A 275,624-nucleotide genomic window follows, 5' to 3' on the forward strand; every position below is an offset into this window, starting at 1 on the left:
CTGGCTCAGATGCTGGCAGTTCTCGCTGCAGTCCGGTAGCGTCTCCTTTCAGGCCAGGATAGACGAATGTCACCAAGCAGTGACTAAGTTTGTGGTAAAAGGCTTGAACCCATTTGCCACAGCAGATGCCCCCAATTTTCGGTAAGTGAATGTGTTTAATTGTAGGCAGGGACATTACTGGATATTCTTGTGTAATTGCTACTGAATAATTTATGTTATACTTTGTTATTGCTACAGAAGAATATTTATTTTATTATTTTACATTTACAATTTTTTTTCCTGGGGACCCTGTGACACCCATTGAAGAGCCTTAGGCCGTGGATCTCTTAAGATCTCACTGTTGGGTTTGTAAGAAATTTAGGAGTAACATGGCCTATCTTGTTCAAAGAGAAGATATAAAACAAAGTTCTAAGCTAATCAAACTTAGTGTTCTCCTTTTTTAAAAAGAATCGATAAGAGAATCGATAAAGAATCGAATCGTTAAACAGAATCGAAAATGGAATCGGAATCATGAAAATCTTATCAATACCCATCCCTAGTCATCGCATTCATGTTTTTAAAAATGTATATTATTATATAGCATATAACAAGGTCAAAATTGAATTACACCCTTCTTTACTTCAACACCACCAGATCAGCAAAATGTAGACTCTGTATTTTGAAAAATAAATAAATAACAATTTCTATTCTAGTTCTGTTTTTGAAGCCTCAAGCTGAGTATTATCAATGTTGCCATTTTAACTTTTTTTAAACCAAATGTCACGACTATATCTGACTTTGAATTTGAAGAACATCGCATGCTAACTTGTCAGTGACAAAGTAAGTGTGCCTTTATACAAGCCCTGATTTAGGGCAGGTTATCATCATTCTAGACACTAATGGGAATCATAATTAACAAAATAAACATATCATATTCAGCAAGACTTTAAAGTAGCAATGAATTCATCAGGAAAGAGTTTACTGAGGTTAAAGTTTAATAGAGCGGAGGGCTGTTTTCTGACTGATTTCTAATACAACCTTCGTTTTGCAACAACAGGAGTTTCTCAAAATGCATTTTGAAGACACTTAACTTCTTGATGCATGTTAAATCGTACAGGTAAGTTGATTTGTTCATCTGAATGTAGCTGTTTCAAAAAACGCTAGGTCCAGATGAAAAGGATCAGCATTCTAGGATTTATTTTTGACTCTGGATCTCTAGAAATCTGATAACATATATTCCCATTTAAACATTTCTTCCCTTCCCGATAAGCTGATTTTTTAGCAGAAGTCACATTGCCAAAGTTATGTCAATCAGAGCCAGTGCCACAAGTGCACTTGCAGCTCCCATGATGCCTCTGGCTTTTCTCTGGCTCTTGTCCACAGCAGAGAGTCAATGGCTGGATGAAGGCAGAGAGGTTGAGGGCTGAGGCCACAATGGGGCTCTGACAGGCTCCTTTTCTGATGGCCTCATGTGCCTTGTCGGTTGTGATAAGTTGCTTGAATAAAGAAAAACAGAGGCACAGCTGAGCATGCTAATAGAGTAATTGTGGCAGGATTTCAGGCGGGGGCCGGAAACCCGCCAGCTTTTTCAGAACAGTCTGCAACCCCCAACTCACGCCATACCCACTTCTTCACCCCTTCACACCACCCAACCAACAGCCTTCCCTCTTGGCTTTGCCAAGGACTTGCAAAGTTATTTTAACCAATTGATTTCCCAATAGAACAACCACCACTCCCCCTTTTTGCTTAATAACCCCACACCGATATGGACTAGAAGAAAAAAACGTTTGTATTAACAAGTCCAAAAGTGAAGACAAAACATGTCTGTGAACACAGTGCAGCTTTCACACATTAAGAAATCTGTCCTCGGTCCGGAGGCATTTGATAGTTTCATTTCGGCATGGATCCCAGAGGGGCCCGAGTGCAGCTGCTTCCATTCTCCTCGTCTATTTTAGAGCAAAAAAGGAAGACAGGCCTGTCATGACAGCCATATGAAGTATGTTGCTTAAAAAACAAGCCCAGATTTAAAAGATGTCTTCAGAGCAATCACCATGAGCAGCGTGGACCTGTCAAGCTTTCCTTGATAGGAATTTTGACCATTTTATACATTTGCATATTCACAGTAACTCCCTACACTTGTGATAAGCACTGCTCTCTTTATACAACTTCCACTTGTATATTCTGTAACTATGAAAAGTATGTAAATCCTACTGACGGACATATTACATTATGTTTCAACAGGATAATGACTTTGAAGTGGTAGCCATATTTTCACATAATTCAAAACTGCTGAACAAATATGGTCTAATAGTGTTTTAAAGGGTGAAGATCTGCAGGAGACACCCCAAAGTTTCCTGGTGGTTTTGAAAAAAATGGAAGAAATTAAAACCACATTTTTCATTTTCCAGCTATCAGTATGCTGTACAATCCAGTTACTGTTACACGATGTATAATGGAGCTTCACCAAAACAGTATAAGTAAGAGAGAATGCTGCACAAATACACACACATTACTGTTTAAATCTTGGCATCTGATAAGCAGTTATAAGAATTATAACAAATTGCCTGGTGTTTAAAATGCACAATAGTTGCTTTTATCAGAGCTGCTGATAAACCTGTTAAATAGCACCAGCCCCTCCAAGCTTTTCCCATTACCAGTCTGAATCCCATTACCAGCTTCAGCTGCACAACAGGCAGTACATCAAATTTTCTTTTGCACCCTGGTCCCGCTGACCACAACTAACATCCGCTCTCTTGTTTTACTTTCTTGCTCAGCTTCATTATTGATCCATATCAACGCCACCATTTAAAGTCAGTAGACATTTTTAGAAAACGCTTGCTTCAGACAGTTTTTATCCATGGCAAACGACAGGATTACTAGGAAGATAAACATTGCTTCTGGGGCTCATTTCCCTGTACATGCTATATGTCGTGCCTCACGGTGAACATGCATTTTACATTTATGTTTATAATAGGCTCACATGTCAACACATCAGTTTGTTTACTTAAACAATGATATACGACCTATTTGAAGGAAACAGTGAGAGGTATTAAAAGGGGCCCATGTCTCATGTTTGCTCCAGGGACGTTCTTAGTTGTCAAAATATGGAGTTAGATAAATATACAACATAAATATGATTTACTATTAACTATCAAAGAATTGGAGAAAATGGGGGTAAAATCTTGTGCTCAAAGAATTATGTTGATGTTGTTATGTGCAGTTCATGCATTCCCATACTGTCTGCAATAGGACAAAGTGATGTTCTTTACATTAGTCTGACATTTCTTTAACTAACCAAACAAACCATCTAATTTGTAGATTGCGGGGGGACGGGAAGTCATGTGTGAAACCTCTGTCCCAAGTTGTTGACACAATCTGCACTCTGTGCCACCTAATTCCCGGATGTCGGATCATCCTGTCCTCCAAATCTCTCCAAATCCCATGGACAGTGGTCCCTGAGAGGCCCTGTTTACCCTGGGCCTGCCAGCCACGGCAGCCTCAGAGTCTCTCCCCGTTTTGTCCCGCATGAAACAGTCACGCACTCATCAGTTAATGCTGAACATCTGGAGGGATTAGCAATGTCAGACCAATCAGAGTTGAGCTGACAGATCCCAATGAAATGCCATTCTGCAGCTGCGCTCGGCATTCATGCGCTTTCGGATTCCCATTTCGCCTCTCTGTTTTCTCTTCTGTCCTTTCTCTTTCCATTGCAATCAATTTGTTTGCCTTTTATCGTGAGGGAAAACAAAATTATTCTTACTCAAAAAGTAAAGAAAAAGAAGCTGTTAACTTATGTAAAATAGCACTGTGAATATAAGTTGCCAATCGAGATGAAAAGCGGGTGTAGGGATTTGATAACATTACTTTGCATTTGCACGTTATCTTTCATTTTGTCTGTTTATGGTTGAAAAAGTTGAAAGGCACCCAATTTATAAGATGGGAGGACACGTGAAAAAGGGAAACAGGCAGAAATAGAGAGAAGGGTTAAGTAAAGTGGGGTCAAGGCACCACCTGCTCCAAATGTTTGCAGCTATAAATCATTTGTGCTCTGGTTGTACTGTGTATGCTGCTACAAAGACAGATGAGGATAAAGTTAAACATGTGCTCGCTACCCAAAATGCTAATTTTTTATGGATTTCACTCGAGTTAAGGGCTGATTTGCATTTGTTGCTTATACTTTTATTGATGACAGACACAGTTGTGCGGTTCAAAAATCAAAAGCATGCTGGCAGAACTACATGACTTAGATAAGTAACTAAGGTAAATAAAAATAAATAAAATTATATTATGGTATTTAAAAATTTGACATGTGCAAGATAGGTGAATTATGTTGTTAAGTTTTTGTATTTTAAGGTCTGTTAATCTCATTCCATCCCTTCTCCTTATAGAAAAACTTTGATAATAATTATATTAATCTTGATGATTTATAGTGTTTAAAAAAACACTTAAAAATACAGCTATTAAACATTTTTCTTTTAGTGGTCAGAGGTTTATTTTACTTCCCCACACACAGAAGCTGTTTGTTTGTTTGTGATATTTTTATGTGTAAAAAGAAAGAGAGGGTAAGTAGCAGCCAGGAGTAGCTAATCAAAGGCATTTATTAATTGCTTCTGCAAAAACACACAGGGGAGTTTGATGGTCTGGATAATTCGGGTGAGTTTTAGTACAGTTCCCTATTCCCTCTAGTATTGGGCATCCCAGCAAATGTGCAGTGCTTGGAGAAATTGCAGAAAATCCAAGAGCTACATCTGAGCCTCTACAGGCCTCTGTCGGCATCTTAAATGCTAAAGTTCATGATAGCACAAGTATGGTTTGTTTGTAACGGGTGTCAGGAGAAAGCCTCTTCTCTCTGAATGTTGTTCTCTGTCTTAGGTCTGCAAAGGTTCATCTGAATAAACCACAAGATTTCTGGAATAACGTGCTTTGGACAGACAAGGCCATAATGCACAGTAGTACATTTGGCGATAACCAAACACAGCATATCAGCACAAACACCTCATACCAACTGTCAAGCACAATGGTTATGGAGGGTTGGTGATTTGGCTTGTTTCGCAGCCTGGGAACCTTGCAGCTATTGACTCAACCACAAACTGTTATGCATACTAAAGTATCTGAGAGTCAAATGTGAGGCCATCTGTCTGACAGCTAAAGTTTGGCCAAAAGCAGGTTGGAACAATGGAACAATGACCCCAAACACAGCAGCGAATGCCCAAAAAATAAAAAACTCAAGGGAGCTGCTCCCTCAATCTCAATGAACTGAAACAATTTTGCAAAGAAGAGTTCCTCCACTCTTTTCATATGACTGTATTTACTGTCTCTAGTCACTTACTGTATGACATTACCTACTGCAGTGCACTAAGTCTTTTCAAATCTCATTACGTCTACAGTAGGGAAAGTCACTTTCAATAGCAGCCTATTCGAGCTCTAAAGTTAAGGCAAATGCTACCACGGATAAACAATTATATTTTTCCAGATGAGCCCATCTACCACCGCTGGTGATGAAATTGCATGAGATCAAGTTGCTGGAATGCACCAGTGGTCTTGGTTCTACTGGGACTAATCGGAGGGGTTTGCTGAGCCTCGCATGGACACACAGGGCTCGCATCTGATCCCAAACAGCTGCTTAGCAGACAGGGCCTGCAACTGAGAATGCCTAATCCGAAACCTTGCTACAGTCCAGGCAGGCACTTTTGAAAAACATTGCTGTGACCCTTAAAAGGTCTTGACCCCGCAGTAAAGGCACTTTGGCGTATTTTGTTAGGGAAAGCACCTGTCTTCTCATGGAGTGATTTTGAAGTGAGTTATTTTCAGCAAACAAACATTCCTTTGTGCTTGCAGCACACTAATGCTGAGTTTACTGATAACTGTTAAAGGAAAAATTGTCATATTTTTTTAAACTTTTACAAACATTGAACTCAGTGGTTGATATTTTTAGCAGATTTTGTTTTTCTTGTGTTGTATAATTGAAATGTAGTAGCTCCGAGTATATGGGCACTGTATAGGAAAATGAAGAAACTCTTTCCTGCCATTTTTCATTAAACTCTAGCAGTAGTACTATATTTATGGATTTGAACAAAGAATAAAATGAGGTAACGGTGTAAACGAAATCCACTTATGGGGCATGCAGGGTGGGTGGGTTGATCGACATTATACCGGTTGTTAACATGGTTCACCAATTTATTTCCTGTTACACAATGATTATCAGCATTTTCTCTTAACTACAGCCTGTTAGGAAAATTTGCTAGGGCGTTTATCAAGCAAGAAGTTCTTAAACCAAACACAGCACTTTTTTACCCCTGACCATGACTTTCGTGACTTTTTCCTTAACCTTACAAAATTGGTTTTGTGCCTACGATTAACTAAGCCTTGACAGCAATCTGCATAAATGATTTCGAAGTATATATCTGTGACACGTATCCTGCTCCTGATATGATGCAATGGATCATATCAGAGTTCTGGGACTACCAGTCGCCTGTATATGGTCATTTATCTCAGAGTATTTGTTAAACCAAACTGCAATTACACACAAGACTGTGTTCTGATTTGGGGTATTTTCAAGGTTGTGAAATGGTATTGTAAGTGATAATGTTATCGAGTGAGTGTGATTTCCTGTTGTTGTCATCTGGCAACCATTTCACATGAAGATAATTAGAGAAATTAGCCACCATGTGGAATGCTTTCTCTTGACAGAGTGAGAGAGAAGCCTTCCAGTAGTGCCCCGAGATCTTGATTCATAGTTCCTGATTTGGACTGTCAACACACACCAAAACACATACACTTTATCTCTCAGTTTTACAACTGCTATCTTTCCCTCTTTCTCTTTTTTCTCCCTTCTAGATCACACACCATGTCTGCACACACACACACAAAACGGAGCTCCCTCCGATCTGAAACAGATGTTTTACAGCAAGTCTCTCCTATGAAAGCTTCCACTGAAGAATACAGTCCGTCTCGTTACTCTCAAACTATTTAACTTTATTTCTCTTTCGTTCATATTTTCTATGTTGAATTCAAGTGTGTGATCTTGTTTTTACACTGTTTAGTACAATGTAGACACTAATACTTGTTCAACTTAAAACATCAGCTTTTGGATCTTCACTCTCCAGCTTGAAGGGGGATTAGCTCTGTCCTCTGAATTCTGTCACTCATGTCTCGGGAAACAGCATGTAGCCTAAGACTGACATCTCAGTCTAAAGTGAGAAAAGGGATGTCAAAGTTTGCGCTCACTGGGATTTGTTTCTCTTTGTGTCACTCCTTCGATTTTCTTTTCTCACCTTTGACTTTTTACAATCTCCCTTGCTGTGCATCTCCCAGCATCTCCTTGATAGCAACACCCCCACCAACAGCTACCCATGTCTACGTCAAATATGCTAAATATCAGTGTTTTGTCCTTTTCTTACCCATGACAATGGTGACATGAAGATGGGTTTGTCACTGTTATGATAAACTAAAACAGAAAACAAAGCAAACTGTACCCTTCTGTAAAAGACTCTCGATTAACCGCCCAGTTGAGTAGCTTCATAATCGTGAGTTTTGTTTCAATACCTAACTGAAAGAAAAATCAGGAGCTAATGGGAGCTTCATTGTTATCTGATCCATCTTCTTTGTGTTTCTAAGTCCCTAAATTACATTCTTGACAACACCTCTTCTGTACACGTAAGTGTCCATACTGTCAAACCAGATGTTTTGGGTTAAAACACAAGAAGATCCTGGGGTTGAATCCACTTGCCACTTGGGGCCTTTCTGTGTAGAGTATGCCTGTCCAAGTGTGGTTTGTCTCTTGGTACTCTGACTCAGGCTACGTCCACACTAGCCCGGATAAATTTGAAAATTGCGTTTTTGTGTGAAAACTCTCCGTGTTGACACTGTCGTTTTTAGTTGTTTTCACAGAGTTGAGCGTCCACATTGAAACGGCCGAAAACGCTTATGTTCCAGTGCTGCGCATGTGTGAAGATTCGACCTGCCTCATTTCTGCCTGCCGCTTATTTACTTTTCGGCTCTTTGAAACGTCGCGGCAAAATGTTGAGGAAAAGCACCGAGTTTTTTAAATGGCCTAACAATGAGGTGGAGTTGTTGCTGCGAGTAACACAAAAGTACAAAGTTGCAAAAGCGAGTGAGAGAATTTGAAGAAAAGCTATCTGGAGCATGTACTGCCTGATTAATCTTTAACAGGGCTGTCAAAATTCAGAGCAAACAAAACAACTGCTGTATAATGCCCTCCACTATCTTAGTTTAATTGGTCACATGACTGCATCACATGACTAAAATGTGTCATCGTTTTGAAAAAAGTCTCAGTTTTTGCTGTCCACACTGTGACGCGAAATCTGCATTTTCAAATCTCCTTGAGAGAAAACGCCTTTAACCTCCCCTTTCCTCTTTGAGACACAAACACCCCATCTGACCCTCCATGACCACCATTCCTCTACTCCCACTTCCTGACAGTGAAAGGCAGGTTGTTCTGACACGCTACCCTGTATATCCAGTTTCATCTCATCCCATCCCACCCAGCATACCTTTCATTTCTGCCTTTTGACAGAGCTTTATTTCAAATACTAATAGGAATCCTGTTGCAGGAATCCTGCTGATTGATGTTTGCTGGCGGGGCTTGGGAAGCATGTATAAAGAGGCTCCAAGGTGAAGCACAGTGGCACGATCCTCATATCTTTTGTCCTGACCCCTTTGCTGCAAATCTAAAAATTCTTGAAGTTCTTATTTTGAAGTCAAGGGATTCACAGGAATATGTTTTAATTTACTGTTAAGCATTTTGCCCATTGTTTGAACCATCACAAAGCCTAATGCAAGTGCTGTACACAGTCAGCTATATCATGCTTTAAAGTAAGCCTACCAGCACTCAGCTTTTGCTAAACAGCTCAGATTGTTGCCGCTGTTATCTAAGACAAGAAATGTTGTAGGGTATAATGTGTAAAAGTCTTACCTAGACAAACGTAAACAATGCTGGTCTTAGGTAACTAGACACTAAGGTGTGGGTTAATGTGAGTCAGAATATGGTTATGGTTAGAAACAGAAGAAGAGTATTTTATGAGGCTTTCAGCCACTGAATGAGACAGCAATATCACTTTTGCTCTGAAGACAAATTTCCCTGAAAATATGGGGCCCATAAAGGCAGTCAACCCTCAGTGAATGTGTGGCAAAGCATGAAAACGTGCCATAAAAGGAAACCTAAAAGAAAGGAAGAAAAAAAGCTTAGAAAAATTGGTTGATGTCTGGTTATGTGTGCCATGTGTCACTAAGATGAAGAAAGAGAGGGGGAGGTTTGCACCACATGTGCATATATATTACATATTAGAGTTTTACAGGTCTCAGTGGCAGCGGTTCACCTTCAGCTGACAGACAATTAAATAGCTGGCTGCTGTTATGGAAAATAATAGAAGTTGTTTTTTTCTTACATCAATTTACACTTTGATTCATCTTTTTTGCTATGTTTTATGAAGCATGGCCACTTAAAACAAAATTCTTTCAAGTACAATGTGTCTGCTGCCAAGACTTCCTTTCTTCATTGTGAAAAATGCAATTTTGTGGATACACTTGGTAACGGAGCCATGCTCCATAGATTTTTAATAACATTGATGCCTCAGCCATATAGAAGGGCCATTCCCATGTAATACTGCAGGTGTTCTCTTTCACCTAATCACCACAAAGTACAAATGTGAAGCCACCCATGATAAAGTGACCCTTCACAGTCGCGCCCCTTTTAAGAAACTGCTGTCCCACAGGTGCATCTGAGGACTAAAGCTAGTTTCACATCATGTAGACTTAAATAGTTCTATGAAAGCATGTAGTATGTATTGTGATAGGTCATTTTTTTATATTTAATCCACCACTAAATATGATATTTTCCTACACGTACTGACTCGCTTTCCTCATGACCAAATCCTCCATTTTGTGTTTGAAGATTTTTTGTTTATGTAGTTTCTTAAGTGACTTGAGGTCAGCAAGACACCACACAGATAGTTGGAAGTGCTTCACAAAGCGAAAAGACAGTTTAAGGCACTGTCTGTCTGATAGCTGAAGTTCTTATCTGAGATGTCCCCTAAACTTTTCAAACAAAAATAAACAGATAGGAAACTTTCACATCCTGAATTCTCACAAATCTATGCTGAATTTCTTTTTGCTAAAAACATATATATAGATGCCATTTTCTAAATATGTTTATGAAGTTTGCACTGACACCTATCTGACCCTGAAAGTCTTTACAATGGGTGTGTTTGGTGGGTCAATGGATTAGTGAGCTCTAAGCAGGGGAAGGTGCATGGAGGCGACGTGAATGTGAAGCTCAAAAATTCTGTCGAAGCAGGCCGGTGTTGAGTTTCTCATCGGCCGTGCTAGCTCGTGTAAGCCTCTCGCGTTCCAGTTCAAGGGTCAGAGTTCATGCAACAGGCTTGGGGCCTCTGAAATGTGCTTGTTGGAGAGAAGTGAACACAAGGTGCATGAAAAGGTCACAGAGAATATAGATGGCAATAATTTATCTTTTCAGATGTATTTATTTTTTTCTTGGTAGTTGATTTGGATCATTACTTGACAGAAAATGAATCACAAGGGTTTGATGGGTTATCACCAAAACAGGAAATGTTTCGCACACACATGCACACACATATGCATAATGAGTCTCAATTCTTCAATCTAAAAGTGAGGATTAAATCATGCTTCATCATTAAAAGTAGATGTAACTTCTAAATGTTCCCAATTTGTTCTTTCTTGGAAATTTTCAAGAAAGAATGAATACCAAACTATACAAGATAAAAACCATGGCTGTCCTGATACCAGCCATTTGGATGACTTAAGGGCAACGTCATATGGGTATGTAACCTCTTGTGAAGAGGTTAACAAGGCATTATGGTCATTACTGCTGAAGAAGGAGCAGTAGTCCCCCTTCTTGAAATCTACCTTTAAATTATAGAGCTGGTGCATATCATTTTTCAGGGCTACGCTAAGTACTACCTTTAGGCAAGCTAATCTTTTGTGCTGGGAGATTGAATGTGGGCTTAAGATTTCAGTTATGTTCACTCTGAGATAAGGAGACACATTTTCCTTTAATGTGATGAATTTGCGAATCAAAAGTGTTCACTGCAGACAATGGTAGTGACTGCAGAAAAACAAAAAAGAAATAAGTTATAGTCCATACATATTTAGGAAGTTATACCTTAAAAAACATTAATTTTTAATATTTTTGACTTTTAGTCATATTAAGGCACATGCAGTGGTTGACAGAGTGAGCTGGTACATAGCTAAAGTGTATTTGAGGTGACAATGTCAATGAAGAATAGGAATAAACAGAAAGACTGCCAAAGCTGTCTTCAGCAGTTACTGCTTATAATGACTATGAAAACCACATGAAATTAAAGGACAAGAGGAAAAAGATGCCACTGCTTCAATTGAGACTTAAAGAAAGATAATTATAATATATTATAATTTTATATTCCTTAAACTTTGTTACCGTTTACGAGTCTTTTGCCTTCCATAAGCTGGAAGAGGGTTAAGAAAAGTACTTCTTGGCATACACTTTGTACATGTGCTGTAAATAAAAACTGCTTGGTATTTTAACTGTCAGGAGTCGTGGTGTGGAGCGAAGGAAAAGAGGACTCAGACGCAGGACTCATTGATGGGTGACAAACTGAAGGCCGTGTTTATTATAGAGAGTGGATGAACAGAACATGAAATGGAGGGCTGGCTGGCTGAATGACTGACTAGCACAGGAATGACGTCAAGACAACATCAATGACACGACACCGAACTGAGGTAAACTGAGGTAAACTGAGGACTTAAATACGCAGACTGATGAGGAGGATAATGAGAGACCGGTGAGTACACAGCTGAACATAATCTGGCTAACGACACAAGAGACGAACTGACACAGAAAAACAGGAAGTGAGAACAACATTGAAGTGGCATAATAAACTAAATGTGACAAAACTGAAAACACTGGGTCATCGACCCAGGAACCCTGACAGTAACGTGGCATTTTCAAGGTTTGAAAAGTGCTTAAGTTGTGGATAAAGTGCTTGAAACTGCTCTTCAGCACATAAAAAGAAGACAACTCTGGTTCTAAATCTGCGTGTGATAGTTTGATCGGCCAATCGTTTTGACGCGCAGATGGAAAAATTAGGCTGTTGTCACGAATGAAATGCCATTTGTAGAGCGCTCGTCTGGTCTTACTAACCACTCAAAGTGATTTACACAACAATGCACATGTGTGGCCTATTCCTACGCAGCAAATACACATATGGGCAAATAGTGCACTGATTAACCAAACATACAATTCTTTGGACTGTGGGAGGAAACTGGAGGCCCCAGAGGAAACCCTTGCAGACGCAGCGAAAATATGTTAATTCTTGCTGCAATGTGACAGTGCTAAGCACTCTTAAAAGTGAACTTAAAAGTGACAAGAACAAATCACGTTTACAAAAGACTAAATCCCAAATTGGCTAGATCATTTTTCAGTTGTTTTTTAGCACAGTGACATCTGATGTGATAACATTTCACGTGATGAAAAAGCAGGAATGTCAGTTTGAAGTATATAGATACAGTATATGAAATCACCACTGCAGTACAGTTGTGAAAAATCATGAAAATGGCTTAAATATGCTTGAATTTTGCACTCTATGTTAATCAACTGTTTAAATGCAACTTTTCCTACAAATCTTTCATTTACATTTACAGAGTCACTGTCTTCTCACCCCTCCCGATATTTTAACAGCAGCTGAGATGGGGTCTTCTCCTGTGTAAGTACAAATTTGCATTTTAACAAGTCCTTTAATCTTTTATGTTCTCTTTTATGTTCTCTCTTCTTTTTCATCTTTTAAAAGTCTTTCAAAGAATCTGGAATTCATTATTTTCATTTGCGTTAAATGAGTTTGATCTTTCCACTTATCTAAGAATAATGCCACTTGGCGTCATCATTTACAGTATTTGCTGCAATCATCCCTACATGCTGTAAATGAAAACAGTATGTCAGAGGATATAAAGAGTTTTCTAAACCAGAAACTTGAAGATGGTTTGAAGTCAGAATATTTCTATGTAAAATGATCAAAATGCTGCATAAAAGTATTAAGACTTTGCAGAACTGGGAGTCTGGTTTGTATTTAGCAAAGATTGTCCTAGAGCTTTCCCCTCATTTGCTTAGAGTGTATGGGGCTCTTCCTCCTTCCGCAGTCTCGATCCATCCACTTTCATTCACAACACCCCCGGCTCCTATCAACAAACCCCCTGAGCAAAGGGGAATGGGTCATATAAAGGAAACTGGGAGTCTTTTTATATCCGTTTACTGTTAGTGTTAGCAGTCATTTATGACTCCACTGGCTCCAGTGACGCGGGATACAGGGCAAAGGGAGAGCAAGCCGTCTCCTCCAAAGCTATTCAGCGTCTCGTAACCCTGAAGCCTTTTCCTTTTTACTGCCATTAAACGATGTCTGGGAGTAAACCCCCCGTGTGGGCCTTGGCAGTAATGAGGCTCCTTCTCCACAACTTCAAATGATCCAGGGTGTCAGAGTGAGCTTTTTTGGAAAAACTTCTAACGTACTTCCTGGCTGGTTCATTTAGCTGATGGCGAAGCTTTGTGTTGACTGTGCTGGTAATTATGTCACTGGAGAATTTGTGAAGTTGCTTAATTCTGAATGCAGATGCTTAAAAAAAAGACTGTGTTTTCCCGAGTATAGAAAAAATTCCATCTCAATATTATGATAACACACAGAACTGACAATATCCATATTTTACTGATGATACTGTATTTTTAAGCTTTTATCCAGGGTAGTATTATTATCTACTAGAGCAGCTAAAAACAGGAATGATACCTTGCAAATAAAAAGGATAAATAATGATCTCTCTGATTTTTAATTAAATGATCCAGTAATATCTGGGTGATTTGTGGTTATATGTCCCCACTTTGTTGCTGGTCATATGTTCTCACTTTAATTCATCCTTTATTGTGTGTATGTCTGGTTTGGTCTAATAAAGTAACCAAAAATACCAGATCACAGTCTAAGAACAACTATGATGTTAAAATGTGCCTATGAAGTAGGTGGACATAATAACAGTCAGTGTTTACAGCTCAGCTTCTTTTAAACTGTGAGACATTCATGAAGTTTGACATGTTCAAAGATGCATTGCAGTGATTCACCAGTGATCCAATCTACATGTACCTCAGTTAACTATGTTCTTGACGTTCACCTGACAGATCCTGGATAAAACTCTTGCTTGAGATCATTTATTTCTTGGCATACAGTCATTAATATGTAGTTAATGAATGTGCAGAGGGAATGTTTATGCAGATCGTAGGTAGGATGGCACTCTGAGACAAAGTTAGAGTAGACCTGCTTGTTTTCTGGGGCATTTGTATGACTTATTCAGTCCTTGACTGATTATTTGTGCTGTAGCCCCATTACCTATCGTCTTTGAAAGACTGAAAATTCAGCTTAACTTTGTTCATTGAGTCTTACTTGGTTTCCAAGTTGTATTCATACAGAAGGTTAATTTTAGTTTTTGGTTATTAGAAGCAGGTAACTTAATTTTTTACGTGGGAATCATAGAAATATTCTAATCTGTGTTCCCTGTTGTCGTGTGTTTAACCAGGACATCTGGCCAATAGTGAAAGCTGCCCTCCCTGCTTAAAAGTAATTTTTATTTCTTTATTTTTAAAAAAACTATTAAGACATATTCAAATTTTGTTTAACATACAACTGTATTCTGACCACATGTGTAAACACAAGCATCAAAATAACTTCCTAAGGTAAAATCAAAATGGGGATTAAAGGTGATTTAAGCGACCTGGAACGTGGCATGGTTGTTGATGCCAGGCAAGCTGATCTGAGTACTGCAGAAACTGCTGATCTACTCAGAAAACCCAAGTTCTCTGGGCGAAAATAGACTGTTGTTGACAGAGTTCAGAGGAGAATGGCCAGACTGCTTCAAGCTGATAGGAGGGCAACACTAACTCATACGACCACTTGTTACAACCAAGCTAAACAGAAAGGTATCTCTCCAGATACACAGATACAAATCTGTGATACTATCATGTCAATATGGACCAAAATCTCTGATGAATGTTTCCAGCACTGTGTTGGACATATGCCATTAAGGCAGCTTTGAAGACCAAAGGGCATATAACATAATATTAGCAACATATACCTAAAAAAGTGGATGGCGAGTGTAATCGCCACAAAAATCCCCTGACTGGTAATCTGCTCCAGCACTGACTTTTAAATCTATACGTCTTTGTGAGGTTTTCATTCTTCACCACCACCCTCTCATCCTTTTTCCACTGTCAGTGTGGGCTTAGATGGATGTGCAACTCCTTATACTGCCCTCTCCACATCACCACAACCATTTCTCTTAGCTAAATAATGTTTAGACCCTGACACTTCTCCTCTTTTATGTCTAGGAAGCTTTACACCATTACCTCTTAAGTCAAAGGGAAAGGCCGGGGAAAAGGGAGACATCCATTAAACAGATGAGCAACAGAGGATCAAATGTATTTTTACAAGAACACATCTTACCCCTCTTCTAAGAATCAATAAATACAGCCGAGGCACACAAGAAGCAAAAGTGGAAACCAAAATCAAAACTACAACATTCACTTTGAGGAAGAAACACTCATTAAAGGCTGTGTACTTTAGAGGACCTATAAATTCAAAATCTTGTCTCAGAAAGTGACGTTAAATTAAAGAATTAGACAGCTTGAGTGCACTCTAAATGCTTAATCCCTAAAGCTAAATTTCCATCTCTTGATTTTTTTTTTTATCTTGATCACTCTAACTCAAACTTTTCCATCATGCATCTTTTTAATGGTCTCTAATTCAGCTTTTGTGGTCATTGCTTCCCTGCACTCTGGCAGGCATGAGTGTAAAATGCACTACTTTATGTAAACACACCTGTAAACACACCTCTGAGTAAAAATAATTCTGACCATGACCAAATATATCAAAATATAATGAACAGTTTTTGCAATAGCAGAAATTCTGTTGCAGATGTTACATTTTAACCTTTGCTTCTTTCTTTTTTAAATTCCTGGCAGGACTCGCCGTTTTCAACATGAGTGCAGAGCACAGACAATCTGAGCAAGCTGTACTGAGTTCCTGTGTGCTGACTTGCCCAGCTGCTGCGCACAACTACCTTAAAACTGTACTATCACAGGAGTAATGTTTAACCACTGTGTGGCAATTTTGCACTAACAACGAGGTCAGATACAAAGTTGTTCATTAAAAGAACCAAATTGATTATTTCCTTCCTGTTGTTTACTTGTCACACAGGGCTTTCGGGTTTACTTCCGAACCTGAGCTAGCACAATGACCTTATCTTGCAAGGGAGCTGATTGTGTAACCATTGCCCTCCAGTTATCGCTGTACCATGGCCAAAGTTAATAGCCGCTTCCCTTTTTTCCCCCTGGAATCGACACTAGCTGCAGGCCATTTGTCAGGCAGTATTTAAACCAGCAGTCTGTTTATGAAATTAGATACTGATTCAAATGAATAGGTATACCTCTGAGAAAGCAATGGCAGAAGTAACTCTGAATTGCTTGTTTGGACATGATTGCACACTGAGCATGCTAGATGTTAGTGTTAATTCCATAAAAAGGAAACTCGTGGAAATTCTGCAGTAAACACAGTTTAAATGATCCACAAACTGTGAACTGCAGCAGTATACAGTATATTTCCTATGTGTGATGCCCATGTATAAGTGGAGAGAGCTGTATTGTGTAGTTCACCATCCATATTCTTTGTAGTGCAAACAACCACACCTTTTTGTGCAGGTCATTTAGTGTTAATCATACCTGGAGCATACTCACAAATAACTTCTTTCTGCTCCAGTGATTTGTGTGCGGTTTTCCGTGTGTGTGTGTGTGTGTGTGTGGGTGGGGGTCCTCTCATGGTCCTCTCCTACGTTTGTACAACAGACTAAATTCTTGTTTGTCGTCTATAACACATCTTCAGAGTGCCTTCAGGAGAGGTGAAATCATCCCTAGGAGGTATTTTGTAATATTTCATAAGTCCAGGGATAATAAATATCTGTCACATTGTTAGGTTTCACAGACGCCTGTGTGAGTGTGTGTGCACCTGAAATTTAATCCTGCAAAAAACAGGGTCCAAATATGTAAGAACAAGGCTAGAAAAGGAGAGCTATGAAAAGGTAAGTGCTAACATAGTGAAATATTCACAATGAATCCAAACCAAATTTTAGATGTAGTAAAATGTGACAAACATAGACCTGATGCAAACAGAAACAAATGAGTCCAGGGCAGCATTAATTTATACAATAAATGAAAAGAAATTTGCAAACTACACAACTCAATGTCCTTGTGCACATCTGGACTGTGAGTGCATTACATAACCTTAAAGGGAAGCTTGGCCAAGTTGTTTTTTTCCCATGTTTTGTGGACAGAGGCCAAAAACTTTGCAATTAAATCATGTATAAACTGACCCTGCATTATTACAAATGTATTTACACTTAAACACATGATAGGTTTTGTTACATCTAAACATGCATTTAAAAACGGTTTGCTTAATAAGGTTTTTGAAATCCCTGATCACTTTTTTCTCAGCTTGGTTGCTGAATTATAGAACTGATCCCTTGTTATGATGTCTTTGCAGTTTGCCAGATTACTCCAAACTGACTAAGCAAGCTATGACTTAGTGAAGTTGGAACACCAACCATATTCATATGTATTTTATTTGGCAATGTCTTCCTTATATCTAAGAATTAAATCAAGTGCAAGTGTTTGTACTACTCACATATCCAGAGTGTGCTGTTGTGGTTAGTTCATGACTCATCGGAATTTATTTGACCATGGGATGATAAAAAGAAACACGTTAAAGGTTTTGTAAAATAAAAAATGTTTTAAAAAAGGAGAAAAAAACACTTCACACAAACTTTCAAACAGTCATTTCCAAGAGTTTTGGTGAGCAACAACAGTGTCAAGCAGTGCTGAGTCAACCTCCTTGGCAACATACACGAGACCCAAAAATGAGCATGTGTAAAAGGATTCGGGTGTTTACATGACTGTTCTTTCACTCATGAGAAATCCGGACCGTAAGTTCCATGACATGCAAATGTTTTATATATGACTCAGAGAATATGCTGAGCTGGTTCATTTGACCATCACAGCTGTATTCTTAACAAAGTGTTCTGTGTGCCATTTCCCATGATTTTCTGTTTTTGTTTAATGTTTTGGGTTTTTTTTAATCAGAATATTTTGTTAATCCCAGAAGGGGGATTCTTTTCCTGCTGTTGTTTGTGTTGCAGATGCTCTCTTAAAATGTGAATATGAAGGAAAGAAACTCTAAATAAGAAATGTCAAGCAAAGCTGACATTCCAAGTAAATAATATTATTTGAAGTATAGACATGATATTACAAGTGAAAATATTCCACGTGTCATAACGAAAAGTCATAAAATCTGATGGCCATAGGAATGATCTCCTGTGGAGTTCTGTGGTGTGAGTGGTTTTGTAATATTCGTGATGATTTCCAGGATACTATGTGTTATATGTTACATGTATTTCAGAGGCACTTTAACCCTTTAGATTACTCTTCTTACAAATCATTTGAAAAGTTGTAGGCTGTGCTGTCACTTTTAAAGAGCTGTAAATGTCATAGACATGATGCATATGCCATCTGCAGTATATAGAAGATCAGTGATCATGGCCACGTTATTGATAGGAGATTTGTTTATGTGCCAAATGCTGACTAATCCCGAGTGTAATGCATTCACTACAAATGAGCACCTCATTAATATTTGTCACATGTGTCTCAAAGAAACTGTGTCAGCACATCTTGAGTGCAAATGCATGGCAGCTTGTAAATCTCATGCCTTTAGAGACTAATAATAACAAATTTATCTCTGGCGATTGCTTTTCATGGCCCTGTGTGATGTAAACCACACCAAAAGCTGTCATTAATGGCATTTTTTTTTCATGGCAGAGCCAAAGTGGGGAACTTGAAAGCGCCTCATTATTCAATATTTACACATGGCTCTTTGTATTGCACTCCACAGAAGCTTTCCATTTAAGCTTGAAATTCATCTGAAAGTTAGCCCGTGCCTCTCATCTTGTGGGAACCGCCGTAATAATGAATCTTGCGCTATTGGTAACCGCTTTTTGTAGTGACTGGTAGTTTCTTTTGAAATTCTGGGCAGGATGAAGCCCTCTTAGTGATTAACACATTTCAAAGTCTGCATACCAAATCTACAAATAGATTTCTGGTTTCAAAAGAAATTATGGAGAATTCAAACAATTCATTGCAGAATAGGACCTCCAGGGGCATGAACGATGTGGAATAAGTCATCGCATTAACCTAAAATGTGACTGACACCAGCATCAGGGCTCGAGGGAAGGCAATGTCCACACTTTGATCTCAAAAATGACTGCATTCATTTCTGCTTCTTAAACGGATGATGCCTATTTAGCTTAATTAAATAGAGACTGATGTCAAATACTGCATGGCACTGGTGCCCTGATGCAATAGTCTCTTTCAAATGATAGTTTTGGTGCCTATTCAAACTCAAAGCTCCCAAACATGACATAAACTGTGGTGTCCTGGTTGACAGCCTTGCAAGTTATGCCATGGCTGTGCTAATATTACCTCATTGCTTCAATGAATCAATGCACCAGAACCAAATGACACATTTTCAGTATCTCTGGAATAATAACAGCTTTGATATTTAACATTATAAAAAAAACATTATAACAACCCGATTAATTCCAAATTAATTGAACACAATAATCATGTTAAATAGCAAAGACTATCTGCTAAACATGTTCAGTTCTTCATTATGCACATTTGGATTTTCTGCCCTTTGTGCATTTGAACACACATAGAAAAGTCAAAGGTCATACCCTAAGTAACATGTACAAAACATTAAATCAATTTACAAAATACTGTAACACTCACAAAACTTAGTACGTGTGTTCCTGTCTATAAACCTATTTTTCTGCCTGACCTGTCCCAAATGATAAAAAATAATGAGTCCTTCCAATCCTGTAAATGTGCTCAAAATATTTTGCATGCTGAGAGCACATCCTGTGAAAAAGAATATTATGTCTGGTGCTAAATTTTCATTAGCACAATAGTAACGGGCAGCACAGCACCAATATAATAACACAGTAAGGGGGGGATATAAACCTGTCACACCACCTAAAATGGATGGGCCCAGGCCAGAGGGGGCTAAACTGAACCTAAATCAATTTGAGTGAGGACACTAGAGGAGTGGAGGAAAGCTTGCAGGGGGTTGTACAAGTGTATACCCTCGGACTTGGGTAAGGAGTGTTGATGTCTGTTGAAGTTCCCGATGTGAGGGTGTCAGTGAGGCCCGAGAAAGGCTCCAGGCTCAATCTCTCTCCCTCCCGCCCCTTTACAGATCCTCTTCTGGCTCCAGTCGGACTCTGGCTCTGATTAATAGCCACCGGAGGTGTCCAGAGATGGCTGATAAGGGACCCCTATCCTCCCTCCCTCCTCTGGAACAGAAGGGCTCGTAACAAGCTAGCTCCCTCTCTTTCCTTTCCTTGGGCACTCAGGGAAGCCAATTAACCAAGTCTTAAAACTCAGGAGCGGTGACAACCAGTCTGGGCCTCTGGCAGAGGGCCACAGTGTGACAGTGGTGTTCACTCAGGGGACACTGCATCCAAAGCATTGGGTCAAAGGGTAGTATGTCTCTCTCAGGGACACAGCACTGCATTTCTAAGCTAATTAGTTAATCAATTTGTTTACACGATAAGCAATCCTCATTAATGCAGCCAAAGCATAATCATTTCCCAAACAATTTAACAACCGCAACTAACCCCTCCAACCCCCCACCCCCACCTTGCAGAGATTCTGTTCCCAGGCCCATCGAGAGAACAGAAACAAGAAAAAAGGGAATTGCTAAAAGGGGGGTGGTGGGGTGGTGGTGGGGGGGGGGGGGGGGGGGGGGGTCCTCTGTTCCAGACAAGAACACAAGCTTATCCCAGCAGCCCGTTTCTCTATTTTTTAACTTGATGGCCAACCTTACAGGTGATCAAAGGACTGGACCCTAGGAAGGGGCTTAGGGCACAGCAGTGCAGTGAAAGGGATTGCTTCCCAGTGATTTGTAAGTAGGAAAAGACTTTTGACATGAAAGACAGCTTAAACAGCAGAGGAATAATAATAAACCAGCTGTAAAATGCTTCTTGTTGCAGCTGAATTGATGCAGAGGGTGGCTCCCACAACTATTTTTCTTTTGCTTTTTTTTGTGGGTGTCTGGCATTTCCTACCGAGCTATTTCTACAGTCACATGCACACAACAAAAGGCTACATCTGAAGGGGTGGGGTGCCTGGGGTCTTAGGGGTAAAAAGATGCTTTGTGCTGGGGATATTGTGAAATCAGACGAGTCACATTTCTTTTCGCTCAGGCTATGTTTGAATTTTGGCTGTAGTCTTTGCCCTTACTTTAGTGCACTTTGTTGAAAGATTAGTCCGAAAATTTACTTTTAATGTATCAGTTGATTGTAAGTGAAAGAGAGACTCTTTAAATGTAACAGATGTTACCCACATGTGCACACTCTTTTATCACGCTTGAAAATATCAAGGGTTGTTGCTATTTAGCTCCGTCCCCTGTGTCATCATTACTTCATGTCTTCATAAATGGAATAGTCTAAACACTACCGAAAATCCAACACTTTCTTTGCTTGTGGGCTCAGCTTTACGATTTAAAATGAGTCGATTATACAGTCGTGAAAAAGAAAATTTTCACAGGATTCAGTAGAATATGAAAACCTAAGTACACACTTCGTGCTTCCGTAGGAATTTGGTGCCGCTAATTAAATGGATTGATAAATTGATCATCCACAAGTGGAATCACCTCTATCAAAGCAGATGCTTTAGTAGTTGGCTGGTTTGGAGCATTCAGCTATATGTTAACACAATGTTAGCACAATGCCACAGTCTTTGCAGAAGTGGAGGTCCCAGAAATGTACCCCAAGGTCGGACTGTGCAACACTCTGAGAAAAAAACCCACAAAACATCATCTCAGACTTTACAGGCCTCAGTTTGCATTTTAAATGATAAAGTTCATGACAGAAAAAGACTGAACGAGTATGGCTTGTTTGGAAAGGTTCTCTCTAATAAGAACCTGGCAGCACAGCTTAGGCTTGCAAAGTTTAATCTGAAAAAAAAATCACAAGACTTCAGGAATAATGTCCTTTGAATGAACAAGACCAAAGTGGAGATGTTTGGCCATGATGCACAACGATATATGGTCATAGAAAATATCTCATACCAACTGGTTGTACAGTAGTGGAGGGCTGTCTGATATCTACAGCTTGGCCCAAACTGGATCATCTAACAGGACAGTGAGAGTGAGCACAGCAACACTCCCACAACAGGATGGTTGAAAAATCAAGGTGATGTAGAGACTCCAAAATCCAGACCTGACCTTGATGCAATTCTGTGGTGGGATCTTAAGACGCCTGTACAAAAACACAATCTACACAGATGTCTTAATGAAAAATAGAGTCTGTTTGTTTTCTTAGAAAGAGCAGGATTAAGCCTATAGGTTGCTACTAACTTTGAGAACTTTGTGAGTCACTTTTGTTTGTTTCTGAAGATTAGTCAGAAAGATAAAAAATTTATCTCTACCTTTATGCCACATGAATGCTTTAGGAAGTCAAAACATCATACACTGTTTGCATTGTTGGCTTTAAAAAAGAACGGCTGAAATCAAATAGCTCTGATATCTGGTGGAACAGAGCTGGAAGGACTTTACCTCCTCTGTGACAGGCCCTGAAAAGTTCCTGTTAGTCCTGGAAAGCCTCACAGCAGACTGCAGTGGCACATGTGACATGTTAGTGTATTTCATGACAGAGATTTAGGCTGATGCCTTAGTCACTGGCTATGTTCAAAAGCAATGCAGGACAGCAAGGAGTGAAAAAAAAGAAAGGAGCAAGGATAAACTTCCTGTGGGAGGAATGTAGCTGCTACCCATCACAGTCGGAATCTGTGGGGTCACATACCAGGAGAATGGTAAATATTTAACATTTAATTTCCTTGCTGTAAGGTAGACTGGACACAGAGCACAGCCAAAGGTCCATATTACAGAAGGCCTGAAACACGTAGGTGAAGCTCATGGGGGAAAAGTGGTATATATTGAAGAGAGGTTGTTAAAATATTTAGGCAACATTCCCAGCTTCTCTCGACTATAAGCCTACAGTGTCAATATTGATCTTATTTTTAATAATACATGTTGAGAAAAGGCTCTCTGCTATGTAAAGGGATATTGTTTTTTAATATAGCGAATGTAAATACTGAAAAACTGTGGTAATTTTTAGTGCTGAAGTTCCCATTTAACAGCCTTCCCAACATACTTTGCACTGATTTTATTGCTCAACCTTAAAATTAATCTTACTGTAAAGTGAATTTTAAAATTAACAGAGCGAAAAGAAAAACAAACTGGGCTCTTATCCAGCCTTTCCAAGGATTCCAAGATGGCTCCCATGCATATGTTCTCTCCAGCTTTACTACCCGCCTTGCCTTACTTTATGAAGAGCCTATTGTGCTCTAACCTAGTTTCCTAACAGATGATTCATAGTGTGTCAGGGCTACATCTGAAGTGTACACAGCAGAGAGAGACGGTCAAATGACAGACTTGTCCGTATCCTCGTTGAGACAAAAGGAAAGCTAAGAACCCTGGCCTGAAGGCAGAGAAGAGTGAGATCAGTTTTTTTCCCTAGTCATCTGGCAGGAATTCTTTTAATATCAGGTGCTGCAATGATATCAATATCAGCAAGGCAGGCTTCAAAGCTTGCATTTAGCTTTGTTTATACTCACTTTAACCCATTCCGCTGAGGTATGTGTATGTTTAGTCTGCGCATTTTTGGAAAGGATCTTCCTGTATGTTGTCAAAGACTTAAAGTTTTTATGGGAAGTACAATAAGCACAGTGACAGAAGTTGAACTGGGGAGATTAAAAAAAACCACCTTTTTCTAGAATTTTTGCTCTTCTTGAGTATCAGCAATTACTTACAGCTATCTACTGCCAGAAGTGCAAAGTCAGGAAAGCCCCTTACAGAGATGGACACATTGCTGGTGTTTCAGTGATTCACAAAGATGGCACAACAATATTCCCAAAACAGTCCACAAAATTGAGGATTAGGATAGGCCTCAGTTACACAGGCCTACAGACTGCTCAGCAACCAATTCAATTCATTTTTATTTATACAGCACCAAATCACAACAATACTTCCCTCAAGGTGCTTTATAATGTAAGTCCCTACAATAATAAAAAGAAAACAGAGAAAACCCAACAATCACATGACCCCCTATGAGCAACCACTTTGGCGATAGTGGGAAGGAAAAAATCCCTTTTAACAGGAAGAAAACCTCCAGTAAAACCAGGGTCAGGAAAGGGGGGGCCATCTGCCATGACCGGTTGGGGTGAGAGGAGAAAGACAGGATCTCCCAGCAGCCTACACCTATTGCAGCATCCAGGTGGATCAGGTGACAGGAAAGTTTTTTCATCTTAAAATTGGAGAGGTGTCTGTTTCCTGAATCCAACTTGAAAACTGGCAAAGAGGTGGCAAAGTTTTATTCATTTACTGAGTCAGTTCCGACAATTGTTTATTTTACTAAAATGTTTGGGAGTTATCCTGCAACATAACACCATACTGGAACAGACCAGAAAGGATGTTCCGCTCTGGACCCAGTGTGCTGCCAGTGAGCAAACTGAACAGTCATGGAAGTGAGAGGAAGAAGGAATGACTGTGTCTGGACTCTCTCAAAGATATCCCTCCAGACTGTTTAGTTGACTCACTGGATGATGCAGGCTACAACATAGTTTTGTTTTACTTCCAGGAAGTGGAGCACTGGGGTTGCCTTGAAATTACTAAGAGAACCATCATCGTACTCCTGTCATGGAAATGGTGAAAACACACGCTGACTCCTCACAGCCGTCTGCATCGTGCACCAAAAACGTGAAACATCTGGACCTTATTTTCGAATGGGGCTTATTTAGAAAATGTAGTCGGTTACTTTGGCACAGTGACTTTCTATAAATATTTAGCTGTTATGAGCATTCGGGGAAAAAAAACTTTTTAATAGAGTAGGGATTCTGAATGTGCCAACATTGCAGGTGCTTGGGAGCAATTTCCAAAGCGTAGTAGTAGCCAATAGGCCGTAGGAGGGCTCCAAATTTAGCTAAAAGCACTGAAACATTCCAAGATAAATATCTTAATTGACAAGACTTTAATCATGAAAACAAAATGCCCTCTAGCTATTGGAAAATAGTAGTAGATTTCAATTTCTTCAGTTCTGATGGGAACAATGGAATTGTGAGTGAGCGCTCCCTCCTAGAGCGAGTGTAAAGTTTCTTGAATGCATTTTGTTTTAGTTTCCCTCCTTTTAGCGCATAATGAGACACAGTCTGTTCTGCATCTTGTCCATCCAGCTCCACACGCCAAACTGTGTCAAGTTTGTGAAAAAGGCACAAGAGGTCTGTGAAGAATAAAAAAGCTGCAGGACTATTTTGTTTTCATTTATTTATTTAAACCACATAGCCATGCGTACAGTACTACTTTTGTTTTATTTGTATTCACCATCATTACTTCTATATACATATTTTATTCCATTTCATTAACTCAGTTTTCCCACCTTTTTACGCTTTCTTTTCGCAAAGGTTATTGTACTAACATTCAGACTGTATTCAACCTTATATTCTGAATTATTATTTTTGTTTAGTTTCTCATCTAATCAGTTATATTACAATTATTTTCCCTTTAAATCCCTTTTAGCTACATTTGTGTTACATATGTATAAATGAAAGCAACTTAATGACTTAGCATTGCTCCCGGGATGGCAACTTGGGATGTTTCCTGCACACATTTGTGGTATCCCAATGTTATCAGCTTGTCTATCATCACATTAAATCACTTGAAAGTATGGAAAGTCACTGACAAATAAAGTACCCTGTGAAGCACTGTTAGCATGCTGAAATTAGCTGTTAGTTCAAAGCAGCACCGTACGGAGAGCTAATTACAACTTCATAGAGTTGCTAGCCTCACTGTAGGCTTAAGCAGAATTCGCAGTATTATATTTGTGCATGTATGGGTACGTCTTGGCTTTTTTGTTTTATTTGGGATGTTTTGGCTGAATGACTGAAAACTTGTTCAAATGTTTAACACTGAGGTCTTTTTCAATATATTCAAAGCAAAAAAATACAAGAGGCAAAGAAAGAAGAACTGGGAAGTTTCAGGCAGATGCAGCCTCAAACTCATTTATGAAAAACAATTTGTGCTGAACTGGGATTGGTCACCCACACTTGTGCAATTGTACATCAGAGGCATCCTGTTTATGTGACCATGGTTGCTCTGTGGGGATTGGATCAGGCTGCATCTCAGTGCTGCAGCCTAACAGCTGGGAATGGCCTCTCAGTCTGACAAGACATGCCGTTCCTATGACAAATACCCGTAGAGCAACAGTAACATGTGTCTCCCACTCCTGCAAGTCAAACCCCCATCATCCCATCTTAGACACCCCCCTCCAACACACACACAAAGCTACACAGCGCAGTGTACTTAATGAATAGCACGCTTGGGGCTGCAGGGGTTTTTGCCGGAACAGCGAGAGAGAAAAAAAATAGCCCCCAGTGACCTCCGAGGGCCATCTGAGATAATAAATCCATGACCCTGAGTTCCGGAGTGCTTTGGGCAAGGTTGGGGTGGCAAATTTCCCACTTCCACAATATCATATGTTAACGGTAATTCCTTTTAACCAATGTGTAATGGCACAGGAATGTCTTCTCCCCAGCCTCATCTAGGCCTGGTGGAATCTGTTGAAAATGTGTGACAGCTGTGAAAGTTGGCTAGCTCCAGCCTGTGAATGTATAAGATTTGGATGCGATTCAGGACCGAGGGGTGCAGGGTGAGGTGCGCTGAGGGAAGGAGGTAAGTGACGGTGGAGAGACTTGTGTTGTTATGGTGAAGTTCACTTGCCTGCCTACCGTCTCTCTGTGTTTTGCTCCTCCTTTTCTTTGACTTTTCTTTGCTCCAGTGTAACCTTGTTTTTTTTTTTCATCCATGACTTTGAAGAGAACCAACTAAAAAGGGAGACAGAGTGGATAGATGCCACGACAATATTTAATAAAGCAGGATGTCATCACTTTAATCTAAATATACTGTGTTGCCAAACAACACAATTCTATGTATCTGTTCTTGCTTTTGCAACAACAGCTATATAGGGGTCAGATAAAAATTGAGGGGCATGTTCTGGGGGCCTCTGGATGTCTGGAGTTTTGATCTCCTCCATACCTGCTTCATGCCCTGGAGGACGGTGCTGTGCCCCCCCCCCCACACCCTCTAGCAGATCATTACATGAAGGAACCTTTTAAAAAACAAAAAACAAACGCGTCCATGCTCACAGGTGTACACACGGGTGATCACACCCACAAACTACACCCTTTTTGGCTCCTACCTCAAAGCACACTGTGTTCTGTTGATCTTATGTGCTGCACAATAATGTTTAATATTTAGTATTTACTGTCATATTCCCATATATCATTGTGATGTTGTTTATTCTATTACTCTTGTTCTCTTCTGCTTGTTTTCTTTTTTCTTTCTCAGCAGGTGACCCAGGTGACTGATATATGCATTTTTTTTTCTTCTTTTTTTTCTTTTTCTGCTCATTCTGTTGGTTTTTGGTTTTTGCCCTTCTCCCCCGTCCCTCTTCTCAGCTGTTTCTCTTTCCCTCTTTCTTTCTCCCCTTCTTTCCCCCAGTAAAGTCTGTCCCATATTCAGTAAGTGAAAATAAAATAAACAATAAAAGGTGAATCAAATGGACCATTATGGCAAGGCTGGGATGGTCAATTTGGTAAAGTAAATCCGTTGGGCATCTTTCTTTGCCTTTAGACAACAATTCTGATGGCAAAAGAGCCAAACGGGACAGGCAAAAAAAAAAAAAAAAAAAATTGAGGGGCAGATGGCAGTGAAGTGGTGACTGGGGCCACTGCACCAGCCCCGCCCACTACCCTCTGGGTAATGCACCTGCCTCCCAAGGCCCTGTGTGTGTGGTGATATGTTGTGAACTGTAATGACTAGGGTGTTATTATAAAGGAGGGTACAGCCAACAAAGCCACATGAATGGCCTTAGGCACTGTGACCTACGCAACAAATGTTGCAGACAGCGTTGTCTGTGTCAAGCTTTGACAAGCGTAACCACACCTGAGACTGCTTTCAGCCTGCTACCACTGCCATTGGCTTGTGTGTTTGTTGCTCCTCAGCATGTTGCAGGAGTGCTGTCACACGTTGTCACTCTCATCCAACCCAGATGTACTTTGGCACCATAAGTTGGCACCAAATATTTTACTGTGAATGGGCACTCAGTAGGACGGTCAGTATCCTACAAAGTATCAAGTATTAAAAAGTATCAGGTTAAAGGTCCTTTTTATAGCTGAAATATATTTCCTGTTGGTTTAAGTGGGGTAATTTAAATAAAGAGGGGATATAAAATGTATTCATTACAATTTTATGCATATACTCCACTATGCCAATTGTTCATTTTGTTATTGGATAACACTTCAATCAAAGGTTTCAAATACAGTTTGTCAAATGTTTGGGTGGATGTGTAAAATGTGTTACTGAATCTGCATGTGTATATAAAGCCTAGTGGATTAAGAAGGCAGTGCACACAATAGATCAACTGCCATAGGTACAGAGTTTAGCTACCTAACAGGGTGTCTTTGAAAAAAGCATTACCTTAGTTTTCAGTTGCTTTCTAAAAGACCACAAAACACATAACTTCCAAGATTTTTTCACAGTTTCGCACACTGGTTCACAAGCAGTTTAAATAATGATGACAGAAACTAACTGTTCCAATGGACAAGGTTGTTGAGACAAGTTCTTCATCATCATTCTAGAAGGAATCCTGAAAATATGCTAACATGCTCAGAGGCTTAATTTGAAAATAATATCAAAATGTTTTAGTTTGGAATTTAGTTTAGACTTTGTATATCCTTAAGCAAAATCCCATAAATTGATTGCAATGGGAGGGTCTGGAAGGCATTTCATAGGTCACCTTTGATAGCAGAAATTTAAATGCTTTTCCAGTTGTTGCAAATTCTCAAGCTTGTCAACAGACAGCTGTTACCATCTGCACATTTGGAAAGAGGAAAAGCTCTGGGAGGAAAGAGGCGGGGGAGGGAGGGGGAAGTGTTGCTGGATCTTTGCAGATTCCACAGTGATTAGGAGCAACTTCTCGTAATGTCTTTGAAAGCGTTCTTGAGGATTACTAATTGGATTAAATAGAGCCAATGACATATATTGCACGTTTCAGCACTGTTACCATGTAATCTGACTGTTTATGGACCTCATTTTTTTAGGATTTTGAAACACCATGTTACAGTCAACACCAATAACTTATAGCTGTCAGATGAAGTTTGGGAGGCAGTAGGTACAAAGTGCCGTTGTGATTTTGTCGTGTTGTTTTTTCATAGGTTGTCTGTCACCCAAACAACATTGGTCATGGTCATTTACAAACTTTTTCTGTGGTTTTGTTCATCAAGATTTAGGTATCTTTAGTGTACTGGAAGTAAATCAGAATATATACAGAATATAGACGTGCAAATGATATACAGGCTGAGATGCACTGGATAATTACAAGTTCATTGTTCTTGCATAGACACTAAGAATTTACAATAGCTAGTTTTTTTCCTGTTTGTTCACCACATGTAAATGGAAGAAACCAACTGCAACAATTGTCAATGGATCTCTGGGATGTGGCACTGGTGAGGCGCTCTGCCACCCCTGCCCTACTGTCGTAATCAGCCCAAGAGGCAGGATTTGGGGGCTGTAGCATCAGATAGTATTTCTCCTGGGCCAAAAGGCAAGGCCAAGACAGAGAAGTCTTTGTTGCACCCCTCTAAGAACAGCTTTCACTTTGCAATTGTGAAAGTAATTCCCAAGCTGTGCCTCATGAGCCCCCAACCCCACTCTGCTAAAATTGCAACCTGGAATCGGAAAGACCTTTCAGCCATGGTTGCCTGGTTGTCAGTTCTCAGTGAGTGCACAGTGCAGAGATAGTGTTGCATTACTAGAGAAGCTGAAGTTTCAATGCAGGGAAACTGTGGAAAAAGTTGTTAAATGGAGGTTCGGTTGCCAGATTAAACACCAAACACCTGTTTGATTACTCAAGTGAAGATTAGATAAAACACAGACTTATAAATCCTATGTGAAGTCTGGGAAAACTATTAAAAACACGCTGAGGCTCCTCTGCAGGAAAACACAAGCATCAAGCACTTTAAAATGAAATGATCAACACATTGTCGTTTTCAGCAAGAAGAATACTTTTGTCTGAGAAGAATCTCAGATAAAGGTAAAAAAAAAAAACAACAACAACATTTGACTATTTCATGAAAAATCTTAGCTCATTTTGACCTTGGTGGTAGGAACGCATTTCAAAAAAGTTGGAACAGGGGCAACAAAAGACTGGAAAACTAAGTGGTATTGAACAGAAACAGGTGGAGGAACATTTTGCAACTGATTAGGTTATTTGGCGCCAGTAACATGTTTTGGTATAAAAAGACCATGTTGGAGTGGAAGAGTTTCTCTGAAGTGCAGATAGGCAGAGGCTCAGCAACCTGCAAAACATGTGTTTACAAATTGTGGAACAATTTTAGAATAATGTAAAATTGTGAAGAATTGGAATATGTCATCATCTACAGTACATATTATCATTATACATAAAGATATGTTTAAAGATTTGCTCACAGAGTTTTCTCAAGATTCTCTAAATCTTGTATCATGGAAATAAACTGCATGTGTTCAGAAAACAACTGCAACATAATCAAACAAAAATACCACAAAGAACACCCAGGACAGGAGCTAGTTTAGTTAGCTCCGTGGGTGAGTGGGAGGCAATACACCACACGGCCAGAATGCAGTCTGACCTGTGGTCCTTTGCTGTGTGGCTTCCAATTCTCTCTCTGCCCAATTTCCTGTCTGTCTTCACTGCTCTGATATCAAATAATAATAGGATAAAATGCCCAAAAAACTACTTTAAAACAGGAAGACCCAGGACTGTTGAGTAGCCAGAATCCTCAATCAAACAAGAATGGGAGAAAGTTCTTCTTCTTAATCTTTAAATGTGCTAAATATGCTATACTTTATACAACTCCAATGATTGTACTGCTGTCTTTCTTGGCCTGGACGCTCTTCTAATTGAGATTTTAACAAGCAGATTATACAGCCCTACATATACAATGACTTTATGAATTAACTACTCCTTTTAGCCAGTTGTATATTATTATGTAATATGTTCCAGACAGTACAGGACTGTGTGCAATCTTAAAACGTGTTTAGGACAAGGTGTAACCAGCTGACCAGCACTCATTCAGTGTTCCATATATAATCATGACAAGAACCATGTGTACCAGTTTATCATGAAAGAGGTGTCGTATATCTTTCCACAGTTTACAAGAACAGCAGAAACTGGTTTTTGCAATCATCTTCCACCGTTAATCAAGCTAGTCATTAGTGTGATTCACACACATGGGTAGAACAATGAAAACTCTTCTGGCTCTGGTTTTGAAATCTTTTCAGCAGAACAAGCAGATTATCACACAATAGTCAAGATGTGAACAGTAAAATTTCAACAATAACAGAAGTGGGAATGTATACCAAGCATTTTTTTTAAATATCAGTTCAATTCAGTTTTATTTATATAGCACCAAATCACAATAACAGTCGTCTCAAGGTGCTTAATATTGTAAGATAAGGACCCTACAATAATACAGAGAAACATCAACAATAAGAAAAAACCCCATGAGCTAGCACATTGGCAAAAGTAGGAAAGACAAACTCCCTTTTAACAAGAAGAAACCTCCGGTAGAACCAGGCTTAGGGAGGGGCATCCATCTGCCATGACCGGTTGGGGGTAAGAGGTCGGGAAAATGACAATAGACATGCTGTGGAAGAGGGCTGGAGATTAATAATAACTAATGATTAAATGCAAAGTGGTGTTTAAACACACAGTGAGTTAAAAAGGGTGAGAGAAGGAAAAACACTCAATGCATCATGGGAAGCAGCCCAAGTCTGCTGAAGTATAACTACGAGTGGATTCAGGGTCACCTGATCCACTCCTAACTATAAGCCTAAGACTATAAGGAAAGTCTTAAGCCTAATCTTAAAAGTAGACAGGTTGTCTGTCTCCCGAATCCAAGCTAGGAGCTGGTTCCACAGCAGAGGGGCCTGAAAGCTGAAGGCCCCTCTGCCCTGTAGCATCTCAGAGAACATTAAATCAATATGGCGGCAATTTGTAGAAACCATCGTACAGTATTGAGAGGTTTTGATGTTCAGAACTCCATTGGTATACTTTACATCCACCGAACTCTTTCATACATCTCTTGCATTGTGTTCCAGGTGTACTGCCATGCATTCACCTGCCTCCTCTTAATTTCAAGCAATATTAGTTTTTGCAAATTTTATAATACTGTTAATAAATGCCATTCATCGCTACACTTACATGTAACCCTAACAGAGGTTGTAACAGGTTACTATATTTTGGGCCTAATTTGTTATGTGAGAATGCTACATGGTGCAGCTTTAAAAGCAAAGTCTGTGTGGTTCGCATTTTTCAGAAGCCTCAGTCAAACTGACGAGAGGGCAAACCTGAAGACAAAGTTTCTGTATTTGTCAATTTAATGTGACCCACCAAGAAGTCTTATCATTCAGCACTAATCCATCCACAGTGTATTCCCCCACTTCCTACACAGGATGCATTCCTGGCTCACCACACCCAAGATCATTGAAATGAAAATTCCTGTGTCTACGCCAAAAGGATCCAGTTGCCACAGATCCTTTTATGGCACATCACCTGATTCCATGGCCAACGGAGGTTAGAATGCAGCTTTGCCAATGCTTAGAAGTGTATGAAACATGGATGCAGTATGTGGGGCAATAGTGGTTCAAACCCCATCTGTTGAACACATGATACCCTGACCCCTTTATTCAGATGTAAAAGGTACAGAGCTCCCCATTTCAAAGTATTCTGTGTGCTTCTGTCTACATTCCTGTATGATTTGTCTGACTACTGAAGAAAGAGAAAAAGTCTCATCATAAAAACAAGTTGTTTAGGACATACCAAACATTTGTGCCCTAGGGTCTATAACTTGATGATCGGGGCATGCGTAAAATGCAAAACCCTTACTCGATTAAAATTTTGTGGATCTCATGTTCATGTTCAATGTCTCCTGCACCTCTGGACAATTTTCAACACAGTGACTATTTTTAACTCTCTCAGTGAAGTCCCGTTGCCTTGAACTTTTACATCTGCACTGGATACTATCCAGTATGTCAGAAAGGCGTTCCTTCAACATTTTAATCTCCAGGAAGTGTAAGAAACTGCTGAGAGAAAACTTTGGCAAGTGGCCTGTTTGGTGAGTGAAGATCATTTGCGCAGCCAAAAAACTCGCTGCACTCTGTGCAGGCATGAGACGGAAAGCTGACATGCAACAGTTTTCTCTGAATGCTCTGCCTCAGATACCTCAGGCCCATCTAATGGAACTTGGCACTGACATTGTCAATCTAGGGGATTAATTCACTATGCATGACCCAGTAAATGTTGACAGAAAATGCTCTTTGACTCCCTTTTAACTCACTGCTGCGAGGCGTGGAAACTGTGGGTTTTTCACCTGAAGACTGAAAAAAGCCAATGATCCTCCATAAAAATGCATTGTAGTCAGTTTGAAACAGCAGATGATCTTTGCTTTCTATGCAAGTGTCAGATATGTGCTGAGAGAACTGTGCAAGTGGTTCGAATCACTTCCAGAAAAAGCAGCTGCACTGAAAGCTGTCTGGACATGACTGAGAAGATGACCTTGAATGGGAGACTGGCCAAATTTAAATCACGTAAGGCTGTAAACCCATGCTCTGCATCATCAGTTTTCAATGCACACTCCACCAAAAACCTCACTGACAGGTTAAGTGTGACCTGGATTTTTAGAGTAAAAAATATCAAAATTACAGCCAACTCTACAGAGTCACACTTGAGACTTAAGAAAACATCTGGGTATTTTCCACAATAAGCAAAGCTAGAACAAACAGCATTACAATTAAATCATTTTGTCTTTCTGGCAAAGTATGAGTTACATTTGATTTTTATCACAGACTGTGAAGGAAAGGTGTGGTCCATGTCCTTTTAGATCCAGCTCACTTAGAAAGAAGAAAGGCTGTATGTTTTGTGCATCTTCAGCACCACACGGCTCTATTATAGATGTCTTTCTGATCTGGAATCTGATTTGGCCCTGCAGACACAACAATAAAGCAAGTCGACTGGTGCAAGGATCAGTTTGAAAGGGGAAATGGGATGACACACTGTTGCTTTCCCCCTTTTTAAACCTTCATTTGGACCTTTACTTGTTCTCTTCCATTTTTCACATAAGCTTCATATATTTTTTGATAGGCTTTACTTGTGGCCGTTAGAATAATCAAAGGTATGTTCGTTGTAGTGGTTAATAAACTAGACATTTGTCACTTGTTTCACTTTTCATGTTTCTGTTTTCGAAGACAAGCCTAGCTAATGTTTATAAACAAAATTTTGCATATGAATATACAGAAGAAGATGAGGAAAAAGATTTTTGGTTTCTATTTGTAGCCTCTATTTGATGGTCTTTTGGCCCCATCCACGTAAAGAGTGCATGTAGACGGGGAAAGAACACACTGGCTAAAATGCAGTCTTGAAACCACTACTATCATCTGACAATGATTTAACTTTTTATTAGTTTCTTTTGATATATCTGCCTTTACAGTCAGGCTGTAAACAGTGAGTTGTACATGAAACAGGAAGTCTTGGCTCAGATATCAGTTATCAGTTATACAGATATGTCCGGCCAAAACAGGAGTTATTGACTGTTGTCCCCACAAGTGTAACTATCAGAGAAAAGCTGATTGTGTGATTGTTCTTGTATCAACTAACATGTGTCCAAACAGCTGAAAGTTTGGACACATGTTCTTATTTAATGGTTTTTCTTTATTATTTTATGATATTTCTTTACATTGTAGATTGTCATGGAAGGCATTAAAACTACGACTGAACACATAAGGAATTATGTATTAAACAAAAAAGTGTGAAAAAACTTAAAACATGTTTTATGTTTTAGATTCTTCAAAATAGCCACCCTTTGCTTTGATTACTGCTTGTACACTCTTGGCATTCTCTCGATGAGCTTCATCAGCTCGTCAGCTGAAATGGCTTTTCAACAAGGAGTTCCCAGAGATGCTGGGCACTTGTTGGCTCTTTTGCTCCCACTCTGCGGTCCATCTCTTCCCAAACCATCTCGACTGGGTTTAGGTCAGCTGCACTTGGGGACACATTAAAAGTTTCAGCAGTTTTCCAGACTGACTGACCTTCAGTTCTTAAAGTAATGATGGACTGTCATTTCTCTTCACTTAGCTGACTGGTTCTTGCCTTAATATGAATTATAATAGTTGTCAAATAGGGCTGTCCACTTTGTACCAACCTGACTTCAGCCCAACACAACTGATGGTCCCAAACCCATTAAGACGGCAAGAAATTACACAAATGAACCCTGACAACAAGCACTGTCAACAAAGCAAAGGGTACTTTCAGGAATCTAAAATATAAAATATATTGAGAGTTACTTATAATTTTTTTCTTTGCTACATAATTCCATATATCTTGCTTCATATATTTGTAGAAAGTAAAAATAAAGGAAAACCATTAAATGAGAAGATGTGTCTGAACTGTTTACTGGTAGTGTAGTGTATATAAGGCTGCACCTCCAAACAAGCCATACTTGTTCGTTTTTTTCTAATTGTACTGTTACAAACTGTACATTTAACATGCTAACTGAGGCTTGTAGAGATATTTAGGTCTTTGGGTTTTTGCAAATACTCTGAGCATAGCATGGTATGACTTTGCAGGTTGAGACATCCACTCCTGGGAAGCTTCTGGCATTGTGCTAACACAGAGTACACCCGAATCCTTCAGAGCAATATTGTGCCATCTTATAAAGGGGGCCACATGGATTCTTCATTAAGTGGTGACTTGCTGCCAATCAATTGCATCCAAACAGCATCACTGATTACTACTTATCCTCTTAATTCCTACAGAACCAGTAAGGGTGTACTTTCACAGGGTTGGATAATGTCAAGTGACTTTTTATAGGACTGTTGAACTTATTTGTCAGTCTATCAGTTTTCCTTGGCAGAGTCTGTCTCGCTCACTGTTCCTGCTGAGCAGAGTTCTTGCTAAAACAATTGAGACTATGAAATGGAAGATTATGAAATGGTGCAACCACTCTATTAATACATTTTAATGAGGGTTTTTTTTTTCAGTCAAGAAATCAAAAGTTTGGGCACCCTAGATAATTTTCATGATTTTCTTTCATAAATCATTGGTTGTTTGGATCAGCAATCAGCAGATGAACACAATGATATTTGAGAAGTGAAATGAAGTTTATAGGATTTGCAGAAAGTGTGCAATAGTTGCTTAAACTAAATTAGGCAGGTGCATAAATTTGGGCTGCCCAACAGAAAAATTACATCAACATTTAGTAGCTCCTCCTTTTGCAGAAATAACAGCCTTCAAACACTTCCTATAGCTTCCAATGAGAGTCTGGATTCTGGTTGAAGGTATTTACTTTACAAATAAGTAAATACAAAACATCTCCAGTTCAGTCAGGTTTGATGGTTTCCGAGCATGGACAGCCCGCTTTAAGTTAGATTTTCAATAATATTCAGGCCTGGGGACTGAGACGGCCATTCCAGAACGTTGTACTTGTTCCTTTGCATGAATGCCTTAGTAGATTTTGAGCAGTGTTTAGGGTCGTTGTCTTGTTGAAATATGCAGCCCTGGTGCAACTTCAACTTTGTGACTGATTCTTGAGCATTGTTCTCAAGAATCTGCTGATACTGACTGGAATCCATGCGACCCTCAACTTTAACAAGATTCCCAGTACCTGCACTGGCCACACAGCCCCACAGCATGATGGAACCGCTACCACATTTTTCCGTGGTTAGTAAGTGTTTCTCTTGGAATGCTGTGTTCTGTTTTCACCATGCATACCGCCTCTTGTTATGTCTAAATAACTCAATTTTAGTTTCATCTGTCCACAGCACCTTATTCCAAAATTAAGCTTGTTTATCCAAATGTGCTTTAGCATACCTCAAACAACTCTGTTTGTGGCATGTGCAGAGAAAAGGCTCCGTCTGCATTACTGTCCCATACAGCATCTTCTTGTGCAAAGTGCGCTTAATAGTTTAACGATGCACAGTGACACCATCTGCAGCAAGATGATGTTGCAGGTCTTTGGAGCTTGTCTATGGGTTGACTATGACTGTTCTCACCATCCTTTGCCTCTGCTTATCTAAGATTTTCCTTGGCCTGTCACTTCCGGCCTTAACTAGAACTGTCCCTGTGGTCTTCCATTTCCTCAATATGTTCCTCACAGTGGAAACTGAGAGCTGAAATCTCTGAGATAGTTTTTTGTATACTTCCCCTAAACCATGATGTTGAACAATCTTTGTTTTCAGGTCATTTGAAATTGCTGATCCAAACAACCAATGATTTATGAAGGAAAATCATGAAAATTATCAGGGGTGCCTAAACCTTTGCATACCACTGTATTAGACATTAATGATAAATATCACCTTTGGTGTCAGTGATAATGAATCAAAAGGGCAGCTCTCCCGAAAACACTGGTTTTACAAGGAGATAAGAAAAAGAGAAAATTCCTCCTCTTCACAGTAGCTTCAACAGAGAGACTGCAGTCACAATAAAAGTTGTGATTAAGCTGTGAGTAACTTGTATTTTCTAACCCACAGCTGGATACAGCGAGTTCAGACTTGCTCTCAGAGAGAATTCAAGGCCACTCTCGGAAATGTGGGAGTAGATTATATCTGTATATAAAGTGTATCTATAGAAAAATAAGGGGTGGGGTAAAATTGCCATAGATATTGGCTAAATAAACACACAATGTTTAAGTTTATTTTTCTTCCAGGTCTATCTTTCCCAGGATGTACCACCATATATGTTTTTCATCCTCTTTCTTCCTCTTGTTTCTGAGGGTTAAATAAAAGATGCTTTCATCTCCCCCGTCATCGTATGGCAATGAATGCTCTTGCATGGAAATGCATCGTATCTGATTTCAGCTTACAGATCCTGATGAGCAAAAAAGCATGTTCCAAATCTTGATTTAAAACAAGTGCGCTGCTAAAAGCATGGAGGAAATCACTAATGAAAACTTGGCATAAGGTAACCACCAATATATCACCCTCTCATAAATGTTACATGAGCTTTTAATTTACAACATTAAAACATGCTACGACTGCATTACTATTTACCTTTCCATATCCGATAGCCCCGGACGGTTGCCATGGGGTTTCAGTCATATCCAATCCCGGCCCCTTTGGCACACACTCTTATCTCTGTTTAAATATCCGGTTACTTCCCCCTCTGGTCCAGACACACAGAGACATGTCATTAAGAGCAGTATCTCTCCCCAGCCCAGGCTTCCTTCCTGTGCATGTGGTGACGGATTGATTTTCTCCGGTAGGGATCCACTGCAAGAAGTATTCATCTAAACAGGTTATTTAATCCATCACTGAGTATTCAAATGGCAGCCAACAGGAAATAGGAATGATTTCACTTTCTATAATTGTTTCCAGAGAGTATTTCAGCCAAGTGACATCACTTTGAAATAAATGGAGTAATCACCCTTTTTAGCATTTTTTCCAGTAATTTAGTGTTACTTTAATAAACTCGGTTGTTTTGGAAATTGTGTGATTTAATGATTCCATTTTATTGTGGAATTAAGTCATACTTAACTTATTTAAGCTCCAATAGTCAATGTGAAATTGCAAAACTAATTTAAAAGTTTGATATTGTAGCGTCCTGTAGTTTCTCTCAAACCATCTGGAGTGTAGCAAAACATTAAAACACACTCTGGTCTTCTGACTTTTCAGTCACTGGCTGCTGTATATCAGTGAAACTTAATTGCAGCTTTTTAGAAGGCTGTCATCTTAACTCATCCCAATCTAATGCCCAGAGCATCAAATATGGTCATTTTGTCAAAGTCATAGTTGTCTGTGCAGTTATACACCAGGTAATGACAATAGTGAGACTGCACTCACTCCCTGCTTGTCAGATATGGACACTTGGAAGGACTCCTATGAGTCAGCTCTAAATTATTTAAGTAAGGTTCAGTTTTCAGTCTAAAGGGTTGAGGAATATATTTTATTTATTTATTTTTTGCCCAAGCATATCAATGGGAGGAAGTACATGCAAAAGTAAGAAGTAAGTAAAAACAACCCAAATCAAAGTGACATCTTTGCTAGTTTAAAGAGCGTACTGTGCAACACCAGTAGCATCTGATAGAACAGCTGTATTTGGTGCTACTAAGTACCGAAGTGACAATTTTGTTAGTTTAAGCATTCCGAAGATTCAAAGTGCGTTTGGTGCTTAGAAATAAAACATTTCAAACTGATGGGACAAAATATGCCATGTGTTATGAGTGAAAGTTTTCAACAACCACCAGACTGGATTTTGGTCCTTGCGTGCTTCGAGTATTAATTGTAGGTGTACTCAGGTCATGAACAAAACATTCTTAAACTGAACTGTGTCAGCAGTGTCCCCTCCTTCTTATTTCCAGTGACTGAAATAGGATAGAAGTCAGTGCAGTGTTTTTTTATCTGAAAGAAAAGTCACTTCAGAAACTACAGTTTTTTCTACATGGCCAGTGCCCATTTTTATCCTCACTGCTTTTATTTTATTTTACAGGATTGGATTAAAGTGAAAGTCTCACTCATTGCACATTTAGGGCTAAAAAAAAGGATTTAAGATGCATTTTTTACAGTGGAGTCTCGGGTCTGTGGCTTGGCGTCTGCTCTCTGCAGCAGCCCTTGGTACCCACAGGGGTCAAATCTCCCTCCTCTGTTTCTGAAAGAATAGAAGCTCCTAAGAGAAGCCAACACTCAAGTATCTCCACAAATCAATGGAAACACTTCCTCTGTCCTTGTCCTCCACAAGCACTAAGGACATATTGAATGCAGTATTTTATGTAATACATTCCTGCGTGTCCAGTCAGCTTGTAAATTTCGCATCCAGTGTTAAGGGTTGATGTGTTATTTATATGGGTCAAAACCTTGAAAGAGCTTGTCATACAGCATTTTTAATGCTTTACCAAACCCCCCAGTCATGCCTATGGAACTGTCTTGAGTCTAAAGGGTTGCCCTTACAGCTATCCACTGTACAGCTGTGGGGAGCGAACACACCAAAGACCACATTCATCTAGAGGTATAAAATTTTCTTTCAGCACCCCTGCTCTCCCAGAGGTTTTGTCACGATCGTGTTACATGTCCAAGCCATAGGAGCTTTGGAAGGGGGGGGCAACTTTTGCACATCTTTATCATAAAAAAATGTTCGCCCGTTGTACAGATGCCCTGGAGCTGAACTCTTAGGGAGAGTAAATAGAGGGGGGACGTCTATGCAGGCCTTTCCTTCTCTTTCAGCTGCACTAATGATGTTGTGCCGGGCCACAGCTGTTTCTTCATGGCAGGTGTGCAAGTAGGAGCCACAGCAGACTACACTCGGCCCGGATCGGAGGAATGCCAAAAACAAGACGGAAGGAGAGGAGACAGGGTGCATAGTGAGGCGGTGAAACGAATATCCACACAAGATACAGCTCCCCAAGCGCCCACAAAGCTGGATACAATATTCAATTGAAAATTTCCCCTCAACACCTGGCTACCAGCATAAGTAGGATATTGATGTGGGTCCCGCGCCAGAGCCCCACAGCTTGACTCATTTGAAATCCTCTGGCGATTTAATGCGGTATTTAGGCGAAATGCTTGGACAAGAAATCGTCTGGAGTTCTTTCCTGAGACAGGGGACATAGCCAGTATGCCTCGAGTATGTGCTCCGCTGATCTCAGCTATGAGGATAGAAACGGCCCCAAGATCATTTCCTGTTTGGAACTCTATTGGATCAGCAGCGCAGAGGGGAAAATATGAACAGAAAATTTGCTGTGTGGCTTGGAAATCATGGTCGACATTACCACAAGGCTATTGTTAGACACAGAAATTCAAGTTGATGGAGTGAAAGCAGGAATTATATATAATATATTACTTTAATAAACACAAAAACTACCATACATGCAATGAAAAACTTGCCATTTTGCAATATTTGCCAAAAGGGATCCATGGATTTGACTACAGCAAAAAACAAAAACAAAACATGCATATCATTCTGACCTGTAATATTTATTATCTCTTCTCCTTTCCAGTCTGATATGTTCTACTCAGTCATGTCAAATAAAGCAGTAAAGGCTTAAAAAAATAAATCTTTAGAAATTGCTTTTGGGTAGAAAGGGAGACCAGAGTGAAGCCTCTGTTCTCCCTTGACTAGCGCCTCTAGCTAATATTAAAGCCGAGGCCATACGTGGTAAATATTAGCTTTTCTCTCCCGTGTTGACAGTGTGTGCTTTTCCACACACACGGAACAAAGGTCTGCCATATTGCACACCCACCTGGGAAGTCAGATGGGACAGAGTGGAGGTAGGTGTTCACTGCTTAACAGTGGTGGCTTTTCATTGTGTGACTTATGATTATGCAGCTGAAAGGCCCCCGCAGACCGGATACGTAATGCTGATAATTGGAACAGGAGGCTCATTCTATTGCTGCTGGGTGCAGAGTAAACTGTGAGGGTCACAAGTAAAAATATTCTTTATAAAAAATATAACTCAGGATGCATACAGCCCCATAGACAGATAAAATAGTTTTCTCTGCCCACTCAGATGTTTTATTTACCTACCTGAAACACTTTGCTTGAAAAAGAGGCTAAAACTAAGAAGAAGAAAAAGGACTTTTCTCAACCATAAGAGTTTTAAATGTGAACTTAAATGCACATATATATGTATATTTATATATATATGAAGGGAAAGCATTCATCGTTCAGGTGTAAGCAAACAAACTGTCCCAGCATGCTTCTTGGCTCAGAGCACAGGAAAGGTCAAAAGTCAGTTCCTGAAAAGCCAAATACCAACAGCAGAGGTCCTATCAAAGTGGCAGTCCCTCTCCAATTCTCTTCCTCCTCCAGCCACCTTCCCTAACCTCCCCACCTCATCCTCCCACTTCCTCCCCACCTTCTTCTCTACCCTCTTTGGCCTGCCAGTGTGGTTTGCCTTGGCTGACTGATAATAAGAGACACAAAAATCCTCTTATCCCCCCCTTTTCTCTCCACTGAAATGAGTCACTTCCTTGCCAGGGCCTCGATAGCTGGATCACTGCCAGGAGATACCCTGCTATTTATTGCCACATTTCCACCCCAGAAGAGGGGAGCCTGGGAAGGCGTTTTCAGAGGCGTCCACACACACACACAAACACTGAAACTTGTGTGCATCCACACAAATAAAAGTCCACAAGCACATCCACAAAGAGACACACATGCTCACACACACAGAAAAGCCAAGCACGCGCACACACACACGCTCACATACACACATAAACTTCCTGGCCCGGTTTAAGCATCCGACAGGACCCAGAACACGTTCTCCTTGGATTCCACGATTGATGTTTGCGTTCCTCCCCCGAGCAGCTAGCCTGCCTGCCTGCCTTTAAGGTCTCAGTTTTCCATGACGTCCCACCGGGTTCCAGAGAGATTTATGACCCGTCCCCGGCATTTTTCAGAAGGAAATGGCCCTGCTTTTTCTGACCACACGTACGATGTAACAAACACAGTCTTGTAAGGAGGCACACAAACAGTCTCTCATTATAAAAACAGCTACAACTAGATCTATAGCTTGACTATAGTCTGCTGAAAGTATGCATAATCTTTTTACACAGATGTTTTGCAGACAAATACCATCTTTCACCTCTATATCGTGTAAACACAGAGCGGGAAATCATGGCAGAAGACGCCTGCAAAGGTTTAACCGACTATGCAAAGTTTCATGTCGAATTCCTTCGCATACGTGGAACATAATAACCAGGGGTCAGTTCGTATAGTCATATAGTGCTTTACGGCACAATAATACACACACAGTCACACACAACCACACACACAGGATCCTTGTGAATCCAAAACATTCCTTTCAGCTCAAGTTCAGGCACATCCCCTAATAGAGGGGTTTGCATTTTATTCATAGGCCCTTCTTTGGAATATGGCTGCTTTATATCTATCAGCCTAGTACTTGTTGAGCCTCTTTCTTCACTACACTACATTGTCCTTCCACCATTGCTTTGGAACGCAGAGGATTGTGATTTAAATGGCTTTTGAGTACTCCTAATCCACCGGAGGCACATAAGTCACACAAAGGTAGCTCCAAAAGGCCGGGTGAATTCCACTGAGCAAAGAGGAAGTCTTAAATCCCAAGCTTCATTTAAATACCACTGAGGTGACTTATGAATGGAATGATTTTGACTTGTGTGTATAGATGGCCCTTGATTCAGTGTGATGGCCTCAGGTGGCTGGAAATAACACTAATACAGCGTGACAAAGGATGTGGACAAATAGAAATTCTTTGCTTCTCTTTGCTATTATCCAGAGTGAAAGAGGAGGAAAGGTGTTGCCAGTATAAAGTATAAAGTGCCACTTTGGGAAAGACAAAGACACGGAGACATGTGTATACAGATTCAGCCCCTAATGCACTGACAAGCACGTAGATATCAAAGATTTATTTCACATTTGTTTGTATCCATTTTAAAGACATAGTTACCAGACGTTTCCAAGCTATAGGTCCACCATTAAAGGATTTGGAAGTCAACTTTCAAATTTCTTTAGCAGATTTACAGAAATGATGTTAATATGGAAAAAGAATGTAAAGTTTCTAATGAAATGCTCCATAAATTGATGTAGCCCAGGTGGTGCAGGGGACCAAAAGAATGACCGACCATGCTTTAAAACCATTGTGCAAAATGTGATGTTGCGTCCTGAGTTCCTTTTGTGCTTCACTGCACAGACCTGTTTCAGAAAGCATGCACAAAACCTTATTCTGCAGCTCATTTAAGCCTCCTCTGGTTCCCAAAGGGTGGGGTTCTACCACAATCAACAGGACAATGTTCTCACTATGAGGAGGTTTTCATAATAAAATCAAAGCATTTGAAATGTAATAACGAAATGTCGTGATTGACAGCTTAGCTGACAATATCCCAACTGTCTTATATAAACTCCACCCACAAGAAGTGGTGGCTTGGTGATGTGATGCAAAACCAGCATCTAAATTTAGCAACACTAAGAATCACAATTTTTCTCCTCCCTCCACCTGTCCTCCTGGGAGCACCAATGAATATAATATTTTGGTTGTATGTCTAAAGAAAAAGCACTGTGGCAGCTTTCATCAAACAATGATATCACTATGATAATTAACTATGCCTGTCTCTCAAACCTATCTAACACTGCAGTGACGAGCCTGGTGAAGATGCAGTGTACAAACCGGGCTGATTATCATCTGATTTGGTAGGTTTAATGCATCTTGACAGCTAGGACAAATGATCAAACACTGGCCTTAAGCATTTAACCCATAGATTTTTAAACATACCATGAAGGATGTATTAACAGGGCTGTATTTTTTCTAAGAACGATTTGAAATAGAATCACTTGATCTTTTTCTTTTCTTTTACATTACTTTCTTCTGTTTCTTCTGATGATCTTGGTAAATCAGCGGATACCTGATTTATTCAAGGAGACAAACATTTCCATGAAAGATTTTCAGTTCCATCAGCTTTGCTAATTCAAATACCAGACATACCAGATATAATCATACATTTCTCCATACAATGCAATGTGTGAGAACAGAATCACAAGTAGGAAACGCAAAGTAAATAAAGACATGGAAAAGGTAAGATAAAGAAGAAAAACAGGACAAGTAGGGCAGGAGTCGATTGTAGAAACCCAAAAGGTGGAGGGTGGCAGCAGGTATGGAGGAGGTTGGCGGTTAAATAGAAAGAACTTGAAATTTATTGTGCGCTTTCTTCGGTTATGGGAGCCATCAAGGTCAATTTCTTTCTCTATGAGATAAGATCAGTAAAATGAAAGCTCCTAGTGTGACTGGAGGGGGTTAACATATTTACTGGACAGAGATCAGCAGGGGTTTTTTTCTTCTTCTTTTTTTTGTCTTTACCTTGTTCTGGGGCAAAAACAGGAGACCTGCTGCTGTAACGGGCAGAGAAAAACTCCATGCTGAGGGAGGTGTTAGTGTAGCTAAAAGTTTTTTAGCTATTTTTTTCATGGCTGACCAACAAAAAAAATAAGTGCTTTTTTCATCGCAAGTAACAAATTGCAAATAATGAAAATGTCAACATAGTGTGTCTTCCATTCGAAGCAGCCTTTGGTTTTGAACTCATGATAAGGTTAAGCTATAAACAGGCTCAGGTTATGTAACCATAAACCATAGGAACAGTAAATTACATTAGCTGTACGCTAATGAGGTGCAGGTATTTCAAATCAATTTGCAAGCTAAAACCTGCAATCAAACAGTAATGGTCTCGAGTTATGATTGTGTACATAAGTGCCATTTTATATAGTGTAATAATCTGTGCCACTATAGTGATGCTTTTTTAATTTTATCATTTTCATAGGAGATCATTTAACTCCACGTTGTCTTACTTTAACGGTGCTTTGCTCTTTTGAATCTCCGGGATTCACTTTTAACTGTGAGTTGAAATTTTATATAAATTCAATGTGTGTTACATTTAAATTACATTTTATAATTTGTATGTTGGGTTGGTCCAAATTGACTATAAAGTTTAACTGAAAGGATATTAGTTCATTATGCAAAGACCCTAATTCATCTGATTGCATAACAGTCGATATAATTAATATAATTTCAGCCCCGAAGGTGACAAAAGAAAAAGTCCCGTCTATAAATCACATTACTACAGGCCTAAACTGCATTCTAATGAATGTTTTGGGAAATCGGTTGGTATAAATTTTCTCCTAGATGAGATTTGTTTTCTTGGCATGTGTCACAAAAACATTTTTAATGAGTATATTTTTTTCTTGTTTTGCAACTGTAGCTCATTTGTAGGCAACAAATCAATAAATAAACAAATCAGTTGAATAAATCATCACTGAGCCCTGCATGTTCTACAAGTGCCGGATCACTAGCTAAATAGTTTTGGTGTCTAAACTTAACCACATACTGGCTGGGGAAAAAATTAACAAATGTCTTTAAACAATTACCCCACACTGAGCTGAACCCCACATCCTCTGAGTGACAGTCAAGCTTTTACCTCATGTCTCCAAAAGCCCCCACCAACAATGCGCTTTTATTTTGGTAAAAACAAAATTAATCACATTCTTTATCATCAGGTAATTTTTTGCAAAAGTTGCACTTCATGCAGTTTTAAGTGATTTTGGTAATATTTACTGACACCATGTTGTTTACAAAGACAGCTCACTAATAATCAGGGTCTCGTAAACTAATGTGCTTTATCATTTTGTGCAGGATTTTCCAAAGAGGTCAGTTATTTGCTGGGATCTCAAAGAGCACTTAAAGTATAGGCGCCCACTGTGATGTTTTCTAAGTGCTTAACAGCTCAATCTCTCTTAAAATAATTACTCCTGAAAGGCAGAGATCCATCACAACTGCTCCAGTCTGAAAATTGCCCTCAGATGGGCACACACATACGCACGCACACAAACATAAACTTACACAGAGTGAACATTTGTAAGCCATTATATGACTTACTTCCTTACTTCCCTTCCTATTTTGCATCCTTTTCTTTTTAAAAAAAACCTATAGTCTGTAAATGGTTATGAAGGATGTGGTTGTAAACTGAGTAGGGTCTGAGTATATCTGTGTGCATCTTTGTGCTTTTTGCACCGTGTACGTAATTCAGTTGCATTGGCGTTATAAATGTTGCATTCACTAGCAAAGTGGGGCGTTCCAGAAGAAAGGTTCTGTTCATTTAGCACGATAAGTTACTGACAGTTCCAAACTTAAGATTGGAAAAGTTAACAGCTAATGTTTAGTACACACTCTTCTGCCCTAAAAATTATAATCTTTAACTGTAAGTAAAAATTGGAAATTCTGTGAAGCTATTTATTAATTATTTTATTTTACAGCCTCTTTTCTGTCCTCAAACTGGGGTCCCAGGACCCACGGGGGTCTGCAAGCCATAGATTGGGGGTCCTCGAAAATGTATACATGTGAACATCCAGGGTTGAGCTAATTAGCAAAATGGACATATATTCAGGTCAGTCCACTTCATCAAATAATGCAAAAGCTAAACCAACTAAAGTGAGAAAGAATGACAACAGCTACCTCGAGTTTGGCTTTTGGCAAAATATGCTACTGTCAAATGTGAGCTAAAGCTAGGCCCAAATTGGGTGATGCAACAGGACAACGATTCCAAGCACAGCAGCAAATCTACAACTGAAAAAAAGGATCAAGGTGCTGCAATGATCCAGTCAAACTCCTGACCTCAACCCAGCTGAATGTCTGCAGCAGGAACATGAGAGATTTACATAAATGAATTCCTGCAAACTAATCCTAATGTATTTTAGATAGCATCTTTTCATTGTTTTTTTATACTTGGTTGCTAGCTAAAGATTAATTTCTCTAGCTATCTTCAGCATAGCAACTGTGGACTTTTTTGAACAGCCACCATACCCAACCAACAAAAAACACTGACTTATTAATAGCAACTTGGCATAATATTATTAATAGCTGTATTAAATATAATAACAGTGTATCCAGGAGACTTCTGTGTTAAAGAATAACACTGATTTTAAATAACTTAAATGGTAATGTACAGAACGGGGAAAAAAAACCTTCCAGAAACAGCTGCAATGCAGTTTTTTCAACAAGATTTTAATGTATGGTGTCCTTAAACCAAAAGAGCTGTAATCTGAGTTTTTTGTGGGCTAAACCTCCAGTACTGTCAAACTATCCTCCACTGGGAGATTAAATTAATACTTTACTAAACTGCTGTGCTCAATATACCACTGTGGTGGTAACTGTTCCAGTAAAAGTGAACCCTTTCAAATATATACTCAAGGCTTAGGCATTAGAGTCCAAGCGGCTGTTGTTGTGAAGGACTGCGATACAGAGCTAGTTAATGTTTACCCAGAAAATATGTAATTGCAGACTTCCCCCTAATAAACTGTTCCAGAATGCAGACCACAATCCTCCTCCTGTAACATTATTATTATCTACAGCCCTCGCGAACCACTATCCCTCTCCCTCACTTGCACAAATACGAACACGCGCACATCTTCAAATATACAGCGTTGAAATATATTTTACATTGTGACCGGCCAATGCACACAGAACCACACTTGAAAGAAAGAAGCAGAAGGAGCTAGTGTTTGCATATTTCAGAAAGTTGCATGATTTAACAAAGTGTAAAGTGTCAAACATTACACAATTCTTTTAAGTCATTCACTTTCTGCACTTTGAGTTTTGTTTCAGTGAAAGCTGCCAACTAACAAATAACTGAAATCTAATCTGTAGCTAATTATACATGACTAAAGTATTTAGGCCATAGTAGTTATGCTCTTTGAACTCTACATGATGAAATGTGTTACAGCAGCAAAGGACAGACAGCAGTGCAAAATCCATTTCTTTGGATTCCTTTATAAAGATAGACACAAAGTAAAATACAACACACATCCTTCTAGTTATTTTTTATAGTGTTATATATGCAATAATTGCTATGATATCACAGGAAGAACTTAGTGACTAATAGAGCTATTTGTTAGACTCCTACAGTCACAGTAGGGAAAACAGTGATTAGAGACCATGGCAGAGCCAAACGTATTGCAAGCATTTGCACTTGTGATACTGTTGCCTTTGAAATGGTCGATCAAGATGATGATAAAATGGCAATAAGAAGGAGTTAGTCTGCTATCAGTTTGAGATTGAACTGGGTCAAGTTGAAAATTATATGCAATCTGTAAAAACACAGAGACTGACTGTGATGAATCACCGAAAATAACACATCTGTTGCCATCTACACACAAATAGACACCAGGGTCTTATATTCAGATTTGAGTCACAGACCTTAAACATACATTGAGAGATTCCTCCACAAATAGTGATGTTGCACCTGTTTGATGGTGATTTGAGTGCAAAATGACATTGCACTTGGTAACCTTGCTTTTATATAGAAATATAACCAGTTGGCAACCAGCTGAGTGGAGTCTCCTGTTGCAAAGAGACAGGACAGATGAGTTGCACTCATTCCTGCAATCTAGCTCAGAATGATTGCAACATCTGTCTATGTTTAGAAATTAGACAGCCATTATTTGCAAACCTTCCAATCCATCTGCCAGCAATGTCAGTCAGTCCAAGTCAGACTGTGGTTGTTTGGAGACAGGTTTCCTCCCACCAGGCAACCTGTGCAACTGCCTTGCAATTGAAAGTAGATGCCTTTTAAACTCTTTGGTGGGTTTTTGGTCCAAGCCACAGTAGGTAACTGTGGTCACTTGATGATGGCTGACGTAGTTTGGGGTGTGTTGGAGTTTAATACCTTTTGTGTTTGTGCTGCCTCAAGAACATCTAACTGCGAAGCAGAGTAAACACACTTTTTCTTGTTTGTGTTCTAAGAAATATACATTTTGCAGATATATGGGCTTGTCACAGAGTCGGTGATATTCGTGAAATGCAGTCTTAGGGTTTCGTCTGGCAGTTGTGGAAGAATGTTAATATATAGGTCAGATAAAAAATAAAACTGTGTGTTTCCGGCCACGACTGTAATTTTTAGACCACAAAGTAACACCGAAGATCCCAGCTGAGGCTGAGGTTGGCTGACGTCACTTACATTTAAGATTACTGTCGATACTATGTCTTTAAAAGACTATTTGGAGTGGAATTATTTTATTTTTACATTCAAGTTGAGCTTTTTGTCATGTTGAACTGCAGCTGGCTCCTTCATTTTCTCTTTTCCCATCCCAGACTTAAAGTTTCTGTTCTGGTTTCAATATAATAAGAATAGGCATCTGCCTCTAAGTCTGCTCAATTTAACATATAGAGACAAATTGCATTACCTCAGTCTGGGAACCACATAAACAACCAACGGCCGCCATATCATTAGTAGGACTTTCCATTGTAAAGTTACCCAGCTTTTGTCAATCATCAAAAGTATAAAAGCCTCCAAAACACCTATGATCAGAAAAATAGGAATGCTTCTTTCACTCACACAGTAAAATGCATCTAGAGAAAAAAAAACCCTCTACTGTGCAGGCTGGTCACTTTACTTATAGTCGATGTTAAAACACACACACAAAGATGTGCACACACACTGTTTATACAAATGTGAATAACAGTAAACACTCTTGGACTGTTTCCTTAAAGCTTCATAGTGTTTTTGGAATTTGTACAAGCAAATTAAATAAAGTAATTGTGTTCAAATGACAGGAAGTTCAAAATCTCCACACATGTGACCAGTGGCTACATGAAGTAAACATCCGTGGTAGACTGCAGTTCGTGGAGCGTTTCATATTGAGACACAATACTGGAAGGATGCCCTACATGTGATTTTTATTTGCTGCTTGATGACTCAGCAAGCACTTGGATCACATAAATTTCATCTTAATCCATCAGATTGCTGTTGTTATACAGTATTTTATTCAGGAACAAACTGATCAGCTAACTATTATGGCTAACAGGGAGGAGAGACGGCAAACTGACCTACCAAATGTGGTATTCCATCAATAATTCTTCCAAGATTATGAAAATCTGCAAAAGCAAAATAATGATTATGTTGTATGTCTGTGGTGGTTGTAGAGTTGTAGAGGCCTCAGTTTCATTATATTTAAATATGTGCTATGCAGTTGTGACATAGTCTTGAAAGCTAAGGTATGTAATACCTATACGATGACTTCAGAAAGTATTGTTTACATGTGTTTTTATCACATTAATCTACACCCATTACCCTATAATGACATATGAGAGAATTTTAGGATTTTTTAGTGAAAAAACTGAAACATCACATTTATGAGAAGTCTCTATGCCTTGATTGAAATCTAGTAGTGACAAAAGTAGTAATTTAATTGACTGGACATGACTTAGAAAGACAAAGACCTCTCGATAAAAGGCCTCACAGCAGGTAATGGACATCAGAAAAAAAAACAAGCAATGAGGTCATGTAAACTGCTCCAGAGCTCAGTGACAGGATTGGGAAAAATCACTATAATGACCAGGAACCCAATTAACCAAAATGAGCTTGAGAAATCCTGTTTGAAGATGAGACTAAGTTCCAGAAAGTCAGTCACTGCAACCCTCAACCAATCTGGGCAGTTTTAAATGTTATGTCTGAAAGAACCCAGGGACCGCCTATTAACTGCCCATAGCATTATAACAGTGAAACATGGTGGTGGCAGCATCATGCTGTGAGGGTTTTTTTCAGCAGCAGGAACTGGGAAACTGGTGAGGGCTGAAGGGAAACTGAATAGAGCAAAGTAAAGAGATGTCTTCAATGAACAACTGTTTCACAGTGCTCAGGACCTCAGACTGGGTCAGACTGAATGATGACCCTAAGCACACAGCGAAGCAAACACAGAAGTGGACTAGGGACAACTCTGTGAGTGCCCTAGTATGGCCCAGCCAGAGCCCTGACTTCTAGAGAGATCTCTAGAAATGTCCATGATCTTCAGGCATTCAATAAAGAAAGAAACTCATATATTTCTGTCATGGAAATCACCCTTTACCCCCATTCAGAAACCACTTTCTGCAAAAACAGTTCCCAGTGCCATCCACAAATCCAGAGTAAAGCTCTACCTGCAAAAAAGAAGCTATATATGAACATGATCCAGAAATGCTGCCATCTTCTTTGGGTCTTCAAGTCTCATTCAAAACAGATTGAGGCAAAGTGGAAAACTGTTCTGTGGTCAGAAAAATCAATGTTTGAAATTCTTTATTGGAAAATACTGACACCATATTCTCTGGACTGAAGAAAATAGGGCCCATCCAGCTTATCAGTCCTCAATTAAATGCTTGCATCTCCGATGATACAGGGGCTCATTAGTATCTTTGAATAGAATAGAATAGAATAGAATAGAATAGAATAGAATAGAATAGAATAGCCCTTTATTGTCACTGTACATGTACATTGTACAGTTTGCATCTCTGCTTAGGCACCATCAGTGCTGAAAAGTATAGACAGGTTTAGGTCTTGGGTGTTTAGGTTTTAGATAACATATGCTCCCATCCACACGATGTGTTTTCTCAGGAAAGGGCATGCATATTTTAGACACATGCTGAAACTATTCCCACAGTATGGCTTCAAAGTAGAAGAGGGAACATGCAGCAATTGAAAACATTTGGAGCATCATGAAACAGAAAATACAACAAAGAAGACCCAAGACTGTTGAGACGCTAGGATCTTTTAGCAGATTAAAAAGATGTGACTATAACCTGCTCCCAAAAGGTGTTCTCCTCAATTCCCAGGCCTTTAGTGGCTGTTGTTAAAAGAAGAAAAAAAAATTAAGATGTTTTCTATTTTCTGTTGTGAATAAAATATGGGTTTATGAGATCTGTAAGTCATTGCATTTTGCTTTTATTTACATTTGACACAATCACCTTATTTTTCATTTTAATTTTTTTGGGAATTTGGTTTATAAAAAAATTTAGTCTTGACCATAAATTATTTTGTTAATAACAACTTTAACTCATCCAAAGTAAATTCTAAATTCTAGTTGTAAACTAGCCAACAGTATAATCAATTATCTAAACCACCTTTATAAATGTTAAGCCAAATGTGGCCACACCTGAGAGATTAAATGTGAAAATCTTAATCGGTGGTACAATTTCATCCAAAAGGAATCACAGCCAAAACTACAAATGTACAATAATAAACTAGAAGAATTAATTCAAAGAAAGCAAAAGACATAATACAAGGAGAAGGTCAAATATGAAGCAATAAGGCAGAACAGGTGAGGATAACAATAAAATACAACAACCGCATGGCTTCTGATGCCAAAGTCAAATACAGAGAAGGGAGGTGAGGTCTGTGAGGAGCAGTGTTTTTCCTCCTCTCTCCCTGTGGGAAAAACGGGGCTCGGGACATGATGGCATCCCACTAAACACTGAAAAGGGGCGGGTGGTAGTGGAGTTGGTAGTGGGGTGCATTTTCTTTCTTTCCCCCGCCTTTCCTTTAACTCCACACTGCCTCACTGCCCTCAAGTCCACCCCTTCCTTGAGCCAGGAGGTGCTTGTGAAGTGTGTGTGTGTGGAAAGTGTTGGGAGGGGGCTTTTATTGAAACCGAACAGAGTGGAACCTTTCGCATTGTCTTTCCTCCTGCACCCCACCCCCTCGCTGCCTCACTCGCTGTCTCCCTCCTTCTTTCTCCACGGACAAAGAATGCCCTGAATGCCTGGCGTCTCCTGCAGTGTCAGATAACTAAAGGATAGGTGGAGTGGTGCAAGGGCCATGGAATGAAGAAGGAGAGGTAGAAGAACAAGTTGGATCAGAAGAATAGTTCACTCGATTATTTGTTAATCTTATATTTCTAAATAATCTTTCTATTCTTCATATGTTGCCAAGTCCTCATAGCTAAATGATGAAATTCATCACTGTACAGTAAACAAAACAAGGTAGCTATACCACCTGCTCAGACAACCAAACTAGTTTACCTTAGTTTGGTCAAACATGGCTAGAGACGGGTTAGCGACCCCTGAAAATGAGTTTTTCCTCAGTGGCAAGTGATTACTTGGAATGGCTGACTGTTACTCTGTGAAACTGTTTGCAAAGAGGACACTTCATCAACAAGTTCCTTGTGATTGCTTTGGTCACAAGAAAATGGGTGTGGTCATCTTTGGTTTGCATGGAAGACACAGACTTGTCTACAAACACTTACTAACTGACCATCAAGCGAAAGTGAAATTTAAAAAGTGCAACACAAACCATAAATTTATGCACCCTATACCGCTTAGCAACCAATTTCCCCAACCTCAAGCAACCACTCAAATATGTCTGGAGAATACAACTTTATTCCTAACAACCAGTGGTTATCAAGGCATCACTGAATGGTTTCTAGGTCCGCATGACTGGACCTTTAACAGTGTCCTGGAATCACTCGCAACTATTCACGGAATATTAATTTTTCCATAATGACGGATGATTGCCAGGCAGTTGCTAACCAGTCTCTAGGCTTGTGTGACTAGCGCCTTAATTATAGTTGGGGGAAAGATGAGCATCCTGGTGGAAAAATATCACAAGCTTGACTGACATGACACATGAAAAGAGTAGGTAAGACTGTCAGACACATCTTATTCAACAGAATGCCTCAAATAGTAGGGTGTGAATAAATGATCAAAGAAGCATTCAGCAGAAATTGAAATCTGAACAACATGTCAAATTGCCTTGCAGTTTTATGTGTGTTTTGCCACATCGTGAAATGGTTTAATGCATACTTCTCTTAAAAATCCCTCCATTTTTTAATTAACCAGTCTGGGCTTTTGAGAATACCAACAGCAGTATATTATATTGGTGCTTCAGTGTAAATAACAACACCTGACAGGATTCTTTCACCAGTGTGTGAATGTGTGTGTGAATGGGTGGATGACAGGTTGTGTAAAGCGCTTTGGGGTCCTTAGGGACTAGAAAAGCGCTATACAAATACAGGCCATTTACCATTTACCATTTAGTGTTGATGTTGTCAAAGCTGCACCTGATATTTCAGGGATACACACAAGGTATTTCTTTGGCATTGGTGCCCTGACACAAAACTATCAAGAAATGTCACTTGTGCACATGCAGGGTTAATGTATGGGGTCAAAAAACACATATTAGGCTTTTCCTAAACTTAAACCTGTGTGTTTAGTTAGTAAAAAATAACCAAACAGCAACAGAATGGAAAAGTAAAAGGAAAGAGAAAATAAAACTAATCAGCTAATGAAAGAAAAGTGAAACAAAAGCTTCCAAGTATGATTCTAACTGCAGTTGTTTTAGTCAGCATGCTTACAGTAACATTCCAATCCAACTAATTAGGCACAATGCTTTCCAGGCTTGCCATTTTAGCTTAGCTTATCAACATGGCAACGTGATAATCAACTCAAAGTTATGAGCTACTGTTTATATTCTAAAAACCTAAAGTCATTAGGAGTCACCATCTTAGCACCATTAATGCTGTACCAAGTTTTCTTTTTCAGTTTTTCCTTAAACCAAGCTATCCTGTATTTTGATATTTTTTAGAATAAGTGTCAGAATTGACTTGCTGATCTTGCAAGAAAAACTCAGGCAATTACCAAATCAAATTCTGGGGTCCTCATATTCTCATTAATGGACTTTGGAGACCATCTGTATATCATCCAGTATTTTTCCCATAGAGTGTTGGACCCACAAGATAGATCAGCAGGGCCTGAAGTCATGAGGCTAGTATAGTCTAGACAAGTGGCAGAACCCCGATATACTGAAGGACAAAGTATTAGGCTTGGTATGGGTCACACATTTATGCACAGATGGTCCTTGAGATCCTCTCCCAACTTGAAACAACATTTATGTCACATCATCATTCATATCAGATGCTTTCTAAAAGCTTCCCTGTAAGTCTTTGCTTTCTTTCTGAATAAAATAATCCTTGCCATTTCACTGGCAGCAACAACTTTTTTTGTTTTTTGGCAATGTGTGTCCCTCATGGTGATGACATAATTTTTTTGAAAGAGCTGAATTGGACTAATCCTCTTTTGCTTTGATTAATTGTGGGAGTAGATACTTGCGATCCTTAATTTCATGCACCAAAATGAAATCCAATAACTCATTGGGTTCTCTGTCGTTTCCCCCACTGAACAGCTCCGAATTGTTTACTGGCAATGCTTAAGCGCATATTTCACTTGTCATTTATAACATTTGCCAAAGTACACTTGTGAAACTACAAGTGCGGTTTTAAAATTATGTCCTGTGAGGTTTGACATTCACGTCTAGAAACACTCACATACTCTTTTTCACATGCACACACCCACTTAGACACTCTGCAGCCCTATCATATAGTGAATGTAATGGGTGACTGTACTAATTGCTGCAGCACTCCAAAGCAACAATAACAACATGGCCTCACAACCACATGAAATCATCTTATTCCACAACCAGTGTGTACAGAAAATACCATCCATCAAGCTGTCAAACTAACCTCATGCACTTTTCTAAAGGTGGAAGGAGAAATTCTCCATCGCACACTGAATTATGACTTAACCTTCACAAGACACCATCCATTACAGGCTGCAGTTAGGAAGACACAAAGTCAAGCTTGACTTGAATAATTAATTTTGATTCAGTGTATTTGGAGCAGAGGATGGGAGGGTCTTATGATAACTAGAATTGGTCCAAATGTGCTTTTAGCACCAGAAGAGTCCAGTGATTTTATGTTCAGATTATTTTAGATTATTAGTAATGATTGTACATACCAGACCAGTAAGAAAAAAATAAGAAAAAATAGGATTTGGATTTGGATAATTGTAATAAGAACTACAGCACCAGTGCCCCATGGATAAGTGCTGCATTCGTGCACATTAATGGGGTGGATTAAACATGGGAACACCTCAACTACACAATAGTAAACATAGATCAGCAAAAACTTAATTAAAAAAACTTTTAATTTATTGCAGAGCTATTGTTTTACATTAGGGGCACATTTTACAGGTGTACTTAATAAATAGGCAGATATGTGTATGATTAAAAAATATACTTATTTATAATAACTGTATTTTTATCATAATCAACAGAAAGAAAACTTTTTAAACATGTCAGAAGGTTCCCAGGATTTTTTTTTTTGTCTTCAGTAGAAACTGCTTTTGAAAACTATTCATTATAGGTGAATGGGTGTTGATGATGACACAGTTCTGGCCAAATCCTAAAACCAGTCAAGGACCACCAGGTGGCGTTGTGCAGACTCCATTGCTTTGGTGCCATTTGGCAGGATACCACCAACAGTGGCTTACCAGCAGAGACAGGAAGAAAGTTTGGCTTAGTGTTGATCGCTTGCGAGATACATAGCTGCTTTGCAAATGGCCCGTTCCACAGAGGAAAACTACTATGCTGGAGCATTAAGCTTTTTTTTATAAGTAAATCCGAATTTCTTTCATCTGTTGATCAAAACCATGGTGGGCTTGTGATACGAAGAGTCTGTGTAAAAAGAGTCGGGTTGGATTCAAGGGGTTCTGTGGATAAGTTTGGACTTTTCTGCAAAGACATTATCTATCTGTAGCTAAAAGTGGGAGTAGCATTTAAAGAAAAATTATAAATAAAACAAAGTGTCTTTTAAAAATTACCTTGTTGTTGTTGCAGTGCAAAAACAACGTTTGTGAAAAGCAAGATTTTTTTTATTTTCACGATTAGTAAAGGGAAACTTTGTGAGTTACATGACGACAGCCGTATGGATGCAGCAGACACACAGTGCTTGTATTGAGAAATAATCAGGCTGCACTTTTTCTGTTTTTGCTGACATGAGATATGATCTGCAGGATGGAGAGGGAAATCAGAGGGAATGGTTGAGAGCCAGAAATTAAATGTGCATGTGCATGAGAGTGTGTGTGTGTGTGTGTGTGTGTGTGTGTGTGTGTGTGTGTGTGTGTGTGTGTGTGTGTGTGTGTGTGTGTGTGTACACAAACACTATCACATTTTACAATGCTTTGTGTCCCATTCCCCCCTCCACCGGACTGGACTCTTAAAAAAGGACTGAAAATCAGAGAGTGTAACCTCAGGTCATGTGCCTCACTGCCGGCCTATCAAATACACAGTAGTTAAATCAAATGACTAGAAAGTGCACTTTGAACTCAGCCTCTGGCTGAGGTCTCATTCAAGCAGAAATGTAAAAGTTCCTGTCCTTGGTGGGGCCCCCTGTTCAGAGGTGTCCCCATAAAAGACTTATAGCTGGTTACAGCGGCTTGGAAAGAAGCCCATAGATGGCCCAACAAGCCTCGACCAGCATTATTTCCTACCGGTCTCTTTGTCTGGTGAAGCCTTTTTTTGGCAGGGTTCCTATTGCAGCGCTCGACTTCCCATTGAGAAAACAAGGCCCCCCCGCCACACCCCACTCGCCCCCAAACCACCCCTCCACCCACCTCCCGTGCATGGTACTTGCTATTCCACTTTGAGCTGCAAAAACCTGCATTTCAGCCCTTCTATTTTTTAAAACAAATTTCTTAAAGCTTATTTTTCATGTGATATTTTTCTTTATTTTTAAGTATTACAAAATGCATATTTAGCACTTATGCTTTCCTCCTCCCCTTCAGAATTGCCCTTGTAAAATGAAATAGCGCCTCCCGGTTATTGTTTTCACTGCTTTTTTATGAATGGCCCATGCAATCAAAGTTCACTATTGTTTTATTGTGGAGGTAATTTATCAGTGTTCCAAGAGTTAATGGTTTCCTTGCCTGTCTCAACAGCTTGTAAAGACCTGAAGCTCTTAATTAAGTTTGAGCACAATTTATACTCAACTGATAATATAGAGTTACCCTCTATTACCATACAAATTACCTTTAAAAAAAAGTTCTGTAAACAATTACAGCCACTTAACTTTATTCATCCCTTATGAACATTTTTGAGCAGAAATGACTCTTGGATGGTGCGCTGAGTCATTTAAAGTAAATGATCCGCGGGTTTAAAACAGGCTGGCATGGTTTGGCATGTCAGTCACAGTCCACAAGCAGAGCACAGTAGCACCTTTCCATGTTGCTCAGCTGCCTGTCAGCAGCTACATTAAGCCATTACACAAGTGTGGAAACCGCCCTCGTGGTTGGCCCACACCGGCACACATCCGCTCAGGGATACATGCCATAATTATCCCCCCACTTCATACTCATCTCCCCTGGCAACTGCAATCATACAGACCAAATAGCTTGGGCTAATTCATTACTTTGGTGGAGGGAAGTTGGCTGCCTGTAATGACACCAATTGCCCTGACCTAAACGCTGTAATAGGACCTTTCGGTACACTGGCGAGGAAATGGCTGCAATTGAGGCTCTTCCACTTCCTAGCAACCAAAGCTTGGGCCTACAATTTGAAGGGGGAAATGCTTCACATTACCTGTGCCCCGCAGCTTGAAATGCAACCTAATGAAGGCGAAATTGTACGAATTAAGCAGACTTCAGGGGGAGGCAACAAACGGAAAAGTGGAAGCATGTGTGTCAAATGGGTTTTGTAGTTAATGCAGTGGCTGTCTAACAGCGAGATTAGAGCCAACCGGAATTTGCCTGGTCGCGTAATCAGGAAAGACCAGAGGGGAAACAAACACAAGCAGTCTGTTTGGTCCCCACTGAACACAGAGGTAGGAGGAGGAGGACAAGAAAGGTAATGGCGGTAGTACAGAGGAGGGAGGGAGGTTCTCACTGCAGTTCCAAAGAGTAGAGTCCAATACTTTACAGCAAACTGCAATGGTTAGTGTTTCGCAAGAGTGACCTGGGTGAAATATTATTAGCAAATACTTTTTATGATGTTTTATACTGCTTGGGTGCCAGATGGAGAGGCTGCACAATACTGGACAAAGCAAGGGGGGGAAGAACATTCAAACAAGCAAGACAAAGTGGATCTTTCTCAAACTCTCAAGATACAACACACTATCAAAAGCAAAGCTCAGAAGAAGAGACTAGAAAACCAGCTAAAATCACCAATGTTGCTAATACAAAATCAGACGTGCTTTTTAATAATGATCTGCGTGTTTTGAGCGGTTGCTTACACGTAATTACAGGAAATTCTTTGGATTCAGCTGCTGATTTTGGGACCTAACCCAAAAAAAGCTAATGTAATAATGAAATTATAGTATCTTTTGATCTGTAATTCAAACGCAGCTTAGATTAGGTAATAGAACCTACAAAAGCAGATATTTCAAAGCAGATACAGCTCTGTAAACAAATTCAGAACAGCACTGGTATAATCAAAATGCACAGCACTGAAAAGAAAACTGAGCTGTATGCACACTGACATGCTATCCTCACACAGCATTACCTCAGCAAACACCACAAAACACAGGTTGGCCCGGTTTTAATGCTGGATCACATCTCGACTCTCCTATTGGTTGGCTCTTAATAAAAGCAGTGCTCTTTCTACAGGCTCATCTGTTGGAAAGCCTACCTGTGGGATGAGGTAGGGATCCAGGCATCTGATTGGTCAGGAGATAACATTATCTGGCTGATCTTCAGTCAGGCAGGATGAGGCCAAGCGCTGATGGAGCCAAAAGAACATTCCCAAGGTGGATTGGTGAGCAGATGGAAACCAGGAGAGTTCATCCTCTTGTCACAGTCCAGGTGAAGGCCTAGGTGAACTTCCTCACCCCTGTAAACATACAATATTTGCATGTCTTCTGTTAAACAGTAACAAAAGTTTGTATTGGTTTGTTTGTTGTTGTACACGACTGAGTGCAACTTTCTTAAACGTCTTGCAGTATCGCAGGTGCAGTCATTCTTCAAGCTGTCTCTGAAATCTTGAAAGCTGGAAATAACTGGAAAGATTAACTATCTGGAGTCAATTTCTTTTCCATTTTGAAATCATCAACAGGTGAAACTGTTACAGGCTTAAAGACATCACTGGGAAAACAAAGAATCCCAATGAGGTTGGCTGTTGATAGATAAAAACCACTACTCCCAGTGAAATAACCTTGTGAAGCAATTTCAGGTTAATGTCCTTCATCACTAATCTCCACAGGAAACAAGTGGTCTTTCAGTCACTTTAGAAACTGATTGTAGAATAAAATGTTTGTGCTTCCTGTTTTCAAATACACACGATGCTGTTTTTGATCTATGTAAACCAATGGAGCGTCACTTTTTGAAGAAGAAGCTATTCGATTTGGTAAAAGGTGCAAAGGGCCTGACTGTGCTGTGTTTTGGACGAATTGATCAGGGAGTAGAGAAGTTCAAGTAATGCATATGAATACAAAATATTAACCAAAACAAGAAAAGTTTGAACCTTTTTAGATGATAGGTTTGACTTTTCATATTTCTCAAATGAAAGAAAACGATTTCATTCAAATCCTGGTTTAAAAAATTATAATAATAACTGGACTTGTAGTGGTGGTCTTCATGCTGCCAATGGCCTACTTAGTAAAACAGCTGGGGTCATTAGTGGGTCAAGCAATGCTTCAAAATTTAGTTCCAAAGTTTAAAACATTTCAGAAGGCATATGCTTTGAATTTGAGATTTCATATTTTAGTCTTACTGGCTTTTACAGGATTTTTTTTCTTCATTATTTCTTTATAGGACACACACAATTCTCATTATTCTCATGCAACGCACTGTGAGGCCAAACTGTACATACACATTCACCTGTGCAATCAGAAGTACTTCTACATTCTGTTGGGTCAACTCAGTGAGGTAGGTTTACCAAGGGGAAAATAAAAGACTTTTTGCAGCATTTGAAAAAATAAAAACATGAAACTCCTTTTTTGTATTTTCCATCTGCAGGCTGAGTGTTTAGAGCCACTACGAAGTGGGCCAGAGCAGCAGAGGAGCCCACCATCAGTCACTTTTGGCTGCTTCAAGTCACATCACATAAACAATGGCATTTCATGGGTAGAGACTCATCTTCCTTCCTGCCTGGCTTCCTGTCGATCGTTCTGCCTGACTGGGCAAACTCAATGTGTCTTGCCCCCCTTGTCTTCCTCCTCCTTCACGCCACCGTTCCAGTCACCCAGTCCTATACCAGCAGACCTCCCTCCCTTTCTTTCTCCTGAATCAGACTGTAAAGTTGATCAAAACAGAGGAAGGGAAGTCAAAATGGGGGAAAAGAAGGAATGATACATTACCAAAACACTACAAGAGGCTTATGTGGAAGTGGAACATAACATGTCAACAAGCAGGCTCTATTGACATGCAGATACTAGGCTGAATGCACTGTTTGACACCTACAGTGCAGTAAATTTTAACCCCGCCCACGACCTGTAGCTCCTTTCTCATGCAAGCCCTTCAGACCAGATTGATGATAGTGGTGCACTTCCTCTGCAGGGAGCGTGACCTTTGTTTGAATAATTAGCTGACCATTGATTAGCCGGTCTCATTAACATCCAAGTCCAGTTGTCAACTGTGCTTCCCGTCTGGAAAATAGTGAACTGCTAAATAAGTTAAACTAACATGAAATAAGTACTTATATATAAATCATGATCGTTGAGAAAAAACAAACAAATTCTGAATTTAACATGTGATCATAGCTCCAAAAACAAGTTATGTTTTATTATATTCTTTACATTTTAATTTTACTCTGTATTCCTGTTGTTGATTAAGGATTACAAACTGCAAAAGTACCAAACCAGAAAAAATCGTGGGGGTCTTTTAAGATACATTCATCTGAACTTACTCCTAATATCTTCTGGAAAAACACTAACAGAAGTAAATCATTCTGTCAGCATAATATTGATATTTATAATCACAGGTGTCAAGGCAAAATTGGCTTTCATTTCATGACTTCTGCAATGTTACTCACTTTTAGGACCTGTAAAGTCTTATAGCTTTGGTAAGGTGTACTTCCTGAGGATGCAAGATAACTTATCTGGTTTATAGACCTATTTGGGTCAATACCAGGTCGACATGTCTGGTACAGAGTCAGAGAAAAGCAGAAACCTTTAGCATTCGAGCTCAATTTCATCTAGTCAGGAAAATTTACTTGCCACTTTAATGGCAACATAACAACTTTGTTATCTGCAGCTTGGATCGTGGATTGCAGACGGAGTCATAAAGTCCAAAGAATAACTTAGAGCAGCATGACTGACATCATCAACCAGCACGTCCACAGATCTGAGGAAAGCGTGATGAAGAGCACTTGTAGAAGACCGTTTTTTGTGTCTCTGTTTAGTGTTCAGCTCTTGAATGTCTACTTGTGGGTCAAGTTCAGTCCTGCACAATATTTTGGGGAAATAAAATGTTCTTTCTGCATCTTTTTTTCTGATTTTCAATTTTCCTACAGCAATACAGCTCAGTGTCCAAGAGTTATATAAAATAACTAAAAATAACAAAATAACTGCAAACCAGCATTTTTTTATTGTCAGCTATCATTTCAGAGTTATTTCTTTATATTCCTTTATAATATTTATCCTTTGTCTTAAGGTTATGGAAAGCATTTTATTGCATCTGATGCCAGGTTAATACGAATCTGACTTTTGCATTCCTTAATATCTGTTGCATGTCAACTCAAATTAACTACTGTCCGGGAATGCATATGTCAGACTCATATTAACCTGGCATCAGATGCAACAAAAATATTTCCTTGACATAAAAGTGATCCCATAAAGAGAAAAGTGAGGGGAAAAAACATAAAGAGGAGACATAGAAGCATTTATTTTTTTTTAACTGCAGGCATCCAGCCTTCCTTTAGTGTGAGCTCGTTTAAAGTTGCACCTGTATAGCACGGTGGGGGTACGTCTGGAGGCTTGATGTGGGCGCAGTATTTTCTCGACCCCCTCGGGAAGGGAAAGAATTAGAGGGAGCCTTTGTTGTCTACACTAGCTACACCTCATATACCTATATATATTTTTTAAAGACACAAATACAAGCGAGCTGTCTGACTCAGGCCCCTGACTCCCCTCAAAAATCAACCTTGGCTGAACATCTCTGATATTCCTGTAAAAGCTAATTGAGCATTTGATTGTGCCTAAACTTGAACGTGGTTGTGAGCGTTGTGCTGTCGTAATGATGAGGCACTTCCAGACAGCTGGTTTCACTTTTTCGTTCACTCTCTTCCTCTCTCGCTTTCCCTTTATTTGACCAAAGTGTTCTTCTTTTGATTCATCCTGAGTGATGGTGCGAGATTCGCAGGGCAACTGAAGTTTCCTTTCAACTTCTCACACAGCCTCCACAGTTGGCCATCTCCTGAGCAGGACCCTGGAACAGATGCAGATGAAGAAGAAAGAGCACTATAGGCCCCTGCGGAACAAGCTTTTCATCTGCTTTTCACTGATTCCCAAGGGAACAAAAAGTATAAGTAGGGCTTAGGATTATTATAAATCCAAGATTTTAAAGACATTTGTGGAACTCAATCCTTGTGACACCAATCACTGGTTTGTTGAGTACAATTTTCACGTTTTTTTGGAGTCAGCAGTGACAATATTTCAAGGTCATCTTTAGAATGTATGAGTGCATCACACAGAAGCTGCTACCTGTGTAATTAGCTGCTGATGCACGGTCTTCTTGGACAGTCGATCATACAACAATCCATAAAATTTGTCAGACTTGTGTATTAAAACTGCTACACCAAAAATATTGTTAATAAGTCCAGTTCAGTGGCATTAATTAGCCTCAGAGGTGATGCCCGGAAGGTAGCTAGCAACTTTTGCAGCACACAAAGTGACCTGGTCCCTAATAACGATAGCCTAAAGCCTCAGTACAACTGATGATATCTATAGAAACCAAAATAATTTCTGGTAACAGGATGTAAACATGTTATTTCCACTGCTAGACTGAGCATTTTAACATGGATGCAACTTCCATTGGTGAATGAAATTCTAGTACTTTAGTAGTCTTACACTTAGCACTAACTAGCTGATGCCTTGCTCTGTGCATTGTACATGCACACTTGCAGCTTACCATCCAACTTTGCTAATGTTAGCTAATAACTTGTTTCTTCACTTATGGCCCCAGAAAATAAATATGATGCTTGATGTTGAGGCTTCATAAATCAAATTCAAATTCAAATTTTATTTGTCACGTACACAGTCATACACAGTACGATATGTAGTGAAATGAGGAGTCCAAAATTCACAGTTAGCATCACAGTAGCTAGGTCCATTCAAGGAAATTCAATTTCTGGCACTTGGCTTTGGTTACATTTTCAGCCATCTGCTTCCATATCATTACAGTTTGTACGTGAATCCTGCGATCTGATAGCTTATCAAGTAGTGCCAAATTTGGCTAAAGTCTGTCTTGGTTAGAAAAAAGCAATGTTATTACCTGTGAGAATGGTTTTGCTAGGTGTCTTTGTCTGTTTTGTTTTTGATCCATGAACTGTAAATGTTAGAAACCAGAAATCAGTTTTCATACATCTATGATAAAAGAAAGATACCACAACACATCTGCATAACACAGTCTTCCAAAAATATGCTGTGCTTTTCTAGCTGATAGTGCAGGCCACAACATGACATATGGCAAATAGGGAAATTAGCATGAGTCCTAAAATACTCTGGAAAGAAAAGTTTAGTATGAAATGTTAAAACTGCCTTTTTTTTATCGGGCCAAACATTCCCGAGGCCCTGTGCTGCCAGGACAGCCAACTGAAACATATTATCTGCTGCTGATTTACTCCCCTAAAACCTGGAACGACCAGACCGGCCTGCACAGTAGTCTACAACAACAATTTTAAGTTGCAAGGAAAATTACTTTGGAAATTTGGGTCCAATAAGAGAGTTTGGAACCCACTGAGGTGTTTTATCTGTTCCACAGGATGGTGTGCAGTACTGCATATCTGCATACTGTGGTTCTGAATATATAATGGTCAACATCCCGTCTTGCTTTGCTACACTGAAACTGCTTTGTGTAGAAAATAGCCAACTTCGCCCATCTGCAACTTAACACTTGCACATACAACAATCTGGCTGGGCAGCGAGGTGGAAAAGAATTTCTCCTGGTGGTACAACAGCATTTCTGTATATTCCCACAGAGCCTGTATATGTTCTGCTAGGTGCCAATCATGCAATAGTTAACCATTTCAGAGCCTTGCAAGGATTGTGACTGACAGGTCTGCTTCTCTAAAGGGGTGTGGTCTCGGAGAGTCAAGCTGGGTTGTATTATGGAGAGACATACTTAATAAGATCTACAGCAGAGAAAGTGGCTGGCCTGCAGGTCCAATTTCCCCTTTGGCATAATAGTGCCATTGAAACACATGGAGATAGAATCACACCTCTTGCTGGGTTTGAAATTGAAATGTTAAAGACTGGACAGAATGGGAGTTGAAATTATTGATGTCTACTGGTTTTTTAATACATACAAGAATGCAAACCTGTAAGATAGAATCAGATAAAACAAAATTTTGGTTATCAGTGTGGAAACTTTGTGCTTTTGCCATGTTTGTTGACCCTTTTTTTTTCTCACCTGCACTTATTTGTTGCTTGAAAGCAACCCTCACCACTCTGCATGAACACCCCCCACATTCACAGAGATCTGGAAAAAGAAATTGCCTTGATGAAAGTGGGAGCTTCAGTGGTCCAGCTCTGTAAATCCTTGACACATTTCTAGAACCCAGTGCTTTATCCTAAGCTTAAAATCAACAACAGATAAGCCATTTCTGTGTGATTCCTCTTTGATCTAGAGGCCCTTTTCCCCCACCCCTTCAAGGAGGGGAGGGTTCGTCAGCTTCCTGTTAAGACCCCCAACCCCCACTCTGGATTTGGGGTTTAGAGACCCTGGAGGCAGATGAGGGAGGAGTGCAGGACCCCTGCCAAACAGATGCCCTCAATCTTTCCATTGGGCTTGATTCGATCACTGTAATAGGCTGACTGTAAACAGTCAGTAATGCAATTATTTGAAGTATTTCAAAGGAACTTAATGCAAATCTTCTATCATCTATTTTGATGAGCAACTATTGATTTAAACAGTGGTGTGGGAATCTGTTCTGCTGTGATTGCACCTCTAGAAAGGTTAGATGCAGCACTACTGTCTGTCACATATCACTTTTTAAGGGTTTGAATATGCTGTTCATAAAAACAAGGGGAGGGATTTGACTCATTTTAGTTCAATATCAAGTTTTCTGCACATATTGTACACCTTAGAATTTCAGCTTTGAGATAAATGGTTCAGTTGTAAAGTATTTTTTGCAAGAGACAGGGAGGACAGGGTAGAAGAGAGAGGAACGTGAGGTCAGCTCCTTTATAGAGGTAATCAGAGTTGTCTTCCTGTCTATTCTTCTTCTATTCACAGCCTGGCTTTGGTTCACAAAATGAAACTGGACACCGAGGTTTTTGTTATGGGTTTACAGCTCAAGAGCACAAGAAACAAACAAGCCAGCAGAGAGAGAGAGAAAAGGGCTGCTTTTTACCTGAAGTTGTGGCATGACTATAAAACTGCCACTAAAATTAGAAAAGGAGTTTACAAAAAAAACACAAGTTGATTTTTTTCTCAGATTTGTTCCTTTAAAAAACATAATAACCAAGTGGTTTAGGCTTGTGTTGAAACGAATTAAACTACTTTGTGAGGTTAAACAATTGAAGAGCACAACCACAGTGGAAAAAGAGCCAGCGTTGTGGGTACATGTTGTGTCTCATATTGGGAAACTACCTAAATTGTACTCAGGGGGTTGAGGGGTGGGAGGGATTTGTAGTGTTTGATAAGGTTTCCACACTTTTAAATAATGTCACTGAAATATCAACAAAAAAAAAATTTAAGCAAAGGAAACAGCCTGACAAAATATAACTTACTGTAAACCACTCAGGGCTCTATGAGTGTAAACCCATCAGCACCTGTTTATTTCCTAAATTTCCCTAAGACCTGCTCAAACAATCGTTTCAAACATCAAAATGTTGTGTCTGCATCAAATATTTATAATACTATTAGTGGATGTTATTGCAGATGTAAAGCAAATATGAGAGAACAGTCTTTGCTCATTACCTATCCTTCTTGAACTTGAGCGCAGGGGGAGCTGGACAGTCCTAGGAGGAAGAGGCTGTCTGTTAATCCCTGTGTTTTAACATTCACTTTTATTTGCTGTGTCAGAGTGTAAACCACTGATTACTGCTTGCTTTAGTAGATTTTCATCTCCTTCAGACTAGAACTGGATATTTCTAAGAAACGGGATCAAAACCTGCCTGATCCCAAGTTCCACAAAGATCAAAACATCTCAGCAAGCCCACCTGTTGGTCGACCACACAGCAGCCTCAAAGGTCCACTGATAGTGTAGGAGATTAAAGCCTATCTCTGGAGTGGTTCATAAGGGTGGGAGGGGGGGTCATTGGGAAAGGAAGAAGGAAGAGGCTTTTTAAGGGTCAAAGGGTGAACATCCGGCAACTGGGAGGTTAACCATCGTATTGCTGATGGAATGGAAGCTTTAGGGGGGAGGGGGGAGGGACAAGGGGGCTGCAACTTCCACTCAGTGACTGGTTGACTGATGAAAAAAAAAATGAAAGTCCCTCATGACCCCCACCCTATTGCCCCCCCAGCCGAGTAGAGCCGGACGGGACTAAAGCCCCCCATTGTTGTGCCCTCATACAGGATCACCAAGGTCCTGGCAGTATGAGAGGCATGGGGGGTTGGGTAAAGGATGGGGCTGTGGGAGGGGATGAATGGTGTGTGTGTGGGGTGTGGGGGTTGTCCCGCCAGCTCAAATACAATCGTGTGATAGGACTTGGCCCTATCTAATCAAGGGCAGAAGGTCACTTCCGAACAACTGGGCAATAAAAGATTATTTCCAGCCACATAACAGAGGAGCCGTTGAGGAGGGGGGGACAGAGGGGGGAAGAGAGGCTGTCTGTGACGAGAGGAAGTGAATTGAAAAAAGCCAGCAGACGGGAACCATCTGTCTGGATGCAGTCTAATCTTGAAAAAAAGGGAGAGAAAGAAGGGGGGAGGGAAGGGGGGGGGGGTAAAGAAAGAGCAAGCTTCCTCTTCTTCCTTGCAGAAAAATACACACAAATCTATTTATCTTTCAAACTATGTACTTGATGTTCATGTGTGATGCTTTTTGTTGGCCTTCTTTTGAGCTATCAAAAGAGAAAAACAGAACAAACGTGCTTGTAGGGGGCCTGGAATGCAACACACAAGATTGTCCCCTGGGGCTGTAAAAAGAGAAACAAGGGTGTGATCTTTTATTTGTGGAGGTGATTTTTATGTAAGGCAGGTTCTGATCTTCATCATTCTTGTCTGTTGCTGTCATTTTCACATATCCCTGGCTATAAACTACAGTCTTTTGATTATCTCTTGAATCGCTGTGAGCACATTTGGGGATCAGATCTAATGACTGTTGACAACTGCTGTTTCTAACAACAGTCTCCAATAAGAGCAACAGTGAGACAAACACCCTGCTGATTTAATTAGTGAGCGGAATACAAAATCACAAGTGAGTCTATTGGGGCCTGTGAGAACTGGCCCCAATAGACAGGCTTTTGCGCTAACTTTGCAAACACTTGGAATACTGATGAGTCAATAGGAACCATTGATCAAGAGCAAGTCTGTAGCAAAAATTATGCCAACCATTAATTTCAAAAGGAGCTCACCGAAAGATTGCCAAGCGCATTACACTGTATTGATCCATCAGCCTCCTCCTTCATGATAGACATCACTGTCTCCAGCTGGTCTTTGTCCATAAAATAGTAGACAAAGACAAGAGACAGGAAGGAGGCTCGGTTAAGAATGAGGCATCAGATGGCTTGTGATGCTGCATGGACACGTACTAAGTTAAAGGGGTGGGGGTTACATTAAGTTCCTGTGGGTGTGTGTATACCCAGAAGCAAGTGCTTAAAAGGGCTCAAACCCCAATGAAACACATCCGTCTTCAATAGTCCAACACCTGATAAAACACTGGGTTGTACCTACAGGCCCTTTATAGCTCCCAATGAGGGAAGAGCCCGCTAAATAGGTGCTGCACTGGTCATCTGACCAACAGGAAACAGCATCTAAATGTAGTTTTACGTAGTGCCACACAATACAAAAGAGTCTTTCTTGCTAATTGGATTATTTTGGTTTAACTTTCCCAGAATTTAATACAGTTGTCACTGTGACTTATGATTTAATTTGAAACAGGGAATTAACATTTAAGTGTGCTGCTCAAAACAGGAAACTGTTTAGGGGACTATTTGTTTGGACAAAGTGGTCCCATGTTAAAATGTTAACGTGTATTTTTAAAGTAGTAGCCACAATCAAACAAAAGCCTATTTACTCTCGTTGCTTTGTGAATTTCAAATCTCCCAGGTGGATGTGTCATTTGGAAAATAAATGACAAAGCGCAACAAAGGGGTAAATGAGAAAATGTCGTATTGTCTAATCTTTCTGGACATAGAGGTCAAGCAGGGTAACTGCAGTTATTTTTTTTTAAGTAGAAGTCTCTTTTTCTGGCTTTTTAATATCTATCTGTTGGCTGAAAGGTTCACATCTTCAGCTTGGGGAATTTTAGGTTAAATTAAAGAACCACAAGTTTTTGTGTGAGAAATTACTTCTTCCAAATCTTTTTTTTTTTTTTTATCACGTCAGCACTACATGGCAGTCAAAGCAAAAACATTGCTGCGCACTAAAATGTTTATATTTTGGAAAGGTTTTCATCTGACTGCAACAATATACTGTATTTTCCCCGTGTTTGGATACAGTAAACTCTAGTAATTCTGACTTTATCGGGACCTGCACTGAAATCTTTTATGGATACCTAATATCGTTCTTTTGTCATTTTAATCCTGCGGCGGCTGAGTGTGGATGTTGGAGCAGTTTCTAAACACTTCAACCCTCTCACATGTCGATCCAGGACTCTGAGATCAACAAAAACCAAATATCTGAGGAGATAACTTCCATAAACTTTGGTCGTCATGCTGAAGTCCAAAAAACCTGCCTTCCCCTCCAACATCCACCACCCCCATATTTCCCTTGATTGCTAATTTCTATTTATATGCCATGAGGGGAAATAATGAAAACCAGATGAGCAGGCAGAGGAAAGCTGAAGCAAGCCTTTTGGTGATGAATGCTGTGGAGGAGGATGACTGTTTATAGAGTATATCCTGCTCCACTGTGACCATGCCGGCAGCAGTGCCCCGGCTAAGAAAAGGACTGTCCCAGTAGGATGTGTGGGTTGGAGCTTCCATCGTGACTCACTTGGTAGTCATGCATGTTTGCACTTGTATGGCCCCCAAAAAAACCCAAAGCTGCAGCTTGGGACCCGCCAAGCCTGACAACTCCAAATAGCATTACGTGGGTGTGTGGAGCAGCTAAATTTACTCTAAAACAAGTGCAAAGAAGGGGAGGAGGAGGAGGGGTGGTGGTTGTTACCATTTTTGCCATTGAATTACTTAATACTGACTCAGAATTCATATCTTTTTTTTCTCGATGGAGTGCTAGTCGTGTGACGAGTAAAATGTGACGCAGTTACGGAGCAGTTCACGTGGCAGGATGACTGAAAAGTGAAAGAAGCCATTCATGGGCCTTGAATGTTATTTTAGACACCTCAGCTGATTAGATCAGAGATTTAAGAGACGTGTTGCGGACTTAACAGAGCCAAGTTCTGAAAATGGTGGGAGTAGGATCTGTTGCCTTATTTGGCTTAGGCTGGAAAATATCAAGTAAACACTGTCTTCCTGTTCACCGCCTTCTGAATACAGTGTAGATCTTTTCCATCCCCCTCATCCATAGTGAGGAACGATAATGAAACCTGAAAAAAAAAAGAGGCCTCCTATTGTATGCTATCATCTAAGGGCCAGGAGCAAACAGGGCTCAAATTGCAGCTGTGAAAGGTAACAGGAAATTGACAAATCGCTAATCCTAACTACTCAGAGCAACAAAAGGTACATTCCACCAAGAAAAGCCCGGTGAGTACTCACCACCAACTTGAAGGGATGTTTTGTGTTTTGTTTTTTCATGTAAACTTATGATTAAAATAAGACTGTATGCTAGTGAGTTTACTATTACTTTTCTCGTCTTTAAAGCGCTTAAATAATTATTCCTTAAAAGTGCCAGAGCTTTAACAGTGGGTTCTAGTTTACTTTAGCTGAAGACGTTTTAAATAATCCAAAGATCCGAGGCCTGCTGCAAACAGCAACCAAGGCCACTGCGATCACTTGTAGCTGATAATAGACACGGTTGTGTTGTTTTGTCGCCAGCGCTGCAGCTCTCCAAATTTAAACTGCTGTATATTTTTTCCTTTGTCCAAGAGAATTTCCTGTTCACCTTTTGTGTTTCCCCAGCTGCTGGTATTTGTGGCTGACCAACCAACTCTCAAAGTGATGATCTCATCTCTTGGGGGCCCGGAGGTGGAGAAGTGCGCGGGTGTCAGTGGTGGGGGTGGAGGGGTTCAGTGGACTTCCCACGTGATAAATTCACTGACAAAAAGAGCTGGCCAAATGGGGGACTGCGGGTCACAGTGGGGGCTGGATTGGCCCCTGTCATTGCCTTTAGTGCAGGAACCATGCCATAAAAGCCCAGCATTGATAGCCCCGGTTTATTATCTTTGAACAGGTGGCCCCGGCTACTCGTAATGACCGCTCTCATATCTGATGGCACACACTCTTGGGTTTGCAGCGCGGAGACCATTTGGGAGTTTGGGAACATCCCCATCTGGCTGCGTTAAAGCCCAGGGAATAAACTACAGTACATAGTTTGTGGTGACTTGTTGGCGGGTGAGACGAGAGGGGGGTTTAGAGGGAGAGCTACTTCCTGTGAGCATAACTCACTCTGAAAACGTGGAGACTCTGTTGATGCTAGCAGCTTCGGGGCTAATCATGTCAATGACCTGTATTGTTTAGCTTTCAAGGTTACCGAGGAGAATCGCAGCAAAGAAGCCCTCCAAGAATGTAAACAGTCACATTTTGAGCTACAAGCTGTTTCTACTTGTAGCTTTAAAGAAAAAAAACAGGAATTCCACACCCAGCGTGAACACACACACACACACATGCATACACACATGGAACAGTGATTTGCTGTTCACCACTGAACTCCCAACTTAAGAAACAGACCCACATTCCCTTAAAAATCAGCCAGCGGCCATCCATCAGATTTAGTTACTGCTTCTCAGCAGGGCAATCAAGACACCAGACAGTGCTATTTTTTCATTAATTAATATATTTTCTGCGTTAAAGTTAACATAGTTTTCTTTTGTGCCACCCTTTAATTTTTCAGTAAGTATTTGATATTTTGTTATATTCAGACATGAGTAAATTTAAGACTGTCTCTTGCAATAAATATCATAAAATAATAGAGCTTCACATAATAAATATTTTTTTTAACAAAAAAAATGTTTAACAGACATTTTTTTCTTTTAAAAAATAGCCAGAATTCCTCTTATGGATTTTTGAACATACAATTTACACAAGATAAAAGGAAAACAAAAAACATCGGAGAATATGCCACAGAATGTGTATGAAAGGTTCAGATGGGTGGAAGGAGAGAAACATATCCAAGTGGAGAATACTATGAGATGGATGTGCTTTCGTTAATGCAAAATGAGCATAGAAACCACGGTTTTAGTGTGGTAGCAACCAATAAACTCAAACATACCTGCTTGCTATGAATACCAGGTAACAGCTACATAATTGCCCTATAGTAGATCGTCCTTCACAGATTTGGTGAGAGGCAGATCCCACCGGGCACACAGACCCGGAGGAAAGTGCCTACCTAAAACGGAAGAAAAACTTTTCATATATATATAAAAAATAGTGTTAATGAGGAGCTGAGGATAGACATAGAAACAGTTAAGGCAAACACTGGTCTGTAAAAACATGGTCCTGATCCAGAGAAAATAAAACTAAAAATAATCGAGTGGTTTTCGTTACTCCTTTGCTTAGCTCCTTAGGGTTCTGCAGCGAGGAGGGGAGGTGGGTGGGAGGTGCTCAGAATGTCTGATAAACATTAATTTGTGACTATCATTATCATTGTCATCATAAGATCCGTTTCTAGAGTCTCCTGTGCACAGGCAATCACTGAGACCTTGGGAAGCGATCAGGAAGGCTTTTCCTGGGTCTGTGGGGCCCAGCTCTCCAGTTTACAATACACAGTGTTGGAGTTCTTGCAGCGACAGCCAGGTCTCTTAACCCGGTCATAGCAACCCTGGCATGCCTTCAGACACCCCTTGACAGGTGGGTAGCATAGCAGACAGGGGAAGAGTACCGACATTAATCCCATGCACAGGAAGCGAGAGCAGCAGTGGGAACGTGACAGTGAACAGGGGTGGTCAGCACATGAATCCCCCTCATCGTCATTGGAGCAGTGGTAGAAGATGCCCTTAACAAGGCACATACACGTGCCGTGCTCCAGTGCACTCTCAGCAGAGCAGAGGCACTGGCCATTACACGCCAGACATGAAGGCAGGCTCCTGGGTGCTGTGCAGTCGGTGCACTTGCACTTCCCACAGCGCTCGCAGATGAACTGGTGCCCAGCAGCAGCCACCACCTCGTTGCCAGAGCCAGAAAAGTCTGATTTCCCTTTGCCCTGGGGCTTGAGTGGAGCCTCTAGTGGAGGCTGGTAAAATTGAGGTCCCTGCTGGGGCTGTAAAAGGGCCTTGGGCTTCGGCTGAGTCCGAACAGGCCGATCCACTCGGTGGTGATGCTGTAAGCTAATGCCAGGTCTGGTGGGGGGTGAGCGTGCCAAGAGTCCCTGCTCAGAGGAGGCACTGCTGTTGCTCCCTGAGCTGGCGGCGCTTCCTGTGCTAGTAGAGCGGCTGAGCCCTGGTGCCCGAGGCCCACCATACTGCTGTCCCCCAACCAACACACTGCCCCCAGCATGATGGTGGTGACCTGATGACCGGTGCTCATAATTGTTGTTCACATTGACGAGGATGACCTCGTGAGTCCTCTCCTGCTTTTCATGGGGTCTGGAGACCATCCGGGGTGCAGGGGGCCTCCGAACCACTGAGGGTCCCTCAGTGTACTCGTTGCTAGAGCGGATGGCCTTGATTTGTTCCAGAGAGAAAATGCCGGCATGCTGGAACTCCCGCTCGTAATCCGACCTCTGCCGACTCTCTAGGGAAGGCTGTTGGATCACCACTAATGAACCGCCAGGGCCATGTTGACTTTGGAGCTCCATCTGGGGGAATCACCACTTCCGACATTCACCGTGGACATGCATCGGAAAACCTGCCAGGGGGGGGGGGGGGAGAGAGACAAGGAAGAGGCAGGAGATATGATCAGAAACAGTCAAGCAAAAAATAAAAATCCTTGTTCTAGGAAACACAGTCCTGATGGAAGAGGGGTTAACACAATCCCAAGTGTTTTTGGATTCAGAAATAATACTAATAAAAATCTAATACTAATATATCATTACGATCATTCTTGACGCATACCATAGCAGTTATTGCACAGCTATAACATAAGATGCTGAACAGTGTTTATAAATAAATGACAAATAAATAAGTCTTTATAGTTAATCCAGACCAACTGTCTTCACCCTGTCAACATGACAATATGTCACTTTTGAGCCCGTTAAGTGAGGCAACCCGGGAAAAAGTTGACTATTAACAAGACTTTTTGTACCTTCCTCCCCAACAGGCACACATCTAAACTTCAGCAGGCCCTACAAATACTTCCCCTGCTCATTTACATTTGTATGACTAGTTAACATTTAAATGCACCGCGGCGACGAAACGAGGACACTATCCAAGGGAACTAAATGAGCTGCCTCACTTAGTATTCTATTACTACATCAAAAAGGATTTCAGGGAAACGGGGACAAAAGTAGAGCTAAAAAACTAAGGTCAGATCAAGTTCCGACAAAATATAGACGGCAGTTAAAAAACGCTCGAAAATCGTCAGATTAAAACCTTATTTCAGTTCCGAGAAGCCCCCAATTTTTGAAGTCAATATGAACACACACACACATTTTATATATACATATATATATACATATATATAGTATTTGTATTTATAGGAATACGATTAGGAATTTGAACTTGAGTCTTTGGGGATGTTATTAAGCACAGCCGACCTGCAGGAGGCCGAAACTTACAGTTTACAAAAACATAAAGCCTAGGTGTCCCGTGAAGGGCTCCTTAAAACTATTAACGATTAAATAAAAATAAAAACTACTACAATCAAAGCAGAAAGATCGATTTTGCGGCTTTGCACATAAACAAACTCACGTTTCAACTACATTAAAAATATTTATCTATACATTTAATAGTCTATCCGTCAAATGGCGCACTTTAAATAGGATCATATGCACAGAACGCGCTCACATGAGAAGGCGTTGTTTGCAGTAATAAAAACAGGATCTTATAAAAACCAGAGCCGGAGATGAAGAGACATTACAGGACGCGTAAGACGGGCAAAACTTATGAATGAAAACAACCGCCATGGGGGAGGGGTGTTTGTTACAGCACAGCCTCGGAACAACACTGGCGTGGAAATCCATCAACTTCACCAAGTAGTCGCGATCAGTTCAACCCACAGCGGATTCTTTATTTCATGGCGAACACATGGAAAATAAGACGAAAAGTCTTTGCGCACAGCAAAACATTTGGACTTTATTGCTGCAGCGGCGCTTTCTAGGTAGCTACGTGCCCTACTATCGGGCAACAAATGCCCTAAAACCAAAGCAAAATGCGCAAAATAAGCGTAAAATCACTAAGAAAATGCATACCTATATGCAAGCATCCATAGCGTCGAATCCATCAACCAAATAATCTACCAAAACTCCATCCAAACGGAAGGGGCAATGTCCAGCTGTAGATTATGAGGTCTAATGCATAACATTCAGTCTGTTAATCCAAGTGCGAATGTATCCCTTTGCGTTATTCCCTTTTTATTTATTTTTTTCGGTTAAGTCGTACTGAAAAGTTCAGCGTGTGTTACGCGTGCATCTGTCCCAAGATAAAGTAAATCCACGGCGGAGCTCTGATGAAGAAGGCTGAGAGGAAAAAATAAATAAATAAACACGCGCGAGCTTATATCCAAAAGTTGCTCCTCCTCGCGTATCTGCTGAGAATTGTATTTGAGTTCTGGCTGTTAGTTATTGTTGCGGGATATCTGCGCTCTTGTGCAAAAGCGTCGTTATGTTGCAGACAGCGGTGCGCTCTCTTCTGCTCTGCGGGCCTGTTCAGCACTGATGAATGGGGGCTCAGGGCTTAGTGTTTGCTCGACAATCCAACTCCCATTGGCCAGCCACTCCGCTGAAAAAGGATACATCGCATCCGTTCCTGATTCATTGGGCAGATGTGGAAGGCCGGGCGATAGAGATGTGTGCACTGGTTAAGGTGGAACGGCTTTTTAAAAACGCAAACGTTGACTCAACGAGGGGGTTAGGGGAAGGAAAAAAAATACTAGTTTCCGTTCTTGTGGGTTATGATTAATGGTGTGAATGAGGGTGATGTGACTAATAGTGACGTATTAAACGCCGTATTTATTTATAACATTGCTGAGTTGTCATTATTGGTACCATACACACGCATCAAAAAAAAGGAAAGAAAACCACTTTACGTAGATTCAGAATTTCTGATTTATTTATTTATTTTTTGTCCATGTTTCGAAAAATGTGCACCCAAATACCACGATGTTCCTTATAAGCTGAAAAATAAACCGCATATTGTTTCAAAAGGGGCATTTGATATATTTGTACTGGGCACAAAAAATATTTTTATAGGATTTTAGAGGAAAATATGAGTAAGATTAACGACAACAACATCAAAGGTAATTATTATAGGGTTTGGATGAGAAATATAAGTTTAATAAATATGGTTATATTAGGTTAAATCTTGCCATGTCAAGGAACCTCATACGAATAGAGAAAAGTTTGTTATAGAAATAAGAAAGAATCATATATTGAGTAAAGTAGCTCCTAAACTGCAGTTTCATCGTGTCTGTGCTCTGTAGCTACCTGTTCACTGCTGTGAAATAGGGATCCATACACATCTAACTCATTAGTCTCTGTGAATTAAATACAGACTCGAGCCCAACCAGTTTCTGCCCACACAGCTGTGTCATTGTACAGACAACTCACAGAGGAAGCATCAACAGGATGTCCTCTGTCCTCTGTGGAATGTTCCCATTACGCACTAACTCGTGTCATCAGAGGAAACACAACGTGTGGCAATGAATGTTCAGTTTGTACGATTCTCTGATATGAAATCACTATCAGAGGAGTTCTGTGTTGATTTCTGTTTGGGCAGCGGTGGGGTGGGGATTTGCGGGGCAGTGTGCGCTGTAGCTTCAGACCACCTTAAGAAAAAAGCTGCCCTGCAGCCAGGGGGGAAAGGCTCCCCTCCTCACTCCTGCCACCCCCCTCTTCTCTGTTCCTGACTGTCTGGTTTGATTGGTGTCGCGGATGCGCTACATCCGGATCCATGAGAAAAGGAAGTTCAATACAAAGTCAATTTATCCTATTCAAATGGAAAAATCAATAGATGAATGACCCCCAGTGCCATTTCGGGTCAGCAAATGTTTAAAAAAAGAATCGAACAAAAAGACCTGCGGAGTGTAAAAGTGACTCCGCGGTGCAATAATAACTTAGAGGTTGTTTGTTTTTTTCAGGCCCGATGTAAAAATGTAGCTTCTTGATGATAAAGAAAGCCCTGGTAGACCGACAGATGGCCGCCTGGATCCCTGCTCTCAGTGGTCTGAAGTGCGGACGGAAATCTCACGATTACAGCAATTAGTTGATTTTCCATGGGTAGATGTGATGAATATACCAGCCCGGCTGTTTTTTCTCCCCGTGGATGCGGAGCAGCGGTTCACCAAACTCGGGGTTTAGGAACCATCAGGGGTCCTTGTCTAATGCTGCTATTTAATTCCATAGATGTCCATGTGCCTGTGGAATATTCTGATTAGAGGGCTCACACTGCCCACCAACTGTATAATCAGTTAGACAACGTTTTTACCAATTTAGATTTTATTGCAGCTTTACCCAACATGTCCTGAAAACGCAGAAAAACCTGTGATTTGACTGGAGGAGTTATTCAAAATCCAGAAGAGCCACAACTCATAAATTACACAAAGTGGGACTGGAAACATGTAGGACGGGCAGATTTATAGGTGAATGTTAAGCTACAACAAACCAGAGCATAGGAGGTATTTAAATCCAATCAGATCTATAAGACTGCACTGCTTTAACGTGATTTGGGACGTGTTAGTTTACGGGTTTTCTCAGCACGCTGATACTGCTGTAAATTCACGGCTGGATGTCTTTAACAGTGCAAACTACCACACTGGCTCACCACTGTTATATGGGATTAAAATAAGGCAACCAAAGACAATAAGTGGATCGATGACAGTATGAATACATTATCATTTTTATTTGATCAAACATGACAGCACACCATATCCTTCAAAGTCAAAAAATAAAGCAATAGTGTCAATGCTGCAATAAAAACAGAGTCTTATTTTAAAGTCAGCGATTTACAACTGATGAGATTCTTTGGCCTAACGTTGTGGTTTGAAAACATTTAACACTGTGTAATGAAGCAGACTGGTACAGTTAACACATATACACAACTCCAAACTAATAAAAAGAAGAAAATCCTAATTTTGACTTTTTCCATAGCTGTGTGGTCAGAAGAAACACAGGCCACTGTGTTGCTGCTGATAGCTGATATACGACTGGATGACAGAGTCAGGGATTCGGGGCTTCACAGTGTTCAGGGCACTTTCAAAGTGTCTGGCTTCGATGTGCCGAGCTTTGATGTCCTCTTGCAGGGCCAGGAGAGCAGCCTCTCTACATACTGCAGTTATCTGGGACAGGAAACAGACACAGTTACAGTCAGCAGTCAGGCAAAGCACTCCATCCACTGAGCACTACTGAATCATATGAGGGGGCACATTTAGATGCTGATCGATGTCATGATAGACTAGTCATGTAGGTTGATGTGCTTCAGTAACAGAGCAGTAATTTAGTAAGAAAATCATACCTCATATCTTTTATGACATATAAAAGAAGAATCTGAGAGAGTGTTTAAGAAGAGTTTGAACAAAAACAAGATGAACACACTGTTTTTTGTTTCAAGTTTAGAGTTAATTTGCAAAACAACAATGAACCATGGTGAGTTAATTTCATAAAATGTGCTTCACTGCAGTTCCCTGGTGTAGTTTTCCTTCTCAGTGCTTGTCCAACTTTTCTGATCTGCCATGTCTAAAATATAAATACAGGCATTCTCCTGCAGCCTTGTTGCTACAGTACTGATGGAATTATGCAATGGCATGGCGGAGTGCTGCAGTCAGCGCAGGTGACCTTTGAGAGAGATTCTGCACACGCCAGAGGAGTGACTCACTTCCGAATTGGTGGCGATGGCTGATGAAGGCCAGGCACCTTTCCCAGCAGTGCCAGCCTCCTCCCTTTTGTTGAAGCATAGCTTTGTTCTCAGCCAGTGTAGCTTACACAACTCCCTCCAACTAGAAAAGCCTCGCAGGAAACTATTGCTGTACAACCACTGATAAGGTCTGGTGGGAGGTTAGTGGGACAGGTAGTCATGTGATCCTGGAGAGCTGTCTAATAATGAATGGTAAAACAAGGCATGTGTCCAGGGAAGAGACTGGCCACCCCCCTACAAGTACAGTATGATGCATGCTGGGTGGTATGCAAGTTGATTTTCTTTTTTTGTTTTTTAAACAATGAGCATTACTCAAAAATGGATAAAGGCATCGACTGACAGAGAAAATGCACTTACATGTAAAGATAAGGATACATTAAATCAGCTGATATCACCATGATGCATTTAGGACATCATCCTAGTAAGGTAGGCTTCAATATTTAGCAGAAAATACATTTTGAAACACATTTTTCAAAATGACAGTCATGGCGTTTTGCAAGGCATGAGAGTAAAATGAGGGGAGATAGCTGTCTGAATGTGCTCTGGCCCTGCTAGCATGCATGGCTCAGGACAGGTGCTTTGCAGATGTCAGGATGTGAGGCCCATTTCCCCCCACATTCTGTTTCAACCCAATGAGCAACATGATTTAGGCAGAGTAAACACACGGGGCTGGGTTAATTTTGTATGAGGGCTTCCCATCATTCAAGTCGTTTAGGCCTGTCAGTAATAATGATGCAAAACAATGAGGCCATGTATCCCAGTTGCATGTTTACAAACGCACAGCGGCTGAGCGAGCGAGCAGGGAAGAGGGCAAAAGAGAGAGTGTGAGAAGATGCCACATGTTGAACAATGTGATTTAGTATTGTTTCTAAGCAACATCCATAAACAGGAACAGACAAACATGGCTGGACAATCAAACTGTAATTTCTTATTTACAGTGAAACTTGACTTTAAGGACATGTTAGCTTTCCTCTTCCTCAATCGCATGATTCAATGCTTAATAATTATTTGCTTGTTTACTTCCATAACACTCCTTAGGTTGATTAGGAAAAAAAAGAAGAAGAAGAAGAAGGGGGAGGAGGAAATATCGCTCCTCTGAAGTACACAACCGATACATGCACGCGCGTGCGCACACACACAGGCCCCTTACATTCATACTGGCTGGGTTTATGAGCTGTTCTGTGAAGGCGATCAACAAGCCAGTGTTTCCTGCTGTGTGTTTGCCTGTACAGGCCTTGAAAAAAAATTAAAGCCACAAAGGCAAACAGGGTGAGCGAAAGAGCCAGTTTGTTTGTAAACGTGAAGGCATTTCCAGGCCGGAGCCAAAAGTCCTGCGCCGACTCCCCTCCAGGACTACCTTGATACCCCTAAACACCCCCAAAAAGCAACCTACCACCCCCTAAAGATGGGCCCCCTGTGCTACTGAGAGGGAAAAGAGGAGGGAGGCGAAATCTGCAAATGCACAGAAATGAGATGTGCGTAGGGGGTTTGGTGGCGAAGAGTGCTGACTTGTGGCAGGCCAAATAAATTATAGATCTCTCTTTTTTAATGTTATTGCAATGCAGACTTTATTTTTCATTCCCTTCATAAATAATGTCAGCAATCACTTAAATATATGGAAAGGACTAAGCTGATGCATTGCAGTGGCTGCTCTCTGGTGATGTCTTCATGGTGGTGGCGTGTCGCCAGTCATAAAGGCAAAGCAAGCGAGAAAAAAAAAAAGTAATCATCAAGGACCTCTCAGTTTGAAGACGTGGTAAAACTTGCTGACTCAAAATGACCCAAAAAGTCTGAGTCAAAGAGGTTTGATGACGAAGCAAAAACTGTGTAAAGTAACAATTTGTACAGTAAGGTCCTTCATCTGCCTGCTGGGTTCAGGTTAAAGGCAGCAGAAAAGTGTACTGTAACGAAGACCATAGTAGACAGTATCCATCTATATTCATGTATTCATACATGAATTATTGGCAATTGAAGAAGAATCAACTCAGGACATTCGCCAAAGTTGGCCTGTTTTTCAGATCTGGCAATTTAGGACAGGAACCAGCAACTCTTGAGCTACAAGTGGCTCTTTTTCCTCATTCTTTATTGGCTCCCTCTGAGTTTGCCAAAAACTGATCATGAATACAAAAATGAACAACGGTTATTTTTAAAGATTTGCTCGTTTTCAGCAGCAAGGCTTGATCAGTGGCTTGACTCTAGTCAGAATTAAAGTGAAACTTTATTATCAAAGTAAGCTACTTTCAGTTAGATTCATTTGTACTGCCAAAGACAGTCAGAATGTATTAAATGTAACAAAAACAGAGCAATAATGCAATAAAAATAACCAGTTAAATATCAAATACTCACATAGCCCACTGCAGAACAGTCACATCGGGTAAAAGATTTTAAATCACACATATTAATAATGTTGATAGACTAATCTATACTTTGTAGTCACATTCATTAGCAGCTCCCTACAGATTTCCTGGAGCACAAATTACTCAAAAATGACTCTTCTGGTGGTAAACATTTCCTGAATTTTCCAGAGAATTACTTTCACTGTTCTTGCAAGAGGCTAATCTGGTATCACATGAACTTACTATGTAGGTGCCTGCAGGGTAGGGTAATAGCGAGTGTTTAACATCTGAGCAAAATATGCTGTCCATTTGTATTCCTACATCCAGCCCCACCAACCAGGGTCAAGGAAAGTACCAGACACGTTACCTACGTGAAAGCCGTTTTGAAACCAAGCTTTATGAATCTGTTCAAGAGTGTTAGGCTGCTATGCACAAACAAGAGGAAATTAAATTTGCACAAAACGGAGTAAGGATGAAAGAACATGGAAAAATGGACAATAAAAATAAAATGTAAAAAAAAAAAAATGAGTATAATTGAAGGTGGACACGTTAGACTTTAGCCAAGCTGGAAAACCTATGCTTGAAATCCCATCTGTATCCGTGTCGCCACCATCGAAAATGTGCCGAATCCTTAAAACAGTCATTCCGCCTTAATAAAATGTCAGCTGTGCCTCTTTGACTGTAGAGCTTTAACATGGGTCGCTGGAAAAGTGATAGTCAATTGCAGCTCCTGCCACATCCTTGTTTCCACATATTCCTCTAATGACAAGTTTCCTCTCGTGGTTCTAAGACCTCTTTAAAAACCCAAAGGTCACATGCTTCAACCTACAAACATTTATTTCTCAACACTACAATGTATGCAAGGACTTATAGTAGGTTTACTGAAAAGATGAGAGAATTTATCGTGATTTCTCAGAACTACTGTAAATTGCATGGCAAATTCAGTGATGAGAGTAGCGAGACAGAGAGGGTCAGGCTCCCATAATGACATGCTTTGTGGAGGCTGGCAGGCACATTTACTTCCACAGGCCTGTCGGTCATCTGATGCTGACAGGAAAAGTAATTTAGATCTTCTTTTGATCTTTAATTGAACATTTACATCTTCAAAGAAAGAAAGAAAGTCAAAATGTGATTCTTGGTGAAAAACACTTAAAGTTTGATTTAATGTGGAACGTGAAAAATGTTCAAAACTTACACTCAGAAATTTATTACAAACATCATCTTAGAGGGGGCACATATCTGCAGACTGGAAAAATTATTCTTGAAAGAGCAGAAATAAACACATAGTTTGTTTTTCTTACTAAAAGTTCAAAAATGACATACTGCACTTAAAAATGTAAGAAAGATGAACACTATTGTCCACAGTACTGAAAGGTGGCCTATAATGCTCATTTCTAGCTCTCTCTATATTTTTTCATTTTTGGTCTCTAGTAGAATTATTTTTCATTATTCATGTTGGCCATGCTGAATATGAGGATCCATGACTAACTATAAGGGAAAGCACAACAGTTCTACTTTACATATACAAATAGAAAAAAGTGGGAGTAAGTACATTTGCAAGACAACTTATGTGAAACCACCCACTCTCCTTCGCTAATGATTCAGATTTTTCTTATAGCTGTGAGAGCTTTGTGGCTGATAGAAAATGAAAAGCCTATTTATTAGTTATTCATTTACATATTTTATACATGTTTCTTTATTATTAGTTAATATCTTTATGTTTCAAAATAGAGAGTATAGGAAAAAATTACTACAGGAAGAAATTGTAATAAATTTTGATTCAGTCTTGCGTTGTAACAGATAAAGCCAGAGGATTTTAGCCAGTGAAGCCATCTTAATGGGGTTACCAAATGAGGATGGGCACTTCCAGGGCTTACTTTTGCTCAAGGCTGCTAGCCACCTCTGGCCTCCTTGTGCGCTCAGTCATTAGGGTACCACAACATGAAACCCTGGATACAACAGCAGCCTTTATGCCCCACTGGTCACTGTACTGCACCTCCATTCCAAGCCACAACTACACCCTATATCATGCCGTTTCAGTGCACACTTTTAAAACATTGGATATATATATTGTATGTGGAGTGATATACTACGGCACATCCAGCACTGTATGTGAGGTCTTGTTGTCCTTGTAAGACAACGCAAAACTTTATTGACTTGCGAGAGGAAATTAAGCCGTTATAGCGGCAAATGGTAACAAGATACAGCAAAGAATAACAGAGTATAAATAAGAACACGGCAAAGCTCAGGTTAAACAAACACACCCGACACTTTTTAGCACTAGAACATGGCAGGAAACGCATATAAGTGGAATAAAAAAGTTATTTGAATATCAACATTTCCATGGAGATGGAAAACAGTAACCGTAATAATCAAAGAATACTGTGGTCATGGAAGAACTGGAAGTGAGACAGCACACAGATGGACGATACCGAAAAATTGAAGCGGTAAAATAAAGTTAAAGCTTACACTGTTTAGACACTGTGGAAAAAGTGACTGCATGTCTATTGACACCTACGTGTCTAAGGAGCGCTATGAGCAGTGTATAGTGACTACACTGTACAGGTGCAATGTAAAGAAGAATACAAACCTCGTACAAAAAGTATAAAAAGATGTAAATTTGAATCTGAATGCTTAACATTCGAGTATGCGCACACCACAAATGCACTGTACACATACACATCCAAACATGCAAACGCCTACAAAACCACCAAAGCACACTGTGACATATATTCTACACGTACACAGCCAAAAAAAAAAAAAAAAAATCGGTAGTTTTCTCTGCAGTATTTCCCTGGTGGGGGTAAGAGGGGGGCGCGTGCCATGAGACAACCTGTTCAGCACGACAAAAATAAACCCTTCTCGAGGTGGAGGAGAGGGGGGAAAAAAAGCTTGTGACTGCTGGCAGCACATACCAGCGTTCTCAGGTCAAATCTGTCTGGTGTACTTTTCGCTTCCTACTTCAACAAAAGCGCTCAGTGAGTGTATCAGACGGCCTTAATGAAGGGCTTGTTAGCCGGGCTACCGGCAGCAGATCCACTAGACCCGGAGTGTGTGTTTACTATCAATCGCCTTGTGTCTACAGCGGGCTACATCCAGTCCCCCCCCCCCTCCTCCTCTCTCCTGCCTCACCCGCCCGCCCTCCCTCAAACACAAACGGCCACATTTACAGGAGCGAGCCCCGACAACTCCCCCTCCACCCCGCCTGCCACAAAACCTCTCCTCCATCACTCCACAAGTCCTGCACACATACACTGCAGTGCAGAGAGGCGCGGGCACACACCCTCTCTGAACACATTGCACTTTCCTGCACTGTGCAGGCATGTGAGCACATATATGCAACACACAGATAAGGTTTATGAGGTCAATATCGAAAAACGTACCCCAAAAAAAGAAAAGCTACACATGCGTCCTCACATGCATGTTTAGACAGAAATGCATGTGCACATACACATACATGTATCCAGTACATATACATATAGGTATTAACTTCATGCAAAGACCTACATTCTTGGTTACATAGTGTTTCGTAGAGCAAACATTTGCATGTTTGCTTAACAAACTGTTAAACGCTCATTTAACCTTCAGAAGTTGCAGCTAGAAGAAGCAGCTTATTCTTTTATCTTCATGACTTACTTATAGGTCATAACTGTAAAACAAGAATGCAGAACAGGCCACAAGTGCAAATTCTTAATAATCAATCCTATCCATAGGTTTGACTAATATTAGGACTGATGCAGAGCTGTCATACCTGATCAACATTTTATATATTTTTTTCTAAGTGAATACAAACAAATAGGGGGCAGTGATTATAATGAATGTATCTTTAGTTTTCTGCATTAATCAATTGCTCAATAAGATATCAGAAAAATAACGGCATTTGTTCATAAAAATTTCCCATGTTGATGTTTTTAGGCCCAAGTTGACATCCTGCGATATCAGTGTTGACTGCAGATTTTTGTGCTGTAACACAAGACAAAGGGAGTGGGGAGTAACTTACCTTGAAAATATATCCAAACTATAATTAAATATGAACAAAAAAGGAAGAAAAAAAATGTATAACTGGAGTTTAACTGAACTCATAAAACTTTGTTCACTCAGGAAGAAAACTAAATTAAACTTAGGCTCAAAGAGGAGCTCTTATTCAAAATAATCACCCCTAGCCCCACCACAGTATCATCCCCAACCCCTTTACTGGAAAAAAAAAAGGGGGGGGGGGTTTCTGCATCCAATTTTCTTGGAGGAAATTAAATAATACATAAATCAAACGACGTTGGGGGTGCAGAGCCCAAACTCTTAACCAGAAATAAAACATTTCATCCTCCAAAGAAGCAAAGAGGAAGTGTCTGCAGTGACATGCTTCTGCCAAGAGAAACAAGGCCTGACCACAACTCCATGTGAAACCTATTTAAGATTACAAGGCGAGAGTGAGAGAGGAGGTTAAAGAGAGGGAGGTGAGGTTAAGCATGGAAGGAGGAGAGTCACGTGGGGAAAAGGGAGGGGGTGGGGGGCGGTGGGGGGATGGAAACATGGCACATGATCATAAATAACAGAGCGGAGGTGTGTGAGCTGTGGATGAACGTGCACATGCTTGTGCTCTCAGCAGAGGAATTTAGATTCCATAGAAAACTCCGATGATGAAATTGAACTCGTGCGGGCTTTCCTCGCCATATGTTACGGCTGAGACAACAGACATCAAGGAAGATATTACATATGTATTCCAGCAGGCAATCAACTCCAATTTTATGCTTTAAAATATTGGTGTTTGTAAAGTATTAACATTTTTAGCCTAAAATCTGAATAATGCCACGATGTTCACACTGTGTGGAAGACACAGTGGAACGTGGGACACTGTACTTCAGACTCTGGGTGGCACTTTTCAAATGTAGAGCCATCATTGTTTCCCTCTAGAGAAAGTCTGCAAAGTGTGTGCTTAATTCATTTTTTAAAAGTTGTATTTTATTGCATATATTTTATTTGATTTTATTGCATCACTGCCTTCATTTCACTCCCTGTTCCTGTGTAGCCAGTCAAGACAATTCTAAATGTCTGATTTCTGACATGGTCAGACTTCTCCCCAGTATTGAACTTTACGTTATAGCTTATACTCCTTGGACCTGTAAGTGTAAGCCAACTAACCGCCACGGTGACAGGTTATGACCATTAAAGAGAAAGTAATGTAGTGTAAATAAAAGTAGAGCAAATAAATTGAACAGATCAGTGGGGAAAAGTAGTTGCAACATGCCTTTCTTTCCTTCTTTTTATAAATTGTTGATTGCTGTAGTGTATATAACACAGCCTGTAACATAGCCTTGAAATTAAAGAAGGATTAAATATATACCAGTACTCAAACTGATATTATGTTATTATTTATATGACAAATGAGATATTTTTTTTCTTGCTCTTTTGTACAGATTACAGATTAGTCCCGCTACCTCTGCTTGTTATCATATAGTGAAAATCAGATAGAGTGAAAGCTCTAATAGTCACTCTGTATTCACTATGCAAATAAAGAAACATTTTCTGAACACGTAGGAAATGTTTGTCATGAAAGTGGTGGTTTTTCCTCTGTTAGATGACTCACTGATAATATTAAGAAACCTCCTACAAATACCAAATAACTTGCAGCTCAGGCGTTTCAGTGTTATCATATTAAGCCATTGTCCACTCTATGTTTTGGAACGACCCATGTGGGATAGCACCTGTGTTGGGGCTACACCCTGTTAAGGTGTTGTACGTGTGTGTAGGGTAGCATTGCTGGGCCTCGCCTTTAAGGGCACATTTGTCCTCACCCCTTAATCAGATGAATGAAAGCTTCGCATTCTCTGTGGACTTGGGAAGGCAAGGATGGCATATTTACCAAACACGCCCACAGTGAAGTGACCTGGAGACAGCTGTGATTGGGTACGTCTGTGCATGTGTGCGTGTGCATGTGTGGTGTGTATGCATTTTGTAATGCCAAGGCAGGTGAAACTCCAGATGTGTCATATGAACATTTGTCTTTCCTGTTTGCTTCATCTTTCACGAGATGCATACTACCTGCATATACACAGTGAATGTTCATGTTATAATAATTTGTTATAATATACAAATTTTCCACATGTGGGACTAATAAAGGTTATCTTATCTTATCTTATTAGTGGTATTACAACACTATACACATACATTATATACAAGTTCTAAATTTTAAGGCTTCTGAATGTGCTATTTAATATAACTAAATTTGCAAATCATTAAAATAAGTTAGACTGCAATTATTTAATTTCCAATAAATCTAGTTTTTAATTAAGGGACAGACTAAATAGGCTCTATAAGGGAGAGTTACCTGAGAAGCATAATATCCTGTCTCATGTTCATATATTAAATTTGAAGTTACCGTGAGCAGCCGGCTAATTTAGTCTAGCATAGTGGGAGAAACCGCTAGCCTGGCTGTGTCCAAAGGCAACAAAATCTACCCACCACTGTAAAAATGACAAATACCTGTTTTACACAGGGTTAAGAGGCAGATTATTTCTTGGTCCTGATAATTTGCCAGACAACTGGACTCCAAAGAAAGAGAGTCTCCAGGAATTGAAACTGAATTAATGGTGTGTTCTTGTCACTGTCCATTTCCTTTTTGGCGTCCTCCTCTAGTTTTATTAGCTACTTTCAGGTAGGTAAGTGCACCCCTCTCCTCTCTTCTGTTTCTCCACAATTTACCATCTTCCTCTTCACGTGTCTCCTCTCTGTCCCTTTCTATGTTCCTACTCTCTTGCTCAGTTTCTTTCTTTTTTGGCTTTTGCTACCCACGTTCTGTCTTCTTTCCTAGCCAAGGGAAACAGCATGTTGGGTACGCTTAAGGGCTTATATTTCCCAGAAAAATTCAATTGGTGCTCACCATGTACTCAGACATAAACCACAGTGAAGGCTTTATATATAAAATGTAAAATCAGGGGCCAATTGGAGCCATTTCTCTCGCTGTGACATCTGGCCTTTTGCAGGCCACAGAAGCTGGCTGGCAGTAGCAGCGAGGGAAATGTTTTCTTTTTTAACCTTTCTAAAAACAACATGTTCACAATGTCAAGAGGTAACAGGCTTGCTGGGAAGGAAGTGAAGTGAGGTGTTTCACAGTCATGGAATTGCAGGGGTGTGAATGGCTTTTTCCTCGCAGCATTTGTTAAGCGCTTTCCATATCAACAAAGACTGCGTCTGAGTGACAGCGTGACTGTGTCGGCGGCGGTCGGTCACACAGAAAATAAAACGCAGACACATGAATGCAGTCAAGACAAGAAGTTAGAGCATATTTCGGCAAATACCTGCCAACTTCAGACCAAGTCAGATGCACTTTCCACAAAAGCTGACAAGTTTATTTGATGATTGAAGATCTTTTTTCTTTTTTTTTCCATGGCTAATATCTGATTCATACATTGTGTAATGTCACTGTTATTCAAACAGCAACACGTTTTTGTTGATGCATTTTTTTTGCGCCTGTGTCCTTGGTGATAAAAATCTTTGCAACAACAAATACCAGGCCATAAATCAGACAGACAACACAGAGCCAGAGGAGGAACAGCCACAACCACAACAGGTGTTAAGAGGAAACCATTTGTCTTCCTGTGAGGGTGGTTTTACTATGTGTGTGTGCGTGTGTGTGTCTGTCACAATACAACAAGGCTGTACTTACAATCAATTTCTTTTTTTTTTTGCTTTTAATAGTCGCATTGCAGCTACTGCAGATACTGCTCGCCTGCTCAGGTTTCTATTTTTAATGAATAATTTAAAAAAAATCAAAACTACTTTTATATATTACAGAAAAAACAAATCACTGCTTCATCAAACTACATCATAATACACTCTGACTCAGTTGACTGGGGTGTGCAAATGTGCTTAGCTATCTTGTAAAGGGGAGTATTAAGCTTTGCAGGCTGCCGTTGATCTGCCTTATTTGTATGTCCCGCATTGGAACAGACTTGCTCTTGCCAGTGTGGAAGAAGAAAAAAAAACATTAAGAAAACAATTGCGCCAGTGAGTTTGAATGGATGTCAGCCAAGCGTCCCAGACACCTGGGCTTGGACCAAACAGCTCTCCCCCTGTTGGAGCGAAAAGACCCACCGCTATGGAGGTCGCAGCCGGTCAAAGGCATCTGTGGCTGAACACAAAGATATTCTGATACGGCTGAGCGCTGCAGCTTGAAGTTTTATTAAAATGCCTGAACAACCGTCCCCCAACACACCCCCTTTTTTGGACATGAATGTTACAGGGCTGTGAGATCAGCAGGAGGGCACCCAGCAGGGTTGGTGCTGCCTATCACTTGTTGCCACCTCTACGTGATCTGCATCTAAATACTTTGAGCTGTGTCCTTACTGTGATCATGCTGAGAAGTCTTGATATTTAGCTTTTTCTCAGCAACTTGTCAACATCTGCCAAATGCTCATTACTGCGGTGTTTTTATATTCCACTTCACGGAGGTCACTTTTCAATCAAGCACCACGGGGAGGTCTGTGACATCCAATGTTAATAGAGTACGAGCTGCGCACTCAGGGACTGTCATTACTCCTTTTAATGACTCAGTTCATTTCCTGTTTATTCAAAACACGTTGGAGAGAGAAAAACTTCAATACTGAGCATCTGTGGATTTTTCCAAGGAAAGAAGCCCTAAAAGCAAACTGAAATTTCCTATTTGCTCGGTTATTAGCAAAAAAAAACATGTATTTTCAAATAAATTTAGTCAAAGGCTGCTCATGTTTTAGGTCCGTGGCCCTTTCTGCCTTCACTTGTCTGACGATGCAAAACAGTGACAATCTGCACTGAAGCTTCAGGGAGCCAAAGCTCTGTCATGGAACCCGTTTTTCTCGTCTGGTAATCACAATAGTTCAAGAGTTCATTGTGTTATCCATTTTCAGTTAAGGTGAGGGTTACTTAGCCCTAATCAATCATTCACTCAAGTCATGTATCAGACACATTTATGCAATTTGTTTTTTTTAGCAGAAGCAGTTAAAACCAGCTTATTCCTACAACTAGCTGTGCAAAACACTGAATCCCCTTATCCCCTCCTTCCAAGCCATGATTAGCTAGATTGTCATTTCTACCGAGGAAACAGGCTGGGGAAACATAGCTATAACTGAAAAAAGTTCCTGTGGGGTTATGTTAGGTGTTACCCTAAATACCACTTACACATCAAGACTAATATGACATCTTCCTAAAAGACGGAGGAGAAAATGTTGATTTAATAAAGAACATTCAGAGCTTTGAATGCCTTTCAGACCCCACGCTACTTTTATAATGCTGAGGTCCAGGCTCTGGGGCCAATCGATAAATTATAGCGTTTGATTGTTTTTTTTTTAGTTTTCTGTCCAAGTTTTACTGCATTGTCCATCTGTTTGGGATCATAGTCATGCTGAAAAAAAGTTATTGCCATTCAGATGCCTAATGGTTTTGCATGGTGGATCAAAAGCTGAAAGTACTTTTCTGTGTACCATATTTTTCGGACCATAAGGTACCGGATTATAGGCACACTGTCAATGAACATGTCTGTTTTCATACATAAGGCGCACCGGATTATAAGGCGCATTAAGCGAAACAAAACCGTCAGATAAGTCAATCTTTACTCAACTCGTTCTTCTTGCTTCCTGCACTTCCGTACCATTGATTTATTAACGCTGCATTCTCTCGCAGCTGCTCTATTCCTGCGTTGTTGCAGTATATTAATGACTAACCTCGTATTGTGGATGGATTATCTCAGTTGTTCTCCTGACTGAAGTTTGGTCTGTTTACAGCATCCTGCCATGTGACTGCATTTGTCCCTAACCATCGGGAGCCCTCACATTAACTTTTATTGAGTGAAAAAAAAATTAGCATTCATCCTCCAGCTTCACTGTGTTTATGTTACAATCAAGTAGCAAACATATACCAGCTAGTGGAACTTCGGTAACCCTACAAAAGTCAGCTGTTTAGTTTTCTGTTTTCATTTATGTTGGAAGTGATAGGTATATCATGTTTAGGTGGAAACCAGCTAGCTAACTTCCTCTCAGTGATGCCGCAGTGTTTGTTTGACTTTGGGACCTGAACCAGACGGAGTTTTGGACCCAGATCACTCCGCGAGGCTCCTGACTATGGTAGCCATAATGCTACGACAATCCATCAAGCGGTGCAGCTTCGTAACTTACCAAAGTTGTAATAAAACATTTTTTGACAGATTTTTTCATCATTTCGAGGTCAGTAAGCACAACCAGAATTCATACATAAGGTGCACCGGATTATAAGCCGCACTGTCGATTTTTGGGAAAATTAAAGGATTTTAAGTGCACCCTATAGTGCGGAAAATATGATAAATCCATCAATTCTGGCAATCTCTCCAACACCACTGTCCGAAACCGCAAACCATGACAGAGACTCCACCATGTTCTACAGACAGCTTTTTAAATGCTTGAATGATTCATATGTCAGCGTTAAGTGGTTGATCGGGGGAAAAAATCATAAAACAAAAAAACAAGAAAAAAACCTGAAATTTTTACTGTTTTTAAACAAATGCAAAGAAAGAAAAACAAAACAACTTTTGCCCTGATGGCAAACACTCATTCTGGAACGAACATTAAAGGAAGACGAAAAACAGCTGTGAAATTTGATATGGCTTCTTTTTCTTCTTCTTTTAAATTAAGGTACAAACAAGGCCTGGAACTGACTTGGTACATCTGACAGGGTGCAATAAATCCCCGGGGTCTTTTCCTGTCAGGACTTGATCAGAAAAGGAAAAAAAAAATAGCATCACACTGTTTTTCAGAAGCAAGTTAAGCCCTTCTTCTCCTTCACGACAACACTCCGATTACAGTATCAAATGCTGCTTCTGTTTGGAGGAGCGATGGCAGAGGTGAGGAGGGAAAGCCAGAAGCAATTTTCTAGGATGAGTGTGAGTTAAAAGTGTGTTGAGGGGTGTTGAGGGTGGAAAGTTTAGTGGGAAGCTGAGGGTTGTGAAACCAGATGTCACTCCAGGCAGGTAGGAAGACAGGTGATTTTAACAAGCTTCTACGGCTGAGCAGACAACTACTGTGACCTCTTGAGTGACCTCCACACCTCCTCCTCTCGAGATCCTGCCTCCTCCTCCTCTCAGACAAGTTTGAAATCCCAAGAATGTAATTAAAGTCAAAGCTTCAAGTCGTCATACTGCCATCCCTGAGGACTGAATTGTACTGAATTCATCCATTTGTGCATTATTTCAAGTTCTATGTGAACCATATTTGATACGATAATATATATAGTAAAATATTCACTATAAAATTCCAGTTTTAGTGGCTTAATGACTGAAGAAATTGGACAACAATCAGGTGACCTGTGAACTCTGAACCAGATGGATAAATCTGGGGTGAACATATACAAGAGTTCACCAGTCTGAAACATACTGGATACTTAAACATGTGGTTTTTTCCCCCTTTTCGTTAAATAAACCCCATCAACACCAACATTTATTTACGAATTACATTTTACTGATAGAAAATGTCTCAGCATGTCATCCATTCTTTTGAATGAAACTGAACTTTGCAAGGCCAGTGCTGCTGAAGAGTGAACCATTTTGGACTAGCATTCAGCCGTAACCAAAGCGCCATGATGACACCTCTATACGACCAGTAGACAGAGGGAGTGTGAGCTGAGCATGCACTCTAAGGAAGTGCGAACAGTCAGAAGGGAGAAAAAGCAGCGACAGTGTGTATGGAAACTAAAAGTGGACTCTGCTTAGTTGCCTCTAGCTTCAGTAATTATCTTGCTGTTGATTTATGAGGTTCCAATTTGTCCATTTTGGTCCCTGCCAGCATGAGCTCGATGCATTGCTGACCAGTGCTGTGGCTCACCAGGCTGCTTGCAGCATTGCCAGCAAGCATACCAGTCATTCAGTCACATGGAGACGGAAAGGTATTGCTACCCATAGAGTTGTAAAAGTTTGACCGGACTAGATGTGTGGTAGATTATTACAATGCTGGCTGAAAAACATACAAAAATATGTTTTCCATATTTCCACTGATTTAATTTAATGTTTGAAAGCAACACAAACATATCTGCTGCTTTGTCATTGCTTTGTCTGAAAGTAAGAGTGTTTGGACGTGCCCGAAAACCATCAAATAGTTCAGTAAGTTTTATGTTAAGCATGCGTTCAAGACATTTGTTCAAAAAAAAGTCAATTCTAATAATGTTTCTAACCATGTGCAAAAATGTCCTGCCTCATATAAACAAAAGGTTTTTTTTTAATGTTTATTTAAAGTTGGTTTTCTGTCAGGGGGAGGTTTATTCTTGTATGTTGAACAAATTGGATAAAAATGAAAAAAGTTAATAAATTGTAAACAAGAAGTGGTTGTGAGCGCTTGTGTCCTGGTTGATTACTCTCCCCACTTCTTTTTGACAGCAAAGGTCCTTGAGCTATCAACAACGCAGACGGATCGAGTTTACTGTAAACTGTGGTGGATGTTGCCATTCTGAAGCATTTTAGGATTTATGGAAGAATAGTATGCAGGTGAAAAATCTTTTTTTAAGAGTCCTTCAGCATAAAGGCTGTGTGACCTTTTTGCACAAATGTTTTATTAATGTTCCTGTTCATTTGGGGAGCTAGTCACGTTGTCAGCAATCGACATATGTGTATATATCATTTACCTTTAGACGTGCTGTATTTCTTCACTGAAGCTTTGAAGCTTTTTCTTTCTAAACACACATCTTCAGTGCTGTGATGTGTTATCTGTATCCTGTTTCCTCACAAACTTCCCCTCAGTGATCAGGGGAGTCTAAAGTTTCATTTAATTTAATATGATCTATAGGACAGGTACGTAAAATAAAATGCAATGGTACAACAATGGTGAGACTTGGTTTTTTCCACCTATGAACTCTTATCAGCTTGACTGTGGCATGCCTTTGAATTTTTGTGTGGTTTCAAGAGCTCAGTGGCAAGTGACTGCAAACCTCCATTCCACAGATGAGACACTATACCAGAAACCCCGGTGTTAAACACAACACCTGATAGTAAGGGATTGGTTTCCTAACTGCATACCTCCTCCAGGTGTACGCCTGCTTTAGGCTGATTTTTAGGGTGGGGGCTGACAAGTTGGGAAGGAGGGTAGATGAGGAGTCTCTACTATAACCTCCTACTGCATATAGGGATGTCAAAAGTAAAAGACAGTTGAAAGAATAGTAAGGAAAGAGTGGGGTGAAAACAAAACAAAAAGGGCCGACTTGAACCCAGGCCCTAGCAACAGCCTTCAGCATATGGACCACCTGCTTAACCAGGTGAGGTGCACTGACTGCGTATTTGCGTGCTTGGTTAGTGAAATCATCTCAAGTCATATAAACGTTTTATCCTAAAAAAATTAAGAAATGTTCTTTGTCCTGTGTAGGTGTGGTCAGCGGAGTTTTGATTGGCAGAATGAACCCAAGCAATCGGCGCAAATGTATATTTGTTTTAAACTTCAGAGCGAAGTAAAAAATGGCCTCTTCAGCCAACTGTCTAAAAACAAAAGATAATCAGCATACATCAATTAAACAATGAGAAAAACAGCAGGCCTCACATCTGATAGGAGATGAAAACGTTTGGTCGTTTTTGCTTGTGAAATGACTCACTTCATAATATTTATCACTGCTCTACAATCCAGATCAAGGGTTGGGCAAAGCCTGAGGAGTCTTGGTTCATATGACATGTTGTGCAAGCGTAGTGGAAATCAAATGTTGTTTGCAAATGCTCCACATAGCGAAACTGATAGGCCGAATGAGATAATTGTTTAAATGTGGGAATAATAGAATCCATCCATCCGTTTTCTGCTTCTTATCAAAGTCCAGGTCACTGGGGCAACAGTCCCCGGACCTCCCTCTTCACAGCCACTTTGTCAGACAAGAGATGTGCTTTCTCCACCGTGTCCTGGGTCTGCTACAGGGTGTCCTCCCAGTCGGACATAACTGAAACACCTTACCTAGGAAATGCCAGAACCATGTTTGATGTGGAGAAGCAGAACCCCGAGAACAAGAAAGGATGAAGCCCTTGGTCAAAGGCTGAGTTGAGACACCCAAATTTCTGCTACCCGTGTCTGTGATCTCAATCTTTTGGTCACTACCCACAGCTTGTGGCTTTAGATGAAGATGGGAACAATGATCGGATAGTAAACTGACTGCTTCACTTTTTAAAAAGCGCTTTATGAATATTTAATTGGGTGCTTGAATTAGAAAGTACTGAAACTGAGTAGAAAGAGTATAAGCATAGCTCCATTCACTTCAACAGACTGGTAAAACATCCAGATTACTGCAGACACTGCACCAATTCATCTGTCAATTTTCTACTTTTTCTTCGACCAGAGACTTGAACTCCACTTCACTTCCAGTTACTCATTCCCATCCCGTTGTAGACACACCACCCTTTTCCATCAGAGAACCATGGCCTCAGGATTGAAGAGCTATTTCTTGTCCCAGCCATTTCACACTTCACTGCAAACCACCTGATTGTAAGCTAGAGGTTGTTGCTCAATTAAGGCAACAGAAGCACATGATCCACAAAAGTCTGACACGAAATCCTCAGTCCACGAGACACATAATAAACTTATGAACAGAACTGGTGGCAAGGGGAAGCCCTGGCTGTGTTTAACACCCACTGGGAATGATAACCATGCTCTTACAGTGGCTGGAAAGTGATGACCAAACAATCCCAACTCCAATCACCATTCTGCTAAAGCAGGGATAACCGAGCACCTTTTAAGACAGTTTCTCCTGAAAGGCTTGTTTGCTCTTGTGCGTGGTTGTTAATGTGTACTAGCAGTTTATGGAGTGAAGTGGGTGTTGTTTGAGCCATACACTGAAACCCTGAAGTTCTTAGACATTACCTGACTGAGATGCATTCAGAAAGAATGTCTGACTCAGTTGGTTTTGACATTAGCTGGTCTTTAATCTACCAGCTTTTTTGTGATGTTAGATTGTTTATGGCAAAGATGATTACACAGTGGATTTGTCCGGCCTTTGACATGCACTTTCCAAAGTGCACAGTGGGTAACTGCGACGTCTAGACCTGATTCTCCTCATATTGTCTTGACTTCATGTGTTAAATGAGCTTTAGCATACTGGAAACTTCATTTGCATGCATCTCAAATTATAGCTAAAGAAAAATTGCACGTAATAACACACAGTGGTATTAAGTGACAAACATTTTATTTCCTATCACGTCTATAACTTTTCAAGCTGAATTAAAGCAAAGTTTTACAATTAAGATTAAGATCTATAAACAGTATAAATTTGAAGGTCAAGAAAAAACAGGGATTTTTAAAAAAAATATCAAAAACTAGATCTTACATAGGAAACAGTTTATTTTGGCCAAATTGTGATGCACTGGTTTCACAATTTCTCAGAACTTGTGAGTTACTTGTGCTATGGAGAACAGCAGCAATTTCTCTGCTCGAGACAATGTGAATCACGCGGGAGACAAATGCAGGGAGACAAATCTGTTACACAAAGAACTGTTTGTACGATTTCTCCCGGTCTGCTGTGAGATCACGAGGGTGCTCTGTGACACAGTACAGACACGATGCAGACATCACAGAAAAGCACAGTAACATCTTTCTGCAATTCTGGCTACACTCACAATTTCTTATTACGTGCCAGAAGTAGTAAGAATGGTGTTGCAAAACAGCAATAAAGCATCGATTTCTAAGTCAAAGTTATTCTTTTAGTGGATCGAGTCTGACATGTGGTAGAGAGATGCAGATATCCAAACAATACAACCTGCTGGGTAACTGCATAATTTTTTTTTGTGTCCCAATTGTCAATTTTGGTAACTGGTAATTTCAAGAATTTTTGTGTGTTTGCAAAAGACATATTGTCCCCAACCAAAGAAGACCATAGTTGTGATTTTATGTGCATGCAAAAGATATTCCTAAAGCTCACCTCAGCTCCGGAATAATTGTTGGTCCGAGTCACCAGGTGGTCAAGAGACACATTTTCAGCGACAGGCATATTACGAAACTGCAGAGAAAATATTTCCTTTCGAGTACACGCATCTGGAAGCGGCACGTAGACAATTCGGTCGAGGCGACCTGGACGCATCAGAGCCTGTGGGACAGAAAAAAGACAGACAGCATCTGTTTTAAGGTCATATTTCAAAAATTGCGACACATAAAGGGTTTTAAAAATGTTTTCAGCATTATTGCTTTATTTCAACAGTGTTTCCTTTGTACATTGCCATTCTTATGTCACAAAAATACTGTCATGACACTATGTTTCTGACCTTTGACCTTATTGCTGGTTGCTTGTTAAGCTGTGAAAAAATAGTTCAGTCCACTCCTGAAATAATTGTACACCTATTTAAACAGGACTATAAAGCAAATGCCTGATATACAAACTGTGAAATTTGAGATTTCCACTTCTGGCGTCAGCGTGGAGACAATCTCCCCGTTATCTGATAAACCTTCCACTTCCTACAGATCACATCTCTGTGACCCCAAAACAGTCCTTGAGTACCCAAAGCTGCCGCTGTCCCGCTTGTCAGACGTCATTAAGTGGCAGGCGCCTCTCAAACTCAGACAAGCAGACAGACTGACAAATATGTCCTGCCTCCATCTGCTGTCCTCAGCCAGGCCGTGACAAGCTGCAGTGTGGTAACCCATTTGACAAGCCAACTAGCTGAGGAGCAGTGGGTTTGGGAAAATAAATGAGCACAGTGTGAACTGGCATTTATTGGTAGTAATGGAATGAACTATAAACAGAAAACGAACATCAACTGAAACTCAAAGTTTCTTTGTTGCTATTCTCCTAAGAGTCAGTAAGTCCTGAAGGCCCTGGCTCTGAGCCAGACAGGCCACAGCGGGGCCAGACTCTGGCCTGTGGAGCCGAGACAGGAGATACTCACAGATGCAAGCCATACAGGAGGCCATGTCAGGAGTGATCAGTGAAGGTTGGAGGGACTGGACAAGCAGCCTTTGAACTGTTAGATACTGCGCTTCTACCTCTGCAACTCTCCTCTTTTACTTGCAAAGAATATGAGCATCTACTGTACGTCATGTCATCCTGTATGTTTGAGTAGGAGAACAGAACAATCAGCACATGCTACGAGTTCAGCTAACTAGTGCATAAGCACTCTGTGAATCTGGGTTTTAATAAGGTTGATATTTAACTCACTTAACAAGCAGAAATGCCAAACATCTGCAAAACCTATATTCCATAATTTAAAAAAAAGGGAACTCTAGGTGCATAGAATTTTCCAGCTTAAAAAAATGTAAGCAAAAAAAAATCTTTTCTGCGTTTCATTTGAAGACCACCTGCTCGATAAGTGTCTTGGAGGAAATTTCAGGTTTGGAGTTTTGTTTTACGGTTTGCTATATTTCCCCTCTGGATAGCAAATTCCAGTTTACTGGGGTGATGGATAGTATCCCAGCCTTTTATCTACTGGTTTTCCTGTACATGTGTATGGAACATGAGAGGACAGAAACCGGAGACGAATGTTAGTAGCTACCTTTACGTATCCACAACAGAGTAATGGGTGACAAAGGAGCCGTGGCTCATGACAGCAAACGTTCTTGCTTTTCAGGTCTCTCGACTCTTACGCTTGATTACAGAAAGGTGGGTGGCTATCTGTGACGGTAGTGTAACAAAATGGATAGAGAGGAATAACACCACCCTCAATCGAAGCAGGAAAGGGGTGGCTGCTGCGGTGACATGCTGGGAGATAGATGGACGGGTGGCTGGAGGGCTGCAGTATTAAATCAAAGATGTAAGGGCTTAAGGCCTAATAAGGTGCATCTGGCAAAGCAATTATAAAACAACACCTGTGGGATCAGGTTTGTTATTATGTTTCTTCCTGTGGGTTAACATATATTGTTGGTACAAAACTGTGCTCGAGGCGTGAGGTGATTGTAGTGGGAACTTTAATCTGTGATTGTTTGTCACAGCAAGTCAAGCCCGTTGCAGCACAGTATATTGCATTATGCAGAGGACGTGCCAGGGACACTTCCTGAGTTGCTCTCCCTGGAAGTATCGGGCGGCTGCATGCCAACACAAACCTGCTGACCCCGGACTAAATAACTCAGTCACTCCCACACACGCTGACAAACACATTCGCATATGCAAGCGTGCATGTAAGCACACATATATTCCAATAAACTCTCCTTGGACGGATCGTTTTAATTTCCGATCCATTTTCCTAGTGCAAAAACACCACTTTGCACTTTATCAGCTATTAATTCTCTCCGCACACATAATGGAGAAGTGCCTGTAGCTTCCAGGCACTCGGGCTCCGAGCGTTCCAAGACGCTCCCGAAAAAGCAGAGCCGACCCTCAGCTTTGAGACTGCTAAACTCATCTGACTGCCCTGGAGGGAAAGAAAGGCTTTTTTTCTTTCCTCCCAGCAAGAGCAGGGGGCCCATCCATCACTTAACAAGATATACTTCCTGTTCTCAAGGATCCGGGGGAGGTGGTGGTGGTGTGGAGGGAATAAGAGGAGGAGGAGGTAAGGAGGGGGGACCCCAAAAGACAAATACTTGGCTTGGCATGTCGGGCAAGCGTTGACGGGCTCTTTTCGTAACGGCATCATTCCACCTGAAGTCTTGGCTCCGTTGGCAGAAGGCAAGAAAAAAAGGAGTCAGGCGAGGAGATGAGAGAGGAGAGGACAAAACCAGCCAGACCAGGGCACTCAGACAACCCACTTGAAAGGACAGCAGGACCAAAGCCCTGCAAACAAACACAGATAAGTGGTGTGGGAGACAGCAAACCACCACAGACAAAACCCAGTTGTATAAATTCTCTGCTGTTCTAACATGAGTCTGCATGACGGATTGCATCCACCTTGTTGCACCACTGACATGATAGGCATCATTACACACGAGCCATTAGTAATTAGAAATGCCCCTAGGTAAAAAATACCAACCACCTTTAAGTCAACACAGAACCATTTATATACCACTGAATCTAGCAGAGTGTGCACTGTGGACTTAACCTCAGCAAAATGTATGTTGCAACGCTGAGAAAGTTTGGAAAAACATGTGGATCAGTCAAGCTGATTAAAAAGCAAACCAAAAAAAGACAGAGAGAGACAAGAGAGAGAAAAAACTCATCCATGCTTTCTGCACCAAGTTTCACTGCCGATAACAACAGTAATCATTCCAAGGCATTGCAATCCTCCACATGAAGTGATTACCCCCTAATGACAGACAACTTCCTATCTGCGAAGGCCGGTACCTCTCCTTAACCAATGAGGAATGCTGGGAATCTTTTCCTTAGAGCGTTGTTCCTAAGCACATTCTTGGCCAGCTTCAATCTGACCCGCTCTGAGCTACGTCTACAAACTGTTTACAAACGGACGCCCCCGCAATTCAGGTGTCTTATTCTTAGATAGAAACTTAGACTTGGTGTGACTAAATCAAGATCAAGATCTGCTTTGTTACTCACGACGCCTTCAGATCAAATGAAAAACGAAATGAAACACTGGGTTTGTGAAACTGAACATGATGACTAAGTTCTTCCCTGCACATCTGGTGCTATCTCTGTTTTTCCAATAAGCTGTTTTCAGTGGCACTTTTTAAAATGTACAGCATGATAGCAGGCTGTCTGCATGAATGCGAGGTTTGCCTGAGGAGACATGAGTTGACTTTGTTGCCTGCCAGAAGGCATTTGCTGTATGTGGCTTCCTAACCTGTCAGTCTGCAATCCTTAGAGGCCTTGGTGAGTCATACCGACTCGGAGATGGGCCACCCTGGATTTATTCCGAGCACACACAAAACAGAAAATGCAGAAAGCACGATGGGAACACAGAGCTCACAGAAAGGTCAGCATTCAGACGCAGTAATCTTAGATACAATGCACTAGCCGAATACCAGTAAATGTTACAGACTGTCAGGTGTCACTGGTATTCTTAAAGTCAAGATTGCTGTTATATCTGTGAAAGTAACACAAAATTGGGAAGATGAAGATTTTTTGCAACAGCTGTGATTCAGTGGATGTCCTCTTTCAGAAAAATCTGGTTTACAAAGTCCCAGCTCAGGAGCAATTTCCACAAAAACACAAATCCAGAGCCAGTTTGTTTCTTTCACAGTTTTCAAGGGAGCTTCCTTTTACAGATGAGAGACCTACTGAGCCTCACATCGATTGTGCAACATGCATGAGTGGAAGACTGCGTGGCATCTGTGGCACTTCCGTGAAATGTGTTATGTTCTGATCCTTCCACAACATGCCAATCATTAATCAAAGTGCCTTACCTTTCACTTGCTAAAGTGCAAAAAGGGAAGGAATTCAGTCAGTCACACCTGGGTGTGTGGCATGTCACATGCAGCAGCAAGTCATTAAAAACACTGCACCAGTGTTTTGTGGACTGTACTATGTGCAAAAATCAGGCACCTATAACCTTAACGTACTGCAATGATTGCTAGAAGAGTTATAGTTATTTTATGGATATACATTTCCGTTGTTCAATTTATGGGAGAAGGAACGACTTCCTCTCATATTTCTACCACAAAGTGAACCTGACTTGGATTTTTTTTAACCACCTGGATTCAACATATTCCTTGTTGTTCCCACTAAACTCTTGCAGAGAGTGGCCTCATTGTATAAAAACCTCTCCAAGTATGTGAAAATACCCTTGAGCTTTATTTCGTCACTCTGATTTATGTCAGAGTACAAAACAAGCTATCAGCCGGTTCTGTTTTTCAAATCCTTCAAATCACGCAAATCCGATTTGCATCTACAGAACATTTTGCCCAAGCTTCCTTTCACAAAGGTGACATAATTCTGATCGAGGCCACGCTGTCTTCAGAGAGACACTGGACCTTCTTTATGTCAGTCTTGATTTCGACGTGAGAGAGGATCAGAGAGAACTGGAGCGGAGGGAAAGAGAGAGTAAATCAAGGAGAGAGGGGAGGGGACAGCAGAGCAGAGAGGGATGAGAATGACAGAGGAAGAAAGTAAGTATGCGGTGAGAGGTGGAGAGAGAGAGAGAGAGCGAAAGAGAGGAGTTGGCAACCGCTCAAAAACATGAGAGGCTTTCACTCTGGATTTTGCCCTTGAGTCAAACTTGCATCCGGCAGGCGAGGCCACCGTGTCCAAGAACCAAATAACTCTGCCGCTGTTAACCCCCGCTGTCTCACATACTCGTGCACAGCCAAGAGGAAGTAAAGATTTAGAGTTTTAAAATAAAGTATAAACCATTTGAGCAAGTAATATTTTCTTTTAGAGAATAAAAAAAATCATTTTTTATCACGGAAAAAGAAAGCCGTTCGGGACAAAAGACACTTTTTTGAAATATTTAAAGCATTTGACTCCAAAATACTGTATGAACTATAACCTTTTACTCTTAGGGCCGCACAGCATAATAAATCAAGACATTTTCATCAAAGATAACATTTATGACTTTTTATGCCACCAAATGGAAGTCATTACTTCCGTTTCTATAGCAGAAACTCATCTAATTTTACAATATTTGTATATAAAATCAGTGGTGATTGCACCTTACCTGTTGACAGAAATAACACCCTGTGCCTACAAGTGTGTAAATGGTGTATAGAATGTGTTCCTTCACAAAAGATCGTGGGTTGGGTTCCAATAACACTCACTAATCTGGGGTTTTGTTAAAAGCCTCAATGACTGTTTGAATGCTTGCATTTCTTGTCCTAAAGCACAGCTTTTTTAGAAATGCCCCAGAGCGCCCAGATTTCAGGAAATTAAATTAGTTTGCTGTTATTATCATAAAAAATGACCCAAATTTTCCTTAACACACAGGCAGATGGTGTTTTTTCTAGAGTGTTGTGATTTTAGATTTTTATTTTCTTTTTTAAATTTGTAAACCAAGCAGGAGGCTCAAAACCTAGAAACAGTGCAGTCATGTGCATGCACAGTGTAACTGGGCAAATAATTATTACAGAATTAGATATCCCACCTCTTTTACCTTTTATGTGCGTTGTGTAAGCAGGTAAAAGGGCCACGATCAGGGAAGGAAGGGGGTAAAGAAGTAGCAGCAGCTGTGTTGTTGCTTCCTTTGGGTTTAGAGGGTGGGGATGGGGGGTGGTGTCAGCCTTACACCCCTACAGCTGTCCTGGAGGTCCACGATTGTGTTGAAACTACACAAAATGGCCAGCCCTCACACCTCAATGAAAATAACACTCTTTTTGGAAGGAGTAGGTAGGCAAAGTAAGTGCATGTATGTGTGTGCGTCTGTGTGAATGAGTGGAGGTGGGGGCGGTAATTGTCAAGCAGAAAAAAAAGTGAAGAAAAGCAGAGGAAATAAGACCATGACCATGTTGAAAAGTCGGCTCATTGGAGCCCAAAATAAAAACGCAGTAAAGCGCCTGCCATAAAACACATGTATGTTTGCTTTACAAAGAGGCGTTTCCTGTGAGCTGTCCACAGTTCACAGTTCAGTTCTATGCAGCCTTGCCTTTGGTGTAAACTCATCAGGGTCTGGTTTCCATAATGTGTGAGCACCCTCCAAACTCCCTGGTCCAGTAGCTGCCTCAAACAAATCAGCAGCCACAGCCAATGAGCAATGTTTCCCTACAGACACTTTTTCTGGCGTAATCCATTTGTCTCAATCGTGGCTTTGAGCTTGCAAGTGCTACTGTCACCCTCTGGTAGACTGCTGGTATTCTTGTAGAACACATGCTTGTGTGTCCATGTGCGTATGGAGAAGGGCCATCCAACAGACACAGCCAACAACAACAACAACTTAAACCTGCTGATTGCAGCACCACTATAAAATCTGAAACTGTGCCATCGCCCCAAGTTAGCCATATATAAAAAGGTAAATCACTGAAAAGCAAATACAACACATTCAGTAAAGAATTTGTGCAGTCTTCATAGTAAGACTGAAGTGATTATTTGATGGAGACATTTATCCACTCATCGTGCAAATAAAGACTCACTTTAATGTCATAGATTAAGAAGATTTTCTTTCTCACATTTCACATCCACTCACTGTGTGTTTATACATCACTCTGCATTTAATTACGAATTACTATTAATCTCTGGCTCTCTTTCACAGCATATCTTTTGTCCCGTCTCCCTCCCTTCACCCTCAACTGGTCACTGCATGCCTGCCTCTCCATCAGCCTGGATCTGCCTGAGGTTTCTTCCTGTTAAAAGGGAGTTTTTCCTTCCCACTATCGCCAAAGTGCTTGCTCAGAAGGGGGTCATCTGATTGATGAGATTTCTCTATAATATTGCAGGTGCAGGGTGTTTACCTAACAATATCAAGTGCCCTGAGGCGACTGTTGTTGTGATTTGGTGCTATATAAATAAAACTGAACTGAATTAAAATTAAAGGCAGTCAAGAACGGCAGATGCAAAGATGTTTCACAGAATTTCCCATTAAAACTAAAACATATCTATAAAGAATTTCATGAGCTGCTTAAATATCCTCTACAGAGGTTAAGTACAGTGGGGCAAAAAAGTATTTAGTCAGCCACCGATTGTGCAAGTTCCCCCACTTAAAATGATGACAGAGATCAGTAATTTGCACCAGAGGTACACTTCAACTGTGAGAGACAGAATGTGAAAAAAAAATCCATGAATTCACATGGTAGGAATTGTAAAGAATTTATTCGTAAATTAGAGTGGAAAATAAGTATTTGGTCACCTCAAACATGGAAAATCTCTGGCTCTCACAGACCTGTAACGTCTTCTGTAAGAAGCTTTTCTGTCCCCCACTCGTTACCTGTATGAATGGCACCTGTTTGAACTCATCATCTGTATAAAAGACACCTGTCCACAGCCTCAAACAGTCAGACTCCAAACTCCGCCATGGCCAAGACCAAAGAGCTTTCGAAGGACACCAGGAAAAGTATTGTAGACCTGCACCAGACTGGGAAGAGTGAATCTACAATAGGCAAGCAGCTTGGTGTGAAAAAATCAACTGTGGGAGCAATCATCAGAAAATGGAAGACATACAAGACCACTGATAATCTCCCTCGATCTGGGGCTCCACACAAGATCTCATCCCGTGGGGTCAAAATGATCATGAGAACGGTGAGCAAAGATCCCAGAACCACACGGGGGGACCTGGTGAATGACCTGCAGAGAGCCGGGACCAAAGTAACAAAGGTCACCATCAGTAACACACTACAACGGCAGGGAATCAAATCCCGCAGTGCCAGACGTGTTCCGCTGCTGAAGCCAGTGCATGTCCAGGCCCGTCTGAAGTTTGCCAGAGAGCACATGGATGATACAGCAGAGGATTGGGAGAATGTCATGTGGTCAGATGAAACCAAAGTAGAACTTTTTGGTATAAACTCAACTCGTCGTGTTTGGAGGAAGAAGAATACTGAGTTGCATCCCAAGAACACCATACCTACTGTGAAGCATGGGGGTGGAAACATCATGCTATGGGGCTGTTTTTCTGCCAAGGGGACAGGACGACTGATCCGTGTTAAGGACAGAATGAATGGGGCCATGTATCGTGAGATTTTGAGCCAAAACCTCCTTCCATCAGTGAGAACTTTGAAGATGAAACGAGGCTGGGTCTTCCAACATGACAATGATCCAAAACACACCGCCCGGGCAACAAAGGAGTGGCTCCGTAAGAAGCATTTGAAAGTCCTGGAGTGGCCTAGCCAGTCTCCAGACCTCAACCCCATAGAAAATCTGTGGCGGGAGTTGAAAGTCCGTGTTGCTCGGCGACAGCCCCAAAACATCACTGCTCTCGAGAAGATCTGCATGGAGGAATGGGCCAAAATACCAGCTACTGTGTGTGCAAACCTGGTAAAGACCTATAGTAAACGTTTGACCTCTGTCATTGCCAACAAAGGTTATGTTACAAAGTATTGAGTTGTATTTTTGTTATTGACCAAATACTTATTTTCCACCCTGATTTACGAATAAATTCTTTACAAATCCTACCATGTGGATTCATGGATTTTTTTTTCACATTCTGTCTCTCACAGTTGAAGTGTACCTCTGGTGCAAATTACTGACCTCTGTCATCATTTTAGGTGGGGGAACTTGCACAATCGGTGGCTGACTAAATACTTTTTTGCCCCACTGTATGTGGCTGAGGATAAAAACATCTTATTGCACCCCCTACCTAAATACACGCATGTAGAAACATGCATCTGTAGAAAAACTCCATCTGCAGCATGCAGCAACACTTACACACCTCACACATCCCCATCCTGCACACATACACGGAGGCCCCACTTGCGCGGAGAGACAGACTGCAGGTGCCAGGCCCACCTCAGGGTCCCTGCCGGGCTCTCGTTAGGCCTGGTGCCATTCAGGCGGCTCCTAACACGCAACCCTGAGTGCTTTGTGTTTCTCTGACAGCCCCTGTCGTCCTCTGGATGTAGTGGTGAAAAAAAAGGAAAAGAGGAAAACTTCAGAGATTAGTGCTTTGAAGAACTTGACAGAGAGTCACTGTATGGCCTTGTACAGTTTTAAAGGAGTATGACAGTTTTGTTTGACTCATTTGCAACAAAAAATATCATAGTCTCTAACATTACTGTTATTTACACATTTTTTTCAAAGAATGGCATATATATCACTCCCAAAAGAATTAACATTTACTTGTCGGGGTATAAAGTTGCTTTAGATAAGAAAGAAAATGACCACTGATATTCCATCGTGTCTTTTTAATGCTTAACATTCACACAGTTGCATGCAACCTTCTTTGGAGCCCTTTTAGGAATTTTACATTGGTTACGCTGCCGATTTTTCACAGCAAAAAGGGGCTTACCGGTAATAGAAAAAAAGCAACAAAACAAAGAATATCTGTAACACCAAATTGTATTTATTATTAGAAATGTAAACTCTTCTGGTGTTAAAAACAGTCCCTCTTTATTATCAAGTTAAACCAAACCAGAACCCTAATCCTAAATGGGTCATTGGTACATGATAGGAATTCAAGGCTTTTCAAATAAGATTATAAATGATCCAAAAGAAGACTTAGACAAAAAAAAACTTTGAAGAAAGAAATCATGTTTTCATAAACATCAGTACCAGCATCACCAGCTTCACACTTAATACCACGATCATAGTTATTTCCACCTCCATCATCTCTATCGCCCCAATCATCCACAACCTCATGAGTCCCTGCAACGGAAGAGATAGCTTCTCCCACAACGACCTGTTTGCAACTGCACTCTATGCTTAAAAACAAAAGGCTTTATACTCCTTTATAAGTGTGCACGCACGAGTTCACAAAAACTCACACACAGAGAATTGAATGCTCACATATGCTGCCACTTGCAGATACTTAACAAAGAGAAAAACATAAACAGGCACGTTGCTGAGTGACAGACTCGACTCAGCCAGATCAGTTTCCACTTCCGTGAAATCTAAACATTAGCTTGTTTACCCTGATCCTGAGCTGAGGCTGGGCCTGGGTGAGAGAGCCGAGTGTGTGTCTCTACCTCTTAGTGTGTGAGCGTAGGTCCACAGAAGACAAGAAACAGGGGGACATGCTATCAGAGACAATACCTCAAAGGTGGAGGAAGACGGAGAATAAAACAAAACAAAAGAACAAAAACAGTATACAGCTATTCCCTCTAATATTATGTAACCCATGATGTCTATTACATAGCTGTCAGGGGAGAGCAAACTGTAGAGTAAAAGCTGTGCTTATAGGGTTGGTTAGAAACTTTATTAGGTATGCTTTGCTATTACTGGACTGCACCTCCTTTTGCCATCACAACTGCCTTAAGTCTTCATGGAAAACAACGAGGTGCCGGAAACGTTCCTCAGAGATTTAGGTCCATATCGAAATGAGAGCATCACAGAGTTGCTGCAGATTTGTTGGCTGCACATGCACAATGATCTCCCGTTCCACCGCAACCCAAAAATGCTCTATTGGATCGCGATCTGGTGACTGTGGAGGGGATTTGAGTGCAATTAACTCATAGTCACGCTGAAGAAACATGTTTAACAAGTTTAACACGTTTTGGCTTTGTGACATGCTGTGATGTGCTGCTGGAAGCAGCCATCAGAGGATGGATACACTGTGGTCATACAGAAAGGGAAATAGCCAGCAACAACACTTAGGTAGGCTGTGGAATTTACACGATGCTCAGTTGCACCACCAATAGCAGCCTGAACCACTGATACAAGGCAGGATGGATGGATGGATGGATGTTTGCCATGGCAAGGTCCCTACAATACAAATGTTACAGCAGAAATCAAGACTCATCAGACCAGGAAACTGTTCTAATCTTTACCACTTTTGGCAAGTCTATGTAGCAGTCTGGGCATTCTCCTCTGACCTCAGCAAGGCATCTTCGTCCATATAACTCAATGGATATTTACTCTTTTTTGGACCATTTAGAATTTAGAGATAAAGTCAACCCCTCAAACTCATTGTAGTACTCCTCACATCAATCCAGAACATTTCTTGCTTTGCGGTAGAGTGCATTATCCTGCAGAAAGAGGCCACAGCCATCAGGGAATATCATTTTCATGAGAGGGTGTACATGGTCCAGAGTAGGGCTGGGCGATATGACCCAAAATTCATATCTCGATATTTTTTAGCTGGATGGCGATATAAGATATATATCTCGATTTTTTTTTTAAAAGCCATAAGTTAAGAACAAAAAGAGAGTTCCTAGTCACACTGTGTCCCAGATGTCACACGGGCACTTTTATTTACATACAGCGTAGATGTACATGAAGAAATTACTCAAAAATAAATTATCAGCATTTATTAAATAATCATGGTCCATAAATAAAAGAAAACAATGTTGTTTTTGTGCATAACAAAAAGCTCACAATTGTGCAGTCAAAATGTAAACTAATAGACGCTGAGCATAATAACAAAGAGACAGATTTCACAGCTGCACCACGTCTCTGAACAGGTCCTTATACACACACAGTACGTATCACTCCGCGAGGCTCCTCCTCGGTAGCCGTAATCCTCCGACAATCCATCAAGTGGTGCAGCTCCGTAGCTTAGCAAAGTCATATTAAAACATTTTTTGACAGATTGCTGAGCGCTGTGTACCACATAAAATCGGTTCGCGGTCAGTAAGCACAACTAGAATTCATACATAAGGCGCACTGTCGATTTTTGAGAAAATGAAAGGATTTTAGGCCGTGCAGCCCCTCCTGGCTGCATGTCGTTAGCGCGGTTAGCTCGCTAGCGCGGTTAGCTCGCTAACACGTTGACGCCGTCCAGCCCCACGCACGGTAACTCGCTAACGGAGATATTCCGCTTTCATCTTGTCATTGCCTGCAGGTGAAGCTAAGGGGGAGGGGGGAGTTGTGTTCAGTGAAGGAGAGGTGAGGCCGAGTAACGTTGCGTAGAGACAAAAGTGGACGAAAGAGAGGTATACCTGCGGCTCCACAAGTATAATTATAACGTAACATAGACTATATCGATATAAACGATATTGTCACATCTTATATCTCGTATGAAAATATATCGATATTTTTAAAAAACTCGATATATCGCCCAGCCCTAGTCCAGAGTAATGCTTAAGTAGGTGGTTCACGTCAAAGTAACATCCACATGGATGGGAGCACCCAAGGTTTCCCAGCAGAACATTGCCCAAAGCATTACACTGCCTCCAGTGGCTTCTCTTTGTCCCATAGTGCAACCTGGTCCCAGGTGTTCCCCAAGTAAGTGACCAACACATACCCTGCCAGCCACGTGACGTAAAAGAAAACGTGATTCGTCAGACCAAGCCAACTTCTTCTGTTGCTCCGTTGTCCAGTTCTGATGATCACAGGCCCATTTTGGCAGACCACACTTCACTCCCCACATACATCAGTGAGCCTTAGACGCCCATGACCCGTCGCTGGTTTCTCATTGTTTCTTCACTTTTAATAGATACTGACCATTGCAAACTGGGAACACGGCTGCAGGAGATGCTCTAACCCAGTTTTCAAGGTATCACAACTGAACCCTTGTCAAACTCGCTCAAATCCTTATGTTTGCCTATTTTTTCTGCTTGTAACACATAAACTTTGAGGACAAAAAGTTTACTTGCTCCCACTGAATCCCACTCGCTAACAGGCGAGTGGTAAAGAGATAATCAGTGTTATTCACCTCACCTGTCAGTGGCCATAACGTTATGCCTGATTTGTGTAGTATAGATATATTACAACGAAAGAAATATCCTCTGACAAGCATATTAGAAGCTCTTGCACAAAACGTCTTTACAAAGTGTTAATCTGGGCTGATCTACAGAAGTAACTTGCTGGTTTTCAAGCAAAGTCAACAGTTAGTTGATTCATTATAGGTGACCTGAGATGATGGGCCTTCTAAGCCTAGGCAACTATGAAGAGGTTAATATTATAACAAAGTTTAGATCCAACTCGTAACCTAAAACTCACGCAAGAGTTTTATTATGAATTTATATTATATTATTATTATGCGCAATTTTATTACTTAAACTGCATGTTTAATAGTTTTAGCTATAGAAAACCCAATTTTGCTGAGTTTCTGTTTATCACTACATTTCCTGCTGTTTCCTTCAAAAAAGTACCAGTTCCTTTATAACATATTTGTGTAGTGTTTTTCAGGGTACTCTTGCTTGTTCCAAGCATGAACTTTACTACAGCGTCTTACTTTTATCAGATTAAGATGAAGGCCTTTCTTGTGGGCATCAGTTCTTCTTGTTGCTCAGCAAGCGCCTCTCTGAATAACACCAGGAGCTTCCCTGATGACACCGTATGGAGGATAATCTAAATATTCAACGTGCCTGAAACCTGTGCACAGTACAGTAAATTATTTATTTAAGGTAACACTTGAATAGACCACCTTGATGGCACCAGTATGAGAACTTATTATCCAACTGCAAACCTTCCATATACATAACTTCATATGTATGAAGGTAATAATAATAAAAACAAGAAGAAAAAGAATCCTTTATTGCCTTTATGTGTTCACATATAACGAAATTTTGTTTGATATCTATATAAATGCATACATACATACACACAACCAACACTATAAAACATTTGAATGCACACTATTCACATGTGCAGGTGTGCAGAATAAAAATGTGCAGAAAGTTACAGATAGAATTTAGATGGATTTCATAGCTCTGGGGAAGAAGCTGCCTCTCAGTCTGGTGGTGCGTGTTTGTATGTTCCTGTACAGCTTTGGAGAAGGAAGCGGTATATGCAGTCCATTGCCAGGGGAGGTGGGGTCGGCAGCGATACGTCTAGTCTTCTTCTGGATCCATCCAGTGTGTAAGGAGTCCAGATGTGGGAGTGGACTTCCCACAATCCCCTGTGCTGTTTTCAGAAAGTTCTCCCAGCCAAGTTCTTTCTGTCTTGTGGTGTGCAGCTGCCGTCATACTAAGACAGAGGATGCTTTCCATTGTGGCTCGGAAGAAATTCACAACCAGCAAAACAGAGTCTGGTCGGTTTTAGCTTCCTGTGGAAAAATAGCTTTTGTTGGGCTTTTTTCACCAGGTGCAATGTGTTGAGCAACCAGGTCAGGTCAGATGTTATGTGGAGACCCAAGAACTTGATGCTGTCCAGATGCTCTACTGCCTCCCTGTGTATGAGGACAGGAGCGTTTCCTTTCTTCCTGGATGTCCTGCTATCCACAATGAGCTCCTTGGTCTTGTTGGTGTTCAGGATGCACCACTGTGTCAGGTGTTGGATCTCCTCTCTATAATGAGTCTCATCATTGTCTGATATGAGACCCACCATGGTGGTATCATCCACAAACTCCACAACTGTTAATGAAGTGAGTGGCAGAACAATCATGAGTAAAGAGAGTAAATAGGGTCGGGCTGAGCACACAGCCCTGTGGAGTGCCTGTGTTCAGGATCAGTGTGGAAGATGTCCAGCTCCCCACTCGCACCACCCAAGGCCTGTCGGAGAGGAAATCCCTGATCCGGTGGTAAAGTGATGTCGACAGGCCCAGGTTATTAAGCTTCAGAGCCAGCTTATCCGGGATCACTGTGTTGAAATCCAAGCTGAAGTCAACAAATAGCATCCTAAGATAAGAGTTTGGATGTTTGAGGTTGGTCAGGGCTGACTGCAGTGCTGTTGAGACAGCATTTTCTGTTGAACAGTTCCACCTGCATGCAAACTGATGGCTGTCCAGACCAACAGGGATGATGTTGTTGATGTGCTTCAGAACGTGCTTCATAATTACTGTTGTCAGGGCGATGGGGTGATAATCATTGAGGCAAGAGAGAGCTGATCTTTTTGGTACAAGCTCAATGATAGAGGATGTTAGGGAGACGCACGATAATGTTTGCAGCTGTGCAGCAGGACTTGTTTATGTATAGCGCTAAATCTCCGCCTTTGCATTTAGCTAAAGCTGCAGTCCCATCTGCTCAAACAGAGAGTACCTGTCTCCTCCACCGGGATGTTGTTATCCCGCCAGGTCTCTGCAACAATCGCCACACAGCTGTCCATCCTGCATGAGATGATCCTTAGCCGAAACTTGTCTGTTTTCTTGGCGAATGACTGAGCATTAGCGAGGAAGAGACTGGGAAAAGCCGGTCTGTGTGGGTTAGCATGTGGCTGAATGCGCAGGCTGCTCCTCTTACTCCATTTTTGTTTGTGATGTCTCCTCCGTCTCTTAGGCCCCAAATGGGGGATTGCCGGTACATTTTCCCAGTGTCCCACAATTCAGGCCTTCCATACTGTATTAATGCTGTCTACAACACCACATAAAATCCATGATTTTCTGTCATAACTTATTTGCATCACTAAGCAACATACTGGCATACGGTCTTCTAATTTGGCATGTCTTTAAAGGAAAAAAAAAAGTTTGTGGATGAATTTTTTTTTGTTTTTTTTCTTCTTAGAGAGGCTCACCTCTACTCATAGAATTACAGTTGGTTACCAATACTTAATTTTACGTCGAGCCTGGCAACCAATCAATCTGTTTCAGAAGGGCAGACAAGAGTAAAACTAGGGTGTTATTTACAGATGGCAGAAAGAGGTGGTGTAGTAACGTATAATATGAAAAAAATATTTTAAACATAAAAGCCTGTTAACATAATTTAATAGACCCTTAAAACAAATACGTGTATGAGTTTAATTTGGTCACTTTGATGTTATATTTATATCATTTTCTGCTAGATTTGGATTCTTTGCAGTGACAAATAGCTATATATTTGCCTTAAATATATAATCTTAAAAATCTCATTAAGTTAGCCAATTCCCCTGAAAATGATGTGGCTTTCCTAAAGTTATTTATAGCATTTGAGTACAGTTGAACCACATCCTGCTTTTATGTACTACTGCAATATGCACAATAAGAGCTGTGCGCTAAATCTAATCTACAACATCAGGGCAATTAGCCACCTACTGCAGGAGATAACAAGACAGGGAAAGGGGGAGGGAGGGAGAAAAAAATCCCCCACCCAGCATGTGAAAACCTGTGTCAGATTTCACCACAGACAAGGTCACCCGCTCTTGGTCTTGCCTCAATGCCCTGGCTTGGTAACCAGATCCCATGCAGGATGGCGACAAACCTGTTTCTGTTATAGGAGAGGTGCCCACTTGGCTGATTATGTTTGCAAAAACTTTACACTTTTATTTTTTTCCGCCTTGTTTTTCTTTACACCCAACCTTCAATTTACCTGTACAGGGATCTGAGGAGTTGAGCATAACTTTGTACAGCTGTGAACACCCTGGGAACACTTTACACACACTTGTGGATACAAACACCAAAAAGAAGAGAAAGAAAGAAAAATCTTGTTTTAATTCTAGAGCCAAAGCATCATCATCGGTGTTATGCTACACAGCCAAGTTAACACTTGGTATGTTTGTAATTGTGCTGCCTATGAAACTGCACTGTAATCCCTTCCAGCTGCCTCCCTCACTCACCCATCCACCTTCCTCTTCCCCTCCTCTTCCCTTTCAGAGAAACTGTAGCTGAGTATGTTTTCCATGGGCCCTGGTGGATTCATCCTGTTGACAGCGCCAAGCCTTTTATGCATCGAAAACACAGTATTCCCTTTCAGGTGAAGAGACGATGGAAGGGAGAAGGGGAGCTGGGTTGTGGGAGGTAGTGGTGGTGGGGGGAAGCCAAGGACGGTCCCTACAACAGACCTCAAACTTCAAAATCTTGGTCCTCATCTCTTCACAAAAAGAGAGTGAGAGACAGACAGTGAGAAGGGAGGGGGGTGAGGGATCAAGACAAGAAGAAGGGGAGGCAGGAGAGGAGGAGGGAGGGTAGAAAAAAAAAAACAACGGCACAAAGGAGTGCGTAATTAAGACAGGAAATGGGAGAAGAGAGGAGGGCTCTGGGGGCTTTCAGAAAGAGGCTGGCTGGGGTCGCTTTTCCAGAGAACGGAGGAGTGGGGCTGATACCCGAGCTGTCTGAATGGAAATCAGATAATCTGTTAACACAAGGCATGGCCCAGATCCTGCCTGCAGACTGACATGGATAGGCCAGTTCCTGTTCCAATCCGCTGCTGTGGCACAAAGTGTTGCCAAGGCAACCAGCTGTTCCAGCCAAACTTTGCTTTCTCTCCGAGCCGGCGGCAAAAACGACAGGTGGGGCTACAAGGCTAGTAGAAGCAGCTCTGAGGTGCTTGTGAAAACATAAAGCTGGTTCAGTGGTGAGAAGACACGGTGGTAGGAATTTAACACCGGTCACCATGCACAAGAAATTCTGCTGCAGTGACCCACCCCTCCAAAAAAAAAAAGAGAGAAAAAAATAATTTGACGGACATGCGTTGGGCAGGTGAAGCATCGGGCAAAATAAAGATATTACATTTCTTGCCCGGCTGGTGGAATTTCACTTTGTACCACAGAAAAGAAGGAGAAAAAGAAAAAAGCACCAGAAATAAAATTCTAATTTGCCTTATTGTATTCTGATATTTTTCTACTTATTGTGTGGATGTGGTATTGACCATAATCTGACTGATCTGTGTAAATTCATTACAGGTTATGCATCATAAAAATGAATTGTTTCTGCTCCCAGTTTCATTTATTCATTTGAGACATAATGCCAACTCGATTTTTGGTGCCAAAGAATACTAAATCTCATATTACTCCACATAATGGGTAACACAGAGCAAAGTTTTTTATGGAATCGTCAGATGGGTGCTCAGTACGAGTAACTGCATTGAGCTGAGATTTGAAAATTATTACTAGGACAGAAAAAACCTCTGACCATTCAAACCTACTGAAAAAGCACGTTGACTTAATGCTGCTCTGATCAGTGCAGGCTGCTATCGCTGTCAACTAGCCAAATTGTCCCATCTGGTTAAAAGATTACATTTTGAGCATGTCTTTTGCTCCTAATTCAAACACATTCTACATTTACACAGTCCGAAACACTACAGACAACTCCTCAGCCAAATTCAACAGTCTCCCTTTTCCACACTTTCCTAAATAGAAAAGTTTACAACTTCATGCTCATTTACATTTTTGTGTGCTTTGTCACAGTATCCTTTGCTGCTGCTCTGAAAAAGGGCCAAAACCAACTGATCTACCAAACAGTGGTGTTGGTCCCAATGAGGTGTTAGGATCAGACTCTCCCAGCAGCACTATAAAAGTGTTATTTACAATGATTTGTACAACTTTATAGATTCCCCCGAAGGTGAATAGGAGGCCAAGGCTCTAAATCAAAGCCGGATAAAGATAGCTATTTCAACCTTTTTTCAATCTGAACCAAGCTCATATTTTAGTGTGGCGACTTAACAACAAGAAGGAACAAATCTCAGGCAATAAAGCCCTACCGCTAGACTTGCGTTGTTTCCCCAGACTTCTCTTTGATTATCAAATATCTGAGCAGAAGGAGATGAAGGGGGGAAAAAAAACGAAGAAAATACACCTCCTACAGGACCTCCACCTCTGCCCCCACTTCAAGAGCAAGGCGGTGCGATATGCAGTGGCGTACCACAGCTCAAACTTCCCCTTCCTCTTGAGGGGAAGCCATTTTATTGTGTTCCACTGAGATAATTGCCAATCCCTTAAATGAAAGGGTTTTCTCAGTCCTCTGGTAATTACTAGATACGCAGCAAGGGTCTGGTGAAGGAGGGGGGAGGTAGAAAAAAAGAGAGAGAAGAAAACATGACAGGCAGGTATTAAAATTCAATGGGTGGGGCAGGAAGGAAGTCGAGAGAGGGATGTGTTGAAACAGAGAGAATGAGGGAGGGCTAGAGGGAGGGAGGCTTGTTGTGCTGCTGTAGCCTCCGTTTTGGGGTTGAGGAAGGACATGTTTATGGTCTGAGGGTTGGGCCTATTTTTTTGATCCGGCAGTGCAATCCTGTGCCAAGTGCCAAAGACACATCTGCTTCTGGGCAATCTCTTGCCATAGTAAGGTGATTTATGTGGTGATCGCTGACCTCTTTTCCTAAATCACTGATCTTTTTTTTTTTTCTCAGAGCTTCTCATCAAATTCAGAGCAGCTGAGTTGAGCTGAATAACTCTTTCAGACAGCACAAATTACACACTGCACTTCCTCTTCAGTGTGTTGAGGAATGTCTCTTAGCGATGATGGAGAGATTGAAAACCAAAGCAAAGCGTAACTGCACATGTAGTCGTACACCTCAAAGGTTTCTGGATATACTGGCAACGAACGGAGATGTGAATCACGCCAGCTAAACACACAGGGCATCTGAATAATTGTGGGGTGCAGTCATTGGAATTACACAGTTATTAATTATTGCTCTTATACCGTACGTTGGAAAATAGAGCCAAACTTTGGTTTCTCCTTAGTGCAGAGCAACAACAAAGACACAAATGTTGATTGTAGGGTAAACTTAAAATAGAAAACAGCTTTGTGATAAATTACTTCATTCATTGGCATGCTAGCATGTTTTTTTTTGTAAAAGTCAGTTTTCCAACATCAAAAAAGGTCTTTATAAAATGTTATAAAGATGTAGTTTAATTGTCCATGCATATATTTGGCAAAACAAAAGTTCTAAAAATGCGAAAATCGCATTTGCAATTTAAGAATCACTTTGAGTAGAACAATGGTATAGACGACTTGCTGTCAAAAGCAGTCAGTTGCTCCGCAGCTCTACTCCAATGCATGTTCTACAAATTTAGGAACTTACAGCATTACATTAGCATGCATTATAGCCTAAGTTTATAGTCACATCTTGCAGACAGAGACAATCTGCTAAGTGCACATGAGCCATTGTGCAATTCCTAAAATCCTGTGGTGAAGTTGTCCTGTAGTGCAGACAGGTATGCCTACTTATCAAATGATCTATTTACATGCCAGCCGGTATCATTTACACACTTTTCCCCTATGGTCCTGACTCTAGAGAATGAACGTTCAGAAGCCCGGAGAGGCCCCAGGCTTGTCAAAGACTCTCCTGTTGAGGTTCTGCTGGCCTGGTGGAAAAAGGTGTGCTCTTAGCTTGTTATGCGACACGGAGGGGAGACAGGCCAAAGGAAGGTGAGGAGGTATAGGGTGGGGGGTCAAGGCGTACAACAATGACCCCTCTCAAGGCAGGAGGGCCCATCAGTTAAGTGTGTTTTTCTGCAATTTGAGAAAGTGGAATCTGGTCAAATTGGTGTCCTCTTGAGTTCCGACTGCTTAAGTTATGTGAGTGGGGGATGGGGGCTGACAGGATAGGGATAAGCCAAGGTCGCGTATGAGAAGGATGGTAGTGCCTTAATTGATAGTTTTAGCCCTTCCAAATGCAGAGAGAAAGCCACAGTAGAGCTAAAGAGTGTCATACAAGGTCTAACTGGCCATCTCTATGGCAACGACTGGGAGGGGAGTGGGGTGAGATCTTCCATTTATGGATGAGATTGGATGTTGGAAATGGATACTGGAGGGACAGGTTAGCACCGTGAGCTAAATAACACACTGATGACACAAGCTCACCAGGCTGAGGCAGCTTAAGCATCTTTCAGTGGAGCAAAGCGATTTGATAGGGGGGGTTTATGCAGAGGGTCAAGGGACATCAGGGCATCACAACCATAAATATACCCCTAAATGAAAACCAAGATGGTGGTGACTTATAGCCAATTAGTCTAAATTAGTTCTACAGAAGCTCTTTGCACCTGTGAAAAGATCTTTTTCCTAATATATATTTTCACTTACATTTTCTTTCTTATATCCTTTGAAAATAATTAATAGAAGACAGTTTGATAAGATACAGTGGAGGGCAATGTTATGGAGTTTCACTTGAGTTGACTTGATAAAGATTAAAAGCAACAGTAATCCAGAGGGATAACAAATATGGTTACATCGTTCCCTTGACTCACTGAGTAAAGACAGAATCTCCACCCAGTTACATGTTACATTTATGCAAAATAATTGCCACAGTTCAAATAAAAGTATCAGATCTAATACTGCCTGTTGAATGGTAGAATATGCTTTTCAAGCCTCATAAAATAATTAAAAAGGCTTCAAAGGGCACCATAAAAAGGTTGAGAGCTGTTATAATGAAAGGAAAATTAGATCAAGAGATAAATACAGCTTTTGTATCAGGCTTTAAATATCTTAATATTACATCACAAAAGTTGAGAATATTAGCTTGGGAGTTTATGGGGATTGACTTGCTTCTTTTTTATGATACTGTAAACAGAAAAATGTGTATGATATCCAGCCCTAGTACTGTGCTTGTACTGTCATAAGGACAAGGGCTTAAGTGTAGCCAGTCCTAATATACTCTAGGAGACAAAAATATTTACTTTGTGTACTACTAGCAACTCTTGAGAAATACCGCAGCATGATGTATAACTGTCTTTCTAGGTTTAAGTGGGTCGGTCACCTGATGATGAAAACAATCAATCACATAAAGTTGCCCCATCGACACGAGGCATTTAGATATCTCAAAGCAATAACTGCATTATGTACAGTCCTTTTTTTTTATTTAGCCAACTTAGCAACACCCTGTTTGCAGAGACATACATCCTTCCTTTTACAAGGGGATATAATTTTACAATCTCCTGACCTTGGGTACACGGAGTGAAACACAACACCGCCCACCGGTCTATTTCTGTATTTGTCTTACAGTAAGCTGCCTGTAATTGAATCATGCTCTCCAGGACTATGAAACATGAATGGTGCTGTAGACACATTAAGACTTAGCTACAGTGGTTAAGAATAAGGTATAATCTTATGCTACCATGTGACTTGACATGTTTGCTTTCTCTTCACTTTGTTTTCATACCTTCAAATAAAAGGGTTTATGTGCAAAATTAGGTTCTTTAGCACTGGAAAGCAACTGATCCATAATGAGATGATGCCTTGAGATATTCTTTTCACCCATTTCACAAATAGGCTCTTGGAAGTTGGCTTTTTATTCTCTTAATCCTAAAAGATACCTATATGGAAATCTCTAATAGCAAAACAAGCACACTGCATGGTTAACATCATCATGGTATATTTCTCATGACTCATATCTGTATGCCCTGTTTTTTGACAGATTATACCCAAGGGGTATTCATTGGAAGAAAAGAGACACACAAAATGTGAGGACACAAATATCAGTAGAGGTCAGCTGTGTTTCTAACTGATGTGAAAGAATGTGAATGTGAATAAAGGGAAGAAAAAAAACTTCCCAACCGATTCCTGTCAATCTGTTCGTAAGAAATCTGTAAATTAACCACACCTTTAGTTGTGTAACAACTCCGGATCTGGGTGATTCCCTTTGGCAAGAAAAAACAACCCTCAGTTTCTAAAGATAGATAAACTGGTCTATTCGCATCCTGTCAGCTGCTTAATCTCCACACAAACCACAAACTGAAAGTCACTGGCCTTCCAGTAACGAATCTCTGTTCCTACTAATTTGTCATAAGTGTGAATTACTATTTCCAGGCATTATTCCTAACTTAGTTATCACTTTCATTTCAAATGTCTTATCACAAAGTGGGAATGATAATAGGTTAACCGCAAATAAATGTAAACTAACAGTCCGTGTGTTATGTTATTATTCGTCATGTGTTAATAGAATTCCTCAAGAATCTATGAAGGTTACTGGGGAACTGGGACATTCATCCAGTTTGTTCATTAGTGAACAATTCGTTGTGGAATCAAGGTGAATATCATAGTATAGTCAACAGACGTCAGAAACTTCCCCAGCAAGCTGGCCTCCGGGTACTATTTTGGAGACCTTTAAAAAACCCCACACTGGAAAATTCACTTCCCTGTTACTGCAACTATCGTGCATGAGTGCTACAAGACTGCACAAAGGCTGGTGAGAACAGAGGGACAGTGCATCAATTACTATAAAATTAGAAGTTATTTGGTGCCTGCCATCTGTTTGCAATTTTAAGTAAAATCTATTCTAGGGGGCAAAAGTCCTCTGAGATAAGCATCTTTGGGGAAAAACTCTCTCAGATGAGGGTCCCCAGTCTAATTTGTATCCATTAGCTATATTTATGTCTTCTGCAGTGTAGTTAAGTGTTTGTGTAAAACCTGTTGGTAATAGCATTTACAGTAATGCATATATCTTGAACCGAGTTAACTTGGGGGGTCTTGAGGATTTGAAGGACTGAAAAACAGTTCTATCGCATATTCGTTGTGCATTCAGGTTTAGCAGGCTGTTGCAGTCCGGGTTGTGATTAGGGCTTTGATAAGTCATTGTTGATGGACTGTGGAAAAGCGTTTTATCACTGGAGCATAATAGCGTGCATAAAAGGCATGAACCTGTGCTGAATAAATAAGAGGCAGCACACACCCACAGAAAGACAAATGTGTGTACCCGCAAGCACATGCACGCACATATACACCTCATCTTTGCAGCGCCTTTCCTGCAGATTATCTCTGTGAAAGAATGGCGGGATCTATGGGTCTTTCCCTCCTCCCTGCCTACCCCCCCCCCAACACACACACATACACACACACACACACACACACTACTGCTAACTCAGTTTTTCTCTCTTCTTCCCTCCTTTCCAGTCTCATGTTTTCTTCTGCCATATTCCTTCTTGTGCATCTCTCCGTTTCACTCTCCATGCCTGAGTGCAAGGTGAGAATCACAAAAGGAACACCTGGCAAACACGGATGTGGTCCTCCTCATCTCATTGTCACACCACCCACTCCAACCCCCCCCCCCCCCCCCCCCCCCCCCGTTGACTCCCTTTTCAAAGAGGCACTCGCAAGAATGGCAAACAAGGCTTTCAGCAGCAGGAGGAAGGAGGAAGAGGAGGAGGAGGTATACCCCACTACCTTCACCACCACTCACTCCCTTCATCCCTCTCCTCCCTCCCCAGCTCGCCTTTCACACGCCAGGAAGTGCTATTCAGACCAGGAGCTGCATGTACATGTTCCTCTCAACCAGTAACACCTCACTTCTTTCTCTTTCTCTGTGAGTGCACACACGTGTGTGTGTGTGTGTGTGTGTGTGTGTGTGTGTGTGTGTGTGTGTGTGTGTGCACAAGTATGTTTCTATGCCTTAGAACAAGAGAAGAATGAGAGAAATAGATAAGACAAAGGAAAAAAGGAGAAATGTAGAAGCAACTACCAGTCAATCAAATTTTTGTACAGATTTAAGTGTCTTGTTGTGAGAGTTCAGATTATGTTTCAAAACCTATATGATCCATGTAAAAACTTCCAAATGTTCAACTTACAAAGAATATACATCTTGTCCTCATCTTGATCAACACAAGCAGAGGCAAGAAAACTTTCCATTGAGATAAATTCAATTTAAAAGCAACACAAAGGACTGAATTATGAGGCTTTCACGTCTATCTTTGCTGCAGCCTGACACTTTAATGGCTCAACAAACACTACTATCAGTCTGGGAGAGTGCCTTTATATATATCTTAATACGATGGCCATGCACACTTTTTACATTTTTAAAACACTGCTTTGTATTTAACTTTAGTTTGACACTTAAGGATTAACCACATGCTCTTCAGGGTCATGCAAATATTATATTAAACTCATGCTAAACACCAGCTCTTGCTTATATTTTGGGTTGGACCTGATGTTTTAGTTTTTTCAATCACAGAAAACCTTATTGGTTTCGGTGTTTGAGTGATATGTTGTTATGGTTTTCAGCCAACGTGGTGATAAAACATGAGAGGCCCTTTGGCCTGCATACAAAGCCCTCATTGTAAAAAAACGAACATGCTGAAGCTAATATGAGTTTTTACATAACAGTGATAATGACGAGCAATGTAACATGACATTTGCCCATCTGCTAAAGGTTTCACATAAAAGACATTTTGTCTAACATAAAAACAAAAAAACCCCACATGCACACATGTTAAAACAGTGCACGAACCAATTTGTATTTATCATATCTCAAATACATCACCTTATGACCCATGCAGGACAAAGAAAACTAATAGCTGAAATTTTAAAATCCACGGGATAATTTCGCTTTTGATCAACTGAATATTTCTGCAGTATAAACTTGCCATCAGTGGGAAATCAGAGCCTGGGCTACAAAAGATGTCAAAGTTGTCTTTACATTCATTTGCCTCTGTAGACAACAAGCTATTGACCAGATGTGGTCACCGTTTTAAAAATGGCAACACATGGCTTACAACAGAGTGTAAACACACAGCTATCGTCAGAATACACTTGGCGAACCTTAAAAGATAATTCACACAGGAACTCATGAGGATGTGGCAGGAAAATTTGTTATCATAGAAAGTTTTCAAAACCAGGATATTAGATCACAGTGTTGTACAGCTCACTAGGCTCAATCAATTGGTTTTACATATGAAAACAAGTCAAATTAGTTACACCAAATTTCACTGGTTTGACAAATCTTGCCTACTTTCTCACCTTTTTACACCGGGTCAGTTACTTTTCAAAGTGGTGCTTGACCATTTTGTAAAATTGGAAAATAAATGTCTAGATATCAGGGTGTGATGATTTCAGCAATCCAGCACCGCCTGTTTGAAGAATAATAGGCGCTTAAGGCCTTGGATTTTTGGCCTCCTGTTTGGACAAAACACGTTTTTGCTTCCGTGAAGGATGATGGATACTATGAACACATTGCAACAATTTCTGTTGTAATGTGTTAAATCTTGTAATGACATGCCAGTGAAATCTGGCACACAAAGGTTTTTACTTTTAGTGCATGTGTTCTTTAAACTATACATTTTTTGTGGGGTGTGAAAGGCCCCATTATTAAAATTAGCCATTCAGTCCTGCACGACAAGTTCTCCCTGCTGAATGTGCCTGCTCTCACCTGCACCTGGATCACTGACTTCCTGTCTGACAGGAGTCAGCATGTGAGACTGGGCACGTATGTCTCACACTTTCAGTCCATCAGCACAAGTTCTCCTCAAGGCTATGTACTCTCTCTCGCTTTTCTCCATGTATACTAACGGCTGCACCTTAAGTCACCAAACGTGGCACAATTAACACTGCACAATGGATTCATCATTCAAGGATTTTTTTCCCCCCCAATTTTTGTACCAGTGTTTGCACCATGACACAAAGACAAATTCTTTGTTTGTGTAAAAACTGTGCAATAAATGCAATTCTGAGTAGGCTACTAACATTTTCAATAAAGTCACAAGAAACCACAAAAAATATGACTCCTTTCATGGTAACGTCACAGAACTCCCAAAAGAATGACACAAAACTGTCAGGAAGGCGAGCCCTCAGCCTTTTCTCCTGTCCTACCATCTTTTATAAAATCATGATAAAAGGAAAGAAGAGGGAGAAAATAAAGCTGGGAAGAGAAAAAAGCCTTTGTTCATGTTGTTTGTAAAGGAAAGAATTAGAGGTTAAACATCAGTAGGCAAGTGAGCCGTTCTTAATGAGCTCCTTTCACGTTTTAGTGCAGGTACCAGTATGTTATAGCTTTTAGTTTTAAAAAAATGGAAAAGAAAAAGTTGTTTTCACACATTTCCCGCTCCCTGTTCTTAACAGTCAGGGGGAAATGTGTGGGAAGTCTTTGTTAGGGTCAGGATGTTGTTATGAATCAATCACCCACCTTACCCCCTTCTCCAACTACAGATATTAGAGCTATCACAGTGAACCATCAGCAGCAGACAGCCTGCATATATTTGGGTAGAGGGGCATGCAGGTGAGGGAGTGTGGTCTGTGTATTATATTGAATGGTGGGGGTATGCAAGCCTTTTCATAACTGAACAAGTCAAAGCAATCGGCTAATTAAATCTACTACAAACTAGAAGAACTACGTAAAGAAATAGTCATGTGAAAAAGAACTTTTTCACAGGGCTCTGTGGGTTCCTGTGAAAAACTTGCCTATTTATTGCTTTTATTGGAATTAAAAGGGTATGTAATAGCCAGGCGCTGCTAATCAAATACAGCAGATTAACCGATAATCAGCAAATACAACCATCGCTATTAAAATTATAACTTTTGGCACTTTCTGCTCAGGCTCTACTTTTAGAGTCCTCTTATCTACCCAGCCACTTTTAATAAACTGAATTTAGAGAAAATCTGTTCAAATGTAGCAACTATATATCGAAAGTACTTGGCCACCCCTGTAACCTTCTTCAGTGACATGCAAATCAAGAAATCTTCATCATAACTTTTCTTTTGTGAGGCTAGCTTCACATCACCAGAAATTATTAGAAAATACTTGAGAGCTATGTGTTTCACTTACACGAGTGCAAGCTTGCTTCAGGAAGATTGTGACAGCTTTACTACACTGTCAAGTATTTATAACCTACAACCTTTTTAAAGCCCCTAACCCAGGGCCCAGTCTGCCTCTCTCTGTCTGAGGCCCTCACCAGAGCAGGCCCCTACTGTACTGTAACTCTACAGTAATTCGGGCTCTGTAAATCTCTCAGTGACTACAATCTTTGTGTGTATAAGGCTCCAACTGCTGCTATGACAACAGATGACCCATCACAGTCTTAAGAGCGGCTGTTTGCCTGTCAAATTTAATCCTGGCTCAAAGTTCGACTAGAGGTGGTTTTTTACTGTCACAGAAAAAGAACAGAAAAAAAAAAAGAACGGTCATTTCAGGGATGGAAAGTGGTGCATACCATAAATAGCTTGACTTTCACAGCTAGAAATCCCATTTTCAGTGGGAGGCATGTCTTTTTTTCTTTTTTGGTCTGTGTGCGGAAATGACTATTTATGTACCAAACACTGTGATGTGTAATTTGGGAGATCTTGTTTCAAGCCTTGTGTCTTGCAATTTAGATAATATACTACTTACGGTCTTATATCCTGTGGGTTGTTTGGTTTTATTGACACCCCCAAACACACCATTTTTCTTTTTAAACCCTCCTTAGTTCATTCTCTGAAAACCACAAGTCTCTGGTATCTCCATCTAACAAATCTCTGGTGTTCATGACAGGATAGTGAAGATTTATATGCAGTATCTTCACTTTTGTTCAATTTTAGCATCTCCGTTTACACTGACCATGCACAAGAAACTGTTTCTTCAGCAGCATATCTTCTGTATGATTACTTAATTCAATGTGCTGCTATGTGCTGTTTAAGACATTTTCTCCTTTATCTGTGCAGCAGATTTCAAGTTAAGTTTTTTCAGCCACCTACATCCACACAAAGGTCTCAGAGCAAAATAACGTATTACTTTTTTTTATGTTGTTTTACGACAGAAACTCTTCAGTCAAAGGTGTGCACTGTGTAAAAAGTAGCATGCAAACAGTTTTTCCAGTTATCTTCTCCAGCTATCATCTCTATGCTTCTCAGTGGGACTGCTAACAATAATTTATGCACACTGACAGCCATATGGTATACTGCTCTAAACCTCCCCAACACAGAGCCACCAACCAAGGGAGAATAAGAAAAAAGGAAAGACAGGGCCTCCTTCCTGCTATCTCAATGAGAATTCAAACATTTCAGACACGCTGGCAATCGCTCCCATATCAGTATTAAATCCCTGATTGAAATGTTTCCCTTGAAAACTGAAAGTGGTCTCTGCATCTATAATTTGACCATACATCTATAATTTGTCCATATCGAGTAACATTTGTTTATCCAGCCATGGACCAACTGTGTTTGGGCACATACGGACAGTAATTGCACTGTTGGTTATGTGACTGATTCGGGGATATGAAGCAGCATGTGCTGCCACAGATGGAGGTGGAATGAAGGGTACATATTTGCCACTTGAAATAACTATAATATAGCAAGTGGGGGGTTATGTGGTGAAAAGAAAAACTGTACTATATGATTCTGGATGGCTTGTGTAGATCTGACCACATTTCAAAGTGAGACTATTACATATACAGAGCTTTAGCCTCAACTTAAATCTCCTAAAACCCATAAGAGTAACCTGCCAAGGATCTATCTGATTTTGTTATCCTGACAGACTTTTTGCAGCACACAGCTTTGTGTGTGCTGCAAGAAATCTCCTTATTAAGTCACTTCTTTTCTATACTGAAGAGATGTTAGAAGAGATGATAGCAATATCTCAATGCACTTAGGCATGTAGACATGGTCAACATGATTTGCTAAGATCTCAAGTAGCCAGTTCTCTTGTTGAAAATACATTATTAATGTAAAAGTTCAGAAGAACTGGCCAGACTGCTTTGAGCTGATATGAAGGCCACTCAAAAAACTGTTTGTTACAACCAAGGTACGCAAAGAGCATCTCTGAATGCACAGCACACCGATCCTTGACGCATATGGGCTACATATGAAGACCACACCAGGTGCCACTCATGCCAACTAAGAACAGGAACCCGGGGCTACAATTCACAGGCTCACCGAATGTGGACAGTACACGTACCCCTGGTCTGATAATTCTCAATTTCTGCTTCAGAATTTGAAGTAAACATCACAATAGTATAAATCAATCTCTCCTTGAAATAATAGTTTAGGCTCTTGGTGTTAGTGTAATAGGATGGGGGATATTTTTTTGGCACACTCTGTTCCACTTAGAACCAACTAAGCACAGAGATTTCTTAGCAAAACAGGTTCTCAAAGTAGTTTCCTCATTCCATTGAGGGCTTAATTATTGGTAAACCCGGACTAGTTCAAATTGTTTCTTGTAAATACCACTGGTGTTACTTTGTGCTATCAAATAAACAGACCATCAAGACATCATGGATCAAACAGAAATTCCAATATGCTATGATGTATCAGACCATGGAAATAAAGGTTGTCGGATAGCTAGGTATCTGAAAGACCAGTCTTGATTTACAAAAAAAATAATAGGAAAGAATTGTTGGCAGCTTACTTGCTTTACTGAAAGCAACAGTGGAGAACACACAATGGGTGGCCTGTCTTTGGGTGCTAGCAAGCGAAGCCTTCAAACCAGACAGACGACACAACACCTCCAGCATGCGTGCAAAGATTTCAGCTGCTAAAAACTATAGTGACAGAAGGTTTGATAACCCCTGGTGAAGAATCCTAAAGACAGAAAACATTGATGACTTAGTTTCAATCAAGGCTGTATTTACTTGTGTGTCATGTACTACCATTTAATGAGTCCTGCACACTTAGGTTAGTTACAGTGTCACAGTGTTTAAGCTCATTTAATCAAATCTTGCACTCTTACTCTACATGAGAGTTTTTCATATTGGGGCGACCTGTGCTACCAGTTGAGTTTTCACATTCAGATTCAAGCAGATTCAATGACTGCAAGCTTGGGGTCACAGGAGTGCCATATGTCAAACTAAGTGCTTCCTGAGGTTAGCCAGGTGCATACACAAAGTCAGTGTCAACTTTAAATCATGTTACTAAATGCCATAATGCATTCCATTTGAATGTAAGAAGAGAAAGAGTGACTATAAACTCAAAGAAATTAGCACCACATAGATTATTCAAGTCATTTACTTAATTCTCTTAACCAGTCGAGTAACATAGCCCGAAAACATGCAATTCAATTGAATCCCTTGTTTGTTATTTTTCCATCTTGTTGATGACATTATACTTAAGTGGCAAACACCAAAAGCAGCTTGAAACACAAATATATTTCACAACTATTTGGTGAAAGCAAGCATTACAGGAAAAACCTATCAGGAATTTAATATTGGTATATGCGGTTTGGTTTGATCTTTACATGCCTAATTGGAAGTGTTATTTACAAATCAAGATTCCCTGTCCCGAGGCTACAGTGGAGGCAGTTTGCACAAGTCAATCAGCAGATTGCTTAAACAGCATACTGCGCCACTTGAGGCAAATATACCAAGAACAGCTTGCTCAAAATGGAATACATAATTTATAACACATGTGTTATAAATTTTATGTTTTCCATGTAAATTTTAACAGATACTATCCAACTTATCTACTCTGCTTTATCTTAAACATTGTCTAAATCCACATTATTACAGCTTACCATATATGGTCCTACAGTATTCATGGAACTGCATATAAAAGATTAACATAAACAGAGCACTCTGGCCATCGCCAGTCTGGTTTCTTGAAACTGCTAAACATGCTAAATGCCACTATGAAACATGAGTTTGCACACATATGGTAATCACAAAGACTCCCCCAGAGCATATTTTGCTTTATGTTCTACTTAACTATCAATGTGACTATAATTTACCAAATAAACAGCATGCCGCATTAAATATGACTTTAAACTAGTGACTGAGTTCATAAATATATTAGAGAACTATTACCAATCTTCATGAATTTAGTTAGCAGTAGGAGAACTTTTCTATGTAATTCTATATAGTCACTCTTCCATTAAATAGTATTGCCCAGTTTATTTGTAGAAAGAAATAGAAGTGAGTTTCACAGCCAAAGTGCAAAGTGCATCATAATTTTTTATCTTGCCAGGGAATTTTAATAATTCACATCTTCCTCTCGCACCCCCTCCCCTCTAATCTCATCTATCCAATTCCCATCCTCTTTGATGGTAGTACACTGGCATAGACACAGGGGGTGGGAGTTGCTGTGTAGTTGGAGGGCCTGGTCTTGGAGCCCATAGAGACCTAATTGGTGCCCCCACCCACCGTCACCACCAATACTACTAACCCCCAGAAAACCCCATCCCCTCCTCCCCATCTCTTCTATGGTGTTTATCCACTAATTGGGCCACTTCCTGAGACAGAGGCCAAACAGGGAAGAGAGGAATGCATGGCAAAAGGCCACTCAGACAAGCTAGCGTCAGGGTTGGGGGGGTGGGGGTGGGATGGAGTGAAGAGGGGAGAGTACGGAGATATATAGGCGCAAAAGACAGCCTAAAACGGACTCTCTCTCTCTTTTCTTTTACTTGGAGGAGGGTGGAAGCACACACCCCTGTTTATGACATAACATTTCATACTCCACATGAGCACTTCCTGGCACAACAGCTCAGTAGCTAACAGTTAATAGTGAGTGCTGGCTGCATGCAAGCCTTTGTATTGCGACTTCCACCCTGCACTCTCACTACTGAACAGTGGGACTGATGGGGGGGAGAAGCACATAAGTCACTAGACTGACAAATGGGATGGTTCATGCTTGTTTTTATCCAGGTTGACCATCTATGTGCTTGGTTCTGTTTGATGTACGAGCCCTTTGAAGTTGGCCTGCAGAGTCTATTGGTGTTTTCCTGGGGTTAGAAGTTGAGCCCCTGCAGCATTTAGGTCTTTTCAGCCCAGTTAAGGGATGCCAGATGAGTATCCCCCCCCCCCAGTCCCATGACACCGTTTTCTGTATGCTATATGTGAAGGGTTACCCGGGCCACCAGGGTGTTCTCCATTTATCAGAAAACGTGGAAGAAAACCAGAAAGGCTGCATTTCCTCAAAAAGTGGAGAAGGTCGTCTGCTTCAAACGCAGGTGGCCTGAAAACAGGTTTTAATTCTTTACAAAGTCTCCCTCCGATACGTTACCATCAGCTCTTCTGGAGTTACCAAGTTATACTAATTATACCAAAATAAGCAACGACCTAGTCTTTATGAAAATCACTAATGTAGTTTGAACCTCGTTTCAAATATTCTGTAATTCAACAACAGGCTGAGCATGAATATGCATCTCCGTGTCTGAAGATTGGGACAGTCAAAGGTATCTTTCTGACTCGTGCTGTCACAGCATGCTGTTTTATGTCACAAAACCATGAAACCACCAAGCCACAGTAAAATGTTACATTTGTTCTTTGCATAAAAAAAGTACAATGTCGTCATCTAATGCCATCGATACTTGCAATCAGATAGTTCTGAGAAGAGTGATCAGAGTGAATTTAAAGACCTGGTGATAGCACATAGGCAAAAAAAGGTCATATGGTGGCCATTTAAACAGGGAAGACTGAAATGCAGCTGGACTGGTGAGAATGACTCTGAATAAACACTCCAGACTCATCAAGAGGAGGGGAGGAGGTGGAGGTAGGGAGGGAGGCAGGGGGCCAGACACAAACCTCTTCCTGTTGTCCTAAATAGCTACAATCAAGGGAGTGTTATCTCCCCCCAAACTTCCTGCCCTATCAGCTCATGGGGACTCTGAGAACAGGGAGAGCCAGCTGGTCATAGAGCAAACATGGTGTTACATCACTGGAGGCCACTGACAAGAGACTGAATAGTGATGAAAGATGCATATTTCGGTTGCAGGCTTATCAGACATTTCTAATGACATTTTCCTAAGGCCAGAGGATCTTTAAATTCCAAGAGGATTTCAACAAATACCGTACAGTTCTCGGAGTAGAAGGAAAAAGCAGCATTAACTACATTAAAACATTCATTTGAGCATGGATTTCTATTAAATTAAACACGTTTACCAGTGAAAATTAGAGACATAAAGTAGAGTTGCTTGTGTCACTACAACATAGACCAATTTGTTTAAAAAGTACATTCATATTCTGTACAGGGATATCAAACATTTTAAAAAAAGTCAGAGTGGGAGGTAGAAAAAGAGAAGCCATTATGAGCACAACTGCAGGAGGTGTGTGACGTTTGGCTGCTATCCTTAGTCTATTGGCAGATGTGATCCAGTCTGCAGGTGGCGTGCAACAGCCCCGGTATTGGCCAATGGCACTCCAAAACAGGATGTCTGAAACTCCCCAGGCTTGGGACTTCCTCTCCCGGAGCGCCACGGCCTAGAGTTCAGCCAGCTCCCAGCTCAGAGGAACGCATTACAGATCTGGCACGTGAAACAGTCTGCTGCTCACAACTCAACTCAACTCAACCCCACCCCCCTCCCTTTCTCTGGCCCAATCCCCTCTCTAACAATTTTAAACTACAGAAATAGTCCCCCTGGTGCTTTTCCAGAGGAAAGAGCTCTTTTTCTATTTGCTCAGTTTGCGTCAGTGAGGGCATCAAGAGTGCACCCTTTACCCTGTTAATGAAACTAGGCCTCGGCAGCCAACGTACCAAATTAAACTCAGTGGGCCTTTCCAAAACAGCAGAAAAAACAGAGACCTTGACGTGAACCTTGATAGCCCTGACATAGACCACAAAAGACTATATTGTTCACTTGTGGATATACACATCATTTATGACTATAAAGAACACGCAGGACTCCCAAAAGAAACTTTTTAATGATCCATATTTGTGTGCATCACAAAGTGTTCTGGATCACAAACACTGGATTTTATTTATATTACCATGCGGCCACAACTTCCTGTTTGTTAAAAGATAATATGTTGCTTGCAATATCGCTGGGCTTGTAAACTGTCAATTTCTGGCAAAGGTTTGAAAGACATAAATACCACCCCCCCGTACTAGTACTTCTCTGCTGCAACTGCGCATTACTGGATAACACTAAAGGGGGAACGTTAGCTTAAAAGAGCAACTACTACTGGGGAAAAAAGGCCAATCTGAGAAGTTAGCAACATCCTCTGTCCCTTTACATAAAGGCATGATTTCTTCAGTATCTCCCTATGTGCCACCTACCCATTTGGATCCCAGTGACTTCATTAAGATGGCACGTTGATTGCCAATGTGGTTTCAATCTCACCAAAACAGTACATAAACCCCGCAGGAAATGCAGCTGGGTGACAGACTGTCCTAAAATAAAGAGAGTTAGAGAAACAAGGAGTCCGGGTGTGTATGTGGGGCTGAGGAAAATAAAACAGATGTGAGGCGACGCAAAAGAGGTGGGGGCATGATTAACGATGCCGACACTTTGAAGACAGGAATACACCTGGCGACCATCTTGTCTCCGTGGGCCCTGGACAGACGGGAATGCTTTAGTGTGTAGGAATTAGGTCCTACTCATCTCCCAGCTTTAGCACGGAACCACCGGCCAGATGGGGACTAAGCCAGGGGGATTGCAAAGGACTCAACGAATGAGACCCAACTGCTGGCTCAACCAACTGCTCTGCTGATTTGGCAGCTTACTTACAGAATGATGGATAGTATGCTAGTCTGTCAGCTAGTTCACTTCCCTTATTGACTATGATTGTGTTAAATCCAACCATACGACTGCACTAGGGAAGACTAATGAAGTGTCTTGTGTATTTTCCAGAAAGGATACTGTACACTTCCTGGCTTTGCAGATCCACAAACACCCATTGTTTTATAGTACCTTGCAAACAATAAATATCAGGCACCTGAAGGCGCTCCTGTCTGCATAATCCTAAATATACAAGCGTAAAAGCCTCGACAGGAGGATCACACACACATACACACACATTCTTCCCAAAGCCATTTTCTATACCTAAGCACCTTGTCCAACTTTTGCACGCACCATCAAGCTGGCTCTGATGGATGACTCAGAGTTCAAAATCTTACCCACAGACTGGAGTAGTCAGGGACTGAACCATCAACCTTCCAATTGGTAAATGACCTACTCTAACTTGTGAAACTATAGCTCATGAGGTAAAGGCTTGTAAGGTGTGACAGGGAAAGTGTCAACACAAAGCTACATTTGAAGCTAAAAATGGCCTGCGGCACTATTAAACCTAATGAGTGGGTGGACGTGAAGAAGATGGGACTGTTATTGTGGCACGAACATCGTGTCTCCTCCTTAGGTTGTCTTTGTAAATAATTAGTCTGGTAGTCAAGCAACTCCACAGCAGACCCTGAGGGCTAAACAGCTAGCAGTGTTGTCATTACTATGTTCTCTTTGAAGACACCAAAGATGGAGTCTGACCATTCGCTATGCTTTTCATGCCATATCTGAAGACGCCCAGGATTGCTTCTGGTGACAAAGCACTAATAATGAATACTTTGGTGTGCTTGATGAATGCCTGGGGAGCCGAACTTTGACATGAGGCAGTTTTCGACAGGATATATGCTTCCATTCTTTGACCTGATTGAAACACAGAGATCTTATTTCACTTGGAACATATCTTGTATGTGCAATACTAGAAACACAAATACAAAGCAGACAAACTCTAAAAAAGAAACAAAGAAAGAAAGAAAGAGAGAAAAAAAGAAAGAGTGCATAAAAACAATGGCTCAAAAAACTAAAAAAGCACATACATACATATAAAGAGTAAACGAGAACTAGAAAAGTCAACAGAAAAAGATTTTTTTTTATAATATTCCAGTTTTCAGTTTTTTAAATGACACCTCAGCATTAAAAGCAATTTGCTACATGAATGAATAAAGCCTTTATCACATTAAATAATGTACTGCATTCTATAGAGTTTCTGTGCACTTTCCCTAGGCAAAAAAACCCAAAAACTTCTCTTTGCATGAATTTGAACAAGTTTATACAGGTATCCTGACAAATTTAGTTAAATTGATGTTCAACATCCTGAAAATGAATTAAGCTACATTAAAATGTCCACACTGACACTTACAAAAACATTCAGTAATGGCAGCTGGCTGAAGAAAGAACATAGGAGAGAACAAGTAGTCCATGCATGTGTCATGACCCGGTCTCTATAAATATACAGACGGTGGGCCAATACCCACAAAACATGCCACAAGAAAGAATGGTCCTTTGCAGCGGGTGCAGTGGAGAAGGCAGCAGCGAGAGCTGTGCTCCAAGCAGGTTCCAAATCAGCACTTGGGGAGAGCAAAACACATGTTAGCTATGTTATGGTTAGAATTAGCATCCCTGGTTTTCAGCGGATGTGGGTTTGATCCCTTTGGCCTCCAGGCTCAATCAAGTCAATCTAAAATTAGTGGGCTGCCTCTTTTTTCCGGAAGACAGATAATTCCCCGTTGATTGTGGAGAAGGAAAAACATTGAGAAAAGCAAACATGGTAAGAAATGTGGAGAGTGGGCGACTTCACAGCATGAACGGAGCACAGTTACGGTGTCTCTAAAATAGTGACAGGTGCAGTGACCAGCTGTTGCCAATAAACATATTCATACTAAAACAGGAACGGGAAAGCTTTGTGTAAACGTTTAAAGCACCAAGTATTTATCGGTGTGGGCATAATGTCTGTAATATCAGGGAAATGAATGCTAAAACTAGTTTATACGACTCAGTCACTTTGTAAATGGTAAAAATGGAGGGGTGCTGCAAGGGCAATTCCAAATGGTGCTGTAGGGTGGAAACTGCCAAGAATTTATCTGGAACTGGGCAACTCATCAATGGGCTACTGTGACTATGACCAAGGAAAAAGGACACAGTCAACTGTGTTTATATCCTTCAGCAGTGCCCCTACTCTGAACAATGTGGCAAAGCCCATACTGGCGTGAAAGGCAAATAAGGCCTTCTGGCCACTAATTACAGAGGGGCGCTGGGACCGTTAGCTCCAACTGTTTCAACATGCAAATCACATCCAACTTGGGGGCAGTTGGCTTCTTAGAACACAACTGTAAAACAAGGCCTGTTTACTTGCTTCTGATTTGCTTGAGCCCTTGCTTTTTGTGGAAATGGTACAGGGGTCAGTACTCAACAAACGTCATAAACGTAAAAAGTGAGACGTAAATGTAAGCTCTTATTTTGTAATCTGCAGGTTAAAGGTTTTGGCCAAATTAAAAGAAAAAAAAAAGCTGCCTTCTGCGTATCTGCCTGGCTGTATTTCAACATATTTGAAAGTGAAAAACACTAAATGATACAGCCCCAAAGTAAGCATTAGTTATCACTGGACTATGAAGAGCTACACTCGCATCTCATTAGTATGCATAAAATAATACATGGGAAAAGAAAAAAGGAAAAACAGCAGCCTTGGCTGCTGATGTCATTGGATTCTCAAGTGTTTTTCTGTCTCTCAAAAAGAGGAAAACTGACACAAGAAATATGTTGTGCTGTGCTATCCTGTTTTGTACATTTCCTGAAATCCAAGGTGTAGGGTACAGGAAAAATCCAGTTCGAGAGAGAAGGTCAGCCTTCAGCATTTGAGGTCTGGAAAAACCATTAGTTGGAATGGAAGGAAAAAGATGAGGTCTAAGTTATTTCCTCTCTTTTTCCCTTTTCTCTCCATCATTTGAGAAAAAAATGGGGTGGGAGGGGTGCCTTACTCCCCTTTGAGTGTCATCGTGCTGAGAAGGAAGCCACGATAAGAGGATTCAGGACAAACTTGTATATTGTGACAGAACGGGGCAACTGAATGCTTGATATATAGGTTCTTGCTTTGCTGTCTTAGACGTCACAAAAAATGCCTAGTATCCTGAACATGTGAATGAATACCTAAGTAAAGGCTCATGTACGCTGGTTGTATAACAGCTTAAGGTGGAAAGTTCCCATGAGGTGTTAAATAATCACCTGTAAAACAATGAGAAGAATTGGAAACAGGAAGCTAAGCTTTATATAAATCTGGAGAAGGCACTGCATCACTTTGCCTTTTCAGTCAATAATAATGAAATATTTCAGGCTTTTCATGAGATTGCCAGGGAAATATATGAATGGATTTATTTGTATTATATTTTATTTGACACACTTGTCAAGTTTACGTGCAACAGAACAAGACATATCTGCGTATCCTCATTTTACACACAAAAAAAGCACAATGACAAGTGCTCTCAGTCACTGCCAAACGAACACCATTATTCTGGAAGCATTTTGCAAATACTGGCCGCTGCCTTTTGTGGGCCCACTGTTCAGAACAACCCTGTGGCTTTCCTCAGGTGCTCAACATTTCCCTGCAGCTTTCCAAAGCAAGCGTATTGGTTAACCACCCAAACCACTCGAGCATAATGCAATCTCCAATTCACAACACACAAAATGTATTGGCAGCATTCCACTGAACCTAATCCAGGAAGTGGAAACATTTCTCCAAACAGACTCTTGTTGAAAACTTCTAATGAATGGTTTCTCATCTATTCTGAATGATGTAGAGTCTTAAAGATTTTTCCAAATTTCCTCAGTTTCTCTCTCTCGTTCTTTTTTTTGTTTTTGTTTTCCTCATTCCAACCTACCAACAAGAGAGAGGGGAAGACGGACAGAGCTGCCTCTGTGCACAAGGACTTTCCAAACACAGAAGGCAGCTGTGCTGGAATGTGCAAGCTCTGAAATTATGGCCCTGGCCATTGCTAAAGAAAATAAAATTGATGCAACCTGTAGAGCATGCAGCTTTTAATTAGTGGCTTCCGTCTCCTAATTGGTTGCTCTCCGTTTCCCTCCGCCTTAATTCGGGATCGGACCAATTGACCATGCTGCATTTAGTTTGCTGTGTTTGTCTTGAGAGAAACCACACACTGTAATCAAGACACAAAATGAGCATTTTCAAGGGCAGCACAAGCAAGTGGGTGCAGAAAACAGTCAACCCCATTCCTTTTCAGTTTTCCCCGTCTTTAAAGAAATACGTTTGTATGGATTGTGAGACCAACTGGAGGAAAAGCCTCTGGATTATGTTGCGAATGTTAAGTCGTGCAAAAGGAAAAGGAAGAAAAAGCCCCAAACTACACTTAAATTCTTAGAGATCATAAAAAAGAAGAAAGATATTTTTATATTTTAAAACACCAACATGTAAAATGTCATTTGGAATCTTTATATACTTCTGTTTCATTATTATACAACTCTGTAAACTGTATGCAGCACATGCATGTACCCCACTGATGCTCCATTCATGTGGAAGCTGAGTCCTTATAATGGTTTCTGGAAAGTACATTAACTGAATGCAAAAGTTTACCCATTACCTAACAACTGAGTCATGTTTATTGCATGCAACAAAAGCTAACTGTGAGTAAAAACACACAGATCACAAAGCCAAAGCTTACTGTGGTATGTTTATTGCGGGGTATGTGGTCTTTAAATGGTTTTTGTATCAAAGCGTAGACGAGTAAACGCTCCCCATGTAGCTTTCCATTCAAGGTGTGTGGGTGAGTAATGAGACTCAGGTAAGCCAGAGCTGGACATCTTACTTTTGTCATATGTTGATTTGCTTGACACGTCCGAGGTGGTAAAAATGGCTTAAAAGCATCATCGGCAAAATTGCTAACACAGAAATGAGGCTATGGATGGCTGACTCCAAAATATTTTTGATTTGATAACACAAATGAAATCTTTTCCAAAACAACTACTGCTGGATTTTGAGTATACTGGAGAGATAAGCGTGGGACACAACCAGAAAAAAAAATAAAATAAATGAGGACACAGGAAAAGGAGATAAAAGCTGGGAAAAGAGCAACCGTTTGGCTGCTGACGGCTTACAGCCGAGCTTCAGGGAGCAATCATTTGAGGGTCAGGGACAGGTCTGGTTGCCTGGCACTAGTGGATTCACACTCGCGCACACACACACACACACACACACTCCCTGTGTCATCCTCTCTCATCTTTACCATTTCCGCTAGCCAACAAACACATTTCCTTTTTACAGGGGAAACTTCAGGAAATTCAACTCTGCACAGAAAAGCTGTTTTCCACACAACAGTAATGAGAGCAGATTTGAAAAAATTTTTAAACTGAAAAATGAGTAAATGACATCAGAATTATTTAAATTACTTCTGTCACTTCTGGCATTTCCAGGCATTTATTACTTAACTGAGCGTGTCTGGTATGATTGTTTGCATGTATTTCCCCATGAGCTGGAATAGCTGCAAATTGCAACAAACACATAATTCTATTTCTGCAAAGCAAAGAAGCAAAGAGCTCTGTTAAACATCTGAGAGCAAAGATAATTCCAACATCTAGCGGTGAAATAAGACACTGACAGATGTAAGCAGTGCCTAATTTATGAGGGGCAAAAAATAAAGGAGGTTAAGGGAGGTGAATGGGGAGGGGGGTACACAACTGGATATGTAATAAAGGTGATAGCGATATGTGACACAAAGACGAAAGATATGGTGCTAAAGAATTCAAAGAAAGAGTTGAAGCTTCCTCCATTCTACTTTCTTTTTGTGACCAGTAGGTTTAATGGTCAAACATCCTTCTCTCTCTCTCTCTCTCTCTCTCTCTCTCTCTCCTGTCTGTTTACAATTACCGTACCGCGAATGAATCTTCCACGAATGACTGCTCAACTGGCAGCCCTTACTAGCCAGGAACAAGGGAGCTATTAGCAGAGGAACTGAGGAAGGAAGGAAGAGAGGAAAGCCAAAGGGAAGGCAGTCCAGCGCAGAGGCCCAGGGAGGGAGAGGATGAGAAGGGAAGGAGGGAGGCAGGGAGAGAACAAGGGGTAAGGCTTAAAGGACAGAGGGAGGGAGATGGGGAAGCAGTGCAGAGGGATCGGTGGTCTTTAACAGCAAAGAGGGGAAGGGCAATGGTGAAGGAGGGCTCATCTCCCTGAGGCTGTTCAACAGACGTAAAGATCCAAAACAAAGAGAAAGACGACGAGGAGGTGGAAGGGACTGCTGCATCCCTCTCATCCTAACCCACCCATCTTCCCCCCACCAGCAAGAAAAGGAGATGAAAGAGATTAGTTCTGGGGTCTGCCCTGAAGGGACAGTGGACAACCTCTGAAATCATTTCATTTCTCAGGCAACAGGATTTAGAATGGGACCTCCCCATGGCCCTTTGACACGAGAAATACATGAGAGCATTTTGTGGGTGGGACATTCTCTCAACCTGCTCCACCCGCAGTTCGACCCAAGTCAAGGGTTTTTTGGGCCTAACAGTGCTTCTGGGGACATCCTGACAGTCATAATTTACTTTGACTTCAGAAATGACAAGGTGGGAAAAGAAAGCACTGTTACCCTTTTTTGGAACACCTTCTGTCTCCCCCCTCTCGTCCCCTCTCTCACACACGCACACACACAACAAGGTGCAATCCCAAACCTAAGATACAGCCAGCCTTTCACACGGTCATTCATCAAACAGAGCTGGTGAAAGAGGAAATGAGGTGACACCCTGCCATCATCCTCTTTCCGATGCATCTGCCAAGTCCTTGCAGCAGGAACACAAGGCCTCAAAGCCCTCAGACATTTTTTGTCTCACTTTATTACTGTCTCTGTACCTGACGTCATGGACCAGACATATTGCAGCAATTATAAAACAGAAAAAAAAACTATACTTACAATTAGAAACGGATTTATTTCCAGTTTGCAAAAGACACAGGCCACTCTTCTCCTCACTTAATGTTACATATTGAAAAGCACAATGCAAAGACAATAGATAAAAGTCACAAGCCACAGAGATAAGTGGTTTAAATCTTTCAAAACAAAAAAAGGATACTGTTGCAACACTGCTTATGTTTAAGTCAACTGGTGTTCAAAGTAATAATAATGGATTGCATTTATATAGCGCTTTTTGGGGCCCTCAAAGCGCTGTGCAATTCCACTATTCATTCACTCTCACATTCATACACTGGTGGAGGCAGCTACAGTTGTAGCCACAGCTGCCCTGGGGCAGAGTGACAGAAGCGAGGCTGCCATATCGCGCCATCGGCCCCTCTGACACTTCACCAATCGCCTACTGGTGATGGGTAGGTGAAGTGTCTTCCCAAGGACACAACGACCGAGACGGGGCTCGAACCGGCAACCTTCCGGTTACAAGACGAACCGCCAACTCTTTGAGCCACGATCGGCCTGACCAATGAAAGCTCAATCAGCACCTATAGAGCCAAACAAAACATAATGTTGTAATCCTAATATTAGCTAATTATGTCCAACACGAAAAAGAGAAGCTGTTGAGACCGTAAACCATCAAAAAGCAACCGCAAGCTAGACTAATACTAATATATTGTGGCTGCAGTATAAGGAAACACAACTCCTGCTCTGACAGCCAAATGGTCATCCTCACAGAAAGGTCTGATGGGACTGATTCCATTTCATCTACAATGGGTAACCTAATCCCGATGAAGATGACTGAACCCGACAGAGGATATACATTGGGATACCATTACTCCGTTGGCCTCTCCAGTGCGCCTCTGAAATGACTGCACTAAATAATAGTCCGTTTGTTTAGCCATTCTCCTAAACAAGGCATTGGACCTGTTGAGGTGAAAGGGAAAAGAAAAGAGAGCACAAATCTGCTTTTTATCACAGGAAACCCAGGGTAGCTCCCTTAACCAAACCCCCACCTCCTCCAATCTTACACCTTATCCACTTGTAAGCGTCTCTTAATGTGGTGTTGGGATCCCCGGAGCAGAGAGCCAGGCTCAGGGGGCTTCAGCAGGGGATATTTGAAACATACAAAGAGGGTATTATTTGTTGCAACCCCCTGTTGGCCCCCTACCAGCTCCTATTTTGTATGTGGGTCTGACTGTATCCTGATGGTGGTGAATGATGACTCCTTCTTACTCCATGTTTCTTACACACGCTAGAACAAGATCAAGTAGGCTCGCCAACTTTCCAGATGGATCTATATATATATATATATATATGTATATATATATATATATATATATATATATATATATATATATATATATATATATATTATTGACATACTTACATATATATTGGTCTCTATATACTTTATACTTTTTTTAAATGAGATGCTTTTTACATTTAATTTTAATGCCTAAACAATGACTGTGGTGTATCTATGTGTCCATAAGATTAAATCATACTGTTGTCAGCATATTCCATTTCATGTTTCCCCAAAAAACTTCCCATAAACTTCAGTGTTTTCCTGCTGAATATTTTATTGGTGTGTGGGTGCGAGTGCCTTCTTGCAGGCAGCCTTGAAAAATGATAAACGATCCAGGAAGGCTTCCTCGAATATACATTACACCTACTATGGTTATCAGATGCCAAAAAAGTAAGATTTTACAATTCTCTAAAGCCTTCACAGTGACAGTCGTCCTGTTTTTTGTTACAGGCAACACAGGATGCGCTTCATATCGCTGTAAGCTACCAAGCCCTGTGTGATAGCATGCATTTGCTCTGTCATGGCGAATGACACTGCATTTTTAGTCAAAGCTCTCACTGTTGGCATACCACGCTGTGCCGAGAAACTGGCCCCATTCGAAGGGACTATTTTAGATTAGTTTATTTGTCACTCAGAATTTAGCCTGGAAACACAACATAGCTTATCTTATTGCATTTAAACTAAGCTAACGTAATATGAACCTATGCATTTGGATTAGTCGGCATAACAAAAACTCAAGTAAATTTGAATCCTTGCTGAAATCACGTAGATGATGTTAGTTTGATATCTTTAAAAACATAAACAAACAAATAAATAATAAATTAATGTTAGGATGGAGCCAGATTCAATAAATGAGTGATTCTCATTCGTTTTGTTCCTTGTAGCTGACACTTGTCCAACCAGCTTGACAGAAAAATGTAGGCAGAGATTCCTTCAAAACAAATTTACTGGACAAAAAGTCTTGCGAACAAGATTCTTTCATGGTGAGTGTCCCCTTTAAATGTTGCATAAAAATTGTGAGTTTGTTTTTTCTTTTCTTAGTTTTCTTTAAGCCATCCAATCGAAGGAATTTTTTGTAATTAAAGCTGAACCACTTGTTGGTTAAAACACCAACATTCCATGGTTCCAGTTTAAATTTTCATTTTTCATAAACTACTCCTTTTATGTGGGTGCTGCAGCCTGCTGGGAACATCGACTCTTTCACTTTCATCAGAGCTGTAAAGTCACTCATCAGAGGTTTTTAAAACTTATACAGCCGACTCATTGGCAGGAATGCAATTACAAAAAAACAAAGCACCTTAGCTAAGTTCTCAACTGAAAGATTTACCTGTTGCCTGATAGCAAAACAACAAGTCACAGCTGCACTGCAAGACAATCAGCCACAACAAAAAAGAGCATCCCTCTGACTGATCCAACCTTGCACACCGACAACTGGTTTCATAAATGTTTGCGATGTTTATCAGACACAAATAGCAGAACCTGAAAACAAACATTTACACAAGGACACGCTAGTTACTGACGGACTTGAAAGTGGCCCTTAATTGTGCGCTGATAAAGCTCACGGGTGAAGAAGAACACGGATAAACCCTTCTCTCGTGGTGTAAATTCTACAGGAAAAACAGAAAACGAACAAATGAATTACCGCACAAGACAGAAATACTAAACTGCGAAAGAGGAAAAAAAATATGCAAGCTCTTCAGCAGTGCAGCAGGAGAGGGGTTAGGAGTAGCGTTTATGAGAATAAACGAGATTTCCTGAACTGAGAGCATTCCAAGGGCGCCGGTGGTCTCGGCTTGCCAAAAGGCAAGACGACACATGCTGGAGATGTCTGCCAGGTAGCAGAGCACAAAGAGCCCTCATTTCCTCCCTACCCCTCCCTTACTCCCTCCTTTCCACCCCACGCACACCTCCCTCTCCCATCCTCATGTCTCTTTTGCTTTTGCTCAATGCCAACTGCAGGAAGAATATTTAAAAACACACACAAACCGAGATGTGTTGGATAAAAGCAATACCACAAAAAACAAGCAATGTCTCACTAAATATTTGAATTTTATGTTTGTAAGTGTGTGAATATGAGAAATATGTTGCCTTTTACCAGAAAATAAATTTTCTTTGCAGAAAACTTGCGTCTAGGCTTGGATAACCAAATTGTGGCCCTGCAGGATTTTTTCTATGTCTCGTTGGACTGGAGGCTTTTTTGTGATGATATTCTTGGATGCACACATGTGTAAGCTGACACTAATACAGCCCTTGAAGTTTGATACTTGCCTGGGGATCCTGCTCCCCCAGTGCCCAAACACACAAACACACACACACGCAGCTTCCCAGAGCTCATCCATGCCTCGGTGGTATCTCATTTCTTGTTTGCAAAGACATACTCGCACACTTTATTTTGCAGGTTAGCAGTTTTACTAACCTGCAGGTCAAAACTCTCACTCTGCATTCTCATTACCAAATCTTGGAAACGTTACCGGGACAGGAAAGAGCGATTCTCAAACAGCGAATCATACCAAAAAATAGTGGTAAGTGGTAAATGCAACAAAAAAACCCTTATCTCTACATGAAAACAGCATTTTGAAGCACAGCTATCAACAGCTCAGCTCGGCTTCAGTAGGACACTGAACTGTGGCAGCAGGGCTCTATTCAGAACTGTGCAGTCAGGAAAAAACAGTGAATAAGCTCTAATCCTTTAAGACAGCACCAATAGAGATTCCATCATGCTTGGCTCGTCACGAGAGGAGAGCAAAGCTTGGGAGATGATAACGTCAGGCCAACACAAAATAAAATATGGCCTGTTTTGACTGCCTGGCTTATAGTCGGTCTTTTAGCTAAGGGTAGTTTCCTGTTGAGTGGAGGCATGGCTCAGGTGGAGGTTTCTACTAAAGAAAAGGCAAAACAAAAGGTATTCACAGAGAGAAACTGAGGATCCTCCGATGCCCTGTTGTGAGGCCACATAACAAAGACTGAAATGTTTTGAGTGTTCAAGAGAGGCTTTCGATACTTAAGTGAAGAAAGCCTTAATGTACAGTCTTTATGGAAGAAAGAATTAAGAGGTATTCATAAGAGCCAACACAGAGAAGCAAAAGCACAGCATGGTTCAGACGTATGCATTTCAAAAGCTTTTCATTAGGTTACTTCACCTTTGAGTCAGATTAGCCATGAAAAAAATCAAAAATAACCAGTTAAATAATTCATTTGACTGAGAGAAAAATATAATAATTCACAACAATTTGGATTTCAGATGCTGCTGATATGTTTTAAGGTAAAAAAGTTCCCTTAAAAAGGAAAACGGGCTAACAACAGAGCAAAATTGGCCTAAGGAAGCCTGTGATACCTTTAGAATCTCTGGTAAAAGAAGACATTTTCAACTGCTTCCTTATTTCCCAAAAGGTCGCCATAACGGACGGATCTGCATATTTGATTTGGCACAAATTTTATACCAGATGCCTTCCTGATGATTTCTCTGGGCTTGGAAACCACACTGAGCGCAGTGACCCCCTGAGCCCGGGTTTTGTGTCTCCTTCCTGAATTGAAACCAGGACTCTTTTATGTGCAAGGCAACCATTCAAAAGCTCCAGTATAGTTACTAAATGTACCTTGAGGTGGGTTTCCATGATTAATATGGAATTTGGCCATTCACACTTAACTGGCAGTCTAAAAATGATCAAGGGAAATATAAACATTTACGGTTTCTAGATTCGCAGAGACGATGATTTGCAGTCGGCATATCTACCACTGTCACGAATGCAGATTGCAGTTATTATTAGATAACTTATTTGATGCTTTTTCATTTCATGAGGTGGGAGATTCTACCATTTTGGTTCGCTAAACAGGTGATAACAAAAGCATAAACCAGCACAATGACCTGCACAGATGAATGGAAAGCCACAACAGACACAGAAGCACTGAATGCAGCAGAGAGGAGGAGAGGGGAGGAAAAAAAAAATCAAAGCTACACTTAACTAATGCCTGAATATTTAACAAGTGGCCCACTAATTACAGTCTGGTGGAATTCATCTGTGATTACAATTAGCAACATCCAGACTGGCTGGGAAAACACTGGCAGATGTTCAGGCTGCTCGAACTGGCGTGATGTCAAGTGTTTACTTTGTATGACTCCTGCTAAAGCCCGGTAGGCCACAGAACGGCTTAATGAATGGACTTTGATCAACATGCTCCATATACTTGGTCAAACCTAGGGCCAGGTGCACTGATATACACATGAAATGAGAATATACTTTTTCTTTTGATCTGATTACAAAATACAAATGTTTAACTTTGTGGATCTTGGATTAGAAAGGACCACAGATTCTACAAAAACATAGCTACAATTATGAATGAATAAAAAGTTACACATTTATAAGGTCAGTTACGGTACTACAAGAGCACAGAGATTCATGTGTCCTCATGTTTCCAGTGCCAGACATCATGTGGTATGACTTTTTGGACCAAATCAAAAAACTCTAGGCATAGCAGTTACATTAATTTATAGAGACAACAGTGCACAAAGCATCATCATTACATGCTTTTAAATAATATAACAAGTACACTACTCCTTCCACCCTAAGCTCATTTTTATGTGCCAAAATGTATTCTGTGTCACATAAAACATGTGACTGTTACCAGCCACAGAAGGAATTTACTTTATAACATTAAAGGCTTCTTACACGATCCTTTAAGCACCAAAGGCGTTTTAACACTTTTGAACATTTTCATTTCTTTACTTTAAAGTAGGATCGACAAGTTTTGAAAAGAATTGTCAAGAATCTTGGCCCGTGTCAGTTTTGGCCCCATCTCCTGTTCAGAAGCTACACTACAGCACAGAAGACTTTGAGAAGGAGGAGTCCGTAAACATGAGAGGGCAGAAAATCGAATACATAACGGTTAGTGACTAAAACACACTGTGATCTGGTGGGAAACAGGTTTCAAACGCTGGAAAATGTCAACAACAAAAAGGCTCGATGACAAATGGATGCCACTGGGACGCTGTGTACTCTACTTGTGACTCAACGGATCATTTTTGAGTCATAAATAATCTTTGGGTTTTTGTAAAATAGAAAGAGGAATCTGGTGTAGGTGGAAATTTGTAAGTTGCTGGGTGCACCAACACAATACTTATAAAATATAAATATCAAAAACACTCTCATGTCTAATAATAGCAGAAAGTGTTGACTTGTTGAAGGATAAACTCACCCACTGTAATTTCCCCTACAGTACTGAACAGCAACGTAGACATGCTGCCCTTTCAATTCTAATTCTGCTGCCTCTGTTTTGTTGTGGCCCCTTGTTCAGATAAGAGCCCAGTTGGTAACTTCTGGTCACAAACAAAGACCCATCTGCTAGCAATCTTCTCCACTGTAAGTAGCCCTGCCTCCTGATAGCATGGATAAAGCCTAGCACACATTAGGGCAAACAAATGGGCTTTTCAGTGAAACAACAGACCAACACTATCTTTCTGAGACAAAAGTAACCCATGGGTTCACAGCAAAGACAAACTGTAATGGGGAAAAAAAACTATCAAAGCATCATTTTACCGACTAGAAAAGGGGCTTCTGGTTTGTGAGTGTGTGTTTGTGTGTACAATAAACAAGATGGACAGCTGCTCGACAAACAGAGTGACAGGGGGTTCTTCCTACTAGATCAGCCTGGATAAATATTCCTGGTGGTGCTAATCAATCACCACAGCTCAGTCATAGTGGGTCAGAGGTGGGCCTGGGTGATTGGCGCAATACAAAGGAAAGAGGAAGTGGGAGAGTTTTTTTTTCTTCTTAAGCTGGAGGGGGCAACGGGGGTAGGATGGTGGTGTTTGGTGACACGTCATCATGACTGCTTTATGACATTTCTTACACAGACCCTTTTCGTGCATGTTTGGGACAAGAACAGGCTGTCCCCGTTTGTATGTTTTTTTGACAAGGTAATAATGCACATTCACTTTATTCATGCTGGGTGCTTGGGGGCATGTGGTTAGATATCTATGGAGTTAAGCATCAGGTTACGGTATAAGATTTCTGAAGGGTTTATGATTGCAGTGTACCTATGGCACATATTTAACACAGAAACATAAATCCACTGTTAGGCTTGAGAATCAAATCAACTGCAGGCATCTACAGTTTAACTCCTAATAGTGTGTAAGAAACTGTATGCAAATATTAAGATAATCTGTTGTTTTATGATGAAGAAATGCAACACATACATGACAGTTTACTGAAAGAAAACAATGGAAAATCTAAATCTAAATATAGTAATCAATAAATTGGTCTTTGGTTAGGTAATTTCATAAGTAGCAGTAAGTAAGGCTGATTTAAACGTGTTAATGTCAACATATTTCTATACTAACCTCCTAGGACCTGGCATCCACATATGTGGACATCACATTTTGGGTTATTTAGACCAAAATACTCAAACACCCACTTACCAGGACATTATACTGCTTCTGTTCTATCTAAATTTAAACAAATGTTCTCATATGTGGAGCTCATTTTTCTTAGAAACAAAAATTAGGTAAAAAAAAATAAAAAAATAAAAAAAATCTGGTAATTCTTTGTTTTTCATTCTTCAGGTCAAATATCCCAATCAGCTCAAATATCAAAGAGAAATAAAAAATGCATGCCGTGGAAGAGTTCGGGTCTTAGGAGGTTAATTTAAGTGAAATCATAAATCGTGGATCATTACAATCAGGTGTAAACTTACATTTTGTTTGACAACATGCTTTGATTATGCCATCATGACATGATATGCTAGAATCCTGCGTCCCATTTGCCTCGGAGCTCGGAGGGACATCACTCCCAAGTAAGGAAAAAGCAAAGAAAATCAGGATTTATTTTACTCCTTAGCAAAGTAAATCCATCCATTTGTGCATCTCAGAGCATCACTCTAAGAGCATTTTTAAGGAAAGAAATGACAATTTCATTTTTCCCAAAAGAGCTGATAAGAACCATGTGGGAATCTATATTTAAATGATTATATTTTTGCTAAACTGCCTCCTCAATATACACTTACCAAAGATGTGTTGCAGGTCTTTAACTGACTAAATGAAAAACATTATTTACACAGACATTAAATGGAGAGCACTAAAACAACCGGATAAAAAAACTAAAACCTAAAATGTTGTGTAGGAGCTGTTGAGAGATGGACAACAGCCCTGCTCCTTTCGAGCTAAAATAAACACCACTTTCCCCACTCTCTTTCTCTCGCCATCCCACTCAATCTGTCCGTCAAACAGCTGAGGCCCCCAGGAGGCCTCCACTGCACCTCTAACAGCCCACAATAACTTCATTGACACCAAGGCGTCCCATTAATCTTCATTTGTCCTATCATATCCTGCCATTGGCATGGAAATGTCTGCCCATCTCCGGCTTGAAGTGACAGACAGCGCCGGTGGTGGCGAATGAGCGGTAAAGAAGGGTAGGGTGTTAAAAAAGTAAGGGGTGAATGTGGGGTGCCTGTCTGTCCATTTGGCAGCTTCCGTTCCTCATTCAGATGACTTGAACCTATGAAAACACACACGTTACACATGCAAGCACGCGCACACACACTGTGTCGGGGGATACTGCCAGCAGGAGGTAATCTGATTTCTCAGCTGCACGGGGGACCACTTCCTGAGAGGGAGGCCAGCTTGTACAAGGACGCCTGGGGTTTCCCATCTGTGCACCCAGGGGCTTGATTCCCCCCCCCCCCCCCCCCCTTTTTTTAAATCTTTCTTTCTTTTAGACACACACATACACACTCTCACAGTTCTATGCTTAGTATGTTTCTTTAGCAGTGATACCACTAAAAAGCGTCTGAATTGAGACTGCAATCAGTTGTTGCTGAAATTTATTTTGGTTTTACCATCACCATAGTGATGGATCAATTTTCCACAAGTGGGCTGTTTGAGCAGCATGTTATCAAAAAGTCCTTACCAGTTTATAACAACTAATCAATACAAAAAAGTGTATTGATCTGTTGATCCGTTGCTGGTTGGAGGAACAACAGCTTTATGTAATTTTCTTCCTGTTTACTTAATTCAGCAATATTTTAATGCTTGCCATGTTAAATTAGGACGTGATACCGTCTTTTAAAATGTGTAACATCAAAGTATTTTTTAAACTCAATATCGGAGGACACCCTACCGCAAAAAAAGCAGAAGAAAAACTGAGAAAGGGCTGCCTGTGCAGAAGCTTACAGAGCACGGCGACATTCTCCTTTCCTGTGTCCTTCTTGACAAGGCACAGGCTCAGTCTTTGATCAGCACTCAGGAAATTTCATTAAAACAGAGATGGGTGGATACCAAACACAGGTTTTGTGGAGAAAAGAGAAAGGAGGAGATAAAAACAGAGGGAGGCTAAGGGAGAAAAGACGGGAGTATGATCTTCAAATTGTCAAGGAGAGGAAGTAGAAATGACAATGAGACAAATGTTTGACCTTTACTGAGTTTTAAATGAAGCAAATTAAACGTAAAGGTAAAGTGGTTGTAGATGTTTAGCGGCTTGGCTTGAGCTCCCAATCACTAATGCTCCCAATCCCCGGAGGCTAAAATGAAACGAAGAATTTATTATATTTGATGACCTCATCATATTACAGCCTAATTTCTAATCAGATATGTGAATTGGTTTGGGTCAGAAAGAGGACAAAAAAAAATGCTTTGGCAGCAGTTATTCCACTAAAGTAAACTAAAAGGGTAGAAGCATGAAGGTAGATCGAGTTACTTAGAACAATTTATTATGGATGCAACTGAAACCATATAAAGTGCACCACGACGTACTAATGGCATCAGCATCCGAAGAGCAAGTCACAGAAGACGGAGCGGGGCAAGCGGCCTTTAACCTTATCAATCACGTACAACAAAGTAAGGGAGGGAGAGGAGTAGACAAGGGAGACAAACTAAACATCTCCTCAAGCTTATCAATCATGGACCAAAGAGGAGGATGGAGAGATGAAGACAGAGAGCCGGCGTCTGTTTACCTTATCGATCATGTCAGGCCGGTTGGTGGCAGCCAGAACGGTGACGTCTCTGAGCTGCTCGATGCCGTCCATCTCTGTCAGGAGCTGAGCCAGGACCCGGTCCCCCACACCACTGGAACCAGAGGAGCTGAAGGCATGGAGAAGCACAGAAGATAGATGAGCGAAAGAAGATGGAAAAGAGAGAAGAAAGCGATGTGTGGCTGGATGATTAAATGGATAACGGAGACAGGAAAGGACGTATATAAATTACCTCGAATCGGGTGAAAAACTTAATTATTGAATTAAGATAAGATAAGATAAGATAGAACTTTATTAATCCCTCGGGTGGGTTCCTCTGGGAAATTACTGAGTGTTAAGTGAAGTACAGCTAAATGATGGATGGGAAGGGAGGAAGAACACCATGACCTGTAAAGGTATGAACGTGGAAAGGAGGAAATGCACAGAAAAGAAATACTCGGAGCAATGAGAGTAAAGGATAAGGGATAATGAAGTTACATGCGTGATGGATGAATGGGAAGATAAATGATCCAGATATGTAGAAGAATTCATCCTTTTTCTCTCAGGAGTGCGGTACAACACATGCTGAAAAACTTTATCATCCATCACAATATTTACAATTCTACATAATCAGGAAAATTTGCCAGTTCTTGAGTACTTGAAGGGAACATTTGACATTCGGCAAGCAGACACTTTCATTAGCACAATACTTCTTTCAAAAAAACTGGCAGCAAAAGCGAGCTCTCTTGCCAATGACGTATTAAACTGAACTCAAAACAAGGCAGCAGAAAACAGGCAATCCCTCTATAATAAAGCAGCTCTTCTTTGGTTGTTAAATACGTCCCTTTGTTTGGACTTGTGAATATCTTGCCTCACCTGAAGTCAATGTGATGAAGAAGCGAAAGCCGATCTATGCAAATATTTCATGTAATTCAAAGGTAAACCAAAGTATTGAGATGCTCTACTGAAAATGAGTCAGAGAAGGGTAAAAGAAGGAAAGACAGGCTGTTCCCTTTCACCTAAATGGAGCAAAATTTAAAGATTGAGCAGCTTCCAAATGTTAAAGGGGTCAGTGAATGAGTAAGGTCAGCCATCTGAGGCTACCTGAACATCCAGGAACAGTTTTTACCAAACAAAACTTTATACATTGCAGTGACGGACCACTTCGTCCATTGCAACAGTGGGACAGAAGAACTGCATAATAGCAAATCGACAGCTGTATCGTAAAAAACAAAAAAAGCTCATCGTTGCATTAGTCACTGCATAACAAGGTGGTTATTTTCCATAACACAGTGCAGACAGCTATCCCTCCAAGCTCAAACACACACACACAGTCTCTGTTGACAGGGCCAGCGGAAGTGCCAGACGTCATTAGCACAGACAAGGCTGCAGAGGAACACAAAAGAGCTCTGTCACTGAGATATGAAGGGAGACAGAAAAGGGGGTGGGGGGAAGGGGGAGAGACAAAGTTTGGGCGAGGGGAGATGCCAAGGAAGCTGCAATGAATTGGGATGGCAGCTTGAAGAGAAAAGTAGCAAAGGCGCAAGATGAGAAAAGTTATCATGGGAAAATAAACAGAAAAAAGTCATGAGGAGGAGAAAAAGAGAAACTGAACAAAAAACAAGCTGAGGATGGGACGATAAAAACAAAACAGAGAAAAAAAAAGGAAAACAGAAATAAAAAGGAAAGCATTAAAAGGTGCTATTATGTGGAAAAAAACTTATCAGAAGTAAAACCAATCACTCTCTGCTTCTCAAATTTGGCCTCTGTTTCTGTCTTTCTTCAATTTTCTTCATTTCATTTCACCAGTTTAGACTCGTGGCAGGTAGGCTGACAGATTTACAGGTGTTTGTCCTGCCTCGAAAAGAAAAACGCAATCTCTCACACACGCACGGGCTCACAATCCGGCAGAGACTGTCTGGTTGTGTCAACAGTTTTAAATTCTTGCCGGCATGCGCGAGGCACTTCATTGATTAAACATGGCAGGAAGTGAACACCAATAAATAACCTTTACAGATCAGCGCTAAGTGCATTTTTAAAACAGTGAGTGGGCTCAAGGCACACATCCAGGCAAACGTCGATCGTTGCCACCTCACAGTTGGTTCTCGTTGAGATCAATCACAAAATTGGACATGGAGATAATGAGAAAGCCAGGCTCAATCATATCGTAAGAGCCAAAATGCTCGTCAGTCCCGCTGGCAAATGGATGAATCAAAGTTGCAATAGTATATCCTGTATGCTGATTGCAGCGCAAGAGCCAAGACTGCATTATAAGTCACAAGCTCTAAAGCTCAGCCTAGTGAAAGGCCTAGCTTATCAAGTCTAAGACTAAGGTCAAGGGAATATAAGATGTTAAAAATTCAACATCTCATGAGCGGAAGCCCGTTAACAAAAGTACAGTTATCAAAATATGTTTTGTCTTAGAAGCAGAATGTGATGCTTTGACAAAGGGCCCACTCACAAAGGTTACAAAGACTGCCCATTGGCCTTTCTCTGCTCCTTCCTACAACTTAGTTTCATCGGTTGGTTTAACCAGGAAGCTTGCTGCATATTTGGCCTTCCCCATCTGCTGTGGAAGGGCACAATGAAGTGTTTGTGCGCCTCCGGCCTGTGTCCTCTGTCCGCCCCCCCTCCCTCCCCCTCGTCCTCTTTCCTTTAAGCCACAGATGTTCCCAGTGCCATCCCACTAAAGCTCCTCCAGACAAGACTGTGTTCTGTGTTCACCGGGAGTGAAAAGCCGCAGAAGTTTGAGGAGACACGACGAGAACTGAGTGGCTGGCTTGGATAGTGCAGTCATGCAGACTTCCTGGGATGTTTGCGCTAACCCTCATATGAATTAACTGTGAGATCTGCGGGGGGTCAAAGATTAAGGCTGGTGAACTAAAGCCGACCACAGTGATGATTGTGCATCATCATGACTGGACAAGGAATGAACAGAGCAGAGGAGGAAAGGGGGGGGGGGGGGGGGGATTATTATGTACGAAGACTATGAAAAGAACACACTGTACCTTCCTCTTTCACTTGCGAGAGCATCAATCTCGTCAAAGAAGACGATGGAGGGAGCGACGGCCCTCGCCTTCCGAAACACCTGCGAGCAGCGTCAGCAACAATAGAAAAGAGGAAAACAGGACAAATGTTTAACCGGACTTGTGAATCACTCCCAACCAGAAGTGCGCACAAACATACAGAGGAAATACAACACTCATTAATGCCATGAATTACATCTCAGGTCATCCTTTCATTGCGTAAACAACCAAAAATATCCAGAGCATGGACAGAGGAAATAAAGAGGCCAGGAAATCAACTCAGTTTGCATAACTTTCTGCTTACACAACTTATATATATACGTATATGTAAATGATAAAAAACAAGGATGTTAAATGCACATACCTCTCTCACAGCTCGTTCAGACTCCCCAACATATTTACTCAGTAATTCTGGGCCCTGAAAGAAAAGTTTAAAGCGATTTAAAGTTATTCAAGCTAGTCTAAAACGTGACATATTTACAACCTGAAATGCTAAATTATATTAACTAATACTCAAAACACTTTGATGTGGGTTTTATTCTGTCCAGAAAGAATTCATTTGCCTTAATTACTAGCACCTTTATGACTAATCATTCCTTTTTTATCCTGAAGCTTCATCTGGAGGCAGTCCTGTTAGCATAGCTGTTTAAACTGTGACCACACAGCAGCTGCTTCTTTGTCACATCTTTTGCAGGCTACAAAGAGCCCGGTGAAAAACAAACAATGATAATACAGCGTAAGAATGTTACAGATTACAGCAGTGCGTGCACGTGTGTGTGAGTGCGTACCTCCACAGTACTCTTTCGATATTTACTGGACACTGTGTACTGCTTTATGCAACACCTGTGGTTCACTTGGCAAATAAACAGTACTGTTTGCTGCTGCGGCCTCCCTTGTTACTGTTAGTACAATAGTGCTACCAGTACCTACTATGAACGCCACGATAACTGTAGCTGGCATCACAACCTACCAAATTAAATCTCGGGCTCATTCTCACAGATAAAATTTAAGGTTTGTAACCAAAACCAAACACTGCATTGGCTCAGCCAGATCAAAACTGTGTGCAGGACAGCAGCCAAATTTGTCAAGGTTTTTACCCAGCCTTGCTGACAGTGATAAATGAGCATTTTATTTCCATTTAGTTGCAGTTTCTTCCAACTGGAAGACACTAATTCCTCCAGATACCACTGCTACTAAGACCACATCCACACTCTGCCGGTTATGTTTGAGAGGATACTTTTTTCCCCTCTTCATTTTTGGCCTCCTGTCAGCCTAAAACCAGAGATGTTTGAAAATGGTTTCTTGAGTTTTCCCTCACAGCTTGGACAGTTACATCTGGGTTTTTACAAGAAGCATGGAATATACTTAAGATATGTTTAAATGCTCTGCAGCAGCAAATCAACTAATACTGTACTAGGAAAGCATCTCACTGACGCGTTCAATGTCAGTATGCTATTGAAGAGCATCGATCAGAGAGACGTTTGGCATAACAAACAACCTGCTTGTTTAAATAGATAATTACTGGAAAGCATACGCTTGTTATTTCCTGACAAAATAGGAGGCGATTAAGCCATTTCCGGCATTTCATTGTGGATGAGGGAATTGTGGACGCTAAAAAATGTACTCACTTCATTTAATTCTACTTAAACTGCTATTATGACAAATTTTACTCAAATTACTACAAAATAAACCTCCAGTTCTCTCTCTTCTTCTTAACTTCCTAGTCCTTTTCTCCCTCATATCTCCCTTGCTCAGAGCAGATAAACATCCACTCAAACCTCAGAAGAACTTCCTCCACTGCAATCCACCCTTTCAACGCCTCTGGGCTCACCGAGGAGACGACACTTAACTCCCAGCCCCTTTGTCTCCTGCAGTAAGTGAGGAGGTTGACTCATTAATCCCTGGTTCCTCACTCTCTGTTGTAGAGCCAAAGGGTGGACATGGTGAGTTTAAAACCATTGACAATGTAGAGATATGAGCAGTCTCCGTATGTGTGTGTTAGTGTGCACGTATGCATCTGTGGATTTGAGTGTATTTGAGTGGCTGCAGCGAGAGGAAACTAAAATTGACAAGATGATAATAGGGCTTTTCACACAGAGGAAACAGACTGAGCCTTAAAGTATCCACATTTAAATCTGGATAAAGTATCTATGTCAAAGCAACCGCTACTCTGGAAAAACCTGATAGTGTTATTTCAGATGGTGAGAGTGGCTTTCAGCAGGAGGGACAGGATGTTTTTACCCTTCTCACTGATTCTTTTTGTGACGACTTGAAACTTGCAGCACAAGATTATAATAAAACTCTTTAAAAAAAAAAAAAGCAGTAACTTTGTATCAAATGCTAGAAATAGTCACCAGGACTAATGTGCGTGCACAGACATTAAACAACTCGTATTCCTCTGGATTATATTTGCTCCATTAAAATGCTATTGCACATTGAACCTGATTATTGTAATTAGGAAACAGCACGTTTTGTAATTTTCAGGGGGATATTTGTTTTTAGAGTAAGTGTAACAACATTTTTGGTTTCTACAGTGCTACCCTTTGTTTTTCACCAACTGCCATAAACGTTGTATCCTCGACCCCAACATCATGCCAAAAGGAGCACTGCCTTCCGTCGATCCCAGAGGTTTGCGACAGGATTTGATTCGGGTAAAGACGTTGCAGTTCACATCTAGATTTGCTCCTGGCTTAATGGTGCCACTTGAGAGCTTCTGTCTTGGCTTCTTGTCTTCATGGCAACATTCTTTAAAAATATTCACTGATAACAATTCAGCAAGCTGATCAATCAATCTCTGTCAACCGTGCTTGGAGGGCAGCGAGGCTAACGTGGCAGAGAAGATGGAGTGATGAATGAAAGAGGATAAACACGGGGTCAAAGGGCAAGCAAGGAAGCTCTGTGCAGAGGAAGCTGGCCCGCCAATCTGCCTTCAGGTCATTAGGGAAACATCACCACTGCTACTTCAACACAAATGATATCTCAGTGTTCATTTAACTCTTACATCTCACTGACAGACTAGAGATAAATGTCAGTTAAGTGGAGTTCCCATCTGCGTTTGTGGTTTCCTTTTAATGCAATTATCTGACAAATCATATGGCCCCGTGTGTGTTTAATGATACTAAGAGCCCATTTTACTAGTTTGTGCTCATTGTTTTGGTGATTGAAATTTTAGTATTTGCTTCTTGCATGTCACTTATTAGCTGGTATCTGTGTCTATGCAACGCACCAGTACAGTCTTTGGATGAAGGAGTGATCTACACATTAGCTAATAACTTAGCACTAACCTTCTTGTCTAAATAGGGCAACATCTACCTCCAAAAAACAAATATGATACGACTGATTGATTTCATTGTAGTAATTTCTTTTTTTTGTATACAATCTATGCTAAAAACATGGAGTTGTGAAGCAGGTAACTTGGTGCAAACATCTTTAAATTTCAGTGAAGATGTGAAACACAACTGTTCAACACATGCACGTTAAAGGGAGGTAATTTCACTAAGTTCTTCCAGTTGGTTTCTGAGGGAATGACAATGCAACGTACATAAACACTGCTGTTACTGAGGTTCCGCTAAAAAGGCTTGGACTGGGAGTTGAGATTTACTCAACAAATCACCCATCATCTAACTAATGGCTGAGTCATATGCAGTGTTTTGGCAGAGCACTCAACCAAGAATATGATATGAACAGGCACATCTGTAAAACATTATTTGTTCATATTTATGTATGAAAGTTTGGAAAAAACAGCAAGCTTTGGCCCAGTGCCTTTTTTGATTTCAACTCATCATCCATTGCATAACAGAAAAGCAAAATTCTCTATTAAATCTCATCTAAAGAAAGATAGCAAAGGATTATTCTTAAGATTTCATGGAGGAAACTCACTTTAATAGCCAGAAAGTTGAGCCCACTTTCATTAGCCAGAGCCTTGGCAATCATGGTCTTCGAGCAGCCCGGAGGCCCATAGAGAAGAACGCCTTTAGGTGGCTGGATCCCCATGCGGGTGAAGGCCTCTGGGTGCTTCAGGGGCCACTCCACTGCCTGCTTCAGTTTTAGCTTCACTTCTTCCATCCCACCCACATCTGACCAGCGGACCTGGAACGAGGGAATGAAATAATACAATGTTTTTTGTTTTTTGGGGGGGAGGGGGTAAATAGTTACAAATGTAGTTTAATAATGCAGCTCTCTAACAAGTTACCGAAACCAAGGCATGTTCTCTTTATCCCAAATGACTTTCAAAATAAAATACCTCACACACTAATAACAAACCTTTTGTTATAAATGTTCATGGAATGAAAAATAAATTCCATCCATCCATCCATTCGCTTCCACTTATCCTTTTCAGGGTCGCGGGGGGCACTGGAGCCTATCCCAGCTGTTATAGGGCGAGAGGCGGGGTACAGGGATAGGTTAATTGATTAATCCAAATTGCCACATAGGTGTGAATGCGGGAGTGAATGTGAGCGTGAATGGTTGTGTTAGCCCTGCGACAGACTGGCGACCTGTCCAGGGTGTACCCCGCCTCTCGCCCTACGACAGCTGGGATAGGCTGAAAAATAAATTCTTTAGTATAGGTAATACAACAAATATTTAGTGTTTCATCTTTAGACTGTTTTAAGCTTTCAGCTGTTATCATGTTGTGAAAGTACTCTTCTATCCCCTTGCATTTACGTCTCAATGATGGAATTGACAATGAGTCAAAATGACGATCTTTCAAGTTGAATTTTATTTTGGGAAAGAGGACCAAGTTGCAGGGAGGAGAAAAATTTGGTGAGTAAGGTACAGTAAGAGAAGATTCTATTGATGTGGCCAAAAAAACAACAACTTGTGTTTTCAATTTGTTGTACATGACAGCATGATGGCTTGCTTCTGTTCTGCTGAGTGTCCTCCCTCAGATACCCAGGATTGGGTAATGTGTTAGGAACAAAAAGATGTCATTTCGTGGACATACAAACATGTGTTTGTCTGCATGGCTCCTGGAAAGGCTAAAGTCCAACCTGGTGGCATCAGTTAGGCTGAAGCATAATGCCCCAGAGGTTTTCCATTGGCAAGCATGGTGGCAATTCTTTCATTCTCCAGGAACTGCCTGCATACTTTCACCACATGAGGTCAGGCATTGCCATGCACCAGTGCACCAGGAGGAACCCAGGACCCAGTGTACTAGTGTATCTGAAAATGGGCCCAAGGATTTCATGCGTTGTCTAGACTGTACAGCTCCGTGCGTTCCTCCATGGATATGCCTTCCCAGACCATCACTGACCCACCACCAAACTGGTCATGCTGATCAAGGCTACAGGCGGTATAATGTTCTCCACAGCCTCTCCAGACCCTTTTACGCCTGTCACATGTGCTCAAGGTGAAGGTGATCTGTGAAAAGCACGGGGCACTAGCGGTACACACACCTATTCTGGTATTTTATGGCAAATGCCATTTGCCACGATGCCAGGCTGTGAGCACAGCACCCTCTTGAGGACGTCAGGCTCTCAGGCCATCCTCACAAAGTTTGTTCCTGTTTCTTTTGTCTGTCATATTCACACCAGTGGGATCCAGGTATCCCCTCATGCTACCTCATAATACCATTGACTATTATATTGACTATATTAAAAAAAAAAAAAAAAAAAAGCTTTCAGAAAAGATGAGCAGGGAGAAAATATCAGTGGCCTCCAACTGTAAAACCATTCCTGTTGCGGAGACTGTCTCACTGTTGCCCCTCTAGTGCACCTGTTGCTAATTTCATTAACACCAAAGCAGCTGAAAGTGATTATAAACCCCCTTTGACACTGACCAGATCAACATCCAGAGGTTTAATTGACCTGATGCTAGACTCTGCATATAACACTTATCAGTGAACAGGCAATCGAAGAGAAGTTAAAGAAGAAAAAGAGGCAATCTTAGTATTAGCTGAAGCAGATTTAGAAGAGTCTGGAATACAATCAAAATGTTGACTAAAACACCTCTGGTTCAATGCAATCAATCACCCAAACAATAACATGCAATCAAGCAAACTATATATGTATCTCACTGGCAGAGGACGAGAGTGCCCAAACTCTAATAAATGCTCACCATTAGTCCTTTATTCCAATATAAAGCTCAGACTCACATAATACACTCAAATACAAACACATCGCCAACAATAAGTGCAACAGACCAAATAAACTCTGATTGCACACTGATGTCACTGATGTTCTCATGTAACCCACAGGAAGACCTTTTTAACTTTCTGACCACACGAGTAAATCGCAAAGAATGTCAAGTTCTTCCAAACTGTTGACAGGGGTCGGGTGGAGAGGAGAGAAATATAAAAGCATATTTGGAAAGAGATGGAGGAACTGAGGGCTTGGATTGGGGAGACTCTGGACAGAGTGAACAACAACAGAGCGAGTCTGCCAACAGCTGTCTGTCTGACAGATGGAAGGAGGGAGGAAGGGAGGGAGAGGGTCCGGCAGTGAACAACCGGAGGAGATAAAGCAGATAAGGAGACAGCCTCATCCAAAAGCCTCTAAAGCCTTCCTGTCTCTTTCTTCGTTACCAATTCTTTCTTCCTTATGTTTCACCTCTTATGCTTCTTTCGGTCTGCATCTCCTCTCATTCTTTTTTTCCCCCATCTCCTTTTAGATCCACTTTCCCCCACTCATTCCTTCCTGTTTTACTTCTGTCTTTATCTATCGCACTGCTTTTCTGTCCTCCCACATTTGGATTTGTCTTATTACATTCACATGAACGAAAGAGAGAAACCTGTTTTTTTAGGAAGTCAAACAATGTGTCCATATGCAATGTAGTACAGCTGGATACTGTAAAATCTACACACAGTAGTTCAGAAATAGCTCCTCTGCTTCTAAGCTTATTTTGTGTACTGGTGACATAAGATGCTGTCACCAGCAGGGGCACCTTCAGATTGTTTTTCATAAGGGTGGCCATATGAGGATCACTAAAAATATTGGGGTGGCACACGCTGCGCCACCAACCTTCTGTCTGTGTGTGTAAAAAAAAAAAAAATAACAAGTTAACCCTTTAAGACCTACCATAGAACCAAGTCCGCCAGAGCTTATATTATATTTTTACATGCTGTAGTGCCATTTCTGGGAGCATTTCAAGTTGCTATACATCAATACAACTGTTATAGCCCATATTTTAATAATATGTATGCATTAAGTGCATAGTAACTACATTAATTGCAAAACAGTGCAATAAACTACAAAAAAAATGAAAATCGTTTTTGGTTTTTTTGCATATATTTCTACCTGGAGAAATTTAGGAGGTTTATCCCTCAAAACTTAAAATACAAAAAAGTTGCAAAAAATAGTTTACAACAACAGGGAATTTATTTTGAGTGTCTTCATAGTTTTATTTTTAAGATACACCAATTTCTATATACTGCAGGAAAAACGAAAAACAATCCTATGATGCAAATTTGCAAAGAAAACAGCATGTGCATCAAAATAAACTATTTCCAGCAGTGCAATTCGAGTTCTAAGCATCCCAGCAACTATTCAGAAAAGCATAAAGTCAAACATGACTTTATGCTTTATATACGTTTTTGTTCCTGCAAGCGCCTTTTATGCAATTTTTGCAAAGCTTTATGTGGAAGGAAACTGTGACCTAGGACAAGCTGATGGCATAAGATGTAAGTACAACTCCTCCAGTTTCATATGCAAAAAAAAATAATTGCGCTAGCTTACGCAGTTCCGGTTCTACAGGGATTTAAAAATAGTTACGCAAAACAGAGCGTGCCCACTCCGACCGGTTTTAAAGGGTTAATGTTTCAACTCATTGTAGGATGCCTTCTTCTCTTGTGCTCATGTTTATTAAAAATATTACCAACATAGGACAGTCTTGCCAGGAGGGGCCAGTGCCCCCCCGGCCCCTCCTTGGTGGCACCTCTGGCCCTACCAAACTTGTTTCTACATGTATTTTTCATTTGTACCTTTAGACTGACTGTTAAAATAAACAGACAGGCTCTAGTTAAACAGTTTTCAGTTCAAGTGCCACAGGTCTGAATTTCACAAATAATCTAAATGCAGAAAACACTCTGAATACTGAAAACTTTTAATTCTTTGAACTCAACAATGCGATGTGACATGTGAGAGTAAAATTCAACTGAAAGCCAGTGCAAAGTGCATTCAAAATGTTCCTTGATCCTGCACATAGAAATAAAAAGCCATAAAAGATTTAAACATGATCAAGCTCCTCCTCAAAGTTATTTTCTTCTGCATCTCTGGAGAGCTTCCATCACTACTAAACCACAAATTTGGGCAGGACCAGGGCAACTGTTGCTCATCACCAGCACTACTTGCCAGATTTAGTTCCCCAGAACTTCATCCACTTTCCCAAAATGAAATTCAAATTGAAGGGTCGAGGTTTGATACAGCGAAGGAGATCCAGTGCGTACTGCAGAGGCACAAATGTGAGTGGTTAGGATGGGGCTTACAGGGAGCAATCTTAAAGTAACAGCTGTGCTGGAAGTGCCGCGGTGCCACGCACGGAAACAAATTCCAACCAGATATGGCTTTTTATTCACATTAGGAGGCAGAAAACTCTATCCTCTCACCCCGTGATGTAGATATTGTTCGTCTCCACAACAAAACAAGGTTCCACTGAACTCTTCATTACTAAACACCAGTCATTCAAGCACCACCTGTTGAGCACCAGTCAAATTTTCTAAAAAAGAAGGTAACCTTGTTACTGTCAACAAGTGCAAAAGCTATTTACATCTACCTTCCTACCTTCTCTTCCCAGAGCTTTCTATTTTTTATATCTCTCCACTCATTCCTTTTTCCTCACTTGACCTTCTCACTATCACCCTCTCTCACTCTGCCTTAAATACATGCTCAAATCTCTTTCCCTTCCCCTCTTTTTTTCCTTTTTACTTCCTATTCTCTCCTCACAAGCTTGTCCCCCCTCACCCTCCCTACTGCCCTCCATCCAAAGGTAACACATCCCAGGCCACCGGCGCCGTCTCCGGGGAACAGAGCACCTAATGGAAACCTGGCGTCTGGCCACATACTGTAAATACCGAACAATTTATGGACAGCGCTAAGCGAGCGAGAGAGAGAGGGTAACGGATGGTTGGAGGGGAGGGAGGCGAGGAAAGGAAAAAGAGAGAAAACAGTGCTGCAGAGATGAGAAGATAAGCCGAAAGTAGGTAAGCAAAGCAAAATGCCCATTTGAAGCCCCAGAGAGTAATGAAATGAAATAAAAAGTGAGATAAGGTCATCTGTAAAACACGGGAGATTGAGGGAACAGGTGAGCATGATTAGAAAAAAAATGGAGGGAGACAAAAAAAAAAGGAGGTTTTTGTGACATACATTACACAACATTTATAAAAGAAATAATTAGAAGGCAAAAAATGATAACTGAGCAGCTTTGTGCTGATACCGATGATATTTAAAGCGAATGACGTGAATTCTCCAACTACGTGCCTCGGCTTTTACTTTTTGCCAAGTTTTGCAGTGTTTATGCAGTCATTCAAACTGAAATAGTATCATTACTTTGTGATGTTTTGCAACTCCGAGAAATTATATTAGACAATAAGGGAACAATAAATCAGCTGGATATTACTTTTGGTGAAAAAAGGCAAAAAATTGCAGGGATGGTCCAAACATTTTTCCTGGCCTCATTGGCTGCATTTATTATTTACATGTATGAGTGCAGCATCGGGTCACAAGAGAAGAATGTTTTCTAGAACTTTGCAGTTTTCCTGGAAGTTTAGGTCCCTGAGAGTTTTCGATGATTACGCTGATGACACAGGTAGACACATATTAAAATTGGCTGGAGGTACAATGATTGAACATTTCCTTTTCAACTGCAAACAACGAACAGCTGCTAGGGTCAAATGCAGAGAAAAAGCATGTAAGCCTCCAAATTAGCAGCCACATCCACAGGCGTTTAATTACAAATCAATTATTCCCATGTTTCTATCAAAGAAGCAGATGTGCAACACAACTTTATGCACTCATCTTCCCCCTGTTTTTTGTTTTTTTTAAGTTGCCTCTGCAGACTCAATGGAGTCATTGTAAGAAATAACAATAAAAAGTCACATTAAGTGTAAGCTGCCTTTTGTCACGAATGAAGTGTTTGTGGAATTAGAAGGCAATGTTTTGACTCACACCTCGCTCTGCTGTGTTTCTCCCCCTTCTTCCCTCTCTTCCTTTTTGTACGAGACCCAGTTATTATCTTTTACTGTTGTTTTCTGAACTTTACAAGGGGCCTTCTCAAGCTCGGGTCCTTTGATGGGGCTGTGAGGAGGGGTGTGGGGGACTTCACAGACAAAAAAAAGTCAAGAGAGACAAGGAGTATGTTTAAAAGGAAGAATAATAGGCTTGTTATACAGCTGCCAAATAAAAATATTAAAGCCAGGCTATAAAGTGGAAGATGTTCATTAAAAAAAAAACTGGGTAAACTGAGATAGTTTGAAGAATTTCTCATCACAGAGCAAACAAAGGATTAAATCAAACTTCTGATGTATTTAATCATAAATAAATGGTAAATTGAGAGGCATATTCTGTAAAATCTCTAGATCTGTGATCTGAGAAGGTTTCGGAGGAACTCGAGGCATGTACTTATCCGGCACCACTGGAAGTTTCTTATATAAAATGGATTAGAAACAAATGTTTGCACTCATGTGGATATAATCAAGTCCGGGGCTCTGCGGCTGCCCTTTCAGCTGAGCTGTGCAAGGAGAGGAGAAAAAAAAAATCCAAACTCAAACTCACTCCTCTCTTGTTTCCAGGAACCGGCCACAAGGACTGAATGTCTCTGGGCGAGCTCAGTGCAGAGTGCTGCAGAGAAAAGGGGAGGCGGGTGGAGGTGAAGGGATAGGAAGGACGTTTCTTCTTCTTTTCGCTTTCTCTTTTTTTGGTTGCTGGCAGGAACCGTTAGCGACCCGATCTGCTTTCAATTACCGGTGGAGGATGATGTTAGCCCTCTTCCTGTCCGTTATGTCTTGCACATGCAAACTCCAAAACATCCTGGAGTCTCACCACTGTCCTCTCATCTCTCCTTCCCCTCTGTCCCTCCCCTCCTTTGCTCCATTTTTCTCCCTTCATCCACTAAGAACAAGTGATTCATCTTCATTGTAGCGGAGGGTAAAATGGCCACGGGGTCATTTCCACTCTTCCTCAGCCTGACCCTCATCTGCTGGTAATTCAGTGGTCAGAGAGTAGTTAAGGGATTGTTTCATGTGCATTTAAAAGGGACAATAAAATACACAGGAAGACCGCTGCTGCTGCTGCTCTCTTTGAGCTTTTCTCGCGATTCTGTTTAGTTTAGAGATTTTCATTCTCCTTTCGATGAAACAAAGATCGAATGAAACAAACCAGACTACTTCCTCTCATCATCTCATCCAGACTGTGTCATTATGAATGATGCCATAAATAAGTCAAGTATGTGAAGAGAAGGTCTCTTAATTTTTCCCAGACTACTCTTTGACATCCAGCTCCAGTTGAAAATGAACAAACAAAAGTCTTCATGCGTTTCTATGCCCACATGTGAGTACAAGCCCAGCCTCAGAGCTCTGTCCCTTTAGATTTAACCTGGCACTAACTGACACTTTCATAATAACAATCTGTTAAATGTCATGAAGTTGACATAGTGAGAATTTCAAAGGCATTGCTCATGACTTGAACGGAAGCGTGGCCCAACCGGAGGTTTAAGCTGATCGATCCCCAGAAACTCTTAAGATATGAAATTAATAAGTTTATATTCAGGAGCAATACATTAAAAACAAATTACTGACCACCTTTCAGAGCATTTCAAATCCTGCTATGTGGTACAGATCATCCTAGAAGTTTGTGCTCCGGTTTTTGTGAGTGAAATTCTTGTGTTAGGGTAGTTATTTGATTAGCACTAATTAGCAAGTATAGTGTCTATACGTCTATGGTTCAGCTGGCTGACTAAGCTTGCTAGCCTTAACTGATAACTGATAACAGCACTCCAGTCTCTCTTCTCATAAGGCGAGAAAGACCTAGAGTGCAGCTGCTCAAATGTTGAGGTTTTGAAATGCAGAGTTGGAAATCAATGTGTGACGTCACCACGATTACGTCTGTTATACAGTTTGTGGACAAGGAATAATCACGTCAGTGAGAGTGGTGATCATAGTGGAACATTTAGCAACTCAAGAACCAGATTTCTTTATGGCGTCAGCAGAGATATCTGTTTAATTTAGTTTTTACGGTGCCTGTGCTTCCTGTCTGTTGCATAGCAGACGTTGCACTCTCTGACGTTAGCTCGCTTTTTTTTCCTTATTTCCTTCTTTTGGCTCTATAACTGGAAGAAAAACACTCAGAAGCTGTCACTATAACTGCAGCTTAACTTTCACTCCCATTAACAGTTGTTAGCCTATTTCCAAAGGTTAGGAACCATTTCAGGAACTAATGAACCCAGGAGTTAAATTTAGTCACTATGACATCATTTGATGTTCCTACTCTAACAATTTTACATCATGGACCTACGAGAATGATTAAGGGTGTTTTGACACCTGTAGGTCGTTTACTCCTGTCTGAATCAGTTGATGAGTTTGTAAACTTGTAGCTTTTCCTCATGATTTGGTTTCTTTCTGCACAGAAAAAAATCCAAAAGAACTCTGAGCAAACCAAAACGCGTCACTACAAACCATGTGAGCAGGTTCAGTCGGCTCATTGGCCAGATGTGTCTGGAGCGGAAGCAACAAAAGTAAATACAGGAAGAAAGTGCTGTGTTCTAGACTATTGGAGATCACAGAGGTTTTATATTCACAGCTAGTTGCTAGCCTGTACAGGTTTTTGCACATCTATAGTACCTTTCCACATTCAGGATACAAAGCAAACGTGGCTACAGGAAGTTTTTTAGCTTAAACTTGTAATATATACCTGGTAGTTGGGTCGGACCGAGACTCTTTTGGAAGAGTTGATTACTGTGTTCACACCTGCACAAACGAACCAGCCCAAGGGAGAAAATGAACCAGATTTCAACTGAAATGGACTAAACCCTGCATGTGCGAAAACACCCTACCTTTGGAGTTTATGCCAAATGGCCAAATAAAAATTCCTGCTAGAACAGGAGCTTAGCTTTATAGTGCAATCTGGAAGCATCAGCTTCTACTAACTCCAAGATCAATATGAGGGTCATTTCTTATAGATGAGTGAATTTTTAAAAAGATATGTTTTTCACCTTTAAGAAGACAGACAGATGAGTCTAAATGAGCTTAAGTCATGAGAGAATGAATGGAAAAAACAAACAAACAGACTAGTTGTGTCAGTTAATGTACCTTGGGGACATCAATAGCAACCTCCCTCATGGCACTGGGCTTCACTACAGACATGGCCCACTGGAGGTCCTGCAGAGTGACTGTCACTGTCCCCATTAGCTGCTGGTCAGACGGTGGTTGATGGGAACCTCCCAGTGCTCGCCTCAGTGCGTGCAAACCTGCACAGAGAAGGTTTACATCAGCTACTGTAAATCTGTCACCGAATCAGAAGTGGAAAACAACTTCATGCTGAATAAAGAAAAAAAAGAAAAAAAAGAACTGACTTGACACAGGTTTGACCTGAAGGGAAGCCTTTTTGTTTGACGTATAACAACTTTAAAAACAAAACAAAAAAAGAAGCTTTCCCTGAAAACATTCAGGCTGACATATTATAGAAAAGATTGATCATTTCAAATTCAAAAAGAGTTCTGGATCCACTGCCTAAAAAAGAAATGCTTGTGCCATTTTTCTTCAGTTTCATTCCAAACCCATATGCACCAAGTCCGTTTTTTTAACTCAAAACGTTCAGGCTTGTACTTGCTGCGATGATACACACCTAGTGAATGCAAATCTTAAAATGAACGCTAATTCCCCTTTTGACGGTGAAAATAATTGGGCCTGCAGAGAAAAGTAAGCAGGCAGAAGGGAAGGAGAGTGTAATTGAAGAGCTTAAGGTTTGAATGCCTTTAGTCTGCAACTGAATAAAAAGAAGATAAGAAAACAAACACTGATGTGTCAGTATCAAAAAATGAGCCTTTGTTTCGCTCTGCAAAAACAGTCAATGCAGAGTGATCTCACGAGGAAAACAGTCTGGGCCGAGTTAGCTTTTAAAAATTGTGAGGTGATGACTGACATAGAGCACATACTTCTGAAGAAAAGGTTAGAAAAAATTATTTATTTACTGGAAAGGTCATTAAACATGCCTGCTAACCATAGAAAGCCGCTCTGTCTTCTATTGCTGGATGCCGAGCAGCTGCGGTCAAGTGCCTTATTTAGAGGAGGCTAAGCAGCACTTGTAAAGGGAACTTAGTTTTCTTTTTCCTGCTTTTCCACAATCAGTTAACAACCACAGTTGTTATCTGTGTCACGGGGGAAATGAAGATTGATTAAGGATCTTGTTCTGAAGCACGTTCTCAACAAAGGATGTTCTTACACTTTTTGTTTAAACAGAATCTGTTGTTTACTTCAAAGGAGCCTGATGTACTGTACAGGTGAAATTAGAACTGTGCAAACATCGGCAGTGTTACTGCATGAATCGGATCAGTGCACAAGGATTCCAATTGGTCATGTACAGTTTTAAAAACCTTCCAATTTACTTAAAGTGTAAAAGATTTGCAAGTAGGTCTAGGGTCAATGCTGCTTGCCATCACTGCTAAAAATGTAAGGAGAAATGCAAAGAGTAAAGCAATGACAGCATGCGAAACGCCATGTGTGGATCAGCTTGCATCCAGCTGTGGAGATTTAACCCCTACAGGTGGGAGGACAGGTCTTCTCTGAGTTAATTACATGCTAAATGTGGCCAATGATTAGTAGTTACAAAACCAGCCCACAACCACGTTTCCAACCCCAGTGTTGGGTAACAGTATATTAAACACACAACCGTTCTCAATGCACATGTGCACATATCACACAAACACACTCTTGGCTTCCTCTTCTGAGCAACAGGGTTGGGGTGGAGGGGGTCTGGATAGGAGACGGAGTGGAGAGGGCTGTAGGGGAACGGACGTGGTCCAGGGCTTGGGGCCAGAGAGCAGACGAGAGGGGATTTACGATCAGACAAGAGTGCATCCTGTTTATATTTTCCAGGACCCGTCTGACTAGGCAAGGGACAGACAGACAGACAGACAGCGAGGGAGCGAGGGGAAGTAGAAGAAGAAGGAGAAATTCAATTATTGGAAACGCATTTGTCTTCGGCCGAGCTCAATGTGTTCCCCAGTCCCGGCTCCCTGGTGTATGATGCATTTTTCACGCCCCTTCAATCTTTATCCCCAAACACCCACCCTACTTCTTACTCTCAATCCCCAGAGCTCTAAACATCCCATCATTCCACCTGGATGCTGCTTCAGCTCTTCATCTGCGATAATGCTTCGTCCCGGCGCTGCTTAGACTGCAGAAAAACATCTGGTTTGAGTGGAACAGACGAGGCAAGACAGGATAGGATGTGGAAGGAAGCTGGGGCGAGGAGGGAGATGAGGAGCACCAGCCACAACACCATATGCACTAACCCCAAACCAAAGCTGCCTGCCCTGCAAAGGCAGTGGGGCCTCAGCCTCTATAAATGCTGAGAAGGTGATGGAAGAGGGCCAAAAACAGGATTAACTGCTGGGTTCAGATCTTCTTTGAGCTTAGAATGACCACGGAGATAGAATGATTTTGGACTTATAACTCTATAAAAAGTTGATTATTCGTATTTTACACAGATCAGAATAAATAAACCTATATATAATGGGTAAATATAATAAGCCGCTTCTTCAGTGCATCTCTTATTCTGAAGATGAACTCCAACTCCACCAACTTGGACTGCTGCTGCTGATCAGTCTTTGCTCTGCTCTGCAGCCTTGTGGCACATTAACCAGCTCCCTGGTTGGGGTGGCTCTCAAGCTCAGAGTTAATCTGTGAAGTTGGAACATGTACAGCTCCAGGATGAGAGACTCAATCAGGAAGAAGCCAACTGTCAACAAGGACCACCACAATAGCAACCTGGCCAGTGATACAGCCAGAAGGTAAAACACAAGACGGAAAAAGCCAAGGGTGGTTGGCTAGGAGCAAATGAAGTTTGAAAATAAGAGTCAGGAGACTGTTCAGATGTTCTCTCAGATGGATTAAAAATAAAATAAATAAGGAATCACCAAATATACTTGGACAGCCTCTTAAATATACCCGGGCAGCTTGCCCGAGCACAGAAAATGTGTCAGAAGCAATGTAAAGTAACATAAAAAAATAATACACTTATGTTAAAACAAAGGCAAAAAGCAACAACTATGCAAAATCACATTAAAAATACTTGAAGAAATGCCTTCATACTTCACTTTCTGCAAGGTCATTAACATCAGATTTTTCTGCACATTTCTGTGAAGCTTTTGTCACCACGTTTCAATCCTCTGTCCAGCAGCTAAAGTGAAACGCTCATCATCTGCAATAAGCTTTGACAGACAGCTAATGTTAAAGCTTCCAGTTAGTGGTGTGGCTGCATACAAGCACTGAAAAGAAAAGAAAAAAAATAACATAGCTGACATATGTTTAATAAATGTTTCATCAAAAATCATTCGAAACTGTCTGGATTAAATGTAACACTCTGCCAGAGGCAACGAAAGGCTTTGCAGAGAATCGTCTGGCCGAAGGGAAAACAGAGTTCAGAAGGCGCAGAGCTTCAAATGCAGCCTGGAAGCCCAGAGGGCGGCGGAAACTTGATTCAACAATTTGACTTTAACATTTTGCTTTAGGGATTCTCTTGGCTGACTTCAAGCACACATTTGGTTTAGTTATGAAAACATCCGATGGGAGGAGAAGAGGGGAAAAAAAGAAGAAGCAACACAACACAATTTAATCTGAACCTTCTGTGGACTCATTTCCCTATTCCTTTCTTTCCTTTTTTTCCTTGCACTCCTGTTTTCCAGAATGCTTCACATTCACTAAGGGTCCACAGGGAATTGAAAGAAAAGGGGGCCTCCTAAATGTACAAGAATGCACATTTGCAAAACATCACACCAGGGCCTAAAGTAGGTATGGAAGTGAGAGAAGACCTCATTTCCCAGAGCTGGCATTGGGAAAAAAACAGAGGAGAGCGATTATTTGGGTTTTTTCCCCTTCCCAGGGGCACAATCTTAATTGCATCCGTCCAAAACAGACCTTGCCCCAAATCAAGGCCTTCTTTTCAGGGGTCACATCCTTTGATGCTCACACCAAACTGATCTGTCAACAACAGAATCAAACATCTGAATACCAAACATTACTTGGAGACACTTTAACATGTGAAGTGGCCAGAAAAAACATCAAGATAAGATATGCATTAGATTATTTTGGAGCTAACACTAAGTTACAACAGCCAACAAGTAATAAAAAAAATCAAAAACTTCTATTAAACAGTAGGATGCAGAGAATGTAGTGAAGTTAAGCAGTTTATGTGCGTCTATATATTGAGACAACCAGAAATCTGAAACACTGTCCTAATACTATAATAGTATTTCCAATCGCAAAGGGTGAAAGAGCAGCTAGTTTATGACGAATCTGTTTCTGCAAAATTGAAGGCAATTAAAGTATCATAAAGATTTATGCCATCCCATGAATATTGCAAAGGTCATTTTAATGATAGCTCAATTCTACTAGCAGAAAAGCAGGCAAAGCCACTTTATGGGTCACCTTTGAGGGACAGAGTCTTTGACTGTGCAGAGTCGAGGACTATGGGTAGCCAGGACTACGTAGTCAATACAGACACGTCAGCATGCAGTCTTAAAAAAACAGCAGTAAAAGAGATGACGTTAAGCATAGTTAGACTACTTCTTAAGTGAAAAGTTGGCTTGACGAAGACAGAAAGTGTCAGCCGAGTTCAACACAAAGACGTGTGAAAAAAAAAACTCATCGGAAGCTTAGAAGCACAGAGAGCAGCTACGGTGGAAAGTTTACACTGCTTTTAACACTCGAGGGGAGTGTTTAAAACAAGCACAAGGATAAATAAAAGTAGCAATGCTAATTGTTCCACATATTTTTGATACTGCCACCTGGTGATCGTGCACAGCCACAGCATGTAAATGACTGTCTGCAAAGACTTGTGCAGCACCCTTGATGTTCATGAACAACCTCTGTCAACTTCTAAAAACCTTGAAAACCCCAAAGTTTCTACTTTGAACATTTGAGCAGGTTTTCAATACAAGCTTTTTGTTCATGCAACTACAAGTCCACTCAATACAATGTTCGAAACTTTCCCTCGACATTCAGAGAGGAAGAAACACAAGAGTTATGTGGGTAGAGGTTAAACATTCCAGCATGGAAGATTAAAAAAGGGAAACCTGACACAGAGAGAGCATCAGGGAGAGCAGATCATCACCAACAACAGAAGTGTACTCGCATATCAACACTGCATTCGACATTTCAACACAGAATAATCAGAGCTATGTTTTTGTGTTACGGTGCATTGTGTGCTGCTGCACTGAAAACCAATGAGGTTGACCTGAAGCTCACCAGCAAGGCCGGCCTCGAATGATTGCAAAATACTTTGAGCATTACACCATCACAAAAAACCACAGGAACGTTTTCATTACTCGCCGGGGCTTCCGGAGCACTCTATGCACCTGTATTTACAATACCCAACATCTGTTCCCGGAACTGAAACACAGCAATAATATGTGCTCTTGAAGTACACACACAAACACACAGACACACACACACACACATCACTGTCACTGGGAAAAGGTATGTGTCGGGTTTTAGGAGCACAAGCAGCACATTTCCGGATTTTATAAACAGGGGCCTCAAATAAACCTCCCATGCTGATCCGACTGATATTTATGTGACCTGTACTGAAATCCCTGAAGTGTCTTTAAAAGGACAGATGACTTGGGAAAGGCACTTTATAAGGCAATGCTGCCGCTGTAAACATCAGTGAGCATTTAGCACTGTTTGGCCCATTTAGTCTTCCACGGCAAAATTTATGTCAAACACACAAAACTCTGCTGGTTTTTGCTGCCGTTTTTCTTCCTCGTTTCTACAGAGCGGAGTAACCTCTAGTCCCCATTTCCTGTGTCTCATGGCCAGGAAGATCAATGGTTTGGGTTTAAAAACGCTCAAGTGCTGAATATTTAGGTTTAGGGGATTTTCACTAAGCGTGTTGGCCAAATCACTTTGCACATTTCCCGTGTAAATCATTTAGGCCATTTAGTTGCTAAAGTTTGAGTTGTTAAATATCGAGCCTGATCTTTGCCGTCAAATAGCAGGCTAACCAAAAAGCTTTCAGCTGACACAGTGGTGCATTTTGTGTTTATTATTCCATATAATCAATTTTACTGGCCCTTTTTGCTCCAGCAGGCTTCCCCTGTTTAGAGAGGCTTGTAAACAGTGGGTCCGGATGTGGCACAAACCAAACAAGCATGCACCGGCATACACACGTTCAAATAGACGTGCACACTCACACACGCAATTTGCACTGTTTAGACTGTGGAAATGAGTCATCTGCCAGCACCGGGATCAGTTGAACACCAACAGGACGACAGAGAGACGCCCGGAGTCTGTGAGGCTCCGCGAGACCACATGGCAGCTTCCAATACCACGCAGAACACCTAGGGGGATTCATTATGAAAAAGCTGTTTTGCATAATCTCTGGTGGGCTGGAAACACGGTCAAAGTAACATTTAGGGAAATATGAACACTAGAACTCAGCGCATTTGTGGTTATACTGGAGGAAGCTTTTGTCAGGGATCTTGTAACAAAACATAAGAAAGCATCCTACACTGTAAAGACACGCAACCCTATTTGACCGTTGCTCCTTCTTTTATTCTATATACAATTTATGCATATTGCTAATTAATTAAATGTGCAGGTTCTGCCAGCTAAGGTTTATTCTTACATAAATTTATAAAAATTTTATAATTTTGGCCTAAAACCTGCAATTCCTTGAGGCTAACCAGGAAAGCAAGTCAGTCCCCATGCACTCCCATATTTATATGCTCAAATTTAAAACTGAAATAAAAGATGTTTACAATCTGGTACAATACCCTTTTGTTTTTTTCCTCTAAAACTACTTTCTCCCTTCATAATAACTGAAATACGACTGATGGATACTGACAATCAGCAGTTTTTTGGCACATTTTTCAGAGGAACTATCTGAGAAAATATGACTTGCAGCCAAGTTAAACGTAAAACAAGTAAAAAAAAAGCATTTTCAATCCAATTGTGTTTGTATGGCACCAAACCACAACAACAGCCACCTGAAGGAACTTAGTACTGTGAGGTAAAGACTCTACAATAACAGAGACAAAATCCTAAAAATCAAGACAACCTCCCCACAAGTGAGCACTTGGCAACAGTGGGAAGGAAAAACTCTTTTAACAGGAAGAATCCCCCAGCAGAACCAGGATCAGGAAGGGGCAGCCATCTGCAGCGACCAGGTGGGGCTGAGGGGAGGGAGACGGGGCAGGATATGCACTCTTACATTTGGTGAGTAAAAGTTTTACTTTATTGTGTCTATTAAGGTCTAGCAGGCTACCAAACTTGCTAGCTACAAAATGAGGCTCCAAAAAGAGAATTCACAAACTAGTGCACAATCTCAGATGGGCTGCACTGAGCTTTTATACAGAGAGGACATATTTAATGTGATAAACTAGGAAACATGAGCCATCAAATTTATCTTGGACATAGGAGACCTACACCCAGATCCCTTTTTTCCTCCAATTTTAACATTTATTTTAATTCAATTTGATCTATTGTGAAATAGAAATATAAAAAGTGAATCTGTCTGTACAAGCAACCAGTCAAAATGTTGACTCATCAGCTCTTAATAGTTAATTTTGGGTGTGTCACATGCTCTATTATAATACATTTGGATAATGGAAGCTTCATTTAAATGTCTTTAAAAATGCATATTAGTTGTGAAAATGGATGTTTTGCATGTGTTTTAAAGCAAATCTTTTCTATTATAGAACTTCAACTACACTCAGCTCAAACATGGAACTGCTCCTGCAGCTAACAAGAAACAAATCTGGGACTTGTGTAATGTCTCCATCTAAGTTAACCTGTCCTGCAAGAATGTGCATGCTGACACATGTCTGACATGAAGTCACAGTCAGAATGATGTGATGAGGAGCGACAGATGCAACAGAAAAGCTGTCAGAAAAATGCTCATACACAGAGTTATAGGCGTGCAGCATGGACATTTTTCTGCTGTGACTAACTCAGTCCAGCAGATCTTCTTAATGTGTACATGAATCTGTCAACATCAATGAAACTATGATGAAGGCCACGTTGTCAACAGGGAGAGAACCGCGGACAGAAAAAAGTTTGATTCAGAAATCCCAAATTTAAAAGAGGAGGGAAAGGAGATAATTAGTTTAAAGGATTGCGAGTCGTTTGGCTAATGAACTTGCAAATTCTAACTCGGGGATTCTCACTTCGGAAGATTAGAGAAAAAAATATATCCTCAGATGTAAATTTGGACAAGAACTCAACAAAACATTTAAGAAGGAACCATTCAGCTATTTTCACCCTGCAGATAAAAATCAGATCTTTGTATCTAAACAGAGCTCAGTCTGGTTACGCTCCATGCTGACTCCACATGAACTGGCAGCTACGCTTGACTGTACCTGCACAGCTATACAGCATTTGACCATGAGAGGTCCTCATTCACAGTTGCTACAGTTAAGAGGTTTCATTTAGGGTTTTCAAGGGGTTTGATATTTTTTGTTACTGGCAATGAGAGGATGGTGAAATGTAATCAAGTACTTAGTTTTGAAATGTTCAGCTTTAATTCTACTTCTTCTGACTTTCACTTTTTTAGAGGGACTTCTGTCCCCCTAAACAGTGTGCAAACAGTACATGAATGTCAAATTCTATTACTGTAAAGGGAGCATGAATTCTAACTGTAGAAAATGAAGACTATTTTAACAATAATGCATGTCAGTCTTAGCCCACGTGAACACTTCACGAGGCTTTCAGTCAGGCAATAGCTTGCTTAGACATTCATTTATTTTTCACCCATTTGTGTCTTAAATGACAGACAACCGATGATGAATGATGACAACCTCTTACCTTAATTTAAAGTTTGTGCAAAGTAAAATCAGAGATTGGCTTCTTAGCACATTATACATTCAGTAAAGAAGAGCTCCAAACTGACAACTCCCTGAAAACAGCATAAAACTGATAAAAAAAAAAAATATTGCATATCTATAGAGTTAATTAAACAGGATGCCATCCAGATTGCCTGTTTAGTGCATGTAGGCTGATGTAAGAACAATCAGAAACAGGAGAAATTCTTTCCCCAACAAGTTACATTTTATGTACTTTTACTTCAGCGGCATCTTTCTGCGATGTTTTAAACTTTTTTATTACCCAGAGTTGAACTGTTTTAAATCAGACCTTTCTCAAAAATAGTTCAGTATTTTCTTTTGCAATTAAAGAATAAATATGTGTGTACAGCAGTCAGAGAAGCATCATGATGCCTTCTCAATACTTTGATGCATTCTTGTTTTTTCACCCCCAGGTTTAAAAATGCTTCTTTCATTAAGTTTAACCTGAATTCCATTGGTCAGTGCCCGTGATGTAAAGCACAGTTTTTCTTCATAATTTGTGCATTCGGTGGAAGCTTAAAAAGGGATTTCAGGTGACCTAAGTGAATCGCACTTTAATACATCTGGCATGAGCGTGCTCATGCATTACAATGCTTTAAAAACTGGCAGATCCGTGATCGACTGTAATTAAGTGCTCATTATATAACACATCTGTCGTCAAGAAGTTTCTGGGGCTCAGTATAATTCAGAGTGGACAAACAACAATTTCCCTAATGACATCAAGATTTCCATGCATTCTTATCCACACACAAAAGAATCAAACACACACACACAAACCCTTTGACTTTCCTAACATATGAACAGCTCATGTAAATAGTCTTTCATTAAAGAGACTGGAATTATTTAAAAGGCAGGATAATGTGCATGTGTTTGTGACTGCATCCATTATAGAAGCCACAAGTCCGTACGCGTGGATGCTTTAATGCAGCTGTGCAAGGTGGATCTTTCGCGTGACCAGAGTATATTGGGCTCGCCATGATATATGTTCCCTCAATTTTATTTTTCAGGAAGCGGTACATCAGAGTGTATGCTTCCTCAGCAGCTCATTGTTACCTGAGCAGCACGAGGAAACAACTGCAGTTCCGATTTGATGTGTTTTTATGCCTCTTTTGTTCCTTTCGGTACAAAGCAAAATAGGAAAAAACAGATATCAGCTTGCGAGTTCATGTGTCTATGTTTTCTATGGCTTTATGTGTCTATTTATATGTATCCAAGCAATTTATAGGGATAACGGTAATGTGGTTTGGATTTTTACTGAAAATAATCTGCAACTTGCAAATAAACTGTACAACTGATTAATGTATAAATACTTGTAAATTTGAAATAAAATTTTTAGATGGGGGCAATCACAAAACAAGATTGCGGTGCATACAGCAGACAGTTTTGCCTTCATTTATACATATGAAATAGGAATCTGGGCATTATCACATAAAAAAGGTATATGCAACTCTGTTCAAAGAAAAGCGAAACTATCTTAGATCTGGTCACCTTTTTTTGCTCATTAAAAGTCCTGTTCTGACATTCTGTGATTCAACTCACAGTGAAGTCACTTGGTAGTTAAATTTGATGAATGGGGTGTGTGTAAGATTTCAGTGGTGTGAACTGGCATAAAATGCCACGCTGGCACCAGCCACAGTGGAGGTCAGTTGCACCAAATAATCCCCCCACAGAGATCTCAGGATGTTACAGTAGAAGTCATGTTCCAGTAAACGTCTGCTTCAGTTAGTTTGACACATAAATCTCAAAGTTAAATTTGCAAGTGGACAGAATAGTTAACACGCAGAGGAATCTAAAAATAGAAATTGCACTGAAAGCAGTCCAGAGATGCACAAGGAGACAACCTTAAAAGGGAGTAGGGCTGCCATGATTAGTCGACTAGTCACGATTACGTTGCCTATTAAAATTGTCGACGACTAATTTAATAGTCGACGCCTCGTTTGAAGCTTTGTAAGATCCCAAAAGACGCAGGAATAAGTAGTAGGATTTAAGAGTGTAATAACGGACTGAAACAGAAGATGGCAGCACTGCATGTACAAGGATGCCAGCTGCCGTTAAACCCCGAAGAAGAAGAAGCAGCGTCCGGTATCGTAGCTGTGTCCAAATTCAGGAACCGTGCGGTCCTGCTCAGTTTCCAACAATGGGGCAGCTAGTTAGTTTTCATGTTACTCTTATTATTCTTTCTGGGTCACAAAATAAACGTTTAACATATTTTCAGGTGAGAATGTAACTGTGTAAACTTCAAATATCTGCTTGGTTTATCAAGACACCACATATTTTCAAAAGCGCTCCGACGTTTTCAGAGACGTCTGTTACCCACTAGCTCGATAGCTAGCCGGGGTTCAAGGCTCAGTAGAGCCGGTGAGAACACCGGACTCCTGGCAAATCGTTTTCAAACCCACCAGTCTTTCGCTACTCAGGTTAAACATGATATATAAGTCACTTACATAACTTAAAATGTTATTGTTTGGCTTTTTTCAGTATTTTATTTGTTCCTGATTAAATTGGTTTGGCTGAGATTAAAGTTATAGTTTTTACACAGCTGGATAAATGTCAAGCAGACAGCTGATTATCAGAAGTGTGAGATACTCTATACTCCTAGGGTTGCCAACCGTCCCTTAAAATACGGAATCGTCCCGTATTTCGAAACAAAAGTACACGTCCCGTATTGAGCTAATAAGGGACGCACTTTGTCCCGTAATACAGTGAGAATCAAAAGTAGTCTATAACTTTTAATGGAATTAACGCTTTGTTTGAAAACATAATTCCCAGCCCCTCTCCTGCTTTGTGACCAATGAGCTGACAGCACACTTACGAGTATGACAATTCAGATTACCACTCATCTCATTGGTCGAGGAAAGGTCGCTTACGGAGAAAATACCGGAAGACAACAAATGACCACAACAAGAAGCATGGCCAACAGGGAAACAAACGCAGACACTGCGGTGCAAGTCTCGGACGACAGTAAACCTAAAGCTGGGCAGACACTGTGCAATTTTTTTCAGTCACGTTATTCAGCTCCTGCTCAAACTGCACGATTGACTCGCAGTTGGTAGGTCACGATGCAGGTCTCACACTATACCGCCCGATGCTCTGATGCGACCTGAGTGCTCACACTGTGCCTCCATAAAATGAAGGTTATAACAGAAAATCTGTCGCGCTCTCTCTCTCCGTCTTTCACTCACACAGACACGCACACCACCACCATCAACTTTGCTAAATTGCTAATGAAAAACATTGATCGGGCAGCTGTGACTGAGCAGCAATGTAAATCCAACTATTTTCATGGTTGTTGTGGTCGTGATAATTTTGTGATGCCACATCGAAAAGGCTCGGATGAGCTTTCCAAAGTTCTACAAGTTGTGCCTCCATCGCTTGTGTCCAGATCACAGGCTGCACAGCCGTGCTGCTCCATCTTTTACACCAACGTTTACGTGTTTGCGCGCGAGCAGTGTGAGCGGCTGTGGTGAGACCCTCACGAGCGATTGATGATCGGGAGCTGGTCGTGAGGTGTTAATCACTTCTCGTTACCCCACGTATACTACACGATGCACGATGAAGGCCAAAATCGGTCCGATCACTCAAAAAATCGGCTCAAAATGGGCCTAAAACTGCACAGTGTAAGCCCAGCATTAGAGCAGCAATGTTTGTTCCCCTCAGAGAAAGGGAAGAATGGGCAAAGGAAAACACCTGGCTGGAAAAAGTTAATATGGGCATGTGCAGTGAATATCAGCGCTATGTGGCCAGAAGTGTGATAATATAATTTATTTTGTGTAATAAACAACTGCAAGAATAGATGATTACAACAAATAGATGACTAATACATAAAAGTAATACATAGATGAATAATGATGATGAGTTAAGATGCGTAATCATGGGAGCAAGTGGGTTTACAAACAGGAGCAGCTGATTAGCTTTAGAAAAGCTGAAATAATACCTCAACTGAAGCCAATTGTACTAAATGCACTAAATGTGCACTGTTACAAGAATGTTTTTCTTTCTATTGTTTTCTATTATTTTAAGTTAAGCAGGACAGAGTTCTTTTAAAGAAAGATTTACTTATATTCTCAAAAGTTAAGCATGACAGGCTTCTGTTTAAGAAGGAGACCTGTTTTATCGTGTTAATGTTGTCATTTTGAGCTAAAAATAAATGGCTAAATGATCATTTGTTTCACATGTGTTCATATCACAAAGAATACACATCTACTTAAATCAACTTCAAGTCAAATGGTTAAAAAAATAATTTCACACACAAAAAAAGAGCTAGAAAATTCACCACACTGGGAAGGGTGAAGACAACTGGGTCGCCCGGCCCTGGCCACGAGGTGTCCCTTATTTATTTTTCAGGGAGTTGGCAACCCTATATACTCCTGTCCTGTTATATTTTAGATAGCAAGGAGCAGACGGCTGCGCTTATTAAACTCCACCAAGACAATCTGCTAATTTCATTACAATTTAATAAACTATCATCTTGTCTTTATTTTTAGTTAGCACATACCTTAAACAGTTAAAGCTGTAAGCTAATGATAGTTATATAAGAGCAGATGCATGCTGGTGCAATAAGCTGTAGGTTTTACATCCAATGGACGCATGATCTGATTAGTCGACTCATGGAAAAAATAATCGGTGACTAGTTGACTATCAAAATAATCGTTTGTGGCAGCCCTAAAGGGGAGATTAGCCAAACTTAAATCGGGTAAGGTTCTTGCTCTTTTTCATGACTACAGTAAGGTGATTGTTTTTTAGTGCACCATAGAGCACTTTGGATTTTACTAGATAAACTGCCACTACTTCCTTTCAGTTACAGTTGCATTACAATCCCGGAAAACGTGTTATACAGTAAAATCCTCCCCTAACAGAAAGGTGTATCATGGGAAATTATATTGGAGTTATCACACAAAATGGGAAAGGACCACTGTGACCAAATCACATGCTGGAGTCATGCCATGCTCCTATTTGCTGCATTGACAGCCAGTTAAAAGATGGCATGAATGAGATAAATCTATGATGGTGTTAAATCTAGACTGATATTTATCAGTTTGAACTTTAGACTCAGCCCCAAATTTCCGGTGAATGTCTGAGAGCGCTTTAGCTATAGATGCCTCGTACTCTAACCAAGCATCTGTAACTGAATTTATATTTTATCTCAAGCGGTAAAATGAAAGAAAGAAGTCATGAGTGCATTAAGAGTTCTCCTGTGGCTTTTTTGTTGCAAGGGCTTTTATCGGTCTTGTGATTTTGGTTTGGAGATTTTGGGGAAACTAGCGGTGTCGAGCGGGGTTGGGGAAGTTGTTGTCTCCCTCGGGGGCATGTGGGGGTTTCTCAGAAAACGCTGCCAGTCACGTCTGGCCCTCTGCGGACAGTAAATTACGCTCATTGCCGGAATGCTTCCACACAGCAGCCCAACTCCCTCCGTAGCTGGAAAGGCAATACGCCACATACCCCGGCGGTGGGACCACCCAGGAGGCATATGGGGTCACATACACACACTTCCACAGAAAAACAAATAAGCATGTGCTCAAACAATCACATATACCCCCACAATCAAGGACATGCAGGGCAGATACACATGTATATAAGCCAGTGTGTTTGTCCTCAGGGATATGAGGTGGGATGGTTTGTGGTGCTAGGGGTGAGGGGGCACAGGAATTTCACAACAAGTGGTGGTTTTTGTGGTATTTGGATCCCAGTGAGAGAAACCGCTGAAACTCCCAACTTCCTCTCTGGCAAATATCAAAGGATGCTTGACCTGTGTGTTCAAAGGAGCTGTGGGCATGTCAGGCACTCCAAGAAAATGTCTCAAAAATTGGTAAAAATAATTTAGATGGAAATAATTCACAAGTTATTGTGGTCTGGGCGACATTTTACAAGGAAAACAAAGGTCAAGCGAGAGAGGGAAAAACAACATGAGGCCTAGAATGCACCTAGAGCTCAATAACAAACTGTCAATCACTATTGTTTGTTGGTCAGATACCTCAGCCCACGGGGCAAACTAAACTACAAAAAGATGGAGAGCAATTCTGGGCCGGTTGCCATATGCAACTGTGTTTTGTTTTCCTAAATTATGTTGTTTTCATGAAGTGCAAAGAGGAAATCAATGCAAAGAGAAGCACTGGTGTTTCTTAACAGCTGCTTTGAGTGGCCATAGATGTCCTTGGTTTCCGTGACATTATGAGCAACAGTTTACATGACTATCAAAAGCTACAGCTACAAATCTGGGAATGATATTTCAAATCAGAGTCTAACGCTTGAAAATATCCAGCTTTTTTTTGGCCTGACAGATATCAGTAGATATGTAAATAAAGGCGTAGCCACACCAATAATCCAAAATGTTTTTGTGTGCTATTAGGTTCTTACAACTTGGAAACAAACATTTCAACTCTCTAAAAGAGAGCAAAGCAGTGTTTACTTGCCCGCTTCTTTGCCAACAGCTGCGAGATCTGCTCCTACGTAACCGTGAGCGGCGTCTGCCAGCTGCGTCAGCTCCTCCTCGGTGGCGCTGCACGGCACGCATTTCAGCTGCTTCTGCAAAATATCTGCCCGCTCTGCAGCACCAGGAACTCCGACCTGCCGTCACGAAATCAACACAGAACAGCGATTTGTATACCACATTTTTTGTACTCTGTCCACGTACTCAGAGCCTCAGAAGAAAGTTGCGCAATTAAGTAGCAATTCTTCACAAACAGCGTGACGTTGATTGGAAACACACTGCAGTCTCTCTGATAGTATGTACCTCCAGCTCTTTGTCAAAGCGTCCCGGCCTGCGCAGAGCAGGATCAATGGCTTGGGGTCGGTTTGTGGCCCCAAGGACCAGCAGCTGACCTGAGTGACCCTCCTACAAAGAGAAGAAAGTTGGATCAGCTAATTCTGAGATAACAACATAGTAATTTCATAGTAAGACCTGCTCAGCAAATGTTAATTGATGAACTAAAAGTCATTTAAAGCTTGACTCACACAGTTGGTATGTATATTCTGTTGTTCAAGTGATCTGGTTAATTAACACTGTGATGTGTTTGACAATCAATTTTTTGTGTGTTTTTTATATTCTGTATGAGAAGAGATGGCAATTTAAAGTAGCCCTTTTGCATTTCTCATTTTATGTCGTATATAAACTATTACAATTCTGAATGTTCACACCAAACATGACTAAAGTTTCAAATCATAAAGTCAGCCTATGTAAAAATAACCATTATAAACCAAAAAGGCCAGAGTGATCTAAATGCCGCAGTTTCAGAGTATTTTGTTTATTTACTACTGAGATCCAATATCTTTCATTATTGAGACCAGGCCATGATGGCACCCACACTAACAGTAAATCAGATCACATAAACCTGTTGAGATATCTCAGGCAACCAGCTCTAGCTGTGAGCACAGAGACTCCACCCACCTGTTGTTCAAATCTCCCATTGATGCACTCAAACAGAAGAAAGTTACCTTAAAAGGAGCAAGAAGGAAGCTAAAACTGATCCCTTTCATACAGTGGATGAACTCTGGGGCCACAACAAGGTACAGAATAAGAAAAAAAGTTTTTTAAAAAAACCTCGAATCATACAGAGCAACTGTAGGAGACTCACAATTTAAAATTATAGCGCATGGAATATAAATAATGCAAATAAAATGTTTCTGTTAAATACATTCACACAAAGGGGTAGTTTTCAATAATGCAGTAAAGTTTCGTTGTTTAATCTGCCCAGGTGCACGGCAGCTTGTGGCACCCACACTCTTAGATTAGGTCAAATTTAGTGGTCATCAGTTCAAGTTTAAGTCCACTTGTCAAACTCAGCCCGCTGGCTTTTAGTATTTCATATGTCGAGGACATTTTTCAAAGCTTGAGAGATTTTCTGACCCCAGCCTGATGCTAAACCTGGCTCACTTCTGCGTTTCCTGGGGTGGTTTGCCTGCAAGATGGGAAAAACTTTTTCCACCTTTTAACACTGGAGACAGAGTTGAAACACAAATAAATTACAGTGCAAGGAAGAATGCCGTGGAGCAGGAAGTGCTTTCTCCACATTCCACAAACCAATCAGCAATGATGACCTTGGTTTGGAAAACAGACAGGAGCTGGGAGCAAGAAGGGAGTTGGTGTATCTGTGCAGTATCACCAATCCACACCGCGGCCTTCTCTGCCTGGGGACGGGAAGATTTAGTTTGCTGATAAAGTTACGGCAAATTGTCAGCTCATGGCAGCCTTGGGTGATTTCTTTCCCAGACTCCCACTGGGGGTGTGTGGGGGAATCATCCTTTTTCTCATCAGGCACTAACACAGAGCTCAGAGGACAAATGGCACCCGAGAGATGCAACCCATAGTGTCTGAAGGGCGTCCAGCACGCAGAGATGGTTTCTGCATGACAATCTGTATTTGCAATGAGGGCATATTAGGATGGAGCCACGTTTGGCTGCGGAAAGACAAAGTATAAAGACATGTGTCTACTGAACAAGCAGTTACTGCTCAGTTTAATCCCAGCCTTCTAGCAATAATCATGCTAATGTAAAACAGACTGTTGTATTCATGTATAAAGAGAAGAAATGTGAGCATCCTTTATGTGCTGCAGGCTGGCAAAATTCAGAGAAGATGACTCAGTGAGGTGCCAAAAAACTCAAACTTAAAAAAAACCTTAACAGCATATAAGGTTATGCTCAAAAGAGCTGCCTTTAGTTTAATGCGGAAAACATTATTGCCATAGTAGAGTACAATTACTCGGATACTTACTGAACCAATCCCATCCATCAGAGTCAGAAGAGAGGCAACAACTCGTTTCTCCACCTCATTCTGAGCTCCCTCTCGCTTTGGGCACAAAGCATCCAGCTCGTCAATGAAGATGATCGCAGGCTGCCTATCAAACCAAGTCAAATGTGAGAAGCACATTGATTTATTGAAACATGTGAAAACGTAAATGGAAATACTGCGCAGAGGGCAAAATATTGACTCTTTAGGCAATTTTTTGACATAGAAGTCATTATTTGATGTGTCCATCTTTATTCTTCATCATGGTCAAGCTTTCTCGTATTTTCTTTAATGTGTCTTTAGAAATGGTTCTGCAGGCTACCTGAAGAAACTTCAAAGCTCTTCTTTGGATGTCGCTTCCTTTTTCATCCAATCTGTATCAAGATGATCCCACACTGCTTCAGTGATATTTAGGTGCATATTTAGTCCATGACTGTTCCACTGTGTTTTTTCTATCCAGGTAAGTTTTTACAGCATAGGCAGTGTGTTTGGGATCACTGTCGTATTCAAAAATGAAGCTAATGCTAATCAGAAGCTTCTCAGATGGTGTTGTACAGTGGCTCAAAATCTGACAGTACTTTTCTGTTTTCATAATTCCATCAATTTTGACAGGATCTCCAACATCACTGGCTGAACTGCAGCTCTGAACCATGACAGAATCGGCACCACGTTTTACACATGACCATACTTCTCTCCTAACCTCGTCTCTACACACTGACAATGACTTGAACCAAAACTGTGAAATTTGGATTTATCACTCCATAAGACCTGGTGCCAATCTTGTGCAGTTAGGCACGCTTCGGTCTTCATTTCATGTTTCCCTTCCTCTTTTTAAAACAGACAGGAAGATGGCGACATCATCCCACTGAGACCATTTCTGATGAAGCCTTGCAGACTAGAAGGTGGATCAAATGAAGGATTAGATGTCCTTTGTGAGGTCTTTGCTGGATTTTGCTTTTCATTTTTAACCTATGTCCCAGTATGAATGATAAATATGATAGTTCCACATCAACTGTGAGAGACCTCTGCACGTTTATGAATATAATAATGTAATTTAACATAAAAAAGAGAATTTAGAGATTTGCATACACAGAACTAAAAGTGACATACTATCTTTATGAGTATAGGCAGCTCAGCGAAAACTTACCTCTGAGACGCTTCTGTGAATATTTGTCTCAGTCTTGCTTCTGTTTCACCGTAAAATCTGCAAAGAAATGAGACAACACGCTTCTTTAATTCAGTGAATAAACTTTCCTCATTTAATCTGTGGCTTTGGATCATGTGTAAGGTGGTGAGTAAAATCTTGCTGTCATGGAAACAAAGTAAATTTTCCCCAAAATAATCTGCTGGGATAGAAATATGGTGCCATGAAGTTTTCAGGCTATATGACCATACTTGCTCATGATTTCTGGGCCATTTATCACCGTCATGTGGGCTCCAACTTCACTGGCTATGGCTCGTCCAATCATAGTTTTTCCTGTCCCCGGGGGACCATACAGAAGAACTCCTCTTGGAGGTGGGATCCCTGTGGTAGACAACCGCTTAAAATTAGAGATCTGACATTTAATGAGAGTCAGTAAATCTAACTGTAACACCTCACATCATAATGACATCACTGGGGGTTAGTTTACAGCATGGTATAATCTAACATACCATATTTGGAAAACAGCTCAGGATGTTTCAGTGGAAGTTCGATGGTCTCTTTGATGACATCCAGCTGACTACTGAGTCCACCAATCATGCTATACGTGACCTTTGACCCCTTAGCTTCTGCATCTGGATCTGTTTGGCCTACTCTGCTTTTAAATCTAACTTTAGTGGAGCATGACAGGCAGTAGAAGGTGTCAGTACTCAAAGCACCAGCAGGAGGTGCTGATGAGCTTTTCTCTGCCTGCTCTAAGATGAGTGAGCTCTCCGGACTCACAGCAGTGTCTACTAAACCTGCTGAAGGATTCAGGGAGTTGTGGGAAGGAGCTACAGGCTGCGAGGAAAGGGAAAGAGGCTGGGCTTGTCGGCATGGAGTGCTGGCTGCAGGACCGAGCTCTCTAGGTGTGTCTGTTGTTGCATCGTGGTTGTCATCAACAGACAGCATGCTGAGCTGCAGGGAGAGTTCAGCTGATGTGGAGTCCAGCACAGAATTCATCACAGAGGACTCTTCAGTTTCAGGACTCGCTCCCAGGAGAGGAGCTGGTCTCTGGAGGGTGACGCCGTCCTCCCCTTTTATGGTTTCAACCCGAAGGCTGCAAGAGCGGCCAAAATAACTCAAGGAAACGACGTTCCCAGGCAGAACAATGTTCCCAGCTGATATAAGAGAGACAAATACATAGTAGTTATTCTAATAAAGGAAATCATCTGCTTGATTATATTAAATTAAAGTACAAGCCATAGAATCTAAAGTGCATGGATATTTTATTTTATTTTACTGTACAGCAGAGAGGGAAACGAGGCTTGTGCATTTTCTGCAAAATATTAATAGCTTATAGTATAGTAGCTTATCCGCCATAACACATAATACTCTTTTTAGTGTATATACTATACAGTAAAAAGACAGAAAAATGCAAAGTCAGGTGTGTAAGAAGTACACACTTTCTACTGAAAGGTCTCAAATATTTCAGATACAAGATGAGGTGATGAAGATGAGGCAAAAGGACATACCCAGAGATCTCAGGAAGAAATCCTTGAATTCATCTGTTTCTAGTGTTTCATCTTTTGACCTGAAAAAAAGTTTCAGGTGGTTGATAACTAACTGGAAACATTTTTCTCTCAACTTCTCAGTGATTACTGACATTTGAACTGCAGTTGCATCTTGTTTCCAACAGATGGGGGCCTCGGCCTTCTGCTGGAAAGAAGGCCGAGGCTTCTATCTATCTATCTATCTATATATATATATATATATATATATATATATATATATATATATATATATATATATATATATATATATATATATATATATATATATATATATATATATGTATGTATGTATGTATGTATGTATGTATGTATGTATGTAAGTATGTATGTATGTATATATATATATGTATATATATATATATATATATATGTATGTATTCACCACAGTAGAATTAAAAGAACAACAACAAAAATAAACATAACTTTCATTAATGTACAATATATTGTAGGACTCATTAGACTGGATTTATGTTGCTGGATGTACTTAAACTGGCAGCTGTGTGTACAGTTACTGTAGTTTAGCAACATTTTGAGTATAGAGCAAACTGGAATGATAAATATATGTATACAGACTTTTTCCTTTTTTTTTTTTTTTAAATAAAAGCAAGGTAAACCTTACCTGTTAGAGAGAACCACCTCTTCAGCCTGAAGCAAGGGACCTGTTATTGGGTGAAGCATCAACTCATCCCCTGTCTTTACTCTCAGGTTGTTCTGAGCACACTTCTGCAGGCCAACTTTTCCACCTGGAAAGGAGGCGACTGGCCAGGCCAAGCATACCTGAAAGTATCACAAAGGGTGTCAGAGGAGAGGAGAGGAGAGGAGAGAAGAGAAGAGAAGAGAAGAGAAGAGAAGAGAAGAGAAGAGAAGAGAAGAGAAGAGAAGAGAAGAGAAGAACCTCCTGTTGTCCTGTGGTACTCGTCAGCAGCACGGGCCTCCCGATGCATGCGCTGGCTGATTTCATTGAGTTGAGGCTGAGTTGGGCTAAAGTTGATCTGCAGCTTTTGGGTGTTTTGTCATCAGCTGTGAAGCAAATTAAATAAAAATAAAAATAAAAATAAATAATTCAAGAAAAGCTTTTAGAAATGATGGAACTGCTGCATATGTTCCCAAAGCAAAAAATAATAGCATTACGTTTCAACTCATGGTTCTTACATAACTTGAATGTACTAAACTTCTTTTTGTGTTCAGCAGGAATTTTTTTCATGAGCCTAAACAAGACAAACCACTTTCCCAAATTTCATACATGAACTAGATTACCTCAGTGAAAGGTAACTAAATAAAAAGCATTTGATTGCTGGGTGGTGCTGACACTGTATTAAAGTGGGTTTGACCTGAAACACTGTTTACCTGATTTGACGATGCACTAGTTTGTTACTGGTAGGGATTTTTGGTAACAGTGTTTTCATAATTTCATGATGACTTTCAGCTCTAAAAGACAGATTTGTACTTTCCAGGTTGTTTCTCCTCGCTAATAGCCAAGCTTAAGGTTTTTTTCATGGCTTAATTTTTTGTGCAGATGAAAGATTCAGAGTAAAAACCAGATGTTACAACAGTGTTTTAGTTTAGATTCAAAAACATGTCAACAAATAAATGAAAAACAGAGAACTAAAAAAAAAAAGAGAGATAAGATCATGGCAAGTTTCTCCTACATCTGTAAACCCACCCACTCACTCAAAAAGCACAATGCATGCATAAAGTGCACTGTCTGGTGCTACCTGCATTTAGCAGTGCAATGACTGCAGAGCAGATGTGTAAAGTTTTGTTTCTCTACGTAATCAATGCTGGCAAAAGTATTTTGTTATGTAACACAGATATGAGGAGTTGAACTGATATAAGCCTACAAGCCCACCTGACACGTTGATTAGAGAATAAAAATGTGTTAGTAGCACAAAGCACGAGGTGCTCTGTATTATAATATAAACTCTGAGGGAGTCAACCATCTGCCATGATCGATTGGGAGATGAGAAGAAAGACATGACAAAACAGAAGATTATAGGCACAGTCAACAAACAAAAATAAAAGTAAATGGCATAAAACAGTGCCATAAAAATACATAAAGGGGGAAAAAGTGAGAGATAGATGGGAGTGGAGGAGTTCTCAGTGTATCTGTCCTACAGTAGACTGAGTCTATAGCAGTATAACTAAGGGATTGTTATGAGTCATCAAATACAGCGCTCATTATAAGCTTTATCAAATCTTCAAAATAGAAAGAGCCCAGTAATAATTATAGTGTGTTAGACTTAAGAACAAGTTCCAAGCTACCAGGGTTTCTGTGAAAAAGTTTTAGCAGCTATACCCCAAAAAGTTGACTCTGTTTATCTGGGCGTAGCGTTTTCAGTGGGAGAAGCGTTCAGAAAAACAGTGCATACTGGAGGTCATGCCCCAAAGAACCAACAGAACCACATCATCCGCTAAAAACAGAAGTGCTGTTCTGAGTTTCCCAAAGTGGATGCCCTCCTCAGCCTAGCCATGCCTTAAATTCCTGTCCATGAAAACAGGATTGGAGACACGTGGCAAAGCAGGCAGAGTCACACCCACTGAAAATGTGCTTGAGTTTGTGTCAAGGATAAGGACACGCCTCTCATTTTGGTTACAGAAGGACCCAATTGCCCATAACAGAAGGTCTTGGACCCCATCCTCCTGCAGTACATCAGGTGCCTCTAGGCACCTAATGTACATAAGCCTTCTCTAAGTCTAGAAAGTGCACACAGAGTGCTGGTCAAGGCATTGCTCCTCCTGAATTTGAGGTTCAGCAATTTGCTGGAGCCTCCTTTCCTGCTGACTGGAATAAACTTCCCAGCAGCAGAGAAATTTCAGCACACTCTTACCTCACGCAGAAAGAAGGAAGAGACAAAACGAGGTAAGTGATTAGAAAAATGCAGGAATTGGGATAAGAGGTTAAGTAAGAACTATGTTTTTATTAGATTTGTTAAAGCAGCTGGACTGTTCTGGAGGGTGTTGGGAAATGGATGACCAGTGAATATAAAGAAAAAGAGAGAGAAAAAGAGCCACAAATGCAAATCTAAACAATGCAAACAAGTTCACAAACAAATGCTGCAAACAAATGAAAAGAATAAAGGCACAAAGCTCAGAAAACGACTCTGGAGAAAAACAAATGGACCAGCAGCATCAGTGAGTACTGGTCCTGTGAGTGCAGCAAGCGCCATGCTGGGACTTCCATCTTCATAGTACAGGTAGCTTCGTTTGCACGGGGGTTATACCTGATTTATATAATACAGCCTGTTAAATGTTTAGACTCATGTCTCGTCTTCTTACCTTTTTCAATGAAGTCGATGACAGTGAAAGAGTTGCAGTTCAAACTTTTGCAGCTTCCTCCGTCGGTGCGAGATGTTTGCAGGCTTGAAGAGTCATTTAGGCCCTCTTTCAATGAGAAGGAGCTATCTCCTTCACTCGCTTTTTTTGTTTTGCTTTTATTTTTCTTTGAAGACATGATAATTGCAAAAAGCTTCTCCACGTGAAAGCAGAAACATGTGTAAACATCAAGCGGTGTCGTAAACTTCCTGGTTAGCGTTTAGTCCCGCCTTCGTTTACCGTAAATCCACATATATACGAGCGCTTCCTGGCAGTTGGCAGCAGCATTTTGTATTTGTTTAATTCTAAAACACTTGTGTGTGGTATTTAAAATATATATGTATATAACATATTACAAAAATAAAAATAATACCTGAAAAATATTAACCTCTCGTAGAAAACGTTTCTATAAGATTGTAGAGGTCGAGAGAATGCAATGCGAAATTTCGCTGGAAAATTCTTTACTTTTACGTATTTGATTTTACAAGCTAGTAGAATCACAAAATGAAAGAAATAAAATTATTGCTCTTACTGCTTGGGTGCATTCTTAAATTCGGCATAGCTCTACTAAACAGCCAAGAAGCTCCGGATTTTTTGATAGCTAATGAACAGCAGATGGCACGTTAGAGAATGCAAAACAAGAGCTAACAATAGTTAACAATAGCTTGTAGCCAAAAAAGCCGATCACTTACAGAATTACATGGGTTAATTGGCAGATTCTTTGGCCAATTTTAACACAATACCCATGCGTTCCAAGCTAAAGTAATCTAAAAGAAATGCGAAAAGAGTTTGGTTCACGTGTCAGGGCTGTTTTAGTGGTTCATTACGGTATTTATGCAATTTCCTGCACGGACGTTTACGCAACTGTACTAGACAGCTCGTTTACCGGCTGTCAGCTGAATATATTCTGCTTTTATTCGGTTACTTATCGTGTTACGGTAATATGGCTGGCTGTACCTTTGTTGCCAGAATTTTGCCGTTGGCGAGAGGCCGCTTTTGTAATAACATGTCTCTTCCCGTACGCACAGCTACCCGTGCCTTTTCCTGCACTTTAACTTGTTCACAGCTTCAGCAAGTCCACGGGGTCAGCGCTTTAACGGGGAAAGTGGACCGATTCGGTGGAGTGACAGTGAACCTGGCTGAGGTCGGACTGCCGGGTGACATCAGCGAGAGCTCATTCAGCGGTTTACTGCAAGGTTTGTCGCCCTGAACTCTGGCTGCTGTGTAGGAGGAGAGGGAAGGCAATGCGCGCATCCTGTTTACCCCAAAAGCTCTTAAATCATCAACCTGTCTTAACTAGTGGTCTGACAGTTATCTATAATAGGCCGGTACTGTTTGTACATAAGGTATTATATATTTAATGTTAAATTGCTCATAGCATCTAAGCCAAGGGAGCATGTCTGGGGTATAAAATGTTTTTAAAATATGTTCTGTGTTGTTTCTCCGAGCAAAAGCAATATTACTTTTAAAACATTGATACTATTGTTATTACATTGCAATTACTGAAAGTTCATCTTCGGGGGTTTACATGTTTTCATATGGTTCTTCTTTATTTTTTCAGCTCTCCCTTTCATTGAGCCAGCACTCGCTATCTTACTTAAATGTAAAATGAAAACTCTCAATGAGCAATTAAAAATGTCCCTTATCTATTTTTGTGGCTGCTTTAATCCAGTTAGCTGTTTTTCAGTTGTCCATCTTTAAACTCTACTCACATGAAAGCTACTTCCACCAGAAACGTGTCTGCTGTTTGTCATTCTCTCTTTATCTTTTCACATCTCTCTCTTGAGATTGTCTTCACAATTCAATTAGGTGCAAATGCCTTTTAAAAGCTTTTCACTTTTTATTATGTCACTTCTGCAACATATTAACTGTTTCTTTATGTACTTTATAGTTTATGGGAGATACAAAATTAAACTGTATCTGAACTCTGCAGATTCTTTAGCTCAGTGGAAAGCAGAGGGGAAGGCAGCAGTGTGGCTTCGAGTACCCATCTCGCTGAGTCGATGCGCTGCCGCCGCCTCGGCTCACGGCTTCACCTTCCATCATGCCAGAAACGACTACGCCATGCTGGCTCTTTGGCTGGGAGAGGGGGAGAGCAGACTTCCAGGTTTTGCAACTCACCAAATTGGAGTGGCAGGTAGAGATTTCTGCCCTGAAAGTTAGGGGGGGGGAAACTCCTCTTGACTCTGGAAGCAGTTTTTACAGGAAAAGTCTCACCTGAGGTCCTTTTATTACCATTACAGTAAACTACAGTGGCTACAGCACATGTCTCAAAAATGCAAAGTGATTCAGTGGGCCAGAACCCACTGGAAACCATAAGACTGAGTTATAAGAGAGTTACGAAGTGGACCTTTGGTTAAGATTATCCAATCAAACCAGTGGGTTCAAAGAGTAATAATATATATGCTAAAATACAGATAAAGTGTGGGTAATAATTATTTGACCCCTGCTGAATTTGTAAGTATGCTCAGTTACAAAGAAATGAACATTCTCTCAGTTTTATGGTAGTTTCATTTTAATGGAGAGAGACAGAAAATCAGCCAGAAATAATGAAAAAACACAAATTACATAAAAAATGTAAACAGATTTTTATGTCACAGAGTAAAATAAGTATTTGATCTCCAAGCAAAATATGACTTAGGGCTTTGTGGAGAAATCCTTGTTGCCAAGCACAATGGTAAGACGTTTGTTTGTTGGTCACAAGGCTTCCACCCATCTCAGGAGGGATGTTGGCCCACTACACCTTTAAAGTGCTGTGAAAAAGGTTTTTTTTTTCTTTAAAAACATATTTTACACACTTACATGTTTCATACTGTGAAACAAATTATAATGATAGACAAAGATAACTCGAGTAAAGTGATGATTTAATTTATTAAGAGACAAAAGCTATCCAAACATACGTGGCGCTATGTGAAAAAGTAAAGCTAAAAACTGGTTGCGTCACCCTCGACAACAAGAACTGCAATCAAGCATTTGTGAGAAGTCTTTCTTTCACAATGAGTCTCTCACATCGCTGTGGATTTCAATCTAATGAAATCATCAATTAAAAACTATTTTGTATTTATTCAAAATGCCCTTTTTTTCTTTGTCTAACATTACATTTTTTTGATTATTTGAAACATGTAAGTGTGACAAAAATGCAAAAAAATAAGATCTCAGGAAGGTGGCTGACATTTTTTCACATCACTGCATTTACGGCCACTCTGTGGAAGTTCTCTTTCAAACATTCGTTTCGGTTTCTCATTATGGGGAAAACTCTCTCAGCGTTGTCCTCAGAAGCCTCTATGGCATTACTCCAGCCAGCATTGGCTGGCACTTGTGACGCTTGCACCAGGGAGGTGCCACCCTCCCCCCTATAAAAGGGTGTGACGCAGCGTCACCCGTCATTCAATTTCCTCTTCTCGCTTCTTAGAAACCTCATTTCTCCTGACTGTCAGCGTTAGTGCCTGCTTAACTTTCCACTCGAGCAAGCTAACACCTTGGTCACCAGGTGCTAGTACGGCTCGCTTTTCCGGTTGCCTGTTCTTCACTACAGAGCCAGATTGGAGAGTGTGTTAGCTGCCATCACACACCTAGCACAACAGTTAGCTGACCAAGCTAACTGTCCTTGCTACACATGGTCACCAAGCCAAGTACCACAAGAGCTAGCCACCACACTAGCCAGGTCATACTAGCTCACCATAGCTACCCGACCGATTTAAAAAAAAAAAAAAAAAAAAAAAAAAAAAAAAGATCAGCGTTAGCTGTCCAGCCATTCCAAGCTACACCAAGGTTCCTTAATATGGCAGACTGTAAACCGCTGCCCAGAATTTGTCCCTGCAGATGCGCAATCTCAGGTTCAGATACACATGAGGCCTGTGTGATGTGCCTCGGGCTGCAAAGCGCCCACACTGGGTTCAGGCAAACTCTGCGCTTGCCTTTGTCGAAGGCTAGCCCACCAGGCTAGCCTGTCGAAGAAGGACCCAATGCTGTCTCCAATTGGCGCACCGATGGAGCACACTGAGTCAGCCACACCAGGTACCAGCTGGGGCAATGAGATGGATATCATCCTCCAGCTGGTGGACAGTGCTAAGGTCAGCTGTGAAGCTATGCTGTCTGATTCCCTGAAGGATAATGACGAGCTACTCATAGAATCCTCTGAGGGAGCATCGTAACATCTTGTTCAGACGAGGATGACAACGTTTTCTTTGCCCCTTCTGGTCAGAATACTGCGACACAAGGTCTGATTGTGATAACCCCGGCACACAGTCACACAGGTATGGAGCTATTTGCAAAACAGGCAGCTGAAAAGTTGGCAGTCCCATGGCCCACAGTGACAACGGAGACCTCCACCTCAAGGTACAAGGTTAAAAGGCTCCCTAAAGCAAAGCGCACTACTAAGCAGGTACTGCCACTTATCCCCGAATGCATGGACAAGGTCACACGCTGCTGGGCAAAGCCATTTTTGTCACCCAACCCCGTGCAGGGAGTAGTGGCATTTGACTGCGCTGGAACGAAGGAGAAGGGCATCTACCAAATTCCCATAGTGGAGAATCTGGTGGCTTCTCATCTCCACCGAATTTCTACAATCCTCCCTGGTTGACAAGGCGTATAAATCAGTTGCCACCACCGTGAGGGCATTGAACACCTCATCACTCCTGCTAGCCTACTCGGCAGAGCTCCAGGACCAGACTGCTGTGAACCCCGATGCTAGCAAGCTGTGGGAAGAGCTGGGCGTCATTACAGACCAGTGTCTCCACCTTACTAGAGCAGCAGTACAAGCGGCGGGCAGAGCGCTCAGCTCTCAAGATAGCTGAACCTGTTGGGACTTTCGGACAGAGAAAAACGTGACATTCTGGATGAAAGCATCAACCCCACTGGGCTTTTTAGGGACCACCGTTGCTACCATGCAAAGATTGTGTGAGGAAAAAAAGAAAGAGGGAAGGGCCCTGCAGCTGTGTCTCCCTAGGAAGACCCAGGCTGCACCTCCGTCTACGATCGCTCAGGTCACCAGCTGTCCAGCCGGCGTGCCGACATTTAAAATCCCTTGCCGCCCAGCTCCACAGGTTGCGGCCCAGTGTCCCCTAGGATCGCAGAACCCTAAGACCTACTGGCCTAGGAAACACGTCCCACCTGGTGCCGCTCAGGGTGCCCCACCACCAGCCAAGCAGTCAGACCACAAGAAGAAGCAAACTGCCTAACATCTCCCCACAGGGAGATCGGAGCCGGACCAGCCCGGGCTCCAAGTTCACTTCAGGACTCAGTATGGAGAAGTGTGTTCTGCCTCCGTCTTCCAGCGCCTGGGACTCGATTTGGATCCCGCAGAGCACATTCCAACAAAGAGACGAGACACTGTTCAGCTGAGTCAAGCGTGTCACAGTCTCACAAAAGCACACTGTTTATTAAAAACTCACCCCCTGCATCCAGGCATGTTGCCAAGGGCACAGGAAAAATGTGTGAAAAACACAGAAAATATGTTGAAAAACATAATGCCTTCACACCCCCAGGCACCACCAGGGTCGATTTCCTAAGTGGTGTCCGGTCCCATGAACGCTGGTCAAGCACGGGCCACCTGTGCATGCACTTTTGGGTCTGGGCTACAGGACCAGTTTCTGCCACAAGAGGGAGCCAAAGTCCCATGTACTTTGGAGTGCCTGACTTTGGGGCCCCTGTCAGCAAGAATAGAGAGATGGCGAGCTCTTGCTGTGTCAGAGTGGGTTGTGAGAACATTAGAGCGAGGCTACCATTTGTAATTCCCAACCACCCCTCCCAGATTTCACAGAGTGATTTTCTCTCTTGCAAAAGGCGAATCAGCCAGGATTCTGCAAGAAGAAATAACTACCTTGCTATCAAAGGGTGCAGTACAAGAAATACCCGAGGACCAGAGGTAATGAAGCTTTTACTCAAAGCATTTTCTCGTGCCCAAGAATGGAGGGGGACTACATCCGATACTGGACCTATCAGCATCTGAGGTCATACAAATTCAGGATGTTGACAACCACCACTCTGCCGCATGTAGTGCACCCAGGCGATTGGTTTACATCAATAAACCTGAAGGACGCATATTTTCACATCCCTATTTACCCGCCTCACAGAAAATTCCTGAGATTTGCGTTTCAGGGCAGAATGTATGAGAACCAGGTTGTGCCATTTGGTCTCCCATAATGGGAAGAGAGCGTACCAGGTTGACAGTGGATCACCTGATGGCTCTGGGTTTCACCATAAACTATGAAAAGAGTGTCCCGCAGCCAGCTCAGGCCATCTCTTTCATAGGAATAGCTCTAAACTCCTTGTACAGAGTGTGTCTCTCTGTGGACAGAGTAAAAAGTGAGCGACAACTGGGACTCACGACAGAGGGCTGCTCATATAAACTGGTTAGAATTGATAGCAGCGTTTCTAGCACTGAGACACTTTCTTTAATTTCTCACACTCTAACCAGAGTGAAAGAGAGAGGGCTAACAATGATATTGATTGCCCCAAGGTGGACGAGGTCCCATTGGTTAGCGGAGATTATGCCCCTTTTGTGGAGCAAACTCTTTCCTCTCCATCTCCGACGAGTCCTAGTCTCCCAAGCCAGGGGGGAGAGTTTTCACCCTCACCCCGAGCACCTCGCTCTGTGGCTTGGCCTGTGAGAGGTTGAATCTGAGGATGGCAGGACTCCCCCCAGGGTGTTATAACCACTATTCACAGTGCTAGAGGCCCCTCCACAAGATCATTGTATGAGAACAAGTGGAGGGTATTTGAGGAGTGGTGTGGAAAGTCTCACACTCTCTCCTTTCAGTGCTCTGTGACAACAATTCTCTCCTTTCTCCAGGAATTGTTAGATACTTTTCCACAATTAAAGTATATCTAGCTGCCATTTCAGCCTGTCATGTGGGCTTCGTGGATGGCCCAGTGAGCCATCACCAACTAGTCTACCGTTTTATGAAAGGGGAACAACGGCTCCACCCGGTGTCTAAATCTCTTGTCCCCACATGTGCTGGGGGCCTTTGTGCCCAAAAATCCTCATCTCCAATCCACCCCATTGGAGCTGGAAGCTTTTTGCCCTCCTGGGTTTTAAATGCACCTTAGAACACACATGCATCAACACTAAAATGAGCGGGTGGAGGGAGGTTTGGAGTCTTCTCTCACCCCCGTTCTCTGCGGCCTGCTGGAGCAGGGGGGCTAGGAGGAGGAGTTGGCCGTCGGACTGGGGTCTGGAATGTGGGGCCTCCCTGCTGCTGCGGAGTCGGGGCGGTCTGCTTCTCCCCACCGCAGGGAAAAGGGTAACACCACCTGGGTCTGGGTGCATTTCCCCCCTCCAGGGGCAAGGGTACCTAGACCCGGTTCGTAGAGTAAGCTTGGGGAGTGTGATCGTGTGTACAGCGTCTCTTTATGTCTGTCTCCACGTTGGTTGAGTGTGGAGTGAGTGCATATGAGAGCATGAGGGTGGGAATGGATGTTTGTATCTGTGTGTGCCTGTATGTCTGTGTCTATATGTCAGGTTGGGTATCAGACGCCACCTCTCTGGGGACATCTCAGGCCCTCCAAGGTTTGGAGGCCTATCTCCCCCCACCACCACTTCCCCTGCCGGTGGCGGACTCCCTCAGACATTGGTGCGTTGGTGGTTCTTTGTGTCCGGGGGTGGGCGTCCAGGTACACACCGGCTCACTCCTTGGCGGCCGCTTATCGGGGCCTGGAGCCTGGGGCTCGCTCGGGCCACTTCGGAGGTGGGGTGCCCCCGGCCTCTCGGCCTGGGGCTCGGTCACTCAGGCACAGCTGGCTGCTGGCGGAGCTCACGGGCGCGTCACTGCAACCCCCCCTGGCTTCTGCTCCGCGGCTGCTGAGTGAGCCCTCATCTGGGACTCTCCTCAGCTCTTTCTGGGACAGTGGCGCGGCTGCCCCTCTGTTGGTCTTCCTTGGTCTCTTGTGTTCTGAGGGCCTCTGGATGTCTGGAGTTTTGATCTCCTCCATACCTGCTTCACGCCCTGGAGGACGGGGCTGTGGCCCCCCCCCACACCCTCTAGCAGATTATTACATGAAGGAACCTTTTAAAAAAACAAGCACGTCCATGCTCACAGGTGTACACACGGGTGATCACACACACAAACTACACCCTTTTTGGCTCCTACCTCAAAGCACACTGTGTTCTGTTGATCTTATGTGCTGCACAATAATGTTTAATATTTAGTATTTACTGTCATATTCCCATATATCATCGTGATGTTGTTTATTCTATTACTCTCGTTTTCTTCTGCTTGTTTTCTTTTTTCTTTCTCAGGGGTGATCCAGGTGATCGATATATGCATTTTTTTTTCTCTGCTTATTCTGTTGGTTTTTGTTTTTTGCCCTTCTCCCCCGTCCCCCTTTTCAGCTGTTTCTCTTTCCCTCTTTCTTTCTCCCCTTCTTTCCCCCAGTCAAGTCTGTCCCGTATTCAGTAAATGAAAATAAAATAAACAATAAAAGGTGAATCAAATGGACCATTACGGCAAGGCTGGGATGGTCAATTTGGTAAAGTAAATCCGTTGGGCATCTTTCTTCGCCTTTAGACAATAATTCTGATGGCAAAAGAGCCAAACAGGACAGGCAAAAAAATAAAAATAAAATAAGAAGCTTTTTGCCTCCTCCTGTCTCCTCCCCTGAACAGGAGCACCTACATGCTCTCTGTCCAGTTAGGGCTTTGTGTACCTATATAGAGAGAACAAAGGCTTTCAGGAGGTCGGATCAGCTGTTTGTTTCCTGGCCTAAACCACGTGTTGGGAAGCCCATTAGCAAACAATGCATTTCCCACTGGATTTTTGAGGCAATCCAATTGGCTTATTCCAGCACGGGTCTGTCACTGCACCATCTCTAGCCCACATTGTGTGGGTCCCCACGAGACCTCCTAAGGTGGCGGTCAGTTGTTCAGATGGGCTTATCTGGCAATACGGAAGTCTGCATATCCCCATAGTGAGACACTGAAACAAATGTTTGAAAGAGAACTTGAGGTTACTCTATTCCGTAACCCCCATTCTCTGATAACATGTGTGAGGTGTCTCACAAGGTCACCCTCCTTGCACGAAGTGAGGAAGAGGTGAATTTATCTTGAATGACGGGTGATGCTGCATCACACCCTTTTATAGGGAGGAGGGTGGACCCTCCCTGATGCAAGTGTCATGACTGCTAGCCAATGAGAACGGGGGTTACGGAATAGAGTAACCTCAAGTTTTGTTCTGTCTACTTGAACGTTTGCGTCCACAGTGTGTACTGTATCTTCTCCAGTATGAATTTCCCTGAATTGCCTTTTAGGGAAAAGGACAAGTTGCAGTGAGTCAAACTGGGCAAGTAGAACAGGTGTTTGTTGCCAAAAAAACCCCCTTGTTTTCATTGTTATATGCCAGTGCTGGATTGCACAATGAAATTCAGCAAAGTTCTGGTTATTTCTGTCAAATGTTCTCCTTCAGGCAGAACTCCATCGGGACATCTGACCCTGTGGAATGAATTCAGAATGCATAACCCTTGATTCTCTCTGTACAAGTCTGAGGTCCGTGGCAGATGTCCAAGAACAAGTGATCTGGATGATACTTGCGAGGGTCATTAAACAAAATAGCCGTAGAGCTGGAACCAATCCAGAAGTGTACACATTTAAATAAATAAAATTTTTTAGGTTTTCTGAGTAAAGCTGCTGAACTATTTGATCATATCTTGTCGCCTCCTGGTAGTTTTTACATCAACCTCTCAGTGGAAAGAGTTTGTGCTGTGAAAGAGAGAATCTCATCTGTGGATGATTGAGCCGAGCACATTAGACCAAATGACAATTGTTATGGACACAAAGTCTATGTAAACCCATCAGCGATGACAACTGCCCTCCGCATTTGTTTCCTAATATGATGAGTGCCTTGCGTGTTGCGAGTGGTTGTGTGACAGAATCTGTCAGATGTGACAAAAGATGTAAAAGTGTTGAAAAATCAAACTGTATTCTGCTGTCACTTTTAAATCACTTTTAAACAGCTAAAGCTGGAGTAAACTGTGACCTACATTTGGTGCTAACACAAAACACCAGTAGTTTGTTATCATCTTTAAATGGATAAAAGCTTGTTTGTCATTTGGGATTTGCATTTTTTAACTCTGGCTCATTTCACTTACGCAAATGGAAATTCACTCAGGACTGACAGTGAAGAGACGATCAACAGGAAAAGGAGTTGCTCAGCCCAAGTGCTAACTTTGTGATTGTCCAGCAGAGGGCAGAGTGCCATTCATACCTTTACCAAAGAGTAGATGCACTTAAAGCATGTCAGAACATGTCCAGAGCATCTTTCTGAGGAATGGGGACCAGAAACTCCCTTTTTTAGATGCCAGATTTGTTTGATGATGAAACTGGGTTCAGGAATCTGAAATACACAGCTGTTTAGATTCCAGTTTCCTTATGTGTGTGCTGACTGTGGCTCTTGATTATTTTCACAAAGATACAGCAATAGGGCCAAAAGTATAACTCGTGATTGGAAAGCAGTCATCCATTAAATCCTCTGTCATCCATACGCCTGATGTCCTGCCAGACTCAGATTTTACCCAATAAGAGAGTAAAAAGGTTATTTTTCACAACTGGTTCTTATCGTAGTTTTGGCCAGTACCCCAAAACAGTACTCACTAATAACACTGTCAATTAATGTCAGAAGTTATTTGAAAGTCATAATGGCCTTGGCTTTGACCCCTAACAAAAAACAAAAGAGTGAAAGTTACTGGGAAAAACACAACTGTTTTTCACATTGCAGAGCCTTTGATTAAATCTCTAAGATAACTACAAAGGTGGGCAGGGACACTTTAGTGTCTCCTCTAAACCTGTAGTAGTCTCTTCATTTTGTAGCTTGTTATTTAGGCAGAGGTTTCAGTTCCTTTTTATTTAAGCTAGGAAATTCACTTTGTTCAGCACACTTAGCAGAGCCTTTTTTCAGTGGTCCAGGTAAACTAATTTCCATGTCTCTGTGATGCAGTGGAAAAACACTTATAGGGCTCAAATTAACTGCCACTCTTCAATATATGTTTTTATTTCATATTTGTAAGTATTTTTTTAATTTCCATTGGGAAGGGAATTTGATTCTCCCTAATCAATCGCTACAGCGGCACCAACCTGAATCAAGCATTATTTTACATTAACATTGATGCCAAGTTTTATCTGTAGAAGAGGTAATCACAAGTAAACAACAATGCTGGGTGATTGTCTTGTTACTCTTTCCTTCTTCCTCTTCTTAGTTATTTCTCCTGCTTTTTCCTCCTTGGTTCCAGGATACAGTTTGAAGACGCTTGCCAACTGTTTTATATTTAAAACTTAGTGGGCTTGAAGCTCAGATTCATAATGACCTCATAATGTAAAGATAAGAGCATGAACCTGTAATTGTTTGCGATACCAAAGAGTAGTAGACAGTAGACAAAAATGTGTGAAATATGAAGTAAGTGGCTCAAAGTTTAACTATACAATTAAGTGATAAACAGTTTTTTCTATTGAATCCACAGGGGGTTTTTTTGTCTCGTACTGTAATTCTTGCTCCCCGCTCCTCATGACCATTTTATTTCTTGGACTGAGGGCTAAATAATGATAGCCTCCTTTAGCAGAAACCAGGCCTCCTCCTGCGCCATATGGCACAGGGACTGGGGATGACATCAATTTCCACTTGGAAGTCCAAGTCAAGCCTTTAGCAAGACACATCCCTCTTTACGCATCTGTGATATTCATTTGAGGAGGCTTGTCTTGGTCGGTCAGACAGAGCAACCGGAAAAGAAAGTGGCTCATTTTTCCTCCTCCTCCTCAACTGTCAGCAGCGCATAACTGCCTTGCTTAGTCACTAGCTGCTGAGAAACATCAGAGAAAAACTGTAAATGTTGAAGTCGGATGTCCACAAATTTCTCAGCTGAGTCACTCAGACTTTGTAACTGTAGAAAGTAAAGCAATTTGCTGTTCCACAGAAACAATTTTTAGTTAACCTTGTGTTTTTGGAAATTGTCTGAGTCTTGGTCTTGTTCATTTAGAAGATTTGCAGTTCATTAAAATTTGTTGTTTTCAGGAGATATTCTATATGTATGGCTAGTATTACTTTAAATTTAGTGCCGATGAGTAATCAGCTGATGTCAAGATTTTATACATTATCAATAGATCGCATCAATCCTTGTGTCTGACAGGTGTTCCTCATAAGGCTTTCTGCCCTGTAAATTTGCTGTATTTGGTACTGTCATCATTTTTTGAAAAAAAAAAGTGTTATTCAGAGTTGTTGGTTGTTTTGTTTTTCTTTAACTGGCCACTAAACCAGCAGCTACACTGTAGACTAACCATTCAAAAAATTACATCATAATTTGGTAATTTAATAAAATTACCAACTGGTTACATTGTGACAAATCTAAAGCTCTAAAGTTGCAAAGTAACCACTTTTTGGGCGACGTTATATTGATCTTTTATAGCTAATGACGTAAACACAACGTAAATATATCAAAATAATGCTATTGCAGTTTTTTGTCAAACACAGTTTACATTTTTTATACTGTAAATAGAACATGTTACAGTTTATTTTTATTATTCTTTTTTATTGTTTTTTAAATTGCTGCTAAACTAGACACAAGAGATGACTAGCATGTTATTACTGTCTTGCCCCGAACAATTGTTCTCTGCAGCAAAGCTTGTGATATGTTTCTTTATCTTGTCACTACATTACTGGATGTAATTCAGTATAATTGTGGGTCCTGATCTGTGGCTATAGACTGATTTAGATGTTTGCAGTGTGGGACCTCAATAATGTCAGTGCATACTGTAAATTCCTTTAGGATAATTACCTTTACAGTTTGCCATCCATCCATTTTTTTCCACTTATTCAATTCAAGTTTACAGGAGCGCCTCAAGCCTAATGTAGATGTTACAGGTGGAGCGGCAGGGTACACTGTAGACAAGTTGCCAATCTATCACAGGGCTAACACATAGTGACAGACAAGCAGATCGCATACAGTCAGTGTTAAGAGTCACAAATTAATCTAGCCCCACGCATGTCCTTGAACTGTGGCATGTTGGAGTACACTGAAGGAACACATGGCAGAACATGCAAACACACAGAAAGGCCCTGGACTGGATTTAATCCCAGAACCTCCTTGCTTTGAGCCAACAGTGCCAACCACCTCAAGTCATTACAGTTTTAGTTCACCAAATTACTCAAATCTTCAAGCTTGTCCAGCTCAGCAGCCCAGACTGTTACCATCTTGATGTATTTGTAGGTCAGAGATTTGAAGCAAAACAGAAAACGAACAAATCAGTCGTCATCTTCTGAAACCTGACAGCGGCCTTCTTCACCACATGATGCATGTGTTATGTGTCCAACCAAATGATTGGTTTTGTGCCAGTCTACCACCACATTTTGCTTAAAATTATTACGATTTATATGCAAAATGTGAACCAGCATATAGGGACACAGGTGCTTGAATAATATATAAAATTAATGTCTGACTGATTGTAGGGCTGGGCCATATTATACCGTTCACGGTAATACCGGTATAATGTTAGGCAACGATAGGAAAATGAAATATCGCGATAGAATGGGAGTAAAACGCGCATGCGCAGTGCCTTTGTTTTCATACGCACATGGCCGATTGTTGAGTGAAACAGATGAACCAGAATTGGTTTGTAAAAATGGTGCAACTTCCGTGATGTGGAACTGGTTTGGTGTTTGTCCGTCAGATACACAACAAAGCACATTTTTTTGCAGAACATGCAAGCGGCCGTCGTTATTGTCGTATTTGTCGGACTAAGATGCTCTTAAATCTGGGAGTAATCTGGGTCCTAAACTCCGTATGCTTCAGGTCAAACAACACTGCAGCATCACTTAGAGTTAAAAACTGTCTAAATTCTTTCATCTTTAATAAAACGATCAGCATTGCTGCTTTACCAGGTGTAACTATAAAGTTTAACTTCCAGGCATCCATGAAAACAAAAGTTATTACATTTAACGGAGTTAGAAGTTAGCAGGAAGCTAGCGGAAGTTAGCTCGCTAGTTTCGCTAGTTACCTAAGCATGATATTGCATGTTCTGACTGAGAGATTTCTGAAAAAAATCAAAGTACAGCTCTGCTATCACTTCCAACATAAATGAAGACAGGAAACTAAACAGCAGTGACGTTTGTAGGGTTACTGAAGTTGGGCTAGCTGGTATATAATGATGTGCTACGTGATCGCTAGCGACACAGCTATGTTAGCATAACATAAACAGTGAAGCTGGAGGACGAACACTAACACTTTTCCACTTATAAAAGTTAACGTGAAGGTTCTTCATGGTTAGAGACAAATGCAATCGCATGGCAGGATGCTGTAAACGGACCAAACTTCAGTCAGGAGAACAACTGAGATAATCCATCCACAATACGAGGTTAGTCATTAATATACTGCAACAACATGGGAATAGAGCAGCTGCCAGAGAATTCAACATTAATGAATCAATGGTACAGAAGTGGAGGAAGCAAGAAGAATGAGTTTAATAAAGTTTGATTTATCTGACTGCTTTGTTTCGCTTAATGTGCGTTATAATCCTGTGCACCTTATGGTCCGAAAAATACGTACTGCACACTGCAGTTTAATGTTGCAAAGCACCTCTTTTTAACTTCAGTGGATATTATATATGGTTATGCTCAGGATGTGTCAGCCCATTTCTACTGGAAATGCCTTTTGGTTAAACTTTCAGCAAGGAATTTGCATTTGCACTGTTACATTTTTATAAAGCTTTAATGTACATAAAAACCAGCTTCTTGTTTAAGTGAAAATAAATGGAAGGTTGTCTTTTTGCGCTAGTAATGTTGTGGAGTTGTATTTTGTCTCGCATCAATTATATCGTCGGTTATATCGTTATCGCAAATTTTCAAATATATATCGTGATAAATATTTTTGGCCATATCGCCCTGCTCTAACTGATTGTTTTGTCCAGGTGCAGTTGTTGATGAGTCCAGTGGAAAGGTCCTTGTTGTCCAAGACAGAAATAAGGTATCTGTTTGACTTTATTATTTAAATGCGCTATACACCTTATATCTACACATCTTATATCCTCCTAAAAGCTGATCTGTCCAATATCAGTCACACAAATGAACCACTGATGGATCAGTCATGCTGCTGTTAAAATGTGGATGATTAGTATTTGTTTATTTAGTAACTTGGGCCTCTGTTGACTCAAACCTTGGCTGGAAATCCATTCACACTTAACATAGCTCAACACAAAATTAGCTGACCTCAAGCAAACATGATGTTTACATGAGTTGAATGCACTCAAACAGTTCTGTGTGCGTCTGTAAGCTCTCACAGAGCCCTGCTGTAGTGCTCATGGTGTTTTGAAGTTAACTTACAACAGGCCTCTTTTGAATCCTCTTCGACACAGCTTTGTTTGCATTTTCGGTCAGCCCAAACAAGATTGCTGGCAATTTTGAAAAGTGATTGTGTAATGTTGATGTCATTTGGGAACTGTTACTCTCATAAGATGTCCTTTATAAGATGTTAAGACCTTTTCAAATAAGCAGCCTAAACTAGTGGAAAATCTGATGTCAGGTAGTTTTGATCTTGAGCATACTATGTAACCATCATGGTCAGTTAAAAAGAAACCAAAATGAAATGCAGGACAGCAACAGCCAACTTCCTGAACTTAAGGTTTCAAACCAAAGTCTGACATTATGGTGGCTGTGTACATCTTTTATTACAGTATGTGGTATTTTCCTTGTAATTAATAGAGACAGGTTCATACATTAAGATTGTCAAATATAAGGTCCTGGGCCCAAAAGCGGCCCAGCAAAGACTCCTATTCAGGCCACTGGATGGCATTGGAAAAAGTCGATGGCATACATTTTTGCCAATTTAGAGTTTTCTGGTAGCATCTTATTACAGCTCAGTGGTAACAGTAGGGTAACAAGGCAGAAACGAGAATGTATATAGAGAGTTTAAACTGTAATAATCTCATCGTAAAAATGTAATATTGACTGATGTTTAGGCATATTTGGATAGTATTACTATATTATAATGCTTGAATTAATCCTACATTAGGTTCCGAGCATTCTAATTTGTTTAAAAGCAATACTGTAAATATTATATGTAATGTCTGGATTATTAAATGGAAACATCTGTAGTAGTTTCTCTGTAATGAGCAGAAAACGGCTGCAAAATGCAAAGCCGCCTGTTTCTATTTGATAACATATCATATTATATGTTAGACAGATAAAAAGTGCTATCAGTTTTCCTCCTGATGAAGTCCTCTGTGAAGTAATTAAGTAATACAGAAACAATTAGGTGACATTAGAGTTTCTGTTTTTTCACTACTATCTACTATATATTTTGACATTTTCAGCAGCTTTGCAGATAATGTCAGTATTACCTGTGCTGGCATGCCACAAAACCAGCACATGAGCATGTTTGTTCCACAAACATTAACTGCAACACATGTACCATTGTTCACTGTCAAAGCAAAGTGGCAAAAGGCTGGACCTCTACATGCAAAAAACATCTCTCAAATGTCTGCTAGAAATAAAAGAAGTGATCAGTGCCAAACCCAACAGAAACTATTGCAGTCCTGATCCAAGAGGTTTGACCTATGTATGCAAGATCCAGATTTATTAACCCAGTTATTATACTGAGGTATAGGTACAAATATTATATTTAAAACATTTCTTTTAAGTTAAGAAACAGATCTTAACATATCCATATGTTGCATTATAAATGACAGATTTTGCTTACATCTAACATGTGCACCAGTCTACAGTCATGGGAGCATGTAATGTATTTTGTCCCAAAGCAGAGACGAGCAGTTAGTGGCCTGGAAGTGTAGAGAGTCTTCTATCTCCTCTTCCCCTGCTCCTCCTCCTTCTTTCCTCCTCCCTATCGAGCTGTTTACTGGAAACGAGCTTTATAACAGTCTGGCCCTTTGGCAGTAGAAAGTTCCTTACAGGCCGAGTCTGTTCAGAGCATGCTAAGGGTTATGAACTTCCTGAAAAGAAACCAAACTTTATCACTCTTGCAGGACAACTTACATATTCCCAGTGGGCTCAAGGTAATTATATCCATCAGGGAGCTGAATGAGGTAATGGTAAGAGTGTTTAACCATCATGCAATGACATTTACGCAGCATTTCTCGGTAGATTTAGTGTGAACAGATTGCGTACGGTCAGCATTCTTACAGCACTTCTTTGGAATGATTTTACATTCCGCTGCGTGTCCTTCTGTGGGGAAGAGAGAGACGCTCGACTTTTTAAGAACCTCAACAATTATTGTTACACAAAGTCTCTTTATTTCTTTCTACCAGCACACTTTAGAAACCGTTCCAAAAATATAGCATTTGGTTTACAATACATGAAAATAAATGCCGTAGTGCATTTGTGTTCCTCACAAAGAGAGGATCTGCAAGGGAAAAAAAGCGCAGCACATTCTTTAAGTAACTACAAAAATATATATACACAGACATCATAATTTAACCAGCAGCATACTGTCATTAAATATCAAAGGTAAGTGGTGAAACAGTTGTGGAAGACATACTTCACCACAGCAAATGTAAAAGTCTCCAGAGTGAGGAAATAAATCTAAAACATAACATGAAAGGATGCTCAGACTGGAGCATTTCTCATCTCATTATTACAGCTTGATCCATGGTCATTTTCTAACAGAGGAAACAAAATGTGGCATTATTAAGTGACTTTAGACTAAGACTGAAATAGACCTTGTTGCAGTGTACATGTTGATAATTATCTAAGATACATTTACAGCAGTGCCATATATCACAATTGAAGTTAAATTTGAACTTTGCTCTGGAATTTCAGACAAAGAATGCTTGGAAGTTTCCCGGTGGTTTGTCTGATCCAGGAGAAAATATTGGTGAGTGTCACGCTCAACAGAGCAAAAGAACTAATACAGTACATGTAGCTAAATTCTTTGGAGTGTAACATTATACTTAAAGATGATACATATACATTCATTTGAACTATACAAAATAAGGCACATGATATATATGCAAATTCTTCAAATTCACCTTTTCTTTTAAAAAGCAGCTTTAAAATTATGTACATGACCCAACCCGAAAAGCAGCATCAAATGTTCAAAAATATATGTGTATTTTCCTTTTTCCCTTCTTAACGCCATCTGCAAGGTAATACTGACAGTGGAATTGGATCATCGTTACTAGATCAAAGTCTTTTAAATGCCTCCATGTATAAATGTTAAATAAATCTTTCTCAGGTACGACTGCTGTTCGTGAAGTGTTTGAGGAAACTGGTGTTCGCTCCGAGTTCAGATCTCTGCTAAGTATCCGGCAGCAGCACAACCACCCCGGTGCCTTCGGCATGTCTGACATGTACATCATTTGCCGGCTGAGCCCGCTAACCTACGAGATCAACTTCTGCACTCAGGAGTGTCTACGCTGCGAGTGGCTGGACATCAGCGAGCTGGCCAAAACCAGCGAGACCACGCCCATCACCTCTCGCTTAGCCAGTCTTCTGCTTCATGGCCTGGAGCACGGCTTTGATAAGATTGACCTCAACATGGAGGAGCTTCCTGCTGTTTACTCTGGGAGGTTTTACCAGTTATATTACAGACAGCTTCCCATACTGAAATTATAGGAGCTCCACAGATCACCTCATTGTAGCCAGATATGGTGAAGCACGGTTGTCACCATTAGTCAAATATTAAAAATGTATTTATAGCTGGACTGTTACTTTTGAAGAATTACAGTGTAACCGGTTGGATTAAAAACACACTGCAAATTTTAGGATGCTTTTTGCATCTGCATTGCTGCAGTTTTAAATGTTTTATTTAACACGTCTTGGTGGCCATGTTCAAAACCCAAAGTTGGCGGTCTTGTAATATGTATTAATCAATGATAAAAAATGACATCACTGTCAGAGATAAGTGGTGACTTTAGCTAATTTTATCTTGGTTCCAGTTTCATTTCAGAAATGGGAAAAAACTGCCAACTTTGTAAGTCAAAAATGAATTCTTTACCACCCAAACAACTGCCAGCAATGAATATAGGTTTTCCTCTCCATGTTGGTCATTTACATCAGCGGTCTCCAACCCCCGAGTCGTAGGGTACCGGGCCGCGAGAGTTCAGGCTCGGGTGTGAAATTTATGGTTTTCAGGGGTTTTATCGGTTTTTATAGTTTTTTTTAATTTTTATTGTTTTTAGCGTTAACTCTGTTTCTCTGGGTCTTTTACCATGTGTTATGAATACATTTTTTTTGGTACCGGTACTGGTTTTATTTTGTTGTATTTATCCGCGATGCCTTAAAGGCCGGTCTGTGAAAATATTGTCAGACATAAACCGGTCCGTGGCGCAAAAAAGGTTGGGGACCGCTGATTGACTTTTTCACAGTCAGTAATATGGTGATGACAAGGCAAAGCAATGTCTTTAAAATGTTGTGCTGGGATTTAAAGGTTGTGTTTCTTGCCGAACAAGCACAATCAACAGCCAATAATACAACAATTCACCAAGTCAACACTTATCTATTTAACAGTCCAAGTCCTACGTGTTCAAAAGGAGAAGAAATGCTTGGGTTTTGCTTTTAGTGTTTCTTCTTCTTTTAATTCAAATTTTATATTTTTCAGACTTCTATAATACAGTTAGATTATTGTCGGATTTAAACGTGTTTTCTTATTTATGAAAACACTCAAATATGCAGTATATTACCAACACCCTGCACTTAAACCCAGACTCCAACTTAGACTTTCATTAGGTTAAGGTTAAGCAGATAGCTGTTTTGAATCCTTATGGAGAGAGTTATGTTAATTTTTTTTTTTTTTAAACCCACTGTGTTGTACTGCTGTTTAACTGAGATGCACTAGGCAGCTGGCTCCAGTTGGTTGGTCTACAGTAAAATTCTGGTTAATAATAATAGTAATAATAATATTATAATATAATATAATAAAAGGTATGACTATATGGTGCTAATTTTAAAGTGAAGCTGAATAATTGCAGACATGTTTATGATAAAATAATAACTGTTAGGATCTAACAGTAAAGCTTCACAGCTATTTTGGGCAATGCTGATGGCTTGCTTCATTGCCGTCACATCTTTTCATTCAGACATCAGTATCTCTCACTCTGAGCCCAGATTAGCATTTAGCAGACATTGGGAGAAAGAGAATTGCCTTTTGACCTGGTCCAGTTTTGCTTCCAGACTTGTACTGGCCAGTCCGCTTCAGCGCCACGTACATGTTTGGGTACTTCCTGGAGCGGTAGGTGTTGTAGTTGTTGCTCTCGAGCCGCTCTAAGAAGTAGCACTCATCTGTTGCTCTTCTCTGTAGAGAAAGACACAGAAGAATAATGCAAATAAAATATAACTGTTATGCTGTCTGCAGTGGATTTAACTGTGCCGCTTAGGTATAATTTCAGGGGCTGCAGATTAGAAAGCTACTGGGACACAGTGCCACCTAGTAAACTTAGATCAACTCACGAGCTAAGAACCTAAGAAGACTGTGACACTAGTTTGTAATATAGTTTAAGATACTCTGTTTGCTGAGTAGCCTTATCAGTATCCTCTGCTTAAACAGGATTTCTGTATAAAAATCAATCTAAGGGGCATCTTGTTACTTACAGTGGCATTTCATCACATCCTTTATTTTGTATATACATACATATATATAGGAATTTTGAGTGAAAATGTTTACTTTAATATAATTGATTTAATGAAATATGATTGTTTAATATATTCTGTAATTAAGTTTCCACCTAAAATAACTTTGTAACTAAATGCAACCTTTATTTTGACTGTTGTTTATTTACTCTGTGATTTGTGGTAATAAACCCACTTATTTAATAAAGACAGTCATACCTTTCCATGAATATAAGGACAATGTGTGCCGTAGTTGAACCTCACTAAAAATAAACAAGTCATGATGTCAGTCAAAGAGAAACTTGAAATTAACAGGACTCTTATAGGAATCTTATTGGAGAATGCTAAAGATGACAATCTTTAAAGTAAATGGTATGATTCTTGTGTTGCCACGTTGTTGTCCATCTATTTTTACCCAAGATTCTTTCTTAGATTTGTCCTTTGTAGAAAACGTCTGGCCAAAATCATGCTGGGCATTGACTCCCTATGCTCGGTCCAACTAAACCCTTTTGTTTAGTTTCTGTTTTTATTTGACTGTGACTGTGCTGCTATTAGTCAGAAGACATTTTCTGGAACAACAACTCAGTCTACCTGGTTTAATTCACTGTGCAAAACTCCCAATAATAAAATGACTTTGGTCCTAAAAATGTGTTCGTGGAAATGTTTGTAGATCAAAGAATATTAAAACAAGGCACATTCGTAGCTGACAAAAGTGACACCTGTGTGGTCGTTCAGAGATGCTCTTCTGCATACCTTTGTTATAACAAGTGGTTATTTGAATCGTTGTTGCTTTCCCATCAGCTGAGAGCTGTCTGGCCATCTTCCTGTGATCTCTGGCATCAACGAGGCATTTTTGAAGCAGCAAACTGCTGCTACTGGATATTTTGTCACCTTTTTAAACCCTCAATGTGGTAAATATTCAGACCAGCCTGTCTGGCACAAACAATAACGCAGCCTTCAAAGTCACTTAAATTACCTTTCTATTCCAATCTGATGGTCAGTTTGAACTTCAGCAGGTCATCTAACCATGTCTATGTGCCTAAATGCACTGATTTGCTGCTGGATGATTAGTTATACGCATTAATGAGCAGTGGAACAGATGCACCTACTGAATTAACCAGTCAGGGCATATATCTATTAATGTATATATTTGTGCAATAGGCAGTATTTGTTGATCATATGATTCAAAACAAATCTATCAAGATCCCCTCTCTTTCTAGATGACCCAACTCCAAAGCTAGATTTGGCACTTTCCAGACAAAGTGTTACATCAGCGTCAGTGAATTCTAATTTGCTTGACAACGACTGCTTTCACAATCTCTTGGAAGCAAACGGTAGTGCAGAGACCATCACGTGGGTCTTTTATTGAGCAGAGCGATGCCTTGGGTGGCATTCTGCTGCTGTAGCTTCTCATTAGGAGGAGATGCCTTTTGCAAATGACATGGATTTTACACGAGCCTTCACAACCACCAAACCACATCAGTCACCAACAGTTCACACTTCCACAATAAACAGCAACAACTGTGGCAACAGACCAGCATTGGCATGAAACTGGAGTGGTTTACTCACAGCAACGCTGAAACTATAATAGCTTAGTAACAGGGAAAAGTGCAGTTAGGAATCATTCCAAGACTAAATACAAGTAATGCAAGGCAGCATATCTTTAATTAGATTAAATTATCATTATTTATTTATTTATTTTAATATGCATCAACAGTCAACAAAGTAAAATCACTGGTTCTCATTTGTTCTAAAAAAAAAACTTCTGCAATTTTTTGTTGCTTTTATTATGTATTTCCAATATTATTATTATTATTATTATTATTATTATAATAATAATAATAATAATAATAATAATAATGTCTTTTTTTATTAAAAAAATAAGTACTGTTCAATTTTCAGTCTTTCAGACCCAAAATGCTTAATAATTTAAGTATTTTTAATAAAAGCCTGCAGTTATAATAATTCCCAATTATTAATAATAATTATTAACTACTCACATGCAGGTATCCACACTGCTGGATAAATACTCAGTATATTAGTGCATCACTAAAACTATTTGTATGGGTTTTTTTTGTTTTTTTGTTACAAAAAAGGAAACTTTCATATATTGTTTTGGAAGATTTGGCAGAGATGACTTATTTAAATGTGTGCAGTTTATGTCTTTTGCTTATTGATTGCATTGATTGATGCATCTTGTCAGTTGTGCGTAACTGTGGTCTGTCATTGTCCCGGCTTTGTGACCCAGTAGTTTGTGCTTGCCTTGAATTGTTGTTTAATATTATGTCTTTTCTCCTTATATTTCTGAGTTCTCTGTCCCTTAATTTTGTTTAATTTAGTTCCATTTCATGTTTAGTCTGTCTTAGTCTTCCCTCTGTGTTCCACGTCCTCTAGTATCTAGTTTCTTGTGTTAGTTATTTGTGTCTCCCTGGGAAGTCTGTTTTGCCTCCATGTTCATTTGCCTGTTTTCCCAGTCGTGTGTCTATCTGGTTCCTGTGTTCTCTGCTATCTCGCCCTCGTTCTGTGTCTTCCTTGTCTGGTCTCTGTCTGTTTTATTTTGATAGTCATTGTGTCACGTGCCTTATGTTCAGCTTTGCTTCCTCTCTCTCATTATGTCTAGTTTGTTCCAGCTGCGTTTCCACCTGTCACCCATCCTCTCATTATCTTGTGTATTATCATCCCCTCCTTGTGTGTACGCGTCCTGTTTACTTAGTCATGTAAGTTCTAAAGTTCAGTTTAGACGAGTTTTCTGTTGTTTGTGTTTAGTTTCCCGAACTCCAGCAATAAAGCTGTGTGAGTTCTGAATTTATCTCTGAGTCTGCAATTTGGGTCCGCTAACTGCCAGCCACACACACACACACACACACACACACACACACACACACACACACACACACACACACGACAGTGGTCTACTATTATAATTTGAATGTTCTGATGAGTCCAGTGCGAGAGGCTATAAACTTAATTATTTTTAGAATGGGAGGATTTCTTGTCACAGTACTGGAAAATATTTGGTTTCCAAAACACTGCAACCTTAATGCTTCTTGTCACAGAGCTGTGAGTTTAATCAAGTCTGTTTCATACAGATTAGCAAGATCCTTTATGGAACAGAAACAGCACAAGCTTTGTTGATGGAAAGACCGATCCAAGTCACTCACCGCTCCAAACAGTCGTCCGTCTCTGTTCATTGCCAGATATCGGTTTGCACAAATCCCTTTGATGACCACTTCTCCCGCTGAGGTTGCCTGGAGTTGAAGCTTTACTGAAGATGAATTAGCAGAGACAGAGAGCAAGTTGTTGTTTAATGATGGGACGTTTAATCAAAGTGTAAAAGTGACTGCTGACTTTAAAAAAAAATGAATTTCTTCATTAAATCACAGCAAGTGTAACAGTGAGCTGTTAGAAAAACAGCTGCAGGTGCATTTCAACATTTGAACTGCAACGAGCAAAAAGACAAGAGGCATAAAACAGAGGAACGAAAATGCTGTTAAATTAACAAACAATTAAGAAAAAGGAAACCTTGATTAAAGGTTTCCTTTTTCTCATAAACAAGCCCACACACCATTTGAACCATGTGACAAGGTTATGTTTAAAGTCAATGAGCTGTAAGTTGCAAGATTTTCCTGACAAAATATCTGACTCTTATACTAGTAGACATTTTAACTTTCTTACTTTCCTTTCCTTAAGGGAGCTTATGTGCCAAAACAGGGACATGCCACTGGGAAAATCACCGCTGAGAGAACTAAGAGTCAGGCAAGTATGCCAAATACCTGGCATGCTCTCATATTTGGGTTTTGTTTCTTTGCCTCTGGACCATACAGGTAAGCGGTACAAAATCAAACCACCACAAAATCAAACAATTCCTGTGACATAACTTATGAATCCTGTAAAAACAGACAGTTACTTTAAAACAATGCATAATGTCATATTTTGTATGCCAGTTTTCTCTATCAAATACTAAAGTTTTGGGCCAGTGAAGTCTCTGTCTTACTTAAAAGCGCAAGCCTTAAACTCAAATGTAGTTTTTTTTAAACTCATAACATTTTTTACCTGATAAATTCAGTAATATGTATATATTCTTTTCCCCATTTTTTATTTGCATTTTAAATGAAGACAATGAGTCTAATTATGCTGCGTTTAACATCTTTCAAGCATTACATCCAAACATCAGGTCCTGCTTCCTCAGTTGCTGGCAAATGATTTGTTGCTGTGGTTTCCTCTGTATTCATGGCACTGACTGATGCATGTGCCATGAATGAATGAAACATTATTATTAGCACAAATAGTTAAGTTTAATTACCAAAAAACACAGAATGGCATTACATAGTACCTGCAGGCTGTAAGATTGCTTATTCATGATCTTAAATGATTTATTTTTTTATTTCCCTTTTTAAAAAAGAGACATTGTTTTTCTTCATCCAATATATGCTCAGCAATCAAAAAGAATCCAGGGGCCCCTTGAGGTGAATAGGGGATCTCTTTAGAATGAGTCCCCATTAAGGGTAGACACACATCTGTCTATCATTAAGCTAGCTGTTTGGGTGATTCATGTTACAGATCAAAGAGGCAAAAAAAAAAATAGCAATTGGTCTGAATGTACTGTGGTGTGTTCGATGTTCCTTGGATAGATTATGTGCTGAAATTTTTGTGAATGGCGGGAACCTGATCCCCGCTTCTGTAAAGTGTGCTCTGGGGTCTCCTGTTGTGTCCAGTTTGTATCAGAATTGACCCCAAGGTTCTTGGATCAAAAGTCTCTTACACAAAACACAAACGGATGGAGAAGAGTCCCATCTACATTAGCATGGAAATTCTACTCGAGGACCCTAGGATATATTAGGCAACATTTTTCATAACATTTCCTATTCTTACTGGCAGGTTTGTCTGTAGAAGCTGGCAACTCTATCCGACCCTTAACAAAAGGGCCATTGAGGAAGCACAGCTCAAGTCATAATAACTCTTAAGAACTATTTTGGTAAAAAGCTAAACGATTAATACTAATGGCCGTTGTATGACGAAGTGTGAATATATTCCTTCCTTAAACTTTCTCATGTCGTCTACAAGATGAATCTCTCCGGATATTTCATAAACACTTATAATGAAGTATAATTAAACGCAATTGAATTACCGGTATCCTATAAATAGCCTCTCACTCCTTGAACTGGCATCAGGCATTTGTTTGAAATGTCACACTGTACCTTGTGCAATACACTTCCAAGCATCCAAGCATGTGTTTTCCAAGGAAAAATCCAAATTTCATGTTCCTCTCCTCCCCTCCTATTTACAAAAGCTTAGGGCACATTTAATCAGTGACAGTGACGCACTGAGGAATGCTACAGTTGTCCATTAACGTAATCACGTTAATGTTTACCCTTTCTTAAAAAAGGGGGCGCTCAGAATAAATATTAATTCAATGTCGGCACAGATGACTGGTCTGAGGGTAAGATAATTTTTTAACAGGTTTTTATAATAACTTCATCAGCCTCAAAGACGCAGGAACTCTCAGATTTGCTGTCTTTTGTGACGTAAAATATACAGTTAACAGTGTGACTCAGCATGGTGATCTTCATTTGGAGCACTAAAAACATTAAGCATGTTCCATCAGAAGTCCCACTGATGAATAAAAACTGAGGCGTGACTCTTTAGTACTGAGGTTATTATACTTTCCAGAAGGTGACCTACACACATTTGGTTCTTAGTGTTCGCAAGTGGAGAATAATCATAATTCAAATGGAAAATTCACATAATCCCCCTATTATTTATCCACGATATTTAATTTTTTGCTTTGCTCTTTCTTCTCTGTTGCATGTTAAAAACAGAAAATCGAGAAGTGCTGTGTACTGTGTAAAGTGAAAAGAAGGAGACTGGAAGAACTTACTGTGGGGGTCGTTTTTCTCTCGTATTCCATCCACTCCATCAGATTTTATCCTCAAGAAGAAGCCACCATTTTTACAGTACAGCCTTTTAGGGTCCTTGAAGTTCCCAGGAGGAAAGCCGCTGCTGCCGCCGTCTTCAGGTGTAGCGGGAAGTGTTGTGATTCCTCCCGTGGCCATCAGGGTTAGGGACGTCGTCTCCTTCTTGAGAAGTGCAGCAGTTCACCGTGGCCTCTCACCTCCTGCTAACTGCTGCCTGTACCCTCTTACCCTCCTCCACACAAACTGATTCTGCTTAACCTCAGAGGTCAGCTTGCTTGAAAGGCCCCCCTCTCAGGGCAGCAAGTGCCCTTTGAGTCCTGAGAATTTGAAGCAGTAACACTTCTACGGACTCCTATGCAAGATCGAAATCTACAATTTGTAGACGCTTGTCTGCCGTTTGTAGAGCTGGCAGCTGCTTTGCCAGTGTACTTTGAGCACACTGGTAGGGGGGATGCATGCAGGTCGCTTCTTTCTTCTATTCTTCTTGCAATGGAGTGTTTAGAGCAGGGCAGCTGGCTTAGATCTGTGTGGAAGGCTTTCCCCTTTGGGCCTCAGTTCGCATGCGCCCTAGGAGCACCAGCACACACACACACATGCTCACGCCCACTAATGCTCACTGATTTAACCAACCCAGCAGAAGTCGGGAAAGGAGAGGAGGGCAAAGAAGGGGGACGTGCAATTTGGACTCTGAGACCCTTCGGAGAGCCAAGAACCACAGCAACCATGTGAACAGAACCAGTGTTTTCATTCATCCAGTCTGTTCAAGAGCAGGAAAAGAGGGACATAATAAGAAAGCCAACAGAGGCATCTTGGTAGTGATTCAGTAAGTGCTATTCATAAGTGAAAAAAATAACAATGTAAAGTAGAAATGCCAGTAGATGAAAAAGAAACCGTCACGAGCCAGTTATTTTAATTGCTATTCTCAATTTTCTCCAAACCAGCTGCCTGGATGATGAGTGATGAAAGTTATTTATCCAGGAGGAGGTCATGCATTTGTCAAAATAGGCACTTACTGTTCTGGGCTTCTGGGCAAACGTTACCACATCTGAAGCTTGTGTGGGACCAGTAGAAAGTCAGCTGTGCTCCTGGTTGACATCATGCTAACAAAAAGTTTTTGTTCGACAGTATCGGCTAAATGCACATATTATATACACATGCAGTGAAAAAAATATCTACCAAATATTATTAGTGATACACATTTATACCTGTATAGTACTGTACAGATAAAGTAATGACATAACAGTTATAACATTGACCTCACCTTACCTCAAGTATAAGCTCAGTCTTCAGGCTTTACACTTTTACATTTCTACATACACAGCACAGCCAGGGGACTAGTAAGGATGTAAATTGACTAGTACTTATATAATGCCTTATCTATACCTGTGTGTTTTCTAACATTCACACACACACAGATGCAAGTCGGGTTTTATCATCTTGCCCTTGGATGCTTTGGCATCAGGGATCCATATCAGGGATCCACCAACCTTCTACCTTAACTATTGCTGCCCATATAGGAATTTTCAAATCAGCATTTGTCACAATCCTGAATACTTATTTAAATATCTTTTCACTGGGAAAAGGTAAATATATGAGAGGTACAATGATGACATATGGATACACTGATCAGTCATAAAATAAAAACCAGCCAGATATCACGTTGGCACAAAACAGCTCCCATCCATCATAGCAAGGACACAGTACCACTGCGGTGTCTTGTAGTATCTGGCATATAATCCATGGTTTGGCACAGGACACTGGCTACAGTTCTTTCAGGATTGTGGGTTATGGCATGGGGCCTCCATGAATCAGGCTTTTCCAGTTTATTCTATGGAAGCTTTATTAGATGGGATCTGCAGCGCCTATAGGCAGGATTAGCATGTTGGGCTATTTTTTTATGTTTCAAACTGCTCTTGAACAATTTTGTGGTGTGGCAGAGTTCAGTATCCTACTATATCCTGCTGGGAGTCTGCTGCTGTCAGGGGGTGTCATTGCCACTGAGGGTGAGGGAAGCTCTGATATATGATATGAGAATATGATATATGCCAGAGAATATCCACATGAATGCTCAGAGCGAAGGTTTGTAGCAAGATGATCAACATTCAGCTTCAGTTCATTTACTTCAGTGGCATAAAGAATTGCTCATTTGGCACGCTTGTTGCGAGGCTGTAATCAGCAGCTTACAATAGGATGGCCGAACTCCTCACCCTATCTCTAAGAGAAATGCCAGCCACTCTTCTGAGAAAACTTGTGACACACTTTTTAAATAAATGTTCAACTATATTTAAAAAATGCCTCAGCTGGCCTTTCTCCTCATAATTTTATATTTAAAGTTTTTTCATTTCCTACTTGTCATTGCCCAGAATAAATACTCCATCTATCTGAATCATCTCTCAGAGAGCCCTTTAAGTTTTACGTTATATAAATTTGTTAAGTGATTCGTGCAGACAGAAAGGAGGTGGACTCACCCTGAACTCTCGGATGTGTCACCAGTTTTGGCGTTCCAACCTTCCTCCCCAGTGTTGTGTGTGTTACGTTATGTCATGCCCTCCCCTCTCAATGCAACAACAACACAAGACTATTCCGTCTCCACCGTAAAACCTTTGTAACACTTTTATTTCACTGAACTATTTTTAGGGTGTAATGAGCTTTGCTCTCTGTGACCTCAGAGGAAATGGAAGACCACGCAAGTCATTGAAACCGTCACCTCTAAAACACAACATGCAAAAAAGGGAAATTTTTCAAGACACCAACCAAATTGAACAGTGCATTGGGAGCAGTTCTTGAATTTTCCAAGTCGTAATCATTTTTACTTATCTTAATATAGGTATTGTATAAATAGCCTATTACAAATTTCTATATATGTATAAGTACTCTAAAAGCTGCCCAAACTGCAGACTTTCAAAATATTTATGTGACCTTTAGGTGATTATGTAGGATGGAAAGTGTTAATGAAAGATTTCCAGGATTCGAATAACTGACATCACCTCTGAAAATGTATTTTAAAGCACAGACACTAGTAAGACTTAACCCAAAACATTTACTCTGTCTGGAGGTGTTCCTTCTGCATCAACCATGCCAGTTATGACACAGAAAGTCATAAAAGAGCCGCACCTGGCACAGAAACAGTGTCAGCATTCAATGTGAGCAGTACTAGCCAAACTGGAGACACTTAATGAAGCTTAGGCAAATATCATTAAGCAAGTGTTCGAAGACAAAGAAACACAACAAAATTCAGCCCTCGAGCAGGAAATCTAATTGTGGGTTTGGATATGTAGCAGTATTTTTCCCGGCCTGAAATGTGTGCGAAGTCAACATGTGTTCAAGGATATGTATAACCTAGATCAGGTTAGTCATGATTGTTTTATTATAAAATAAAAGTAATGTTTAAGGGAATTTCCAGGGAGAATAGAGAATCATAATGACAGAGGACACAAGGCCAAGTTAATTAAAAATAAGAAAAACTAAATTTCTTGGTTATTCAACATAACTTTATTATTTATTATTTTTTTAATATAAGTTTTAGAAAGAATTCTGAAGACATTCAGAAAGAGGATGTCTCCCCCTTGTGGTAGAAAATAGGTAATAACATTTTTCAAAAGCCCTTCACTGTATTATTTACAGCATATTTTACAAATCACTTTGTTTAGGAAGAAAAAAACAGTTTGTCTTGTAGAGTGAAATCTTTTGCCTGAATATTCTACATGAACATCACAACAGCAAGAGACTGTTCTCGGCAATCTCAGTTTTTTGGTCTACGCCTGTGATAATCTCTGCATCCGTCTGTAAAACCAAGAAAACAAGATCTAAGGCTTTCCTCCATGCTTCCTGTTTCACGCTCAGATTATCATAGATTTCCACTGCTCGTGCTTCATTGGGTTTTGGTGCTGTGAAGACTTCATTATCCTGATTTTCACTGTTTAAGAAAAGTTGTGGGGACTTTGCAGCATTGCCTAGATAGTCCTGCAGTTGTTGGCACACCTCAGTCCTAGCTTTGACTTTTGAAATTCTTCCAGTGTTAACCATTACAGTGGATATGTAATCTATTAAACCATCTGCCATGAGGTCCAACACTACACGCCTGTAGTGGTTGGTTCCTCTCTCACCGTTCTTTTCTCTGTGACACATGACATGATACTCCACTCGCTTTTGTAGGTGATGAATGCAAAGCATTTCTGTCCCACACGCCCCTGGTAGAAGAGCTCTGTCTTTTAGTGCATAGTGTAAGCGATAAGCACAGGCCCAAAACTGGTCCTCCAGGGCCTGAAGCTTTCCATGTATAGAGCTTGTAAGGATTACTGTAACTAGCCCGCTGTTGCTGCCAGTTGAGATATTCACAGCCAGGGAGTACTTCTCGTGGCTACTGAGGTCTTTCCATATTGCAACCTTTGCCCCAGTGCCAACATTTTGCTTGCTCAGTTGCGCAGCAAAGGTTACCGGAACAACTCCAGACAAGCTGGCAAATGTCTTCAAAACAGAAGCCTTCACATTTTCCACTACAAGTATACGATGCCTAAAACAGTGCTGAATCACTTTTTCACAAGCGTGCCCATGGATTAGTATCAGGTTCACTTCCAGGTTCAACAGATGTGTCGCAGTCCGTTCCACCCATTCGTCCTCTTTGCTTGAACTCGAAAAATCTATATGATCCCTCACACGGTGCATACCTGTCGGCCTGTTAAAGCCAAGATGGCGGTAAGAATGTGATAAATCTCCATTTATGAGAACAACCTTCAGTTGTTGTTCTTTTAAGTGATGAGCGACTGTAGCCTGTTCAGCAGATAAAAGAACAACACAGCCAAATACAACGCACCCCTGATCCTCTGGTAAACCAGGGAGCATACAAGTCACCACTTTAGTAATGTCAAACATGGGATAGCTCACATCTTCTTCATTAGTTTTTGACTGCATCTGAATAACTTCGACTACAAGTTTCATTGCATCATCACAACCATGACTCAGTCCCTCAGCAATGTGTACAATGTCAGGAAGCTTAGGCTGAGGAGACTGTAGCAATACTTTGGAGAAATCTTCAGACTTCATCTCACAAAAATGTCTGCTGAGTTTTATTTTTCTCTGTTCACCGACGGTCAGAGTCTTGACGTCAAACTTTATTGTTCCCTGCATGCTGCACAATGCAGGCGATGAATATTTGATGGGTTTCTTGGACACTTTCACAGCACAACTCTCTAACGATGTCACGCCCAGACCATCAATTGAAACGGCACATTTCCTGCAAGCATCCAGACATACATCCATCCCTTCAGACATTGCTGAGATTATGTTCCCTACTGAAATTCCTCTCTGAAGACAGTCCAGGGCAACACGGCTCCAGGCCCCCGCTAGGAACAGCAGGCATCCCGACCCTGTATGGTAGACCTTCTGGTGGGCTTGAATAGTCTCATAAACAAGCTGACCCACTGCACAGGTCAGCTCCATGGTCTCAATAATGCGAAAACACGAGCACACAAGAGCAGACTCCCCACTCTTGTCATCTTGGATAAACTTGTACTTTATACAAGGGCCCAAAGAGGAATGTGAGATTCCTGCCAGCGCCAACAGTTTCTGCAGTCCAATATGCTGTCGATGGTTTATGATTGTACTTCCCAACATCATTCGAGGACTGTGAACTGTAAAAGAAAATTTTTAAGTTTGGTCATTTCTAAACAAAAAAAAAGTCCTCACAAACATTTGCTTTAGTTCGGAAACATGATTTGTGTTTTTAAAGTAATAAGTCACAAGGCACAGTAACTAAGTATAGGCCCTCAGATTTCCTTTTCTATCCATCCATTCTCTTCTGCTTAACCTTATTTGAGTCACGAGAGGGCAAGAGCTGATCCCAGCTACCATAGGGTGAGAGGTGAGGTACACCCTGAAGAGGTCACCAATCTGACACAGAGCACACCTCCTGGAAATTCAAATTTATTATAAAGTATGGTACTGTAATCCTCAAATGATAAAAGATTTGTAAGAAACTAAAAGGACGCGGGGGAGGGGGGATTGCGGGAATAGCTTTTTTAAATGGCCCTATTTGTTTTTATGCTGTTTCTTTTTTTTTTATGATAGACCATCTTCTACTGCTTCTTTTGCCTGCTCCCTTCAGGGGTCGCCATAGCACATAACCTGGCTCCATCTCTACCTATCCCTACCTCTGTCACACCAACCCACTGCATCTCCTCCTTCACTACATCCATGAACCTATATGTTGTCTTCCTCTTTTCCTGCCTGACCTAATCTATCAACCTGTTCATCACCACTGTGAACAAGAATGGGCTCAGAGCAGATCCCTGATGTAATCCCACCCCCACTGTAAACCCATCTGTCACTCCTACTTCAAACTTCATCACTATCCTCATAAATGTCCTACACCAGCCTCAGATACTTCTCTAACACTACTCACTCCCTCATGCAGTACCACAATTCCTCTCATGGCAGCCTATTGTATGCTTTCTCTGGAGCTACAAAGACAGCCTGAAACTGTTTTGACCTTCTCCACATGTCTCCATCAACATGTTCAAAGTGAACATCACATCTGTAATTCTCTTTCTCGGCTTGGAGCCGTACTATTGCTTACTGATTGTAAACTCTCTGGTTAACCTAGCCGGAACAACTGTTTTCCTTAGTTTAATGGCATGACGTCTCAACTTTACAGATATTGTAGAAAGTTCTAATCTAGTTAATTAAGGGTTTCAATCATTTTTATGCAGAGAAGCCTTAACCTAAGTCATCACTGTCAACTGAGCTGTTTTCACTGTCAGTGTGGGCTTTTTTTTTTTAAACAAAAAACAAAACAAAAACAAAACTCGTTTTACTCTGATAACAGCAATTAAAATAGCAGCTTGGCAAGTTTGATATTTTGTTTTTTTCCTTTTTTGTCCAGGGAAACCAAACGGTTCATAGGCCTTTCACCCCCTCATCACGTGTCTTTTAAGATTTAAGCAGTTAACAGCCAAGCACTACGAAATGGAAAATCGTATTTGCAGACAGATGGCAATCAGCATATTGACATTTGACAGATATAATGGGTGCAACCCACATATTTTTTAGAGGTAAAACATTGCTACTCGTGAAAAACTGACGGGTATTAATTATTCCTCCAACACTAGCAGCGAGTTTTGTCAATGCCTGCACTTCACTCAGCATCTTACAAGTCAGCTTACAAGCTAAGCTAACAAACCAGAGACAAGTTTACTTCAAAACTGCCCGTGTCTGTACCTTAATCCAAGAGCAGAAACCCCCCCCCCAGAAATGACTCTGCAAAATGACGCTGTAATACAAACTTTTTACTATCCTCAATGAGTATACTTTTACCTTATTTCAATAGTGTACGAGGCATTTATATTACGCCTGGTCCAGCTCAACCGATTAAACACTGCGCATGCGTTTTGTTTCCTAGTTGCTGGGCGACAACAAACTGTCCGTATGATTGGCTGAAACTGTTTTAACCCGCCTACTATTTTTTGTGATTGGTTAATCAGGTTTCGTCAGCGTGCTTTCATCATTTGTATTGGCTCTCTCGGATGTCTGTTCACAGAAAAACTACACAGTCGTTGCTACCTGATTTGTTGACATCAGACCATCAAACAGAGGTTTCCCCGTCGGGATCATTTATTCAAATGGTGTGCATTTATTTAATTATGTAAAGTAGCTTTATAAACGAATGTTTAATGAACATTTTAAGAAGCTGTGAGATTTGCCATAAAAAGCCGTTAGTTTTAACTTGATTCTCTTCGGTCTCCCGGAACAGCATTTAAGCTAGTTAGCACAATAATGACCTAAAATAAGATATGTACCGCGAGTCTCGTTGCTGTTAACTTAGTAACTTAATAGGTAGCTTTTGTGATGTATTAATATTGTATTTCATAGGCTTCAAGTTACCGGAAACCAACTTCCTCGGCTAGCCAAAGGAAAAAGACGGATTTAAAACACGACCTGACTGAGGAGCAAAAGCAAGAAATTAAAGAGGCTTTCGATCTCTTTGACACAGATGGAACTGGAACAATAGACGTGAAGGAGCTCAAGGTTGGCTTTCTAGTTAAATGTGTAGTGATAAAAGTTAAGCAAGGAAAACATACCGCGGTCACAACACCGCAGCAGCTTCAGTTTTCTTTACTGTTATCTGTGTCACAGGTTGCCATGAGAGCTCTGGGGTTTGAACCAAAGAAAGAAGAGATCAAGAAAATGATTGCAGACATTGATAAAGAGGGTTCTGGAACGATTGACTTTGGTGACTTTCTCAGTATTATGACACTGAAAATGGTGAGTGTTTTACCGAAAGGAACAAGAAAACTTCTCTGCAGTTAAGTTGGAAGTTTTACTGTCTGAAAATAGCACTGTCCTTAAAACTGTTGGGGCTAAATCAAGCATTTGTGTGTTGTTTCGACAGCTGTTGTTTTGGAGCAATTCTAAACATTGCAAGAATTTGCTAGATATAGTATCTCTCTCTCTCTCTCTCTCCCCCTCCCTGTCTCACACACAGACACATTTGTAAGGCTAGTGTATTTATGGGTTGACCCATGAAAAACTTGCCAAATCATCTCTGCCAGTGCTTGTTCTGCTTTTGACTCTTGTTGGAGCTTCTGGTACCTCAGATGTTGACAATCAGGTGCCTGATTGGCATCTGATTAGCATGGGTCCTGCTACAGTGAGCAAATACATCATGGCACCGTACATGCAAAGTCACCAACACCTTTATGGCTTTCCTGTGTCCTAAACAAATAGCACAGTAACAGTAGATCATAGAAAAAGGTTTTCTTCAGACTGAAAAAACTATAGATAACATTTAGTGTGGCCACCTGTTCTTTACATTACAAAACATATTTCCATTCAAGAGTTATAAAATATACTGCATGCACACTCTTTATGTCTGTGCTTTGTAAAATGTGCTTCACTTCATTTCCTACACACATTCTGCAAATTATGTTCATATTGGACTGCATTTGGAGCAAAATTTAAAAAAGAACATTTTGCATGTTTTTAATTTGTAATATATATATATGTGTATTCATTTTTGATGAGAACAGAGTGAAAAAGACACAAAAGAAGAAATACTGAAGGCTTTCCGACTCTTTGATGATGACTGCACGGGAAAAATCTCATTCAAAAATCTCAAGAGAGTTGCCAAGGAGCTGGGTGAAAACCTCACAGATGCAGAGCTGCAGGTATAGAGATTCTTCATTACTTTGGAGTACTTACAGTTTTGCCCCTACCTGCCCCTGTGTGAAGAAGTAATCCCCCCTCCCCTTTTTAAATCATGAATTGATGACTCATCCAGAAGGTCACAAAGAACCGAGAACAACATCTAAAGAAAGTTCCAAGAGTGAGTTCTAACCAAAAAGAACATAAAGGTTATTCTCACAATTGCCAAAAATGTCTTGTTGATCTCCAAGACCTTGACGACACAAAAAGTTGAACTTTTTGGGAAGGCTTGAATCTCGCTACATCTACAATAAAACAAACAGCATTTTATAAAAAGTACATCGTAGCAACATCTGGGCCTGCTTTGGTCAACTTGACTTAATTGACGGAACTTTGAGTTCTGCTCTCTACCTGAAAATCCTAAAGGAGAATGCCTGACCATCAGTTCATGCCAGGAACGTATGCACACTCAAGTTATTCAGCAGGACAATGATCTGAAACACACCAGCAAGTTCACCTCTGATTGGCTTAAAAAACAACAACAAAGAAAACACAAGTCACGACTGATTAAGGTGCTTTGGCATGACCTTAAACAGGCTGTTCATATGGCTGAATTAAAACAGTTTTGCAAAGAACGGTAGGACAGACTTCCTCCACAGTGATGTGAAAGGCTGATTGTCTAGTTATTTCGAATGCTTGATTGCAATTTCTACTGCCAAGGGTGGTAGGACCAGTTAATTTACATAGCTTTTTTCCCTTAATTAAATTAAAAACATATAATCATTTAAAAATTGCATTTTGTATTATCAGGTTATTGAAAATGATTCCTGAGGTAATGATGTTCAAAAAGTTGGGTTTTGAGAAAAAAAACCCATCTTGAACAAAAACAAGATTTTGAATTTAGATTGTGATATTTGTAGTTGGGTGTAAACTGATTTAATTTTTAACAGAGCGTTTTTCAGTTCTGAAAAATACAATATGGTTTTCTCCTTTACATAAAAACTGATAAGGGCTCAGTAATGCTGGGAAAAATGAAATGAATTAATAAGAACAAAGCTTTTCGTACTGCTTTGCTGCTCAGTACTTTGAGAGCCTGCAAGTCACTCTGCAGTAACTATTCATAGTGTAAAGATTAACATTTTTATATGTAAATGAACCGGTGCATCGCTTTTCTACTCTACTTTATATGCCTCATTCAAACACACACTCATACGAGCTCTTTTTTCCTACACACAAGTCCTTTCTGTCTAACATTCACATACAGTCGTACTCCAATGAGCACATCAGAGAGCAACTTGTTGTTCATTATCTTGCACAAGGATACTTTGGCCTGCAGACTAAACCACCAACCTTCCAGTTAGTGGATGACCTGCTGCACCTCCTGAGCTACAGCCACCCCAGCTGGCTTTGTTAAATATACTAAAGTACAAAAAAGTTGCTCATTCTGAAGGGGTCAGGTGGGATCCTTTTGCTGGTTTGACTGATTTTAAATTTGCTACCTCATATTTAAAATATTGTAGTACCTCTACTACAGTAAATTGTATAAGTGGTACAAACCGTAAAGTAATACCACATGTCCAGAAGCCAAGAATTTTTTATTTAAAGAACAATACATACTTAGAGGAACCACTATAAATACATTTCTATATAAGTACCAAACGTATTGTCTCTCTTCTCATATCTCCCAGTTCCTCTAATGTTGGTATGTTCTTACATGTCACAGTAAAATAGTAGTAACTGTATTATTTTAGGTGGGGTTTTCCTGGGTAACCTTTGCAGTCAAATGCCATGCATGAAACACAAAGTTACCTGAAGTCAGTGTGAGAATTGTTCCAGTTTGATGCTCTCACTTCCTTCCCTTTGCTACATCACATTTATTATCCTTTCAGGAAATGATTGACGAGGCAGACCGAGACGGGGACGGTGAGGTCAACGAGCAGGAGTTCCTGCGGATAATGAAGAAGACCAATCTTTATTAAACCTCAGTGTCTTAGAACCTTTGTATTGTAACTTTTTTTGGAACATTAGTTTTGTTTGTATGGAAATATTTTAATATGTTGTATCTTTGCACACGCTTTTATAAAATTGCAAAACCAATAAATCTATTTCATCAGAGATGATTTGTCTGTTACATTGTCATTATGAAAGCCTTTATTTAAACATAAGACTCATTGAGTTGTCTTTTTCTACAAAAACATAGCGTTATACAAAAATATGAATTATACAAATCATGTGCAAGTGTGATTTAGGATACACCTAGTACAGGTTAAAGAATCAGAATATTGTGAAAAAGGTTGTTTTGTTTTTTTGTGGAAATTGTGTTCTAAAAGATGAACATAATTTTATTATGTGTAGGTGAAATACACTTAGCAGTTAACTGGGACTTCTTTACATTGAGTTCCTGCATCAGTGCAGTGAGGCATGGAGGCAACCAATCCAAGCTGCTTTGATAAAGCAGCTCTCATTTTTGGATCAGGCATTTATCTATCCAAATGGAATGGATAACACAGGTTTACTGGCCAATCAGATACAATACTAACATGGTCAGCAACCATTTGCTAGTAATTGTGGCCTTGTGGGCAGGTCCTACTACAAAAGGAAGTCTGTGTTCCCTTAAAGCTAATTGGGAAATGGAAGCATCTTTAAAATCTCCTGGAAGATTTAAGACCTGGTAAATGGTAAAATGGTAAATGGCCTGTATTTGTATAGCGCTTTACTTAGTCTCTAAGGACCCCAAAGCGCTTTACACGTTCAGTAATCCACCCATTCACACACACATTCACATACTGGTGATGGCGAGCTACATTGTAGCCACAGCCACCCTGCGCACTGACAGAGGCGAGGCTGCCGGACACTGGCGCCACCGGGCCCTCTGACCACCACCAATAGGCAACGACAATGTGGTTTCTGTCCCTCTCCAGTCATCTTTGACACTCTGGCTTCCAAATGCAAAAATTGACGTGAAAAGGGGACTTTGGACCACTGAGCAACAGCCCAGTTCTCTCTCTCCTCAGCACAAGTATTACAGTTCTGCTGCTGGTTCAGGAGTGGCTGTGATATCAGGACTGCAGCCCCTTTGCTCAAAATATTTGTGCATCGTGCTTGTTGATGTACTGACACCAGCTTCAGTCCGCTCCTTGCGAAGCGCTTCCAAGTTTTTTAATCAGCGTTTAATAACAGTCCTGCAAAGACTGCAGGCATTCTTGTTGTTTGTGCACTTTTTATTACCACACTTTTCCATTCCAGCCAACTTTCCATTAATGTGTTTCAACAGCACTCTGCAAACTGCAATGGCATTTTCTTGCTTACCGTCTTTGTGGAAGGTGATGATGACAACTGGACAAATGCCAAATTAGCAATCTTCCACATATTTTTGCATGTAGTGATTTTGATTTGTAGAAATTTACTCAACCGTTTTTTTGAGCAACATGTCATGTCTGTCAATATTACAACAGAAAAATAGTCTAGAGTCTAAAATATGTAAAGATTTTTTAACTTCCATAAATATCTGATGGAAAATATTGAGTTTTTTCGCAGTTTTCTAATTTTTTGAGATGCATGTACAATGCATCTCCTGGTTATAGTTATGTTTTCAGACTCAAGGCTGCTAATCTGCAGAAATAGAAGAGCGATGGTTTTGAAAATCTCACTGAAGGTGATTTCGATACAGTGCAGTAATAAGCTGCAGTGCATCCTGCAAAGCACAACATGCCAATAATGTTTCAGACAGTGAAAGTCATATGACTAAGTTGATGTTGACTAACCTGAATTATTTTACTGTAGACAGAAATGACAAGCGTGAACTTGAGATGAGTAACTCAGTAAAAGTCACTCTCACTTCTTGCTTCGAGTTACAGAATAAAGTTAATTTGTAGAAAACATGCAGCAGAGTGCTGTCCTGCCTACAGATTTGATCATCTTATAGGAAAGATTCTCCCCCTGATTAATTGTCATATACGGCGGAAGTCTGGTTTTGGCCAAAACACAGAACCTTGTTAAAATAAACAGGATACTGTAGTGACGTATTTTTCCGAACCATCAGACGGCTGTGTATTATTTTGAGGATGCTTGCCAGTGATTGTGAAAGTTGTGATAACCTGTTCTAGACGGCGAAGGAACATCGGGGTGGAAAATATGAAAAGGTTTCTCCCAAGATGAGATATCCATTTTTTGAAAAATATTCCACGCAATAAGAGTTTTCAATGCACAAAAAGCGAAAACACATACGAAGAACTTTTGAGAGCTACATTCTGAAGATTTAAACAGTTATTAACATTAACCTCCTAGGACCTGGCGTCCACATATGTGGACATCACATATATGGACCAAAATACTCAATTTTGCCCTACATAGCCTGATATCCACTTACGAGGACATTATACTGCTACTGTTCTATCAAAATTTTAAACGAGTATCCTCATACGTGGCTCTCATTCTTCTTAAAAACAAAAATAAGGTAAAAAAAAAAAATCTGGTAATTCTTTGTTTTTACATTCATCAGGCCCCAATATGCCCAAATGTCAAAGAGAAATTAAAAATGCATACTGTGGAAGCGTTCGGGTCTTAGGAGGTTAAGATGCATGTTAAAAAAGAACTTCTATTGAGATACATTTACAAGCAAGTCCGATGTTTAACAGAGATATTTTTATATTTGTTTTGGAGCAGCTTAAAATGCCAGAATATGGGATTTTTTTATGGATTTCTTTCATTTTGTTTAGGTCTTGATGTGAAACTTGGAATTGATACAGATGAGCCAAATCAAAAGGCCAGTATTTCAAAGGCTCATTATATGTAACCCTCTCTGACTCAAATCCATCCACCTTCTTGGAGTTCAAAGCACACCACACACCAGGTGAGAGCTGAAAACAGTACCAGAACTCGCTTTGTGTTTACACAAACAGTTACTGCATGTATGGCCCAAATAAATTACATCCACAGTAGAAGACTGCTCTTTGGTTCCATGATTAGTGGACTGGCATTCACATGTTTTCTAGTCTTAATGACGATTTAAAGCAATTGAAAGTAAAAACAGCACATAACCATACATTTATACAGCGCTTCATCTGCCTAACACCTACACATGATTTAGGGTCACCAGTTACCCTAGCACGCATGATATTGGACTTGGGGATAAAATCTGTGCATTCACAAACTCCAGACAGAAAGGCCCAAGACAACAAGGAGATTGAGACCAGGAATCCTTAAAGGCTACAGAGTACCTTCCTCTTTATACAATGCAATAACATTAAGAGTTTAGAAAGCTTTACAAAGGCAGAATTTACAATGGCTGTCAAGTCAATTCAGTTTTAATTTTAAAGTGTCAAATCACAAGAACAGTGATTTGATTTCAAAGAGCTTTCAATTGTAAGGCAAAGACCCTACAATAATATAGAGAAACTCCACCAATCACATGACTCCCAAGGAAAAACTCCCTTTTAACAGGAAGAAGCCTCGGGCAGAACCAGGCTCAGGGAGGGGCGGCCATGACCAGTTGGGGTGAGAGAAGGAAGAGATGACAAAAGACTTGAAATTAAATCTATCTGTTTAGTTGTGGAGTAACTTGCTATGAAATCTGTGCAAATGAAGACTTGACCACCTGAAAAACAACATGAGCTGTCTTTACTCCAGCAGACAACCTCTATTCTCCCTCCTTGAAGAATATAATAATTTGAAAGCTGTTTTTCAGGAAAAGAAAGGAAAAACGGATATCCAAAAGGATAACGTGGCCTCAAACACCCTTGTCTTGCTTTGTTTGCTCAACAGTTTTATTAGGAAACTACAAGTGAACACCAAACGTCATTCTGGGGGCACGTCTCGTCACCTGGTAGCCATTTTCATACGTGTCCAGGCACAAGTATCGACATTTAGGCTGCTGTTTTGAAGCATTCTCTAAATGTATATAACACCGTATACTGCTCTCCGCCAGCATAAAAGGTTTTTGTGTCATATTTAGAGTTGAGTTTAAAGGTTATTTTAAATTTCTTCCAGCAGTTAGACTCATCACTTTAATAACGGCATAAAAGAAAGAGGGTACTTTACCTGCAGGGAGCAACCTAGTTTGGAAGTGTAGGTGTTCAGACAGTGGATGTTTGATTTTAGAACAAAACTTTCCAATTGGAGTTTGATGTTTTGCAACAGTGTCAGTTTCAAGGCCTTAATATCTTCACGGCCCCTCAGCTGAGTGTTATTCCCCTACTGTTGTGGTTAAACAGTATTCACAGCTCATGGCCTGTTCTGTACTCCCACTGCTCCGCTTGTTGTTTTTCTCTTCCCTTCAAATGATCAATTTCCAAAACAGCTAAACCTTTTAAGTCTGGTCGTTGCTGGTAAAAGTCAATCGCATTAACTCTTAAAGGTCAAGAATGTGTCACCATTATGTAGGAAAGCTGTCTCGCAAGCCCCCTTTGAGTAAGATAAACTCAAGACAAAGTAATAACTGTCATTGTGCTTAGAAGAACTGACGGGTGACTGCAGCAGTGGTATGTTGGCTTTTTAAAGCTTCAGCTATTTATCTAAAGATATGTTTAGTTTTTGCAATATTAGACATTCTATTATTTACAATCTACTGCTATGGTGATGTGGTATTAGTTATAAAATTACCCTTAAAAAGAGCAATGTCAGTTTTCAGTTTATCAGTATTTTGTACAGTGGAGACACATTGTAGTTCTTGTATTATTTAAGGTACTATTTAGTCCTATTTGTATTTAGTCAAGTACAGTTAAGAAGAAAACTTGCATAGAAATCAATGTAAAGGCTATGATGACCTTCAAGATGTTGCAACAGAGAAAACCTATAGTTCAGATCTTAAGATTGCACACCTGACTCCCACACATGCCCTGCATTTTAATGCTCGGGGTTTGTGTGGAGATGCGTTGCCACCCCTTAACCACTTACCTTTGAACATATGAGTAGGTCAGGTGTGTTCTACTGTAGAAGAGAAAACCTTGGTTGACAAAATGGCACGCACAAGCAGGTTTGGTAAACGGCATTGTCTTGCATCCCCACTGTGCCAGCAGCAAAGAACATGGTTTCAGAATTTAGTTCTAGTTCTTTGGTTAAATACTGCTTCTTTCCACAAAATAACAAAAAAATAGGTCACGTTGGCTCCTTTTCATTAGTTTTCCTATATGTCTTTTGTCAGATCAGTCACGGTGACCCGATTTATGCAGGTTTGTGAAAACAAAACATTTTGAATAACCCACTTTCCATCCTTTTCTGAGTAAATGACTGTGCAGAATTGTTTATTTTCATAAAATAATAAGCAGGGTTGGGCCAACCATTGGGATGACTTTGCAAAGTGTGAAAATTGCAGATTTCACACAGAAAACATTAATATTTTTATTTTTTTTAATTAAAAAATTGGTACACGGGAGTGGAAATGCAAGGAAAATATTTCTAAAGTTGAACTGTTTGAATCATAAAGATGTCAAATACTTTAGTTCTAAAATGCTCGATGAACATGTGAATATTTTGTGTCTCCAACGATGCTGTCACAATTTTTAGCATTTAATGTGCACTTTCAGCTTGTTTATACCTGTTTATTGTGTGTTCTTAACTAGTATTTACCATCAGGCAAGTTATTCCTAGGCTATTTCAAGCTGATAAAGTGTGGGAACCTACTTTGCAGCTGCTGACCAAACTCCTACAAAATTAGCCGGCTATGCGTGAGAGACTCTCTTTATGTGTAGGCCAAAGAAACCAAAGTTAAACTCTTCATTCTGGTTCTGATAACAGAAACTGCTGTCACAAGATAATTAAAAAACAGCTCGTTATGCAGTTTTTTATTTTAAAGCTTTTATGAGATTATCAGATAAGTCACTGTATTGAGCACTTTTTGTGCGATCTGGTCACACTCAGAAGGAAAAAAGAAAAATAGTTTAGCTTTCCTGTCTACTGGAATCAATATATGAAATTCCTCACATTTTATACGAGAAAACTTCCAATCAACTTTGTGGGTTACCATACTGAACTCTAATGCGCTGCAGGCTAATTTCATCAGCATCTTGCCGATGGTAAATTCCGGCTTGCTGATTTACCACTGGCCTTGTAAGCTTGTTTCGTTATGCTTCATTTATCAAACTTCATCTGTGATTGCTTATTTACCCGATGACAGTGTCAACAGGAGCCGAAATCTACATTTTGATATTACAAATAGCAGCTGGTATCATCTTTGAATGCACTAATGATGACTCTGAACAATAAACAATATAAACAAGCCTTGTAAACAAGCTGTGTCATCCCTTTTGTCATAGCAATGAACAAGACCAGAAGAGGCAATCCCCCACCCACGGCAGCTTTGTATCTTCCTGTACGCTTACGGTAATGAGCATGCTCACATTTCATAATCATTGATAATCTCCTTCATTTGTCCTTGCATCTAAAACAAAAAAGGTCATCATGTTTCTCTCAGTCAGCATTTTAATTAAAAAACATACACACTTACTTAAAAAATGCCAAGATGCGTGTGTTTCATGCAAACTTTCAACCTCGCGCCTACTCTCGCCGCACCACGGCAATGCAAACTGTTCACAAAGGGGAGACCACAGTGTAGGAAATCATACTACTGCAAGTGGGAGTAGGAAGTCAACTACATTATCAAGAAGAAGTAAATAAATCTGCCTCACAGTGTCAAATGCTTGAAGTGCAAACACATGGTGAATTCATGAAGATCCTTTTAACTTTCATTTAAACTCCCTGAAGAGACAAAGAACACATCTTACATTTTGTTTTTAGGCCATGCCACCCATACTGAAACCATAATTAGATGAATTCACATTAGAAGAGCACGTATTAGACACGTATTTTATTTATTGTATGCATAAGAAGAGGTACACGTGCAATAAACAAAAACAAAACAAAGCTGTCATTTACGGTTTGAGCAAGCAATATCAAGTCAAAACAAAAACAAATTATGATACTGATGAGCAACAACTGTGGCCGAGCTACGTAATAATGAAATACAGTAGCAGAAAAATAGACAAATCATTTGTTGACAAAAAAAATCAAACATTTACTTTTGATTGACATCTGGTTTTAAGTCACCTCACACTGATAACTCGTGGCAAAAATGGTGTTTAGAAAAATGAACGGGGGTCTACTCTTAACCAACTTCAATAAACTGTAAAAGAAAAAAATACAACAAATGTTATTTATTCTTTATTTTCAGTGTAAAGTAAGAAAAAGGCACATAAGCATAACTTGTACACACATCTAATGCATTGCAGATACAACTGTTAAATCAGTCTCCTAATATGATGTCATTTAAGTAACACAGATTAAAATATTTATTCATTCTGTGACATCTCAAGCTCTCAATGTCAGTTTACACTAAAGTGACGTTAATCCAGCTTACCTATCGATACCAAGACATTCTAACTATTGTTATATTAATAACAATAAACTAATGTAATTTTAAGAGTTTTGTATCCATTAGTGAGATGTCATTACTGCACCAAGGTAAATACGTATGCTGCTCTGTATGCTCTTGTAGACATTCGGCTACGTCGTTGAAGACAAAGCGCGACTTGAAACAAGCCGCACTTTTTTGTCACTGTGTTTAACACTCTGGCTGACCACAAAGAACATTTCTCAGTGTGGCATGTCACGTCTGACCAAGACTGTTAGTCATCATTGAAAAAACATGTGTCAGTAGAGCATTGTTTTGCAAAGTTCCCTGGAAAAAGCTTGAGATGTTAGTTCTAGATATCTGACGATAACATTTCACTTTCAACTAGTTTTAAAAAGTTTTAATTGATGGCCTTTTTTCATAGTCGCATAGATCAATTAATGTTAGTTTTATGTCAGTTTGAATGAGTAACTACAGTACAACTAATCCAACTAACTCTTGTGATGCTTTGAAATTAAGTGCAGTGCCTCTGCTGTATTGGTGAGGTGCCTCAGAAGACAAAGTAGAATTTCAAAGTTTCCCTCACACATACAATTTTGTGAGAATCTGGTCAGGTTGAAAGCTAGATGTCTATTGTTATGCATCAACTTTTGCCAATTGCTTGCTCATAGTGTGTTGTCTTAATGTTGTTGTTTTTTTCCTGTATTACTGTAGCGTCCTTATCTTACAATATAAAGTTGCTATTGTGACTTGGTGCTATATAAATAAAATTACATTTAATCGATGACCATTAACTAGCTGTAAATTCCCCAGACTATTCCCTACGCTACTCTTTTATTGGTTCAAGTGGGCATAACAAGTACGTTGTACCAGGAAACAAGTTGTCTTAATTTCATTATCAATCGATACACAAATGCCAATATTTTTGTCATCCAAGGTTTTGTGGTGTACTTGTAGTGTGAGATCAAATGGCCATGTAGGTAATAGATGCATGTGGGAACCAAAAAAAGGAACAATAATTTGAAACCACTGGCTGTAGTCTGACTAGTTTTCTATTAGCTTTTAGCCAGTATGCAGAAAGGAAGTGTTGAACAGGATATCTGTTGCATGGATATCCTGGTTAAACTGAAAAAAACTGGCTTCTAGCCCAGCAGACTTAACTGCCAGAATAACCGTTTAAAGTGAGCTTGCAGGGGGATAGTCAGTCTCAAACTGGGACCTTCATTTTTGTTAGACGACATCACCACATTTACCATTTTACATACATTAGATACAAAAATAATAGAATTGCACTGGGTAATTTCTTCTGTTCGTCTTTAATTTACTCATATTTGTAATGAATAATATGTAACAGCTTTTTTCTCCCTGGCTGTCCGTTTAATCAGAATGACTAAACACAACTTTTAATTTTTAGAGGTATTTTTTTAAGATTATTGTTTCGGATTGGAATTGAAAACTGGTGAATCAATTAATACGTATGACATTAATCCAGATAAAGTATTAATGTAAAAATGTAAAGTAAAAATGAGGTAGATTTTCACTTCTTGAGAGGATTTTCCTATTACTGGTTTATTATTTAATCATTAATAAACATTTTGGAGTTTTTTTTACAACTTAAATAAGCTATTTGACAAAAAAATGGGGAAAATGATGCACAAAGACCGTTGTTGGACCTGCAACTGGAAAAAGAAGCTAAGAGCTATGAAATGTAAATGATACATCCTTATGCTTATGTAACACCTTGAACAATCTTGCACCTTTATTTCCACTGCATTTCTTTAATGATAAGGGCATTGTCCCTTATCTCCTCCACTAATCTCTATAATGGGGGAGGAAAGGTTTTATGAATTCCTCATGTCAACAACGCTGCTTTGTAAGACTTTTAGACGTAAAAACACAAACCAGCACACCACAGGTGGGTTAGGAGGGATTCTCTGGTGGTGGCCAGATGAGGAAATTCTTTTGAATTTTGAATCTACCTGAGGACACTTTTTCCTTTCTGTGTGCGCATTACAGAAGGTACTCCTGATAAGATGCTGAGGGTGATGCACCTCTTAGACCAGTCGGAGCCCCCACCCACCTGTTCCCTTACGCTGACGAAGAGAGAAAACAGACGAGAGGGGTTTTCTCTTTCACTCTCACTTCCTCTCTTCTGGTTGCCGCAGATTGTTGTAAAGATTGTGTGTATGGAGAGAACTTGTGCACTACCACTGACGGGGCAGAAAGACTGAGGTAGCATGAACATGGACATACTGACTAACCTATGATACAATCTGAAATTCCAAAATGTGTAAGTTGTGAAGTGGAGTAGATGACCATCATTAAATATGCAGTGATATTTCCATAAAAGGTTTCCTATGGCTAAAATATAACTGTGATTAAAGATTATTATTATTATTATGACAACCAAACAACAACAACAATCTATTGTAATAAAAATTGAGCTCATCGACTATGTCTTTGTCTTTTAAACACAATGACCTCAGAAGCGGATTTTAGTCATTATCTTTTAAAACTGCCCAATGAAAAGTCCCATTTCAGTGAAAGCATAAAGGAGACTTTATTTACATTTGGCATTGACATTCAATTGAACTCACAGACAATGAGATATAATATGGGATATAATTCAGATTGTCAAAATTTCACATCTCCTCATCCTCATCCTTTCTCATTAAAACAGTGTGTCAGGAGTCAAAAAAGGAAAACTCTTTCTCTTGACCAAATTATTTAGAAAGTTAAAAATATGAAGGAGAATTCATGAGGACAGTGCCATGAAAATCCAATAGCATGGGTGCTTAATTATGCAATATTAATAGAAAGTTGCATGTTGTTTCATGCAGCCAACATGGTGACAATGTTACCTTAATACCAAGTTTGTGACTGTGATGGACAAAACAATGTAGTCAAAGTGGCAACAGACCATGAAATGATACAGAGGCAAAGGTGTGTAAAGCTTTTATTTTTTAAACTGCATCCCAGTGATGATGATTGACATGTCTAACATCATGTCAGCACAACACAAACACAACCATACAAACAATGCAATCAATGATAATTCCTGACAAACAGTCAACAGTCAAGTCAAGCAAAGCTGAGCACGGGCTTTGTCGATCTTTCTGAAGTAGAAGGTTATACAGACCTATGCAACTTCTACAAATAAAAGTGAGAAATATGACTGCTGTTTTCTCTCACTGTGGTGAACCAATGCATCAGATGACTGACATAATGTGTTTGACATAAGCAAAACATACAAAAATTCCCAATATACAGAAGTGCTTTCGTGCCAGTGCGAGTTAAACTACAGACAATAAACCTGAAAGTGAAAGAAAATAGTAATTTTAACCCTTAATTCGGCATTCATAAACATCTTGTTTAAGTTAACCAGAATCGAGTGTTTATTCAATCACTTTTACAAGCTATTCAGTTTTTACACATGTGACAATAAAAAACTAAATATAAGTAATATGTGGTGTTGCTTATCCTTGGAGAATCTTCATTTTTCATTGCAATTTTCTTACATGTGTATTTTTAGTACAAAAAATATATATTAATTTGAACTAACAAAAACACAAAAGAAAAGACAGGCAATCCAATAGCAATTACCTATACTCCTCATAGCTGTTGTAATTTTTTTTTTAATATATGCATTTTACTATATATACACATATGGATAAAACTGAACTGTTGATCTGTTGCTCACCAAAAGTGGCAGCAACTAAGCTGTTGAGTTATTTGAAGAAAGAACAGACACAATCTTTTCAACCAGTTTTGGATGTGCCTTGAGAGTTACTGATAATAATGAACACCTAGGAACGACCAGATGCCTAACCGCCTCACCTACAAAAATAGTTGATTATCAAATAATTACAATGTAATTACAACATGACAACATTTCTTTAGAAAACCTCTTTTTTTCCCCCTGCAGACCATCATTAATCTGTGAGTCTGTAACAGCATGTGTCATCCTTTTGAAATGACGTGACGCTGTCAGCCCGCTCCATAATGACACATGCAACTGTTTCAAGGCATTTCATAAGCAGACCCTCTTAAGCCGCTGTACGTTTCCTTGATCTTGCAAGTGGACAAAGAAATGTGTAAGAGACAAAAGAGTGAAATAGCAGCATAAAGAACTACTCAGCAAATGTTACTCCAATATTAGCTTACTTCCTTATGCACTATGAAAATACAACATATATATATATATATACACACACACATATATATGCACGCGTGTGTGTGTGTGTGTGTGTATGTATACACACACACACACACACAGATGTTTTTTTGGGTTTTTTTTCATGTCTCTTTGGTAAAACATTAACTCTTACAAAGGGTTTCCTGTTGTTGCCGAAGATATTTGTCCGTGTAGGTGGCCACAATGCAGTGAATGCATTCAGGTTGTCAATACCACACCTACAAAGAATACCTATGACAAGCTTTGGCTCCACTGATTCAAAGTGAAAATGGGAAGTGTCGTCGCCGTTCCTCTAGTTTCCGGGTGAGTCGGGTGCACTCAAACGAGTTTACATTCACACACTAGTATCTATAGGCCCCACGCACGCGCGGCTTGACGCCAGTTTCGGATCACGTAGTGGTGACTGCCAGTGGAAAAGAAAATTTCATTACTCACACACTAGTTTCTGCAGTTTTCCAACTCTGTAAAAGTGGTTTTCCTGTGTCCTCAGGGATAAGTATAAAAAGGTAAGCGACACAAGTATCTGCATTTCCAGTAAAACTTGGGTAAAGCGTCTTTTGGTGAATCGGTGCCTGCTGCTGACACTTAACAATATGAAGCTGATTGTTTTTTGCCTTTTCACAATCTACTGTTGCTCTTTGGTCAAAGCATCTCCCATGGAGCGCAAAAAACTACAAGAAGTCCTTAGAGAGCTGAAAATGCTCAAACGCGACTTTCCGGTTAGTTCATCTACATCAACTTTTTAACTGCTTTAACTGCATTTCACAACTTGCTTTCTAGCAAACTAATTTTCATTACCTAATGCAATCTTTTTTGACTTCCTTTTGCAGAACACAGAACTCATGATGAATACTCCACCAAAGGACATTGAGGTAAGCAAAACTACTTTAATCTAAAATAATGCAGACCGTATGGTCACCACTACGATAAATATTGGTGGTTGCTTACTCATTGTTGTTATGCTCCCACTTACTGTAGTTAGTTTGTCAGGCGCCGGGTACTGTAGGAGTACATCAAATGATGTGTGAAATACCAAAATGTGCAGGGTGATAAGCAGCTGTAAAACTCGAAACTTAAAGGATAAAGGTCCAGATTTAAATTTCGCATCTACTCTTTGATCACAATACTTAAAAATAAATGACTGTCATATTAAGGAGCAGAGGAACTGTCATAAAACGTTTACAAAGTAAAATGTAAGCATTTAAAATTTAATTTAGCAAAAATAAAATCCACATAATTAAGTGTTAGACAGGATTAAAACTACATTATACATTTCTTAGTTTAATTAGAAACAAAAATACGACTATTATACAGAATATTTATTAAAACCTTGCACTATGAAACCATGCATTTTTGTTTTTCTGAGTTGATTTGACTAAGGTGAAATCCTCAAAAAGGCCATATATATTTCAATATTTATAAATAGAAATGACAATATTTACTTTAAAGGCTCTATAGCACATCTTAGCAATGAAACCTAAAAACATTTTGTAAAGTTTTGCAATGCTCTTGTGGTCAAATCCTACATAGTTTCATTATGTACCCTTTATATAACTAGACTTGTAAATGTTTATTAAGATGCACTGCATTACTAGTAAATTCTAATCAGCCTTCTTTCTTGTCAGGCTTATTCATTTTCATTCAGTGAGTCAACTCAAGAGTGTGCTCAGTGGATTTTTTTCATTTTCTCACAGCTTCCTTTGAGTGAAATGTGATGAGTAATCAAGCAGAGAGCAGACAAAACCATTACACTTCCTCACGCCACCTCTCAAACTGAGCATTTGACAGAATGCTAGAAAACTTTTGAGTCAATATTCTGTTTAACATCTTGCAAATTACAGTTTATCTCACACCGCGAATGATGAGGATTGCCAAGCATCTGATCTTGCTTTGCAAAACAAAGATTATGGTTTCAAAATGAGATCACAACACTAAACCGTAGCAATAATGATAAGATTTAACAATAACTGTAGCAGAATTTCTGATTTTTAAATGCAGCAAAACAAATTACGGCTAATTCGCTAGGCAGATATAAAATACTCAAAAAAAACTTTGACCCAAGCTGGCTGAGTTCACGGGTGTCACACCACACTGGAAAATGAGTATCTAAACAGAAACAAGTGTTTCACATGGGAAAAATTGCATTGTACCATCAGCATTTTCATCCAGATTTTTGGAGGGAAACAATTCATACAAAAAAAAAAAAAAAAAAACCCTCTTTCACTTAACAGAAAGTTATCATTGAAATAGTGGAAACTCTGTTTGGTTCAGTTTCATTTTGTATAAAAATGTTTTTGTGTGCATCAGATTGGAAAGTCAACTACAATGAAGTCATGAAATGAAACTACAAACAATAGCTTTCTTGGAACAATATTTTTCCTTACATTGAAACAAAGAAAACTCATTTTCATAGCCAACTGTAAATGAAGTAGAACTGTGCATCAAGCTGTTGTGTTCCCTTTGTATGGTGCTCCGTGTGATATATCTCATTTAAAAAAGCAAATGTATTTAAAAAGACCAACCGGAACCCTGACATATATATATGTGTGTGTGTAAGCTGGGATAATCATGATGTCATATTCACCATCATTTCTTTTTCTTTTCGTAACAGGACTGCTGTTGTCTGACAGCCTTAACTTGCTTTCGGGAGACTCTGCTTCAACATTTTGGCATAAGTGGAAAATATCAGAAAAAACTTTACAAGAGTCTTAATCATACCCTTACTGTAAGTACATTGTTTGGGGTGGGACTCACATAATAATATACCTTAAGTCCTATTCTAAAGACTAATGTCAACATTTTAGTACACTGCATTTCTAAAACTGGCATATTTCTTTCAATCATTGCAGATCAGTGGACTGAACTTTTGTAACACAGAAACTTCTACGGTAAGTAAAAATTAGTCAGCATTGCTTTTTTTTCTTGATTGTGACTATTGTTTTTTCAGTTTGTACACAGACTCTTGTAGTAAACGACCATTTAAGTAAACTCCTTTCTTCTTTGTTTCTTTTTAGACCAACTGCTCAACCTGCCACTCACATCCTAAGGAAAAAGCATCAGAGTTTTTCAACAGACTGGAGTCTCTGGTTCAAAGGGTAAGGCTATTTCAGATATATTTCAGAAAGCTATACATAAAATACTAGACCATTTTGTTTTTACAGTAAGCTTAAAATAAAAAGGCTATGCTCTTTAATATGATCATAAATGTATTGATGCTTGTACAGCAAATTAAGTATTTATTTTCATCCATTTTTAGGGTCTAAGCAGAATCAACTGAGATGAGCTGACGATCCATTAGCAACTTTAGAGAAGACACTACTTTGTAAAGGGCCAAGCACGTCGAAGATTGCGTCTTACAGCCTGATAAATATTTAACTTATTTATTATTTATTTATATTGAAGTGGTTAACTCACTCAAGCTATCAGGAAAGCTGCTCTGCTGCCACCTTGTGGACTTCGTACCCTCAGTCAGTGACTGAGAGGGAAAATTAATTTATTCATTCATTTTGTAGTTCTCAAAGAATAGTTTAATAATGACATTTATACTGTGTATGAATTTCCTTAGTACATAAATTATTTTGTAAAACAACTGTACCATCTGAAAATATCAAATTAATTACCATATATTATTTGATGTGCCTAGTTTATATGAAGGACAGATTCTCTGCTTGTAGCAGGAACTGAAAGACAAGTGTTCTATTTTTTTTTATTTTTTAGCAAATGGGCATTTTTTTCATTCTGGCAGTAGTCCATTGTATAGTTAACAAGTCGTAACTTTCTCTTGTCAACTTCATATAAAAGGCAGGTTGATATTAATAAAGACAGTGTCTAACTGTGCTATCAAACTGTATTTATGATATAGTTTATATGTTTAGATATTTATTGTTTAAATGTTTGATACCAATTACAAGTTTTTAGAATTACTTTTTTATACGTGCTGGACTAACTGAGAAAAATAAATATAAATGAAATTCACAGAAAGTGAAGAGAAATTGTGTTGATGTTATCCATGTTTTTTGTGCTCGTATGACGGGATGTGAATGGGTTAACGAGGCATGTTGTTCAAAGTGCTTTGAGTGCTCGAGTAGAGTAGAAAATCACAAATAAAAGAACCAGTCCGTTTACTATGTTTTGACCTGACATGGTTCTGGAGGCACTTCCTGAAATGTAAAGATACATTTTCCAGGAGCTTAAGTTTAATCCAAGCGTTGCATTTGCATTCAGAAGCTGTAAAACAACAACATGTGATCAAACAAGCTTTGACACACTTGCAGCTATATCCAAAAAGACAGCTGGAACACTAGGAGTAGCTAAATCAATATATCTCTGAAGAAGAGAGAATTGGTAAAATGAATAGGTTGTCCTGGGTGTTCATGGAAGACAACAGTGATGGATGATCACAAAATCTTTCCATGATAAAGAACGACACCTTCTGGACAAGACTGTGTACAAGAGAGCAGAGGCTTCTTCAAGGTTCAAACCATACTAGTTTCATAAAACTCTGAGCAATACTCTAGGAGTGGAAGCAAATCTTGTGAAAATGAAAAAGTGCCCATGACAACACAAGAACCATGGCTCTGAGACCCATTAGGTGACCACTGAGCACCTTTGGCCAGACAAGCTGAACAGAAAAAGCTAAAAATAAAAGGTGTGTAGACATGAAACTAAGATCAGCAGGAAGATAAAAGAGTAGTGCTCATGATCCAAATTACATTACGTAACCTGTAAAGCACAATGAAGGCAATGCCATGTGTAGGCATGCATAGCTTCTAGTGGCACAGTGTGACTAATGTTTTCTAAGGAGCTTGGAAAGAAAAGCATCTGGACTTCTTTAAGTTGCTTGAAGACGTTTCACCTCTCATCCGAGAAGCTTCTTCAGTTCTAAGGTCACATGGTGGAGAGTCCCAGATTTAAACCCAGTGGGAGTTTCCCCCCAACAGAGGGACAAAAGGACCCCCTGATGATCCTGTACCTAATCACATGAGCCAAGGTGTGAAAACAGGTGTGGGTCACAATCAGCCAGGGTTTCGGTTGAGCTCATTGTGAAACCTGGCCCCACCCTATCATGTGATTTCCTTGAGGTCAAATGGCAGAGGTGTGAGTGGGCGTTAAGGTGTCTGGGAAGGGATCTCAAAACTGGGTTATAGATGTGACTAATGTTTGCTGAAGATACAGTTAGGGCCATATCTATTTGGACACTGACACAAGTTCAGTTATTTTTACCTGTTTACTGAAACATATTCCAATTATAGTTACATAATGGACATGGACATACTCTGTAGACTCTCAGCTTTTGTTTCAGGGTATCCACATTCAAATTGGATGAAGGGTTTAGGAGTTCCAGATCCTTAATATGTAGCCATCCCCTTTTTAAAATGTCCAAAAATAAATGTAGAGTTGACGCAAAGGCTATTTCATGGGCAGGTGGGGGCAATTTTTTTGTTATGTCATTATTAATTAAGCAGATATAAAGCCTGGAGTTGATTTGAGGCGTATTTGGAAGATTTTGCTGTAAAAAGACAACATGTGGTCAAAGGAGCTCTCTGTGCAGGTGAAACAAGTCATCCTTAAGCTGTGAAAAAAGACAAAAAGCTATCTGAGAAATTGCTACAATACTGGGAGTGGCAAAATCTACCGTTTGGTAAATTCTGAGAAAGAAAGAAAGCATCGGTGAACGCACCAACGGAAAAAGACCTGAAAGTCTATGGAAGACAACAGTGGTGGATGATCACAGAATAATTTCCATGGTGAGGAGAAACCCCTTCACAACAGCCAACCAAGCAAACAACCCTCTCCAGGAGGTATGAGTATCGATATCCTCATAAAGAGAAGGCTACATGAATGTAAATACAGAGGGTTCACTTCAAGGTGCAAGCCACTCATAAGCCTCAAGAATAGAAAGGCTAGAGTGAAGCTTGCTTAAAAAGAAAAAAAAAAAGAAGAGAGCATTAAAAAAGAAAAAACAAAACAGCATCTGGTGATGCCCATGAGTTCATTACTTCAGGCTGTCATTGAGTGAGCAAAGTGTTTTCAACCAAGTGTTAGAAATGAACATTTTATTTTCAGTTATCTAATTTTTCCAATTTTCTTGAACCTCTGAAATAAAGGGGCAATCTCTTTGTTGTTGTGTAACTGTAAATGTATATGTAAAAGTATGTTACATGTGAAGTCATCAAAGTGTGATAAGTAAACCAGGCAAGATGGTGGACCTAAACCAATGACCCTCTTGCCGTAAGGCAACAGTGCTAACCACTGTAACCAGTAACCGTAAAACTATAGTAAAAAATAACCAGATATTACTATAATCAAAAATACCAGCACTGATTCTAAGGAATAATTGTCTAATAATTGTCTTATGGCATGTGTAATCAAATATTGCTTGGATGGAGAATCAGTCGTTCCCATTAAAACTTTAATGTTAAGTTATGAAATGAAACAGCCTTTTACCATTAATAGGTCGCTGAAATAGCAGTTCCGACTAGGATATACAAAAACACAGGTGTCGAAGTCCAGGCTTTGAGGGCTGGTGTTCTGCAGGCTTTAGATGTGCTTTGATCCAACACAGCTGATTTAAAGGGCTGAATTGCCTCCTCAACATGTCTTGAAGTTGTCCAGAAGCCTGTTAATGAACTAATCATTTGATTCAGGTGTGTTGACCCAGGATGAGATCCTAAAATCTGCAGGACACCAGGCATTGAGGCCTGGAGTTCGACACCCCTGTACTAATGGTAGGGTAGGATTGTAATTCTTGAGGAGCAAAGATGAAGAACCTACCCACCACCAGAGGGCAGTATATTGGCAAGTGTTAAATATATATTAAAGTGTATTAAGACTTTCAAAAAGACATGAACACATAAAAATCCAGTGTTTGCTGTTCAAACCTAATGAAATCTTTTAGAGAATATCATAAATGTACAGATTTATGCTCATATAGTGTTTAACATAACATCAAACTTACGCAGCTTTAAAAAGGGTGAATTTTTACAAGTAAAATCCAAGTAATACATGCGAGTAACCTTGTTCTTTCTGAATTTTTCACCAATGTTTTTGAATGTTATGAACAGGTGGATTTACAGAGTTTGCAAATGTGGTAAAACCATGTGTGAAAACATATATGAGAAGAATACCACAGACTTCAAAGATCATGCAGCAACCTGGCAGGCCACTAAAAACTCTCACAATGACATAAGTGAACATGTTTTTTTTAAAACAGGTGTCCCCGCTACAAACATGGACTTCCCAGATGATAAAGGGGGATTTCAGCAAAACAAACTCACTCACTCATCTGTTTTAACCAAGATGAACTTCACACCTGTGAAAAAAAGTCCTGCAGACCCTGTGGGTTCAACCACTAGAAAAAGCTTTGGTCAAGCACAAAAACAAAAACAAGAAAAACAAAAAACAGAACCACTCAAGATGATGAGTCATAACTACTGAATTGCGCTTTATTCTTATTCATTCAATATGATCAGCATACTTTAAAATATACTGATAATAAATGCTTTCTTGGATAAAAAAATTGGGGTTTTCTGAACCGTAAACAAAGCTTACGACAGGTGCCAACATCGCCTATAAGTGTCTTTCCAGGCAAAGAAGAAAAATATGTTTTGTGTAAAAGGTCAGATCAGCAACTCCCACAAATGGAATCAATTTTATGTTTCAAAGATGGTGAAATTTCCCTTTCTGGGTACAACACCAATTGTGATACTCTAGATGAGTGACAAATGGAGGGATTTTTCCTTTCATAAAAAACAAACAGCGCCACACCAGACCCGGTAAGGAGACTGACCACCAAGAGAAAAGATCTAGTGTTCACAGTCATATTGGGATCATATAAGAGCTGTACTACAAAGCATGCTCAAGTTATCCAGGTGTGGTGACCATAAAGGCAGACTTTTTAAGTGTTACACGATTTGTTCTCTTTTAATCTTTTAACATGGTGCACACCCCATGTGCTTCTGGGGAGATTATATCTGTCACATTTACTGTAATTATTTCGCTATGCTATTAGCAATACAGAGTGCAAAGTCTGAGAAGGTTTATAAAGTACTGATGCAGTATTGATATTGTTTTCCCAACACTGAAGACTAATGTAGCAAGTATCCATGATCACAGCTAACAGTATACCTACTATGTATGTATTTAGAACATTCATATTAAAATGAGGCTTACTCACTTAATCCACGATTCCAGTCAAAACCTCCGCTGACATATACATGCAAATTGGGCAAGTAGGAAAGTAGTTAAATATTAACTGCTACAACCCACACTGAAACATGGAGTTTTCAGTGTGCTCAGTCATAGGGGAAGTATTTGGAAAAAGAATCAAATCAACAAAAAACTACTAAAATAATTATCTCTTGTCTCCTGTGGGGAAGGAGGAAAGGATTTAAGGAAGGAAGAAACTGACTTATATAGAAGTCTACTTGTGCAGTAAGTCTTCCTCACTAACAAGAGGGGAGCATGATGAGAAAATGGAGCGAATACTTTGAGGAGGTGATGAATGAAGAAATGAGAGAGTAAACAGATGGAGGACAGTTAGTGAACTATGACGATGATGAAGATTGGAAAGATGGTCGTTCGAGCTGACATACCTGTAGAAATATGGAGATGTCTAGGAGAGAGGGCAGTGGTCTTTTGAACAAGATGGTTTAACAGAATCTGGTAGAGTGAGAAGATGCCTAAGAAATAAAGAAGAAATTTACTGGTACCGACTTTCAAGAACAAGGGTGATATGCTATACCTGTTGCACTGTTCCTTTGTTGTTTTAGACAAAGTAAATGATAAGGTACCACGAGTGGAACTGTGATACCACATGAAGAAGCCAGGAGTGGCAGAGAAGTATGCAAGAGTATGAGTGTGTGACAGTATTGAGATGTGCAGCAGGAGTGACAGGTGGGTTCAAGGTGGTAGTGGGATTACATCATGGATCCACTCCTTTGCAGTCTGAGTCTCCATGGACTATGATGTTTTTGCACACATCACTGGAATCTGTAATGAGAGTAGTGAGCAGACGGAAGAGAGCCTGGAGAGGTGGACAGAATGAGAGAGATCAGCATAGCAAGCTGCAAAGAAGGTAGATGAGTTGTGTGTAGATGAGTCTGCAAAGAGAGGTGAGGAAGAGAGTTCAAGCAGGGTGGATTTGGTGTAGATGAACATTGGCAGATTTGTGACAGAAGGATAGCAGAAGAGTGAAAGGGAAGGTCTAAAAGATGGTAGGGAGACCTGCTATGATGTACGGTTCAGAGATGGTGGCACCAACAAAAAGACCAGAGGCCGAGCTGGAACTGGTGGACCTGAAGATGTTAAGAGTTTTATTAGGACCAAACAGACAAGATTAGAAATTAGTATATCAAAAAGGACAAGTCAGGTTAAGAGGCTTGGAGAGAAAGATACAGAGCCAAAGCTTAGATGGTTTGGACATGTGCAGAGGGTAGTGGACATACTGGACAAAGCATGTCGAAGACAGAGCTGCCAGGCAGGAGGAAAAGAGAGAAACCACAAACAAGGTTTATGGATATCCTGAAGGAGGACATGAGGGTTGCTGTCATAGAGGCGGATGCTAGGGATATGGTGAGATTGAGTGGAAGAAGAAAGACTGTTGGAATAGATGGATGGATTTAGAGGTGTAAACAAAAAAAAACAAAAACAAAAAAGCCGCACCATCCATCCATGAATCATCTAGGTCAAATGGCAGCAATATAAGCAGAGGCCAGGCCAGCCAGGCCTCCCTATCCAGATGCCCAAACCTCCTCAACTGGCTGTTCGGTGCAGAGGAGTAGCAGCTCTACTCTGAGCCTTTCCTGAATTACTGAGCTCCTAACTTTTATCTCTAACCACATAATTCCTGAAGCATTTAAATGCCATTACCAGATGTCGTCTGACTTTTACTTTCGATCCCTCTCATAGTCTGTGGTGTTTTTTTGTTTCTCTTTCCCCTCATCCTCCAACCAGTCATGGTAGATGGATGTCCCTCTATGAGCCCAGTTCTCCCAAAGATCTCTTCCTGTTGGAAGAAAGATTTTCCTTCCCAGTGCTGCAAATGTATGTGGATAGGGGATTATCTGATTGTTGAGGTTTACCAGATGACAGATAACATTAAGCACCACGAAGCAACTGCTATGCAGATAAAACTACATAGCAGTTGTGATTTTTTTTTTTTTTTTTAACGTGCCAAAAATCTTGTTTTTCCTCACAAATTTTTTTAAAAACAGACCATAAAGTGGGCTTATGCACTTTGACAGATATTATTTGAACTTCTGAATGTTACCATTTTGATTATACATATAACCATTATATACACAGCTGTTCACTGGGTGGTTTTATGGTGCACATTTTGCTGATACATAAAAATCAGCAATCAATAAGAACTATTTTTGAAACCACATTGTGCACTTTACCTGCCATCATTAAAACAGGTAATCTGTAATAAAGGTTGGCTAAGTTCACTGTTCAAGAAAGCCTGGAGGATACTGATTCAGCACCAAACTGGTTTCGCTTTGATCTTTTAAGAAAACACCCCAGCGTTGCCAAGCTAAAGCAAACTTTTGCACTGCAATAGGGAATTGCCTTTTTTTAAACAGCTGAAACCACATTGTGCAGACTGCAAACAACCCAAGCAGCTGTACTGCAGAAAACATATGCATACATTAAAAAAAAACATGGTGTGTGCCTGGTGAATGCTTTTATGAGACCATCTCTATTGTGAGTGTCTTGATGTGGGAAAGTGCACAACAGGTTGAGGGTTTTTCCTACTGTGTCTGTAAAAAAAAAAAAAAAAAAAAAGTACAATATGAATTTGTGAAATGCAAAAGGCTTACAATGGCTCATGTCTCCTTCAGATTTAGGAAATGCTAAATGATTAATTAATTATTTCCTTACAACAGTGGACAAACAGATGGCTGAGCAGACACACAACCTGAACCGCATGTGGCCACACTTGCAAACTAAAATATAAATGTTTTAAAAGTAAATTATACGGCAACAAAAATATAAATTATTTTACATCTAGAACGTGAAAACAAACTTCTGTTTTCTAAGTATTAGAAAAGGTTTGCTTGAGGCTTGGAACCACAGCCGCTCTTTTTCTGTAAACTTGGAGATTACTGTTTAAACTTTTTAAAATTGTGAATCAAGACTTTTCTGTCTTTGTCAAGACTAGGGATGGGCACCGGTTCTGACATAAATGGTAGTAACCAGACCGAAAAGCAGCGCACATTTCGGTGCTTTATTTCGGTGCTTTTTTTCCTGAGATGTCATACACTTTGGATTCTAGCCAATCATTTTACCTTTGCAAGCATAGTAGGCGGGCCCAGGTACGTACGTTCTTTTAGAGCAGAGCTACAGATTAAAAATGCCCAAGGCGAAGCGGTTAAATTCTGGCTGTACTTCACAGCAAAAGATGCAAACTCAGCAGCCTGCAACAAGTGCTTTAAGGTGATACTGTGCAAAGGAGGTAACTCCTAGAATCTGTTGAAACACCTGGTGACGTATAGCATTTTGTTAAAAGCCGAGAAATGCGCCGTATTTGATAGCTTGCTGCAAGATCTCACACCGTGCACATCTACTGCGGGTGGGTTGCCTGTTATCGGACCCGGAGTTAGCAACATCCCCCAAAACCCGAAGAGTAGAGTCCTGGCCCCTAGCCCTGCCAGTGTAGCAGAAATGATGACGGATGATGATGCAGCAGCAGCCGTTCTTCTCTGCCTGAGTAGCTTAATGTTGTTCGTGTGTAATTTACGTTGAGTACGCTAACCACGTTCTTAAATTAATGCATGTAAGGTGAACTAGCAAACACCGTCGTAGTTAAATGAGGCTGTCTTCTTGTTTGATGGCAGCTACTCCCTTCACCCTGGCCAAAAAGGTTAAAATGACCAAAGAAAAAGTGAAAAACAGTTAAACATGAGAGGTTTTTGGATAAAGTTTGTGTTTTTTTCCATTGTTTAAGCACTGCTTCCAGCCAAGAGTGATGCCATAAATCCCCTATAGCTGCAGAAAGGCTAACATTGTTATCTTTTTACAAAAAAAACCCCAGCTGAACATGAGAGGTTTTTGGACCAATTTTGTGTTCTCCATTCTTTAAGCACTGGTTCGAGCACCGTTTAAGCACCGGCACCATTTCAAAAGTACCAGTTTGGTACTGGTATCGGATAAAACCTAAACGATACCCATCCCTAACCAAGACACGAGACCACAGATTCTTCATGCGTTCCCAAGTACTTTCTCCATTAACATGTGTTCTCCACATTTTAGCTCTACATGTTTCACAGAATAACAAAAATAGATGCATATCAAAAGCTCAAAGTGTTGCAATATGCATATTGCAACACTTTATCTACTAAAATGTAGATTTCACAAGACAGAGGCTCAAAGTCTTTTTGACAAGTGCACAAGCTTAGTTTTTTTCTCAAATAGGCATATTTGGTATTCAATGCTAACTTCTCATTAATACACCAATGAAAGAAAGCATTTAAGTTGTTTAATGGTATGATTGTACAAATGACGGTTGACCAAAATGCAAAATTCATACCTTTCCCCTCAATGAAATGATTACCTATGTAGTTCACGTTGTTCATAATAACTACTTAGGTTTAATACCCAACCCTCACATTGAGGGTCTTGGTGTAAGCTAGCTGGAACTTTTGTCATCACTTTCGGGGAATAATTTTGGTTTAATTTCTGACACTTAGTGCATATCACTAAGATAATCACAGATTCATTGATTACAGGTCCATGCTAAAAGAAAATGTTCCATACGCAACACATTCTTTTCAAGTTTCAGTTCTCTGAACCCGTCACCTTGAGATTACTGATGCCTATGAAGCTCAAGAAACGCCCAAACATAATGACTGTTCTCACTAATGAAAAAATGGTAACAATTACAGTATCTCACAAAAGTGAGTGCACCCCTCACATTTTTAAAAATATTTTATATCTGCTTAAGGCATAACACTTAGATACAATGTAAAGTAATCAGTGTACAACCTGTATAACATAATTTAGCTGTCCCCTCAAAATAATTCAGTACACAACAATGAATGTCTAAACTGCTGGCAAAGTGAGTACACAACTAATTGAAAATGTCCAAATTGTGCCCAAACTGTCAATATTCTGGTGGCCACCATTATTTTCCAGCAATGCCTCAACTCTCTTGGGCATGGAGTTCCACTGGAATCCTCTTCCACTCCTTGATGACGACATCACGGAGCTGATGGAAGATGTTAGAGACCTTGCGCTCCTCCACTTTCAGTTTGAGGATGCCCCACAGATGCTAAATAGGATTTAGGTCTGGAGACATGCTCGGCCAGTCCAGCACCTTTACCCTCAGTTTCTTTAACAAGGCAGTGGTCATCTTGGAGGTGCGTTTGGGGTTGTTATTGTTGGAATACTGTCCTGTGGCCCAGTTTCTGAAGGGAAGGAATCTCTGCTTCAGTATATCACAGTAAATGTTGGCATTCATGGTTCCCTCAATAAACTGTAGTTCCCCAGTGCAGGCAGTACTGATGCAGCCCCAAACCATGACACTCTCACCACCATGCTTGACTGTAGGCAAGACACATCTGTCTTTGTAGTCCTCACCTGGTTGCTGCCACATACGCTTGACACCATCTGAACCAAATAAGTTTATCGTGGTCTCATCAGACCACAGTACGTGGTTCCAGTAATCTCTGTCCTTAGTCTGCTTGTATTCAGCAAACTGTTTGCAGGCTTTCTTGTGCACCATCTTCAGAAGATGGGGCGACAGCCACGCAGACCAATTTGATGCAGTGTGCGACGTAATCAGGGTGCTGCCAGGCTGATGACGCTGAGCATGTGCAATCAACTTCTTTGGTCGACCATGGTGAGGTTCGTTTCTGTGTGAAACCTGTCCTGTTAAACCACTATATGGTATTGTCCACTGTGCTGCAGCTCATTTTCAGGGTGTTGGCAATAGTCTTATAGCCTAGGCCAGTGGTTCCCAAACTTTTTTTGCTGCCCCCCCCCCCCCCCCCCTTTTTTTTTTTTTTTTTAATACAAGAAAAATGTTCGTGCCCCCCTGCGCGCAAACACATCTTCCAACCACACACACACCTATATTTTGTTTTCAAACTCCATTGCGGTTTATTTCACACCTCAAACATTTAGTAAACAATTAAGCAAATACAAGTAATCTTCAATAAATTACATGTGGTAATAAAATACACTACTAACTCTTTTACGCTACGTCCACACCTACACAGGTGTTTTTGAAAACGCAGTGGTTTCTATGTGTTTGGACCTTTCGTCCACATGTAAACGGCGTTTCAAATCACCGAAAAAGGAGATTGTTTAAAACTCCTTTTTTGCGTTTACGTGTGGACGAGGAATACAGAGTTCGTCACGCAACGTCAAAGGTATGTGCCTTTTTCACGTCACGCATGAGATGTTTACATGAGATGAATTGCAGAATGGCAGATAGAGACAAAATACTGTTAATCTTACTATCTTCAGGTTTTACACGCTTACATACACACACGCAGTTACTGTCCCTCCATTTAGAAAGGCAGAGGCGTCACGGTGTAATTATTTTACGTGTAGTTGTTTTTTTCCTGTGTAACAATATTCAACATTGCTATCAATGCATTTTTCAAAAAATGCCTCTATGTGCAAAATGGGTTCAAAAACATAAACAGCTGTGGGATACTGTTTGATTTGAACCACGTGAACAAATCGTGGCAGGAACGGCTTGATGTTATTTGTGTCCCACTGTAACTTTACAGTATAAACAGCTAACATCTCCGAAATGACAGGAGTAGTTAGTCATTACAACAAGAGTTTGTGAACTAAAAATCAAGAATGTGGGATAGAGCCCAGCGCTGCTCCCAACGAAGGGAAAACCAATTCTGCAGGGGAGACCTACCTTGGCACTTGTCCAGGTGAAGCCAAAGGGAAGATTTGATCACCATATTTTCTAGTCTTTGGCTTAGAATGAAGTTGGTTTGGAAACATATTCAGCTATGCTTCATCTCCTGCTTTGCGTTTGTGTGGGCGCCTCGCCAAAAACCTGTCCATTATGGTAGCAGTGTCCAAGCGGTCTTTTTTTTTTTCCTTTTCATACTGCGCCCCCCCACCCCCCCACCCCCCAGGGGACGGGCCCCACACTTTGGGAAGCTCTAGCCTAGGCCATCTTTATGTATAGCGATAATTCTTTTTTTCAGATCCCCAGAGAGCTCCTTGCCATGTTGAACTTCTAGTGACCAGTATGACCAGAGTGTGAGCGATAACATCAAATTTAACGTAACTACTCCCGATTCACACCTGAGACCTTGTAACACTAACGAGTCACATGACAACTGGGAAGAAAAATGGCTAACTGGGCACAATTTGGACATTTTCTTTTAGGGGTGTACTCACTTTAGTTGCCAGTGGTTCAGACATTAATGGCTTTGTGTTAAGTTATTTTGAGGGGAAAGCAAATTTATACTCTTATACAAGCTGTGCACTGATTAAATGACATGTTTTAAAGTGTCATATCTTCAATGTTGTCTCATGAAACGATGTAATGAAATATTTACAAAAAAAGGGAGGCGTGTACTGTACTCACTTTAGTGAGATAGTGTATGTTTTATCCTCTAAATACCCAGCTAATAAGACACTGAGAAATACAGAAAATAAACACTTCCATGTAAATGTGTGTCTCAATTATTTCTGCAACAAATTTTATTGAAAAGGCAAAGAAGCAGAGCATTAAGGTGTTGCCTGAAATATATCGGAAATTTTGCAGAGCTGAAAATGAAAATATACTCGCAAACACCAGTGCTACCCCTCAATGTCCTACGAGATGCACATAGGGTATCAATTTGATGATCTTACGTAGCCTTGTTCTCGACTTATCACATTCAAAAGATTTTCAGAAAAAAAATTAAAAAAAAAAAAAAAAAGAATTAAAAAAAAAAAAAAAATTTCAAATTCACAGAGATTTATACTTGTCTAATTTTTAGTAGATGCACCTATGGTGTAAATTTGAAAATCATACCTTGCCTCATTCTCAAGTTATGACATTCACAAACTTGGATGTCCACCCCACCCTCCCATCAGGGTGACAATACCCTGTAAACCTTTTACAGCTGAGGAGTAAAAAAAACCCTTCATGATAGTGTAAGGGAAAAGAAAAAAAAAATCCCTTTTTGGACAGGTGGTGGCGTGGGGGAGAACCACAACAATGCTTCGTCCCCTTTAGTGACGCAAGCTTGTGGGCAACATATAGTAAAAACAATGGACTAATGTCAAATTTGTAACAGATACCTGACTCAAATCAGGGAAAAGTCAGCAAAGCCACTATCTGACTCTATGCTGCGGTGGCCTGTGGTAACAACTTAAACAAATGTCTCCAGTGACATCAATACAATCACGGAAACCAAAATTTTTTATTTCCTTTTCATTCTTTCTGTGTGGTGATATATGGTGCAACTTCGGTCAGTATGCAATTTTAACAACTTTATCCCACAGTGTCACGGGAAGTGAAACATGGACTCTTGCAAAAAGGCACCAGAGGTACATTTGATCCAAGTTTTGTTACAACTAAATGGCATTAAAAATATTTAAAGTGACTAATAGTGACAGTTTTTTTTTTGCTAACAGGAAGCAGCAATCTGTGCAAAATGTCACTTATTCGTAAAAATGATCCTATTCTATATCGTATATTCAGGTGAAGAAATGCATAATAATTATTAGAAAAGCGCAAGAAGATGTTTCCTAATACGGATAAGATGCATTACAGGGCAATGCAGAATCCTAGTGGGACAGATGCACACAGTAATTGTGATTTGTGTGTACTTTATTTTCTGTACCCCTTATCTTCTAATGTCCCACACTAACAATAAAAAACCCCCCAAAAAACGTCTAAGAAGTCCGGAAATCATGTGGGCAATATTGGTTAAAAATCATGCCTTAAAAATCTTCAAGATATATGGCTAAAACTGTTAAAGTCACAAAAAAGAAGATTTAAATCAGAGAAAGCTGTTATTGGACTGGAAAGTGTCCACTTTAAAAATATAATATGCATCGAAGTAAATAATAAAGTATTACTATATACTACATTGTTAGTACCAGGTTCAAATTCATTTTGCAATCATGGGTCAAAATCACAGTTAGCAATGCATGCAACTACACTCTCCATATTAAAGCAGTCATTTACCAACTAAGGTTTTAGTAAAAAGTATTTAAAAAAAAGTGTGTGTGTGTGTGTGTGTGTGTGTGTGTGTGTGTGTGTGTGTGTGTGAGAGAGAGAGAGAGATTGAGTGAGTGAGTGAGTGAGTATGTGTGTGTGAGAACAGAAAAGCAAATGAAAATGAGCAAAATGTACTTCAACTCATGGAAACTGCAGGGATGCCCCAAAATGCTATTAATTTTATGGATAGAAAATTTCCCCACCCTCTTCAAGCACATCAAAATCTTGTCCCATTCACCGTTTTTGTCTAATTCCTGAAGATCTCTCAAAACTGAAACCTAACTAAAAAAGTGTTATAGAGTGAGCAACAGTAATATGCCATGACACACTAAGCAGAGGGTGTCGACAACCTCTGTTGTCTGGGATTCCTAAGGGGAATCCCCAACAGTAGGTGAGCATACGTGTAGGTGTCAACCATTCATCTGGCTTTATGAATTTTGATGTAAAAATCAAAGTTCTTTCCTTACCCGATACAACCTCAATATACCAATCTTTCTCTCTTTTATATTTTAATTTTGCATGTTGATATCAGAGCATCAGATCCTTTTAGATGAAGACCTTTGTCATCAAAGGATGTAAATGTTCAAACATGAGTGCAGCTTTTTAGTGCTCAGAGTCATTCTGCACCGCATGTGTATAACTGTTTTTTAAAATTTAAATATGTTCAACAGTTTAAAAAGGAACAGCTGCTCTGGCTAAAAGATGAAACCCAGTGTTAAAAGTTATAAATGTTGTAAATGTGCAGTCTTAAAGGTTGTGGCTCTTCATAGTGATGATTTTTTAAAAAAAGAAAAGAAAAAAAGGCCACCTAAATTCTCTGAAGGGAGGAAACCAAACCCCAACATCATTCACTTTGAACTCATTTTTTTTTCTTTTACCAAGTCTGTACAGCGCTAGTAAACTAAACACTGCTGACGTGAGAAAGGGGAATATATATATATATATATATATATATATATATGTATATAAACTGTTAACTATGATAATGACCAAATAAGAAAGACGAATAAACTATTGAAAAACTACCATAACTCTGTGCCCACCTAGCCCCAACTCTGGGTTTTTACCATGCAGCTGACAGGGGAAAAAAAGCAGCATGATTAATAGGAAAAGTTACCTGAACCTACCCACTCACTTTAAGCAGCATAAATTAACCAGCAGTAGAGGGATGTCATCACAAGCCACTGGTAAAGCGACATTGCACATCTTCACAGCAAACGTCGATCCAGCTTTTTACAAGTCTATTATGGAGCACTACTTTAGAACTGCACTCTGGATGCTTTTTCTCATTGGGTGTTTTCAAGCAGCACCCACCTCCAATATCATGGACGAGATCAACTTTAGAGGACTACGTAAGAATGTCAAATTTGAGGTAAGTTAAAATTGGAAAGTGTTTGTTACATAAGCTATGTGCAAAAGGGAACCAGGACAAAATGCTGTTTTTTTAATATTAATGACTTTCAAAGTAATATTCTCTTTTTTTCCTTTTTTGTAGGGAAATATGATTTTCAAGTTTCCCAAAGATGTGTCGGTAAGGGATCATTTCAGCTTTGGTTCATTTTTTTTTTTTTTTATTCATGTTAATGCAGCTTTTATGAACTGTAGCAACACATCTTTTGCTTAAGACCTTGAGAAATCATTCTTCGTCTGGAAGACTGTCCTCTCATTTTCACCCTTTATTCTCAGACCTATAGGCAGCTATTGGGGGTAGACGCTTGTCTTGAAATGGCTAAAATTAAAATTTGATTCTTGAGCAATATTAATCTGTGATGGATTTTCAGTTACACTAGGACTGGTAAATGACAAGAGCTTATATCCAGCTATCCACGATCCTAACAACTGCTCTGTCTTCATCAGGATCCCTGCCTTGGTGAAGCTGTAAGCACCATCATGAAAAAACTGGAGCTTGCGAGAGAGCATGCCACCAGTGGGATATGGCAATTAAACATGACCCTCAACACTTTGGACCATGCCAATACTACCTTACCACATGTAAGTATTAAAAGTTTTGACTTATCAACTTACGTTATTAGATTTAAGTAACTTAAAAACAATGTTAATCTGTGCTTCTCTCCTCACATACAGAATAATTCTTCAGACTGTAAGACGCAAGAAGAGAGATCTCTTAACTTTGCAGACTTTCTAGAAGAACTTAAAACCATCATTGCCCGCATCAACTCCAAATGAGCACAGAACCTACAGAGTTCCTGTAGATGTGCTTTATCTTTATTATTTAAAAAATGCTCTGCACTAAAATGTGATGTAGTCTCAAACAATTCAAAGACACTGTAAGAGGTTCCTAAAAACTGTAATATTTATTCTATTTATATAATGCAACTATTTATTCTACAAATGTCCTGTACTTGTACTTTATCCTTATTATTTAAAAATGTGCTGCACTAAAATGTGATGTAGTCTCAAACAATTCAAAAACACTGTAAGAAGTTCTCAAATTTTTTAAATATTTATTCTATTTATATAATGCAACTATTTATCTATTTTGTGTGATATACTGGGATATTTATAATTAGAGCTATTTGTATCTATTAGATCTGTTTTGTTTTATTTTATAACTTTGATATATTGTATTATTAATTTAGATTAGTTGGTTACTGTTCTTGGTGTCTTTGAGCAACTGTGACCATGTAATTTCCTGAGGGATTAATAAAGTATTCTGATTCTCTGATATTTATGATATTTTATTTTCTAACAAAATAACAGTGACATAACAATGTGATGAATGCCATGCAAAATGACAGACATACAAGGCTTTGATAGAGGACGTGACAGCTAGACCACTGTCATTTACTGGAACTTTCACCAGTGTGCCCCATTTAGAATGCCAGCATCAGAAAGATTGGGAAGCAAAACCGTTCCCATCCAAGTAACCATATCAGGGGTGTAAGTGAACAGTCCACATAGCTTCGATTTGCTGGAGTTATTGTGAGTGCCAAACCCAGTGGTGAGCAGAGCACATGCAGTGTTCCTATCTGAACATCTATGTAAAATGGACAAAAAAAACCTGTTTTTATCTGAGAGGGTCCAGTAGGGCTGGGCCATATTATACCGTTCACGGTAATACCGGTATAATGTTAGGCAACGATAGGAAAATGAAATATCGCGATAGAATGGGAGTAAAACGCGCATGCGCAGTGCCTTTGTTTTCATACGCACATGGCCGATTGTTGAGTGAAACAGATGAACCAGAATTGGTTTGTAAAAATGGTGCAACTTCCGTGATGTGGAACTGGTTTGGTGTTTGTCCGTCAGATACACAACAAAGCACATTTTTTGCAGAACATGCAAGCGGCCGTTGTTATTGTCGTATTTGTCGGACTAAGATGCTCTTAAATCTGGGAGTAATCTGGGTCCTAAACTCCGTATGCTTCAGGTCAAACAACACTGCAGCATCACTTAGAGTTAAAAACTGTCTAAATTCTTTCATCTTTAATAAAACGATCAGCATTGCTGCTTTACCAGGTGTAACTATAAAGTTTAACTTCCAGGCATCCATGAAAACAAAAGTTATTACATTTAACGGAGTTAGAAGTTAGCAGGAAGCTAGCGGAAGTTAGCTCGCTAGTTTCGCTAGTTACCTAAGCATGATATTGCATGTTCTGACTGAGAGATTTCTGAAAAAAATCAAACGTACAGCTCTGCTATCACTTCCAACATAAATGAAGACCGGAAACTAAACAGCAGTGACGTTTGTAGGGTTACTGAAGTTGGGCTAGCTGGTATATAATGATGTGCTACGTGATCGCTAGCGACACAGCTATGTTAGCATAACATAAACAGTGAAGCTGGAGGACGAACACTAACACTTTTCCACTTATAAAAGTTAACGTGAAGGTTCTTCATGGTTAGAGACAAATGCAATCGCATGGCAGGATGCTGTAAACGGACCAAACTTCAGTCAGGAGAACAACTGAGATAATCCATCCACAATACGAGGTTAGTCATTAATATACTGCAACAACATGGGAATAGAGCAGCTGCCAGAGAATTCAACATTAATGAATCAATGGTACAGAAGTGGAGGAAGCAAGAAGAATGAGTTTAATAAAGTTTGATTTATCTGACTGCTTTGTTTCGCTTAATGTGCCTTATAATCCTGTGCACCTTATGGTCCGAAAAATACGTACTGCACACTGCAGTTTAATGTTGCAAAGCACCTCTTTTTAACTTCAGTGGATATTATACATGGTTATGCTCAGGATGTGTCAGCCCATTTCTACTGGAAATGCCTTTTGGTTAAACTTTCAGCAAGGAATTTGCATTTGCACTGTTACATTTTTATAAAGCTTTAATGTACATAAAAACCAGCTTCTTGTTTAAGTGAAAATAAATGGAAGGTTGTCTTTTTGCGCTAGTAATGTTGTGGAGTTGTATTTTGTCTCGCATCAATTATATCGTCGGTTATATCGTTATCGCAAATTTTCAAATATATATCGTGATAAATATTTTTGGCCATATCGCCCTGCTCTAGGGTCCAGCCCTGCTGAGATATCTAATAAGAAGAGACATAAAAGCCACTGTAAAACAAAGTACTATTACTTTGACACTATTAAAGATATTAAATGTTATGATATTTCCGCTCAGCATTCAATACCATCATCCCCCAACAGCTGACCAGCGAGCTGGACCTGCTCGGACTCAACACCTCCACCTGCAACTGGATTCAGGACCTCCTCACTGAAAGACCCCAGACAGTACAGGTTGGAAAATCAAAGATCCAGCATCATCACACTGAGCACAGGTGACCCCCCTCGGGGATGTGTGCCGAGTCCGCTACTGACCCACGACTACACCTCCAGCTCCAACACAAACCACATTTTCAAGTTAGCAGATGCCACCACAGTAGAAAGAGTGAAAGGCACAGATTCCTCTTGTTCACATGACAGAGGACCTGTCCTGGACCAGTAACAACCTCAGCAGTGCATACACTTCCTGAGACAACTAATAAAGAACGTGCGCCTCCCCAAACCCATCCTTAACACCTTTTACAGAGGCACCTTAGAAAGCGTCGTAACCAGCTGTATCACAGTCTGGTATGGAAACTGCCACGCATCAGACCCCAGAGCCCTCCAGAGGACTGTGCCGATCGCTGAGCGGATCATTAGCACCTCTCTACCCAGACTACAGGACATTTACAACTCATGCTGCATTTGTAAAGCCACCAGTATCAAGGCTGAACCGCATCACCCCTCCCACCAACTGTCTACTCCTCTACCATTTGGAAGACAACTCTGCAGCATCAGGAGCAAGTGAGCGAGATTGTGCAACAGTTTTTGCCTCCAAGCAATCCTGAACACCATGCTGCCCTCTTCAACACTGGACTCACTTCTCAACACACTTCTTTGGACTACATAACACTCTCGTCTCACTTACAATACTTGCACTATTACGTATTGCACTGTTGCACTCTGTGTACTAGGGCTGGGCGATATATCGAGTTTTTAAATATATCGATATATTTTTATACGAGATATGAGATGTGACAATATCGTTTACATCGATATAGTCTATGTTACGTTATAATTATACTTGTGGAGCCACAAGTTTACCTCTCTTTCGCCCACTTTTGCCTCGCCTCTCTCCTTCACTGAACACTACTCCCCCTCCCCCATCACTTCACCTGCAGGCAACGACAAGATGGACCCGGCAGCTATCAAAGAGGAGCTGGTCGGTAAAAAGAAAACATTTGGGGATTATTATTTTAGTGTTAGTGCGGTTAGCTCGTTAACGCGTTGACACTGTCCAGCCCCACGAATGGGACAATCCGCGGTAACTCGTTAACGGAGATTTGCCGCGTTAATGCAGCTATGGCATTAACGTCATTTTAATGAGATTAATGCTGACAGCACTAACTATTATTACTATTATTTGGAGTGTCAGATGAGCAACAGAATAATGTATTCTGTAGAGAATCTCGACTAAAGGTTGGCGCATTAGTAGTATTTTCCCCATTTACAACAGCGCCATGAAGTGCAAAATGAAGAGTGTGTGAAACTTTGGGCTGTATCCCAGACCGCGAAGTCTCCCAGCCTCCTGCCCCGAAACAAGCCACCTTACAAAACTCATATGCCGTATCTTTCAGACTGCAAGCTTACACTAAAATCCTTTCATTTTCTCAAAAATTGACAGTGCGCCTTATGTTTGAATTCTGGTTGTGCTTACTGACCGCAAACCGATTTCATGTGATACACACGGCGCTCAGCAATCTGTCAAAAAATGTTTTAGTACGACTTTGGTAAGCTCCGAAGCCGCACCGCTTGATGGATTGTTGGAGCATTACGGCTACCGTAGTCAGGAGCCTCACGGAGTAATGCATACTGTGCTTCAACGTAATATTACCGTATTGTGTGTGTATAAGGACCACAAATGGCACCTGTAAGAGACATGGTTACGGAGCGGATTTCAAACTCCAGGCTGTTAGTCACACAGAACTTGGGAACAGAGCAGCTGCAAAATCTGTGTCGTTGTTATTATGCTCAGCGTCTTTATATTTTACATTTTGACTGTGAGCTTTTTGTTATGCACAAAACCAACATTGTTTTGTTTTATTTATGGAGCATTATTATTTAATAAATGCTGATAATTTATTTCTGAGTAATTTTTTCATGTATATCTATGTTAATAACAGTGCCTGTGTGAGATTTGGGACACAGCTTTGACTAAGAACTCTCTTTTTGTTCTTACTTTATGGCTTTAAAAAAATATCGAGATATATATCGTATATCGCCATCCAGCTAAAGAATATCGAGATATGAATTTTGGGCCATATCGCCCAGCCCTACAGTTTACTACTGTATTTATTTCGTGTACTATTCTATTTATTCTTTTTCTTTTCTATGTTTATTTATTCAATACAATGCTATTGTACTTCTTCGTTTATTAGTTTTTATATATCTATATTTTAGTTTGTTTTGTTGTTGTTTTTTTTAACAGTTTGCACCTTTGATCCAGGAGGACGATATTTTGAGCCACTGCATACTTGAGTGTATATTGTTGGGCTGACAATAAAACTCCACTTGACTTGAGCGACTAAAATACCTTTATACAAAAGGGGCACCTGTTATTAACACTGCAAGCATCGGACAGCTTCTGCTTATCCACTTCGAGGTCACGGAGGAACTGCAACCTATACCAGCTGTCACAAAGTGAGGGATGGGGTACAATATAGACAGGTTTATCACAAGGCTAACAGAGAGAGAGACAACTACTCACACCAAAAGGGTATTTAGAACAATTATCCCAAGCAGGAGTACCTAGAGAGAACCCATACAGTCACAGGAAGAACACCTGAACTCCACACAGAAAGGCCCCAGCCAGCTCATAGATTCATAGATTCAAACCCAGGACCTTGTCGCTGTGAGGCAATAATGTCAACCGAGGCACCCCCAAAAGCACACTCAAGCTTTACTGATCTCCAAACATTTGTCACATTTAAGTCAGTTTCAAGGCCGTTATGCTATAATTAAAATGTTTTCTACATCAGTTGTGTCACTTGTATCATGGCTCATTCTTCTGTCAGGAGTATAAACAAAGAACTTTAGTATCATCATAAAAGTATAAAACAATAAATAATCTACTCCTAGGTCCACTTAATAAAATTAAACATTTACCAAAGAGTTAGCCCTTCACGGATTCCCTGTTACGTTTTTCCACTTTCGTTGTCTTTATTCTGTTGTTGTTCAGGAAAAACACTTTACACAAAACGCTGCTAAAATATTATCTCGCACGTCACTACTAGGTGCAATATGACAGCAAAAACTGAACTGTAGATAGACAGATGTTGAAAGATAATTTAGGCATTAAATGACTGTGAACATGATGTCCACTCCATGTGAACAAACTTGTATTAGCAGACACTGTTTTTCAACATATTAACATATTTACATTCATCTACATGTAAACTGTCTTATTTGTTCCATGGTGAGCATGTCCAACTGTCACAACTATGGCCTCTATGCCCCCTGATATCATTCTATCAGGGGTAATTCAGCTGCTGATTGTGTAATCAGTTTCCTAAATATGATTAGAAATGATCCCCAGGGTGATAGAGTTATTCTGATGTTCAACCTCCTCTTCATCCTGAGGATATTTTCTCTCTATCATTTTGTTATGATAAAAGGATAACATGAAAAAATGCCTGATTACAAACTTTCTTTTTGTTGAAGGTCAAATGAAGACATCCAGGCGACTTTCTAGAAGTCGAGTCAACGGTGAATTTACATCTCAATATTAGCACAGCTTTGATAATGGAACCTATTTTTTGCGCCAGGGACACTTTTTTGCTAATTTACAGCATATCATTTTTATCCCAGGAGCAACGTGACCGGAAATGAAGTGAAATGTTCCCTATTTACTAAAATCTGTAAAAAACTTTTAAAACTCCTTTCTTAGTCACAGTGTATTTGTGGAGCATCTCTGCTTTCTTTTCATCACCTATAAAAAAAAAGATGGCCAGCAAGCTTTTACCGTTGCCATTCAGCAGCATCATTTCTCAAATGTGCAAATCAATAGTGCCGCAGATTTTCTACCATGATTTTTGTCATAACATGTTGTCTTATGCCAACTTTTTACTCCATATGTTTTCAACTGCCAGTGAGCAGAATGAACAGTTAATACAGACATAATTTGCTCTATAGCTCCCAAACCTTTTGGCAACCCACAGTTGGAACTTTTACCCCCCAATAGTGTGCAGTACCAAGTACTAAATGCTGTTTTTCCACCTTTTCTACTAACTAAAAAGACCCCCGCCCCAAAGATTCAAATTACAATCAAAAAAGACTGAACTGATATGCTCTGGATTGTTTTTTTTCCAAAGGCCAACTAAAAGGAACAATCAATTTAAAATATCAGTAAGATAAACTTAATGCGTGTGGTCTGCGTCTGGCACACTTGTGACGTATACTTTTTAATTTCCTAGAGTTCAAACCACAGTAAATCTACAAATTCTGCAGGCGGCGGTGGCGGCGTGGGGGGGAGGGGTGGATGATCCAGTACCACAAGGCCGTATGAGTTCACACTTTTTACTCAAAAGAAAAGTGTGAGTCATCGCAGGATTTTAAGGAGATATTAACTTCACATGGTGCTGGTGGACCTTTAAGTCATTATGGTGATAAACCCCACAAACACACTTTTATCTGATTTTTAAAGACTGAACAATCAAAAAAGGACCACTTAAGCAGTCTCCCATTTTTAGGTAACAAATGAGCATATTTGGATGTCTTCTACAACACTAGAGTAGGTTTGAAACGACCCCATAACACCTCTCAAACAAAGCGGAGTACATTTAAAGTTATTACATAGAGTTTTGTGACCTGCGTTAATGTAAGTAACAGTAACAGCATAAATAAGCACAAGTCACAGCTGGTAGGAATTTATGCAAACATTAACAGACTTAATTAATGAATAACAAGATACATACACCTGCTAAAGCACGAAAAATATCCGCAGACTATGGATCACGAAAGGATATCTGCCTTTGTTTGTGTTATTTCCTTATGAACACTAAATGATTTTTTTCTTATTATTTTAATTGAATATGCAGTTTTACAAAGACGCAAAGCTAAATGTCAAGTTTCCCCCTATCTCACGGTGGAAAAGAATTCTTCCAAACATCAAAAATGCTTGGCTCCAAATGTAGGACGCACTGATCAATCCTGCACACAAATACACAAAATTGACTAAACCCAAAACCACTGTGACAAATCAACCTAACAGTGATGACCATATGATTGCCTCATGAAATAAAAAATAGGTAAAAATTAAATATCTGAAAGTCCCCTGCACCTCTGATTATTTAACTATGCACTTGTACCACGTCTAAAATACAAACACAGAGCACTTAGCTGCTCAACGAGCTTTCAGTATTAACATTGGCAGTACATGATTGTGCCACATATGTGTGTGAATTTTTATTGTAAACTTGCATTTATATGAACTGTTTTATTAACAATATGCCGCATACAAATATCTTTACTTGTCCCACTCAAAATGATCTAATGAGTACTAATAAGTTTTTACACCTCCACAATGAGGCGATTCCTGTTTATCATGATAAATAATCAGCAGTTGGTGGTTCACAAAATGGATCCGCTTTCACAGCCAAAGCCTTATTTATTTTTGTTTTGTTTTCTAAAACATGAAAACCCAGTTAAAATGTCAGGGCTGTGTTTATGATAGAAAATATGTCAAGTTTATAGCAAGGATTCATTAAACAGAGTTCACAAAGCAAACAGAAAGCAAGAAACCCTATGAACCACAAAATAGACAGCCAACCCTAGTTTCACAAGAGCTTTACCATAGGCCACTGAGGGATTTTACCACGGTGCTAGTAGAATGGTGAAGAAAAAAAAATTCCAAGAGTCATCTAAAGGAAAAAAAGTGCTGTGTGCATTAGGCGATATAGAACTAATTCAGCCCACCCTTTCCACCCTAGCACTATATAACAGCTCAGAGGTAAGTAAACCAACACAAAACCTTCTCTAAACAACTTGCTCTTCACACTGACAAAACTTCAAGCTGAATATGAAGCACTTTATTAGGATTGCCTTTTGGATTGTTACTATTGCTGTTTTTTGCTTGAACACTCAAGGGAAACCTCTATCCAAACGCTCAATAGCAGTGGAGGACTGGAATCCGAACCTTTTTAAGAGCGTCAGCTGTGTAAGTGTCAAGATGATTTTTTTAAGGGGTTTGTAAAGTATCTGCTATGTGCTAATAAATACAATGTTTTCTTCTATATTTACAGATTGACGGTTCCGAATTCTATGCTCCTGTAAATATAGAGGTAAGACTATATTTGAAAACTTGCATTTACATTTTTTGAAAATTGTAGTGCTGCCAGAGACTTCTGTCTGTCACAAATAAAAATAAGCTGTATAGCCACTGTACCAAACAGAAGATGATGATGATAGGCTGATCAGGGAGTAAGAAGTCAGAACAGAAGGTGTCATGTTGGGTAGTCCCCATATGCTAGTTAAGCTTTTATAAACCACATGTAAAGGTTCTCTAGTACAGGAAATGAGCTTGCCAGGTGTCGATATTTCACACAGCTGAGGCTGCCTCTATTTGCAGCCACAAGCCTGTCTCAGAGCAGTAACAGAAAAATCTTTCTCTGTCACACACAGAAAGAATGCTCCCTTGAGGCACTGAAGTGCGTTATCACAGAACTTGACAAAGTGGCAAACGAGGAATGTTTAGACCCACACAAACGCATTCCCCAGGGTCTCGATACACTGGATAAGATCGCTAGCCAACTGAACTCAAAGAACTTGGTAAGTATTGCCCTATATTATACCAACGTATTAATAGCCTGTGAAAAAAGCTGACAAGATGAAAATTTAAACAAGTAGACTTAACTGACTTTTCTTCTTCCTAGACACAGCACAACTCCAGCAAATGTAGATGTGAGCTGTGGCCTGAAAAGAATTTTACTAGTTTTGTGGATGACATCTTGACTTTGCTTCACACAATAAACGCGGAAATTCCAAATTAGCTGTTAAGCAGCAAATAATGGACAGCAACACCTCATCTCGTATAAGATTACGTGACCAACCAATACTGTATAAAGAACTGTCACTCTATGTGATTAGCCACATTTATGCATGTCGAATGGAGCGATCTCAGGTCTATAGCTGTTTAAATGATGTAGACATTCTGAACACTGCTAGAATATATTTATATCTAACTTCTACAATACAATACTGCAAAGTTCTCAGTCAGTAATATTAAGACTGTTTTATCTAGACTGTAAAATTTCTTTATTTTCTATTTATATATTTATTATTTATGTTATTTATGCTGTATGGATGAATTATGTATGTTGGTGCTCTAAATAAAATGTAATAAATGTATTAACAACAATCTATTGGCATTATTTGAACATATTACATGTTATATTAGTGAGGGTAGATGTTTGAAATGGAAACTTCCGAAAGAAGAGCTCTGATGTATTTTCTTCATCAAATTTGAATGCATATTTGCAAGAATTTTAAGACATGATACAAAGTTTGTTATAGAGTCACATTTCTCCCCTTAATGTGGGAATGGAATAAGTGTTTCTGGCCTGTGTGGGAGTCTTCATTTCCTCATTGGTAAGGGCAACTAAACTAAGTCAGGCTGTCCACAAGAAGTTTAGGGATGGAAAATCTAGTCACATTGAGGTCATTGAGTAATTTTTGGAACAAATACTGTACATTCCCACTTTGCTTAACTATTTGTACTTAAAGCCCTTACTACTTGCCTAAATGGGTACAAAAATAAATAAGGAGTACGATGAAAGAAGCAGGAGACATCAGCTTAAAAACTCTTTAAACTATATTTAAATATGATTAGTTAAGGATTAGGATTCAACTTTATTGTCATTACACATGTATTCTAATAGCACTTAAGGTACTGGGAACTGTGTCCTATTTTGGAACTATGGACATAAAGATTCTAGTCATCTCGATAACTTTTGATAATGAAGATCTGAATTTGATTAATTAAAGCAAAACAAATATTTTTGGCCTGACATACTCAAACCATTTTCATGTCTTATGGATGTGGGAATATTGCCATCCTGGACCACTTAAACACTGTAGTTATAGGATGATGTGAGTACCCACAGCACTGTTATGTTGTTTTACAGTTGCCGTTCCCTCTAAAGTGGGCAACCAAACCAGTGAAATGTCTTTAATCGATTGGCAGCCGTTTCAGCTTACGATAAGGATTAAGGGTTCAGACTTGAGCCACTCTACGTTATGCATGCACTTGGCCACATGATGACTCATCTGACCTATGCTCCATATTTAGATGTAGAGCTCTGTATAGGGGTTTTTGCTCTACTGAACTTTGAAGGCTTACTTATCTATCTAATAAAGGATTTAGTCACTTCAATCCTATCCAGTGCAGTTTGATGTATTTTCTGATAGACTCCTCCAGCTGACATAATCTGATCGTGTGCTGCATTTATATTACTGATTGGTCGATTATTGGGACTGAAAGTAAGCATTTCCGCAATTATTGGTATTGTTATCCTTTTGAACCACTTTCCAGCAACAGATTTGTTAATTTCAAATACTGAACTTGCATTGCCTCACTGTTCACCAAATCAACAATCTGATACATTCTTTTAAAAAAGGAATGCACTACCAAGCTCAGTAACACGAAAAGCCCTGAAAGACCACAGAAGACAACTCAAGTGAATTCTTTCCTTCACTGATCCAAGCATTTTACACCAACTGTCAAATATGGTGGTGGCAACATTATGGCATAGGCATGTATGGCTGCCAATGCAACTCCATCACTACCATTTACTGATGATGTCACTACTGCTAGAAGCAGCACGGTGAATTCTAAAGTGTACAGATCAATGCTCTTTGCTCTCACTCACTCAAATGCTAGAAAACTGATTAGACAGTGCTTTGCAGTGCAGATGGATAAAAACATGACAAATAACAAGCTGCAAAACAACCCAAGAGTTTCTCATGGAAAACAAATGTGGTATTCTTCTATAGCCAAGTCAATCACCTGACTCACCCCAAAAAAGTCAGTTTTTTAGATCCTGAGGATGAGCTTGAAGGGTCTTACAAATAAGCAGCAACTGAAGACAGTTGAGTTAAGGCCTGACAGAGCATGTGAATGGATAAAACACAGCACTTAGTGATTTCTATGCATTCTAGACTCCAGGCAGTCCTTGAATGAAAACTATTTTCTTTTCAAGTATTAAAAATGATACTTATTTAACAGGTCAAATAGGAAATTAGTTGTATCTTGTCAAATACATTTTCAATCTTTGTTTCAAATCCATTTCTCAGCACAGCATTTCTATCTCTTAGAAAACCCAAACAATTTCCATGAGAAGTTTTCAGTTCCGGTTGATTGCTGTGAGTCAATGAGAGAATTAGTAATTTGCTAACTGAATACAAACTCATTTGAACCCATCAAAATTGGTTCGGTTTATTGCATTCTCAAACCAGTGGTGTCAGAATAGAAAAAAATATATAAGAGCTTTTGCTGCAGCCTTGCATGTCTCTGAGAGCATCATCTCTGATGTGACTATTCTTCTTGGAAATCTGACTAGAACAAGATATCGAGATGAGGTGCCCTCGACTTGTATTTGTCTCATCCTTGTGACAGCGCTCAGCCCTGTGGCAGAACAATCATTGCCCCTGCACAACCACAGTCGCGCAAGGTTCTAGGGAAACATATTAGACTGTATTATTCCCGATGTGGCTTCTGCTGAGTATGCCTGTAATGCACTGAGTGGACATGTATATCAGAGGCAGTCACAACCAATGACCATCAGTGCATGATGCATTCATCCAGGACAGGAATGGAGAGCAATTCCTCAACAACAAATCCAGACATAGTCCAGTCTATGGGTAACGTTTGATAGTTGAATAAACACAATACGATATCAAGCACACAAAAGGCATGCACGCATAGACATTTGATGACAACTAATTATAATGACAATTGTAGCATCCATGTGCACATCAAGATATGTGAAAATAATTAGGAATGAAGTATCAGTTTTTAATTATGTATTTCCAGCCACATCGTGTTCATATAAATGACTCCAACACAGTTTTAACTTTGATAAATATTCGCTCTATATCATCCTAGAAAATTCCATGTCAGTCATGGTCTAATTGGCATTCTCAGTTGCCTTACAGCGGGGGGGGGGGGGGGGCAACTCCAGGCCTTGAGGGCCGATGTCCTGCAGGTTTTAGATATCACCCTGGGTGAACACAACTGAATAAAATGATTAGTTCATTTCCAGGCCTTTGGAGCACTTCAAGACATGTTAAGGAGGTCATTCAGCCATTCAAATCACCTGTGTGGGATCAAGGACACATCTAAAACCTGCAGGACACCGGCCCTCGAGACCTGGAATTGCCCATCTCTGCCTTAAAAGAAAGTTGCTTTTGTTTCTTACACTTGTCAATTACTTATGTCTTACCATACCCTGAAGTACAGGTGTAAATTTCATCTACTGAAAAACAAACCACTTGAGCAATTTTTTTAACTGCAGCTTGGGCTTCAGTGCCCCAGCAATGAACCTCTTTCAAAGGACTTCCTTTTCTTATCATCGCATTGATATAAAATTCCAATAAACTGGGACTGCTTGTTTTTTTTCTACCTATAATGGGTAAGTGGATGTTCCAACCAGATCCGCAGTGTGGATGGCACTTAATATAAAAACGAGCTAAATTGAAAGATCAGCGAAAATCTGAGGGAAAACACTTGCTTTTCTTTTACATGGTATTGTTCCATGTTCCAAAGTGTTTCACCCATTTCACGGAAGAAGCTATTTGTGCACTATTACGTCACTTTCTCATACTCATGGCTGTATTGCTGATATTTGCTGAACCTAATATTATATCAAGTTAATCCAGATTTTTAGCAGAAAACAATTTTAAAACATGCAATATGGTGCCTGCTTACTTCTTCACCCAGCTACTATTTTTAAAAATGCAGAATGTATTACTTTTCCTTGTGCAAAGCACCTCGGTTATGGGTGTTGCAGCTTCTAAGAGTTTAGGTCTTAAATGTTTTCACTGTGTGTAACCACATCAAGAGAGTTGCATATCCTGTTTATCTCTAAACCTACTACTATTACCTTAGTGACTGACTGAAGACAAAAAAAAAAGAAAAAGAAAAGAAAGAAAAACAGAAGGCTTACATTGTGTAAATCTGCTTCTGTTTGGGAGGTCTTCAGGTTTCTCTGGCATACTCTGTAGAGCGTAATAACATTAGGCCCTGATACACTTATGCGAAGTTAACTACCTTAAAAAAAAAAAAAAAAACCTAAATAAAAATGACTACCAGCGTGTGGACCTCCATGTATTTGGAAAAAAAAACCCCAACAGTGTACAGAATACTGCCTGACGTGGACGCGCATTAAGCATAGCTGTCATGAAATCTGAATTAAAATAAAATTAGTAAGGAGGATTTCTTCTTATTTACATAGGACATGACAATTACTTCATTTGATAATCTACAATTTGCCTATTTACTAAATAAAATATATGTCGATACATGTGCAAAATATCCTTGGCAGAGCAAGAAGGAGAATCATTTACATGCAGGTAAATGCATGACTTTAAAGTGCATTGACACAATATTCGATAAGCATTTTCCCTCATTATGTTTTCAAGCAAGTTTGGAGAGCAGTCTTACTGCTTCCTTAACTAAATCAAAAGCAAAAGTGTCAACCAAACTCACTGGAAGCTGCAAATGTGAAGTGAAGAATTTCCTCACCAGAACAATAAAATTGCAATTTACTGCAACTCTGTCAAATTACAATTAAAAGCAATGCAAGTTACAATCAGGGTTTGGTGCACTAAATTAAAAATGTTAGATCTCACACTGCTGTGCATATGATACAAAACTAGTAGCATAAAAAAGAAGACATACGTAGGAAACCTGGTGCTGTACATACAACTGCATAGCTTGATCCTGGTGCAAACATTCCCTGCATGCAGGCAATTCCTTCTGTTGGCTAACCAATGGCTAACACACCACTTCATTCACAAGGCTGCTGAACAGTTAGGAGTAAATGATCTGCTGCATCGCATGCACAGGAAACCAAAGCATTTCCTGTATGTGTGTATATATACACCATATAGAGAGGTAAATCAACAGTTTATCAACATAGAGGGTCAGCTTACCAGAATCTGGTAACAAACAACCTCAGTCTGCACAAGACAGTTTTTTATACAGTGCTTTAAATGCAATCTCATTTTAAACCTGTTCAAATAAACCAGCCACTTGCAGGAGCTTGCTATTTAAAATTGTAACACAAAATCAGTCATGCCTTTCTTGATGAAGCAAACTAGGAAGATGGCACTTTATTTTAAGAAATATGAATGGTGCAGGATGTTGGACCAGTCATTTGCTCTTTTAAAATCTAGGGAATGCACTACTTTATAAGAATTATGAGAAAACGTTATAGGAAATGCACAAACCACCTATTCGTACGTGGTGAATGTGTAATTTTTAATGCACAACTCTCTGAAGCAGGTAGTCATTTACTGCTGTTATAATAACATATAGGGTTTGAGGTTTTGCCCATAAATGTTCCTTTTAACAAATGCTATGTGCACACAAAGTTGCTGCAGGCTTGTCAGCTGGACATTTTGGTAGAATCTCCCATTCTACCAAAACAGTGCTCTTCTGGATTGAGATCTAGTATGTGTAGATGATTTTTAAGTATGATGAACTCATTGTCCTGTTCAAAAAATCAGTTTGAGATGCTGTAACCCCTAATTTCCCTCGGGATGAATAAAGTATTCTGATTCTGATTCTGATCTGTGCTTTGTGCTATGGTGCATTATTCCTGCTGCCAGTAGACACCGTGTACTTTAAATTAGAGATGGCACGATACCACTTTTTTATGTCCGATACGGATATCATAAATTTGGATATCTGCCGATACCGATATGAATCCGATATAGTGTTTTTTAATCAACAAAACTGTTTTTTAAATATCTTGCTGCATTTTGTATAAGTTCATACTCAAGTTTAAAACAACAACTACACTAAAGCTATTCTGTTATACCTGTATGCAAAAAAAAATATTTCATAGTTCAGCAATACTGATCAATCTAATAAACTTAAACCTACACCATCCTCCCTATTCTGGTATTTTAAAGAGTACTTAGCATAAATATTAAGCAACCTAACTAATAGGGTTCCAACTCCCAGCAACAACAAAAATAAATAAATAAAAAATAGGGAACCACCCCTCACGCTCCACCTCATGATGCTTAATCGACGTAATCAACCTTAATTTGATGCAGTGTGAAAAAAAATGCACAGAAATCAATTATTTTTCAAGAAATATTAAATAGATTCAACATCTTTCTTCAACAAAATTGCAGACTGCACAGATGGTACCTTCCCAAAGTAAAAAGTACTATAGCTTACTAGGGTATATATATATTAGACTTAATAGTCACTATATACAGTAATTGACTTCTATTCATTTTACATCAAATTAAAACTTTGGGTGTCAGATAATTATTTATTAAAAGCTAGACATTTTAAATGAGAATAAGAAAGAAAAGTATGTCTTTGTGCCCCCTTTTCCCTGTTAATGCCCTATCGGCCCCCCTGGCTAAACTTTGCTAGATCCGCCCCTGCACAGTTACCAGCCGTCAGCTACGTAGAAAAAGATCCTGGAGTAGAAAGTAATATTAAATACATTCTAACAACAGCTGATCAAGCTTAAACGTGCTGCTGTTGTTCAGCCGCTGGTTTCCTCTTTCTGGTGCAAAGTGGGCCAAAAGCAAACTAGAGACACGGACTCGCGACAGAAAAGCCGATCAGCTGATCGTTAAGCAGTTTCATGATTGAAGTAGCAGCAGGAGAGGCAGTCGCTTGTTAAGCTTAACGCAGGAATGCTTTACAAACATTCAGAGATGGACTTACACACTTGCTTTACTTCTCTCGGGATAACTTTGTCGGAGATGAAATGCCGGGTTGCTAGCGAAGCTCCAAATGCTATCCAGACCACCACAGGTCCCGCATGCCACAGCCGCTCTATCACGTGATGCATACTGCTCCGACGTGCTAACGTTCTGAGGTGAGTTACGGCGTGTTGCAAGTTTTGTGAGGTGCTTTCGTGATATTTAATGGATCGGATTACATTTTTTATTTTTCTCCGATATCCGATCCAGTAATTTAGGTCAGTATCGGACCGATACCGATACGTAATATCGGATCGGTCCATCTCTACTTTAAATATCTGCAAAGTGAGGATTAGCCTAATATGTGGAGGCAAATTGTTCCATAGATTAGGTTATATTTTACTAGCTCGCCCCTGTTCTTAAGTCTGGTCTTTGGAACATGGAGAAGTACCTGATCACCAGACAAATCTCAACAAATTTAGAAACATTAAAGCCGTTCAGCCTTTAATGTCATCAAAATACAAAAGACTTAATGAGTTGCTATCATTTCCTTTCAGGGGCAAATAGATTTGGGAACCATCAGCGTAGAAGTGGATGAGATGCCATATCTTTTTGGGACTGATCCTACAAGAACTAAATATAAAACGAAATGAATCGGACTCAGAATAGAACCTTGTGGTACTCCACTTGGGAGCAGTGCAGACGGAGCAGTTGAGCCACCAAAACTGACCCCAAAAAAACCTCTCTGACAAGTATGATCTACTTGAAAAGCTGTACTCAATGAGTTTATATATCTAATTATCAACATTTGTCTAAGTGGCCAATATTTGCCCATTATATTGCTATGTGTTGCTACATATCCACAACCTTATAGATTTAATATTCAGTTATGACAACAAATCACTTACTAGGTTTATCTTGAACTTTGCTCTAAAGTCTTAGTGAAAGCTTGGTGATTTTTATAAATAATTAAATAAAGAGCTATCCAACATGCACCTCAGCAATGATTTAGAATTTCAACAATT

At 40.2% G+C, this 275,624-nt stretch overlaps 7 protein-coding genes and 1 long non-coding RNA gene across 12 annotated transcripts; 4 read left to right on the forward strand and 4 right to left on the reverse strand.

Moving 5' to 3' along the window:
- Positions 1-11,584: 11,584 nt before the first annotated feature.
- Positions 11,585-16,165, forward strand: LOC147338184 (uncharacterized). The gene is made up of 3 exons (XR_015125037.1): positions 11,585-11,798; positions 12,658-12,719; positions 16,007-16,165. It is a non-coding gene; the product is annotated as an uncharacterized LOC147338184 (long non-coding RNA).
- A 56,356-nt stretch (positions 16,166-72,521) lies between these two features.
- spry1 (sprouty homolog 1, antagonist of FGF signaling (Drosophila)) lies at positions 72,522-76,620 on the reverse strand. Its single transcript, XM_086258960.1, has 2 exons — positions 76,046-76,620; positions 72,522-74,544 (listed from the first exon to the last, which is right to left on the reverse strand). The coding sequence occupies exon 2, from the start codon at positions 74,492-74,494 to the stop codon at positions 73,412-73,414; it is 1,083 nt and encodes a 360-aa protein (XP_086115086.1). The 5' UTR covers positions 74,495-74,544; positions 76,046-76,620; the 3' UTR covers positions 72,522-73,411.
- Positions 76,621-78,594: 1,974 nt separating this feature from the next.
- Positions 78,595-190,080, reverse strand: afg2a (AAA ATPase AFG2A). Of its 2 annotated transcripts, none has more exons than XM_086258971.1 (17): positions 189,838-190,080; positions 187,457-187,581; positions 187,181-187,338; positions 186,523-186,581; positions 185,521-186,168; positions 185,263-185,392; positions 185,015-185,071; positions 183,853-183,976; positions 181,876-181,977; positions 181,556-181,709; positions 166,393-166,550; positions 157,035-157,244; positions 153,520-153,573; positions 153,138-153,217; positions 150,133-150,259; positions 97,913-98,077; positions 78,595-79,128 (listed from the first exon to the last, which is right to left on the reverse strand). In XM_086258971.1, exons 1-17 carry the CDS (start codon positions 190,010-190,012, stop codon positions 78,949-78,951), a joined length of 2,706 nt encoding a protein of 901 aa, XP_086115097.1. In that variant the 5' UTR covers positions 190,013-190,080; the 3' UTR covers positions 78,595-78,948. The 2 variants fall into 2 exon arrangements, 1 of the variants encoding a protein (XP_086115097.1); XR_015124414.1 differs by lacking the exon at positions 78,595-79,128 and adding an exon at positions 107,097-107,276 and having other exon boundaries at positions 97,940-98,077.
- A 468-nt stretch (positions 190,081-190,548) lies between these two features.
- nudt6 (nudix (nucleoside diphosphate linked moiety X)-type motif 6) lies at positions 190,549-211,054 on the forward strand. Of its 2 annotated transcripts, XM_086258990.1 has the most exons (6): positions 190,549-191,069; positions 191,807-192,010; positions 204,758-204,813; positions 206,828-206,857; positions 207,621-207,675; positions 208,036-211,054. In XM_086258990.1, exons 1-6 carry the CDS (start codon positions 190,817-190,819, stop codon positions 208,413-208,415), a joined length of 978 nt encoding a protein of 325 aa, XP_086115116.1. In that variant the 5' UTR covers positions 190,549-190,816; the 3' UTR covers positions 208,416-211,054. The 2 variants fall into 2 exon arrangements, with proteins under 2 accessions (XP_086115116.1, XP_086115108.1); XM_086258982.1 differs by lacking the exon at positions 206,828-206,857 and having other exon boundaries at positions 190,555-191,069.
- Positions 207,053-216,877, reverse strand: fgf2 (fibroblast growth factor 2). The gene is made up of 3 exons (XM_086259004.1): positions 216,286-216,877; positions 213,569-213,672; positions 207,053-210,093 (listed from the first exon to the last, which is right to left on the reverse strand). Exons 1-3 carry the CDS (start codon positions 216,458-216,460, stop codon positions 209,908-209,910), a joined length of 465 nt encoding a protein of 154 aa, XP_086115130.1. The 5' UTR covers positions 216,461-216,877; the 3' UTR covers positions 207,053-209,907.
- Positions 216,878-219,779: 2,902 nt separating this feature from the next.
- Positions 219,780-223,723, reverse strand: bbs12 (Bardet-Biedl syndrome 12). Its single transcript, XM_086259051.1, has 2 exons — positions 223,634-223,723; positions 219,780-221,952 (listed from the first exon to the last, which is right to left on the reverse strand). The coding sequence occupies exon 2, from the start codon at positions 221,936-221,938 to the stop codon at positions 220,034-220,036; it is 1,905 nt and encodes a 634-aa protein (XP_086115177.1). The 5' UTR covers positions 221,939-221,952; positions 223,634-223,723; the 3' UTR covers positions 219,780-220,033.
- Positions 223,724-223,788: 65 nt separating this feature from the next.
- cetn4 (centrin 4) lies at positions 223,789-227,575 on the forward strand. The gene is made up of 5 exons (XM_086259065.1): positions 223,789-223,941; positions 224,189-224,344; positions 224,453-224,581; positions 225,346-225,483; positions 227,350-227,575. Exons 1-5 carry the CDS (start codon positions 223,843-223,845, stop codon positions 227,437-227,439), a joined length of 612 nt encoding a protein of 203 aa, XP_086115191.1. The 5' UTR covers positions 223,789-223,842; the 3' UTR covers positions 227,440-227,575.
- Positions 227,576-239,083: 11,508 nt separating this feature from the next.
- On the forward strand, positions 239,084-243,013 carry il21 (interleukin 21). 3 transcript variants are annotated; one of them, XM_086259040.1, is made up of 7 exons: positions 239,084-239,507; positions 239,650-239,720; positions 239,832-239,873; positions 241,613-241,726; positions 241,851-241,889; positions 242,016-242,096; positions 242,258-243,013. In XM_086259040.1, the coding sequence occupies exons 2-7, from the start codon at positions 239,658-239,660 to the stop codon at positions 242,276-242,278; spliced, it is 360 nt and encodes a 119-aa protein (XP_086115166.1). In that variant the 5' UTR covers positions 239,084-239,507; positions 239,650-239,657; the 3' UTR covers positions 242,279-243,013. The 3 variants fall into 3 exon arrangements, with proteins under 3 accessions (XP_086115166.1, XP_086115156.1, XP_086115146.1); XM_086259030.1 differs by having other exon boundaries at positions 239,084-239,720; XM_086259020.1 differs by lacking the exon at positions 242,258-243,013 and having other exon boundaries at positions 239,084-239,720; positions 242,016-242,144.
- Positions 243,014-275,624: the final 32,611 nt, after the last annotated feature.

The sequence above is a fragment of the Aulonocara sp. 'chitande type north' Nkhata Bay genome, linkage group LG2 (assembly GCF_057382095.1).
Source record: "Aulonocara sp. 'chitande type north' Nkhata Bay isolate Kocher_YH1m ecotype deep benthic linkage group LG2, A_spYH_male_GT1.1, whole genome shotgun sequence".
Lineage (NCBI taxonomy): Eukaryota > Metazoa > Chordata > Actinopteri > Cichliformes > Cichlidae > Aulonocara > Aulonocara sp. 'chitande type north' Nkhata Bay.

Coding starts and splice junctions, on each gene's coding strand:
- fgf2 (XM_086259004.1), bottom strand. CDS start 216,460: ATGGCCACGGGAGGAATCACAACACTTCCCGCTACACCTGAAGACGGC. Junction 213,673..216,285: donor AGAGAAAAACGACCCCCACA/GTAAGTTCTTCC, acceptor ATTCATCTTCAG/TAAAGCTTCAACTCCAGGCA. Junction 210,094..213,568: donor ACGGACGACTGTTTGGAGCG/GTGAGTGACTTG, acceptor CTTTCTCTACAG/AGAAGAGCAACAGATGAGTG.
- il21 (XM_086259020.1), top strand. CDS start 239,595: ATGAAGCTGATTGTTTTTTGCCTTTTCACAATCTACTGTTGCTCTTTG. Junction 239,874..241,612: donor CTCCACCAAAGGACATTGAG/GTAAGCAAAACT, acceptor TTTTCGTAACAG/GACTGCTGTTGTCTGACAGC. Junction 241,890..242,015: donor GTAACACAGAAACTTCTACG/GTAAGTAAAAAT, acceptor GTTTCTTTTTAG/ACCAACTGCTCAACCTGCCA.
- spry1 (XM_086258960.1), bottom strand. CDS start 74,494: ATGGAGCTCCAAAGTCAACATGGCCCTGGCGGTTCATTAGTGGTGATC.
- bbs12 (XM_086259051.1), bottom strand. CDS start 221,938: ATGATGTTGGGAAGTACAATCATAAACCATCGACAGCATATTGGACTG.
- afg2a (XM_086258971.1), bottom strand. CDS start 190,012: ATGTCTTCAAAGAAAAATAAAAGCAAAACAAAAAAAGCGAGTGAAGGA. Junction 186,582..187,180: donor GAGGTGGTTCTCTCTAACAG/GTAAGGTTTACC, acceptor ACTTTTTTTCAG/GTCAAAAGATGAAACACTAG. Junction 185,072..185,262: donor GGCCCAGAAATCATGAGCAA/GTATGGTCATAT, acceptor ATTTCTTTGCAG/ATTTTACGGTGAAACAGAAG.
- nudt6 (XM_086258990.1), top strand. CDS start 190,817: ATGGCTGGCTGTACCTTTGTTGCCAGAATTTTGCCGTTGGCGAGAGGC. Junction 204,814..206,827: donor TTGTCCAAGACAGAAATAAG/GTATCTGTTTGA, acceptor TCACTCTTGCAG/GACAACTTACATATTCCCAG. Junction 207,676..208,035: donor TGATCCAGGAGAAAATATTG/GTGAGTGTCACG, acceptor AATCTTTCTCAG/GTACGACTGCTGTTCGTGAA.
- cetn4 (XM_086259065.1), top strand. CDS start 223,843: ATGTCTGTTCACAGAAAAACTACACAGTCGTTGCTACCTGATTTGTTG. Junction 223,942..224,188: donor CGGGATCATTTATTCAAATG/GTGTGCATTTAT, acceptor TGTATTTCATAG/GCTTCAAGTTACCGGAAACC. Junction 224,582..225,345: donor GTATTATGACACTGAAAATG/GTGAGTGTTTTA, acceptor TGATGAGAACAG/AGTGAAAAAGACACAAAAGA.